The following is a 252,124-nucleotide window of genomic DNA, read 5'->3' on the forward strand; positions in this document are numbered from 1 at the left end:
CCCCCAAGTTTCTATTTGTTTTCTTAATTGTTTTGTTTTGGAATATGCAAACAACAAGCCTTGTCAAAGCCTTTACCATTTAAAAGATGGGTTTAGTAAATATTTGCAAATGTATTATCATTTGAAAATCTTTTAATGCTTTATTTTGATCCATTTTTACAAGTGTTAATAAGGGAAAGGAGAATAGGCAAATACAACCCACTAAAATTCATCAAGATGCTAGATTTCTTTTGTATATTAGTTTTATAATTTTTATTTCTTTGTAGAAAAAGAGTTTTTGGTTTTGAACACCCAACACAAGAGATTTGAAGAGAACTTAATGATTGTATGTGTTTATATGCTCTTGATAAATTCCACACATCAACAAAGTACTCAAAACATACCGCTAGTAAAACCCGAACCCAAACCGTTAGTAAACCCAATTCAAAACCGTTAGCGCAAACCGTTAGTCAGCCCGAAACCGTTATTTTCTTAATGGGCCGTGTTTGGGCTGAGTGCTTTTCAGCCCGAAACCGGCCCAACCCGAACCATTGACACCCCTATGCATAACACTGCGATTTATTTGCTGGAATAAAAGTGAGGTGAAAAAAGAAAATTTGGGAAAATTCTTGAAAAAATCAAAATTTTCTTACTTTTCCTTTAAATTCTAAAAGTGCAGATGATTGGTTGTTTGCGATGGAAAACTTTTCATTTAAATCATAAAAATAAGTTTTCTTAAATTAAGGAAACTTATCTGATGAAGTGGCAACCCAACTTTCCTTACCCAAACATTTTTAAAACTCCCTAAAATATGTGAAACTTTGTAAAAAATTATGAAAAAGTAAAATGTAAAACTCACAATTAATACTTTTCCACAAAATCCGTTCCTTTCAAGAAGGACCCACATTTTTTTTTCCCACCCCACTTTTGCAAACAAATGCAGCCTACCTGAGGATCGAAGCCACAACCTCTTCACTTCACATTTGACCAACCTTGCATTAATACGATTTTCATTATTAAAAAAACACTAGATATAGTAGTTTGGCAAAACCTATAATATGGGTTTAATTAGACAAAACTAACATATCATAATTAAGACGAGTTCAAGAGTTCGAATTTTGTTCTAATGCCAATGATGAGTATCATATTAGTATTATTACCTAATGATACATAGGTTAATCAATACTAGAGTTCTAGTTTAATTATGTCGATATGTTTTAAATAGAAATAAAGAGTATAAAGTATACCAAACCTCCCACTTCAAACTTTTTTTGCTTTGTTTTGGATATGACATCCCACTTTAAACTGTATACCAAATAAGCTAAATATAAAGCATACCATAGCGAGTCTTATTATTTCCTAAGATCATACCTCATCATTATTTTCTTAGGTAATAGAATAATTTTTTGGTAATGTAATAGAATGAATTTAGAAATTACATAGGCAACACATGGCTTAATTTACACAAAATATTTGGTAAGCTAGTGGATGTGAACTTATATATAATTCTATATGTCAATGATTCACTGTTTGGAAGAAGAAAAGAAAAAAGAGTTTACTTGTCAATGACATAGCCTTGTGGGCAGAGGGGATATATGATCATTACCTCCCTTGGAACATGGCGAAGGAAAATTTCAGGGTCACCTCTTAGTTATTTCTTAAAATTAATGTCAATTCTCTGAGTTATTCAATTGATTAATCAGATTCCTTGAAGGATGAAAAATATATCAAGGATAACCCATATAGTTAGGAAATCATAGTTAAATGCTCATGTAAGCAAGTAAAACTTTTTAAAAGACAAGAATAATCATAAATGAAAAACCTTACATGCTCGGCTCGTTTCTTCATCTTCTTTTCTCCATGGTTTGTTAGTAGAGTGTGTACTCTACTACACACTCTACTAACAAACCATGGAGAACTTCCAAGAGCCCTAAACATCTCTTCTAAGTATAATTGAGTGGGAAGACGGTCTTTGGTGCTATTATCTCTCACTTCTTGTGGGAAAGAAATCTTAAGAGATGGATTTTCAAATCAAGATCATCGGACATGATTTGGATTTATTCGTTTGCAAAACCAACTCTTTCTCTAATCATTACACCACCACCAATCATTTTCTCCTTTGCTCAGTCCATCACTTTCGGCAACGCCTTCACCAACACCGGCAGCAACTGGAGTTTAGTTAGTTCTTCTTTTTCTTTTTGCCTCTCTGAATCTTTTGCAGTGGCTGATGGCATGACTCAGGTGAATGTGTTCTGCTGATCTTTCCAAATATTGTTTTTACATTCTTCATCTCAAACCAATAGCATTACCACAAATGGGTTCATCAAGATTATTAGAAATGAAGGATAAAACCTCCATCTCTAGCTCTACCATTTTAGGAAACATGAACAACAACAAACCAAGAACATTTACTGGTGATTCTCTGGTCCTGCCTTGTCTCTTGGAAGAGATCTAGAATAACAACGTCAGATCTCTTACAGCGTTGCTGCTGCTACTGCCACAGTGGCTACTCACCAAGATCTTCTACAACTACTTCAATAATTCCGACTTCTATTCCTCTTCTTCTACAGCTTTAGTTCAAAGAGAAAATATCATTTTTTCTTATAATAATCTCTTCATGTCAAGCTCGAAGTGGAGCAGACCCAACATCCAGAGGATAGCAGAATCTGCTACACTTAGGTCAGGCCATGTTAGTAAGTTAGTAACTCAAAGAAAACCAAAAAAGGTTGGAGAAACTTTTTTGAGTGAGAGAGGGATGATTGGAATTAAACCTCAATCAATCAAGCTTAGAGATCTTTTTTCTTTATCTGATTAAAACTCGAGGGGTGGCTCAGGTTGGTAAAAGACCAACATTTCCACATATGAGGTCAAAGTTCAAATCCTCTCGAGATTAGGGGCGAAGCCTTGCCTATATTAATTATATAAAAGCTCCCTTGAAGATGTAGTCGGGGTACGTGCAAATTGGCCCGGATGAACTTCAGATAAAAAATAACAAAAAAAAAGTCATGGAAGTGACCACATTGTCTGGTTGAGCATATTCATCCTTGTAGACAAGCCCAGCTGTTGGATCTGGACTAATGATGTCTAGGTTGACTAGTTGAATAATCTTAATGTAGAGAGTAAGTTAGGCTCATAATTTCTGACCCCAAGTCAAGGTCCAACTAGACTAGGGTGATGTCAAATACAGTTGGAAAGAATGTAGAAAGTTGTCTAATGCAAGTGATTTGTTTCTTTGGATTAGGGGTGTCAATTTATAGCGCGAACCGTTAAAATCGAACCATACCGGCCTGTTATAGCCTTAATCGGCCCGACCGAACCTTAATGGGCCGTAATTGAACTGAGAGTTGTGGAGCCCACACCAACCCAAAACCGAACCGCAACCTGTTACAACCAGTTTTGTAATTTTACATTAAATAGTATTTGAATCATTATATTACCATTAGGTAGTTGGTATAAACAATTAAAAAAATTAAGCATGAATTCAAAGATCAAATAGTCATTTTACTACTTAATATATAGGTTCTTGATTTTTATAGAATGTGTGGTTTTTTTTAATGGAAATTGACCAATAGTAACTTTGCTTTCCATATAATTTTTGTTTTTGTTGTAGGATGCTCAATTGTTTTTTCTTGTTCTTTTTCTTCTACACCATAAACTGTTACTCAACCCGAATCTATACCGTTAGCCCAAACATTAATTAGCCTAAATCCAAATTGCACCAAACCGAAACTGTTATTTTGCTAATGTGCAGTGTTTGGGCTAGGTGTTTTTCAGTCCAAAACCGTTATGCCCAGCTCGAAACCGCACCCCTACTTTGGATGATCAACTAGCTTCAACTAAGTCAGTATGGAGTGCTAGCAATTGATGGAATCATATAACTTACAACCATTCTAGGAGAGATCCATATTTTTAATCTTTTCAATATTAAGTTTTAAAACTATATGAAATTTTTTTTTTATTTTCTATGAAGGTATGCCCAAACGTATTTTATGGTACAAAATTTATTTTAGCTATTGCTTACCAAATGATTTTTCCATTTTGGCTGTCTTGGGTTTATCTATTGGCTTGCATTTTGACCTGAAATGGTTTTCAGTGCTGATTTTTAAAAAATAGATAAAAATAAAAAAAATAAAAACTATACAAAGAGAGACTTAAGTTCGAATTTTCTTATACTTCACTCATTTTTCTATCACTATTTTAACTATTGAATCACCTTACTCTTTTCTTTTTTAAGAAAAAAGTGTAAAGAAAAATATTCTTACTCATCTTGTGCAATTCACCTCCATTTGTTTTCTCTTTCAAATTCCAAGTCTTTCTTTTTTAAGAATTCCCAAATGAAACTTGACTCATATCCCAAATGAAGTGTGGGTGCACTTTTAGCATACTAGGCAGCCTCTTGTTAGAGTTGTAAAGTCCTAGGAAGTTAGTGGTTCGATTCTCTATTCCCTCCACATTGTCCTCCCCTCCAAAGCAGCTTCTTGTTAGAAGCCTAAAGCCTGGTTCAATCCTTCATTTCCTCCACATTCTCTCCCCCTCTTTTGAGGCAGCTTCTTGTTAGAGTTGTAAAGTCCTAGGAAGTTAGTGGTTCAATCCTCTGTTCCCTCCACATTGTCCTCCCCCTTGAGGCAGCTTCTTGTTAGAAGCCTAAAGCCTGGTTCGATCCTTCATTTCTTCCACATTCTCTCCCCCCTCCCTTGAGGCAGCCTCTTATTAGAGACATAAAGTCCTAGGAGGTTTATGCTTTGATCTTCCGTTCCCCCCACATTCCTCTCCCCAATGGGCCCAATCTCATCCTCAAAGGCCCTATGAGCCCCTAGTCATGATAACTGACCTTAACTTCGTCAAAAGAATTAAGTGAAACCGATTCTCAATGCATTTCTTTAGACAAAGACTCCGTATTTTTTTTTCTTTTCGAATAATAAATATTTCTTAGAATATAGTGCGTGAATCAAACCCATTTTTAAAAGTGAACTAAACAAAATCAAATAACTAAAAACCATAATTACTAACAAATCTATTTAATTAAATCCGTTATTTTTGGTTCAAAATTAAATCCGTTAGATTTGATTGTTGTGTTTGTGTTTGACAATTTTGGATTTTTAAGTTACTAGATACGATCTTTACTGTTTTCTCTTAAATCGAACAAAGGATCCTTCTTGCTGGTCGAGTGAGAGAGAGGGCGCTGCAAATGTTTCTTTTATAAGTAAGACGCGAGTGAGAATCGCGACTTATTAGCATTTGGCTTTGAAACTTCTCCTTTCTCTTGTTTTTTTTTGTTTTTTTGGGTAGACTTCCTTTCTCTTTTTTTGAACTGTTAAAGCAGCACAGTCTGAGAGAGCATTTCGGAAATTTGAAAGTGTTTAGAGAGAGAGAGAGAGAGAGAGAGAGAGAGAGTGAGGTTTAGCGAGCGGGTTCGTCGAGCTTCGACGCGCGTCGACAATGGATGTTACAAAGGATCAAATCACTACCCTTCTTGATAACGGTCTCTACGACTCAGCTCAGATGCTTGTAATCTCCTTCCCTCTCTTGTTGAAGTCTGAAAATATAGTTCATTGGTTTATCTACAGATTCAGTGCTTCAATATTTGTTCTTTCCCCTTTCCTTTCCACCAGTTTGGTCCTTCTGACATACATGATTAAGGTTCGTAATACTTCTTATCATTGTTAATCTAAAGGAGTTTGTATCGGACAGGGTTGCTTCCTTGTATCTTCATCTTCTACTACAAATGCTGATACGAACCCCTATATCAAGGCCGAGAACTTGGTAATTAAGAAGCTTTTTAGCTATTATTATGTTCTTTTTTTTTTTTTATATATAATTTTTATTTTAAATTCAAGCTTTAATGCTAAAAAGAGCTTACTTTTGTGACAAATAATATAGAAAATGAATCGCCTTATGCTGTTACAGGTGCTTTTTGGTGATTCCTTGTATGGTGAAAAGGAATATCGGCGGGCACTGGTATGGGTTTACAATTCATTTTAGCTTATCAATGATTTTTAAACTTGGAGAAACGAGTATTTATAGAAATGGTTGCTGGTCTTCTTGGAAACGTGTTTCAAAATATTGAACTTCTTACTAACAGTTGATTTCCCCCCTTGAGGGGGGGGGGGGGTTAATGTGGGGGAAATGGTCTATTGCATAATTCAATCGTATGGTGAGGGCTTTGTTGCCTTTTCTCCCTCACCTGTTCTCTCCTTTGTTATAATTGAGATCTGGACTTGTAGGCTAAGAGGTGGAAGGGTTATTTGGGCCTTGGAACTAATGTCTGAGGAATGAAATGACACCGTATCTGAGATTCTGAATGTGTGTACCAATTGTCATATGGTGTGCCTGGAATGAGCAGTATATATATCTATTTATATATATATATAAATATATTTTCATTTAACTTTAGTTTTTGGCTTTTTCCTCTTTTGGGTTGTGTTAGACCGGGTGAAAGGTGGTTGTTTGTCCTTCTAGTTAATACATCAGAGCTCCTATTTGATTTTACTTCTTATAGTGAGTGATATTCCAACCATCTGATGAGTTCTCTACTTCTGAATTATGTATAATTTTTCGTATAATAATATGACAGACTTTAAAGGATAAGAGCAGCAACGGTTTTGCAATGCTGCAGCTTAACTGTTGCACACAAAGCTCAATTACTGATGACTGTTTCTCCTACTTACCTAAGGTATCTCAAGATAAACTAAAAGTAGGTTATTCTCTAAAGCAAACATTTGAAAGCTCTCTTAATATGGCCCTTGTGGAGTGAGTTTTGAACTGTCAATGTCAAATTGTGGTTGAGCTAGTTAACTTGGTTTAAACTTGAACTTTGAATATTTTTGCATTTTACAGTATCTTGTATATGGAGTATTTCAATGAAAAGCCTTCTGGCCATTCTTTTTCCCACCCCTACCGTTTTCTGTAGTAGTGTAAAAACTGTAGTTCTCTGAAAAAGGAAGATTTTTCTGATGCTAGTTTAATGTTAGCTGTCTACTATTGTAGTCCAGTTCTATATTCTCATTTGGAATTGAAGTCTCTAGCACCAATGTGGCTTTGGGTAACAAACTTGTCTTAGATCTGAAAATTTTCCAGAAGATATACCCATATGTCGTCTTTTTTCTGTTTACAGTATGCATACAAACAAGCTTTGCAGCATTGCAAGATTATTCCAAAACAAAATTCATCTTCTAGAAGTTCGTTGTCTACATCGAACCGCTCATCTTCTCCAAATTCAATGAACATTTCAGCAATTAATGAAAATGAGGTTGTTTCTGTTTGTTGGTTGCTCTTTCTTTCCCCAGCCTCATTCTTCAGAGTCATTCAGATTTTTTAAGATCTTATAATCTGGCTATCTCCTTACTAATATTTATCTTCTTGGCAGGTGAAATTCAAAATTACTCTATGCCATTGTGCTTTAAGTGAGAACCGTGCAGCACTTGCTGAGGTTCTGCTCATCTTTCTTCTTTTAGTACATGCATTTTTCTGTCATATTTATTTTTTTGCCACTTGATCCAGGAGGCTGCTTCCAGGCACTGGGTGGGAGTGTTTGGGGGTGGGGGAGGGGACTGTTGTGGACATAATTAATGTGATCCCTGTTTCAACTTCTCTTTGACATGGAAGCGACTGTTAAAAAGGTCAGGTTCTTTGTGGAACAGTTTGTACAGCAGGGACCATACAAAAACTTGGAAGAAAGAAACACCCAACTTTTCATTGAGACTGGTGACTAATTTGACATATGGGCTTCTAGGTTGATTCCCATCTATCCAAAAGTCAAAATGCCAAACCATCTTGTCTGTGGGAAATAGGTAGTAGGCATGTTGGAATGGGTTTCTGCAACAGGGATATAGGAATCCACCCTTTTACAATTTATTCTAAATTTTCTTAGTTATTGACTTTAGAATTCTTCCCCCATCGTTTTCCTTTGTCATATGCAATGCCCATCTCTTATATGTGTATGCCAATCAACAACTATAAGAAGTACAAGACAGTTATGTTTTTACAGTCCTCAATGGAAGAAAAAAAAATAATATTCCCCTACTTTGGACCTGGGAAAAGTATAAATTCAATGTATCAACAAAGGAAAAGGAACTTACATTTGTCTGGTTCTGTCACAGGATGCTTAAGATATGATATCCCTGTTCTGCTGTTTCTAGTTTTTCTGGTTTGAAATGCATATTGTTGTTGTTCTTACATAGATGGATGGAATACCAAGCAAAGCAAGAACTTTGAGGATGAACCTGACCATGGGCAAGCTTTACCGGAATTCTAGACATAATCGTGCTGCAGTTGCTTGTTACAAAGACTGTTTGAGGTCTGCCAATTGCACTATGTGATTTTATTTACATACATATATACATGCATACATGCATACTTACATATATGTGTGTAGTACATGTACATGTATATTCTCTCTGATTTTTCTATTTGTGTCCGTGGGAATGAAATTTTAAGTGTTTCCCAGATGTGTTATTCATGCTGAATGTCAAAATATTCAATAGGGAATGTGTAATGTCATCTTTTGTCTTCTGTGGTGTGGTCAATGCTTTGTTGCACTTTAGGAGTGGTGAAACTCCTTTATTTATTATGGTTATCTGAAGCTGTTAATAGATTATACAACTAAATTTCTGTGCCAGACTGTTTTTGTGGGCCTGTCCAGTATGTTATATCCTATGAATGCATTGTGCCTTTAAATCATGAACTGGGGGAAAGCATTAAGATAGTTAAATTGAGAAAAAGTCCAAGTTTAAAATCACCATGCATGATCCTATTACTTGGTGTAAATGGAGCTGTGAAGAAGTCTGATAAGCCCCTCATAACTCGGGTGTACAAGCGCAAGAATAGGGGAGGAACACAATATCACCTTCAGCAGCTGCAGGGGATCAACTAAAAATTAAAGAGAGGACAGATGGCAACCTTCTATTGGACAGGAACCACTACTCTGCTGTGAGCGGAGGTGCAGAAGAGACAGTCCATGTGGCAGAAGAAGATTGGGAAGAAGTGTAAGAGTTTGTTAGGAATGTTTGGTTATGTTGGGGGGGGGGAGAGAGAGAGAGGAGGAGGAGAGGGAAGGAGGAAGCAAGGTGCAAGCAGTGCTTATGGGGAGAGGGGAACCTCTCGGGTATGGTCTTGGTATTGTGTTGTTCTTGACTTTCAGAGTTTCAGTTTGTTTTTCCTAATTCAAGAATCGATTAACAGTTAGTAGCATCAGCTTTGTATTCATCAGTGTTAGCCATTAAGGTTTGCTGAATGAAATCAGCTGTTATCTCAGGGTTGTTCTTACTATTCTGAAATTATAGATGTTCAGTAGTAATTTCTTCATGCTTGTTACCGGTGGGAATTAATGGGGATTCTCTGAGGGTTCTATCAAAGTCTTTACATCTTGAATGTAAGAAGTTACTAGATCTGGTTATGGCTACACCATGCTGAGACCCATATTTGCTCTGTACAGGTTGATTTATGGAATTCAATTTTAGAGTATAACATTATCTAGATCCTCAATTGTTATTTTTGACTTTGTCAACAAGGTTACTAGGTCCATGGAGGATCACTGGGGGCTTTCCAGAACTCACTACACCAAATAAAGCCCTTTTATACTTGGTGTATCAATAGGCTCTAAAGAACTTAATTATCCTTGGTATAACGTTATCTAAATCTTATTCAGACTGTCTTTTTCCTCTCTAGCTAACTGTGTTGAGAGAGAGAGAGAGAGGGGAGAGACTGGTCATTCACCTTTTTGGTCTCTACTTGTATCCCTAGGAAATTTTCTATCCCTGCCCCCCTCCCCCCCCCCCCGGGAAAAAAAAAAAAAAACGAAAAAGAAAAAGAAAAGAATAGAAGAATATAAAAAGATCAGCCTATGTTGGTTTTAAAGGGAAAATTTGTTTTTTCTTCTGCAATTTAGACCACATAATATGCTTTGGATTTGGTGAAAGTTGGACAGCTTCACCAGGAAAAAGAACCCACTGCTCATGCACAGAAACAGAGGCTATGACCTAGGTAGAACAGCTACAGTGCAAGAAGACAAGAACCAAGTTAATTTAGTCTTGTTCTTTAAATACTCAAATACAGGGGACAGATGCAACAGATGGAAAAAAATAAAAGCAATAAGTGAAAAAAAAAAGGAGTTCCTTTCAAGCCAATCTCCAATTTTGCATAGGTGTTGCGACTGTGCACCTCATAAGTCATAGCTAGAGTCATTCCAGGAGAGTCATTGTGTGCCTTCCGTCTACCTTAAGTTAATCATGTGCTTAGATTAACACTTCTTCCCATCTGTGCATGCAGTCTTGCTCTTCTTATTTAAACCATATTAGTTTACATGATCATAGTACTGCCTGACATAATTGTTCTTTCCTGGTTTGGAAATCTAGCATGACTGTAGTCTTTGGACATTTTATATGTGTGTTAAGGTTTGCATGCCCAAGCTGTAAACCATTGAATAAACCTACCAATCACTCATAGCTTGATATGGGCTACAAATGAACCTACTTTAATGTTACCTATTTTTTGTTTTCTTTTGTTCATTATTCCTTTTTTTATTTTTTATTGATCTTCCTCTGGACAGGCATTGCCCTTACATACTGGAGGCTATTACAGCTTTAGCTGAATTGGGTGTTTCATCCAAGGATATTATTTCATTACTTCCTCAGGTTTGTGGTGAGATTATTTTCGTTTGTATCTTCAAACCTGTCTTGTCTCATTGTATTTTTTTTTACTAATATATATATTTCAATAAAGAGAGATTAGCTTTTGATTGATGTCCATTTCATGTATTCTAACTCTCTGTCCATCTTTCTAAACTAACCAACGTGAAGTAGGGGATGGACTTTCTTGAGGCTACTCATATGATTAGAAGGCTAATGACCTAGTCCACTTTGGACTTGGCAACAAAAATTTGTGTCTACAGATGAGCCTCAAAATGTCAAAACTGTTGGGGGGGGGGGTTTGGGTGCTTCTGTTGGATTATTTGACCAAAAATCCTGATCTCTCACTGCACTCATTGGCCTAAATGATTTTTCACATTTCCATTGGTAATAAACTAGTTGTATACTCATATCTTACACTTGACACTGGAAAATTTCTAGTTTGCCAACATATCCTATCCCCCATCTACACTTCCCAAAGCCTTGTACAGTTTATGTTTGAGCTATTTTAGTCCGGTAAATCAATTAGCATTACTCGACTGTTTCCGTGCTATTGCTTGTTTAGCCTGAATAGTGCCTCTATATACTGGCAATATCAACCTAACCTGAGTGGCTGAGCCTCATTTTTTGTGCTTTTCTTTTCTTTGACTCTCTCTCTCTCTCTCTCTCTCTCTCTCTCTTTTTATTTTTTTTTTTCATTTTTTTATTTTATTTTAAATTTTAAATTTGAAAATTTTTAAATAAACAATTCTTTCTCTAATGTAGGGAATGAATCTGTTTTATTGCAATGTTTATTTTAAGATGGAAAATGTCTTGAGTATTCATTGATGACATGCTTTTGGTTGATAATTTCCAGACGCCAAATAGAAGTGGAAGGCCTCCATTTGATCATTTTGACTCTAGCCGTTGGTTGCAGGTAAATGTGATACTTATTTTTAATATCATTTCTTTCAATTATGTTCCATTGATGGCCTTAGTCCTTACTGCAAATTTGTTCAAGGTTTTTATTTATTTTTTATTTTATCTCATCATTGGGTTTTAGGGCTCTTGACATCCTCTTAAGTTTGCACTCTGATTCATTAACATTTCAATCTCAGTGCTTTCTACAAAGATTTAATTTTACACTGTGAGAGGTCAATGTTCCATGTTAGGTTAATTTTTATTTCTTTTCACCATGTAAGTGATCAGTCAGGATGCCTCTAAACATTTCCTCTGGTGATTCGGGATTGCTCATTTCAATCATCTGGATGAGAGCAAGAAACTCATAATAGTGGTTGTTCTGAGTTTTGAAAGGATTAATCATATCTTGCTATCATGCTTTGCCTATTAGAGAGTATTTAATGCTTGGGACATCACCTTAAAATTTGGAGTCTTATATTAGCTGCATATTAACTATTTTCTGTTTCCTCCAATGTATGCAGCGGTATGCTGAAGCCCAGTGTTGCATCGCTTCAAATGATTACAAAGGTAGATCATTATCCTCTTTTTCAAAGAATAGTTTTATTTCAAGATTAAGATATTATTTTGGTTGTTTAGATATTAAATTGAGTAAATGTGCGTGGAATCTTGCTCTTCTTGTGCAGAACAGAAGCAAATGTGGAATCAGCCAAACATAGGATTTTTACTTGTTTTTAGCTTATTCTTGAACTGTTTTCACTTTTCACCTCTCAAAAGGTCTAAATGATTGGATTCATGTCCATAAGAACAATATTTTAAGCCTACTCTGTTTTAGGATCTACTCAGGGTTTTACCTTCGTTCTTGTGCTTGTAAACAAAGAGGTTAGAGTTAGAGGGCCCACATAAGCTTGTACTCAAGGAGATTCTGCTTCCACTGTTAACCCCCAACTTGAATTTCTAATTGGATTTCTAATCAAAATGTCCAAAGTTTCTTTGTTGGGACGTTCTCTGTTGGAGATTAAAAATTCTCCTTGATTGCAATGCCCTTGTTGCTGCCAAGGAAATAAATTTTGGTTGAAACTGACCATAATCTTTGAGTTCTCAGGGCTTCAACCCAGGCAGGCCCAAAGTTGAAATGTTGAAACAAGATCTAACATGTCCTGGTTTTGGGCCTGAAAAGAAAACCAGGTCCGAAACCAAGACCTAGATCCTTGGTTGCTGCCTGGATTTTTAAACTTCTCCTTTTGGTAAACTCTTCTTGGTTATCAACTTTGATCCTCCTGGTAAATCATTTGTTCTGTCTCGTTCTAATGGCTAAAGAGAGGTTCATGAGATCCTATGGAAACAAGGCAAAGAACATGACTATTTCAAGAGGCTAGAAGGTCTAATTCAGAGTGGTATAACCTAATGGACAAAGTTTATTTGTGTATGGAGACGGGGAAGAGGAAAATTTCGGAAGATCAACCATATTTTATCAGTGTTTGTATAAAATAACTTAATGAGGGAGACTATTGAAAGAAGGTTTGATACTTTGATTGCTTATAGTTATAGTTGTCAAGACATTGCCTGGGCACTGGTAGGCGTCTAGGCTGATTTGTTGGAGCTTAGGTAGCTACCGCCTTATTGTAGGTTGCGCATTGGTTTAATTGGTATTGGACCAGGCTATGGCAGTTAGTTATGCCAAGTAAATAAATGTATTTACTTAAGAGTTAAGATATTATCATAGATAAGAAAATATCCCCTATTTGTGACCGATAAAAATAGCTTTAAAAAAATTTCAAAAGGATAAAAATTCAACCCCTCCACTATGATGTCTTCATATTAGAAAAGAAGGGCAAAGGGGGATACATTTCGCCAGTGCCTTGCCGCCTCAGCGCTTTGACAATTCAAAAATGCCTTGAATTGTCTTAGCACAATGACCACTATGCTTATGGGTTTCCAAGTAATTGTGAATTGTTTACTGATGAGTGATTGCTGCAGTTTCTATGCCCTAGCTGTATGGCTGAGGCCGTTGTAGTATAAGTGTAGCCTTTCTCACTTACCTACGTGAAACTTAGCTGTCTTACTGGGACTAAAGAGAGCTATTGAAAGAAATAATGTGAAGAGTAGAGATTTTTTTTTTATCATTTTTTTCAGTGGGGAGTTTCTGGAGTAAATGTGCCATTTTATTGTATTAGGTTACTAGTGATCATTGATGGTCCAACAAGCTGGAATCCTATTGGCTAGTAACCTTTTGAAGGAAATACTGTCCAAGAGTTGACCCATCATTTTGGAATTTGGTTTGATCATCCAGACCAGGCTTCATTACAGAACTTAACTCAGTCAGTTTGTTGTCCCTGACGTAAGTTTGAGTCTTTGACACTCGACTCATGCTCATGCTAACTGTCACATATACGCATGCCATATTCTACTCTTATTGTCCTTCAATTCATTTGTTACTTTACATACTTTTTACTTTGATTCCCAGGTGGTTTGGAGCTTTTCACTGAACTGCTACAGCGCTTTCCTAATAATGTACACATTTTACTTGAGATTGCAAAGGTTAGTTTTGGTTCAAAGTTGACCAATTTCCCAATCAGGCTCGGCTTTATTGCATCCTATCATAATTTTAATTTTCTCCTTTGGACTCTTTTGCCAACTTCATAAACATTTCCATCCTTCTGATTTAAGTTGGTAATTGGTATGCTCCAGGATGAATTATCAAGCTGTTATCATTAAACATTAAGGGAATTAGGAGATGCATTATGACCTATGTGCAGTTGTGCACCCTTTTACCAACTTTGAAGGGCCTAGCTTCTTGATTTGCTTCCTTTTTGGAAAATTTTCATGTACATTTAGCATATACGTTCAAGTTTCTAATGGCGGATGAGATAACCATCCCTTATTTATTCTATGCTTTTGAGTTGGGAGATCAATCTTGTGACAAATTACCAACTAATAAGCCAGAGATGGATGGACGAAAAAATAGAAGATGAAGCTAAGAGGTGGGAGAGAGCTGTGATAAGATACTTTGCCTCTCCCTCTCATGTCCATATATGTGGCAGAAAGAAACAAAAGTTAGGGAATTGACTTCCTAAGCTGATTACAATATAAAAGGGAAGAGAATAGAAGGAAAATTATCAAAATCTTGTTGCATGTGGAAAGAAAAGTAAACAATGATCAGAAAAAAATGAAATAGAAATATAAAATTACTGTTCATGTGAACAGCATGTTCACATGAACATTGCTATGAACTCCATGATTAATAACTTCTGACATTCCCTGGCAAGCTGTGCGTATACATATCAAAGACCGCAGCTTGGATTAACAAGAACAAATCTTAAAAACTGCATCAGTCTTGAACTTTAGGAGTTATAGAAGCTAGTATGCACTGAGATAACCTAACTTGGGTGTGGGCGATAATCATCAGCAATTTTGATAAATATTCTTTATGTCAAACAAACTATCCAGTAACAAGCAAAGCGGTCAGCAGGACCACATCCACAAGTATAGCGGCAACAATGATACGAAAGGTACTATCCAGATAATGTTCCTAGCAGGGTGTAGCTTCTCCAGTGGTTCCAGTAGCTACACATAAGAGAGAAGAATTTGTAGGCATATTCTTTACTATTTATAAACTTTTAAAAATTTTGAGACCTTCATAAGCTTCGACGGACTGATAAGGAAGAAGCCTTTACATGCTTAGAAGGCTATAACTAGAAAGTATAGCAGTTGATATGCAGCTCAATGACTGTTGTAGGTGTTAGAATTTCTGCACCTATAATCAGCCTAGGGATTGAAAGGAAATTTAGAAAGGAGTAGAGGGAGGGAGCTTGCATGTATACTTTGGCTCTCCCCTGGTACTTTATTTATAATATAAAATCAAGTCGTTTCTTTAACTAAGTTACCGAAAAAAAAAAAAATTACATATTGCATAGAATCTCTCAAATCTACTAGGAAGGAAACTATCCTAGGAAGATTACTTGTCAACCAAGCAGTAGGAAAACTAGAACCAACCAAAATATAAATTGACCAAATGGAAAGTAACCAAAATAGAAACCTTAATTTTTTCAAAACTTTTGCACCAAGACTGCTTCACCAAAATAGAAATTTGTGTAACTTGTGCACCAAGGCTGCTGCAATTCTCAATGCTCCCCCTCAAGCTGGTGTATGCACAAAGAGAACTCCAGCTTGGACAATAAGAGTACACTTGAAAGGCAGCACTAGTCTTGAATTGTATAGCAATAGCAGACATTGATAAACATTGAGAGAATTGCACCCAGGAGACAATCAGCCAAGGAAAAAATTTCGACGCACACCTGAAAAGGCGATTCCAACAATTGACGGATACTTTACTAACTCTTGAAAAGTCATTTGAGCCTCAAATGCCTCAATTGTTTGGATTTTGATACTACCTATTTCAGCATAATAAACACTATGACTCGTTTACTAAACTAATGTCTCCAGTATCCACTTCCGTTATGTACTGTCGGGCTTTCTTCGTTGTGGTTGTCTTTCCTGGTCCCTTGTCCCCCTCTGGCTTGCTCCCTGGTTTGCCTTTTCGGCTGTCTCTCTCCGTGGCCTCCCCGGGTCCGTGGTTGTGCTGCTGTGTGGTGGGCCTTGTGGCGTGGTGTGTGGGTTTGCTCCTGGTCCCGGCTCTCGGCTGGGGGTCGTGGTCCGTGGCTCCGTTCGGGGGGAGCCTTGTGGGTCTTTTTGCACTATTTCTGTCCTGTCTCTTTTGGCTCTCTGTTTGGCACCTGCTTGGGTTGGTTTCTTTGGTTTGGTGCCTGGAGGGTCGTGTTTGGGTGGATATTGTTGGTGTGGGGGTGGCGGTCGGTTTCCAAGGGGTCGTGCGAGGGCGTTCGCCGATGGTCGGCGTCGTGGTTGGTGGCTCGGTTTGGACACTTTTGTTGTGCAGCTTTCGGCCCGTGGTCGGGCCGTTTCGCCGATATATCGGTTGATTGCGTTGGTCTTTGTTCCTACTACTACTTTCGTTTGTTCTGCGCTTCGTCGTTTGTTCCTGCATCAACATCAACTTTAAAAAAAATCTTTTAATTCTTCATGTCGAACAAACCATCCAATAATGAGAACAATCAGTGATCCATAAGTATAACAACATCAAAGGCATTATCCAAATAATGTCGTTATAGGGAGGAACCTCCACACTAAGAGATAAAAATTGTAGCTCGAGTGTCCACACATAACCTCTTACAAGAAAGCAAAATAGTAGGCAAAGGTATGGGTAGGTAAAAGGAAGTATTGGTTACTGCTAACCAAGTAGGTAGGTAAAAGGCAATATAGGTTACTGTGGACCAAGTAGGCAAGGTAGTATGGGTTACTATGGACCAATTAGGTAGATTAAGGTAGTATAGGTTACTATAAACCAAGTAGGTAGGTAAAGGCTATATAGGTTACTAAGGACCAAGTAGGTAAGGTAGTATGGGTTACTATGGACCAAGTAAGTAGATTAACATAGTATGAGTTACTACAAATCAAGTAACTAGATTAAGGTAGTATATGTTACTACGGACCAAGTAAGTAGATTAAGGTAGTATAGGTTAGTAGGTTACTACAGACCAAGTAGGTAAGTAACGGTAGTATAGGTTACCATGGACTAAGTAGGTAGAAGGTAGTATAAGTTACCACAAACCTAGTAGATAAAGGTAACCAAGTAATTAATTAGGTGGTGTTGTAAAATACTATCTTAGGAAGACAAAAATCTTCACCAATTATATTCTTCAACAAATCTTGAGTAGATATAGAAAGAGTCTCTATTCTCCCCCTCACGTGTAGCATGACACGTGGACAAATATGATTACAACCAACTGCTAGCTTCTCAAAATTGGTACTAAGGAACTGTGCTATGTGATGAAACTAAGTGCAAACGGGGTAGTAACAAAAGTGGTATTCATAACAGTAGTAAACCATGTAGCACTAAGGGAAGCACCAACCAATGTTAAGGTAGGGAATGCATCAAAAGAATAATAGATAACCAGGTAGTATGTCCTAGACATCCCCCCCCCCCCCCCCCCCCCCAAAAAAAAAAAAAAAAAAAATAATAATAATAATAATAATAAAAATAAAATAAGAAAAGGGAAATTAACTCGGAGAAAATTACTGAACCAGCAGCACTAATGTTGTAGCAGCAGTAAGACAAGGTCTTATTTACCTAATGATATACAACAAGAAGTAATCCATGCTCCACTATAGTTCACAAGGAGATCCAAGTAATAGCAATCACATAGAAACCCCTCCTTATTTACCTGAAGAATAGAGATTGATGTCGATTTTTATAAATAGGGCTCTAGAACTAATGATCCTTATAATATTCCATCTATGAGAAGAATATTTTGGTAATTGAGGTTGATTCTGGTAAATAGAGTAGCTGAGCAGCACTAATGTTGTAGCTGCAGTAAGACAAGGTCTTATTTACCTAATGATATACAACAAAAAGTAATCCATGCTCCAGTAGCACTCTATAGTTCACAAGAAGATCCGAGTAATAGCAATCACATAGCAACCCCCCCTTATTTACTGAAGAATAGAGATTGATGTCGATTCTTATAAATAGGGCTCCAGAACTAATGATCCTTATAATATTTCATCTATGAGAAGAATATTTTGGTAATTGAGGTTGATTCTGGTAAATAGAGTAGCTGTATTATTCAAAAAAAATTCCAAAAGATTTTAGTACTCAAAACTAGTGATAAAAGCAATAGGAAGACAATATGGAATCAACAGAATTTTTCAGGGCAGAAGCCCTGAAAAATTCAACAGAACAGGGGCAGTAGTAGTATGACTTGCAGCAGAATTTAATACAACATCAACAAATTCTTTTTTTGGAGTAGAAAAATTCAAAAAAACAGGGGAACCAATAGTACATCTTGTAGCAGAATCAAATACGGCATTTGCAATATTTTTCAAAACATAAAACCAATTGAAGAGTGGTACTAGTTGAAGAAATCACATGAAACAAATTTCGTCCAAGCAATAGATGCAGTCCAAAGAAGCAAAAAAGAGTCAATTGGAAGAAAAATAGATGTCAGGCTAACAAAGAGTTGTAGTAGGTTAACCGGTCCTCCTGTGTTCAATAAAACTTCACTAATTTCTGGATTGTACAGTAGTGGTAATCGTAGGTATATAGATCACTTCATGAATTGTGAAGAAGGATCTAACATATCATTAATACAGCAAGGGGTGGCTGCAAATCAGGTAGAAAAAAAAAAACAGAGAATATTGAGAAAGAATAAGCAATCCCTAGGTTGATTGAACCCGCTTTGATACCATGCTAGAATTTCAGCACCTGTAATCAGCCTAGGGATTGAAAGAAAATTTAGAAAAAAAGAAGAAGAATAGCAGAAGACTGAAGAAGATGAAGGAGAAGAAGAGTAGAGGGAGAGAGCTTGCATGTATACTTTGGCTCTCCCCTGGTACTTTATTTATAATATAAATGTGTAAAATCAAGTTTTAGTTTAGGAAAGTTTCCTAAACTGAGTTAAAAATAAAATAAAATTATACATTGCATAGAGTCTCCCAAATTTACTAAAAAGGAAACTATCATAGGGAGATTACTTGTCAACCAAGTAATAGGAAAACTAGAAGGAGCCAAAATATAAAGTAACTACAATAGAAAGTAACCAAAATAGAAACCTTGATTTTTCAAAACTTGTGCACCAAGGCTGCTGCAATTCTCAACGGTAGGTAATATCGGTTTTCTCTGAGAGGACTCTCGAAGCAGCATATAGAGGTTGGGTTGATCTTTAGTTTATAGTGCTTTGAATTTTGATACCATGTGACAGCAGCTAATAATCTAGGGACTAATTGAAGAATAAAAAGATGAGACTAAGAGGTTGGAGAGTGCTGTGTTAGAATACCTGGCCTCTCCTCACATTCCTTATATATGGGAGATAGAAACAAAGCTTAGGGAGTTAGCCTTTCTAAGTGATTACAGTGTATAAGGAAAGTTATCCTTATTCTAGTTACATATGGAAAGAAAACTAAATAACACCAATATTAAAAACCACTCAAATAAAAATATACAATTACCATTGACGAGTTACTTTGTATGTGAATAGAACAAATGAACACTATTCATGTGAACAGTACCATGGACCACTTAATCAATAAATTCTAACAAACCTTACAGTACAAATTGATGAGAAATGTTGATATTGGTAGTTGAATACTTGAATTTGAACCACCACCTAAATAACTCTAGGCAGTTTCCCCGAAAAAAAAAAAAAAAAGAAAAACTCGCCGCCATTCAAGACGACGAGGAAGGAACCCCGCCCCCCCCCTTTTCGCCTCTCCCCCCGCGCTTGGTCCCGCGCGCCGGGCTGCCCGGGCGGTCGGTTTTTTTTTCGTTTTTTCTTTTATTGTTTTGATTCGTTTTGTTCCGGTGTGTTTTTTTTGGTCGTTGGCGTGGATTCCTGCCTCCTGGGGGGGTTGGTTCTTGGTCTGTTTGTGGGTTGGTTTGCTTCTGTTTCTCCGTTGTCTCTTTCCCTTTTTTGGGCTTGGTCTGTCTGCCTTCCCTTGATTTCCATAACACCTACTACTTCATGAGTCAGAGAAGATTCAATAGTGCTGAGAATTTGTTGGTACAAGAGTGTGCTTTGGCTTAATCCGAAGGTTGCTCCATTGTGACCTGCTGGTCACCAGTCCAAATTGAAAAATTACCTCCCTGCAAAATGGGTAACACTGTGTACAAATCTGCCCCTCCAGACTCTTCAGTGGTGGGCAATTTGTGCAGTGGGTATGCCTCCTAAACTTGTCTTAGTTAGATTTGGACTTTGAGGGTGACTTGTTACTTCAAATGGTTGCTATCAAGATGCCAAGGCCATCCAAGATGGTTGAGGGGCCTAAGCACCTAGAAGACAAAGCACTTTGTCCTCTTGATAGCATTATTAAATTATTTTGGTATTTACAGTATATTAGCCTATCATCAAAAGTCAACATTAAGCAGCATCAAGCCATCAGAAGTCAATATTAAGACATCTAGTCATCAAAAGTCAATATTAAGCCACGTCAAGTCATCACTTATAAAAAAATCAAGATAGAAACTAGAAGCCAAAAAAATGAAGCAGATCTCATGGGTTTCAGTTCTAATTTGTGTTGAAGCAGATTTCTGGATGTGCATCATTTCAATAAGAACTTAAGTAAGTTACACTAATGTTCAATGCATTTAATGACATTCCACTGAAAGCAATGCACCGTAAATTGTCACTAGGTGTTTGTGATTGGAACCTTCCATGTTGATATCTGAGTTCAAATTCTTTTTCTCAATTGATTTCTGTTTGAGCAAAATTGTTGCTTTTTATTACGTAGTCCTGAATCCTAACTAGCTACGTGTTTCCATGTATTGCTCTATCTGATGACTTGGGGTGTAAATTGTATGTGAAGATCGAGGCCATTATTGGAAAAAATGAAGACGCAATTTTGAATTTTGAAAAGGTGAGAAAACATATTACTCATACCTAGATGGCAAAGATTGTACTCCTGAAATTAAGGACCCCTGCAGGCTCGATCTTTTGATCCATACATTGTGACCTACATGGATGAATATGCAATGCTTCTAAAGATGAAGTCTGATCACTCCAAGCTAAACAGGTTGGTGCATGATTTGCTGAGTATTGACCCTGCAAGGCCAGAGGTCTTTGTAACTCTGTCTGTATTGTGGGAAAGGAAAGATGACCAAGGAGCACTGGCTTATGCTGAGCAGGTGAGTATATTTCATTTTGAAGGAATTTAGTTTTTGTTTCTTAAAACAAATTATGTCAGCAATAGTTTTTTTTTCTTCCCTCAACCAGAGTCTTCGAATTGATGAGAGGCACATACCAGGTTATATAATGAAGGTACATACCAAATGCCATTATCCATTCATTGAGAAAATAGATAACTTATTTATTTATTTAGTATTTTTTTTGGCATATTTCTCATAGCTTCTTACAAATTATTTATAACTGAATCAAATTTTAATCCTGAGACATTCATCCATTTCCAGGGTAACCTGTTTCTATCAGTAAATCGACTAGATGCTGCTGTGACTGCCTTCAGGGGAGCTCAAGAGTTACGGCCTGATCTTCGTTCATATCAGGGTATGGTTATGAATAAAGCCATTCCTGAGCCATTACTCAGGAATTTGATTATGTCTTTCACCTGCATACATATTACTCCTACCACCACTCTGTATTTCAATGGATGCATGAGAAGAGGGGAAAGAAACAAAGAATCCTTTTTTGACTGGTAATTCATGTTGGTTTCAGGCCTTGTTCGTTCATATTTAGCACTCTCTAAGGTCAAGGAGGCCCTGTATGCTGCAAGGGAGGCAATGAAGGCAATGCCTCAGTCAGCCAAGGCACTTAAACTAGTTGGTGATGTGCATGCTAGTAATTCTAGTGGAAGAGAGAAGGTTAGTTACTGATGGAGTCTACATAAAAATTCTTTTTTTTATTTTTTAATTCGTAAAAAGAATTTTTTTTTGGATGAATGAATAATTATATTAAAGAATAGGAAAAAAAAAAGGTCTTTAAGAAAAAGACCGAAAAGAGGAGCTAAGACCCTAGAAGACAACAATGAATCTGTTTCTTGGGGTATCATCAATAGGGGGATGGGGGGTAAGCTAATAGTCTAGAAGAAACATCAAAATAGATGGCATTCCAAATCATGTATGAGTGGGATTTGGATGTCCATCTCCTAAGATTGTGCTCCCACCAAAGATGATGAATGGAGGCACATAAAACAAGCTTACCAATCCGATCATAAATGAAAGAGCCTGAAAAGTTTACACAATCCAAGACCAATCACGAGCAAACCCAAAGGAACGCCTGGAATGGGGCTAGATGGGAGCTAGGGCTTTTCTCCAGATAGATCTGGAGAAGGGGCAAGAGAAGAAAAGGTGCTCAAGGTTTTATGGGCCTTTCCAACAAAGGATGCAGTTGGAGTTTACTGGGATATGACTGCTAATAAGGAAGGATTGGGTGGGAAGGGAATGGCGAGGGATGAAACCTTTGAACCAGACCAAGGGGACCCAGGAGGGGTTTAGGGTTATGGGTTCGGAGGAGGTTCTAGGTTGAGAGGGTGGAGAAGGTTTTGGTGGGAGAAGGGAGCCAAATTGTGAGATCATGAGAGCAAATAGTGAGAGGGGGGAGAGAATCCCAAACCTAAGTGAGAAGGGGGAGGGGGGAAGGGTTCCAAGAACCAATGGTGATGAAGGCTGACAAGGGGGTGCTTTTAGGGATACGGGAGACATAAATATTTTGGGGGCCAAAATGGTTATAGAGAATGTCCATCGGGTGCCACAGATCAAGCCTGAATGAGGCAAAAGAGCCGGGGAGATGATGGTAAAAATAGCAGAGAGAGCACGGGGACGCAGTAAGAGGATTTTCCTTCAGACCCACGGAAGGTTAGAGAGTATAGGAACAATCCAAAAGGAATCAACTCAGAGCAGGTAGGAGTGGACCCAATTTTCCCAAATGGAGTCATGCTTTGAGGCAATTTTTCAAATGAGTTTAAGGAGGTAGGCTAGATTAACATTAGTGATTTGGCTGATTCTCAGGCCTCCTTCGGAAGTTGGGCGATAGATAGTCGACCAATTGATAGGGTGGAGAAAACAAGAGGCTTTCCTCCCTTTTCAAAGGAAAGCACAGAACAAGGATTCCGTAGCATGAAAGGTGGATTTGGGGATGGAGGAGATTTCGCACCAGGAGAGATATAAAGATTAAAGCACAGAGCAAATGAGAACCACTCTACCAACGAAGAACATAAGCTTCCCCTTCCAGAGTTGGAGTTTCTTGCGGATATGATCGAGCATAGGGAGGCAGTGGTGGTGGGTAAGTCTACCGGAAATGAGGGGAAAGCCATGGTAGACAACGGAGAAGGAGCCAGGCTTAAAGCCCGAGAGCTGGAGAAGAGAGGTTTGAAGCTAATCGGGGACACTGGAGAGAAAGAGGGTGGACTTATCCAGGTTGACTTGGAGACCAAAAAGGGATTCAAAGAGCGATAGGGCTGAGATGATGGAGGAGATGGATTGGTGATCCGCTTTGGAGAAGATCATGAAATCATCGACAAAAGTGAGATGGGTAAGGTTGATGGTTTTGCATTTGGGGATGGGAGAAATGAGGAGTTGGTCTGTTTTTTATTGGAGAATGCTGGAGAGGACCTCTAAAGCTAAGGAAAAGAGGTAGGGGAGAGGGGACAACCTTGACGAATGCCAACACGGGAAGAAAAGAAGCCCGCAGGATAGCCATTGGCGATGATGGAGAAGCGGGGCGAAGAGATACAAATCTCGATTCAATGAATTGAAGGGGAGGGAAGCCCATGGCGGAGAGGACATCACTAATGAAGTTCCAACGAATGGAGTCAAAAGCTTTATGAAGATCTACTTTTAGAAGAGCAGTTGGGGAGTGGACGGATCTATCAAATCCATGGACAATTTCCAACAAAGAAGGATGTTGTCCGCAATACTATGCCCCGAGATGAAGGCAGATTGGTTTGAGCTCACAAGATCGGGTAAAGCCTTTTTAAGTCTATTCGTTAGGACCTTAAAGATGAATTTATAGAGGAGGTTACAGAGGGAGATAGGGTGAAAATCGAAGAGAGAGGAGACCCCTTGCTTCTTGGAGATGAGGCAGAGGAAGGTTTGATTGATGGAGGAAAGATGGGAAGGGTTGAAAAAGAAGCTATGTACAGCCTAAACAAGATCATTCTCAATGAAATCCCAGGAGGCAAGGAAGAAACCCATACTGAAGCCATCTGGACCCGGGGCCTTATTGGGCTTGTGGGACCAAATGGCAAGGAGGATCTCCTCCGATGAAGGGATGGCACAAAGAGAAGAGATGGATGAAGGCTCAATGAATTTGTTGATGAGGTTGGGAGGGGGAGGGGAGCGGGAAGGAAGGGAAGCCGGAGCTAGGGGGTCAGAAAAGATAGAAACTACCTCCGCCTTGATGCTAGCAAGGTCGGAAATACAAAAGCCATTACTAGTGAGTAGTGAGGAGGGCAGGGATATAATTGAAGCTATTTTGAGCTTTGAAAGACCGATGAAAATACGCCGAGTTGGAGTCCCCGAGCTCGAGCCACTTGATTCTAGCTTTCTAGCAAAGAAACCTTTCTTCAATGGCAAAGAGGGAAGAAAGCTCACAAGAAAGGGTCTTTTCATTATCAGCAAGGGAGGGGTTGGGGGGGTCACCTTGAAGAAGAGATTGGACTCACTGGAGGTTTGATTGGCAGGAGGAAAACACTAGAGGAGATATTTCCGAAATTGGATGAGTTCAAGGAATAGAGGGCATCTTAGTGTTGCGTAGCCTGCAGGAAAAGGCAACGAGAGGGAGGGAGGAACAATGGACAGGCTTCGACCAAACTTCCTTAACAATAGGGATGAAGGAAGAATTCGAAGTCCACATATCAAAGAATTTGAAGGGCTTGGGGCCGAACGAGACAGGGGCAGAAAGGTGGACAAAACAAGGGGAGTGATTAGAAAGATTGGAGTTGGAGAAAATGGCATTGTAGGCAGGGAAGGAAGTGAGCCAAGGGGTATTCGAGAGGAAGCGGTCTAGCTTTGAGGCAATTTTGACAGTTCCAAATCGACGATTATGCCAAGTGAGGGGATGATCAGACCAACGGAGATCAGAGATTCCGACATCATCCAAACAGGCATTGAAATCACCAACTGAGGCAAGATCCAGAGAGGAGCCTCTGACATGCTCATGGGAATACTGCTGGTGAAAAGAAATTTGTCTCCATATGTAGAAGAAAATTGCTGAAAGGTTATTCAATTTGGGCAGTTCTCATGGATCTTGGTGGCAAATTTGTGAGATAGTGCCAATGTGGTAATTAAAGGTGAAATAACATATACAGTTGATAATTTGAGGTTCACTCAGTGCCTCAACTCCTACTTCTTGTCAGTTGGTTCTTCCCCCCTACTGCATGGATCAAGTCCATGCTAGGCAACTAGGATATAACTCCTCATTGCTACATGAGAACTGCATTGGCTCTGTCTTTTAAATTACTGAAAGTTTATTCATTGTGCTGCAAAAGATGTTAGGTACCAGTTGCCCTTATATGGATAAATGAAATTTGCACCCGTTCTATTTATTAATATCAATCAGTGAAGCATTTTAAGAGTTCAAACAATGACAAGGATGTCCATAATAATGGTTTCTCATTATATGTTACTTTAATGATCATCTAAAGGAAACATTGGTCTTTAATGAGTCAGTAGCATAGAGCATATAAGACTGAATTTTGTCTATTTATTTTTGAATTTTAATACTGTTTTTTTTGCATGAATAATTTTAATGCTGATAAATTCTCAAATATATGTAGATACATGGTAAAACAATTAAGAAATAGTAAAATTGTTAGTTTCATTAAGTAACTTTTTCCGAGATCATCTCCCCCCTGCCTATGAGAATTCTTGTAATTGTGTCCGTGTATCTCATTTTGTAGGGACTGGTTTCTTTTATCTAAACTAATAAGAGTTTTTCCTAATTTTATAACAGGCCAAAAAGTTCTATGAATCAGCCCTCCGTCTAGAGCCTGGTTATCTTGGAGCCGCATTGGCCTTGGCTGAGCTTCATGTTGCTGAGGGCCGAAATGGAGATGCTGTATCACTTCTTGAGAAATACCTGAAAGACTGGGCAGATGACTCTCTTCACATCAAGTTGGCACAAGTATTTGCAGCCACAAATTTGCTGCAAGAAGCCTTAACACATTATGAGGCAGCACTGAGGTTAGCTTATTCAATGTTCATTTTGATTCTTTCATCTGAATAGGAAATTTCTGCATGACTGAGCTGTTTATCCAAATGTTCAAGTAAAGGCAGTCCTCGTTTTTGCTATTGACCATGATGAACTTTTTTTCTTTGAATTCCAGGATAAACCCACAAAATGAAGCTGCAAAAAAGGGTTTGGAGCGTCTGGAAAAACAGATGAAGGTCTGTACCATATTTACTTCTGTTTGATTTCAACTTTCCAAGGACTAACATTCTTTCCTCCTATTAGGGTGTTGATCCAGATGCTCCTGAAGAAGATGAAGAAAATGAAGTTGATGATGCTGATGGTGATCAGGAAGAAGGTGAGCTTCTGTGAGATCAAGAGCTTATGTATCTTCCTGTACTTGAGCACATTGTCACCCTCAACCAGCCAAAGTTAGTTCAAAGTACAAAAGGCGCCGCCTCCGGAATTTTGAAGTTCTGTTACTTGGGAGTTTGGTTGGTAAGTGAGAAATATTGCATGTAACCATTAGGGATATGGCCTTGGGAGGGGGTCTAGTCCTAATGTCGATAATTTATCATTCTTCTTGGGAGCGGGTCTAGTCCTCAGAATGGTTCAAATGATAGTCAATAAAAATTTAGTTTTTGGTCACATATCCCATACATCTTCATTCTGTTCATCTTGTTTGTACAAAAAGAGAGTGACTCGAAGGCTAAATATATGATAAAATATTAGAGATAATTCTGATTATCATCACATTAAGATGATAGTTACTGGAGATCAAAGCCATTCAACACCGATGATCTTAGGAGTTTCTTCCCAGTAATAAAAGTAAAGCCTCATCAAGTTGATCACAAAAGGTACACAAGTGAGAGCATGAGCCTGAAGTGAAACGTTATATGTTGTGTTTTTCTATATTTGAATTTTGGGTAATTGAGGCAGCTTCTATGTGGGAAGCAGAGACAGGACTTCATACAAATAATCTTTCTTAAACCTTATAGTGATTGGAGTGATTCATACTCTTTTGTTTGTATGTATAGACTTTATTGGTTTGAGTCGGAGGTCAAGAAGCATGGGTAACAAGGGAAGCGACCTATTGACTGGGTATAGGTTTGAGCCTGGTGCTACCATCCAGATCAACTATTAGTTTGCATTCAAGCAGGTTAAAACAAACACCAAGAAAACAGGAATACTCCTAAGTTTCAAGGATAGCAGGTGCTCGAGCTCTCTTGGTCTGTGGTTTGTGTTTCCACTGATGAATTAACGAGTGCCAGAATCTCACCCATATCACTAAAAGCTTGTCTGAGTTCAATTTCCTATCTGCCATGTATTGATGCTTCTAGCAAAAGGCAAGATAAAGAAGATTCCATACTCTTAAACGGTTATTCTATCACATCCAATAGTTTATTGGCTTTTGCAATGCATAAACCCCACATGTCTCTACCAACATGCAAGCCCAGAACCTTCATTTGTCTCCTCTTACATCTTGCCCTAAATCATTCAACAATATTTTAGGCAGTTGTAGTTGGTATTGTCAATGATTTTGGGCCATCTATTGAACTCATTAGCCATGACAAAATGTATTAATCCTTGATATCTTAGATGGATCATTGGTAATAGTAATTTAAAGCAGCCATATATGAACTGTAACAAGGGAAGAAGAGAGTTTTCTTTTATTTCTTTTCCTTGAGAAACATGAGAAACTAAGATGGTAAGGATCACAGTGTGAAAAATATGAGATCATATATACTGTAGCTGGTAACAAAGCTTGGTCATCATCAAAGCCAAATGGCTCCTACACTCCTCAGCAATGGTACCAAAGAACCTTCAAGATGAAGCTGCATTATTTCTTTAGTGGATGAACGGTTGCTGGAAGATATCATTAGTCTTCCCCCTATGAACACAGCTGGTATTGCAGGGTTGCATCCAAGGCTTTGGAGAGCTCTCTCTATATCACTACCCCTAGGGTCTTCGTCGAGCTCATAAATTGCAGTATTCACTCCAAGCTCACGGAACAAAGTCTTGATAGTATGGGACATACAACATGAGTTATTACTGAAGATTACAACTGCCCTCTGAGAAGCCAGTGCTGTAAGCCTGTCCATTTCAGTATGTATGATCAAAGAGCAATATATAATAGCTGGGCTAAGAGCACTTAGAAGAACTTAGAACTCAATTGAAGTAGAAGAAACAAGTCAGGAAGAGGTGGTGAAAGATGGGTTGCTGCATTTTGAGTCACCAGAAACACTTATTTATAAATGGAGACATAAAGAGTGCTACTTGCAAGCATTGTTTAATTAAACAGAAAGTGAATTATTCTCATTGTTAGATACTCCTGTTTGGATTCCCTCACTGCTCTTGAGCTACTGACAATCTACTTGACATATCAAACACTCAGGAAAAAGGCAATGTTTGTTGAGAAATTCTCATTACCTACTTACTCATATAGGAAGTACATTAATATATAAATGTCTTGTAGATGAATAAAGCATGACTCCCAACCAGAATCAAGCAGGTGTTTTAGAATTTTTATTTTTGCATAAATCTGGAAATCATAAAGAGCTAAATCCTACTTAATTGAGCTAAAGTATCAACATAAGAAGGCTATGAGAACAATGGATATTGGCAAAGGGATATTTCCTGAGGTGGAAATAGGATTGTGTCTATCCAATACAGACTCACCTTTTCTCCAATGATTCCCATCAACTTCCAGGAAATGAAAAGCCAAAACAAAAAGAAGAGGAAAACCATAAGAAGACAAGAAAAAAGGTCAAGTTCTCTTTGTTCGAAAATGCATGGAAGCTCAACAATTGGAAGACAACTACCGAACATATCTTCCTTGTCTATAGAACACCAACCTTTTCTTTCATTTGTATTTATCCTCTCCTTGATGTAGATGTTACTTTCCTTGTATTAGGATTCTGATCAGCTTTCTTTATGAAAGTATTTTCTCTTTCTGCTTTAGATCCATATATAATACCTTCATTAGCAATGAAAAATAGAATCAACTTCAGTCGCAATCCTTGTTCTTACAGTGTCTGGTGATTACTGCAAGGAAAGTCATTAATTTATATGTTATCTTTTGTGAAGCCATACTGATCCACTCTGATAAACATGCATGGGATCATCATCTGCAAGATATGTACAACTACAGAAACTGGTAAAGCCTAGGGTTTTAACTTCTCATAAACTAGGACTGACACATGAGAGAGAGAGAGAGAGAGAGAGAGAGAGAGAGAGAGAGAGAGAGAGAGGGTACAAGGTGACATGAACTGCTGTTATTCTTTCCTATCTTCCCTTTGCAAGATCAAAATTCTTCCTATTATTGCTGATAGAGACTGATTCCGTTAAGAGGATAAGTTCTTAGATTTTGTGGAGGATTCTGTGTGTGAGCAATTAGCACCCAACTGCCGCTGCTTCTGTCTTCTTTTCTTCTTTTCAATCTTTTTGGTCTGTTTTGCTACACATGGATCTTTTCTATCACTTTAATTTGGTTCATAGTTCTTATATATAGTTTATTTATTAGATAAATATGAGTGAATCCATCCACGAACACTGATCCTTATCGTGAAGGGTTCATGTTCTAGTTATTAGCTGAGGCAACCCAGAACTGTTTCAAGCCAACTTCGATTTATACGCTCAGATTCACTAAAAGTTTCAAGTGGACTAGATGATTTTTACACTTTCTTTTAAGATTGAAACCTAAACCCTAAACGTTAAACCCTAAAACCCTAAAGCACCCTAAACCTTAAAAACTTATAACTACAGATAGCTTGAAGTGGACCAAACCATTTCCATCGCATTGTCTCGATCAGTCTAAAAAAAATCAATTTTCTAGTGCTGTCAGTATATTAATGTGTCTTCACCACTCCTGTTTCAGTTTATTATCTCAGAATAATTTATCCACAAATTAACCTTGTGCAGGGCCATTGGTTTTCATTTCCCATCATCAGAAGTCACTCCAAACTGTTTGGAACAAATTCTATATCATGAGGGCTTGGATGGTGAGTAGCACACTAGCACGCGTGAAGGATATATAACTTTCTTCATGGCTGACTTTTTTTTTTTTTTTTTTTTTTACTAAAGGAATTTTTTGATCTGAGGTTTTTTAGCCAACTTAGGTGTACTTTGACTGCATCTCCACAATAGCTATTATGACCCCAATTATTAATATTCAATTAAACTCTAGCTTGTCCTTGTACAATGAGGTGTTGGTCTTTTACCAATAGAGCCAACCCTTATTTGTATGAACTTTACCAATGTATTTAAAGGGCTTTGAGTGAAGTGAATCTTTTAAATGTACACAAGTACATGAATGCATTTGAGGCATACTGATGCATTCAAAATCTGTTGAGCCCTCCAATCTAAGCACGATCCTACAAAACAACGTCAAGAATGGTCCGACCGTGGGGTCGAGAGGCCACCTTCGAAGGCTAAGTCAACTAATGAACTAATCACATGACTTTGACTAATTGCAGAGTAAAAATAACGTAATAGTTAAGGAAATGATTCAGATACCTCATATGCGAGTGGGCTACTCATTTATATAGGTTTTACCTTCAATTCTTGGTCGTTGGATGCATTAGTGATCTTCATTGATGACCATCCGATCCTAGGGTTTTACCCTGGATATTCGGGAAAGTGAATAGTTACCAATCTTGGCATGTTCCCTGCGTCGCCTTAGTGGCAGTTACTTTCTTAAACTTGGTTACGTATCCCGCAAGATTCAGGATCACGTTCATGGCATACAACCGTCAAACGGCTCTTTTCTTTACGATCGTGAAGACTTGGTCAAGACCGGTCTTGATCGTGGTCCAACCGGGCCTTAAGACTCGAACCCAGTCAGATCGGGTTCGGTCTAATTTTCTCCGTATCACATACAAAAGAAATTCACCATGTAAGACCCACTTTTGATGAATTCCATCTAAGATGCCTCCCTATGTTTTATATAGATGAACATTCATCAAATCACTCACTTTTTACGATGATCAAGAATCTGCTCAATGGCGATTCTAACTCCCTCAACCCATACATAGTTGAGATTAGACTTCTTGATCTTCAAATACTAAACTCATATCAGGGTTGATGATCTAAATTGCCTTAAAAGAAAGTTTAATAATACTTTGCAGATGTGACTAAAAGAGACAAGCATTATACAAATTATTCCAGACACAACTGTATTGAGTGGTAACTTTTTTCTTCATTTGATTCCTACTGCTCTTCAATTGTTAGAACATTGGATGATAAATAATATATTTAATTGTATGGGTCCTTCGGCATGATTTCTCTACCAAAGAATTTCTCTAAGATATATTTTTTAAGAAAAAGAAAAGAAGGGAAACGGAAAGAAGGCAGAAATATGCTAACACAACCGTCCCCTTCAAAAGATTGGATAGAGATTTTATCTGTTCCATATGCTTCATTTCCTCAGAGAATTCTCTGCGTAACAAAATCTCCTCCCATCATTCCCTTCCAACTCCATCTTGTCCCATGGCCTCCATGGTTAGTATCGACAACCCCGAAAAAAGAGATCGAATTCTCTACCATTGTGCATCGTGAACTATAGTATAATGACATCCCTCCACTACAAGGATCTATTTCTGAGCACTGACAAAATGGATCAGATATAAACTTCCTCCTAAATTTGTAATGAAGAGGTGTAAGAATCCCGACACTCGACATCACCATTAGGATTGCCAAAAGTAGAGATTCTCTCCGCCCAAGCGGACCGTCCTTCCATCTTACCATATTCACCGAAGGTTTGAAACAGGGTTTATCCGAGTAACCATAGGCAGACCCTATATATGTGAGTGTAGAAGGAAGGAAAGACGACCTGCCCGGGTGAAGCAGATCTACACTCGATTGCCAAATGGCTCAACTAGATTGTCTTTTAATAAGTTCCTTTCCTCACAGCCGTCCATTAAGTTTTTCTGTGAATTATAACCAGGCATATGACCCATATGGTTCATGCTTTATCCTCTAGAATTTTATTGAAAGTTTACGCTAAGTAAAGAATGTTACATGCAAAACAAGAAACTATGATTAGTATCTTAATCCATACCATCAAATATCTTATAATCTGATCTATTGTATTAGACGTCCCATGGTTTTCTTGGGTAATTAAAAGCATTAAACTCATGGTTTGAGGTATCAGAAATGGATCATCTGATGTAATACAGTAACAAAATCAACATTAAACTTGTCCGATATATATGACTGATCCATTCCGATCCTTTATCGATATCAGATCCGATGTCTAAAATCTGATACCAGTTTTGATAATCTTATTTATCATGTGATACTGAGCAAGATGCCCTGGTCCTTTCACTCTTGGTCTGTAAAGTTTGAAAACAACAAAGGAGAATGATGACCAAGCAACATATATTCTTATCCCATTCCCATTCAAGAGAAGAGAAGAGACGAGAGAAGAAGAATCATGATTCAAAGTGGAAATTGAAATGGTGACCACCATTAAATATACCTTCAAAACCAGAACCATTTGTCTCGGACATATACCTCTTGGGGTCCCAATCCCAACTCCAACCTTTATATATTTCGTTTACATACAATCTATATGGATTCAGTTGTAACTATTAGCAGATCTTGAAGCTTATATGATAGCTAGCTTTTCTGGGTTTCATGCAGAAGAGAGGTCCTGTGGCTGTGAATAAATAATATTTGATCTATTCTTTCGTTCGCATTATAATTTCAATGCAAATGGGTTTCGCGTTTGAGTTCTGTATTCTCTGCAGATTCTCCTTTTAACATGATTTGATCGAAAGATAGGTTGGTGTTATCATTCTAGAATTCTCTCAATTTGTTTATTATTTTTTCCTTTTATTCTTATGTTTTCTTTCTTCCCCACTCATCAAAAGGAATTAAGAAGAAAATGGAAAGAGGATGTATAATAATTTAAAGACAAACCCATTTCATAAGAACATATAAGGATACATGCAAATATAGCTTAGTAAGCCATATAAGAACACAACATAACACCAACAAGAACTACTACTACTAATTAGTACAAGAAAATTTCACGCTCAAACATACTATGGAAGGTGAGATTGAAAACCCGTGTTTCTAATATGGTATCAGAGCAATGAACGTCTAAGAAATAGTTTGATACGGTTTGATCAATGGAACAAGAGCGCCGCTAAGGTGGAGTGACATGACTTCGTTCGTCGAACCCACCAACTTACCTGCAATGAAGACAACTGGTACAGGAGTGCTGCAACCCATCCTCATGAGTGCCCTCTCCATTTCCCTTCCTTCGGGGTCTTGATCGAGCTCGTGAACCGTAGGGGTCACACCAAGTTCATGGAATAGAATCTTGACTGCATAACACATACAACAACTGCTCTTACTGAACATCACAACTCCTTTCTCTGAAGCCAATCTTGTCACCTTATCCATCTTAGACTCAACAAAGAAGTTCCCTTAACTAATTAATTAAGGAAACTTCTTTGATTTCTCTGGTGAACTTTAATGGCTTTGAAGGTACAGAGAAATGCTTCCCTGGAAACCAATTGGATTGAATTCAAAAGCTGAATTGCAATCCAATATGCCAGAGAGATTCTTGGATCTGTGTTTGGAGTTTTGAGTTGAATAGAGGAAGCTGGAGATGAGCTCAATTTATAGGGTCAGGAAAGAGGGTGGACTACTACTTTTCAAGATTCAAACAAAGACCATTTAACAAAAGTGATTTGTCCAAAATACCCCTAGGGTTTTCCTTTTTAATTTCTTTTCCAAGGAAGAGGGCTTGTCCCTTTTTCTACTCTCAGTGGAAGTGTGGAACCCAAACAGCCCAACTTGCAAGATTACATCCTTTTCAGTTCCCTTCAGGAACCGTTAGATTGGAATTGATTATACTCATTTAGCCAGATGGTGAGGTGACAAGGATAGAAGATTCTATGATTGATTATAAAATAGATAAGTGGTCTTGTAATATTAGATCCAATGGGTCCTATGCCAAGTAGGAAAAAATTTAATTTTGATGAGGTTTGTTAATCAAGACCATCAAATGGATAATAACTTTTAAAAAAATTATTTATATATCCCTTATATTTCCAAATTATTATGTTCACATCCTTAGGATTTATTCTTATATGTTTACATTTCTTTTGTTTTAAATTATATATCAATGCATCTTTTCTTTTAGAATAATTGAATTAATTGATGAATTAGCATCTATTATATTATTAAAAAAAAATCCAATTGCCTTCCTTCAATCTCAAACTTGCTTTATATATATAATTTATTCAAATTTATATGAATTATATAAGACTTGTGGGTTTCCCATATAATTTTTTGAGAACTACTAGCTTTTTATATGGGGGTAATTATTATGCATGCTAGGTTGATTCTTAAATATCAAGAAAGATTCAAATTGTTGATTTCATACTATAAAGTCTTGGTAGGGCAACCAACGTAGAGATGTTCTAGTAGTGAAACCAACACTTCTTAACGAATAGTTTGTGGGTTCGACTCTTGCTGAGGCATATTAATATCCGCATCCCCGGCTTAATAAAGTCCTTTTGTAAAATAAATAAATATATATATCATGGTGGACAACATTACATATAAGAAAAGAAAAAAAATATTTTTTTTTTAAAAGAAAAGATACAATTTTGACTATGGCCATAAGAGGAAATGGTGGACAACATATGGTTGTAAATTGTTAACATACAAGAGGGCCTATAATCTCAAGATTCACTGGGTCCCGCCCTACGTTTAAGATTCAGTTTCTTTGATGTTGGTATGGCTTGATAATGACCATCTGATGCACAGACTTATCAACTAGCTTGCAGAAAGTATTGATTGGATGGGATATGCGAAGAGGGAATAAATGGGGTGTTGGCGTGTTGCTGCTTTTGACAGATTGATAGATACCACGTGAGACCAGAATAACGTATCTGGGTGACAAATAAAGTAGAGAAAAAAAGTTCAGGAATATAAGAAAAGTGGTGTGATTCTCAAACTAATGCTTCCTTTCTTTCTTTCACATCTTCTCCAAATCCCTTCTTTTTATCAACAAAGATTGTAATTCTATACTAAAGGAAAGGCTTTCCAAGGCTTCGGATTCTCCATGCTCCATGTCGTCCCCCACCTCTTTGGAAGTTTAGATCCTCTTTTTATATGGGTAGTTGATTGTCTTTTTCTCATATCACTTCCATCAAATATTTAGAAAGAAAGGCTACTTCTATTTATGGTTAGAGATGAAATTATCTCATAAATATGAACAAAAGGTGTGAGGGGAACACAATCTTCTGACTCAAAGGATAGATGATCATCGTTGACTATCAACAAGCACGAGAATTTGAGATTTTGAGACCATGTAAACATTTTGTAGGATATGTCATTCTCTAGCTGATTCGAAGCAGAATCGATTGATATCTATTTTGATTCAGACTAATTCATTTTAACGATTCTCTAGTAAGTTTGGATATGCTACCCACTTTGGGGTTTGGTGGGGGATAACACATTTGGTAATAGGTCATAGAACTATTTTCGGCATTCTAGCATTATTAGAATAGAAAAACGACTAAAATGCGTGTGGCAAATTAAGTAGTTCTACTGTTCTTTGGAAACGAACCAATCCAATTGTCGTGCTTGAGAATGCTTTTTGCAAAATAATTTTGACATATTTTTTTGTTCTCAAGGGGGAAAAAAAAATTCTCTATAAATACGAAAAGAAATTGTGCTTGACTTAGATTTTCTGGTGAAGTTATTAATGTCCTTACTATTACGCTCTATTTGTTAACTGACAACGTAACATTTTCCAAAAAACTCCAAAGTAACCCTAATGCTTGTTAGTATTTATTCGTCTCATCAGGATGCAGACTCTTTGAAATCCAAAAGGACAACAATATACGGTAACAAATTGGTATTCCATATGATTTTTCTAAATGAGGATAGTTATGCATTTTGGTTTATTAATATAAACGAAGGGCAAAATGGACACTAGGCATTGAAACCTTAACAATCTCTTCAAACTGTCAAAATTGAGTGGGGCAATAGTAATTTCATAAAAAATAAAGTTCTATTAGTAATTAAGTTAGAGTAAAAAAGGTCAAAAATAATTAATTATATATTTTTTATACTTTAAATATTAAGGTATTAGACTTCAAATTTTCCCTTTTGCGAGGTTTATTTCATATATGCGTTCATGGTTCTTTTTGTCATAGAAATCATTTAAAAAAAATAAACTACCTGATGCGTCCAAAATCCACTCAGCCCTTAGATCATGGATGAATGACCTGCAAAAACAATCGTCAGATGTGGCCCAACCGCGGGGTCGGGAGTCCACCTCCAAAGGCTAAGTCAGTTAATGAACTGATCATAAAAGGCTCTGCTTGAGTACAGAGCAAAAATATGAATACGAATATAAGGAATACGATTCAGATACCTCTCTTATACGTAGGTCATGTCTTATATAGTGTTTACCTTCGAATCTCCTTCGTTGGATTTACTTGAGCCTTCCTCGGGTAGCCGTCCGATCTCAACGATTAGATCCGTTGATAATAGATCCGTTCGTTGGTGGGATAATGGATAACCGCAGCGTGGCGTGCGTTATCGGCATGAGTCGTTTGCTCCCGTAGATGCCGTTAACCGTCTCCTTGACGATTCATCCACTCCGACAATTACGGATTCGAGCGTGTGCCGAGTCAGTTTCTTCCTCGGCGAACTTTAAACCGACCTGTTAGATACTAGTCGGTCCGTTTCTTCCCGGCCGGAGTCGAGGGTCTAACAAGGGCGGAACCGGTACAACAACGATTTTTCCTGTATCACTACCAGATGCCAATTTGTTGTCCGGTCGTTGTCAAACATTTTGAGTACAAGATTTACCAAACAACCAACTGTGGTCAGACTCTATCACATCCCTTGATGAGAACCCTAAAAAAAGGAAAGAATGTTGTTCTCAGGAAAGACCGTTATGGGAATGGGCAGGAATCACCACACATTTTAAATTGAATTTATAATTTTGAAATAGGGTTTGGAATTTGGATGGATTTGTGTAGAAAACCGAACCAGGCCTATCTGTTGAACAAGCCAAATTTGGGCCTGTTTCGTGGGCTTGAACACCCCATTCCAAAATCCTTAAGCACCATTTTCCATGGGCTTGGGCTGAGATTTTAGGCTGACTAGTGTTCGGAAATCCTGGCAGCAGGTTGGGCTGGATGGATCAAAACTGCCATGGGTTATGGCCCACTGCATTGCTTGTATTTTGTGGATAATCGTGGGAATTCTTTGCACAAAGGAGCTATGAAAGGAAAAGGAAAATGATATACCAATGCTTATAAAGGCTCATTCATCCACACACTTAGGGTTGCAATAAGGTCGGGTTGTACTAGGCTTTTAAGCACACTGACCTTAACCCTATAGGGTTGGGGTCGGCCCCAGTTGGGCTAGGTTAGAAATTAAACCCTGACCTAAACCTGAACCTTACCTTACCAAGCCAAGTTAGATACTTAACCCTGTCATTGACGCTGATCCTAACCCTGATTCTGACCCTAGTTGTAAAGCAATAAGACAATGCATAATTTCGTGTTACTGCCATATCTTTTTCAAAGATAACCTAAAAGGTGGCAGGGTTGGGCAAGACCAAGCGGGCAGCTCTAGTCAAATACTCAAACCTTAATCTGGTCTTCAACATTGATAAATGATTTTCTAGTTTACAGGGAGTGGAGTGGATATTTCAAGAGGATATGCATAACTTAGGATTTGTATCTTAGTATAGACTCGAATAGAGCCGATTGGAAGACAATAATCTCTAGCATAAATTCTGATTTTCTTGTACTTGATCAAAAGATCTACACTAATTTCAAGTGGATCCATTTGGTCCATGGAACAGTGATTTGTTTCTCTATCTGGTCCATCCAAAAGTGAGCACCAAGGTTCTCCCAAAGTCATGAAATTTGTATCGTCAAATGTGTGTTTGGATGGCATCCTTTTCATTTAATTTAATCACCTGATTCTTACTTCTATTTTTAGCAAAGATACTTGTACTGTTTTGTTTTTATTCTTGTTTTTTCTGGTAATGGAAATATTTTATAATGTACTGTTGGTAGTTGAATAGCTTTACATTATTTTATGATTTGTTCACGATCTAGGTTTCTGCTTTTATTTTACTTGTAGAAATTTTTGACCAAGTGTTTCAAGGCTTTCAGTTGGATTCTACTTTTCAGTTGCATGTCCCATCTAAAAATGAAATGTATCCAAGTAAGAACACCACCTTGCCAGATGTCCACTATTATGACATTCTCTTTCATCTTCCCTCCTTTCATATCCAATTTTAAGAATATCGGATTTTTTTTTTAATGAATAAGAAATATTAGACTTTGTTTCAGTCGTGCGCATTTAATGCGTAGGACTGTCATGCAAAACATTTTAGTCCATTGAATTGAAATTTTGATGATCATTGAAATTCAACGGTTAAAATTTCGGATCCGAAAAACTGAAATCTCGCTTGACTGTCAAACGCATTATTTGAAACAATTTTGATGAATATTGGTAAATGCTATTAGTTCTTTATGGGGTAATAACCCTAAAAACCCATGGTGCGATTTTTCGCCATGTTTCGCCAATTTGCTACCTAGCGAACCGGCCGAAAGGGCCAAATCTCTCTGATATTTCGATGAAACACGAGATAGGTCGCAGCCGTGGATGTCTTTCAATCTCCGATCGAAGCTTTCGCCTTGAACTTCAACTATGTAAGCTTCGATATCTTTGCCACTACCTTGTAGAGCTTATTTACCAGCTTTGTAATTCTCACCGCCGTGCTTCTGTAAATTCACAACCGTTGGCTCTAATTCCTTCCATTGAACCAAATCTTCTTCATCACTATCAGGTGATCATCTCGATTGCCATTCTAGTGCTCCTCTTCATCCTTGTCTGACCAAAAGCCGGAATCGGAGCTGGAATTGGAGTTGGAGAAGAAGTCATCTAATGACGAAGAAACTGCTTCAGGTTGTGATTTTGTGCGAAGAAGATCAAATTCCTCTTTTGTTGGCCCATTTCCATTGAAGACGGAGGACAAAGTAGAGAACAACGAAGAGAGGGTAAACCCGAGAGCGAAGTTTACTTTGTATTGCTCTGCAAATGAGTTAGTTAGAGTAAGACCAGGAGCATATCAACGACGTTTGCTCCTCCAAAGCCATGAATAAGCTTCTGAACTTATGACGAACGGTGGTTTTATCGCCGAAAATATGACGATATATCTCGAGAAATCGCCAGTTCGGTGATAAATAGTGAGATATCACCAATAATATCGGTGATATCTCGCTATTTTGCGTTTTGGTGGTTGTTTTGGTTCGCCAGCCACTGAAATGACCGTGAAAGGATATACCATATAAAAACCTATACACAAGCAAAATGACAACCTTAACCTCATTGTTATTGCCCTTTCTATATCTTGCAAGTGCATGGATTTCACTCTCTCTATCCATTATAGAGAAACACCAACCCTTGGTTTATAAGTTACCTACAAGCAAGCCCTAGTAGTGCATAAGATTTTGGGTTCAACCCTTAAGAAGATATCAAGATGGGGGAAGCTACGTGGGAGACATGCAAATCAATTTTATATATTACCCTGATGGACCCATGCATCAATTCTTTCTCATACTACGTAAGAAAGGATTTAAACACTTTTCAAAATTTTGCCTTTTGGGAAGAGAAATGGGTTCCATCTTTCTTTCTTCCTTCCATACAAAAAGTGCTTATGTGCCTTGATGGGATCGAGCATATTTTTTTTACACTAATAAAGCTTTACAAATCCATGCCTAGGGAATTTTGGGCATTTTGGGCATTTTGGGCAATCACCCTCTCTCTCTCTCTCGATTAAATATAAATACTTTTACGGGTTGGACCTTTTTGTTATTTCCATTCTTGAAAAGTATTTTTTTTTAAAGTCATAGCTTTTTCAGTGTCTCCAATTAATTCGAAGCTATCCAACAGAATCTGAAAAGAGTCAGCAAAAGGAACATTTCCTCATGAGAACATTATTCCACAGTATTAGTAATGGAATTTTCCTCATCTTAATTTTTAATTTAAATTTGAAAAAAAAAATAGATATTTCTGCAACTCATCACCCATGGTGGGAGAACTGTCTCTGTTTGATTTTTTTTTTATCCATGTAGACCTATAATTAAAGAAAAACAAAACAAAAAAAAAATTCATTTTTTCTACTTAAGTTGAACCCAAACTCTTGTATGTTCACTTAAGTGGTAAATATTTTTAACTGACCTAATCTGGTGAACTTGGAATATTACAAAAAATCCAACATTAGTTTTCTATTAACTTTGACTAGGGATGTAAAATAATCGGATTTGGATGGATAGTGGTAATACCATATTCGCATCTTATTATATTGGGATAAATTCGGATAATATCCTATTACTTTTCGAACCGACGGATTTGGATTACAGTTATTTTCTTAGGTAGATTCTTTTAAATGGGTATGAATACAGATTAAATACAAGTTTTCAACTACTTGTTGACATTTTTACCATTTTATTTGTGAATGTTAGGTTCGAATTTAAGAATTTAACAACTTTGGTAGTTATTTTAGTAGAAAATTTTAAAAAATAATCACATATCTCAAGTAAAAAAATTATAAATATAAGAAAAATAAATGTAAAATAGTAACTTAAGCGGATAATTTAATTGGACGAATAATAATCAGTAAAAAATGGGTATACCATATCTCGCATCCTATTAGTAATCGGATGGATTTGGATACCACTAAACAGACTGCAAATTTAGAAGTGGATTTTGGTTATCTATTTACGCCCCTAACTTTAATTTTGAAATTACCATTTTATTCATGGGGTGAAGGGAAATATAACTTATTATATTTTATTTTATTTTACAAAATATTATTTAATTTTTTTTAAAATTTCATTAGAACTCTTTGTTCATTTGATTCGTCGGCTCTCTGCCAGCAACCCCACCGTTGGTAACCACCACCTCCCCCTCACTCTGCCGGCAACCATCACCCATCTTCCCCATTCTAGAAATCACCACCGCCCACCACACCCCCTACATCATATGGTTTTTTTTTTTTTTTTTTGCCAACCCCGATTTCCAAGGCTTTGCCCTGACTACATCATATGGTTTTATCTAGTTGTTTCCCATTCTAATCCCGTCAATTATTTTTTATTTTTGAATCTTAATCAATTACTTGATCGATGAATCCATCTAATATTGCTGCGATTGAACAGCCATTGAAACTAACAACTATTTGGGCCTAACTTAAGAGGCCAAAAAAAAAAAAAAAAAAAAGAAGGAAAGCTAATGAGACCCATAAATATAAGAAGCAAAAGCTGAAACTGTATATATTTTGCCATAAGATACATAAACAGTATATTGGTTTCAGAAGGGTACAGTCATCTTTCACCTGAGGGATTAAAAAGGTGGAGACCATCTGGGGGAAAAGCTCGCTAGTTGACTCAGTATAAGAAGGTCTGAGTTGAAATATGCTAAAAACTTTAAAGCCAAATAGCACCTGCATCTTTGAGCATTCTTGTTAATGAACCATTGAGATGTAAGGTCATGACTTCATTAGCTGAACCAACAAGTTTACCACCAACAAACACAGCAGGAACAGTTGGGTTACACCCAAGCCTCATGAGTGCCCATTCCATTTCTCTCCCTCTTGATTCTTCATCAAGCTCATGAATTGCAGGGCTCACACCAAGTTCATAAAATAATCTCTTGATGGCATGACACATGCAGCAGGAGCTCTTGCTGAAGATTACCACTGCTTTCTGTGAAGCCAATCTGGACACTCTATCCATGCTAAGAACAAGAAGATAACACTGGAACTGAATGCGGTTGCAGAGGCTAATGGGAGTGAAGAAGAGACAGAGAGACAGCAAATCTGAATATTGAGTGATGATGGGTTTGTAGAAACTAATGATCAACACCAGAAGGCTAACTCTGAGTTTGGGCTTGGAAGTGAAGACTTGGCCGAGGAAGCTTATTTATAAGGACTAGGAGAGAGGCGGTGGATTAGATTGTTTAATCAGAAAACTGAAAAAGATATAAGGTGGGCATGGTTGGATTCCATATAATCTCTTATCATTTGGTGAATGTAACATCCTGACCCCTCTAGCTATCCAAGGATTTTATGCTTTACTACAAATGGATTGGCAAGTTGCAAGTTGCAACAAAATCTATTATGGGTTTTTAAGAACAAGACCCCTTAATCATGAATTAGTAGACAATAAGAAGGTTTAGTTTAAGCTTAGATCCCAGTAATCCACTTTACTCATGGTTTAACAGGATTGCTTATCATGGTGGCATCTAGCTGAGGTGGGAAAGTGGATTAGGGTTATCCACTGGTGAGTTGATGATATCAACCTTTTCTCTTCCACCTGAATAAAATATTCTTGCAAAATCAATGAAAAGCTAAAGGAAAGCAAAGCAAGTCAACAATCAAGAACATATAAGGTCAATAAGTGAACCGACCGGGTTTATGGTTTAGTTTTTGGACCAAAATAGTCTTTCCCTAGTTGATCAGGTTGATGACTTGAATCAGAGAAATCCTAATTAGTTTTGGGTCGATCAGTTTTCAACTGAACCAGCACAAATTCTCCCAACTTAAGGTCTTATCAACCCAGTTCAAACCTTGGTCAGTATGAGTTCTAGATATTTTTTCCAATGAACCGGTAAGATATTTTGGGTAGTTATGAAAATCCACAATATTCCATTATTCCTATGAAGGTCGGTTATGCTTTGAAGATTACAAAATCCTTCCTAAGCAAGTTTATGAATCAATACATCTCGAAAGCTGCTTGGTTATTCCAACTTTGTTATTCTCTAGTGATCAGAACCTTCAGAATTCGTGAGAATCCATAAGCCACAGGTGGGCTACTAGCTTCACCATGTACTTAGCCATAATAGTTCAAGAGGTGAAGGTGGCCAAAGGTTGGCTGATTCGAATAACCAAACACTACTCTTAGCTGATTTATCATTATGACCTCATCATGTCCTATATATCCATGTTAAATCAAAGCTAACCATGCATGCATGCTTGCATTTATGTAAAATATGAGAGAGAGAGAGAGAGAGAGAGAGAGAGAGAGAGATGGATAAGGTTAGGATTTGTAAGTGAGAGGATGCGATTGTGAACTTTAGATAAGAAAATGAAGTGGGAAGAGAAGAGACACACAGACGAATCGTGGCATCACAGAGGTGAGAAGGGAGAGAAGGAGAGGGAAAGGAGATGGGGAGAAGAAGGTGTGGAGGAGAGAGAGAGAGAGAGAGAGAGAGAGAGAGAGAGAGAGAGAGAGGGTAAAGGGTAGTAGAAATTGATGTTTTGATTCCTGATGATCATCGTCATCAACAATGCTGTATGTCTCTTCTACCATGGAAAGCTAAAATTCTTTGTGTGTTGTGAATGAGGATATGGGAATGGCTAGTTGGCTAACCCCTCAATAATGTACCTATACCCTTTAAAGCTAGAAATTCCATGGCCCATTTGTCTATGTGGTAGCACATATGGGACTGTACTTGATATTCTCTAAATCCTTCATGGAAAATTGGTCAATTTAGAACTCGAACATTCAAAAAGAAAAAAAATATACTTTTTCCTTTTTTTCTTTTTTTCCAAAACATTTTATGACATTTACCTCCCTTTCCTTGTGAAATAAATTAATTTCAACTATATAAGGTGATGTCCTTCCTTGTGCTCCCTTTGATCCTATAAGAACACAGACATATAATGATTCTTTGCCAAATTTTCTTGATACCCAAGTGCACAAGTATTTAGATAAATATATATTTGGTTGATTATATACATTTTTTTTTCTCTTCATCAATTTAAATTTTTAATCTTTTTTAACAAAAACACTCACATACACAAAAATAGATTCATATAGAACTTACAATTTTCTAGTTGTACTTTCATATTTTTGTTATTTTATTTATGTCATTTGCATAGAATTTCTCACGCTGGGGACGTATATTAATAAAGAATCTTTGACTGAATTCTAGTGCTTATTTCAAAGATTGGCTTATTCCTATATATCTGCTCGGGGGAGCTCCCACTTGCTTTGTAATTTTACAAAACTTATCTCTAGTGTTTTTGTTCTTTGAGTGAAAAACAATTTAACTTACAAAATCTAGTTTCAATCTAAAAATTTAAGGACTCAAGAGGACTAACATGTTAAAAAGAGAACCTTTATCTTTCTTTTCTTTTTTTGAGTAGAGGAGAACCTTTTATCTTGACAATGAAGAAAACTTGAAATTCTTGAGGTTTGCATATGCAACTAATGTGTGTGAAAAAGAATAGAAATCTTAGAACTTAAGATACTTCAACTAATTACATTGAAACCCCCCTCCCAAGCATTCCAAAACCCCTCTCCCCCTCTCTCCAAATTTTGTCATTTAATGATTTTGTTTCGAGTAATCCAGGCCTTCAACTTCCATCAAAAGCGGTTAGACACCCCTTTGAGTAGCCCAACGGATATGAGAAATCAAATTCAAGACCTCATGCTTTCTTAAGCAACCCTCTCTTTCGGATGTACGAGATCAATATGTTTCCGATAATATCTCCTACATCGGTCCACATACAAAAGCATTCATCAAAAATCTTCATAATTGATGTCCTCAACAGATTTATAATGATCAGGAGAAAATCAAATTATGATCATTCAAAGCTTCATCACATGTTCAAATCCACTTGGAGCCAGGGGCGTAGCCCTGCATATTATGTAATCCCCCATCCCCAATACATAAATAATAAACAGATTTACCTTATTTAAGCCAGTGGCAGTAACAAGGTCTTCCAAGAGTTCTTCTGAAGTAGAGGATTACTAGCAAGAGAGAAGCTCTCAAGAAACTCTTAAGCATCAAATCCAAAATAATTGCACACAGCATTTACCAAAGAGTTTTAAGATTTTTCAGTAGGGAAAGGAAGGAAGTCAACCTGTGTATATAACTGGACCCTAGAGTAGATCCAAATGATTCAGCCTTTCCAGAGAGGTAAAAATCTTTGCCTCCTAAGCTAGCAGATCAGAACTTAGAAGGTAAACTGGTATTTCCATTACCATGAAATTCATAAATGAAGTAGACAAGAGAGGGGTTAACATTTGCCTTTGTATAGTGAAAACTTACAAATCTGGTGTATTCATAGGAACAAGATCATTGTCCTGAGTTCTAACCTTCCTTTAGCTGCATTTTCTCTGCTACATGTCCTAAAAAATGCGGGCTATTCTCTTCGAAATTACAGCAAATTCAATGTTCATACCCGTAAAAATTACACATTCATACATTGGCAGAAGCAGCTGTAACTTGGAAGAACCAAAAGGCTCATCATTCTTCTTCAGGCTCTTCCTCTTCTTGAAGAAGATTCTCCCTGTTGTCGTGGGCCCAGAAACCACGGACATCTATAAGCATGCTGGCAACAGTCCCACCCTGTTTGCAAGCAAGGAGATCAGCCAATGTAATCCTTAGTGGGTCTGATGGTTTCACCATATCCCAGATCTCATCCCTTACATCCTCAATGCAAAGCTCATAGTTTCCTCCTTCAATCCACTTTTGGTGTACATCTCTGTTACAAAGCAAGAGAAAATATCCTATTTCAGGAAACTGAAGGGAGTTCTTTCGTTATTTATATATAATTATATAAAAAAAATAAAACTAAAATAAAAAAACAGAGCAGAAAAAAGGAACTGTATATTCTCAACAAATCAATGGTGGTTTCAAAAGTTAACAGTGAACAATTGGTGTCCTAATTTGTACACATGTCCAGTAATTTTGAGACCTGTAGACCTGGCTCCGGAACTACAGGCAGGAAACTACTTGGGGTTAATTTAGGAAGACTGTATCAGGAAGCATCTCAGCTTTTGGATGCTCCTTTCTTTTCTCCATTTCCATCCCATAGGTTGGAGTGAAATGAAAAACCAAACCTACTAAAGCATGTCAAAATGAAGCCAATAATGCAAATTGTGAAGGCATCAACAACCCCAAGGAGGTTTCATAGTATTTCAGCTTAAACTATACTGTCATTCATTAAAGAACCACATTACCTAAAAAGTGTGTGGATATCAGCTGTAGTAAGAAACCCCCTTCCATGAAGATCAAGACACCGAAATAAGTATGTCAATCCTTCTGGTGTATCTTTGTTTTCCAGAGCCAGAACAAAGTCCAGAAAGCTCTCAAAATCCATTTCTCTGGAATTACCCCCTCCACTTTTCCCACGACGGACATGTTCATCAAATGCTGTGAAGGGAATAGGGAATAAAATCAATACCTTGACAGTACAACCACCAAGGATAGATGGCATTCTAAAACACATATTTTCCCCTCAATGAATGATATTCAAGAGTCGGACATAAGAAACATGATGACATAATTGAATATCGCTGGAGGTAAATACTGTTAGAAATTATAAAACAGAAAGCTGCAATCTAGTTAGCAAAAAAGCAGCTCCACAAAAACGACAAAAAATTGGATCCTGAAAACTGAATCAAACTTTCTCCTTTGTACCCCTCTCAATAAAAATTTCTGTCAGAGTCCCATCAGCATATTCTCGAAGCTCCAGCTTGCTCAAAGTCCCATTCATATCTTTATCAAGAGCCAGAAACATATCTGCAGGAAGATTAACAGAGAAAATTTGAGACTGCTTCCCGTTGCAACCCAAAATCTTTATATGAATATTAAACCTGACTCATGTTGCATTTGACTATATGCCAATCCATTTGCAGAGAAGTACCCAATAGGAACTATTGGATAGGCCCGGGTCCCAAAAACAGTGCAGATACAACCCTCATCCCCCCCCCCCCCCCCCCCCCCCCCCAAAAAAAAGGCACCACTAAGACATTTGGCCGCAGGGAATAAAGACGTTTGGCGGCCCCTCCCTGGATGAGGAAGAGTTGACCTCCATAGGCTGCAAGAACAGGCTCAAAGCCAAGAAACGACCAAGGTGAAGTCAACTTCGACAATGGACCAGAATTCAGTAACATTCATTGCATAAAAGTTTGTATAGAAGACAAGGATAAGTTTAACTTGGTGCATGTTAGATTATAGATCCAAAATAAGAAATAAAAAAATAAAAAATTTAGCATCCAAATGTGTCCATTCACCCACTCCATAGTCCTAATTTTTTCAGTGTTCCATTCTCCCACCTAACAAACTCTGTTTGGGCTGGAACTTCATCTACAGAATTTAAACACAGTACAAGATGCGAGCCACTAAAAAGGGTGGATCATTTAGAGAAGCTCCTCTTCATAGCCATGGAGTACCGTCTAGGAAAAGTCTGTTTGCACTCAATCCTACCAATTTAAGTTATATATTGCATATGACCCTCTTATAAATTACACAAAGTAAACAAAGTAATGCAACAGTAATATTAAACAAACAGAATTAGTTATTCCATTGACTAATAGAAAATCCGAAAAATGTACCACATATCCTTTGTGCAGATGTCAAAGAAAACCAATTCTCTGCTTGTTCAGTATCAGTAACTTCTTCCTCACTTTCCTGAAATACAGAGGTTAAATATATTGGATCAGCTTCCAACAAGAACAGAAAGCGGGCAATAAAAACTGCAAATTGAATATTTGATAGTTTGCACGTAGCAGCTCATCTCATATCAAATAGATAAGCAGTTCATTTACTGGTCCAATCCAAACCTTATTTTAATTCCTTCTGTTTTACTTTCATATTCGCAATAATGCCGATTTATCAAACGAAAAATTTGAGAGACGTACCTAGCTAAGTGAATCACAATCAAGCTGCCTGGCAGTTGCCTTCTAACGGAAGGTCGAATTATATTTGACATGAACATTAAAAACTAACATCGGATATTAAGATAAATGCTAAACCTATTAGTGCCCATAAGAAGCTTACAGGGCATGCCCTTGATGGATGACATTTAGAGGTGTGGGGGTCCATGATTTCTAAATGAATTTCACCATCATAGATCTAGAACTCGAATTTGAAGGCCAACTCAGTCTTGCAGGGCACCAAGTTGGCCTGATATTTCAATGAGTCATTGTATTTTCTTTTTCTTTTTCCCTCTTAAAGGGGTAGATGATGGCTGTTGGGACTGAAACTTGATGTCTGGCCTACTTTAGGCCCTTTGAACATATTGGTACACTTAGATTTATGAAAATCAAGTCTTAACGAGAGTTCTATTTCAGACCACAAGTTGTAACTACTACATGTAGTAAAAGATTAAAATGCCCTATTAAATACCTAATATACTCATACAAAGTAATCAACTCACCCATTCATGTTCAAACAAGTCTATGGTAAGAATACAAATGCTCAAACTTCAAATTAGAACAAAGTAGTTTAGTTGTAAATTGTAATAGTTGAACCCAAACATACAGGGTGATTTGGACAAGTCACCTTGAGTACAAAGACTGTACCAATAGACAATTGAATACATGAGGTAAGATTACTAGTGCTTAAGAATTTTTATTTGTAAGATTATTAATATCCAGTTTGATTAGATTAGTGACAGGACCTTGTATACATTAAAAGAGGCCTAAGCCCTAAGGATCAACTCTCAGGGGAGACAATTAAATAGAAAATCATTTATGTTGTTGTGGGCAGCCTTGAGGCCCCACTTGTTTACCAATTTCAAAATCAAAAGTAACATTCACATACAATGGTTGAGAAAAAGTAGAAATAAGCAAATCGTGGAATTAGAAGAGAGAATAGAGTCCCACAAGGAAAGTGAAAAATAAAAATAAAGGAAAGAAAACCATGGGAAAATAAGAGAGAGAGAATACATAAAAAAAAAATGACTAAGAAGGAAAAGAAAGAAAAATCCTGCACATTTTTTGTTTCTAAATTGGGACTAGAAATTTTCTGACTGAGAAGAGTGGAAGGAAGAAGACACTGTCTATTTGTAGAGAGAGAGAGAGAGAGAGAGAGAGAGAGAGAAACGAATTGAGATTTGAACATGGAGGAAGGTCTTCGCAAGAGGATTTCCAGAGCTTTTGAAACAGAAAATCACAAAATATGTTTATTCCTGAATTTATTTATTTTTATTTGTGAAAGGAATCACATGGTTTTTCAAAGTAGATGATTCTTTCTCTTGTTGACCATGGTTAGAGATGGTTTTATGGACTGAAAAATTGCTAGACATTGATATATGTGTCTTGACGAACCCTTGAAAGTTTCATTCAATTTAAATTAATTTGATATAATGATATATCCAAAAATTCATGTCCTTGGGTAGGATGCCAGAGCAGATTTCTGTACCTGAACTTGGTTCTGAGAATAAGTACAGTCAGAAGATGTATTTTGGGCTGACTTCTCACACTAAAGTGGCTTTGATTAGCTATCTAGTTGTTCAAAAAATTAGGATGCCATTTGCTTTCGCAAGGGGGGAGTAATTGAAGTTTTAAAATTTTCAAACAGAATCAGAACATGTTTCTGAGGGTAAAGGATACTTAACCCAGAAAGGGTTTTCCGTGATGATTTTCTTATGAGGAAGATCTACTGGTTAGGTTAAATTAGGATCTAGTTTCATACTTTTGTAATTCGAGCAATATTTGTCTTTTGTATTTTTCTGTCACTAGGCCAAAGAGGATAAAGCAAATCTATGTGGAATCATGTAAGAAAGGTAATGGTCACCTTGAGTGATACCAAGACCAAATTTTAGAACACCATCAGGTCCTACATAACCTATGTACTATTTTCATCAATAAGTGCACTTTCCTTTTTTTATGTTTTATGAAACTACTTGACTTGAAACATGACTCTTTACATAACTATAGCATCTTTTGAAGTACAACAAATGGTTGTGACTTGTGATGTTATCGAAATGCATGAAGAATTGTTATTTTATGAACATGATTTGCCTATAAGACCATTAGACAGCAACCTTTCTAACAAGAGGTTTTGTGTTGGGATGGATTGTTGAGCACAAGAGTGAGGAAACAGCATGACATTTAAGGACACAGTCTTATACATTGAGCCCAGAGCTCAATGGCAAAGCCCACAGTTCATTGTACTTGGGTATGTGAACCATGGGGGTGAGGCAAGACTGTGATGTTTAAGGAGTGTGGTTTCCCCTCTATAGGGAGCCAATTAGCAATTCAGTGAGCCAAAAGACTGAGCTCCTTTCCATTGATATTGTTGTATTAGCAGTGCCACATAGGAAACAGGGGTAACGTTGTGTACATCTTACCCTCCCCGGACCCTACTAAACGTGGGAGCCTTGTGCATCTGATACACGGTAAAAGATGTCGATCTAAAGGCACATCTTTCCAACACAAAAAGAGAGTTGCCTTGAGATATCGGCGAGATCTTGCCAAGTTGGTGGAATTTTTTTCCCCAACATGATGCTCCAACTTGAGGGGTATTAGCGGACATTTGGGGCTGAAACTTGCAGTCCTGCCAATTCAATGCTTTTGAACACATGGGTAACCTCAAATTTATGAAGAAAAAAAAGTGTCAGTGTGAGTTCCATCTCGGACCTCAAATGAGGAAACCAATACGCTGAAGGAAAACTCACACAGTAGCGGTCAACGTTCAAATTCAATCAAGTCACATGTTCGTGGTTCAAATGATAATCCAATCATCAAAATTAGTTTACAATCTGAGGGTCGAGACTTGAGACCTCTGTGCTAAGCACATCATCGAGTCTCACCAAATGGAAAAAGAGAGAGATCTCATGAGATCTGAAGAGTTCCCCAAGACTAGCAGTACTGCTTTATGGACCTTCTGAGGTAATTACTTGGGACTACATTTATGTACATTTGGAATCATGATGTCTTAAGACAAAAAAGAACTCATGGTATGTTGTACTAGAAACTTAATGCTTTCTGATTACATAATTGTGGTTTTGAGATCCCAATATTCTTTTTTATGACACAACACCTATTTATCAATAATCTATGTTCTATTTCCTCTTTCCCATTCAGCTTTCTCAAGCTCATCCCTTCAAACAAATGGAGAACCAGGAACCACGCTCATGTGAGAAATGCACTGGAGCTGTTGGAAGTGATGATGCTCAGATCGGAGATTATTCGAAGAATTAGAAATTTATTCACTTCCTTTTACTAAAAAAAATTTAAAGACTTTGGATTTGGATATGAACTTAGATTATTCATTTATTTTGAGTTGATGATATTGATGTAATAGGAATTTATTTAACTTCAGACGTGGTGTCACCAGTGCTCTAGATATTTTTATTTATTTGACCTGAGTCTTCCACTGGGTTATATGATGGTATTAATAAGGATTAATGGGAGAATATAATTTCAGGTTCAATTTTGGGTCATAATCAATTTATCTTGTGGATGATTTACGACAACTACCCCTATGCTAGTTGGGTTACTACTATAGTGGAGTGCCCAACCAAGAATCTGCCAAAAAAATCCAAGAAAGTTGAAGAATGGAACCAATACCTTCAAAGTGTAGAGAGAGAGATTTTCTGAACCCACAATAGAATCAGTTTCCCTATTCTGGTGATATGCTATGTTTTATTAATAGGAGAGTAAACAGATTCTTAGTAGGAGTTTCCCACTGTCAGTACAAAACACGGAAGGAAGAAGAAACAAGACTAGATACAATCTAGACTAAAACCCAACCTTTTTTCTGGTAGAGACTAAAACCCAACTAATAACTAAACTCACCCATAGTATGATATAGACAAAACCCCTTACCTTCCAGCCACTTTGTACACAAGTTTACATGATGAAACCTTGAAATTAGCCAAAACATGACTGAACTAAGAAAATTCTGAGATTTTGTTTAAATCTGGACATCAATGTAATCTGCGTTGGACTTTTTTATGCCTTTTTCAGAACTGATATATTTCTTTGGAATTTTGGAATTTCAAACTATAACCCCCATGTAGATGATCAGAGTAACCAAACCCCAGCAAATCAGAATTATCAGATGGTATATTAGCAATTCCTACTTAACACAAGTAGAGTTACAATAACTATAGCAGACTCAATTTGATTGCATAAAGCTTAGCTCAGGTGGTCTTCTAGTCTGAATTCAACAAAAAATAAATAAGAGAAAACACAGACCTAAGTGGTATTTGCTGATTTTGCTGTACTTGTTAACTTCTAATAGAAGATTGGGCATCAACTCAAGGAAAACCCACAAAAATAATTCTTTCAAAGGTGTGCAACATGAAAATATAAAAAATACTGGTTGATAAGTAGCTAACTACAAGCTACCTGATGCAATTCCATTAGTTCCTGGAGACAGTTGCTAAGTAGCACCTTCTTTATGCATGCTTTACCTGTCAGAAAGGGGGGAAATTCCACTCTTAAATATTTCAGCAACCAGAAAGCAGACAATTAGTGAATCCGCTACAAAAGAAAGGATCTCCTTGTGGACCGTAGATTATATGATCCATGAAATGGAAATGAAACATTGTACCATTTGATAGAAGTATGTCACCAATACTGTTTCTTTTGCTAATAAATTACCTATTAAAACTCCTTTTAAGCATGCTTTTGGCCTCAAAATTTAGCAATTAGACTTGCATTTCAGAAACAAAGTATTCTTCTAATAAAAAGAGAATCAATATATAATAATCAAAATACAGAGCAGATTTATTTGGTTATAGCTAAATATTAAAAGAATCTTGGGAACCCATCACAGTTATGATCATATTTTAGACAATGACGAACCTCGTCTGTGAGGATCACAGAAGAAAAAGAATTTGTGGGCAGCTATGCGGCAGTACATTTGAACAAAGCCTTGAGGCATATCACGTAACTGTGCCAGATTAGGAATAAGACCTCTTATGTAAGCTTCCATTTCCTGAATAGAAGCAGAATAAGTGAGTATTATTACAAAGTAAAAAGTTCAAGAATAAGTTAGCACATGTTCAAGCGCCTTTACTACTTCAAGGAAGTAGAAATTTGAAGACCAAAATCATAGGTGTAATTTAACTGCAAGGAGTCCATACATGAGGTAAGAGGAAACCATCAGAATCTTCATCAAGCTCACTCATATCAATTCTTGCTTGAGTAAGTGAAACCTAGCAATAGCAAAAAACAATAAGTAGCAGTAACTGACATCTACAGGAGCATACAAGGGGAAAAATCTTCCTAACAAAATATGCAGCACAATATGTCAATGCACAATAAACCCATTCCTCTTCATGCTTATGCCACAAAGGTTAGAGTTGCACAGCAGAATTTGCCAGATGGAAGGAGACACGGGAGAGTAAGTTAATTAGGTTTTATAAATATCATATCTTTGAACTTTTGCAGATGCAGAAGAATAATAACATTAGCCCTTAAAGCATAAACCTATATTTCAGGATGTCAGTATATGAGGAAGTCAATGAACAAGCCTATATTCATCCTCCATACTATGGTACAAAGGCTCATGGTCAAACACAATTCTCATTCAGAAACCAAAAAGGTTGAGAAAAAAGGGGGAAATGTCTCTGGATTTTCCCAATAAATTATGTGGTTTTGAGGAGAGTGATAATATGCTCACTCAAAAGCCTCTGATGCCAAAAACGGAAAATTAATTTGACGATGAAAAAAAATCAACAAAGCGATTGATTAAACAGCACGAAGGTGATAGATGCTGAAGACAGTTGAGAGCCAACTCTAACCAGTAGTTCAATTCTAACAGTTAAAATTTGCACCATGAAAATGGAGTTCTTTAAAGCACAACACAAGACTCACCGTGCGCATCACATAAAGATAGAATGGGAGGATGGCAATTCGTCCAGACTCATCTTTCTCAAACTTCATGAAATTTGAAGGGCTGAAAAAACGTCTACATTTTGGGCCTATCTGATCAGCACATACAGATGCAATATGGCAGAAATCTTCATAGTTCATCTGCAATAAGGGAGTCCAGGAATTGCACTAGTCAGAAAATTTGCAGTCATCAAATTGAACTGGGATTAAGACCAGAAGCCTTGAGAAAGCATTTGATGACTCAGAGAGCCCTGTACCCATGGGACGCACCACTACCAAAACCTACAACATAAATTTAATCTAATTATCAAGACCAGTCAAAAGAAAAGGCAATGTGAATCATCTGACTGGTCAGCACACAGAAATAATGGGGGGCATTTTTTGAAAGAAAAGCTTAATGGCAGCAGAAAACCAAAACAGAAACGGAACAAACTCAAAGGGATATTGACCTTCTCAGCACCAGTGGCATCATCAATGACGCAATTTTCTCTTAAGCAAACCCACATGGCATCTAGATCATCAGCATTGAGCAAAAGATCCGACTGCTTCTGCAAAAGTTTGGCGGGAAACTTGAATTTGATTATCTTCCTAAAATAACTAAACATGCTCAGGAAATACACTAAAGGATGAAAAGCAAAGAGCTCACAACTGGGAAGACCAGGAAATGAATTAGCACACATACAATAAGAAGGAAATTTTGACTTTTAAGTCCTAATATGATGTAACAGAGAATGGGACACCTCAAAACAGCCTAGAACAACTAAATATGAAAATCCCAAGCAAAAGGCATAACAGCATTAAGCAGTACAGGGGCTGCAAATATCAATGACATAATGGTACCTTCAAAAAACGGTACTTTGCCAGCCGTTGAACTCTGTGACTAATAGATCCTTCTTCAGGTTTCTGCAACACCGAATCCCCCAAAAAGAAAATGGTGAGTAAATAAATATATGATTTTGACATAAATGTGAATAGAATTTCAAATATGTAGTCAAGCAAATAGCTGAAAACAAGAATTCCATAGATTCTATGTAAAAGTATGATAGTCACAACTCCAGCAGAAACAATAGACAAAAATTTTTTCACAACAAAGTTACCACATAAGAGGGGATCAACTCTATTAAACCTAAAATGCACTTGATCATTTACAACATTGTAACTCTAAAGTCTTTCTTTCTCTTCAATTGCAATAAGAATGACACACTGGCCTCCTTCTTGGAGGTACAAAAGTGCAGGCATTCACTCTCACCACATCGCTCCATGCCCCACTTGGATTGGGCAAGCCAGCACAAAACTGAAGGCCACCCAACGAGTCTTATTCAGTAGCAATTCCTGCCAATGAATAAGCACATCAGAAGGAACAGAAAATCCAGAACTGGTTGCCGCATTTCATCCGCTAATTGTTACTATGGCAGTTATCAGATCATGCACATGTGTGACTAATTCAATAAAGATAAAAGAGCCAACCACCCAAGTAAACAATTTGTGGCGCATGCCTTTCTGTAGAAGCTTGGAATTGTGCCAGTTTCAGCATTCTTCTGTTGCTTCTCTTTAAAAATGTCAAGCAATATTCTCTTTGTTTCAAGCTCTGCCAATCGAAGTAGTAATTTGTCAGCTAAAGTACTTCCCGTGATTTAGAAAAAAATGAGCAATTAAAAAAGAAGTGGCCCCTCTATAAAAGATATCAGTGTTTTACATGAACTCATCAAAATATCAGCAACATGTTTCACTGTGCATACAAAAGGTAAATTGGGAGACGGTTGTCTGAGCAAGCAGCATAGGTACACACACCTCTACATTTGGCTCAGAAAACCTCTTCCCAAATAAAAGATCTTCTGTTATCCAGTCTTAGATTGCAAGTATGCAAAACTAAACATCGGTTTGGAATATCTCTAATCATTATATTATGTAATAAAGATTCTAAGTAACCTATGTTTTTATTAACTTGGTATAGCAAATGACTGTCAAAAAATACCACACATTACACTGCCATGAACATCAGTTGTCAACATCTTCAATGTTTCCTCATACAAAAGGTAAATTGGGAGACGGTTGTCTGAGCAAGCAGCATAGGTACACACACCTCTACATTTGGCTCAGAAAACCTCTTCCCAAATAAAAGATCTTCTGTTATCCAGTCTTAGATTGCAAGTATGCAAAACTAAACATCGGTTTGGAATATCTCTAATCATTATATTATGTAATAAAGATTCTAAGTAACCTATGTTTACGCCAGGTGAGTTATTAACTTGGTATAGCAAATGACTGTCAAAAAATACCACACATTACACTGCCATGAACATCAGTTGTCAACATCTTCAATGTTTCCTCCTTTTTCTTTAGGATGTGCCAAGTTTAAGACTCAGGCAAAAGTAAAAATGGGAAGTATACGGAATAGGTCAAATTCCTCAAGATTCTTTTAATCAAAAAGACCCCAACTAGGCCATCATCAATACTCCATATCGTTAATAAAATATATAGATGCAGGTAGGACATCAAACCCTTCTGCCATAATATCTTAAACATTATCTATGTATCATTGCAAACTTATAGCAGAAGGCATAGCCCCCAAATACCACAAAACGAAGATAATAAGCTACCCAACAATTGGATAGCCTCAGGATTGAGGAAGAACGACTAAATTATCCAAAAGGACTGTTAATTGTCAGCGTAAAAGGAGGAGACTGATCAACCAAACCTACAAAGTACCATTCTGAAATAATCATCCCTTCAGTAGTATCATAGTCGGTAGAGTTTACAAAAGCAGCAACTCAGTTTCCGACAGAAGTTTAAACGTTATCCAGAAAAGAAGGGGGGGAAAATCCCGATTAAGCTTTTGGAACTCAAAAGCAACAACAAAGGCCAGACCAAATTCATAAGCAAGCTGCCCCAACTTATACAAGCAAAAATTCCAGTTAAGCATTTCACTAATTAAGTTGAAATTATCCATGTGCTACCCCCAAGAGAAAAATAAAATTAGAAATGTTGGATAACAGACCCATCAGAGCTTCAGAGCCCAGACCAGCACCGGATCCGATGAACCGACGAAGGTTTCGAACCCACAACATGGAGGACGCCGGCGGGATCTTCCTTGGCGCCGGTTCATGTCCTTCGCCATCGCTGGAGCCGCTGTACATGTTTTTTTTTTCAAGTCTCCTCCGATAGTCTTCAAATTCTGAGTCTTTAACACCGATCGAACTGAGGAAACAACCCTAGAACAAAGTACATTACCGATACAAAACCCTAATTCTCTAGATCCAGTTTACAGAAGCTTCTTCTTCACCTAAGAAGCTTTAGAAATGGCAGAAGCTCTACTGCCGGAATATACACACGGGACAGTAGAAGAACGAATAAATTAGAAAACGCCATGCTTGTGATGAACGAAACCAATGCAAAGCGCCGAAGTTATGTTCGTCGGATTGACATTTTAATATGAATCAGAGATACGATTCCAATCCAATGTTCTACCGCCTTTTCTCTGTTTTAAAATAAAATTTGTTTTGGGGTAAGTAAGACTTCTGTTTTTTATTTTGTTTTTTATCTTTTTTTGGGTAAACACTTCTGTTTTTAAATTGGATTGTTATGAACGTTAGAAGTAGATAATTTCAAAAAAACAATTAAAAAAAAATTTGAAAGATGAATTACATGGCGTAAATTAGGCATTTTATTTCTTTTAAAAAAATTAAGATTGAAAATGGTATATTTATCATTTCATCATATTCTTGTTGTTAGTTTGGAAAGAAAATCATTTTCATAAGAAGTGTTGGTTTCAACCACTAGAACAACTATACGTTAACAAAATCCTTCATTATTACTAATGGGATAATTGATCATCTTATTTATTGCCAAATTTTTGTTTTCTTTTTTATTTAAAAAATATTATACAATCAGAGCAAAAACTCAATCAACAGAGGTTGCTAAGGTCAACCAATGGGGGTTGGTCCAAGTGGTAAGTAGCTTGGTTCGCTTAAACAATGTTCCGGTATTGAATCCTTGTAGATGCAAAAAATTCCCCCCCCCCCCCCCGGTAAAAAAGGGGCCAAAAAAAAAAAAAGGGGCTAAGGTCAAATAATCGATGGAACCTTTTCAGAATGATCTTCAGGTGCTTTGAATTGTGAGGGGTGAAAGATTCTAAAATGAATTGTCATAAATTCATTTAGATTTTATAAGAAAAACAAATGAGAGAAAGAGTCCATCAAAAGGTATAGTGATAATTTTTCGATTCTTTTCTTCATGTTCAAACCCAAGACTTCAACTTAATTTCTCTTCTAATCATAATTTTCACAAAATTTAAAAACTATAATTTATAAATAATATTTTTAAACTTAAGATGTAAAAATAATATTAAAAATAGATAAATAAAAACTAATTGAAACTAAGTGATAATAATAGGAGGATATAATTGGATCTCAGGTGCATTAATATTTTACTAATTAAAACTCTATTATCGATTGTATTCCACCCTATATTTATCCTAATACAACCTCCCATGTTCAGACCAAAGAACAACATTTTTTTCTCTTCCAAATCATAATTTTTCACATAAATTTACAAAATATAACTCTTAAAAAATTTTTAAACTTGATAACATTCTAAAAAATAATATTGAAAATAGATAAATAAAAACTAATTGAAACTAAGTGATAATAATAGGGAATCTAACTAATAAATTGGATAACTCAAGAGTGACATTAATATTTTACTAATTACAAACTCTATTATCGATTGTAATTCGACAGAAGCACCCTAAAATTAGTTCAAATTTATGCCTTATAACAAGTTTATCAAACACTCAACCAGTTTTTCAACCAAAAAAAAAACAACATATTCTATTTAGTCTTTTAAAAATATTTCCAGAATGGATTTAGCAAGCGCCCATTTTCACGTAAAGAACGGTCTTTTAGCATAGTACATAAAAAACGATTTTGCATCATATCAACTCCCAGAACCAAACGAATTCTTAATTTTTGCTTCTCCTTTCTCGTCCAAGCTGAATTCCAATGCGAATGCTATCACAACAATATTCCATTTCCATTTTCAAAACTGAAGGTTCTCTTTACCCAAAAAAAAAAAAAGAGTTCTCCAATGCTTGATATGGAAACGAAAGCACCTCCAGATGCAAATTGGGAGAAAATAAAAAAAGAACCTAATACAGAAACAAAATTGATAGGAGGATACTCCTTCCCAGAGGCCTCCATTGCTTAAGGTGACAACAGCGTATGCAGAACAAGATCCACACAGCACCTGTCAAAGGTGTTTAGATGATGAACTGGACCACAAACTTGCTCTTTCTGTGCCAGTGTTTGTCCTGAAGCTCTACAACAGAACTTCATGGTAGCGCCATTGCTGCACTCCAGTCGGAAAGAATAATAAATCATAAAGAGGTGAAAGGCCAAGCTCCCAAACACAATCTTCTCTTTCTATGTTGGTGTCATCCCGAAGCTCAGCGACAAACCTTTATAGTGGCGTTTTTGCTGCATTCCAACCAAAGGGAGGGGAAAGAAGAACCATAATGAGAGGTCGATATCAGGCCCCCGAAATTGATTCTCGAAAGGAAAATTCTAGTCATTACAGGGGTTCCCATACCTCATTTGATACAGACGGAGATATTTTCTCCAATGCTTGTTTGATGTGTGTTTCTTTAATGTTCCAAGGTTTTCCATCTGATGGGCCTACACTTGAGACTTGTTTCTCTTCAAGTGCAAGCATTGCAGCTTCATCCAACTGACAGGAGATTTTTAAATCAATAAATAAATATGAAAAGCAAAGCACAGCCAAAGAACTTTTGTTCAACCAGCAAAATAAATTTAAGAAAATCCATTACATACCACAGCAGCAAGATCAGCACCACTTAGATTTTTGCAAGATTCATCCCGCCCAATGGCCATCAAATCAACATCAGCATCAATAGGCTTCTTACGGCCAAGTGTTTCTAGAATCAATCCACGTTCATCAGGACCAGGCATAGGTACATAAAGAGGTCTTCCAAACCTGCCTGGCCGTAAGAGAGCACGATCCATCACCTCAGGCCTGCTCATACCACCATAGCAAGAAATGAAATACCAAATCAATGGAGAAGAAAAGAGATCTTTTTATTGCTAAAGCAGCAAGACCCCAAAAAATTGAACAAACAAACAAAAAGTAACCTATTTGTAGCACCAATGACAAAAACTCCACGCCGCTGATCAGCACCGTCCAGCTCTATGAGTAACTGATTACAAAGAAACCATTTTTCAGTCCCATGTTGGGAACAAAGATTCTTGGATTTTCAAGCAGTAGCTGCAAGTTATGTTCTCATGAGAGGCAGGAAGAGAGAGCTGTGTTTGTGTCACAGGTTACCTGGTTCAAAAGCCGCTCAACAACCCAGCCCCCTTCTTTTCCACGTGCAGTTGTCAAAGCATCCACCTAAAAAGCAACACATCCCATGTGTTAGAGAAACTTAAATGTATCATTGCACAACAAAAGCAGAGCCTAAATGCCTAATGGCATTAATAAGGTCCCATAGGACATGGAAGGAATTCTCAATTCACACTCAGCACAGAAATTGCAACTGCTGAACTGACAAGCTACATATATATATCAGAGGCAAAAGGCTTCAACTTCCACCAAGTAATTTCCTCCCTCCCCCCCCCCCCCCCCAGACCTTACACTCTCACTAGAAAGGCCAAAACAGTGTTGAACCCGGATAAATTTTCCAATGCCAAAACATAGTGTTGAATTGGGATAGTTTTGCAATGTTTTTTAAGATAATAAAAAGATTAAACTTCCTTCTTTGCTTTGCTGTTCATCTGCGTGCAAAGAAAACAAGCTGTAAAGATTTAATCATGGTACAAATTTCGGTCTAAACTGCCGAAATTTCTGTTTTGGAAAGGAAAAAAAAAGGAAGAGACAACCTGGGTGGAATAAAAAAAGTACCAAGTTTTGACCGAAATGGTCGAAATTTCCACCAAGAACAGCTTCCAGCAGGTTTTACCGTTTGCATTTCAACCCCCAAACCATTTTTTTTCGCTGAATTTTATGATTTCAACCTCTGTTTTACCCCAAAAAATCAATATCTCATTTGTCAAAACTTGGGGTAAAATGCTGGAAATTGTTGAAACTTTTTTTTTTTTGGGGGGGGGGGGGGAGTTAATTTCACTCGAAACCATATCTCAGTTTCTTGGCGGGTCGAAACCGAGATTGTGAACCTTGTATTTAGTACAGAACTATCAGATCAAACCCTGAAATACAAGTTCTGTGTCGCACTAAATCATAAAGAAGCTACTGGAGGAGCACTGTCCAATCCATACAAAAGGGTAATTCAGTCCTTTGCCACCCAAGACGGAATGTGCAGTAGAATCAGCTCTTTAATGGGAGAATGCCATAGCTAGACCTATTCATCAAGGATACTCTACACCTAAAGCTCAAATAGGCTTATCAGTTTATGATCTATGTTGATTACGTATAATTGAGAAATGGAATCAAACAGGGAGGGAGGGAGGGGAGGGGGGGGACCAGAAAGGGAGAATTGAGAAATGGCGTGTTCAAACCAGTAGTTAACCATGAAAAGTCAAAAAGCAGTCCCTAAATTTAGTAAGAGTTGTAGCACACAGAAAAACAGAAATTAAGATGGAAGGTTGGTCAATAACCTAATACACCTAGTTTTTTCACCTCTTTCATCTATATAGATGGAGGTCAAGAACTGGCCAAAGTCAGATAAATGTATGTGAAACCCAGTTGTGTACAGTAAAAGACCTTCATACTGGGGACTAGGAACCCAGTAATTCATGCATAACATATAACTTGGACTCCAACCAAGACGAAACAGAGGCTGAGATCATAACATAATATAGATTAAGAAGTAAGACTAATGATAAAGCCACTGAGAAAAGGCACAGGTGATAGAAATGCTCTATGATGATCAAGGTTTTAGAAGTCAATAATTGATCCTATTGAAATATCAAAAATAAAAAAATGTTTCTACAGTCTTCCATTGTTTGCTGTGACTCTCTATCACTGTTTTCAGATCTCTCCTGCCTGGCCCCTCTCTCCCCCCTATTGTCTGCAATTACCAAAATATTTCTCCAACTCCACCAGTGCTCTGCCAGGTCTAACCCCACTATAGAGATATTGGTTGCCTACAGAAGGTAAGGAAGTTAATCAACCTGATCAGCTCTCTTTTTTCCATTTATGGGAACCCTAGAAAGATATAGATGAATTGACTGAACTAGGTAGGTCGGCATCGGAGCCCACCAGTTGACGTGCCTTGTGATACACAAAGTGTACAAAATCTTGACTGAAATCTCACATTCTTACTGTGATTTCAGTTTATAATTTGGACTCAGTTCATTTAGGTTGAAGCAGATCCAATGACATATATTATACTGTGTTGGACTCAACATATCTTACTGGAAACAACAGAGCTCATTTGTCTGGTTTGAAAACCCCTCCAAACTTGAGCTTTTCAGAATTTTGTTGGGACATTTCACAAAAACTGCAGCATGTTGAAGATCGATGGTTGGAGACTGTTGATTGAAGCTTCAAGAACAATGGAGGAGTTGGCCATTATGATGATCAGGCACAGAACTCGTCTCAGTACCATGGAAGAAAATTCGATCGAAATGGTCGAAATTTCGATCGAAATGCCTGTAAAAATCCAAATCGAAACGAAATGTATCCATATCGTTTTGTATCCACCGAAATTTCGGTCGATACAAGTTGATATTTCGGCCCGATACCATATCGGGCCGAAACAACACTTCCACAGGTTATAAAATACCCAAAATCGAGTCATTTTCGACATTTCGACGCTGTTTCGACATTTCGAGCGATATCGCCTTTTGCATTTCGACCTCATTTTGAAATTTTTGCTGATTTCTCTTGCTTTCATCCCATTCTACACCTAATTTCTAGTATTCCATTTCCTTCAAACACTTGATTTGCTCCTCCATTTGTGCATTTTCTCAAATCTTGCAAGGTGAGTAACCAACTTCCTCATTTTTTTATTTTTGTTTCATTTGTGCCTTAAATCATGTTAGATTGCTTCCAAATTTATATATGTTTACTTTAGAGTGTTGATCTATGAATTTGTAGTGTCAAAATTATTTTTTGATTCTTCCTACTATTTTTTTATTTTTCTGCTATTAAAAATTATTTACTAAATTATGTATATTGTTAATAATGTTTATGTATAGTACATGTATAAGCTTCAAATGAATGTATGTGAGAGTTGAGACACCATATTGCTGTGATGGTGTTAAATTAATTTTTTTTTCTGTTAATTATGTAATTTTACTGTATTTAATATATATTTTAATAATTAAAAATATATATATTTAAATATTTAAAAAATAATTAATTTCTGTTTTAAATTTAAAAATAGAAGAGTATTAGTGGAAGCATGTATGCAATTTTTTGAGCATGTTGTGGATATTTTAAGATAGTTAGTGTGTATTTTATATATTTTAAAATTATTTATATATTAAAAAATACTTATATAGTTATACATTTTTTTTTTTATATTTAAAAATAGGAGGTTATTATTAGAATCATGTATGTCATTTTTGGAGCATATTGTGGAGCTTTTCAAGATACTTAGTGTGTGTTTCTTGTATCAAGCACTCTATTTTAAAGATGTCAGACATAGCTTGGGATCATGGGAGGCCACTGACAACTGATAAGAGGAAGAGCGAGTGTAATTACTGCAAGAAACAAATAGGAGGAGGTGGGGCCACTAGATTGAAGGTGCATCTAGCTGGTGGCAATAGGGATGTAACAGGGTGCCCAAAGGTGCCTGTAGAGGTCAAGAGGGCAATGGCCTCATATATTAGTGGTGGAAAGCAAAAGAGGAAAGAGAAGAGAACACATAGGGATGAGTTCTAGGATGCCTGCTTAGATGACCTTCCAGATCCTGAGGGTTATGGTAGGGATGAGCCAGGAGACAGTGACCCTGATCCAGAGGCCAATGAGCTGAGGAGGGCGATGATGATGAGTAGGGAGCAACAGAGGATTGATGACATCAGGAGGCAACAAAGGGGTCAGAGTTGTGGGTCCTCTAGAGAGCCAGTAGGTATGGGAGGCGTAGGTGGCTCCCAAGTCCCTATGAGGAGGTCTCAAAGTGTGAGGCAGGAGGCTCCTATCCCACGGGCCCCTACAAGGGGTCGAGCTTCCTCAGCACATCCTACAAATCCGGAGCTTGAGATTCTTCGCAATGATCCGGCCCTATTTGCGAGGCCTGAGCATAAACAGAGAAAGTTGAAGCACTTATGGGGGAGTGTGAAGGAGAAAGTGGGGATGGCTTTCTCCAAATGGGCGCATTACCATAGTGTTCCAGCACATACAGCCCAGGGGCCCTACTACGAGAGATATGATTGAGCAGATAGGCAGGGCTGGGAGTGGTGTACAGGGCCCCACTCCATATGAGATATATAATGTGTATTTGCCTAAGCATAAAGAGGACATAAATGAGTACATTAAGGGATTAAAGCCCATGTGGAATCATTATGGAGTGACTTTGATGGCTAATGGTTGGACTAGTCCCACTAGACAGTCCATCATCAATTTCATGTTGAATTGTGATAGGAGGACAGTGTTCCTCAAGTCAGTAGATGCATCCGATGAGAAGAAGGATGCAAAATACATTTACAAATTACTGAAGCAAGTGGTGAAGGAGGTTGGAGTGGAAAATGTAGTTCAAATTGTGGCTGATAATGGCTCCAACTACAAGAAAGCTGGGTTGAAGATGCAGGAGAACTCCTGGTATCTAAAGTCTAAACATATAGTATTAATTTTCATTTGTAAATACATATATTTACATTACACATATACATGTACACTTCATAACTTTGTATTAATGGCTTGATGTCTTGATGGATGGACAGATATAGGCTCTTTTGGACTCCTTGTGCTGCTCACTGCATTGACTTAATGCTCTAGGAGATTGGAAAGGTCAAGCCTGTGAAGAATACCGTGGACCAAGCTCGACATATTAGCACCTTCATATATAACCACACCTATGCATTAAGGATGATGAGGGACAAGTGTCAGGGTGAGTTAGTGAGGCCGGGCATAACCAGATTTGCTACTAATTGGATAGCACCTGTAGAGCTTTGAGAGTAGGAAGACTGGCCTTAGGAATATGTTTGCATCAGAGGAGTGGTTTAACTAGGAGGGTTCTTCATCAGTGGGAGGAAGGAGAGCTCAATTGACTATCCTTGATGAGACTTTCTGGCACAATGTGAGGATAGTGGTGAAGATGCTTGAGCCTGTGGTGAATGTGTTGAGGATGGTAGATCAGCAAAGAAAACCTACTCTAGCACGCATATTTGCTGCGAGTAGATAGGATGAAGCGACAAGTTGCTCGGGTCCACCCACGCGGCAACAAGAAAGTCCTTCAAATCATCAACAGTAGATGGGAGTCTATGTTGCAGCATCCACTGCATAAGGCTAGTGAGTTGTTAAGTCTAGTATTTAATTTAATTTTCATTATGTTATCACACTATTAAGCATTAACTATTCCCTTTTATGACATACTTTTTCTTACACAGCATACTATTTAAATCCCAAGTACCATTACAAGGACAATCTTGGGATGAGGCAAGATTTGATGGATGCTGTCCAAATTGTAGAGGAGAAGTTCGAACCGGATACAGCTAAACAAGCAGTCATCCTTATGGAGGTGAGATAGTGATTAGAATCATTTGATATTCACAATTCGTAGTTTTATACTAAGTCATTAACCTAGTAACTAGTTATTGTTTTTTCTCTTTATATATTAGATAAAGGCTTTTAGGGATGCCACTGGGAGCTTCGGTCGTGATGTGGCCGTATCGGACCGAGAAACCACCCTTGCGGGTAAGTTCATTCATTTATTTCATTATACATTTAATTATTATATTCTATCTTTAATTTAGTTATTTAAGTATTAAAATGATTTGGAGTCTATGTTTGTTGCAGCTAAGTGGTGGTTGCAATTTGGACGTGATTCACACAACTTGAGTAGGATTGCAAGCAAAGTGCTCTCTCAAACATGTTCTACCACTGGTTGTGAGCGAAATTGGAGCACCTTCAGCCTCATTCACTCGAAGAGGCGCAACCGATTGGGTGTGAAGCGTCTAGAGGACCTTGTCTACCTACACTATAATATGAGACTGAGAGAGGATCATATTAGACAGGGGATGGATAGAGAGAGCACCAATATCGAGTTGGCCAACATATTTGAGATGGATGATGATGATAACCCAGTAGTTGACTGCATCAGGGATAGCGGAGACGGATTGCTGGATGAGGATGGAGGTCTTCCCAATAGTCAGATTGCAGAGGAGATGGGGGCTGATATGGGGAACTTCATGGCCCAGGAGGGGAGGCCACATGCAGAGCCCGCTCGTCCCTTTGTGCCACACCCTAGTGCAGCCACCCAGAGTGAGGATTTGATTTTTTGGTCCGACACTGAGGATGAGGTGACTCAGGCCTCCAGTGATGATGACGGTGATGGAGGGGATGAGGAAGGTGTGAGACCTCGTGATCAGGATTCAGCTGATCCTAGGGATAGACCACCACCACCAGTAGTACGTGAGAGTCAAGGGGGGGAGGACGACCACCGAGATTCACAGGAGAGAGTCAGTTCACCCACGCGACACAAGATTCGGACCATATCTGGAGCTGCATCTCGAGGCAAAAATGTTTCCTCTACATATTCGAGGAAGGGGAAGGGGAGAGACACGACGGCTGGAGCACAGAGGGACACGCCATCATATGGGTCCTACCGTCCATCCGATCTTGAGAGCTTGGTGGGATCTATGAGATCGATGAGCATTGATGATGCTAGAGACTCCTCCACCTCCGGAGGATCCGGATGGCATAGGCCCCAGAGTCCTCATATGATACCCCCGTGGAGAGTATTGGTTCTACCGAGTCGACTTATGGTTATGGTCCTTATGGACCATATGGTGTCCCTACCGGCTATCGATTCAGGGTCAAGCCGGTCAACCACGATGAGAGCCTTATGGTTATGGAGCGGCCTATGGAGCTTATGGTGTCCCTCCCACTCGATCGATTATCGGAGTCGCCCCCGGGACCTTATCGGTATCCTTATCCTTCTCCCGAGAGCCGGGGGCAAGGTGCTCTTTTATTTGTTGAGGCGAGATCTTCCACACTATTCCACAGCCCACACAAGGCCCACCACCACCAGTTCCTTTGGAAATTCACAACTTCCCACCGTTAGGGAATCTTATGCATGTGGATGAGGCCACATACAGGGGTGCAGTTCTTGACTATGTCCAAAACTATATGGGGCGGGGGCAAACATCATGGGAGTTATATTGTCATTTGTATGGGGTGCAGACGGAAAGGGAGACCTTGAGGCTTGAATAGAATAGACTTGTAAGTAATAACATTCCATCTTCTTCTCTGATTCATCATTCATGTACTATATACTTGGAATGTTGGATGTTACATTTTCAGTAGTTTTTTAGTAAACTAGTAGTTTTATAGTGTTTATTATGCTTGAAATAGCTAGTATGCAAAAATCCAAATCAATCTGAGTGCATTTGAAGCTCGAAATGGAGTTCATTTCGATCGAAATTTTTACCTTGCTCAGTACTAGCTACTAGGAACCTAAGAGCCTAGGATGCGATGGTGGTAAATCCCACTTGAATTTGCTTAACCTAGGTCTCTTTTTAAATTTCTAACAACTATTAATAAGTCATTTATGATTACTGAATATGATGCCTAATGCATCAAATGGTATATGGCTTTATAGTTTTAAATGCCGAATGTTCCATTTAGTTGTTTCAATTTTTGCTTTAATTATGTGTTATACTAGTATTAAAAAATCAGCTCTGTACTCAAAAGTACCATTTTGGGTTAAATTGTAGAAACAAACATTTCCTTTGTGTTAAGCAGGCCTGGGGTGGATGTAAGTTTCAAACTTATCTTGACCATGTGGTCGCTGAAGCTTGATGGGAAAGAGCACAACAATTCACCAAGATCTCTGTAGAATTGGTTTCACTCTGTTTCATGTCTGGTTGAAACCACAAGTTGAACCGAATCATAAAACCTGGAACACCCTCTCCCTGAGGAGCTGGATAATGACATACACACAATTCACGATCCATACAATCTAAGACAAGAACCCAAACAGATCTAATCCCAGGCAGGATCAAATAGAAAACCTCCAGCGAACAAGAAAGGGACCAATTGGATCCCCAATAGGACATGAGAAGAAATGATCTCAAATTTTGGACCCACAAGAGAAACAACAAATATAATCCCACAAAATTAATAACCTGTTGAAGCTACAATTGAAGTTGAATGAGTTCTTGAAGAATTAAATGTAACACCCCTTTCAAACAATCAATCAGAGGAAGAGAAACTGAGATTAAGCAGCAACCAGGGTTTTCTCCTGCCAAAAATCAATGATTGAGATCAAGGTCCCAAAACATCTGTGACCAAAACCAACACTTTTCCAATATAACAAGCCCTTCGGGTGACTGATCTACATCACTGTACATGCAGATGATCCGGGAAATGAGAAGGACAAGCAATTGTCTAAATGACAAGAGACCAGAAGGACAATAATTATCTGATTCTGGGAGTCAATTTTAATGCACTAACACTGCAACAGCAGCAGGTTAGAAAGAGAAGTCAAACTGCCACTGAGTGATGACTCAACTCTTGCAGAGAACCCTCGAAGAGACCATTGATTCTGCCATTGAAGCCACTGGTTCTCACCTTTCTGAAGTTTTCATTGTAACGGTGGACAGAAGATTCAAGAGACGAGGCTTAAGTAACCCCCATGGCTTCTGTGTTTCGAGTGAGATCTTCAGTGCTCTTCAACACCAGTACCATTTCTCCCTCCCACCCCCTTCAACCCTAACCCATTTAGTATGATCTTCTCACTTTCCTGGTTCAATGATGCAACATGTCAATACATTCATTGGACAAACCAAATGCAATCACCATCATGCAGGATTAGAATTTGCCAGAATGACTGATTCCTGATCCACTTCAATCCACTGCACTGACTGATGTAAACCCAGATTTTAAGGTTAATCTTCAGGATCTTCTAATTAAGAACCAGCACAATTAGGGTTTATAGGGTGTTTCAGCTAATGCAGAATACAGGGATTATCAGGCTGCTGGAATTGTAATTTCAGGTCCGAATTTATAAAAGAGTCAGAGTTCAGACTTGAAGATCAGATCCTAGACCAAGTAGGACTTAGATTTAGGGCCTCGGTTAGGCTAGGGTTGGCTCTTCTGCTGCCCAGATTGGTCTTCAGTGGAAGTTCTATCAGTTAGAATGAATTCCCAACTGAACAAACTCAACAAGAACTAAATTCTGGAAATTTGAATTTTCTGCAGTTCTAAAGGAAGAAGATGACAGGTAGAATTTTCAACCTCACCAACATAATTCAGATCTGCAGAAACTAAAGGTAGGGCTAAGATCTAAAGCTTCCAGCGATTCCAGTGAAGGGGAAAGGGATGTAGAAGGGGATGGGAATCAGAGAATCCTAATGGAATTAGGGCTTGCTGCCACTAGAAGAAGAGGGAGATGGGGGAATGCTAAGAGGGCTAGGGGAGGTCTGGGAATGGTGTGGGGAATGACTTGCGATGGGATTAGGGGCAATTCTAGGTCTTAACAAGAAGGGAAGGGGGCTGGGATGAGGGAATCCTAGCTGGGGTGGGAGCTGAAAACGTGGGAAGAAATAGGAGATGGGGAATGGTTTCTAGGGTTTGGGAAAGGGATTGTTTCTAAGGTCTGAGGTTGAGGGTAAAGGGCTGGCATTGTCTACTTACTGGCTGAAGGCTGGAACTAGTACTCGAAGGCTGACATGATTGCTGGAAATACTGAACAGAGCTTGAGGAAGATGAAGACACTGCTGGATCTCCTGAAATTCTGAGAATTACTCTCCAGCCTAGGCCGCAAGGGTTTCCTTCCTCACGGCCCAAGCCTCTTGTTTAACTCAAATCAACCAATCTACTTTATTCAGAATTAAAGAGGCTATTTATAGCCTAAGTACAGACTCTTTGACTTGACTAGGATTCCTTAAGGCTGCGTTTGTTTGCAAAGGTGGGGTGGGAAAAAAGGGGTGGGAAAAAAAAACATGTGGGTCCAATGTGTAGTGGGGTGAGGGAGAACGAAAGGAAAGGAAAGGAAAGGGTTTTGTGGAAAAATGATAGTGGTGGGTCCCACTTTTTACTTTTCCAAACTTTCCCACAAAGTCCCACCAAATTTGTGGGATTTTAAAATGGTTTGGGGTGGGAAAGTTGGGTTGCCACATCACCAGACAAGTTTCCTTGATTCAAGGAAACTTGTCTCTCACTTTCCCACCCCAAGCAACCAAACAATCTACAATTTTGGGATTTAAGGGAAAAGTAAGAAATCTACACTTTTTTCAAGAATTTTCCCACCCCACCTTTATTCCAGCAAACAAACGCAGCCTAAGTGATAGGGATCCCACTGTTGACCAACTATTGAACTTGGACTCTAACTAATAGGAAATTGGATTCAGGGTGAGCCTCCTTTATGGTTTAGGATACTACCACCTTACATGGATTCTTACTTAAATTAAACTCTTGCTGATTTAAAAAAAACATGGACTCAACCCAAATAAAACTACTTAAAGATAAGGTTCCTAAAATTAAGGAACCCTATCCTCACCTACTAACAACTCCAACTGTCAATCAAAGACCAACATTAACTTAACAATTAGGACTCCAAAATAGGAAATAAAAACAGAATTTTTTTCATAAAATAAAATTGGACTTAGTCAACCAAATATGACTCGATCCATAAGAAAATGACCATTCTACCCCTGGATGGAATTCGGCCCCCTTTGGTGTGGCCCAAGTTCCAAATAAGCTTGGGCCCTTTTCTTGGCTCTTTTGGGCTGCCTTGGGGCTGGATACATCACTGACTGCTCCATTATTCAAAGAGGAAATTGGGCATTGATCTAGCCAATTCTGAACTGATTCAACAGGAATCAGAAACTCAATCTTGATTCCTTAAACCATGATAATGATGTTAAATGTAAAAATGTGAAAAAATGACTTGATAGGATTCAATGATTCAACTCCGATTTCTCAAACCATGACAAAAATAAGGAATTGGAGAATGTGAGCAAACAAATCAGTGGTTGTAACTGAAAAGCTCCTACTTTAAATTATGCAAACCACATGAAATATCCAAACATCAACAAAATGCCTTCAGAAGATGTCCATGAGTACATGGTCTCACCCCAGTGGTGAAACGACCTCGAACTCTGTTTCTAGTCCATGGACTTGGTTCAACTGTTCTGTATTCTAGCATGCAACACAAAGTTTGATTGTCGTCCATAAATGAGTTTCTTAATCTTAGGATCCTTTGCCAATGACCCAGAGTAGTTGCACCACCAGATGAGTAAACGCCACAGCTCAACAAGCGGAGTAGATCCTTCTTGACATCACATTGACTGATGTAGATGAAGATTCATCACTGGGCTAGTAATATACATGCAGGGCTAAAATCAGCCCACAAGGTAGATGGTCTTATGGGCTAAGCCTAAGCCCAAGTCCAATCCATGTGTGAAAGGGAATTTGGAATGTCTTAAAATCAGTAAAAGAGGCTGTAGTGTGAAAACAAGAAGCTTCATTGTCAAAGGAGCTCTCCTTTGTCAGGAGTTGGGTAGTAATAGAGTCAATGCTAGATCCGAATTAATACTGTTGTTGGTGAGAGGTTAGCTAGTAGTTGGTTAATGTATTTAAATTTCTCTATCTTTAGATTGGCTAGATAAAGGGATTTGCATAAGAGGGTTGGGGTTGATCACCTCACTCATGAATTGAAATTGAATCTGCAAATCATTCTTCTCTATGGAGGAACCCTGTGTGTAAAAAAAAAACTATCCACCTGACAGTGTGAAGCCCAAGTGTTGCTTTTGTTGTGTTCATTGTTCTATCACTTCCCCCGTATTGTTTCCTCGCTTTCTTCATGTACTAAAAAGTCTACTTAGTTATTAATCTTCTGCTTTATGTTACTAACCAAATCTGCCCATCTACATGTTACCAGATTTTCAGGTTATCTTTCTCAATTCATTTTGGTAATATAAACGTCAGCCTAGCTCAATTCTGATCTACAGTTCTGCCCCTACTTTGAAATACAATTATATCCTTTTGTCAGAATGTTATTCTAGAGTTACCATTATGATATCACTCAATGTTTCAGTTTTGTTTCACACCTGATTGTGTATTATATTAACCTTCAACTCTGGAATTCATCGTATGTAAAAAGATGTTGACTGGCTACTGTTTTGGTTACTCAAAATACAGTACTACACTAAACGTGCTTGAGAATACAAAGATTTATATATTAATTAGATGATGGCTGATCAAGGTCAAAATTAGATCTCAAGTACATGACAAAAATTTTGTTTGCTACAACTGTCCCTCAACAACTAAAGGTTCAATCATTGACAACTGACACGATCAGTCTTTTCTCTACCATTGGGTCCGTAATTGAGAACAGAGTAACATTTAAGGCCAAAAAGAGGCTACAGATAAGAAAGTAGAAACCAATACCTCATCAAAGAATAGTATGCAAGGAGAGCATGTTCTTGCACGACTGAATATTGTTCTAACTGCCAACTCACTTTCTCCAACATACTTGTTCAGAAGTTCTGGGCCCTACATAATGAACAAAAAAGCATGCTCTCTCAGTGTAAGCATGGGCCCATCAAATGCGAAGATTGTGGAAGATAAGCACTCTTAGTGCCAAATGTCAGCTCATCAAATGCTTAGATTGTTGGTGGATAACAACAAAATAAGTCATAGCAATAATTATGATTAAAAACGGAACCTTTATGTGTATGAAATTGGCTCCTGCCTCATTTGCTATGGCTTTGGCAATCAATGTTTTTCCACAGCCAGGTGGTCCATAAAGCAGAAATCCAGTCTCTAAATCCACTCCAAATTCCTAATAAGAATCAAACATCAAAAGCCATGCATAGTCACCAAGATATCAAATTCCAAATTATTAAGAGTAGCGGAAGCAAAGGTCTCAAAAGACTACCCGAGAATGGCATCGCATTCATGAAATTAAAGGATGCAAGAGAATACAAACAAAAGAAATTAAGTTGCAGCAAGCTATTTCAAAGATGCCATTAAATATATCAAATTCTTTTCACCCAGTGCTAGTCCCGCTTATGTGAAGTCCTATGAAGGGTGAGTACAGTATCAACCCCAAACTATGGCCTTTTTTTTGCAGAGTGGTCACCCTCAAGACTCAAACCTGGAATTTGCCCAGGCAGCCCAACTTTATACATGCTTTAATAAATGGATTCTAACTTCTTTTATATTCTAAAACAATCAGTGTTAAGATGTTAGACAGGTTTCAAAGGTCCAGTTATTCAAAGCCTTCAATCAGATTAAGGATCATGATAAATGGACAGCCCAGTAATTCAATAATTCAGTTGAACTTAAACTTTTCCTTACTACTTAAAGATTTAATTTTCAAGAAAATTCATTAGATTAGTGAACTACGACCACATCTTCTGTTAAGTGTTACCAACCTCGAGACAAATATATATGAGATGAAGGCCAGAGAAATGAACATAATTTAGAGATAGAAAAGCAGAACAATGATCTAATGATACATTGAAAACAGTGAAGTGATCAGCATAGCAAAGCAGAACATTATATCCAAGATACAATGAAAGCAGTGAACTGATCAGCAGCACGTCCCATCTATTATTTCTTCTATGTCCTGACCCTACTGGAAGTCAAAAGTATAAAAACGACGGAACCAAAAAAAAGTATAATTTCTACCTTGTACTCCTCAGGATATTTTATACGTCTAACAATGTAACGGTTAAATTCTTTCCACAGTGCATCAAGCCCTCCAATATCCTCCCGCTTGACATTAGGAATTGCAGAGAACCCTTCCCTTCTTGAAGAAGGTTGAACCATGTTAACTGCTTCCTGCAGAAGTTACAAAAACAGAACATCTAATACCAATATATCATCACATGAATACATCAACATAGAAAGGACAAGAATGATTATATGATTTTTATATAAACAAGTAGTAGTCATATATTCCATAGAATCCCCAGAGACAGGCGACAAAGAGAGTGAATCACGTAGTCCCAACCCCCTCTCCCCCCCCCCCCCCCCCCCAAAAAAATAATAATAATAAAGGCAAAAGTATTTAATCAAGGGTCAAAATATTGAAATTTAGACACTCTTTCAGTTTTTAAGAGAGGGCAAAAAAAACAGGGCCAACTCTACCAGAAATCAAGGTTTCAGTTAGCATTCTAGTGAATGGCTGAGATTCATAATAGTTAGGCAATTTTGCGAAAAGCTAAAGCACAAAATATTCTATTCTAAAAATGAGGGGAACCCCAAGGATCAGGATGTCATTCAATTCTAAAAATGATCCTGGCATCTTCTGGACACAGGTCGCCAGATAGAAAGCTAAAGCACAAAAGATTCTAACGCCGCAAAGCATGTGATGTCATGTTTAAGTGGCTCTTGGTCAAAGTATCCCAGGCTCCCAGCTAACGCCACGGACAGACAGTGCTATCAGAAATACAAGATACCATAGGAAAAGCTGACCTGAAAAATCAAGGGATATTTGTATATGAGCTAATCAATCCTGAATACCTATTTGCCCCAGCATATTTGAAGTTCTGCTACTGAACTCTTAACTTGACTATAGGCCCATAACAATCCCAAAGCAGGGCTTTGTGGCCCTAGATTGCATTAACCCCTAAATAACAAGCATCTCTAAACCAAGCACCAACAAACCCCCCCCCCCAAAAAAAGTTCGAAGCATGCACACCTAGGTGACTCCCTCCATATAGTAGTAGAACACAACAAGCCTTTTCCCAACTAAAGAGGTTCGTCTACATGGATCCTTGCCTTCCAAACAGCTCTATTTGAGGCCATACTAGATACTAAGCCTAAGCTATGCATATCCTTTCTCAACATTTCTCTTAAGATTGTCTTAGGCCAACCCCTTGTTCTTTTAATTCCTTCAACTTGGATTGAATCATTTCTCCATATAGGAGCACTTAAAGGCCCTCCACTGCACATGACTGTGCCACCTCAATCGACTTTCTTGTACCTTGTAGAGGGCTTACCAAAATTTGTTCAGATTAGGGCCTCAACATCCAAATGAGTGAATTGAAATTCACTTTTCCATAAATTTAGTAAATTCGTGATTTCAGCAACAGCTTCATTATTTGAAATTAAGCATCTTATTAGAATAACATATTGTCACAAACTTTCAATGTGAAACTTCAAAACTATTTTAGTCCGTCCTTCATTAAAAAACTAGAGCAACAGTTCTTGCAGTTGTTGTAAGGGAGTAAACAATAGATATGGAAAATTACAAGCAACAGCTACAAACAGAAAACATGCTATGCACATAATGCACAAGCAGGCCCCTTGTCATTTTTTAAAATACTAATTTACTGATTACCTCAAAATCAGTCATTGTGATGCTGAGCCCTTCCATTTCTTCAGTTGACCATGAGCGTCTCCACCATTCTTCAAGATGGTCCCCACTTTTGGTGGGTTCTCTAGCTAGGTTAGACCTTCTACCATCTATAATTCTCTTCATAGCAAGGTTACCAGCCTTGTTGGCAAGTGCCGTCAAATCAGCTCCAACAAAGCCTGGCGTAGATCTGGCTATTTTTGCAAGGTCAAATGTACCTTCAAGTCTAAGGTTCCGTGTGAGCACAGAAAGAATCTCAATCCGTGCATTTTCGTCTGGAACACCCAAAACAATCTCGCGGTCAAACCTTCCAGGCCTCCTGAGGGCAGGATCAACAGCATCAGGTCTATTTGTAGCTCCAATTACAAGAACATAACCAGGTCTAGATTCTGATGCTTCTGAATCTAAACCTACATCAAGTGGCTTCATTATTTGATGAGATGCATCCATGCACGTCATCAACTGTGTTACAATTCGCCGTTCCATCTCCCTCTGCATATTTTCTCTTTTAGAAGCAATGGCATCAATCTCATCAATAAAGACAATTGATGGAGCAGTCCTATATGCTTTAGAGAAAAGGTCACGTATATTCTCTTCGGATGCACCTGAAGTAATCATATAGAACTAAAATATTTAAACACCAAAGGGTAATAAAATTTTCAAACAAGTTACCAATGATATTGATTATCCAACAAAAAGTTAGGTAATAATTTACCCTTTAAAAGTAACAAATGCTTTGAAGAAGCAAATAAATTATTCGATGAGATCACCAAAAGTATTTGACAATAAAAATAAAAATAAAAATGTGTTAATGGACACCACGATTTTTGGCTGATAAAATAAGTACCTACTAAAACACTACATTTAGGTTAAGCTAATCACCTTTAGCTTGGATCCTATATCATTAAGTGTTTCATTTTTCTTCACAAGGTATATGTTAGGGTGTACCATGTAAAGCAACACACGTCACTGGCACCCAGATGCAACGAGTTGGGTTCTCACATGGTGAACCAATCTGGGTAAAGGAGCTAGTTCAAAAGCAAAAGCACACAATTAGGTTAGCATTGGAGTATTGGTTCTTCAATGGGTAAGCGTATAGAATTAATAGAAGCCATCATGGAATGACATAACCAGTATTCAAAAAGACTAGATGGAAGAGTAACAAGGCTAAGGATTTTGTCAACCTTAAAAATTAGTATACAAGATTAACGTAATAGAAAAAGGGGTGTGAATCATACTTGATATTTGATAAAAACTTAAAGAATGATATGATGGATGTTCAAATATCTGGAGATGGGATTAGATCCATTGAGATTGTCCAAGTGAAAGAGGTCATCAATGTAACTAGTCACGTAGATAAACTACCTTGGACCAACCTGAATCCAGTTGGGAATCCGGATGGAGATGGACCAGGAGCAATTTGAGTCTTGGCTCTAGTAGGATTTTACAGAATTAAGTCATTTAGGGGGCAAAATGTCTTCCTGAAACTTTATTTCAGAATATAGCTGCATGGAATGTTTGGTACCTAACTCCTTTTAGTTTCCTTGTTGGATCTTATTTTACATATGAGATAATCCACCCCCCCCCCCCCATCGCTGGAAACAGATTGAAAATATGACTTGAGCTTCAGTTTGAAGTGCTCGTGTGCCCTCACCCACCTCGAGTTTTCCTTTTTCTGCACTTGTCCCTGTTCTGCAATTCTGATGTCATCCAGACTTTTCGTTCTCCTAACCAACCCTCCACAAATTAGAGTGAAAAGAGTAAGTTATAATTTTGGGAACACAACTGATGGATAGCATAAGCTTTTGGCCATGGGGAAAACATTATTATGGGTAATCTGAATGAATACTTTGGGAATGACTGAAGAGGCTACGGAGGAGTATACGGAAGTTATGTTTTGACTAGAGGAATGAAGAGGAAAGTCAATTTTAGATATTGCAATTGCTTACAATATTATTCATATTAAATATTAAATACTTATATTGAAATGAGAGAGGAGGCATATAGTTATTAATAAAAGTGTGTGCCATAGTAGCTTATTTGGGAAATTTTACATGATTAGCTACATTTAGGTTTTCTTTTACAAAATAACCACCCAATAATTATCTCCATGACCACCATATCGGCAATCTCTAAATAAGCTTCCTCTATCTTTCTTAAAGCCTGAGAAAGAGCTTTCAAGATGTCCAAGTGATTTATACCATCTTTGAAAACATGGTGGTTCAACTGTTTCCTTCAACCTGAGGTCTTTGATTTATTATTGAAAGAAAAAAAAAAATTTAAAAAAAACACTAAGGTTGAGTTCCAATCTCTCCCTGTCCCTTCACATTTCCACCTCCTCTGACTCTTATCCCATTTCTTCGCTGCTCCTCTAACTCTGTTTCTCAAATTCCTCTTACTTCTCTTTAAACTAAAATTCAAATTGGTGTTAACATCTCTGCCTCCTGAGGGACTGGTTTCAGGCTGGAGACTGAGAATAACTGTCGCCAGCACAGTTCAGATTTGCAGTCCTAATGTGATCAGACAGGTCCGTCTAAAATGAAACCTCCGGCTTCTCCTTCACCCAACAAGAATCCGCAACAGGAGCACTCGCGTTATCATGCTTGTCATCCCATAAAAAGCCTTAGAGTTCTTCGGCTGCAGGAAGAAGATAATGTTACTGCCTACCAAGAGTGACAGGTTGCCTGTTATATTAGGGACAAAAACGTCAAAAGGGAGGAAGAGTCACTGTTTTGGTTAGTTTTGAAAACCCAAACTTGATTTTATTCAATTTTGTTAAGTGAAACATTGGGTGGCTTTTGTAAAGGAAAACCTAAACGCGGCTAACCATGTAATTCTCCCAATAGTTCTCTTCTTAAACCCTAACTCGAAGGCTTGATAGATTTGTATGAGAGGACTGTAAGGTGACACCAATGAGAAGCCATCCACTTAACATAGATTAGCAGTCATGGGTATATACCCAACTCTGCAATATTGTAGCGTAGGAAGGTATATTTGCTTTAGGATAAGGTGGTGGAGCTTAAAGGGATTTACCTTGAATTTGTTTACCTAAAAAAAGCTAAAACAAGGAAAGGTGCGACTTAAGACAGACTCTAAGACAGTGTGGAATAAGATGATGACTTGTCTTAAAAAGGTTGCTCAAGATGTCCTAAAGAAAACGAAAGGAAAACATCATCCCTCCAGGAAAACTTGGTGGTAAGAAGTCCAAGCAGCCATTAAAACTATGCTAGCTTTGAGAGTTGCAAAGGACTAGGGAATGCAGAGGTTCCAAAACAATAGAAGTCTGTTGGAGATAAAGAAGATAATGGGAAAAGAAGGGTGAAGAAGTATGAAGATCCCCATAGCCATAACAACTGCCTAGTGCAGCTGATGAGCTGTAATGCTCCTAAAGCCCATGCTCACCAAGAGACCTCAAGATCAAACCTCATGGCTGTTATCCTCTCCCTTATCCTAACTATATTTAACCCCCCCCCCCAAAAAAAAAAAAAAAAAAAAAAAAAAAAAGAATGGATCTCGATAACCATCTAAATAGTAAACACAAAAGAATGGAGAAAAAAGTTAACTACAAGATAGCTAAAATGAGAGAAAGGAAGTGCAGCGATTTCAATTAGAAATATTAAAAGAGATCATGATAGAGCGTAAATATGGGATGAGGACATTATAAAGAGATGGGAATAGCCTACTAAATCTAGCCATCTTCAGTTATGATGTCCATGAAGAGTTCATTACTCATCAGGGCATGGTTTACCATAGAAGGGTTCCCAATATGTTCAGTTAAAGAAGCTTTGGAAAAGATGAAAGCAAGGAACCAGGCCTAGATGGGACCACAGGGTTTAACTTGGTAAACCAATCTGTTTGACAAGACTTTGAGCACAAGGAAAATGTCAAATAAAAGGAGGAGAAGCATTATGGTTCCCATCTACAAAAATTGAAATGAGGTTCACATTAGCACTCACCAGAGGCATAAATTAATGAATCCAGTGAAATTATGAGAAAGGATCAGAGGAATTTGGAGAACCAACTTGATTTTATGGTTAAGTAGATCAACACCAAATATAATTACTTACAGAGGATACTCATGGAAAGTTTTGCAAGAAGGATCTCCAAATGGCCTTTACTGAACCCCCAAAAAGCCTACGACAAAATATCTTGAGAATTTATTCTAGCATGTTTCAGAGAGGCGAAGCATTTCAAGGCAGTTTGCAGATATAATAGAAGACATGTATGTGGCATTGTGACTAGTGTGAGAACCATGGGAGACCAAGTGATGTAGAAACTGGGCAAAACCGAACCAGCTTTAACTGGACCACATCAAATCACCCAAGCTGGTTTTTTAGAATGGCCAAAAAGAAGCCAAGACACCTCATGTGAACAGTAAAATAAACGGGGTCTCAGCCCCTCTTTGAGTCTCAATTAGAATATTAGAAAATTTGGTGAGGCCCACTTGCAACTGCCGCTTTCAAAGTCTGAAGAACTAATAGATTTTATATAGTTCATGATATCATAAGTTTCTATTTTAGTATTCATGCACGGGGCCGAATTACAAAGCCTAGTAATTTCTTCAAGTTAGTTTCCAGTTCTATTGGTTTCTAATTTCAGAATTAGGAAGTCTCTAATTTGTTACTTCTGAGAATATAAGATAAATAACTCAGCAAAGTTCAGTTTTTATTTTAGTAACTAGGAGTTCTATTTTTTCTTTTTCTTTTTTCTCTCTCTCTTTTTTAAGAGCAAAAACTTGGCTCTACATATGTGAAATTGGCTGTTGACTGCCAGAACAATGAAAATTGATAAAAGAAGCTTGATTTGTTGCTAAAGATCTCTTGTCCAACTGTCCAAGTTAAGTGACAAGAAGGGATAGGGACTTGCTGTTATAGTTAAACACCTATGGTTTAAGGAACCTAGCTATCAGCTGCTAGATTCGGGGGCTAAAGGAGACTTGCCGTTGAGAATTAAATCCATCTATCCTTCTCTTTCTCGAAATTTGCTATTCTTGTTGCAAGTTGCTGCTGCTGTTAAGGCCATCAAGCTGAAGAGAACTCTCTCCCAAGCTACCAATATATACTTCTAGCAGCTGCAGCCGTTATCCATTCTTCTGTTGATTCTCAACCCATTTTTAATATAACTCATGCAACTCATTTTGGTTATGTGCCCTCCATGATGGTTAGAACTGCCAAAAAGCCAACTATGATACCAACATGATGTGGATCTGAGTTCCAATAAAAGGTCCACTTAAATAATTAGAATCCAAATACAAGAAGTGTAGTAATTTGGAAATATTACAGTCAAACTAACAAAAGAAAAGCGGTAAATTGAGGATAACGGTGAAGAAGTTGTACAAGATGGACCACCTACGAAGTAAGAAAAATAAAGGATATCTAAAGATTACAAGTAAAGAGAAGGATATATTTGGAAAACCGTCTCTAAAGGAACAAAAGGTATTGAAAAAACTAACAACGCAAACAAGAGGAGCTTTTTCCTTCCTTCGTAAATCAGAAACACACAAAGCCTCAAGAATGAAGGTGAACCGCACTCATGTGGATCAATTTATCACTAGTTCAGCAATTTCAGAACCAGATGCATCACTGAAAGTTCCAGCCTTCAAAGTAGCAGAAAGCCCAAAGGTATTTAGCAATAAGAGTTTTGGAACAGGGATTGTTGATGGGAATTATGTAAGGGAATATCAACTGAAGACTTTCAGCAACCAGACCCTATGGTAAAGGCTGCCTAGACTAAGGCAATCTGCACATAGAAATCCCTAACTCAAAATGTGTACAAGAAGTAAGGTAGTAACTAGATTACTGTTTCCTGAGTGTTCCGAATTCTTTGAGCATGCTAAAAATCCAAAGCAACACTTTTGACCTATAACCTAGTTATGTAGGGAGACCTTTTCTCTAAGGATTTGTTCAATAAAACTAGTTAGGCAGCTTGTTTGCTTCCTAAGTTATCAAACTATTAACTGTTAACCTGAAAATGACAACAATGTAGCATATGCCAGAAATGAAGCCGACAGCCTTGTTCTGAAACATCCATACTATTCAACCGCTTTCACGATTGCTAAGCAGCCATTACCTTGAAATGGCACTTTAAAAATTGATATTGCATTGAGAACAGGACCACAGAATAGAGAAGTTGGGGGGGAAGTCACACAACTCTATACGAACAAGACAAAGCATGAAATCATATGGGAGAGGAGCTCACAAGTTCTGGCTATGAAGTTCATATACTCTCAGACAAGCTCAGTATAGCCTATAACCAGATTGAAAAAAACTGGAAAAAACAGGTAAGTAGAAGCCATTTAAAAGGATTTACATGCCTGAGACACCAGAAACTACTTCAGTAGCTGAAATCTTATAGAACGGTACCCCAGTTTCATTAGCAATGGCGTGAGCAAGCTTTGTCTTTCCACAACCAGGAGGTCCATGTAACAAAATCCCAGCCATGGGTCTCACTCCCAGCCACTGAGGGAGCTGAGGATGGTAAAGTGGTACAATAACCTCAATCATCAGCTCATCCAAAACACCTTTAATCCCGCCAAGATCTTTAAATCTCGGTCCATCCTTCCCCTTTACCTCAAAAGCATCTGCACTATTCAATTCTCTCTTAGACTTCCCAGAGGTCAATTTCCCAACCCTATCTTCACCAATTGAGCCAATTTTCTTCTGCTTATTTACAACTTCGACCTCAACATTCTTCTCCTCAGCATTTACCTTCGTATTACCATCCTTCTTCGATGCACTGTAACTCGAACGAAGCATTGACTTCATCAAATCAAACTCGGGTTCAACCTTCTCTTCATAAATTGCATCTTCAGAAGTAGAAACACCACCTTCCGATTCATCTTCAGATGATGATACAGAAGATGAGGTCGAAGGACGATCTTGTTGTATTTGTTTTCGTCTAATGTAAGAAGCTTCTGTTCGGCGCAGCTTCTCTTCTTTGACGTCAATTTTCTTCTGTTTCTTACGAACAGGACGAGTTGACGAGGGTGTTCCAGAGTCCATGTCTTCGCCTACTTCATCTGAAGTATTAGAAGCAAAAACAGATACATCTCGTCTTCTCTGCTGGAATTCAAGGGCTTGCTGGACATGCTTGGTCAAAACTTGTTGCTTGGTTCTACTGTAATCAGGGAAGCTTGAACGTAGATACTCCACAATGTCTTCAAGGCTCGACTTGTGCTTACAGGATTCCAGACGACGAAGAAGAATATCACGTAAAGGAGATTGCCCTCCCCTTCTCTTTCCCATTGCTTTTACCTTACTCGGTCTCGAATTCAGGCAAGGAAGATCGAGGAGAGATTCAAATCCACAGCACGGTGGGGGCAATTTCAAACCTGGAAACAAAACTTTGATGGAGCAATGAATCAAAATGGCAGTGAAGATGCTCACATTCCGATCTCCGCTGAACTTCGCCACTGAGACAGTACTGGACGATTCGCAGAGTCGCTCCACTAGGGTTTTTGGGATTTTTGTTCGCGGCTGCGCGGATATGCACCAGTGGTCTACGTGTTCTCAAAACTAAAGAGCGGTTGAGTGGATTTTTATTTGCAGCTCCAGCAGCTGACAGTCAAGATTTGAATACATCATTTCAACGGTTCAGATTAAAACTTTTCTTTGCAAGGGTTTAGATTTTATAAATTTACAATATCAGCCCGGTTATGTAACTGAATCTAAACCCTGTGATAAACTAAACCTCCGGCTGTAGGTTCTATCGATGTTTTGTGGCAGATCTTCTTGAAAAATGTGGAAAAACCCTTGAAAATGGCTCTAAGAGTGGAGGGAGAATCCCTCTCCTTTGCGGCAGCAGAGCTCAGGGAAGAAAGAGGAGGAAGAAGAGGGTATCACGCTGGTTGGAGAGGCTATACTATCGAACGCAGCAGCGGAAGCTTGAAAATGGCTTTAAGAGTGGAGGCGGCAGTTGTGGAAAAAGAGAGAGCGAAGGCTCCTCCGCTCCACCTCCCTAGTTTTCAAAAATAATTGCAGATAGATTAAGATTGGTGGTATTTTGATGCCATTGATGGAGAGATAGAAGACATGAGAAACCATGGCAAAACCAAACGGATCTGTGATTGTGCTGTTAACCATCATGGAACCAATAACCGAGACTCTGTTGCTATGGAAATACAGAACCGAAGCTCTTCTTCATCTCCTAACTCCTCAGAACAATAAACACAAGTCGGTGATGACAAATCCGACGAGATTCAGTGGCTCTGTTCAAATCTTTGTTTTTTCAAGGTGAATATTGCCGGAGATTCCAACCGCAAAAATCAGTCTTTTAATTGGGGTTTTTATTCGGCTAGTACCAGGGACTGAATTTGTAAATTTATAAAACTCTAACACTTTAAAATGCAAAAGAAAAAATTATATTTACATATAGGATCCTTGAGTTTTTAATCTAGACCGATAAATATAAGTTTGATGATATGGTTGAATCTCGACCGTTGGCTGCAGCAGCAGCTGCAAATAAAAATTCAGGTTGAGACGTGTAGAATGAAATTTTATATTTTAAAAATTTTAAATATTTACGATTTGTTGCCCTCGGGTTTCCTTAATTTACAACTCAACCCATAATTGTTCCGATCAAACGAAATCTTAAACTTCGCTTCAAATGAAACTCTATCTTTAGTAATCTTAAACTTCGCTTCAAATGAAACTCTATCTTTAGTACTCTTTTGCTTTGCCATGCGATTGTCCTTCTTCTCTTTGCTTTGCACTTTGAAGTCATCCTTCTTTGAATATTCACAATCCTTGTCTTCCCAACATCCAAACTGGAAACCCTAATTGCGTCCAACTCCTGAATAAAACCAAAAGCAAACATTAGGAAATATATATTGGTTGAGATGAAATCGCCTTCAATACATCCTGAATAAAACCAAAAGCAACGATCTGATATAGGGTTTCGTTTCAAAGTGGAAGCAGATACGAATTTTCTGAAATTAATTGGGTTTTCTCAACCAATGATGGATCTGTAATAGGCGAACTTGAAAAGTATCAAAATTTGATGTACCTTTGAGAAATAGTTATCATTAGAGGAAGAGGAAGGTTTATCAGGCAAAGATGAAGAGGAAGGGAGAACCCATTAATTGCAGAAGATTCCAGGGAGACGAACACCCCAATCTATAACCCATTAATGTAAGTCAGAATACGATTTCACATTTCAACATTAACGAGTATTGCTCGAGGAATTAGACACCGAAAATTGAAGATGTTGTTGCGGGAGAGGAAGGTTGTGCATGTGGCTGGAAAGGAAGGTTGTGATATGAGTTTTTTAGCTCATTTTTTTTTTTTTTTTTTTGAAGAAAATTAATTTACTGATTTAACAGAAATCCTCTAGGAAGTTTACACATAAGGGAGTCAAAAAGAAGGATCCAAGATAAAAAGGGGGGTGGGGAATGTAGATACACACAGCTCTCCTGAGAGATCGTAGCATTTTTTTCTAGCGTGTCTGCCACAAAGTTAGCCTCTCTGGGAATATGCATGAAAGTGCAATCAGTAAAAGAAGAGGCTAACTGCATAATGTCAGTGATTAAGTGAAATATTTTCCAGCTGTTTCGGGACATCGGGCTTTGTAAGGATAACACGAGCACTTGGTTGTCACTTTCCACACATACATGAGACAAATTGAAATCACGTGCAAGAGCAAAACCTCTACGAATGGCAAGAGCTTCCGAAATAATAAAGTCCTGGCACCTTGAACCTTGGCAAAAAGTGAAAACCATTTGATGGTTATTATCCCGAGCTATGCCACCGATACCAAATCTATGTTTTTCAAAGAATAAGGATCCATCCACATTTAGTTTGATATGTCTTGGCTCCGGGGGCTCCCATCTGACTAACTGTGGTGGTTTTCGAGCTTGTGTTGATGGGGAATGGGGGGAGATAGCGACCATAGCATGTTGGACTCTTTGCAGGGCTCCCGGATAGTTGGTTCTTGAGAGGAATGGGTATGTGATTATAATAACCCCACAAACTCCAAAATGCTATCAGGGTGAAAGTGGCTTGTTGATTGGAGGATGAGGTGGAAGAAGTCTAGGAGACCAGTGTTTGCAAATGGGAACTGAAAGATTGGGATGTATCCCCTTGAGTCAGGTGCATAGTGTTCCATAACTATAGGGTAAAAGGACAAGAGGTAAAGAGGTGTTGTGCCCATGTGCTAAGATAACCACAAATGTGGCACTGGGGGGGTACACTACAACCATGCTCCCGCAATAGGTTTGTTGTGGGTAACTTACCATGGATGGCCTTTCATACAAAAAACAAAATCCGAGGTGGAAGTGGGAAATGCCAAAAACGTAGCCAATTGAAGTCAGGGATCGGGATTGGGGATGTGGATACCTAACGGTAAGTTGAACTCACAGTGAACATACTTAAGGAATGGAGTTTCCAAATGAAACGATTTGCGGTCGAATGGAGTGGGAGGGGGATGCCAAGGATCTTAATTGCCACCTCCAAAGGCCACCAAAAAAACTTTGTCCCCATCCGACAAAGTGGTCTCAAGGTGAATAAATTTAGACATGTTTATGGGAGAGTGTGCTGCTGGATAACACCCAATATCCGATGGGTGGTTGGGTATCCAGCTTGGGTTGGACAAAGAGACCCTAACGTAGGAGATCCCTTGCTTTAATCATTGATTTCCATCCACACGAGGCCGTGGGTGGTGTTGTAGTTTCTAAGAAAGGGCAATGCTTGAAGTATTTATGTTTCATCAGTCGTCCCCATAGGGAGTTCATGGGGTTGAGGAGTTCCCATGCCTTCCGAGTCAAAAGGACAAGGTTAAATTCCACGGTCTTTTTGAGATTAAGACCACCAGTTCGGGTAGAGCTACAGATGATGTCCCACGAGACAGTGTGGATGTATCTTTGGTTTCCATTAGCCCAGAAGAAGTCTCGAGACAGTTTGTCAAGTGTGTGTGTGACTGAGACCGGAAGTAAGAAGCAAGACATGAAATGAGTAGGCATTGTGGCAATTGTGGATTGAATGAGTATCTTCTTTCCAGCATACGATAGATGTTTGGCTTGCCGTGTTGAAGTCTTGTGTTAACTCTATTGAAAAGACAATCACAATGCTTTTTTTGAGTTTTCCAGGAATTAGGGGTATCCCTAGATAAATGTCAAGCTCCGATGTAGGTGTGATGTGAAAATGAGTTGAGAGATCTCTTTTGAGCGTCGATGAGGTGCTTGGGCTATAATGAGCTCTAGTTTTTTGAAAATTCAATTGCTGCCGGAGTGAGAGCAATAGTCCTGAATGATGCAATGGAAGGTTCTGGCTTTGGCAATTGTTTAGCATTTGATGCTAGCATTTTCCCCAACTTTTGATTTTGAAAATAGGATTGTAAAAATGAATATAATAGATTATGGGGGTTGGGATTGTAAACCTAATAAGTTGAGTTATTGCTTCTTGATGATGTTTTAAATTTACATTTGTACCCTTATGAGTAACCGTTGGATTTAGCTTTGCCACTTGTCCCAAGGAGGAATGCGTGAAGGATTTAACTCCTTTTCTTATAGGCACAACAAACATGTAGGAATGCAAATAGTTTTGTGTATTGATTTAGATTTATGCATTTGCCTTATTGCATGTTTGTTGTTGGTAAACATTGTATTCATTATGTATATGCCCACTTTGCCTGATTGTCTCATTGCAAATCAAAACATAGACGATCTTGAGCACCCTTCTTTTTCTCTTCGTTGTAAACTCTCATTCTTCACACTATTAGTCTGAAAAGTAAAAAAAATAAAAACAGAATTTAACCACGTGCACGTGGAGTTTTGCTAGTCGGTGTAAAATGGGTTCTTTTAGCGGAATGTGCAGCACTGAAGCAAAATTGCTTTTAGAGATCCAAAGAGAGAGAAACATACGTTGTGTCTTGTTTCTCGGGTTGCTCAGGCCAATACGGGATTGTATGGCAATACTCATAGCACACTATTCTGTGCCATTTGCCCATTTTTGTATAGAAGTTGCTAAAATATTGTATGACAAATTGGTGCAAAAAAATTATCTCTTTATTGAATTGGGCAAATTGACACATAATTATTGCCATAAAATTCCTAAAGAGCCAAGGGTGAGGACAAACATTGCAAAAACAACACCTTGAAAGCCTTCCAAGCATCTTCCAGTTCTTCTCTCTTGGTCTCCCTCTCTCTTATGGTCTCTCTTCCCTAAACTTTTAACCATTGAACAATTGACCAAAAAAGAAAAACCGTTGAACTTCAAATCTAAATTCTTTTTAGGGCCTGTTTGTTTACATGAGTTTGGAGATTTCAAATATCTAGAGATTTTAAATCTATGGAGTTATAATTTATAAAATTAGATGTTTGGTTGTGGAATGAAATCAGTGGACTCATCCTAAAAAACTATTAGATCGACGTGATTTTTGTGAATGTGTAAATGTATAGTTTTTTTTTTGAAATCTCTGGATTTCACCCCTTACCCATAAATCTACGGATTCACGTTTTTAGTGTAAAAATGTGAATTTCTAGATTTCATGAATCTAGAGATTTTTACAACCAAACGGGTATAATTCTTAGATTTATTAATCCAGAGATTTTCAAATCTCTGGATTCATGTAACCAAACAGGCCCTTAACTTCCAAGAGATTTGAAATCTCTAGATTCATGAATGCGAGATTTATACCGTTTGGTTATGAAAATCTCTATATTCATGAAATCTAGATATTCATCTTTTTACACTAAAAACGTGAATCTGTAGATTTATGGATATGGGGTGAAATCTAGAGATTTCATCGCTACTATAAAAACACTAAATATTTGCGCATTCACAAAAATCACTGATGAATCCACAGATTTCATTCCACATATTTGGTTAACAAAACAGTTAATTTTATAAATTATGACTCCATAGATTTGAAATCTCTATATATTTGAAGTCACCAAACTCAAGTAACCAAACAGGCCCAAAGTGCATTTTGTTTTCAAGGTTTTGAAGTGTACCCACCACAGGGTTGTTCTGTTGGTTATGTTGGCCATCAATCCATCTTAGGTTTACCAGAAGAAGAAGAAAAAAAGTTTGGCAATTTTTTGCATGATTTTTAATTTTTACAGTAAAATTTTACGTTTATGGAAAATTTTCTAAAATAATTTTAATATATAAATGTTTTCGTTTAAGAAGAGAAAAGATTAAGGGTTAAGTTAGTTTTAATGTTGATTGATTTGGTAATTGTTTAAGAATTAAGTTTTTTTTTCTTCTTTCTTTAGATGTGTTTTTTGAAAATAAAACATTGAGGGGATCTTGAGTTAGAGAAAAGACATAATTTTTTTTTTTTTATGAATAATATTTATAAAAAAGAAATAAGGAAGATGATCAAAGAGTCATAATTGAGGGTAAGGTGTATTAGTTGAAGAGGTGTACCTCCTCATAAAGATCATTTTCATTGGTGGCATGAATCAATGGATATTGTGCGATGTGGCTTGAAAGGGTTTGTACATCCTTAGAAGTTATTTTATTATAAACATCATAAAATGTCCAAACCATTAGTTTTAAATAGAAAAATACATATTTACCTTAACAAAATTCACATGCATACACGAGGAATAAAAATAACAAAATGCATTAAAATAAGTCGTGTTGGGTCATGATTTTGAAAGTGAAAAAAGGGCAGTATAGGAATTAAAATACAATAGATGTTAACTCCTCACTTAATTCCATTATTTAAATGGTAAGAGCACGATTGATGTATAATCTAAAGCATAGGCGTCCATGATATCTTTGAAATCATAGACAAATTATTAAATTTAAGGATATCATTTATTCCTAGAACTATAAATGTAGTTGCAAATGTCTTGGCAAGGAAGGCGCTTTTGGGTCTGGGCTTGAAGGTTTGGATGTGTTCCGCTAGGCGGCTGTTAGAGTTGTGCTCACCACCTCTCTTCCCACTCTCAATAAATTACGGATTACCCCCCCCCCCCCCCCCCAAAAAAAAAAACAAAAAAGGTGTGTAAGTGTAATAGAATAAACTATGGATGAATGAATCCAATAATTTACAAACCTGAGGGATGTATGTATATTAATAATTGCAAGAAACATCTATCGAATTTGATTGAGGCTCTGTTGGAACTCTCACAGTAAGATGCTGCCGTATTTGTGTCCATTCCTATGTTTTTGAGAGTTCATCCTTGATCAAATTTCATCACTTCCATTGACAAACCTTGTCCAACATTCACTGATATTGGATCTTGAAGGCAATTTAGATCAACAGTTCAAATTATATAAAGCTACCCTGAGGATTTGTCAAGGTACATAAGCTGGAGAATTTTTTCTCTTTTATGGGTACGATCTCAATCTCTTTTCTGCTAACGGGTGCCAACAGTAACTGTCGACCATAGAAACAATGGTTAGGCGAATTGAACTGCTATCAGATGTCGAAGTCATATGAAACCATAGTTGGTGTTAGTGCAGGAGGGCTTGCATTAGTGGTGATGGTCATTGTGTTCATATGGTTGTGTGTGTTACATTGTAATAACTCAAAACAAGATTTTCGAGACCAGTTCTTCAGACCCATCTAAACCCTGTAGAACCCTATTTGAATAAGCCAATTCTCCAGAGCTATACATGTTTTGGTGATAAATCTCTGTGTCCTGCTGAGATCGACAGAGTGGAACAGATGGGATCAATCAAGACCAGCAGGAAGGCTAGTTCATGCTAGATGAGTTGGGAGGATGCAACAAAGAGATTCAGTGAATGCAATGTGACTGGAAATGGTAGTTTGAGTTAGTGCAAAAAGGTTTGCTAAGCAGCAGAACTGTTGTAGCAGTCAAAAAGCGTCTAGGTCTTCCCAGAGAGGCATTGGGGTTAACTATTTTTGACTTAACTAATGTTTTTCTTCATTTGTCTGCATCAGTTGTCAGTGACAAGGCAAGGTTCTTCAGTCTCACAGATTTTAACTGATTTCTGGAGTCTAATGTTTGTGGATGAATTTTTCACTCTTTCATGATTCCTTACTACCCTTGAATGCCTCGAGGATCATTTGGTTTTATTCTTCTCAGTAAACTTTTCAATGATGCTTCAGTTTAATCGCCTGACTAAATAAAGCCTGTCAATATCTAAAGAAAGATAACTGTAAGAAACCTAAACTCAAAATGACTTATCATGGAATTTGACAACATTATGTGGTAAACAGGCACGCTACCTATCAGAGTTTCAGCATCAAAACCTTGTTAGCTTTCTTGGTTACTGCCAAGAAGACAGCTACCAAATGTTAGTTTTTGAATATATACACAGCAGTAATGTCAATGGTCATCTACATAGTAAGTCTCAATGAGCTTTCTGAGTGTTAGCACGCATGGGATACATGAGTGGTTATTCATTTTCGCAACAGGCACTGGAGAAACATCAAATACACAACTGAAGTTCAAGCATGGTGAAAGCTTGGAGTAGTGGGTAAATAAGCATGTATACAGACTTTATTTGCAAATTGCATCAAAAGTTTTAAGTACTTCACATCCAAAATGATAGCTGAACTGAGAGGTAGGAAAGATCAGAAAACAAAGTAAATAGCAAGTGCATCACAATCCATATTCCCAAGCAATTCGGTTGCTTTAACTTGGGGGAGTGGGTTTAGATACTACTAGCTTCATCTTGACTTGTTCTTTTCAAATTTTGTTTAAATTTCTCTAGTTAATAATTGAAGTGTTTGTTTTTTCAGGCTGAGGGCATAACCTGTTTCTGTAGTTAAGTACACTAAGATCATTTTCAACATCAGGTTGACAGTACACTTCCTGCTTTCATTTCACCCTAACACTACCTTGTATAAGAGAATCTTATTTTGGTTTTCATTACTAAATTTTCTGCACCATTTTGAAGGTTAAATCACATGCAAGTTCAATTCATCTTGTTGACTATCGAACTGCCGGAACTTAACTTTGGCAGGTTGAAGGATCAGATCAAGTTGATATCCAAGTGCATGAGCACAGAGAAACTGAACATGGAAATGGTTGTAACAGAGCTTGAGAGAACTATAGAAAAGGAGACAACATCGACCACTGTCATGGGCAAGGTACCACCACAGTTACTCTGGGGAGCCAATTATTTACTTGATGTGAAAATCTGAAAATGAGTGATTCTCAGTATACCTGGTCAATTTGCAACCACATTGTGAAGATCAAATTAGAGGAGCAAGCTATTGTTCCATTTTACTTATTGGATGTTTAGAAGTTCTCATTAGCTAATGTTTGGAGTCATGGATGTACATTAGAATTCCCTTTTAGCAAGAATGTATAATTACATTTCTGTTGTCCATAAAAATTATGCTACAAAGAACATAATCATCTATCCAATAATATTTATTTATCAGAACATAAGCATAGCCAAGTGAAGCAAAAATAAAAGACATGCAATTTGTTTCAATTTGTTTTGCCATATGGACTAAGTCTTTGGATCATTCTCAACATTCAAATAAATGGATAAAAACTTGAGCATGCTGCATATGAAACTTACTTTCCCCTTGTTTCATCTACCATGTCCATTACAAAACAGAAACCAAAAAAAGAACTTGTAGAAATATCAAGTCTAGAATAGAACCATTTATATGTCCACTGAAGTGAATCCCATCTGATATAACACATCGTCAATGTCTGGTTGTGTTGTGGTTGGAAACTCAACTCTAGAACTTGAATTTCAGCAGAAAAACTGTTGTGTTTGTGTGAAGTGAGGTGCATGGGAGCCGGTTCTAGGTGGTAATTTAAGTATGATAATTCCCAGCATGACCATAAAAGTAATCTAGGAAAGAAAATTTTGAACACAAATCCTCAACCAGATACAAACATGACAGGAATTTTAAAGGTTAATTGTGCTACCCAAAATGTCCAATCAATCAGAACACCATTTTCCTAACCAATTTGGTGTCTCTGAACTCTAAAGTGTATGGCCTGCATAAAACAATGATAACAATGGACCGAGAAAATTTTAATACTAGGACCATGTTACAGATTGACAACGGACACAACGAGAATAAATCAGTGAACAGAGGACAAGTTGTCAAATGGTTTGTTTTATTTTATGAATTATATCTAGTAAGTTTAATCATTTAGCCAGCTCTTTTCATCAGCCAGATTGGATCATTCAGAGTGGAAAGGATATTGCCCACGCTTTTCACAGGTCTGGAGCAAGGAACAGGAACATAGTTTCTCAGTTACCAGGACAACAAAATTTCTCAACATCACATTACAGAAAAATGCAGAACTCGTTACCAGGAAAAGGGAAATACAGTTTCTTATCATCATAAAACAATGAAAAATTACAGGACTAAAGAAAATGCACATGCACAACTCTCATGGAATCTATTGTTCTTCAGATAAACAATTAACAGAAATGATGTAAAAGAAACATTATTTCAGATTGAGCAAAATCAACAGTCATATGTAGCGTACAAGAGCTGTCATTCTATTCCATATTGAACCAAAGAAAGTCAACGATAAATCTATCATATACGAATGTAATCATCCAAGATGTTAGCTCTCTTCTCCATAGCTGCATTCCTCCGCCAATTCTCGACTGCTCTTTCAACTATGGCCCTTGCCTTGTGCATTTCTTCAGCTGAAAACTTGTGTTCCACAACACCTAGAGGCCCTGGCTGCAGTACCTTGATTACAGTCTCCATATCTTGTTCCAGCTGCCTGTGAAACAACCAACGGGGACCCAAACAACCGTATACCATAAGAGACTAAAAAACATACAACTTGGACTGATTTGCAAATGTAGCACTTAAAAGACAAGCAATTAGAAGGAGACCAGTTCTGAAATGTATGATTAATTAAAGTATCCACTGATGATGTTGTTGCAGATACATGACACTTACTCTCCAGTGACCTTTCTGATCTCTTAAAAACATCTATACGGATGGATGCCGAAGCCTTGAATTGAAATTGGCCAGGGTTTTCTATGGCATTCTTAATCCAATGTGTGAAACAGAGGGGGGGCTCCTAGGGTTTCTAGCGATCCATGTTCAGGGACCCTTGTGATTCCAATATAACTACAAGTAAAACTAGTAATTTATATGACATTCATACAACCCAATTCTAAGCTATGAAGCTATCCACCAGCAACCTAAAATGCAAAGAGAAAAACTAGTAAATTTCATCAAATTCACACAACCTAATTCAAAACTATCTATCAGCGACCTAAGATGCAAAGAGAAAAAACAGTAAATTTCATTAAATTCACACAACCCAATTCTTAATACTGGATTATCTTTCCAAATAAAGAATACCTTTAAACCAAACAAATTCCGAAACAGGGAATATTGAGATTCTTAGATCAAACGGCTACGGCATAGTTGCTAAAGCTTAATAAAACATTTTTTTGGGAGAGAATGGAGTAGTATACCTGAAGAGGCCGGAAAAGGGAACGGTTTTTCCAAGGAAACGCGTGAATGACATGATAAAGGGGCTCCAGAGTCCGGAGAAGAAAATGAAAACTGTATGGAAATTTGAAAAAAAATCCTTCAGCCGCTTGCCGCCAAGACAAACTGACTTGCAGAGAGAGACGCTTTTGTTTATGCTTCGCTTTCTTTCTCTGCGAGAGGTAGACGAGATATGCATGCGTGTGCAATTGCCTGATCGACGATAACAGAGCGATTCTAGAAAGACCGGTTGAACCGAATCATATCCGTCAATTGATTTCTTTTATCGGTTCAGTGGATTCGGTATGGTTTCGTAGAACCCGCTATGAACCAAAATGGTAAACCTTTTGAGTAAATTTCTCTTATTTCTTTCTTTCTTTCTTTTTTTTTTTTTTTTTTTTTTTTTTTTTTTTTTTTTTTTTTTTTTTTTTTTCTTCTTCTTTTTTCTTTTTTTTTTTTTTTTTTACGGTTTGTTTGTTTGGGGGGACCTTTTCCTATAAAATTTTCTTTTGCTTTTCATGGCCCTCCCTGCCCAATGAGTTATAAGATTCAATCACGAATAATATTTTAATCTAAGGGCACTCATTAGATTTATTTTAACTAGTATATGAACCTTATAATTCATTGAACACTTATTGGAGATCCATTCTATGGAAACATAAATCTCTATGGAAATTAGAAAAGGCAAGTCATTTTGGTATAGATTTTTATTCACAACTGTGGAGTTGTAATAGCCTTCAATGGTAAAATTTACATGGGTATGTCAAGCTTTCTTTCTTGAAGTTCTGTCAAGAAAATCCTGTGAGTAGTTGGTGCAAGCTTTCGTTCCTAAAGAGTCTGTTCTATAAGGGTTTAAGTGTTTACGAGTAAAACTTGTTCTTATTGGCTGGTGATGCATTTACGGAATTGCCCGATTGGCGAAGACTTGTAAAAGAGGATTAGATGCAGGTCCACCTTTAGGGTCAGGAAGCCACCTCCGACGATTTAATCGTGCTCTGCTGAGTTGCAAAGCGAAAACATAAATCATATAGAGTTTATATAGATTTTACCTTGAGATGTGGAGAGGGTGAGTTTTTAAGTTTGAACCTGGAACAAGGTAGTTTTGGTTAAGTTTTACTACATTATGAAAAACCTGATCTAGTGCCTGGTTTTGCTTGAACCACATAACCTTGTGTTGGCAGACAAAACCTGGTTCTCCAGAGCAATTAATGAAATCTGAGCAGAGCCTCTTTCAAGTTTCACATTGCGCATTGGGTTGGCAAAGCCAGTGGGGAATCTAGCGGAGAGTCAAGATCTTCTCTGTTTTCCTCTTTCATTCTCAGAAGCCCATTGTTTCAGATATATAATTTCAAGGAATAAGAAATACTTCAGAATCAGTAAATAAGAAACAATGTACATCTAATCTAATTACTTGATGAGATATTCTTGTTCAGAGTTTCAAATCAAAATCTCTCATCATCATCAGCATGACACAAGCAGAACAGTCTTTTCTGCATACAATCTAATTACTTGATGAGATATCCTTGTTCAGAGGTTCAAATCAAAATCTCTCATCATCAGCAGCATGACACTAGCAGAACCAGTCTTTTCTGCATACTCCCCCAAACTACCATAATGATATGCAAGTTAACTCATACAGGTTTCGTGAAAAAAGATAGTCATACAGGTAGTAAGTGCATGGCATGGATGAATTACTCAGAGAACTCACATGGAATGTCAGTTTCAATCTTCAATATCTAAACCAAAGTGCTCGGTTAGAATAGTTTTAGGAACTCTTCCAAATCCTTTAGATATTTCCCCCATCTCTCTGAGTCTTGCAGACTCTTTGTTTATCTGATTCACTCTGTTCAAGACATTTGTAAGTAGAGCTTCGGAGTTGGCGTCACTAGTTGATTGTTTTGCCAGCGCAGTCCTCTCCGATTCAAGCAGTTCATACAAACTAACAAGGAAATTCTTTTGAGCATACAGTCTCTCCTCAGCAATTCTGAGTTCAGTTTCCTGTGATTTCCTCAAAGATTGGAGGACCTGATCTACCTCATCTTCTAGTTTTACTGATGCAATCCGATAGTCTGAAGTAATGTATGTGGGTTGTTGAGACCTTTTCTGAATGCTATTGTGTCCAAGGGTGAACGCTGAGCCTGATGACTGCAGATCTACTTCATCTTGATCAGTTGCTGCCTCCTCAGTCCCTAAAAAGGTTGAAGCTTCCAAAATGAGAAATCTCATTTTGTTAAAAGGTCAATCAATGGCTTTACATACATCTACTGATTATCACAATGACAAAGAGGTTTAGACTATTTTAGGTGTGCAGAAGTAGACGGTTGAAAAATAAATTGAAGAGGAAATCTTCAAAACATATTGTGTTGTTTGGTTCAATATCCAATCTTATTTATCTTTGGTACTTCTTTTTCTTTCAGATGTTTTTCATAAAGAAAAAAAATGAACAAGAGAAGAAGAGAGAATGACGAGAGAAACAACAGTAAATTTAAGAGTGATGAAATCACACCGTAGGTCCTAAGGAACAGTAAGATATTTTTCTTTGAAGCGAGGAATTTATAAGCAAACTTACCTGTGGAAACAGCAGGTGCATCATCGTCTTTCAAAATTTCCTCAAGAGGACTTCCACGTTTAAGCTGAAGAAAATATACGATGGTCAAGTGACTGGTTGAGAAAGCCAAAACAAGTAGTGACTTTCGAAGAGTCATCGGAAGTCATATATTATACCTACATCATCTACAGTCTCTAAAGGGCTCAACTATACCTTTTTCATAGCCAATTCCATATAATTCAGCAATTTCTTTGCATTTGTTCTTTGTGAGCCTATTAAAATGCACAAACCCATGCTCAGAAGCTTTTCAATTTCCTCTCTAGCATCAAGAGATTCACAGGTCTGTAGAACCCTTCTAACATGTGGAATAAGATCTGTCCTCTTATCGCAACGCCGGCAGTAATACTCAGCATCTAATCCGATGTTTCCTCCAACAGTCCCTGCCATGTATGAACGAAGAGCACATTCCATGTGTGCAACATGACCGCAAATATAATTCTCATCCACATTTGATTCACATCTAATAAAACTATAACCTCCATGTGTCCAATCAATAGTCTTACTGCAAAGAATACAACAGCAGTCCCGACAAAATCCAGGTTCACTGCAACATATATTACAGTCCATGGCAGGTAGAGAGTAATTCCCTGATGGTAATCGGAGTTTGCACATCCTATTCTTAGCCTTACAATCAATACTCCTAGGCTGTGAATCAATTTTGGAGTTTTCAGCCATGTCTTCCTCAGGATATAGAATTCCCAATGCAACTGGCTCATCTGCAAACCCATTACATGAAATGATTATTAAAGGATAAAAATGAAGAATTTTTTTTTTTCAGTGGGTGCTGGAAAACCTGGAACTACAGTTGAAAAAGGATTGCATCGATTTTCAGAATTCAAACACTTCCCACAATGAGAACAATTCAATAAGGTTAACATAGAACAAATTCCATATCAATCTAGAGGGCCTCCTTTCTGGGCTTCAGCAGGAGAAGCTAGAAAAACTCTGAATCCAATGACAAAAGGCTGGGGTGGTGGTCATGTAAGGTCTAAATGGACACAGGTTTGTCATCTTTGCTCTCCAACACCCCCCCCCCCCACAAAAAAAAAATTCCTGCAATCAAGGAAAAGCAAGACCAAACCTATATAAAGAGTTTATGGGGGCAGATTAAATTTGTTTCTTTTACAGCCTGGATTCCCTGCAGTATGAGTGATTTACCATTGTGGTAGTTTTTAGATGCATAGTTTTTGTGCTCCTGGTATAGGTTGTTGGGTGTTGTAAGAGGTACAATTGGACTTCAGCAGTGATTAGTTAAATTACGTCTGATGTTATTACTGATACCAAACCCCCCCCCCCCCCCCCCAAAAAAAAAAAAAAAGTGATGCCTTTTATCAATGAAACGAAGTGCACCATAACAATAATGCAAAGAAGAAACAGAAAAAATTGCTTACACATTTCTCTAGCAAAAAAGAAGTGTACACAATGTCGCAAAAACAATTTTGCAAGAACCACCTTAAATTACAGATATTAAGAGTCCCTTTACTTGGAATTAATTTCCCCTTGTTAATAGCTAGGCATTAACCTTAAAAAGCATAAAAGCAGAAACTAAATAAAAAGGCAATGGGTATTTTTGAAATGACATTGAGTTGTGATTTGTGAACAAGATAAGAGCACAATTGTCTACACTCTTCAAACCTACAGCTAGCAGTAAACCACCCTTCTTTCAAACGTAATATCTTACTCAATAGAGCTCTAATAAATCTGAAACTTCAGGTAAAGAGTCGCAATATGAAGGCCTCTTGAAATCAAGGGATAAGGTAATTACAAACTCTGCAAATAGACTCTGGCAGAAGAACCCAAATTTAACCTTGTTGCAGATTGGTTTCCAAAATTGGGTGATTCTGGCTCTGTTCTCAAGGATTTGACTTGGCCCAAGGTGAACAACAAACATACAAGGTCAAAGAAGAGGAGTAGGAGAGATCGGAATCAGCCTTTGTGGCTGCCCTTGTTGCTAGGACCAAAAAGGTAAGAAGAAGAGGAATAAAGAAGTAAGAAGGAAGAAAAGAGACTTACCTGAGAAAGAAGGTTCAGAAAGTGCAAGGAGGGTTTGATTTTTATTGGATGGTTTTCTGTTTTTGAGAAAAAACAAATGGAAGACATGAAACGAAACGAAAACAGGATGGGAGGAAATATGATAATCAAATGGGGATAGTTTACTGCAAGTATAGATTAGAAAGGAGTGAATAGAAGAAGAAGGTAGAGAAGAAATCACTCATGCTTCTGTTCCTTGCTTACTTGCATCCTCTTCTTCCATATCCAATTACAGTCTGTTTGACCCAAAAATAAGAAATGAAGAAAATACATCCCTAAAAATTGTTACAAAATAATTCTGGCCTAATACAAAAATACAACCAAATAATAAAAAGAGCTATTCATAATGCTATTCATGATGTAAATCAAGGAGAGAAAAAGCTATTTTTACTACTGTGGATGATTAACAGCAATTTCTTGGGTTTTTATGGCTAGCAGCGCTGGGGAAACTCGGGTTTTGTGGCTTGCGGCAATGGGGAATTGGGGTTTAGGTTATTAGAATAGGCCTATGTTTGAAGGGGATTAAAGAAAAATTGCTGTCCAGAGGTACTGCTTGAATCTTGCTTTCTTGTATTCCTTTTCTTTCAATCTTGACTGATCTTGAATTCTCCAACTTAGCGTTAGGGTTGTGCAAGATTTAGAGAACAACTCTAGGGTTTTAAAAGGTGAGGGGAAGGCTAATAATGGCAACTGAAGGTTAGTGGAGTGGTCTAAATGTGAATTCTACTGTGGTTTGGGGTTCAGAATAGAGGGGCAGCAAGGTTTTAAGGGTTTTCGGATTTAGAAACTTTTAGAAATCTGCCACAGCTAAGGGAGAAGAGAGGGAGGGCAGGGCATGTCATAGGGTTTGGGGTTGGGGTTGGGGAATGGTACTTACTCACTATTTTTGAAGGAGAAAGGGAGATGATGAAGTGCTGCTGCAGCTGCTGATCAAGAATCAATCAAGAAGAGAACTCTCAAAGATGCTGCAGGGTTCCCCTCAATGGGACCCTACTTTATACCTCCTTGGCTAGAAATTCTCAGCAATTTTATAAGCCAATCTGTTACATCTCTGGGCCTTGAATTTATAGCAAAGAACAAAGATTCCAAGTAGAAATCAAAGCTAGGGAGTTCTACTTCCAGAAGATCCAAGACTTGAACTCTAACTCCTACCAGCAAAGTACAATCTGAAAACAAATACTACTAGGACTCTTTTAATTAGAAAGAATCCAACTAAAGAAATTAAATTTTAACAAAAAGACCAAAATACCCCTAAGGGTTGTGCAAGAGCTTAGCAGCGGCTATGGCTTCTTGCAGCTCTTCTTGGGGGGGGGGGGGTTGGAGTTTCCAACAGGTCATCTAGACATAAAGTAGTGGAACATGACTCATAATAAATCCTTGGGTGTTGTTCACACCATAGAAAGGAGAAAAATCCATGGCCAGTCCTTTAATTAAGCAATAGAAGACTTCAACAGAAATAGAATCTAATTCTACCTTGGAATCTAACAATTCAAAGCAAATCTACTACATGGCTAGCTCTCAAAGAAATAATAATAATTACATTATTAACACCAAATGGCTGAATAAATCACTACCAACTTATTAGACTAAGAATCCAGGTTGGGCTGGTTTGATTTTGTGCTGGTTGTGTTGATACAATTCGGGTTTCCATTCATTGAAGAATCGTTAGAAACATCAAGTCATCCTTCGTCAAAAGTTTCAGCTCAAAGAAATCTCAATGAGTGCATAAACAAGTGCACAAGTAATGGATGTTGAATATCACTTCACTCTTGACCTAGAACATTTAACACTTGAAAAGGTAATCATATGTTCATGCCTACATACAAAGGAGAATCACACATTATGGATACTACTTACTAAGGTCTCTAGACCCAGAGGGTGCAACATATTCATCTCCCAAGAATATCACACTTTTACTAATAAGCACTTTCTGCTCTACAGGGATCTAAAAAAAAAGCAAGGAAACACCCTCTGGGTTATCCTAAGAGTTAGCAATTATCTGTCTTAGCTACCAATCCATATATCTATTGCTTTCGGAAATGTACAATGTAGCCCTGCACAATGAGATGTCTCGTGCTGTGGAATATACACACATACTCTTGATAAATAAACAAGCAGCAAACACATTCCACGTAAAACAGACAAATATACATTTGTCAATGTGACTAGAGAGGGAATAATCCCGCCTAGAATAACCATAAAGATATTTAAATGCTTAAAGATAAACCTGTATGGTAGAACAAGCAGCAGTATTATGAAACCACCCCTAACAGTATCAGTAAGTTGCCTGTTAATCATCTAGAAAAAAAGTGGACCATGATTATAGGAAAAAAGAGAAAAGGTATTGAATTCCGCCTCTCTGTTTTTCTTTTCTTTAATAATGAAAAACAAAACCAGTATCATGCCTAGAATTATTTAATTTGTATTGTACATGAGAAAAACACTACAGCACAGTAAGGAAACTGAAAACTTAGTTACCATAGGTATTGGTAAGCTATCTAGTGCCTATGAAAATGAAAAAGTTACTATTTAGCACTTTGAATGCCTATTGGAGTTTCTGCATGCAATCAACAAATCATTGAAGCCACTAAAGCTTAATATCCACATATTTTCCAAGCACAACCCAGGGTTACTCACATCGGGTGGCCTCCAACTGCATGTGAGATGTAGAAGGAAAAAAAAACAACAAAAATAAAGATGGAACATAAAATGTCATGCAAAAAACATGCTAAGCTTTCTAGTTTAATGCAATAATAAAAAAAATGGCTTCCTTGTTCGCATATCTGATTTCACTTGATCAATAGAGTTGATAATGCCAGCAACAGTGAAAATTTTCAGAAGACAAACTTTTAATTTGGTTCTTATTAGAAAAAGCCGGATGACCTCATCCCAGTACATTACATTTTCTTCTAACTATAGAAGCAAGGATATAGATCCAGCTATTACTAATGGCTAATTTCTCCAAGAAAAAACTAGCATAAAATAAATAAAGCCAAAAAGAAAATCATTACTTCATTCATACCTTTTGTCGGCTCTGCAGGGATCTTCCAACTAAAAGAGGAAAAGAAAGCATTGATATCCTTGTCAGGGAATTCTTTCCGGATATATTGTTCCACAGAAAGCAAGCTTGCAAATCTCTGTCTCTTGCGCGTGAATTTCTGAAAACTGTTTGGAGTATACAAGTACCTATCACACCAGAACCCAGCACCTGTTTTCCTCTTTCCTACCTTCCAACTCCAGTTATCACCAGTGTTAGGCCAATTAATTGGAGCATATGGCAAACCTTCACCTGATGAACCAGCTGAAACTGGCCAGAGTTGTAGACCATTTCCCTTTACCTCACCCTCAGCATCCTGAACATTAGAATCCATCTATCCTTTAACACTGTTGTTGATTGAACCTGGTGAACTGTATGGATCCAGTTTTTCTAATTAGCAATTAAACAAAACCACAGATTACAAATCATACAATAAGTATCATCACAGAATGTCGAATGTAGAATAAAGAGACAGACATATTGTACCCTCACAAATACTGTAACAGCACTGCCTTCCCCACTATAACACAACAAAAATACAAGGATGAGCAACTGGAAATCGCAGACAAGTACTCTGTCTATCCACACAATGATAACCACCCTTAAATCTATTTTAATGATAAAAGAGAAACCACTGAAAATTTAATTTTTCTAGGAAACCATTTCTCTGCTGTCAAATTTGGACTGATCTGGTTTCTTACCCACTCTTTTTATGTAAACTTTATCATTTCCATCCTGCTACCCAACCACTCACCTTCAACTAATTTATTCTTTTTGGGGATGCCAGAACCATTTGGTCGTATTTAATTAGCTGAATAAAGGTATTCAAGGAAATTTTAGTTATCTGAATGCACCAAGTACAAATAACTATAATCCATCCCTGCCTTCAAATCAGTTTAAAATTTTCAAATAACTCCTTGAAGGAAAATAAGTCTATTGAAATTTTGGACTGAGAATTGTAATGGTATGAAAAAGGGTACATTGAAAAAAAGCATCTAACCGTTTGTTAAATTTTATGGCTGTACATAAACTAAGAAATATTGAGTAGAATAAATGATAACAAATTCTTACTTCAAGAACTGCACTCAAAACTAATAAAACTTAACCAGCTATACTGATCTTTCTTAATATTAAAATTCACATCAACATTATTTATTGGGGAGCAAGTACATCACCTTTTGAACAGCTAACTGCTTTACTAATCAAATCAAATAGTTGTATGAGAAGTACAGTCTCAAATGCATAAGAATGGACAAGTGCAATCACATATACCCTACATATTTTTTCCACTCATGAAAATGATAGAGTGAAATGGTAAATCAACTGCAGTGAGGCAGTGATTTTCCTATTTATTCTATCTTAAAATCTAAAAATCAAACCTTACTTGGTTTGACCAAAATGCCAACTCTGAACCTACAGTTTCTAACCGAGAACAACCTCACTGAAGGTAAAATTGACCAGCTCTGATTATCAGATCAAAGTGATAGTCCTGTTGATAAAAATAAACATAACATGCCTTGTATGGATGTTGCAATCACATCATTTATGGGAAGCAAAATCAGAACCCTTATTCTTTCAGTAAGGAAAGTAATATATCATCATTTATGGAAACCTAAGCCATAGTATCCTTATCTCAATAAATGCATCTTTTGTTTGCTACCAGTGGGATGAAGTTTTCAAAAACTTAAACTACCAAAGGACTAGCACATTTTTTACAACTGCTTATCCCAAAAGCCAGATTTGTTGAGTGTAGGGCTGCAATAATGTACATATGTTAACAATGCACAAACCGCCTCTTGCAAATGCACAACAACCCATGCATACAGCACGTGGTGGAACCAAGGGGCGTAGGGGCCTAACTGTACATAACACAAACCCCTCACACTTTCTAGGATCAAACAGCTGGACTCCCAGGACTAACTTATATGCAGTCATGAAATGTTTGCCTAACTTTCTAAAGGAAAGCAAAGAGGAAAAAGGAGGAAGCTACTCCCTCATTCTCCACATTTAGGAAGAATCCCAAAAAAAACCTATTTTTGGGCTTACAATTCTCTTTTTTTCTTTTCTCCCTGTTGCTCTTTTTTCCCTTTTTCTTTTGGGGGGTGGGAATTATGACGCTGCCAAGTAGAGTTGCAAACTCATGACCTCTTCTTCTTTGTTGGATGTTCTTTAACATATGAACTTATCTATTTCACCCAAATTTTTATCTACATAAGCCAATAGAAAATCACAAGTGACAGTCTTATTACAAAGAAGGGAACTTCTCTCATGTTTAAGTCAATTTTTACAATTGCTTCAGTACAACATGCATGAAAAGATGCCCCTTTCTTACAATACACCCCAACTGCTAATTATAGAAAATGAAACCACGTAAGCTCCAAGAAATATGACAGGATATACGAAGTTACTTCTTTACAAACTATTGACTTAAAAGGTGCTTATTCTTTGCATAGAATATAATCCTCTTCTCCTTACAGCAAAAAATTTACCTTACTTACGGGACGGATGAAGATAGTGAGAGAGGTGAAGGATCCCTCCACAATCCTCAGATCGCCATTACACCCTAGAAATGGTGAAAATTGTGGAATCAAAATGATCAGTGAATAGAAATAATATAGCATGCGGCATGCAAGCAAAACGAATAAAAATCAGCTCAATTCAGACCATGTTACGCAGACCGTAAGTTCTTAACACTAAAAATGGTGAATTTGCGGAAACAAAATGATCACTAAACACAAGTAATATATCATACGGCATGGAAACAAAACAAACCCACAGTAAAAATCTACTACCACATATCATGTTGTGCAGATCAGATCTTTAAAATGCAAAACGGCAAGCTTGCAGAAGAAAAGAAAAAGGAAAAAAAAAGACATCACTTTCTTTGCATGGGCTTACAGCTGAATCAGTTCTCCCAAAATGGCGAGGTACTTAACGGGTGAGCCGTCAATGTCGGGCATCAATGGATTGTCGCTGCTACTGATAAATAATGATACACGGCAAAAACAGCAATTTTGCAGGAATTTGAAGATCGGGAAGCATAGGAAGCAGAAGCAAAATAATTCTCATGAAATACAGACGATAGAACCCAAGCTTAAGAAAATAAATGAAAAAGAAAAGAAAAAGAAATATCAAATAAATACAACAAATTATATTAAATTAGACATTAAAAAAGATAAATGGGACAAACAATTTACAAAATGCAGCACAAAGATCGGATTTTTCCATTTCCGCCGTCACCGACTGGCGAAATTTGGACGGAAGAGACTGCGGGTAATTCCGTTCATGCTTGAATTCGCAGATTTTCCACTGGATTCTCTGACGAGAAATTGGTGTCTGTGAATCTTTCAGTCGAAGAGGCGAAACGAGAATTTGGTTATAACTTTAAGTAGTATATAATTGTGCGTAACTGCGTATAAAGTAATAAATATTCCTCGTTAGCCGTTAAATAACTTTAAAATTCAGGAAAAGCAACGTTCTTAAATTCGTAATATAGTACGTGTGTCAGTGTGTGTCAGTGTGTGTCATCTGATAGAGCAAGCCTGCTAACCCTAACGTCTTTACCGAAAATATATTTATTTCTTGTTTTAGTAGTTTTTGACTTGTTAAAAATATCAACCGTTGGATTGCTACATATTGTAGCACATAATTGGTCATGTGCCAAAGTGTCAATTGCCTAACAAAGCACCAGTATGGGGTGCAAGGCTCAAGACATCTAGCTAGGAATCATAAAATAAATTATGAGAACAGTTTTCCCACTATGAGCCATGGGGGTGGGTTTGTGGGAGTGTGGATCTTATGTCTCTTATTTTTTCCATGCATTTTATGTACCAAACCATAAAGATGAAACTCACCTTTTAAGTGTTCATAAAATGAAAACAAATATATAATTTTTTCTAATATATAGAAGAGAATTCAAAACTCTATCCTATTGTTTAGAAGATCTTTTAGACTTGATTTTCTGGGGTCTTATACACAATCAATCTTCATACATAGCATAGCCTCTATGGCAATGTATCCATTACAAAGTTGCAATCCATTAAAATAAAAGAAAATATTTTTTACAATGTTGCATCTCGTACTCTTGTACTTAGACAAATGTGTCTGCAACCATAGATTAGTTAGCGTGCATACCAGTTTGGTATGCCGGGAAACCTCCTCCGACAATCAAGTTAATCTAGGAACAACAATCAAAGTTCCAAGTACATGACCAATAGCTGCATACCATAATTGTTCAATGGTTCTGTTTGTGTATTTGGGTTTCCTTCCTATGGGGTCATGTTTTTTGTTTTGATAGTTAATTAGATTTGACTCTTGAGGGCCATTAGCCCCTGGATTCACTGCCCCTTGTCTAGAGAATTTTCTTTATGGGTGGGCTCATTTGGGCCAATGCATATAATTTTAAAATTAGATTACATTTTAGCTAATTTATGGCTTGTTTGGTTACATTAATATGGAGATTTCAAATCTATGGAGTCATAATGTATAAAATTAACTATTTGGTTAACCAAATATGTGGAATGAGATCTGTGGATTCATATGTGATTTTTATGAATGTGCAAATGTTTGACATTTTTATAGTAGGGAGGAAATCTCTGGATTCACCCCATACCCATAAATCTACAAATCCACATTTTTTGTGTAAAAATATGAATCTAAAGATTTTTACAACCAAATGGGTATAAATCTCGCATTCATGAATCCAAAGATTTCAAACCTGGATTCATGTAACCAAAAAAGCCTTATGGATAGACGATTAGCCTCACAGCATGTATGTGGATTTTAATTTTTCGGTTCTATTGTTTTAGCCTATTTGTAGTTGACACCAGTTTGATGGCATTATAGCAAGAAGGGTGTTATGGTAAAAAATTATGGTTTAGGCCAAGGACCTAGACCTGATTATTGGGCTAGGACCAAGGGCTAAAATCTGGGCCAAGAGGATCTGTTCGGCACTTCTCAGACTTGCCACTTCTCGGACTTGCCACTTCAATTGGCTTCATATGACTTCTCAGTAGATAATAGGACAAAAGTGATGCTCAGCATATCTCAGGATCATTAAATGACCTGACAAAGCTTTCAACTCAGTATTAAAGGTCCCAAGTGGCATTAAATGTTCTTGTTGACAAATTGATCTTTCACGTGGCCCAAGGTTGCCTTGGACATTGCATCTATCTTATTGTCCCCTCAACCATGGGCATGTGTCACATCAAAGCCAAAGTTGATGTTGACTTATTAATCCATCAACAAATCTCTAGCTAGTGTGAAGATCACTCAAGCATTAGCTTGTTAGGCAAGCCACTCAATTAGGTCATCTCCACCCTCCATCTCATCACATGAGCATCCAAAGACTGTGAAGCATGCTATCTTTTGAGGTATGAATCAAATATATAATCATTCACCAAGCTTGAACGGGGTAAGCTCTAGATACTCCAGCAACCTTTCCTTAGATTTCTAAACCCTTAAAGAGCATGATCTTCATCATCTCTTGGGGCTTTTCACTCCTCAATGGAGTCTTTGATTTATTTGCCTAGACTAACTCGATCGTTGGACGTGGCTTTCTGTCCTCAGAGGCGGCCCACTTTCACTTTGTTTTGGTCTCAGGAGCAAGGGCTGGATCAAGAACGAGTCATGGAGCTAAAACTATATTTTTTACACCAACAAAGGGCAAAAGCCATCCATCTAGGCCGGGATCAATGTTATTATGTTATGGATACCAAAATTGCTCAAGTCTTGCACATTTTTTTATATTCATTTTTTGGTGTTTGAGGTTCATCCGGGCTAGCTTGCACACACCTCGATTACATCCTTAGAGGGAGTTCTGTCGTTCGCAAGGGTCGAACTCATGAGTCTTGCGCATTTAATGTTCATGATGATCAAACAAGATTTTGGTCCATTGAATCAAAATCTTGACCATTGAGTTTCAATAATCGACATCGACATCTAGGTTGTAATTTCGATCCAACAGACACAAATGACTCGCTTGACGGTCCTGCGCTGAAGCAAAGTCTTCCATACCTATGAACCAAATCCCGGTTGAGGGGTTGTTTTGTCGGTTTAATTACATAATGGTCGAACCGGACCGGTTGTATCTTTTGAACTCGAGCTTCACATTGTACTCTTCTTGCCGCGCTCGTTATCTTCATCTTATCTGAAAGACTGAAACTGAAAGTGAGCGCGAATGGCCTCTCTGTCCACTTCTGTCGCTCTTCATGCTCTGTATTCAGCTCAAGCTAGAGCGAACACTCGGAACAGTGGTAAGGGTTCTCCGAGAAAGCTTTCTCGAAACCGGAATCCCAAGCTTAAACTTCGAACTGTTTCCGATGGTTTGCCACCTCTACCACCTTCACCCGTTGAGCTATCCGGAGGAGGAGAAGCTACAGCTTATACTCGCCTCCCGCCGAAGGAAGATTTCCTAGATGATTCGATCGAGCCTTCGAAGTTAATCGCTAGTGAAGTTAAGCTATCTGATTTTGGGGCAGTGAAGAATGCCGAGAACACGAGTTCGATTCACGAAATTGACTGGGCCATGGATGATTCAAGGAGCAAAGAAGAGATTCTTGATTCGGAATTGGGGTTTGATCACGGAAATTTTGACTTGCTGTACGAAAATTATGATTCGGATAACGATGAAGACAATGACAACGGCGACGAAGTATTAGGGTTTGAGTACGAGGAGCCAGAGACCTTCTTGGACGATGACGATCATTCAGAAGGGGAAGATAAAGAGAAAGGTGTACCGGCGGTAATGAGATGCTTCGATCGGGCGAAAATTTACGTAAAGGCTGGAGATGGTGGAAACGGCGTTGTTGCCTTTCGGCGTGAGAAGTATGTGCCATTTGGTGGACCGTCGGGCGGAGATGGAGGGAGAGGAGGGAATGTTTATGTGGAGGTTGATGGGTCGATGAATTCTTTGTTGCCCTTCCGTAAGAGCATCCATTTCCGGGCTGGGAGAGGGTATCATGGGCAGGGGAGAGATCAGGCTGGCTCTAAAGGAGAGGATATTGTGGTCAAGGTAGCACCGGGAACTGTGATCAGAGAGGCAGGTAAAGACGGTGAGCAGGGTAAATTTCTTTTTGAACTCTTGGATCCTGGGCAAAGGGCTCTGCTGTTACCTGGTGGGCGCGGTGGGAGAGGCAATGCCTCGTTCAAGTCAGGGACGAACAAAGTGCCCAAGATTGCAGAGAAGGGAGAAAAGGGCATGGATATGTGAGTTCTCTCTCTCTCTCTCTCTCTCGGTTGTGATTAATCTCTTCTGGGTCTTCAACAGGGATTGGGGTCCTTTTCTCCCGTAGTTGGTTTGACTTTGCTCCAATCCCCCTTATTTTAATGAGAAAAGATTGAGATATTAGCACTGTTTAATACAAATTATTCCCAACATCTCTAATATTAGTCCCATAAGTAGAAATCTTTTGGGAAAACGATGGCATTGGCTGATGGGTAGTTCAAGGGATCCTTATGAAATCTGATAAAATTTAAAAAGTAGTTTATTTTCTTCAATTAATTATTTTCTCCCGAGGCATGGCAGTTTAGGCATATTTTTGGCATCCCTTAAAAGCCCCCGCCTCCAGCAAATAAACAATTAAATAAAAGATAAGAAGTCTGAAAATCCTTGGTGTATTTATACCAATTGGGCAAGGAAGGCCCATTTAGTATTGATTTTGGCGGGAATCTTATCCGCTTAGAATAATAGTTTCCGTTTATGGAACTAGATTGAATATTTGGACTAACAGATCTATTTATCAGGTGGTTGGAATTGGAGCTAAAGCTGGTTGCTGATGTTGGAATAATAGGTGCTCCTAATGCAGGAAAGAGTACCCTCCTCAGTGTTATCAGTGCTGCTCAGCCAACAATAGCAAATTATCCTTTTACAACTCTGCTTCCTAATCTGGGAGTTGTTTCATTTGATTTTGATTCAACAATGGTGGTAGCAGATCTTCCTGGATTACTTGAAGGAGCACACCGTGGTTTTGGTTTGGGTCACGAATTTCTAAGGCACACTGAGAGATGTTCCGTCTTGGTATAGACTCTCCTACCAAACTGTGACTCATTTCATTCCAGATTATGGAAAGAAAGGTGCTTTTAAAAGAATATGTTTATGTTGCAGATTTACATCTTTTGTTTCCTTTCTTGAACTTTGGGCATATCTTTGAATGCTTATAAAAATGTTGCTTTCCCTAGACCGTGTTTGCATGTGCATGTGCAAATGGTCCATGTGAACCTATTATTTTTTGTTTGATGTAGTAATGATCATTAGCCAATAAATGATGACATTTGCTAGGTTGAAAGAAAACCATTTCTTGCAACCTACCAGGATCACAGTGAATGGAATCATAAAACTATTGGTATGGCAGAAATTAAACGTAATTGGAATTCTTAAACCACAAATTTGATTGCTGAAATTGTGAAACTACCATGTGCCAGATGGGCTTAATGGGGTATGTGGTTAAAACATGTGTAAGTTAGCTCTTGTTGGCACTTTAGCTGTCCTGTTGCCTTTTTTCTCTTCTTTCAATGCAGTCGGTGATGCTAGCCAGTTGGTTGATATTCTTGAAGGATGCTTTAGTGGTTTTACATATTAATCATGAGCTAATAAAGCTCTCCTATTCTTGAGGTTTAGGTGCATATAGTTGATGGGTGGGGCCAGCAGCCAGAGTATGAGTTTGATGCAGTGCGTCTTGAGCTGGAACTATTTAGTCCAGAGCTTGCTGAAAAGCCTTATCTAGTTGCCTTCAACAAAATGGATCTACCAGAGGCAGTTGAGAAGTGGACTTCATTCAAGGAAAGCCTGCAAGCTCGTGGTATTAAACCTTTTTGCATGAGTGCAGTGAATGGACAAGGTACCCTTGAAGTGGCCTATGCTGCATATGAGCTTCTGAAGAAAAGAAGGGAAGAAATTAAGGAAGCTGAAGGTCAGGCTTTTATCCTTACTTCTGTCTTTGAATTAATGTTAGGAACCAGATTTCGCAATCTCTGGGAACCTCAAATGTGATCTTAATCACCATCCAAGCACATGTACACACACAGCCACCATATAGCAGACAAGATTGAGGGAGAACTGTAAAGCCAATTTCATTAAATCTGCAACTCTAACACACTGCAAAACTGATACCTTCCCCACACTCAGTCCCTTAATCAATATGCGCCTACCTAGGGGTTTCCCCTCCCTTACGAGCCAAGCTTGCCCACACCATTTACTTTTTCCTCTCGCCCTCGCGGTCCCTCTCTTCAGTTTTCCCCTTGCTATAGCCCCAGCACAGTTCTAACAAAGTATTTCCTGTTATTGGAATTGATTCCCTCAACTCCCTGTATTCTACCCTTACAGTGTATCCCCTCAATATTGGTGTCCTAACAATTAATAATACAAGTTTTTCCTTTCATGGTAGGTAATATTTAAGTAGTTTGATTACTGGAACTATGAAGTAGTTCTGAATAAAATTTCTAGTCTGCAAGTAATTAAAGATAATCTAACTGCTTCATGTGCCTGAATGTATATTCCTTCTATTTGGAGGTGAAAGTAATTTGATGATCTGGCTGTCAGAGGGATATAATTTTATTCAATAATGATTTTTTTACAGAACTATCCAATGCCATTTCCTTGTTTAGACGGTTTGATGTTGTAACTTGGTAGCTCATTATTGGTTGTATTTATGTCTATCATCAAACCTCCTTTCATTCTGAATGCATTTTGTGATGCTTCATTCATGTTCCTCCTCATCACATAGATAAAGGTCAATGTTTCAAACATTACTGGACTTAAGATTATCTTCACTTTTCAGATTTCCTTTTGATTAAGCTTCGGTAACTTCATCCTTTTCAGGTCGGGCAAGTCCTGTAAACCTGAATCATGTCGCTGACATGCTACGTAAGCAACGAAGTGCTTCTATTAATGAATTTGAGATATCTCATGATAGCAGTTCCAATACATGGCATGTAGTTGGAGCTGGGATACAACGTTTTGTTCAAATGACAAACTGGCAGTATGTTATTCCCTCCTCAGTTCTTATTGATGTTGAACTTATACTATTGGTGATGTGGCATTTCCTGGCACCTGGTTTCTACTTGGATTTTATCTCCTGTCTGGCATTTAGTTTCCTCTTTTTCTGATTAGTATAACTGAAATAACACAGAAAAATATGGAATTAACAGATTTGAAAATTTTCTGAGAATTAGCAGATTTGAGAATTTTCTGCAATTATTGCTTGACAGTGCTTTTCCTTTGTTCCACTCAAATTTTGTAAGTTGAAATTCTGATGCAAGGGGTGATGACAGTTATGGTGAGGATGATGTATTGACACAGATATGGCTTCCTCATGTACTTTCTCTAAATGAGAAAGTATATGTGAACTAAGATAACTGGTTGGGGTTTCTTTCATTCTGCACTCTGATTTCTGAATAGTATGGATACCCTATGTAGAGACAATGGAATAGAGTATACTTAAGGTGGGAAAGTGATGCCTTGATGTGTCAGCATCTTATATTCCACAATTTTGTGCTTTACACATGCAAGAGCATGCTTTTGAAACTGCCGTGCATGGAATTTTCAGTCACCTCAAGACTTCTGAATATGTTCTTTAAATTTGAAGAGGTTCTGATAATAGCAGGATTCGTTTAGATCTGTTTTGAATAAGATATAAGTTTCATTCTGGTTTATTTAAAATGTTATTTTATGTACTAGTTGAAGTCATTTAGGTGTCTTATAAAATCAAAGTTGAGTCTATATAAGATGGTCTATTAGGTGACTTGGAAGCCAAAGTTTTGAGTCCATTTAAGATCTCTTGCTGATATCAATTGTGGTTTCTTATTTCAGATTTTAATTTTCTTATCAATTCGAAGTCTGGTTCTCTGATTAAAATTTCAAACCTTAATTTTTTAAAGAAAATTTGTTATTCAATCCCTTGGTTTAGTGTTGTCATTGGTAAAACCTTATAACTTGAATGCCTATACCTAGCTACTGATCTTCTTCTTTTTGGGGGTAGCCCCTACCCTTTATGGAAATAAAACAATATGGACCTGAGATTCAAAAAGGGGGCATGACCCATTTTACCTGTACTCTGGGAAACCACATGCTCACACAAAATTTAAAATAAAACCCTTGTACTAGAAAGATACATTACATTCTAAAGACTGATAATCCACAGCCCTGTCTTCCTATATGCTACCAATTCTTGAGATAACTAATGCTCAGGATGGAATAAAGAACTATGCTGACCCACACACAAGAGTTTATAGAAAATCAGCAGTTCAACTGCTTTCTCCTTGTTGCTCTTGATGCCAACCTTGTACTCTTGATCAATCAATGCATCAATGAATATCAAATAGATTTGTCACTTCTTGGCTCATAGCTTTACAATCTTTGCAATCATGATGAGTTTACATCGCCTTATTTACTTACAAAATTTTGCTAAGTCTGAGCTCTTGGGAGAGGTAGAATGTTAATACACTTTCTCACAAACATGACTAAGTATAGGCTCTTGGGAGAGGCTCCCAAAATATATGTCCTCCTTAGGAAGAACAAACACACACAAGACAAACACTTAGGCTTTATACAAGTTGGTAACTCTTACTTGTCCAATGCTGTATTTCATTTATTGGTAGAAACTTCCTTAGGTGCAAAGCATTCCACGCATGAACAAGTTCTCTATTAGTCTCCAAATCTCTGAGCTTGTAAGTTCCAGGTTGGAGTTCACGCACCACAAGATAGGGACCTTCCCATCTAGGAGATAGTTTATTTTCCTTCCCCTTGGGATAGAAACATCAGCTTGTTGGTCTCCTTGCCGAAAAGTCTTACTTCGTACTCGGGAGTTGTAGTACTTGGCCACCTTCTTCTGATAAGTCACATTTCGGTAGAAAGTTGCTTCTCGAACTTCATCAATGAACTCCAAATTTGCCTGAAGCCTTTCTTCATTCGCTACTTCGTTAAAGTGTGTTGATCTAATCAATCTCGCTAATACTTCCACAGAAATTAATGCCTCAGTGCCATAGGATAATTTGAAGGGAGTTTCCCTCGTTGGCGTTCTTGATGAAGTCCTGTAGGCCCAAAGGACATAAGGTAGCTCCTCCACCCATTGCTGGTAACTTTCCTTCAAATGCCTTTTAATTCCATCAAGTAAAGTTCTATTGATAACCTCCACTCGATCATTACATTAAGGATACGCCATTGTAGCTCTCCTGAAATCAATATGATAAGTTTGGCAAAATTCCTTAAATGCCGGATTATCAAATTGAGTTCCATTGTCTGTCAACAATATCTCGGGTAAGCCAAATCTGTAGATGATTTTATTGAGGGTGAACTTTTCCATTTGCTTTTCTGTGATGGTTGCAACAGGTTCAGCCTCCACCCACTTTGTGAAGTAGTCAATGGCCACTGTCAAGAACTTTCTTCCTCTTGATGCAGGTGGAAATGGTCTCAAGAGATTCATTCCCCACCTAGCAAAAGGTATAGGGCTCAAAATTGAGACCAATGGCACTATTGGGATCCTTTGTACTGAAGAGTGAAGTTGACAAGGTCCACAATGGCGATCATAGTCTTGAGCATCTTTCACCATAGCTGGCCAATAAATCCCTTGCCTTAGGATTTTAATGGCTAATGTTTTAGCTCCATATGCACTCTACAAATTCCTTCATGCACCTCAACCAACGTATATTGTGCTCCTGTTGGACCTACACATTTCAAGAGTGGTCCTTCCATAGATCTCTTATACAGCATGCCCTCTATTAGAGTGAACTTCGCTGCTCTTCTTTTAATGATGCGTGCATATGCTTGGTCTTCTGGAAGTTAGTCATTTCTCCAAAAGTAAGTCCTCCAAGAACATTAACTCTGGTTCGCAACTCTCCGGCCAACAACCCAAGAAGACATTTTATTCGTCTTTTAGGAGCATTTACTTCTTCTTGTGAGGATTTATGTTCAACAAGATCTGATTTGATTATTGGAGGTGCCTTCCCGTCCCCAGAGGGCCCCCCTCTCACTTTCCTTGTTTTTCTAGGAACCAAGGATCTGGTTTGATCTTGGAACAAGCCATTTGGGTTACAAGTCAGATTTTGGAGCAACACTCTCAAATTGAATTCAATGATGGCTCCCAGCAAGTCACACAGATAAATTTCATGAAACCAGTACCAGCACCCCACAAATGGTGTTTTCTTTGAGTTGTAAAGCGAATGATAGTTGTTGAACCTGAAATAACATAACACCGTGCATATTGTAAATCAACCTATAACCTCAAGTCATCTAGTAGGGCTGTAATTTTGGACGTTGAACTTATTGCAAAATGCCATAAGAATCAAGAAAGGCTGCAGTCATCCCACCATTCTGTTCCCTGATGCTCCCTCCCACCTCCACTAACACCCTGATTCTCCTTAACTGTGCCATTCACATTAAATTGACTGAATTAAATGAGCGTACTAGTAGATAGGGTGCTAGATTTCATGAAAATTTCGGTTTTCTCGAGCCTACTGAAATGAAACCTAGCCTGGAATGAAATTGAGTTAGTCAACTGAATTTTGATGAACTTTGGTATTTTGGTGAAATTTCAAGGGGTTTTAAATTGTAATTGAGATTGCAATTGAGATTTGACTAGTACTTAGTATTTGTTCTTGTGTTTTAGTGAAAGTTTCACTGATTTATTGTATATCATGTTTAGATTTGTGAAAATTCATGATCCAGTTTCGCCCACATACAGCCGAGCATGTCCGAATCAAGAAGACCAGTATGTGTTAGGTTTGAGTGAAAAACAATGTTGCCATTGTGTTTATTGGCCTTAAAATAGGCCGTTTGCCAAAAACTATGTGAAATAACCACCTAAAACCCACTGAAATCATCATCCGAGACAATGTTTTGCTGAAATTTTGATAACTCCAGTCGATACACCTTGTTGAAATGAAGTTTCAAACCTTGCAAGTAGCTTTGCATTGGTTGGTTTTCAATCTAAATTGGTGCAGCTCAAGGAAGAAGTTCTGTTCACAAGGACTTGGTGTGGGTCTTATGAAGGCAGCTCACTTGGGAGATTTGGGACTGCAAAATACCTCTTACGAGTTATTAGTTTATTTTCAGAGGGTGGACCTTGGTGCAACGGTCAGTTTGTTCCATTATTTCCGACTGGTCACGAGTTTTGAGTATTTGGAAACGGCCTCTCTGCAAAGTGGGGGTAAGGTTGTGTTGTCATGACCCTATCTGGACCCCTCATCGGTGGAAGCCTTGTATATTGGGTACACCCCTTGGTTACTAGTTTCTATTTTTGCATGCTACTATGTGAAACAATTTAAGTTTAGGATTTTAATTTTGTCACTTTCTAATTTGCATGTAATAAATGGATCCTGTCAAAGGATATGTCATGATTTTCATTCTAGAGTTACCTTGGAACCAAGTATCAAGTAGGGTTTTAATTTTGTAATCAGTGCATTGAGTATTATAAGTTTTTAACGAAAGGGCAAGGGGTGTTGGGCTTGGTTGCCTTTTTTATTTTTTATTTTTCCTGGACTAGGTGAATTTTTGGCTCAATGGTCTAGGTGTTGGTGAAGAGGTGGAGTCTTTAAGTGGAGTAGTCTTCAAAAACGTGGAGCCTTTATAAGGTTTGATCTTCCAAGAGAGTGGAATCTTCGACCAAATTGGGTCTTCCAAGAAGGTGGAGGTGGGTTGGATGTTGAAGACAGTTGGCAAAGTAGATTGTCATTGGATAGGCTATTGAAGAGATAAAATGCAATGGTGTATTCTACAGGTAACAATCACAGAGAGAGAGAGAGAGAGAGTAAAAGTAACAGGGGAAGAAAGTGTAACAACAAGAAGGTGAGTAAATGACCCAAGTAACAAATGGGAAGAGAAAAAGGGTGTCCAAGGGGCTTGGGTTTGGGTCTCAAACTGCGAGGATTGTGTTGCTTCAGTTTCTTCTCTTGTTCTTATTGGAAGGTTTTTTCAGTGCATAGATGTTGGTGGTTTTTCCGAACCACATACATCTGTTGTCTCTATTGTTTGTGTTGCTTTTGTATTTTTCATCTGTTTTGTTGTTCCTGCAAATTCTATCTTTTGTGGTGCAAGTGCAACCATTGGTAGTAGAAAGTAGCTTCCAAACCAACAAAGGGCTCCTAGCCCATAGATTTGAATGTTTGAAAGCTGGCTTTATGTGAGTGTGTGCACTGTGTTGAATCACTCATCAGCCCTTGTTAGACTCAGAGGGAGGCTGGTGAAGGCAAATTCACACCATAGGTGGTGAAGCATATGTCCCTTTCTTTCTTTCTTCCTTCTTTACTGCTGTCTTTCTTTCAATCATTCTGTCCAGCAGAATTCCTGTCATTACTCTTTGTGGTAGTGGGCTCCTATCAGGTGATAGCAATACTTCATCCAGTGATTGCTTACCTCCTACAACTGTTCTTCAAGTTATTAATTTCTGTTATTTTCACGTCTGCTGTATGTTATCCTGTCAGTAATATAGTTTGATTTCAAGTCATTGATTTCTGGTAATCTAATCATCTTGGGCTAAAATTAAGCTATGTTATTTCCCTCTCCATCTACATCCTTGAGCAAAGAATGGTGTTCATAGCATTATTAGGTCATAGTTAATTCCAGTTTTAGTAATATTTTCTATTTTGTGTTCTTTCAATTTTCTGCTCTTGTATGTTTCCAACTTATCCAACTGTTAATTCCCGTTGAAATTTTTAACATGCAATCACCTCCTTGGGACTCCTGTGATATTTCAATTTCAGCTTCATCAGGCTTATAGTTCACAACTTCTATTTACTTCAAATTTCTGCCATGTTTCTCAGATTCGGGTTCACTGCGATTCTGGTTTCTTATGTTTGCTAGTTTTTGTTAGTGTTGGTCTAACTTAGCTCAATATTAATCCTCAAATATATTTATTAATGATGACAGTTCACCATCTGGTCATGTAACCTCTGCCTCGGCACATATGCCAATGAGAATGTGGACAGGGGCATCAACGTTGATGAGATTCTTGAATTTATAGGGTGGGCAATTTCATGTGCTCTCATGTCCATGGTTTGAGAAATCAGCCTCAAAGACCTACTTGGTGGTCCAAAATACCTAGTTGGACCGACATCCCAGTGAGCATGGTTGGAGAACTCGCTCTCGCCACCAATCTTGCTAGGAAACAAAAAAACTGAGATCTCTACCGAGATGGTGAGGTCTCAATCAAGATATGGGAATTTTTGATGGGCCAACTCGAGGGCCCATCTCTAGGGGTTTTAAGGTCCAAGTTAGGCTTAAACTTGGTAGTTAGCCTAATTTAGGCCTTCTGAACACATTGTTAGCCTTAGATTTGTGAGAAAACAACCCTAAGTATGAGTTCTAAGTCGACCCTAAGTTTGACACTGAAATGCTACAGGATTAGGGACAACAATGTTATACAACATGAAATATAGAACATTTAAGACATATAAATGAAAAACAAGTGTATCAAATACATCAAATAACTTGAATATCCTCATAATTCCATCCATATGAGTATCACAATCTCGACTCTCGAGAATAGAATAATAAAATTATATAACCATTAGAAGTTCTATATAAGTCATAACTCATAAGTTTATAAGACAAGCATGGAATGAGATAAAAATTCAATGAAGCCCCAACTCCACCACCAACTCCAGCATCAGCCCCAGCACCAGCTCCAACAGCACCATGACCATGACAATGTTGTATACCAGCGGCTACGCGTCAACCCTCCAACTCCATGAGATGGTCTACAATATATCCTTTGGTGTTGTAGATGTGCTAAGAGTAGTTTCAAGTGAAAATCCGGTTGAAATCTGACAAAAATTGAGAGTTTGGCAAGATCTGGTGAGAGAGTGAGAGAGTGGCGAGAGAGCTCAGAATGACCTCTCTTGCTTGAGATTAGGTGTTAAAAAGGGGGTGGTTGGACCAAATCTCGGTGCAACTGAGATAGTGTGGAGAACTTGAGATCTCAAGCGAGTTGTGGGAACTTTGAGATCTCTTGCAAGATCTCATCTCGCCTTCTCAGAAAAACAAGATCTAGAGGATCTCATCGAGATCTCAGACCATGCTAGTGAGATTTAGCTGAGTTGGTACACTTTTTTTGGATTGGGAACTCAGCTGGCCATCTTGGTGTGTATTTGACCTACTTTGGATTTGAAACTTGGTATACAGCCTATTTTGGGCCATTCCAAACATAATGTATGAATCAGAGATAGTGTGAGAAACTAAATCCAAATGACTTCATAGGATGGGTTGATAATGCTATGACATAATAAAAGTCTAACATATCCTAGTCTACTCATAGTTTAGTAGAAAAGCAATCAAATCATACATTTGATGTAAAACAACTTCAATAGCCATTAGAAATGAAGAAAAAGGAGCTGTCAACCTTGAATTAGACCTCATCAATACATTTACGGTCTCTTTGGTTCTCACAAAGTTAAAGTGTTACTTGCATCGCTTAACTCACTTACGCATCAAATTTTACTTGCTCACACATTAAATAAAGCTAAACTGTTATATTGTTAATACATCATTCCAGTACTCAAACCTAACCTACATTTGTTGTAGATGTTGCACAAACCAAGGATGGTTAATAATCTCCAGCTGCTCTGGCTTATTTTCTGTAAAATCTGATCTCTTAAATGATTTTGCAGCATTCTAGGAGTCTAGAACACCGAGAAGATTGAGTTGGTCAAGTGCTTTGAGATCTTGATTCTTGACCAACTCGATCAAGATATTGTGTTTTTATGTGCAAGTCTGGGTATCTTGTTTCAACTGAGATTTGTCAGTGTTTTGACTTGCATTTGTCTCATCTCAGTCCACCAAAATGCCTAAACATTTCCTAGATCTCACTGTGCTGTACATGTGAATGATGTAGTGGCCATACAGCTAGGCATTGCTCTTTTTTCGAATTCTTTATTTTGTGACTTATTTCAGCCTCATGCTCATATTGGGCCCATCACTTGAAGTTTTCTTTCTTTCTTTTTTTAATTTTTGTTTAGATTTTGTTGTTCTATTTTATGGTGGGAGTGAGGAGCTTCTGCATCTGAAATAGATATGAAGCAATATTGTCTGTTTTATATATTTGGAAAAGTTTTCTGTGGGCACTCATGATTAAATATCTAATGGATAATAACTGTGATAACCATACTTCTGAAAGATTCCCATTTTGTGAAGTGGTAATAAATTGGAAAGGAATGATAATTTAATTCATAAAATATTTTAGGTGTTCAACTAATTATTTTGCCCTCAGGTAGATAGATGCATTAACAAATATTGCTGTCCTAATGTGTGAATGGAAAACAATGATCAGTCGATAGTATGTTCAATGTAGGCTATTTCTACAACTGTTGTTTAGCAACTGATGAAAGTCTTGGCTGGTCAAGTCAGTTAACTTGAGTCATTCCTTGTTGAAACTATGTTGGGATAAACTTTGTATTTCCCAAGATCTAGGATGGTCTATGGATAATGGATATCTCGTCCATTATGTTTATGCAATGCTATTCTTGTCTCTTTTTCAAATTATTTTAGATACATTTACTTCCTGGGATATTAAATTGAAGGGATAATTACTATTGCCCCTCTGTACTATAGCTTAATTACTACTTTATCCCCTATACCTTTTGAAATTACTAATTCAACCTCCAACTTTGCTTGTCATTACTGTTGCCCCCTTACTGTTAAACTCCGTTAGTTAAATGATGACATGGCATATTTTATTTATTTAAAAATCCCAAATTAACCCTACGGTTTTATATTATTTATTTACACTTTATATTAAATTATATTACTATCCTAAATAATTAGGAAAAACTTAAATCTAATTAAACAATCTTCTTTTCTAGTCAAAACAATGAGAGAAAAGAAAATGAAACTAATTTTCAATTTTATATATGTACTTTTCAATTTGGTAATAAAAAAAATAGTAATTCCAAATTTTTTTTTATGTTATTTCTAATTTTTGTTATTTACTTTCCAATTTAATGTTATCAATTTTTAAAAAGTTTCTACTTCCAATGGATTTTTATTTATTTATTGTCTAATTTGATGTTAACAATTTTAGAAAGTTCCTACTACCAATAGGGTGCCTTTTTTTCTTTTTTTTTGTTTTAATCCAAAATGATAAAAATACACGTGTAAAATTATTTCATATGATTTTTTTTATGAATGAGGATAATATTATCTTTGGCCTTCTTAATTATAAAGGGGCAAAATTGACATAAACATTTAACAGTAATGGTAGCTTAATACTATTAGAATTGAGGGGGGCAATGGTAATTTCATAAAGAACAGGGTTCTTTTAGTAATTAAGCTATAATACAAGGGGGCAACAGTAATTATCCCTAAATTGAAAATTCTAATATTTCAAACTTTATATGTAAATACTCTTGCTACTATTTACTCTCCCTATGACCTATGTTTTATTTTTTGAATATAAAAGTACATTGTTAGGAGTTACGTTCTATACACCAATAGAATGGGGAACTTGATTACTGCTAGCCTGGTCTTGTTGACTGGCCCTCTTAGGCTTTACTGGATAAATAAATCCATTGATTGTTACTTTCAGTCGCTTCTTTTAAAATTTTTTTTCATGGATGACATGCTCTGGGCGCTTATGGTTTAAATCTTGGAAACAGATATTCAGAATCTCTAAGAAGGTTCCAACACGTTTTGGAGGCTTGTGGTGTGAACAAATCTCTCATCAAACTTGGTGTTAAGGAAGGAGATAGGGTGATAGTTGGTGAGGTATGAGCATGTGCTTTAAGGCTTTGCGCTTTCCCGTGGTTGCATCTGTTTAGCAATAAATGCAAAATCTCAATTGCTCTGTTAATCGGGCTCCTTCCTTCTCTGTGTCTCCCCACTCCCCGGAAAAATAGGGGGAAAAATCTTGGTTGTCTAACACTAAGCTCTCCATGTCTTTATTCCTGTTCCTACTACTGCTTTGGTTAGGGATTTGATTGTGATGTGTTTGGGTTGTACTGTTGCTTGTTAGATTGAGTTGGTATGGCATGATTCCAATGGCAATTTTGGCTCATCAAATGCAAGCAAGAGTTCAGCGGGATCAGTGAAGTGGCCTGAATGGAAGTAGTCTACCTACTTAATCCAGACAGTAATTAATTACTGTTAAGAAGGTATGTGAATAAACCTCTTTTTGTAGTTTAAATTTTAAGCTCCAGAATAAAATAAGTGATCAAATGATGAAAGATAGTCCATCTGCACCATCTGCATCTCGATCTCTCTTTCTGACTTTTTTTTGGGGGGCAAATCTGTTATGGAACCATACAACTAAATATGCCACTAATTATATTTCTTTCATTTTTAACAGTGAATCAAATTGGATCTCCCTGGTCTATACTTTCAATTTGAAAGGTATCATTGATTCAGCTTCAATGTCTACAATAACAGAAGCTTTAATGTGAAATTGTGCATGATACAGCAGGCAAGATTGTCTAAAGTGCAGCTATGTGCCAGATTGGAATGGAGAGGAATCTTAGAAGCTGGGCAAAAAAAATCAAGAACCTTCAAATTCTTTTGGGATCGTCTCCTTTGATTCCGAGGCAAGAAGTAACTCTGCTGAAATAATCATGTCCAAGTTCTTTGGATCATTCAATTCAGTTGATTCCTTAGGTAGAGCCCCCCTTGGTGATAGGCTTTCAGATATTGTATTATTCTTCCTTCTCTTCTATTTCCCCCACTTTTTTTTTTTTTGGGGGTGGGTGGGGGGTCTTTTTTTTGGGAGGCGGTGGGGGGGAGCTCTTGTTGTATTCCATTAATTATAATTTATTTTTCTATAATAAAAGAGAAAATAATATAATAGCTAAAAATATGGAGTGGCAATCTAGCTGATGGTGCTTGCAGTTACAGCAGGAGATTGATGATCAGTCGAAGACCTCCCAGTTTTGCAATGAGACAAAGGTAAAAGTCTTCATCTGTTAGGATTTTCTGAGTTAATTTTCTGTATTGTAAATGTTAAACTGAACCCTTCCCTTCCTCACTCCCATCCATTCCCCCTTTCCTTTTCCTTCCCCCTCCCTTCTCAATCTAAAAATTTCTCTATTGATGCAGGCACAGTTGGATCAAGAATTTTGGGGCAGCACTTTCAAGCTCAAATGTAATGGACAATGTTAATACATTTTACAAGGGGTCATCAACAAGCATCATACCATAATTTAGTGCGCTGTATTTTGAACGTTTGTTGTATGCCTTTTGGAGTCAGGATCCGCTATCCTAGGCTGAAAGATAGCTTACTTCTAGGAGTAGGGCCCACTTATTATTCCCACCTTCTGAGGAACTTAGACTCAAGTACTTCTGGTATATTTCTACCCCAAAAAAAGGAAATTTTTTGTAGTATATTAGGGATTGGATTTGCTTCATAATGGGCATAATTTTGAATAGGGTGTTTTAACTAAAAAACTAGGGTTTGGAGATTCTGATGGATTACTAAGATCACTAGTGGTGAGGAGATTTGGATTGCAAAGATATCTGCAACTTGAGCTTTTTGGCAAAATTGTGTGATGACACCTTGGAGGATTCTAATTATTGTAGCATCATTCCTTTAAATGAGTACTGTGCCTTCTATTATTTTTTTTTTTGGTAACCCTGTGCCTTCTATTTTTTTCTTACGCTACCACTCATACTCTTCCAAAGCATGCAATTGGAGGCAGGCAGATATCTGCGTACCAGGAGTCAAATTAAAATTTAAACGTGGTATGCCAGAAGTATTTGAGCTGGGCTTCACCTTAGAACGAGGGCTTGGACAGGACCCCAACTGGGCGTCTGGGCCGCCTGGATCACAAGACATTCTCTTCATTGAGCGTATCGGTAGATGATCCCCGACCAAGGTTTAAAGTATCCCACGATACCATGCGATATTAGCTGATACGTATCCATATTTGACCCAACCGATACGATACATCTCGATACGTCTCTCCATTGAATTACACTAAAATACATTAGCTAGAGCGATACAATACTCGATACAGGAAGATACGTCTCTTAAAATCACATGACCGATATGATACTTGATACTGATACTTTAAACCTTGTCCCCGACCCCATCAATCGACTTTGGATTTGTAGGAGGGGAAAATCTGGGTTGATGATCACTAGAGAGTTGGTTTAGTTGGTGATCACAAGACATTCTCTTCATTGAGCGTACCGGTCGATGTTCGATTCTCTTGGGTGTTATATGTAATGGTCTTACTCTTGATGTATATAAATCATCAGTTTCGCAAAAAACAAAAAAAATTGGAGCTTTCTTATCATGTCTTGAGCGGGACATGCAAGATGCAGACTTTCAGCTTTAACAGGACAGCAAGTTCGAATCATGCCTTACTCATGTTAGTCTCGTCTCTCTGTGTTGGATGTTGTTGAGATTGGGACTTATATGGCCAAATCAATGGACAAGCTAACTATGAATTGTCTATCTAACTCAGGTAATGGACGAACACTCTTTGACTCTTCCGCACATTCCTGTCACTATCTCTTAGGTGAAGCCTTTACTCTGAGGGTAATGTTGTTATCTAATTTGACTTAAGCATGAGTGGCAGTCTACCAATCTTGTCCTGACTGTTTTCCTTTTGAACAAGGGTGAGCTTGGTCCAGTTTAGAGAAGAATTTATAGAAAGTTATTTCCATCTTCATCACGTCTGCTGGAGTAGCTCAGTTGGTTAGAGCGTGTGGCTGTTAACCACAAGGTCGAAGGTTCAACCCCTTCCTCTAGCGATTTAATCAACTTTTAAGTTTTTAAAACTAGCGATTTAATCAACTTTTAAGTTTTTAAAATGACCGACCTTGGTTCAAGCCCTTCCTCTGGCGATTTCGTCTTCGCAAGAATCTCGGTGTGAAGAGTCATTCTATTTAAGTGGGCATTTTTCTGGGTTTTTTCGGTTAATTGCGAGTCACAATCGTCAACCACTAACCCATATCATGGAATGATTTCCTCTAGCGATTTCAGCTTAAATTTTTTAGCGATTTAGTCACTTTGTTTTGGTTGGTTAGTTCCCCATTACCAGTTAGAAGAATTTGTGAGAGATGATTTCGGATCCTTCAAGGACGTATTAGAGTTAAGGAGACCGCCAGAATTTCAACTTAGCGATATTTGGTATTTGGGCAGAACGAGAATGATTTTGGATCTGACCCTTTCAACAAAGGAACTTCACTAAGCCGTTACAAGCTGTTGCTCAAGTTCAGTATAGTTCGAACGACAAATACAGAGCATAATCATGGGCTTCGTCGTCTGTACCGTCTATACCCTGAAGAAATTTCTATTTTTTTTCTTGCAGCCTTCGCAGTTAATAGATACTTTCAAAACCCATGCCTAAAATTGAAAGGAAAACCCACGTAATGTTTCAGAAACAACAAGAGACGGTAGTTAATTTTCAAATTAAACGAAAAACCCAAGTAAGGATCTATCTGCAAGGAGGGTATGATTACATCATAATATTCTTTTGTCATCTACATCGTATCTTGATATGCTCAATGACTCCAGAGAAACAGAGCCTTCCGTAAAGCCATTGAGAAAACTGTAACTAGGGCTTGGCATGTTCTTGATATTTGGTAAATTTACTGTTTCAAAATTTATGCAGAGAAATCATAGCAAACATGGGTGATTTTCAGCAGGGGAGGTGGGGAAGGCGGGGGCAGGGGGTAGCCTCGCAGAGAGGGCTGGTGGGATTTCTGCGCAAGGTACGGAAAGAAGATGGGTGCCTTCACCCACCTGACCAAGTAGGGATATTTTAATCACTTTGACCAATAAAACTAACATTCAAACCTATGACATCTAACAATGGATAACTTGGAATTACGCAAAAAACGAAATGTTGGTACCCTGGAATTTTGCTCACTACTGTGAACAGCCAAGAATTATAGGCCCTCTGGACGCTCTGAAAAAACTCTTTAGTTGATTTGATACCTACAGTATTCATTCATAGATTGCTTGTAGTTTTTCTTTTTCTTTTTCTTGGGGGTAAGAATTCATTCATAGATGAGATGTTCAAAAAACTTTTAAAACCCAAAAAAGTGGTATGTGACAAAGAAATATTCTCAAAACTATTAACAGAGAACAGAGTCAAATAACCATTTATGTGAATTCTTATACACACAGATATGATTATACACACAGATATGATTATGAAAGAGAGAGAGGCCTTTGCCTTTGAAATAGATATGGAGCTTCAGAATTAGCTTTAGCACTGAAGGGCTTGACTTCTTTTATCCGGAATAAGGCATTCAGCCTGCTTAGCTTCCTGGTTAAAGATTTGAGAATCTTATTAGCAGGATTTGATCGAACAAGCTCCTGTTTCATGGAGACATGATCTTTCTCCAAATCAGTCATCCTCATTCTCATTCTTGCAACTTCAAGCTTCAGTTCTCTATTCTCTCTTCTCACTGAAGCATAGTTGTCTCTAGGAGAGATAGCTCCACTGCCTGCACCACTACCTGATCTTTGAGGAAACTGGTTATTGATTGAACCAAAGAAGAAATGATTGTGACCCCCATTCATTGCATTCTTAAGCCTGATCTGCTCAAAATAAAGTACTTGGACTGCCATTTGTACAGGTAATCTTTCATTTTGAGCTGCATGACTGCAAGCTTCTTGAGATAATTTCTGGCAGTCAATGGTTTTACAGAGTTTATACCGATCGGAGTCCTTCATATTTGGGTGAACCTGTGAGTGAGAACAGTATTAGGTGTTTAGAACATTTTGAAAAATTTTATTTGAAAAGAATGGGAAAGAGACTTACTTTGAGGAAGATATCAACAGCTCTGTATAACCCATCAGTCGCACCGCGGGCATGGTCTGGAAGTAGTTCTGCTAAAGCAATAAACTTTGATGGCATCAAGTTTGAGTCCAATGCAATTTCTGCTAGGTAATTGTCCAGTAGCTTTGATACCTTAAGAATTGAGCTCTGTTTAGGAGATCCAGGGATTTCAAAGTCATAGCCCATTTCAGTTTCATCCCTTAAAGGTTTCTCCTCATTGTCATCGTCATCTAAATTTAGGAAGATGGAAAAAATTCGGAAGATCGAATCTGTATCATACAAAGGATTGTGATTGCTACCATGGGAATTTGCTGGAATGAGGATGTCTTCAAGAATAGCTTGGTCAAGTTGATGGCCAATTCTTCTCTCTAAATCGGCTTTGCAAGCGGCAGTGGCTGACCCCATTATTGCAGTTTTTAACAAACCTGAAAGAAATGCAAGTGGTACTGAACTCTTTCTTGACTGAGTTGGTAATAAACTCACCATTGCTTCAACAATCAGTCTCTGCTTTTTCTGCAATTCTGTGTCCAAGAAGCTTCCTTTCATCAATTGAGAATCTCTGATGACAAGACCTTGAAGAGAGTTATGTGCATAGTTAACTAAGATCTTGCTGATCAAGTCCTGTTTCAGGCCTTTCGATTTAACTGCTGACAGAACCCGCTGGAAGAAATCTAGGCTAAGCACTGTAAGTTCCTTTCCCCACCAATCTGATGGAGTTTCTGGTTCTTTATTTGCCAAAGGTTTGAGAAGGAAGTTTGGCTCAAGTTTAGATAAGCCAGAAGTGAGCTGCTCTTTACAAGCATTAGATGCAATTCCATTTGTGATCCTATTAACTAGGCTGATATCCTCTGCAAGAGGTAAGAGGGTTTCACAACAATGAAGAACAGATATGGAGTTTGAGATATTTGGAAGCACCATCTCCTTTATATATATTTCAGTTCTGATTTCTAAATTCTTTTCTGCCATTTCCTCTGTCATTTCTAAGTAATGAGCCACACACCTTAGCGTTGCAACATTTGTTAATGTGATCTCAACAGTAACTCCATAACAGAACTTTGCAGCCAACTCAAATGCTTCTGGTCCACCTGGAATTGATGGCAAACTTATCCATGAAACTTTTGAGTCCTTTGCCTCAGCCAACAGCTTTCGGATCTTGCCGCTACGGGTAACCAGAGGGAACTGCAAAAGAGAAATGACTTATTTATACAGCTTTAGTACCTAAACTATAAGCACAATCTCTTTGATCTCTAAAGACTCATTAATCTCTCTTCACCTTGTGAAGTGCAAAGCTTGTTGCTCCGACTTCAACCGTGAGATCACTGGAAACATCAGATATTGGCCTGTAAGAGGAAATACCATTAGGGCACTGAAAGACAACAAGAAATACTTCTGTCTGGATGAACTATTACCCACATTTTTCTTTTCAGTACCAATTGCTCAAACAACCCTTCATTAGTTTGATCAAACTCTGCATTGTCAGTTCGCCTGGGCAGTTACTGATGCAATTTGGTAATCAGCAGAACCCATTATCATGAAAAATTATATAATACATTCATCTGGAACCTATGAATCCACATGGGTGCACATTGACTGATGATATTTGCTTAGGAAGTAGCTTGTGATTGATACAATTCACATGGACTTGTTGGTATAGGACAGAAAAGCCATCTGGGTTCTTTGTTTGTATTAGAAGGTTTTATCTTCTACTTGTGTTTTTATATAGGCCTCACTTGGCATAATATTGAAGCTTGGTACGACTTAGTGCTACAGACACAAATTATTGATAACCCAAAGACAAATTTCTGTCCATTTTAAGACGATTGAGAGTTGAGACCAGACAAATGGATCTCAGTCTTATGTCAGTGTTGTTAAAACATGAACAGTCAGAACACTGATGACTTGTATAAGGTGTCCCTATCATGACAAAGAAAAAGTTGCTTTTCATGTTTCAAGTTCAGAAGAGTTAACCTAAACTAGCTGATTAGTCATAAACTCAAAAATGATTTCAGTACTTCTATTCATGGAGGGCTATAAGAATGTAGAACCATAAGTGATCAGTAAGAGGAAAATTTCAGACCTTGTAACAAATTCGAAGCTGAAATTTTTGTTTTGGGTTTAGCCGACCCCATTTAGTTGGGACAAGGTTTGTTGTTGTTGTTGTTGTTGTTGAAGGGATGTCGGTTTCAGTCTGTTTCAATTTTGGGTTCTTATTGGGTTACCCTACTATCTTTTCAGTTTTGGCAACTATTTATAGTGCCAGTTCAATAGATAGAGAATTTTCAGTTTTCCCATATACACTGTTAATACTATCAAGCTCTAGCATCTAGAGCATTAGATTCATCTTGATCAACCCAAAAATGTTTGTGTTATCTGTCTGAGTCATCTTGTCATTTCTCGCTGAATTTTGTTCCTGATTTAGAAAATTTGGTTGTCAGCTTATAAAATTATAGATTGCAACTTTACAATATTTTCTGAACAATACCAGAATCACCATGAAACCGTTCTTATTTAGAAACTTCAATCTCAGATGTTAAGTTAATTTTACTACAGTTCAGATCTAAGTGGGAAACTACATTAATATCATCCAAATTTGGTAGCAAATGCTATCCTGCCTACCCCTACCCAATAAAAGAAAAATATGCTATTACAGTACATATAATATTTCATCAAGAGAGCAGGACAGAGCTGTCAAATCTATCTTCTTTTACACCCCAAAAGCTCATTCTTTCTGAAAATGCTTAAAACTCAGATTCTGAGACCTCAACTTTACTGAGATTGTTGATTGACATACTGGCTTGGAGCCATGAAAAACTAACCCAGAGGAGCATATATCAGAAGAACCTAAAACAAGAAACTTGGATTGGAAGAAGAATACAGAACAGGAAGATGAGGAACCATACCATTCAGTAGTATGTCTTGTACTTGAGCTGGGTTTGAATAATCTCTTGCTAGATATACTGGGCTTCAATTCACCAACTGTAACCACACCCATCTTGTTGAAATGCACTCTAATTCGGCTCAAAAGCCTTGCAAGAATGGCTTCATGAACGACCACATTATGGAAGTATCTCTCTCTCTGTTTCTCTTTCTCTCAGGGACAGTTTCATGAACCCAACTAGGATTAGGGGAGAAGATGGGTATGTTTTGGTGTTTTAAATGATTTACTTTTGCTAATCTAACGGAGGAATATGGAGCTCCTCATGACCTTTTGGTGAAAGTAAACTAGATTTGCTTTTCACTTAGACTCTGTGTTTCTTTTTTCGGCTGTTTATGCTGGAATCCTGAAGGCCTGCATTGCTTTTGGGAGTAGTAATAATGAGCCAGTGAAAGCTGCCCAGGTAAAGATTAGCTTAAAACAACTCTACATTTTGTAAAGTTCATTAAAGTAGATACCAAAAGATTATATGGATTACAAGACATGATTAGAAGCAACCAAAAATTCAAAAAAGTGCAGTGCTATAAATTTTAGTTAGCCTTTCCCACTTGGAAGTCAAGAGGAATAGGAAAACCCTGTTCAGACTAAATGATCTATTGACAAAGGGTTGCAACGGTGGGGTGGTTATAAGTGATCTGATCTCCTTCTAAGTCAACTTAATTGGAGGAAATGGGGCCTGGCTTGGGTCGGATCAGACCAGCCTTTCTAAAACCAAGGATGCTCCCCCATTTACCAGTCTGCTTTGAGTTTGATTTACCTCTTCCTTGCCCTGTCATTGCCTTTCCTGGTCAGAACTTGTGGTCTCAAAAGCTGGCCTACATTGCTAGGCCTGAGTGACACCGGTCGGCTTAAGTCTAAAATTGGATTGATTGTGAATAAATTGTTAATGAAGTAGTGCAAAAACCACCAAGAAAAAAGACGAGACTTACGTGGTTCACCTTTTCTTCGGGTAATAGAATTACGTGGTTCATCCGAAGCTGAAGGATACGTTCACTGCCGGGCAGAGATGGTACTATGAAGAAGAATGCAATACGATCCATATCGCTTCTAACCATCTCCAACCAGTTGAAAGACTGTAGATATAGAGACAGGACCCCAAAAAAAAAATTGCTCCAAAACAACAACCAAGACCTTCAAACAGTTTAGGACTTGTATCCAGCCATTTCAAAATTTTTGAAATTCAGAATATTACCAATGTCTACTTAACAGTAACCAACATAAAAAAAAGCAGCAATTAGGATATGTTGAGGAGGGTCTCAGAACATTTTACATAGTGAAAATTTGTCATCACCACAATATAAATGTTAAGATGTTGAGCTAGACCAATTAACACGCCTATGTCAAAAGTTTTTGCCCTTTATACTGAAGGGGAGCATATGGGCAGAACAAAACTAACAGGAGTAGGGTGGGTTGGGTTGGGTTGGAGGTGGGGTGTTCAAAAGAAGCTTTGAATCATTAGGGCAGGTGAGGAAAGCTGGTGCTTATAATTATGGTCTACAGTAAACATGAAAAAAAGAAGAAAAGAAATCTGGAGACAATGATAACAGGATTTGATATGTTTTGCAGCCACAGATGTTGGATGATGATCCAACCTGTTGGGTGGGGAGCACAAATGTAGATATGTTCATGCGTTTGTCCTCTACAATTTACAGAATATGGGTATTTGTGCAGTGGCAAACCCTTTATTTTAAACTGAGAGGCTAAGTAACTTGGATCTGTTTAAAAGTTCTGGTGTCTGTTTGTCAGGAATCTGTATTTAAGGCAGCTATGTTAATGCCCAAATGAACATGATGGGCCAATTAATAGTTAATCAATAGGCACTGGGCTGACAAGAGTGTTGAGAATTATGATCCCTATTAGACTAACAATCCATTTTTAAATTCCTGAGCTCTCTATAAAAGGTTGCATTTGAAGTTAAAGACATCCAAATAAGACTACATAGGAAAATTACCTCCTAAAGTTCACTTGTATAGAAACTTTCACTGCCCCTTTGCTTGGAAAAACTCTCTTTAGTGAAAATAAACAGCCAGAGATATATGTCTTTTGTTCCAAAGTTAAATTTGTGCACTGTTATGTTTGATTTAAGTGTTCTTCATTATAACAATTGCAGAAAGCAAAAGAAATAAAAGAATGATGGAAACTTGTTAATCCATTCTTAATGAAGGAGAGTTGAAAGTGGGAAAGAACTAAAGAAGTACTTTTTCCTAGTGTGAGCGTTTCTGTCTGCCTATTTGGATGGATCCACGTGTGGTTCAATAGGGCTGTGTCATCTGTGAGTGTGACCAGAATGATGTTCTCCACTGGCTGGCTATATATTATATTATATTATATTATATGTGTGAGGATGCAAAGGAGGTAGGCCCATGCCTCATTTCCAGCCTATTTTATATCCAAGCCCATTGAAACAAACAAGTAAATGGGCCAAGTCTCTGAACTCTGTTTAGGCCCAAATAGGCCCATGTGCTTTCCAACTTGTGAAGAGGGTTACCCTTTTCCTTTTTGAGGAAGGTTTGAGTTTATTTGGTAAAGACCAGTCACCTCATAAGTAAGAGATTTAGAGTTCTCTACTTTTGGCTGGGTTTTCATGTTTAGGATGCTAGATTCTATGAATACCCCTTTTTAAAATTGTCTCGCTTAAACTCATTCTATCTCCAACTTTTACTTCAAAAAATAGTGTTATTGTGTTAAAAGTTTTTATCAAAGCAGAAATTTTCATAAATTTCAATTTAGGTTGCAAAAACCATCATAAAAAAGCAAAGCAATTTTATCAAACAATTGTTGGCCGATTTTCTCAAAGGAAGAAACATCAGAAAGTGTGACCTATGAGTTATCAAATTGGCCTATAATTTGTTGCCACTTGACAAATCATGCAATGATGCATGCATCAAGTTTCACTCAACTGTGGATGTGTTTTTGGCATATGGTGACAACCTCCTATGTAGAGTCGTAGACACAGTCCAATGAAGTCTTAGTTTAAAAATTCCATTCCTCCACACCTTCCCCAAAGGAGTTTGGATCACCTCCCCGTCACGGAGGAACATGGTTCTTCTCTGGTGCTTCCCCACGACCCATACATAAATATTGAAAAAAAAAAAAAATCATGAGGTAAAAATTCCCCCTACGATTGTGGATTATCTTTTCTCCCTCGACGGCATTACAACCACAAATTATGTGGGCCCATAATTAAAAATAATAAAATATTAAAAAAAATCCCATCGCCCTAACCTTGTGGGGCCCCCCTATAATTAGTGGTCAACGCTGTCGGGAGAGCACCAATGTCGGGGGAGACGATCTAGACTCCCCCCTACTATGTGGTTCAAAAGCATGAGGGTGCACATTGTTCTTTTGTTATGGGGAGGTGATCTGAACTCTTCCCCAAGCTCCCAACCTTCCAACCTTCTCTACCAGTATGTCTTCCAACCTTCTTTACCAGTACGTGGCATGGTAGCTGGAGTGCATGAGAAATTGGGGTTAGCACTTAGCAGGTAGGATATGTGCAACCATTTGAACGGGAAATTGCTTGGGTATTGCGTAATTAATGTGCAACATTTGTAGCAAACGTGGATTTCGATAATCCATTTATGAATAAGTGTATTTTTAGACTTTAGAGAAATAAACGGTTGAAATCAAAATCTTGATCTCGACCGTCCCAACACAATTAATACACAACACTGAAGTGGAACTCGTATGACCTGGGGTTTCTTTTTTTGGGTCTAAAATATGACCTTGTGTTGGTGAATGGACCTCGATAGATGGGTACGTTAAGTCTTACGATTTTCTCTGGGCCGTCCAGAATCAATCGATTCGTATCTTTGATCCCAGTACTACTATTTGATTCGGTTCTACTGTTTCTAAACGACGCTCTCAACAACCATCCGTACATCCAAACCTACTCGATCTATATTTCCGTGATTCGCGTCTCCCGTCTTACACGTAGCCACCACACGCAGGCTCTGATTCCTTCCTTACCCAATCATTTGTCTTCGCGCCATCACGTTATGAAGATCTTGGTTTCAGGACATGTTGGGTTCAGCAAGAGATCGACACGTTCCAAAATGCTAGTCCACTTGATCACTGTTCAAACAGTATCCAGATTTACTTATTGATCATCATCCTCGTCAATCTGACAGATCTGATCATAGTACTTGTTGCACTGTAGCTTTTCCCTTCTCAAGGGCTGGTGTTAGGTAGTCAAGCCTTCATGTCCCAACCCTTTGTGTACGATGCTCGTTGTCTAATTCTTATTGGCTGGATTTCTCAGAATTCCCATTCTCATTTCTGTTGGTCGTTTTCATCAAGACATCATTGATTGATCCGTGTCTCAGAGAAGGGGTGTTCATGAACCGATTTGGTTTGGTCCGGTTTACTATGATTGAACCGATTTAATTAACTCCATTTTGAGTAGAAATCAGACCAATTTCAACTAAAGCTGCAATTATGATCCATTCAGGCATTCAATACTGCGTCCGGATCAGCGACCCCGACGTTTGTGCTCCCTGACTCTTCCTGATCACAAAGATCAGTGGGGCCCACGGTGAAAAAATACTTTTTGAAAAAAATTTTTTTTTCCACTAGTGGGACCCACTGGTTTTTGTGATCAGGAAGCCATGGGGAACACTCTCCTATAGATAACCTCCCACATCATGATATAAGAGGTTTTGAGTTCAAATCCTCTACCCTGTGCTCCTTCTCGAACCTCTTCACTACATATTAAGAATGAGACTTATGTAAAACCCACAAGGAGTCCTACCTCTAATTCATTTTTTGTCAGCTAAAAGAGATGGGTTTCATTCTACAGCACAGCTCAAGAATCCCTACTCTGAAGATCCACCCAAGTAGATTTCTCTATGCATGATTCCAATGGCTCTTCAATGGTGCAAGAGCCAAAAATCTTGACAACATGTCATGCTTATTATATCTCGATTTTTAATTGGTTATCAAATCATGCATGGTGTGTTCCCCATTTGAAAGAATATTCTAGAACCATCCCTCCTCTCCTCTAGAATCTAAAACAAACAAAAAGAAGAAAAGGGTCTGAATTGAAGCTCGGATCCACTAGCTGACCAGACCAGGTGTTTCATTCTTGTGATCTCTAGTGCTACAGCCAGGCTTCCTGAGATTCTGATTTGGTTGTATTGTAGTTATTTTAGTCTGAGAGCTTATGGTCTTGAGTGGTCCATTTTTGGACTACAGTGGCTGCATATCTCAGTCTTATTTGTCCACTTGGAAGGCAGAACTTCAATGTGGAAAATATAAATTCACCCCAAAACAGTATCCCATCTCTCTCTCTCCATGGATTAGGTTCTTGTCTTATTGTTTTAAGGCGTGAAGAGTGAAGACTACTAACATTCCCTGCCTCCTCTGCAACCACACAGTTCAGGGTTTTGGAGAAAAAATTTAATTTTCTGGCCAAAATGGGAGAAAGATTTTACTTTTTGTTGGATTGGGATTTGATAGCACAAATAATTTATTCATTCACAAGAGAGAGAAACCAACGACAAAACTCATACAGGACCAGTCTTTTGGACTTTGAAGTGAAAAGGGTTTCTTAAATTGCAAGCTCATGAAGATATTGTAATCTATCTTAGTGGACAGCCCACCTGGATAGAGAGACAGACAGAGATGGAATCAAAGTAACGGTAAGAACAACCTGGTTTCTTTGCTTTCCTTCATGAAGTAATGGTTCCAAATGGAGGGCCTGCCTTTGCAGACCTTAGGCAAAGATTGGTCCCCCTCATCAAACATATATGTTTGTTTTTGAGTGCAAACCCTGAAACCATTGTTGTCTTTTTCTGTTTTCAAATAATCCTTAACAGGAGATAAGAAGGTTGGCATTCACTAACCCTGCTTTAAAAGATCTTTTATTACCAACACTTTCTTACACACATAAACACAAACACCTTTGCGTCAAAGTCCAAGTCAGTCCTAAGAAAGACATGATCGTTCCAGAAATTCCGGGCTAACCTTTAACTCTGGAGAAAAGCATGTGTATTTGGGAGAATGTGCAGAACTCTCCAACAAGACCCACACAAGCAATTCCCTAGTTGATACTGGGAGTCTTCTTCTGATGAAATTTGAACTTGGAAAAGGGGGTTGAAAAAGACCCACCTCACCATCATCAACTTTTCTCATCATTTTATACCATTATCCTTTTCCATTCATCTATGACCCATTCAAGGGAGTCCACATTCCACAAATGTAGAAATAGTTTCCTGTAAATAAATCCATAAACAAATTGTTGCATTCCCTAGTGAGTCCCATGTCCAGCCAACCTGTTCACATCTTTTGAGATAGGACTTGACTGTCTGGAAGTGCCTTCAAGTGGCAATTGATCTGCAAATGAACTAATCCCCTGCAAATCTCTTCATCTCTTAGCAAATTAGCATCAACTCAAGTCTGAATCTCCTAGCTTCCATTACTATTCACTAGCCAATGCCGCCAACAGAAAGAAAAACTTTTTGCAGCTCTGGTCTATGTGATTCATTCTTGTTTGCTTCTTATGTACCTTGTTTGGAAGGACTTGCCATTTCCATCTTGTTTTCTTCTGGTAACATTAGCAAGGATCTAACTTGTCAAATCTCATAATTACTTCAGACAAGTATTTCTAATTGGAGAGTTTGTCATTTATTATATTTAGTTGTGGCATATGGGGCTCAATGCAGTTATCATATCTATCTGTACTAGTCTCATGAAGGTTATTAGTGGAGGAGTCAAAGGAGTCTTAGATTCCATGCTCATCTTATACTTGCTAGAATGATATCCTTGGCTGGTTTTACAAATTTTTTAGTGCTTCACTTTCATTTTTTCCATTTTTCAAATTTATGAGTTACCACATTCTTATGGTGATTAAAACAAGGTTATATAAAGAAGAACCAAACAGAGGTTGCCAAATATAATTTTAGTAGCTTTATGTTGTTCCCAAAGCCATTAATGTTGTGAAATTCAGGAAAAGAGGATTCAAACAATCACAATTTTCTTGTTGGATCCACTAATCAATTATGTTAATTTTCCCCACTCTTATTATATATGTTTGCCCTTTGAACTTTTTGATTGCCCTTTTGACTCACAAACCTTTTCTGGTCCCTTTTGGAGACCAAAGACCTGATCATCCTTTCTCTTGTTTGGACTTTTTTGAATATACTTTAGATGGTATGAATATGATCAAGAAATTAAACTAGTTCTGAATTGATTAAGCCTTGTACAATTAGCCTAAATTCGAACTGTCGTCAACTGCTACAGTTCTAGTTCCCAGCTAGCATTTCTAAAACCATGAGCCCTATGATTTAGGGAGAAAATCACATGATATTTCATGGCTATGAAGCAGACAAACACTACTTGGTTCCATTTTTGACTTAAACTATGAAGGTATCCTCATCTTATAAGGGTTTGATATTGAATTGCTTCCATCGTACATTACAGATGCATTTAACCAATATATTTGGTTTAATCTAAGTTAGACAATCTTAACTGCTCCCTTGGAAAACATTGAAGCAGACAAGAACTTCCAAGGAATTAAAATGATTTATTAACTGGAAATGGATGCATCTATATAACCTGTTGCCTAAGATCAGCTTATGACCATTCAAATCAGAAATTTAGAGATTCCTTGGTGCTACAACTCACCAGTTCCCCATTCGAATCATTACTTCTTACTTGGGTCCCCTGTATTTAAGATTGACATGACAATGTCATTAGCACTATGTTCCACCAATTTCCATTAACTGTGTTCAGTATCAAAATCACAATACAGACTTGGAGTATCTTCAATCAACGTTAACTACTAGTTGATCTACTAACATTTGAATTGAAGGATACAGAGATTATAATATTCTATAAGAAACAATAATATAAAATGAGGAAAAAGCAAGAAGGTCATGCCATGGGTGACATCTGCAATACCCTTTTCCTTCTCCCCATGATCATGTATCACAGTATTTAAAAGTCCTACAACTCCAAACACATTCACTCCAAGCTCTCACCTTCCTCTCGCTTCTGTCAGCACCAATCTCCCTGACATTCCCTCATTCTCTCTAGCAGTCCCTCTTTAGGTCCTTCCACAATGTCTAACTCCAATACCTTCAAAATGGAAGAAACCAACTGTACTCCCTCTGGCTTCACTCTAACCCAATCCACCACACCTCCATCCCAATCTAGTGAGAGAAGAGGCAGAAGAAAGCAAGCAGAGCCAGGGAGATTCTTGGGAGTGAGGCGTCGCCCTTGGGGCAGATATGCTGCTGAAATCAGAGACCCAACAACCAAAGAGAGACACTGGCTTGGGACCTTTGACACTGCTCATGAGGCAGCTCTTGCATATGACAGAGCTGCCCTCTCCATGAAGGGAACCCAGGCAAGAACCAACTTCATCTACTCTGACAACACCACCTTTCACTCTCTCCTCACACCCTTCAATGCACAAGCCTTCATACAACCTACACACCTCCTTGCCAATGCCAATGACAACAAATCCAACACGTATCAGACTCATGTCCAATCGGATCAGGACATGTGTGGCATTCAAGGTTCTGGTACTGGGTCAGCTTCTAATAGTGATAATGACTTCCTTTTCTCTTCTGATTCTGGGTCAGGTTACTTAGAGAGTATCGTTCCGGATAGTTATCTGAAGCCTGCTTCGAAATCCAGAAATGTAAGTGTCCAAGATTGTAGTTTCAGCACTTGTTCCGAGACACAGAACCCAATCATGGTCCCTTCTCCTCCAGAAATTCAATCTTACTGTAACGACACAGCTTCAATGAGTAACTTGAATGGGACAGCAAAGGACATGAGTTTGAACTCCAGTAACTTTGCTTGTCTGGACGAGCTTAATCATGGGTTTTGGAGCTATGGGCAGTCATGGGAACCTACTGCTGCAATGGAGGAGAACCCTCTAATGGTGGAAGATGGGTGCACTGGAGCTTTCTACCCCTACATTGACAGCCCAGGCTATGGGTTCATGCCTCAGACTGCTCCTTCAGATACTTATTGTCCATCAATTCCCTCTTGCAGTGATGTAATAGACTTGGGTTACTCTCTCTTTTGAGAACTGTCTGCAGCTCTTCTTGAGAGTAACCATTTTAGCAGTCCCTTGTTTGCTTTTTGCCTATTCTCTGCTGCTGTTTTGAACCTGTAATTACACTGTAGAGAGTGTGAACTTCCCATCAGAGAGAGAGAGAGAGAGAGAGAGATCCTTCTGAAAGAACTCTACATTTAGTAAGTTCCAGAATCAGAAAAGAATGTTCTTAATTCTTATACTTGCTTATCAGAGGTTACAGATGAATTCTAAAAGATTCCTATTTATGGGTTCTTGTTGTGGCAGCAGATTACTTTTCAGAACCCTAGTAGTCTCACAGAGGTTGCTAGAAGAAGAAAAGAACAACTACTGCATGTTTGATATCATTTTCCCTCTAAGATTTTGAAATTTGTGTCTCCAATCTATATCACCACTGTTTTATATGTATAACCTATTGTAGCTATCGTCTTTCTTTTTTTTGGGTTCATATTGTAGCTATTGTCGACCCCCACTAGTATAACCTTGGTGGAGTATTATATGATTTATAAGTTTTTAATATAATTTTTCATATGCAAGTCCAAAAGTCCATTTTGAAATTTATGATTGTTTAGTTAAGGGAAAGATGATTGACAAGTGTTGGTTAATCTGTCAATAATGGATGGGTCACTGCATAGAATTTATGGTACAAACACCCAACACAGATGTTTCCATTTTCTTTTTTGTTTGTAAAAAGCTTCCTTATAATGCTTTTGTTTTTTTTTTTTTTGTTTTGTTTTGTTGTGTTGGGTGGGTAAACCAATGTGTTGTGTTTGTAGTTAATATGTATCAAATTGCTCAACCATAGTTTACCAAACCAAAGTTCTGCCTGGCTGGGCCAATTGATGCATATGACCAAATGATCTGATAGGCCTGACTAAGTCACCTTTACATGATCGCCTCCCTTGACCTCCGACAGCATTACAACCACAAATTTTGTGAGGCTTACAAGTAAAAAATGAAAAAATATTTTTAAAAAAATAAACCCCATCACCCTAACCTTGTGGGCCTCTTGTATTTCGTATTTAACGGTCATCGGAGGTGATAATCCAGACTCTACATTCAGGGGAGGTCCACTTATTAATGTTTAGAGGTGGATCTCCAATGTATAGTGAAAAGAGATGTCAGCATAGGATTATCAGAGGATCTGACTCTGACCCTATTGAATGGATTTGATTGGTATTTTAATGGCAGTTTATAATTGTGCATGCTGTGGCCACAGTATTTCCTACGTGCTTTGGCAAGCTTGGATTTTCTTCAGACTTACTGAAAGCTCTTAATTCTCATTTCTAGCCTATGATGATGGTGACCACACCATCAGTTCTGGAGGTTTTTATGCCTGAGATAAGCAAAAAGTAAGCCTTGTGGCATCAATTTAAAGATGAATATCTTGCAGATTGTTAGATTTCACCTGAAAGCAATTATCTTATAATAGATGTGAATAATTCAATGTGGAGACATGTAAAGAGCTGATCAAGATGTTGCATTCTCAGATTTCGGTGTCTCATCTTTTGCTGAACTTGCTGGAAGACATTCACCATATTTTTTCTTATTTTTTAGATTGTAAGTTTGCTTCTATTCTTAGGGGGTGTAACTCAGTTGCTTACTCCTTTGTTGGGAAGGCAGTTTCCTCTCTTGAGAGGATCAATTGGCCTGTTTCCCATTCTTGGCTACAGGCTGATGCCTTGCAGTGTTCTTGTGGTTGAAATTTAATTCACCAAAGAAAAAAAGGCTTAAGAGTATCTTCTCTTTAATGGTTAGATTTTTAGGGCAAATTCTCATGTGACAGGACAGCTTATTTAGATTCTAAGAGTGAAATTATCACATATAGTACTCAAATCTTGGGCGTCTTATCCATCTCTTCAGCTTTTTTCTTTGGATAGTCAGACACATCACATTTTCAAAACTTCCAAGAAAATCATTGTTTACCCCTAACAATTTAGGGTATATTTATGTTCCAATCCTTTTTCCTTCTTTGGTAACAACGATGTTCATTGAAAAGTAATAGCTTGTGTACAGTCTATGGTATCTGACAAAAACATTTGTTGAACTCAAAGAATAAAATGTGATCATTATATCATACACATGATAGACAGTCTTTCAGACTACAGAGTCAGCAATGGTGTCTCCCTACCAATATAAGAGAGAACGCCAAGCTACAGTAAAGAACAATGGGTATTAATTTTTTGAAAGATGGAAATCACTTCTAGTAGAGGAGCTTGGATTAAAGTCTTCAATCAGATTAATCAGCTTCTTGCAATCTATTGAACCATTGGAGAAATGCTCAACTCTCTAATTTCTTCCACTTACACTTCATCCTTCCATTCATGTAATGGAAAAGTCCTTTAGGTTGATAAGGTGACTTTGGATTCAAATTAACCACGTTCAACCCAGATCAAATCGAACCCTATTTACTTTCTGTTGAAACCAAATCGAACCCTTATCAGTTCATTTTCCGGAAATTAAACTAGAGTATCGAACATCAAAACTGGATTGAAACCCACAGATTTGAAAACCCAAGAAAGCAAAATGATTCACCTTTGCACAACTCAGGATTAGTTCCATCTGACTTGGGGCGATTCCCAGTCCGATCCACAGATTCTTCATAGCTTGGAGGCCCTGGAGTGACAGAAATGTCTATGTTCCAGAATGTTAATCCAACTACAATAACACTTAATCCCACACATGGTTGTGTCTTAGGAATCAATATTAGATCAAGCGAATCGAACCTGATTCATATCGGTATCCCTTGAATCCAAGAGTAGTCCCATATCAGTTGATCAGTACATAGCATTGTCCAGGAATTTAAAGGTTAAGACCCTGTTTTATAACTTAAAAAGAGAGTTATCAAGACCAATTAGGGGTGGAACAAGCTGGGCAGCTTAGCAACAATCCAACCTGAAACTCAGGATTTGAGAACCTCAACCCAAAGCCAACCTACTCTAATTTGCCCACCTCAGCCCCAGATCGGGCTGAGCTGGGTTGGCCCTGATTGATCCTATTTGGCTTTATTTTTTGCTTTCTTTGGTCATTTTTGTCCTCGTATGCATTGTAAACAAAAATCATGTTTTTTATTTTTCAATATTCAGATTATTCAATCATAACACAAGCAGAGAGGATTTAGGATGGAGACAAGAATCAGAACAGAGGTACCAACACAAGTCAAAAATCAAGAAATGGAAGGTCAAGGCTAACATGAGGGTCAACTAATTTGAACGGGGACCGACACCTCAATCCTAGCCTAGCCGGCCAAACCCTGCTCAAATCCACAAACAGCCATTTTCATCCCTAACCCATAGTCAGGGTTGAAGAACCCAGCCAGGCACTGATCAGACTCAACTCAGACCAGGGCCATCAAGGTCAAACTTATGCCGCTAAGACCAACAGGGGTGATGTGTCTGACAGACCATAGCCAATATCAATTATCAAAACCCCCCACCCCAAGGTCTGCTAATAGCTGCTATTCTGGGAATGAACCTAGAGGAGCTACACGCTTCCTCAATGCACTGAAATCTAGTCCATCTTATGCTTGCTTATAAAGACCAAGTTCAGGATTGAAATGGTAACTGCAGTAGTTCAAGTGTTCAACACATGAGAAACAAGGTCCCATAGGATAAATGACAAGTCTTTCTTCCTGTTTTCTTACATTGATATTTGCCCTGATCTGTAGATTCCAGTCATACAACATCGAATCATGTCCTCAACTTGTGTGGGTTCTAACCGTGATGCCTCTTCAAGGATAACTTAACTGAACATTTAACAATAAACCCCTGGATCGAAAACGTCAAGCAGCAAGACCACCTTTAAATCCCATGCTAAGTAGAATAACAAAATTGGAACCTTGTTCCCAAATTTGGGGTAAAGAAACATGACCACACTGCTAAATAGGAAGATAACAAAGTGGAATAAAGCACATAAATAACACAACATTAAATATGGAGAAACTTGGGTTTACCTGCAGGGCTTCCCATTGTGGTTATTAGGTATGGGAGATGAAGATTTTATAGGACTCTGCTATTATATGGCACTTTGCTATAACCTTCAAGGACGGCTATAGCTTATTTGAGGTGCAAGGGTTGGTGATGCTAGGATAATATGGACAAGGCTGTTCAGAGTAAATTAGCCATAGGTGGTTGGCTGAGCCTAAACAACTACAAAGGAGAGCCTAATCTGGATTTAAGTTCCCGGGTGCAAGAATTTATGAACCTACCCAAAGGAAGAATATTGAAGAATGGCTTTCAGTTCTCCTCAAGTTGAACTATGAGACTCACTAATTTGACCTGCGCTACTACCACTAGATGGAGCAGAACTCTGACCAGACTTTTGGACATGAGAATGAGGAACAGCCCCACTCTTTGAGAGAATTGAACCAATGGAACCATTGGCCATGCTATCAGAAGATGGGATTCTGGTTGAGAAAGAGTCCTTACTAGACCCTGACACAAATTCAGCCCGCAACTCTGAAGATGAGGATGAAGGTGATGGAGCCAGAGTTGCCAGTGACAACCCAACAGGGTAGGGAGTAACCGGCATGTCAGCTAGAGAAGATGCAGAAGGGCTGTAGCTCAGTGTCCCCATTGGATGATCATACTTGCATGTAGGTCCAAACTTGCATATCCCATTTTGCATGTAGAAAGTGCAAAGTGAAGCCCCCTGCAATTAGAACTAGTAAATTTAGATGCAATGTAGAAAACAATTGTTCCAACACATATATCATGGCATAAAAGGTTTCTAAGAAATTCCAAGAGAAACTAGTACAACTTTCCAAAAACAGCAATCAAGTCTACATGATAATTGGAAAGAACAAGAGGCATATGCAAATGAACAGGCTGTTAAACGAAGAAAACCTTGGAGGTAAAAGATGAGGGACATCAAGAAATACACAACAAATGGCAAAGGAAAAAACAACAATATTTAGTTAAGTTTTTTTTTAACTAGAAGTGTTACATTTAGTGGTTTATTTTCCAGCTAGCCCCAAGCTTATAACCCCTGGAGTGTGGCAACCATGTGGACCCAATGTAAATGATATCATTACCCGCACAGTCATTCATGTGGCATGGGAGATTCCCCTGGCGGGATGCGGAACCCTCTCTATTTGATTTAAATACTTCAAGCACAACAATTTATCTTTCATGCCATTATGCCAAGATGAATACTTAAAAACTTTAGGAGCAAGAGGAATGCATTCATTCTCTCCCTTCATTTGTTAGTAAAAGAGACGGATTTTTGCTAGAAAGAAAAAAGGCCAGTACAAAACTAAAGTATTGGCTGTGAATCACTGCTCACCTATGCTAAACAACCTCTGGAAGTACCTTCAGTCATGAAGGCAAATTCTTGTCCTATTTTGGTTGCCTAGATTTAGCAGTTATTTAAAGCCTGTACATCTACTAGATATTGTCTTTGGACTCTCAAAGCTTATCATCAAAAGGAAGAAATGACGACAAATGACTTTCTTCAGAAAGGTACAGACAACAATAAGTTCTGCGCTCCTAAAGACAATAGGGATCATGACTCAAACCAAAGCATGTTAATATGGTGCACATGGTTATCAAAGCGGCCGCCTAGGCGCGCCTAAGCGGCCGCCTAGGCGGCAAAGCGGTTTTTGAACCGCTTAAATTGTGACCGCTTAACTAACGGGCTGATTTCTTGCCGCTTTTTTGTTTATCCATTACCGGTTTGCCGTCTTTTGCGCCTTATTGCCGCCTAGATGCTAAAGCAGCCGCTTTTTTTTAACATTTTGTAATTTGTGCATATTATTTTTCTTTTTTCTTTTTAATCATAATTTATCCTACAATGCCGAATATAAATTTAAATATGTGAGCCATTTTGGAATTGAGGCCCAAATTGCCTGTCGGCAACAAAATGTGAAGCATGAGCCATATTCAATGATTAATGATATAGTACATACTACTTTTCTTTCATTTTTAGTTTTCACATTGATTATTGATATAGTACATGCTACATAATTATTGTTATGAATCTATGATGCTTGATGAGATAAAGTTATGTTTTTATTCTTTTTTTGGATAATATTTCATAACGGTGATTCTTGAATGTTTGTTTTATTTTTATTTTTATGAATGTTTGTTTAGTACTTTAGTTTATTATAAAAAGTATTTGTATTAAAAAGTAGTTATATTAAAAATATTGACTAAACCGCTTTGGTCGCTTTATTGCCGCCTAAGCGCGCTTAGTCGCCTAATCGCCAAGACGGAGCCCCAATCGCTTTGGTCGCTTTGCCGCTTTAATAACCATGATGGTGCACATTCTCAAATTGGTGCAGAAAAGAAGAAAAGCATTTCCATCGATGGGATGTGCTCATGCTTCCTCATCAGGAACTATATGGACACTTACTCTTTAGGTTTTTCTAGAGCTTGAATTGGGTCAAAGCTGGCAGACTTTCTCCGGCTCTGCTTGAAATCTGGTGAGATCTCAGGTGCTCAAAGTCCTTTGATACAAGGCTATCTAGTTTTATGATCATGTTTCCCACCACAGCTTCATTACTTGGAGGCTCTTCTTGCAATCCCTTCTAATGCAGTATTTCTTCAGGATAAGGAAATTTGTGCCCTGTTTGAATGCTTCGGAGGATGTACATAATTTGTCCTTTGCAGCCCTTTATCTTCTTCTATAAGGGGAAGGTATTCTATGGAAATGCTCTCCAGTTCAAGGACTCTCCTCTTTGAGGAGGAAGGGAGATGGATCAAGAGGAATTCTATGAAAAATCATGCTGTGATTCAGCAGGTACACACACTTATTGCGCAGCAACCTATTAGAATTGGATGGAAATAAACCTCAAGATGAAGCAGGGAATCAAGAACCTTTCTGCAGATTCAGATGCTATGATCTTTGAAGTCAGCAGGTAAGCTTGACCTTCGTGCAGGGAATTGCTTGGATACCCCTTGAAGAATGTCTTTTTGATATTGGGACCTTCTTATCCAGCTGCAGGTTAGGTGACTAGGAGTCACCCTGAAAAAGGTTGTTTGAAATGTCTCTTTTTATCCTTATTTGGCCTTCTTGATCTTAGGGCACCTCAATGTATTTCATTTGGATAATTGAATAAACAACATTACCATAAAAAATAAAAAGAGTAAGTATTGATTACCAGGGATCAGGAGCAAACAGCTATGAGGAAAGAAACACAACCACAAGGGATTACATTGTATTGGAAGCATAGCACCCTTAATTTTCAGAAAATCTTACATCCCATTGGGATGCTCCTCTTTCTTTCTTTATTTTTGTGTTTGTTTGGTTGTTGCTTTTGGCAGGGGGGGTTTAGTCATATGCTTAATTTGATTTACCATGTTTGCCCTGTCTTCCCCTTCTCGCATCTTTTCTCTATTGAATGTTTCATCATCAACCAAATATATTTTTTAATTTTTTTTGAAGATTCCAACAAGTTGCTTTCCAATCCAGGTTTGTCCAAAGAGTCATCTTATTCACAGGAATAAGATATTCAATGCAAACATCAAAGAAAGGCAAGAATTAAGAGGAATACCAACCGGCAGATGACCTCCAGATCCAAAATGAGAGTCAAAGCCAAGATGGTTATTTTAGACAATGGGAGGAACCTTCATTCTATTAAACCCTGGGAGGAGTCATAATTAAATTTAGACCAGCAAAACAGCAGAAACCTGATGAGCTTTGACCAACCATGCATGATGAACAGAAGAGAGGTGTCTAACAACTAGTCAACTATAATAGCCAATGACCTGCTTCAGGGACAATCAAGTTCACGACATCAAGAATGGTGCATCGATGAAAATCCTATCCTTTCTTTTTATATTCCCACGAAGAAAACAAACATCAAACAGAGTTTCCCTCTATCCCTAAAAAGAATTACAACCACCATATCAAGGCCACTTAAGAATGACTATCATCACAGGGATTTTCGAGGACCTCTATAAAGGATTCAATGCACCAAGCTGATAAGACTCAAGTGACCTAAGCATATCAAGAAAACAGAAGTAAAAAGATTTCAGGAATCAGAAGGTTTAGTTGAGAAGTTTTACTGACTAATGTTTCAGATTTTTAACAGAAAGAAATAATGTTAACTGTAGAAGGGATGGTCCACTCTCACAGTGACAGTTTATGTGAGCTCTCAGCTAATTAAGTTTGGAGAAATCGAACTTGATCCAGATCCATTAACAGGTTTTCCTTTCTCAGCCTAGCTAACGATGAAAATCTATGGATGTGTTTCCATCAACTGAAACATGGGAATGAAGTAAAAGGAGGAAGTCTTGACAAGTACCAGATGCATTAAGGGCCTGTTTGGTTACGTGAATCTAGAGATTTGAAATCTCTGGATTCACAACTGGGAGATTTTTACCCGTTTGGTTGTGTGGATCCCTAGATTCATGAAATCTAGAGATTCACCTTTTTACACTAAAAGCGTGAATCTGTAGATTTATGGGTATGAGGTGAAATCCAGAGATTTCACCCCTATTATCAAAACGTTTAACATTTGAACCATAATTCAATAAATATTTTTTAGGATAAATCTACAAATTTCATTCAAAAAATTCAAGCTAACCAAACAGTTAATTTTATGAACCATGACTCTAGAGATTTGAAGTCTATAGATTTGAAATCTCTAAATTTTTAAAATCTACAGACTCAAGTAACCAAACAGGCCCTAAGAGAACTTAGCTCATAAGGCTCCCTGGGCAATTCTCGCATATCCTTGTGTATATATACAATGGAATACCAAGAAAGAAACAAGACTAAGACCACCAAAAATCTTACCGAGTCCCTAACATAACGTGCATAAAGGTCAAAAAGATGATACTGAAAAAATAAAAACCATAAAAACCATAAAACAGAACCCCCAAGATACTCCTATTCCTGAAATTAAGAGAGAGAGAGAGAGAGAGAGAGAGAGAGAGAGAGAGAGAGAGAGAGAGAGAGAGAGAGAGAGAGAGAGAAGGGAAAATCACAATAAACTGAGTCCTAGATTCCTACCATGAAAAACCAGGTCACAGACAAGAATTTTTCTCTCTCAATTCACAATAATATGGCTCCCTCTGGACCCACTGAACTTCTGACTAGTTTCAATTAAAAAATAAGCTGATACCTACCATATTCCAACACAAAACAGTACACCTCCCACCCCTATTCCCAGGTGTTATAAAATGTTCTCTCCTCAGTCCTCACAGTCTCAAGGTGCGTCTAAGCTCCCCCACATCAACAAACCACACCGATCACAAGCACATGGTTTTGGAAAAAGTTGTGATTCGTTAAAGAAATGGACAACCACCATGAAAGTTCACACAAAGCAGCATTCGTAATTCATCCATTATGCGCAGTATAACAGATTTGTGTACAAAATTGGAGCAATGCATTTGTGGACAACCATTGTAATGAAACAAGTCCTTCAAAACATCACCTTCAACAATTCTGATTTGAGAAAAGCAGCACAGGGTAACAGCACACTAAAGCAAAGGCAAAACCATTTGGTGAAATAATAAGAGGAGATATACTGAAGTCTTGTCTCACTCTACCATTAAACCAAGAAAGCTCTATCCCCTTAAAAAGATGCAATCAAAGCATTTAGCTATTAAAATTGTGTTGAAGAACATTGCTAATATTCCCTTCCCCACCCAGCCCCACCTCCCATCCCTGCTTTCCCCTCTTATGGTTTCCAATTTTTATCTCAACAGATGAAAGTACAGAAATACATGCAGAAGATTTACAAGAATGTTAGTTTGAACTTTGAAGAACCAAATCACTACAAAGTGGAAGGCTTTGAACACTAAATACTGTGTGAATACTCAAGAATAAATGAACAAGCAATAACAAATTAAAAGAAATATAATGTAGCTCCCAAAAACACAAGGTCAGCAGTAACATCAAAACCAAAAAACCCATGGGATAACTCAGTCAGCAAGGACAACACCTCACAATTAAGAGATTGTCAGCTCAATTTTCCTTGAGATAAAAAAAGAAAAGAGTAAACTGAACTCCAGCTGGAAAGTTACTCATTTTAATTTTGAGTTTCACAAAATTGTGCTGGAAATGTTCATAACCAGAAAACTATAAGAGCAGGTGCAAACATAAATTGTACACAGAAATCTTATACTCACTGTTGGAACCAACTTTGAAATATTTGTTGGATGAACCACTTTTACAGGATACACTTGCTTAGTGTTTATTCTATATCTTCCAATTCCAATTTCCAAGATCTTAGTTCAATAGAGTCAGACAAATAATCAAGTATCAACTAATCTAACCTTCAAATAATAGTATGTAGCAATTGGTGCACTAATCTTGCTTTGAATGGAAAATAATTCCTCATCTAATAGGCATTTTATTTTTCACACCAAGAAAGGGGAATCTTGGACTAGGAATGGCATGAAAAAACAAGTTCCAGAATTTGCACAAGGACAGCATGAATGACAGACACCTTATGTAGGAAAACCAACACTCAATGTCTCAATCCCTTCTGCAAGACCAAATTTATAAAAAATTCTGAACTTGCCAAAAATGGAAGCTCATAAATTTTGTTACATAGCTGCATCATTACTTCAATATAAATGTCAAATAACATAGAAAATGAAGAGACATATATTTCAAATCTAGTTATTTGGACTATCTGTGATGGGAAGGGTTAGGAGCAAGAAAACAAACAATCCAAACTCTTGCTTCAGATAAAGGAAATAAGTGAAGTGTCATTCAGTGAGGCACATACCGGACGTAAAGGGAGGCCATTGGAGTTGAGAACAGAATTCGTTCTAGGTGTAATCCATTTTGGTGGATGATGATATCTACATGAGGAGCCAAATTTACATTCTCCTGTTTTCATGTAATAATGGCATTCAGCCTGCCCAGGTCTTTCAGGATACACAGCTTCATTCTGACCATTGCTAGAAGGGTCAGTAGAGGAACGTAATTTTTCATAAGATCCTGGAAATGCAGGAGCGGAGGGAGATAGCTGCGTTACAGCGTAAATTGGACCTGCTCCAACAGTTGTTTGAGCAGTAGGAGATGCTACTGCACTAACAGATCCCTGCTACATGTGGATCAACAAACAGTAAGAGAAGCTACTTTCAAATGAAAATCAGTTACCAGAAAAAGAAAAAGAAAAAAAAAAGGAGTTTTTGTACACATACAAGATAAGAATTAAAGCCTTGAACTGGTACCATCCCTGAAGGCAGAAGCACTGGGCCATAAGCCCCTTGCATGTATGAACCAGCTAACAGTGGAGGCCTTGCAACTTGCCAGCTGGTTGTCACTCCCCTAAACTGGTGAGGCGAATGAGCAGAAGGAGACTGCACAATGGGATAAAATTGAGGTGCAGTTGCCGGCATTGGTACACCTGCCGGTTGTGGATGATGGAATTTACAGGTCCTACCGAACTTGCACTGCCCCGTCTTCATGTAGTAGGAACACTCTTTCTCTCCCTATAACAATTAAACTCAGTTTAAGCTATATCAACCATGCAAATTTTCCCTGGATTTTCTGATTTGTTAAGGAAAAAAGAGAAGAAACTCAGAAAGGAACAGATTCAAACCAGTCGCAGTGGGAATCCACAATAATTTAGTAATACAGGGCCACCACCATATCTTGGATGGTGGTACTTACAGGAAGCACCAAATTTGCAAGTTCCAGTCTTCAAATAATACTGCACATTACCAGCAACAAAGATATAACATTAAAGTAAATAGATGTGAAACAATAGCTATTCGAATCATCTCCATCACTGCTGGATAATAATTAGACAACCAGACTAGCATCCTACCTGGCATAGAGGGTGGCCCACTCTCTCAGGATGATCCCCTCCTCCGGATCTTACAGATCTCAACACCTGAACAATGTTCATTATTTGAAATTAATTGAAGAATACCCAGATTCCTGTCACATTCCAAATATAACTAATCATGCTTAGTAACCCAAAACAAAAGACCATAACAACAATCCCAGGTAGGAGATTTACGTTTCCTTCACAGCTACACCACTAGTTTAAGACCATCAAAGGGCTCAAAATTTGCGCAAAGATACCAACATTCACATGAACAAGATCAAACCCAATTGTAGACCAAACAAGAGGAAGCAATCAGCTACTCACGGCAAGAGACTGTAACCCTAAAACTGTACAGAATGGGAACGGGAAACAAAGGGTGATCAGGAGGTGTTACCATACTACGATCGCGTGGGTGATTGAAACGACACTTAGCACCAAAACCGCAGGATCCAGTACGCATATAATAGACACACTCAGGCTCGCCAGGCCTCTCTGGGTACAACTCCTTGTTGTTGCCCAAACCCAATTGCCACATGGACTCTACATTCATTGAATCAAGGTTTCAGGAAAGAAGCAATAAACAGACTAAACAATGAAAAACTCTAACATTTGCATGAACCCTAATAACTGAACTCGAATAACACAAATTCAAGCATGAAACAAAATGAAAACAGCCAAGCAATGACCTTCGACTCCTGCTTCCGCTCCCGGAGAGCTCCAGTAAACAGCTCGATCCGGATTGTTGCCTTCCATTGATGGGTTGCGACTATAAAACTCCATTTTGATTTCTGAAGTACAGAATTTACAGTGAAAGTGAAAAGGGGTTGGGTTTGTGGTATGAGATTGATCGACAATATTCTCTGCTGTCCGATCGAGTTGGAGCCTTTAAGGAAAGAGATAATCCCAACAAACGCAGTGAGAAAGAACAAGTGTGGACGAATGTGACGAAACCAGAAAATGGGTAGTGGTTCTTGTTGTCTTCCTTCTCTCTCTCTCTCTGCTATGTGTCTGTTTTGGTTTCACACACACTTTTCTTTCTTCTCCCAGGTTTCAAGGCTTTTCGATCTCTCCCTCTGTGGTTCGCTCTTTTAATCTGTTTTTATACCCGCCAAACTCACTGAGAGAAAGCGAGAGAGGTTAGCTACATTAAATAGAGCAACTGGTAACTGGAACGGTTTGTTTGCGGAAAAAAGAAACCATTGAAAATTATTTTCAAATCAATCAGACCAAAAAAAAAAACAAACATTTTGAGAAAGAAGTCAGCCCGGTCGGTCAATTCCTTTGAACTGCGTCAAATTTCAGTCTGAACCGGTTGGATCCTTCGTGGTCTATTTAAACCAGACCAAAATAAACCGGATTCTAGTCAATTTGCTTGGGTTTCTAGTTTTCATGAAACCTCTATAAAAATGAACCAAACCAGACCAACAAATGAACCAATCGAGGTTGAAACTTCAACCACCACTGGAAGAAGACAAAAAGTCGTTTCAAGAGCCAAGCATAAGCTTACACAAATGACTAGGGGTAGACTCAATTAGCAAAGACTAATCCATTATTGTCAAGACTTCGAATCTTCTTAAAAGATCAACGTGAAACTTCATTCACATATAAAATAACTATCCCCCTTTTCCGTGATCATCCAATTTTTTTTGGTAGGTGAAACCATTTTGTTTCATGCATGAATAAAACTATAACTTAAAGTCTGGCTATATTGTTACCCAAAAAATAAAATAAAATAAAAATGTCCAACATTGTTTCTTTCTACGATTGAGGTTCGCCTAAGCCAACTTATACATACTTTGACTACATTCTCAATTAAATAGTTTCATATAATTATTTAAAATTCAATGGAGATATCAGTGTCAATCCCAAATTTGTATATCGAAACCAACCCTGTAAACTATACCATACGGAACCATTTCATAAAATCATATGGTACAAGTTTAAAGACAGTTTCCATTGTTGGTATGGTATAATATCGATTTTCAATGCCATACTGACAAGATGTACCATATGTTCTTTTATGTATTGTTTAGATGATGAAACAGTACTGCACCGTTTTCATACCATTTTCACAGTGAAACTTAACATTAATATCAAAAAAGAAAATGCATGGTAAGTATTGGTTTTAGGTGCCAACTTTATGTATCATACTGATAATGTACGCCGATGTTGTACCGTTTTATATTCTTATAATGAGGTTTTGCTTCTGACTTCAAAAAATTTCAAATTCTTTGACTTCGTACTATGAGGCGTCAGTCTTTCCCAACTAAACCAAACCCAAGTCGCTATTTTGAATTTAAAAATTTTAAATTTAATAATTTCATGCAACTGTATAGTCTTGAAAATGTAGGATTAAATATGTCACCTTTATCCAGTGGCCAGAAGGATAGGAAGGTCAGACATAGACATTTAAGAGCTACATTACATGAGAGAAAACTGTAAAATATCTAACCGACACTGGTGTGGTTTGAAATGACTGAACTACCCTTGTTTGTATTTTACATTTTTACTACGACAACCTTTTTTGGTGAAGATAACAGGACAAGTTAGTTGTCCTGTTAATGGGACAAATTTGTCCTTACATTATATTAATCCATTATCATAAAATACATTCACTATGGTTCACAGATTTTCACAGAGAAATGAAATCTTTAGTACATAATGTAATAATAACGTGATTCTTGTGGGAGCCACTCTTGATGAGAAGTAGGGCCCACATGTGTTCAAGTACCTCCCAGCCATGGCGGTGGATGGTACAAAGCTTACTATAATATCTATGAAAAATGTCAAACAGGCGGAAAATAATATAGTCTAAGTTTGGAAGTGGAATATGATTTGATCATATATGTGTCAAACTGTTAATGCAATGTGTTTTAATTATCATATTGTCTTTCCACGTGGTCCCACCATTAATTGAGAAAATTAGGGCATAGAGAAGAATATATTCATGCTTCATGGTACAAGTTTGGAAGGATTTGTGCAAGTTGGTTGTGGTTGGTGAGCTTAATATCTGTCGGCCAGATCTTGTTATGGATAAACCATCAATCACCGGTCTATGTCGGGCCAATCGATGGGTCATGTGAAAATCTAATCGTATCCATTGATTTTTAGACACTCAACCGACGGTCGAGATAAGGCATGGTCAGTGAGGAAAGTCTACAAATGGGGAGCGATCGAACATAGACGAAAGGTAAGACACTTCATTCTCTCGCAACCTGCAATTTCCCTCTCTTACACTTTTGAAAACTTAAGAGTTTTCTCGAGCTCTAGAACCATCACATCCAATCTTTAGTGAAGATTTTCAGAGACGGACCACTGATCTAGTTGATTGTCTATGTTTCTTACATTTTTTTCCAGTGATTTTGTAGGTGAACGAAGCTTGGATTAGATCTGTTAGGATTAGAGCGATCAATCACACACACAATCGAATAGAAAACAAAGATAGAAAAGGAAAAACGGATTTTACCCTGGTTCACCTTAATGTGAGGCTATGTCCAACATTAGGTTTTTCATTATATTCAATGTTCTATTATAAAAGAATATATATAAACGCTTAGAAACCCTAAGCCACAGCTATTCATGGACCCGAACCCAAACTGTAAAGAAACCCCGTGTCCCACAGAAACATAGACCCCCTACAGGCTATGGAGGCGCTGCCCCACACCTCCGCTGGCTCACCGGGGAGCAGGACCCCGTGTCCGTCGACAACACAATGTGAAGGATGGGCCATACTCAACAAGATCGAACCAGATCTGAATTGTTTGGTATAAACCGCGGTCTACAACCTTGGAAAATTCAACACCAACACATCCATATAGCCCACATTACTTAATTCTATTCCTGAGTTCTGCAACCACAATACCTTCAAGGATTAATCAGATCAAGCATCACAGATTCACAGGTTCAAATTTTTTATAATGGAGATCAATTAACTTAATTACCTGGTTAGGGCAGCTTGAAATTTTGAGGATCAGGGCAATAATTTTGATCAATAACAATTGGGTTTTCAACATTATTCATCAAAACCTGCTTGAAAACAAGTCCTCTCACAAATCCATTACGTGGTCTTCCCCATGATTTGATACTTTTAACCCATTCTGTGTACCTGTGAAAACTACATTCTTCACTGTTACATTTTTGACACCATCTTCTTCTAACACCTTTCCAAGACTTCCAATACTGATTCCATGTCTGGGTCCACATGCAACTTTAAGTATTTTCAGGTTTCGTGTTCCAGGACAGATCGAAACACAATCATCTCCAGTTTTAATAATTGTGTTCAGCTTGTAAACATTGACAGAATTCTGGATATGAACTCCATCTGTGTTGGGGCTATTCCCAGGAGCATAGATTCCAACCCTTTGCAGTGTTACAATGTTGCATGTATGAACTACTATACAGTAGAGCTTGGCATTTCTTGACACCAAGTTTCTGTTCATTACATCTTTTGAACCATAGCTAGATTGTAAGTGACTGCAACAACAAAGGTGAGTTCGTTAGCTACAAAGAAAAAAAAGTAAAAGATAAGAAGATGAAGAAGAAAAGAAGAAGGAGAAAGATCATTAGCTGTTGCACCATAGGGCAGTAATGGTGATTGTCTGCAAGATTCAAGCGCTGTTCACAGATCAAATCTTATCTTTGTAACTATCCGACTGAAAGTAGAAAAATTATCCAGGGACCGTGCGTGTGGGCCCTTCTTTAAGCAATAGCCATGCTCTCCGCACGCAGAGAGTGGATCATCTCGGGGTTACAACCACATTATGTGGGGTCTACAAATAAAAAATAATAAAATATTTTTTTTTTAAATAAATCATATCACCCTAATCATGTGGGTCTCCCTGTAATTCGTGGTCAACAGCCGTCGGGGGAAATAATCCGGACTCTGCAGAGAGACAAGTCCTATCCCAAAACTATGCTTCAATCGTGCATTATTATTAATCATAGAGGATTCTAATCCAGCGGTTCTAGAGTGAGGTTACGACAAAATCCACCCCCACGTCTCATTGTGGGTCCAGTTGTTGTGGTGGTGAAATGGGTAGTTATATTTGTTGGAGATTCCGTCACTTGCTGCCACACGCCTTTCCATTCGTCCCAGCTCCTCCATGTCTAGTTTGGATGATGAAGATCATGACTTTGGAGTTTCCTAAGTTTCAAAAGAAGAACTAACTCAAGTATCGACGGATTGAGAAAGTGAATTAAAAATTCATAGTCATTATTATTGGAAGGTCATCAAGTAAACCCTCTTGTTGCATGTGCTAAATGTTGATACAATACTACGGAGCAATTGCCCATAAAACTCACTTCTGGGACAGTTCTCAAGAGTAGGTCAATTGGTAGGGCAGCCTTAGGGGACCCTACTTGGTGCCTGTAGATGAAAATGCGTATTTTTTGGATTTTGTGTTACATACCCTTATTTAATGTTATTTTCACCCTAAAACGAATTATTTTACCATGCAAAGTAATCTTTTTCTAAACTATATCTTTTACGATGCCTTTTATACCAAACCAAACTTTAATTGACACAAACATGAGTAAAGTAGTAAAATAGTATTTTTCTAAACTATGGCTAGGGTGGCTCTGAGTGTAATAATGAAAGTCAAGGGGAGGAAAGTATAAATGTGTTATTAGGGAAAGTTGAGACGAGGGGATGTTGTCTCCCCTTAAATTTAATTATTTTAGATTCATTATAATGAAATCAGTTTTACCACAAAAAAATGGCTCCTCTTGTGGTAAGTTATAGTTACTCTGTTGATGCAGGTACCTGCAAAATTTCCTTCATAGATAAAAAATACAAAAAAACTCGAACTCGAGGACCAAGTTGATCCCTCAAGGATCTGCAGGGTTCACTTGAGATGTAGTCGAGTTATTAGATTTCCTCCCCCAAACTTTAATGGCTATCTATAAGCGAAATTGCTTTTAGTCATGTGCATTAAATGCGCATGACGGTCAAGTGAGATTTTAATATCGACCGTTGAATTTCAATGGTCGCAATCGAAGTCGGACCGAAATATTTGGCATATTTGACTTGACGATCCTATGCATTAACTTGGTTTATAAAAAAACAAGTCTAAACAAAAAGACAAATGTTCAAACTTCAAATTAGAATAAAAGACCCGGATTGGGCAAAGCTGTAGTTCGAATATTGAAAGCAAAAAAATCCAGCGAGATTTATACAAAAAAATTAGATTTAGGGTTTAATGGGTCCCTTCATAGGGGATGTGGTTAAATATAGGTTTTAATTAGGTCTGTAAACGGACCGGATTCGGCTCGGATACACCAGTATCCGAATCCGAATCCGATTAGCAAATCCGCTATCCGAATCCGAATCCGGCAAAAATTTAGAGAAGGCATCCGAATCCGAATCCGAAACTTTATCGGATATCCGATAATAATCCGATCCGATAAAATATCCGAATATTGATTGATAATTGTCCATTTTTTACATTTTTATTATAAATTTCTAATTTCTGATTACCGAATACCGCTATCCGAATCCGATTACCGGTATCCGAATCCGATTATCATCTATTTTAAAAGAAAAAATGTTAAATACTTTACTCTATCCGGATAAAAATTTATCCGGATATTATCCGATCCGATAAGCAAATATCCGAATCCGGTTGCTTAGCGGACGGATACGGATATTTTCCGGTAAGAAAATTTTCGGATACGGATACCATTAAACGAATACGAATGTGAATTCGGAGGCGGATTTCAGTTATCCATTTACAGGTCTAGTTTTAATGCTTGTAGATGAAACTTTCTCCTTATTATACTGTAGAGTTATGTAAAAAGAAAGGTTTGCTTCATGGTGGTTCATGGCTACATGGTGTCATGTTTTTTTATTTACACATACATGTTCATTCACTTGATAATTGATATAAGTAATTATATATCTCTTTTTCCTTGTTTCATAGAAAATGAGCAAAATATTTGCAAATTAAATCTCCAATGTATGGGTAACTTCTAAAATCAACTCTTAAATCCTACCATGTTAAATCTAATACTTCTCGCTTACAACCGTGCTTATATTTTTTTTTTAAATCTTTTTTTAAAATTATTTGCATCATTTTCATCTTTTCAAGTTATTAAAACCTTTCTTGTTTTAATTTATACTTTTTTTTTTTTTTTTTGTCATAATTAACCCAGTGAATTATCTTTCTTATCAATCTTAATATAAAAACTTAATTCAAATTAGATATTTCACAAAAATAACTCCTAAATCTTAACATTTCTTATCAATCTTAATATAAAAACTTAATTCAAATTAGATATTTCACAAAAATAACTCCTAAATCTTAACATTTTAGATCTAATACGTACCAGTCTCTCATGGTCGTCAAGCTACATTGGATCTAATCACAAGCAAAATGCTTATTTTTTAGGTAGGAAATCTCTACTTTGAATATCAATATCAATATTCTTGTTATCAGTCCCTCGAAGACTATAGATATCTCTACCATGTTATCAGTCCCTCGAAGACTATAGATTAAGTACCAAATTAATTATACCAATTTTATTTGAACAAATAATAAGAAAGATAATTATTCTAGACTATATTGCAAATTGAAAGTTAAATTGAGATTATTAATTGCTAAAGACCTAGGGGTCAGATTTCACCATAACTAAGCATTCCCACCCTTTTCTCCCTCTTTATAATTTGAGAAATATTTTCCTGATTGATAGTCGAGATTCTCTTTCCTATCTATTAGTCTCTCTCGAGTACTAATAGAAATTCCCTCAATTGCTAACCCACTATATTTCTATGTGTGGGTTACAACAACTGAGAAATCATTAAATTCTGTGGATTCCCATGTAACAACTACACAAACCATGTAAGTATATCTCTATCCTACATGTAATTCATGGCTTTTACTCCAATGAACTAAACACATAAATCCCCTCTCAGTTCATTATGATTAACAAATCAGTTGATTAGTGGCCAATTAATCAAAAGCATGAAGAATAGAAGTAAAAACTCAATCAAGGGAAACAATATTCAAAATTATATTGATGAAGTCAAGAGTGGGAATTCAAAGATAGGCTACATCTGATCCCTAGAAAAACTAAATTAGTTCATACTAGAAACTAAAAACATTACAGAGGAGTTCAAGAACATCGAAAGAAGATCAAGAAAAACTTATTCCCAAGCTTCAGATCTCCAAAGCCAACCAACGTCTCCTGGTTTGATCTCTCCGCTCCTCCAAAGCTCCCAAAAACGTCCTCCCCTCTTCCTTGGCTTTGCTATCCTTTTATAGATTAATTAAACTCAGAGTTTGAATCAAACTCAGAGTTCTTATCTGACTTAACCAAGGAGTGTTTTGATGTATAAATCGGACTAACTTAGAGATCTCCAATGCATAATCCCACCGTTGGATTTGAAGACCAAGACGTCGTGAAGCTCTCCTCCAAAAATCAGCTCGATCGAACACCATATGACCATCCGATGAAGATCTTGATCAAAACTGGACAGAGACACTCAAAATCGGGATTCTTCTATCCTTCTTATTTGAATTGGATTCTTCTTCCTCTTTTCCCTTCTTTGATCAAATCCTAAATAGGAAATAAAACGTAGAAGCATGCAAGGACTCATTCTCTTTATGTTTTTGACTTGAGGTAGGACTCTTACAATAATACCCAGATTTGATTGATAATTTCCTACATGTAAAAGTAATAAATCTTTATTAGAATTTGTTAGGAAATATATAAAATCACCAAAATTATAGAAATTAAAGGAAAGGGTGCAACATATTCATTTTCATATCATATTAGGGTAAATTGATATAAAACAATTGTAAATACATGGAAATATAGTTAATTAATCATATAAAATAATATGCATGAAATCAACTTATCAAATTACCCCCAACTTTAACATTTGCTAGTCCTCGAGCAAATATCAGGATCAGACAAACTCTCATTTTTTTTATTAAATATTCAATTTTAGTCAAGTTCAACCATAATTGAAAGAATGTATAAAATAAGCTAAATAAGAGATGAGTAGATTGATCACAAAATCAAAAGTTTGACCCGTGTGTGTGTGTATACCTTAACCAATCAAGTGCATGCATGTTTGAGATCCCAAATTCAACCGACAACTCCCTAATTTCAAGGTCAATTCTTATATGTCCAGCCTATCATCCCTCTCTCCACTAATGAAGAGCAATCACTTATCCAAGGTCAAGAGGACTTGTGAAGGTGGAAGAAATGTAGACTAGAGCTGAAATACATATATGGAGATGATAACATTGAAGTACCAATTTTCTTTTCTTTTCTTCCTTTTTCCAAAAATTAGCAATTTCATATTCAAGTTTTTTTTTTTTTTTTTTTCCTTTCTTTTTTTTTTTTTTTTTTCAAGGTGATAACACATCTCCCAAGAAGTAGTCCAAGACATATCCTACACCCGTAACATGGCTCTCAAATAACTATCTATCCAAGCGTTGCGGTGGCCTTTGTCCCTAAGCTCCAATTGTGCAATGTTAACCCAGTGAGAATCCAAAAGGCTCACTCAGTGGTATTATCTACTGAGACCCGCAACTACAAAGAAGATCTACTCACAATGCTTTTAACCCTCACCATGCTTTTAACAATCCATATCACCTTCGATCTATTCAAGGGATCACACGACTTGGGAGAGTCACCAATGAGATCTAACATATAAACCATATACATCTCCACGAAGTGAAACATTCTATAGTAGAAGTGGAACAGATTAGAAGAGAATATATATATTTTCAAAAATTTAAATGAAAGAAGAATATCCTCTATCATATCCCTAAACAAGTGGCACTCATGAATTTCGCCTCAAGAGGAAATCATGGTGGATTCTAATATGTTGACTGAACAAGAAAAGTTGTAGTCTTACTTGAAAATCTCTAAATACAATAACTCAATAGCAAGGTTTAGTGCTCAAAGGGTGGGTCGCATAATCAAGGTTAAAGTGATTCACATACTCATCTGATATTTAGCAAACTCATCATTTCAAAGAATTATAGATGAACACAACTAAAACATGAAATACTAAATAAGATCTAGAGATTTAATGTGATAACTTCCTTCTATTTTACTCTACTAACTAGACAAATAAGCTTCAACCACTGATAAAAAATTTTGAAATGATTTGAAAAATTCTGGTTTTGAAAAGATTTCAGCATAGTGAGTCTTATCCTATAGAAAGGAATCTTAACATCCACCCCCAACTTTATAAAGGGCATTGTCCTCAATGCAACAAAAAAAATCAAAATATTAAATGCCTGCAATGGGAAAGAAATGTAACAAGATGTGAAGTAAGGTGAAGGAGACTCCCTTGATTCATAGCTTTAAGAGTGATGTAGTCCAAATCCGCCCCTTCTTTTCATTCTCCTAAAAAAAAAAATTATGGAAAAAGAAACAAAAAACATCGAATCTAAAAAAATTAACAATTAAAAAATCAAAGAAGTAGTAAAGAAAAACTTTGGGTTGCCTCCCAAACAGCGCTTGCATCATAGTTCGCAGCCGAACTACCCCCAACTTTAGGTCAAAGAAAAGAGTGACTTCTGGGGGTCGAAGCCACTTCCAAAGTAGTGATTAAGTTACTAGCCATGGTCCTCGGTAGGAAATTTGTCAACATATATAAGTGATAAAGCTTCTAACTGCATCTCACATTCGAAAATTCCTTTATTTTCTGCATTTGTCACACCTACCAAACAAACTTCAACTGGATCAACTGGATAGCTTATTTGAAATACCTCCTTTGTACACCTCTCAATAGAATCAATTATGAAGCAGTTATCTGATTCATTTGGAAACTTGATGGCCTTGAATACATTGAATGTGATCTTTTCATCTTGTGCTCTCATAGTAAGTTCACCTGTTTGAAGATCAATCAGGGTCCTCCCAGTCGCCAAGAATGGCCTACCAAGAATAATGGGTATGTCTTGATCTTCTTCTATATCCAATACTAAGAAATTCGCTGGAAATATAAACTTGTCCACTTTAACCAAGACGTCTTCAATGATTCCCCTTGGATATTTAATTGACCTATCTGCCATTTGAAGTGACACTGTAGTCGGTTTAGCTTCTCCAAGGCCTAGTTTCCTGAAAATAGATAGAGGCATTAAATTAATACTAGCACCAATATCACATAAAGCCTTATCAAAATGAGAATTTCCTATAGTGCATGGTATTGTAAAACTCCCTGGATCTTTTAGCTTAGGTGGAAGCTTCATCTGTAGAATAGCACTGCATTCCTCTGTCAGTGCCACAGTCTCATAATCTTCAAGTTTCCTCTTGTTAGCAAGAATGTCTTTCATAAACTTGACATAACTCGGCATTTGTTCCAAAGCATCTGCAAAAGGGATATTAATATGCATTTTTTTAAATACATCAAGAAATTTAGAAAATTGCTTATCTAGTTTTTGCTTCCTGAACTGCTGAGGATATGGAATGGGTGGATTATAAGGTGGTGGATTGTCTGGAAACAATTTGGATTTTGGCTTCTCCTCCTCCTTAACGTATTCCTCTGCATCTTTTTGCTCATCATGAACCGCCTCAGAAGAGGGTTCAGTTACTACAACTTTCTTGAAAGGTTCCTCTAATACTTTTCCACTTCGAAGCTCAATAGCATTTGCATACTCTCTAGGATTTGTCTCAGTATTACTAGGCAGTGATCCTTTTTGCCTTTGATTCATCCCATGGGCGATTTGCCCCATTTGTACTTCCAAATTTTTAATGGATGCAAAAAGATTCTGATTGGTGGTCTCTTGCTTCTGCATAAATTGTGAAGAAACTGTAGCCATTTTCTCAATAGCATCTTCCAATGGAGTCTTCTTCTGCAATGATTGAGCTTGTTGGTTTTCAGGTTGTCTTTCAGTATCTTGATTGTTTTTCCATCCAAAATTTGGATGGTTTCTCCATCCTGGATTGTATGTGTTTGAATATGGATTGTTCTGTCGGTTAAAGTTCCCCACATATTTTGCTTGCTCTAACTGATTTTGCTCAAAAGGATTAGCCATCTGACATTCATTGCTATAATGTGTTCCCTCACAATAGTTGCATATCACAGTTGGAGGTTTGGTGCCTTGAGTTGCTAACAACCCTACTTGCTTTGTTAATGCTTCAAGTTGGACAGCCACGGCAGTCATGGGATCAATTTCATTCCTCTGCAAAACTCTTCTTGGGGCAACTCTATCCCTTGGCCTTTGATATGCATTTGAGGCCATAACATCCAAAATATCAAAAATTTCTGTTGGATCCTTGTTCATGATTGATCCTCCTGCTGCAGCATCTACTAATGTTCTTGTGGAATTAGATAGACCATCATAAAAAATCTGATTTTGCCTCCATTGCTCTATTCCGTGGTGTGGACATTTCCTTAGCAAGTCCTTGAATCTTTCCCATGCGTCAAATAGTGTTTCCGAATCATACTGCAAAAAAATAGAAATATCTGTTAATAAACTAGCAGTCTTAGATGGTGGAAAGAATTTTACCAAAAATTTTTGAGCCATTTGATCCCAAGTAGTGATGGATCCTAGTTGTAGAGAATGCAACCAACTCTTAGCGTTGTCCCTTAATGAGAAAGGGAACAATCTCAATCTTATGGCATCATCAGTAACGCCATTGCTCTTAAATGTGTCGCAAATGTCCAACAACCCATCAATGTGAAGATTTGGGTCTTCACTAGGCAATCCAGAAAATTGATTATTTTGCACCATTGTAATGATAGCAGGCTTGATTTCAAAATTGTTAGCTGCTACAGGTGGACGCCTTATAGCTGTCCTATTATCTCTCACAGTTGGCGCAACATACTCTCCTAGAGTCTTGCGCCTTGGTGCTTCAACTTCAAGATCCATTGTTCTAGAAGTGGAAGATGAATTTGTTATGTCTTTCTTTTCTTTTGAGTTCCTTCGACAAGTTGCTTCAATTTCAGGATCAAAAGGAAGTAAATTATCGTTTCCTCTCCTTCTCATGCAAAATCAGTAGGACCTGAAAGAACTCCAATTCACAACTAAAAAAATAAAATAAAAGAATATAAAAGAATAAAATGAAAAATAAAAGAATTCAAATTAAAACTAGCAATAATTGATATTGATATTAATCTAATAGTCCCCGGCAACGGCGCCAAAAACTATATTTCCATGTATTTACAATTGTTTTATATCAATTTACCCTAATATAATATGAAAATGAATATGTTGCACCCTTTCCTTTAATTTCTATAATTTTGGTGATTTTATATATTTCCTAACAAATTCTAATCAAAATTTATTACTTTTACGTGTAGGAAATTATCAATCAAATCTGGGTATTATTGCAAGAGTCCTAACTCAAGTCAAAAACATAAAGAGAATGAGTCCTTGCATGCTTCTACGTTTTATTTCCTATTTAGGATTTGATCAAAGAAGGGAAAAGAGGAAGAATAATCCAATTCAAATAAGAAGGATAGAAGAATCCCGATTTTGAGTGTCTCTGTCCAGTTTTGATCAAGATCTTCATCGGATGGTCATATGGTGTCCGATCGAGCTGATTTTTGGAGGAGAGCTTCACGACGTCTTGGTCTTCAAATCCAACGGTGGGATTATGCATTGGAGATCTCTAAGTTAGTCCGATTCATTCCTCAAAACACTCCTTGGTTAAGTCAGATAAGAACTCTGAGTTTGATTCAAACTCTGAGTTTAATTAATCTATAAAAGGAGATCAAACTCCAGGAAGAGAGGAGAGGACGTTTTTGGGAGCTTTAGAAGAGCGTGGAGGTTGAACCAGAAGACGTTGGATGGCTTTGGAGATCTGAAGCTTGGGAATAAGTTTTTCTTCATCTTCTTTCAATGTTCTTGAACTCTTCTGTAATGTTTTTAATTTCAAGTATGAACTAATTTAGTTTTTCTGGGGGTCAGATGTAGCCTATCTTTGAATTCTCACTCTTGACTTCATCAATATAATTTTGAATATTGTTTCCTTTGATTGAGTTTTTGCTTCTATCCTTCGTGCTTTTGATTAATTGGCCACTAATCAACTGATTTGTTAATCATAATGAACTGAGAGGGGATTTATGTGTTTAGTTCATTGGAGTAAAAGCCATGAATTACATGTAGGATAGAGATATACTTACATGGTTTGTGTAGTTGTTACATGGGAATCCACAGAATTTAATGATTTCTCAGTTGTTGTAACCCACACATAGAAATATAGTGGGTTAGCAATTGAGGGAATTTCTATTAGTACTCGAGAGAGACTAATAGATATGAAAGGGAATCTCGACTATTAATCAGGAAAATATTTCTCAAATTATAAAGAGGGAGAAAATGGTGGGAATGCTTAGTTATGGTGAAATCTGACCCCTAGGTCTTTAGCAATTAATAATCTCAATTTAACGTTCAATTTGCAATATAGTCTAGAATAATTATCTTCCTTATTATTTGTTCAAATAAAATTGGTATAATTAATTTGGTATTTAATCTATAGTCTTCGAGGGATCGATCTTTTATCATTATATTACTTGTTACGACAGCGTACACTTGCGTTGTACTTTTTCACAACAAGTTTTTGATGAAGATTTAGGAGTTATACCAATTTCTAGGTCTTGAATATCAAGTTTAATTATACCAATTTTATTTGAACAAATAAAAAGGAAGATAATTATTCTAGACTATATTGCAAATTGAACGTTAAATTGAGATTATTAATTGCTAAAGACCTAGGGGTCAGATTTCACCATAACTAAGCATTCCCACCCTTTTCTCCCTCTTTATAATTTGAGAAATATTTTCCTGATTGATAGTCGAGATTCCCTTTCCTATCTATTAGTCTCTCTCGAGTACTAATAGAAATTCTCTCAATTGCTAATCCACTATATTTCTATGTGTGGGTTACAACAACTGAGAAATCATTAAATTCTGTGGATTCCCATGTAACAACTACACAAACCATGTAAGTATATCTCTATCCTACATGTAATTCATGGCTTTTACTCCAATGAACTAAACACATAAATCCCCTCTCAGTTCATTATGATTAACAAATCAGTTGATTAGTGGCCAATTAATCAAAAGCATGAGAATAGAAGCAAAAACTCAATCAAAGGAAACAATATTCAAAATTATATTGATGAAGTCAAGAGTGAGAATTCAAAGATAGGCTACATCTGATCCCCAGAAAAACTAAATTAGTTCATACTTGAAATTAAAAACATTACAGAAGAGTTCAAGAACATTGAAAGAAGATGAAGAAAAACTTATTCCCAAGCTTCAGATCTCCAAAGCCATCCAACATCTTCTGGTTCAACCTCCACGCTCTTCCAAAGCTCCCAAAAACGTCCTCTCCTCTCTTCCTGGAGTTTGATCTCCTTTTATAGATTAATTAAACTCAGAGTTTGAATCAAACTCAGAGTTTGAATCAAACTCAGAGTTCTTATCTGACTTAACCAAGGAGTGTTTTGACGTATGAATCGGACTAACTTAGAGATCTCCAATGCATAATCCCACCGTTGGATTTGAAGACCAAGACGTCGTGAAGCTCTCCTCCAAAAAACAGCTCGATCGAACACCATATGACCATCCGATGAAGATCTTGATCAAAACTGGACAGAGACACTCAAAATCCGGATTCTTCTATCCTTCTTATTTGAATTGGATTCTTCTTCCTCTTTTCCCTTCTTTGATCAAATCCTAAATAGGAAATAAAACGTAGAAGCATGCAAGGACTCATTCTCTTTATGTTTTTGACTTGAGGTAGGACTCTTGCAATAATACCCAGATTTGATTGATAATTTCCTACACGTAAAAGTAATAAATTTTGATTAGAATTTGTTAGGAAATATATAAAATCACCAAAATTATAGAAATTAAAGGAAAGGGTGCAACATATTCATTTTCATATTATATTAGGGTAAATTGATATAAAACAATTGTAAATACATGGAAATATAGTAAATTAATCATATAAAATAATATGCATGAAATCAACTTATCAGTCGTCAAGCTACATTGGATCTAATCACAAGCAAAATGCTTATTTTTTAGGTAGGAAATCTCTACTTTGTCTTTTGGTAGGGCATCAACAATTTTCAAGACTCCTGCTAATGGCAACAACGCAAAGTCGTCAAGCTTCATGCTGGTTCTACATAGTTATTATTCCCAAGTTGGATTATTGTTATAAACTTTTAACTAATATGGATATATTGGTAATCATCTTATTATGGTTTGTTTGCTATAGTAGATCATGATTTACTGTTGAATTTTATGAAATTTAATATTTTTCCACTTCTTGTTATGTTTACTTAAGTTTACCTACATATTTAATTTTTTGTTTTAAGATGCCCTATTGATGTTGTTAAAACATTGTCATTTTATGTTGTCAAAATGCGGGTTGTAGGGTTGATAATCCTTTACAATATTTTATTAAACTTCTAAAATTTTACTATATTATGAGTGTGTAAATTGACGAACTCTTTGGATCTTATGAAAGCCTTTTTCCGAAGAATTGTAGATTTGTTCTTGTGAAGTAGTTATTAATGAATGTTGAATGCTTTAAGAATGATTAAAATAATGAACTTGTCACTTAAATTTTCATGATATTGCTTAATTATGTAAGATCTAAGAATGTTTTATTTCTTTAAGCTATTTATTTCATATTGTTGCATCTAGACCTTCGTCACGTTTGCCAAGTAGTTGGACGACCTCTTGAAGGCTTTTACAACTCAATATGAGTAGGTGTGTTGCCTGCACTCACAAAAGAAATTAGAGCGGCCCGACCTGATTTTGGTCGGGGGACCACCTCTGACACTCAAGTTAATCTAAGTAACAATAGAAGAGTCTGAGAGGATTCTCAAAGCGTAGAGAATGATAGTGAATAGAATCTCATACCTTCCCCATCTTAGGATGGAGGTTATATAGTGGTTACCTAGGGGCGATCCCTCCTTCGGTTTCGCCCATTGAGTTGAAGAGTGGGGCGAGTTGTCTTCAGAAGCACGTTCCTTTTCTTAGTGGGGCTAATGGAGCCGTTACTCCATCATCTACTTCTCCATGCTTCGGAGTGGGTGTGATGGGTGGTTATCTTTAACAGACCTTTTTAACTTGGTTTTCTTCAACGTTCCTCTTCGGACTTGGCATTGGCCGTTCTCTCATTGCCCGAGCCTATCCTGAATGACTCTCCAACCGCCCGAGGGGATATTTGTGGTTCTTCAACTCCTTGAGGGGGTGTAAAGGATTCTTCACAAAGGGTCTTCAACTTCCTGAGGGAATCTAAGGGATTATTCCCAAAGAGTTCTCCAACTCCCCGAGGGGATATAAGGGACTCTTCCCAAAGGATCTCCAACTCTTGGGGTATAAGGGATTCTTCTTGAAGTGCTCTCCAATTTCCCGAGAGGGTGTATGTGGTTATTCACAAGGGGCTCTCGGGTTGACTATCCTCCACAACATAGATCAAGAAATCTATGGTTATTATTATTATTTGTTTTTTTAATTTTTTTTAATTATTATTTGTTTTTTATTTTTTTGTAGTCTCTCTCTCAAATTTCATGTTCAAGTACACCTAAGAAAGAGGAGCATCATTTAAAGCATTGAGGAAGGATTTTCAAAGCAACATGAGGATCACCAAAGTGAGAGTAGGAACAAAGATGAATATTCATAAGGATGAATTCTTTGTCTCGTAGCATATTAATTTTTAGCCGCTTGTTATGTTAATTTTTTCTATACATGATGTTGGCTTGAGAGCGGATGATGCTCTTGCATTTTGAAAAACAGAGTTCTCCCAAAAAGTAAATAAAGACTATACAAGTTATCCAACTAATCCTTGGCAGTTGATTGAAAATTTCCACATGCCATGTATTATTCCTTTTATCATAGTGTTGTCCATTATGAATGAGAACAAATTTCCATAATGTGTTGATCATGGAACTACTCTTATCTCGGTGGTGGTATTATATTAAAAGAATGCACTATTTACACTCATTTCTATTCTTCAGTTTCACCTAACATACGTTAAGAAAATTATCGTGGTGAGGCCCCCCGGGCCGCGGGGGGGGGGGCCACTAGGTATAGTCCTCCCGGCCTACTCTAATCAACATGGTCTCATCTTCTTCTGTCTAATGTCACCCTTTTTTGATGGGTCACAACATGTTGGCATTAGCACAAGAAACCGATATGGTATGAATAGGAGAAATTTAGTTAATACTCAGCTTCCGCAAGCACTTGAGGGTATTTTTTTTTAAAAAAAAACCGATATGGTAGAAAGGATCAGAAAGAGTAGCTAACAAACATGCTGCTTAACAATGCTAATATTGCTAGATTGGAGATAAGACATTTAAAATATCGGAACAAATGGCTCAGGTGCTCTCAGCGTGCGTATGTGATGACAATAAGCTAGCTAATTAATCTTTTCTATCTTATAAAAATTGACAGTAATATTGCACTAGGGTCAACGTGAAGTTGGAGTGTCATGTAGTCAAATTGAAGGAAGAAAAATATGAAAATGAAAGTTATAGAGATGGAAGAAAACTGGAGAGGCTTTAACATGTGGCTTCCAATCTATTCTGGATTCCAGTTTGGTTTGTTTTTATTGTCATTATAACATGTTATATGGCAGTATCTCAATTTCTATTAATTTTGGATTGTTTTAGTTGTTTTTTTTTTTTTGTATGAGGTTACATCCTCAAGGGAGCTTTTTTATATTAATGCCGCAGAGTGGATGCGAACCCAAGACCTCCCCTAGGGAAGCTGGATCTTTAATCGCTTTAACATACCACCTTTAGCAGATGGTTAAACATTTACTTGGTATCAACGATGATTATCTCCTAAAAGGACGAAATTTGCATTTTTCGGTTTCTGTAAAGGAAAACTTCGCTACTTGCCGAAAAATCCGAAAAATCCCGATATGTTTTACCATCTCTACCAGTCTACCGAACTTTAGGTCTGGAAAGACAGTTTTGGACCTGCCGCTTCAAAGTCTGATTCGCGTGTTCCCATTTTATGAAACTCATAATCCTCGTATCCACTCTATCTGGCTTCCCTAACTATTCACACGTGTTCTTATCAAAAGAAGAAGCACCAAAAAAAAAAAAAAAAATTACACGTGTCACCTTCCCTTCGTCCGAGTTCTAAGACTTTCTTCCTTTGTCTGATCTCTCGCCGCTTTCCACAAATTTTTTTATAGTTCGAGTGTTTACTTCTATAAATAGCAAATCGTGTACGATGACAGTAAGGGAGCTCTGTTCCAGCACCGTTGTTTCTCTCATCCGTTTCAATCGCTTCGGCTCGCGAAGAAAATCGATAACAAATTGGAATCCATCCATTTCTTCCTTATCGCTTTCATCACTCTCACCATTTGTATCTCCTCGACGATACATTCACCTTCACAAGGTCTTAGCCATGGCCGAACGAACCCTAAACCCACCCCAATCTCACAAACACACCAATCGTCTTGCGAGGGAACATAGTCCATATCTACTTCAGCACGCTCACAATCCGGTTTGTTTGCTCTTGTCCATTTCCACTGTGTTCATTGATTAACTAATTAAAGGTTTGAATTTGATGATTCGATTTTCATATAGGTTGATTGGTATCCATGGGGAGAAGAGGCTTTCCAGGAAGCGAGAAGGAGAGACGTGCCCATCTTTTTATCGAGTACTGCAGCCTAGTCTCGTGCTCTTATCTCTCTTTGTATTCTCTGTTTTCATAATTTTGGTATCGTTATAGTTTTCTAATTCAACGCTGCTTTTGTGCATCCTTGTGAGAAGTTGGATACAGCACCTGTCACTGGTATGTGTTTCGGTTATAATTATTTGCTTTTCTTGAACTGCTTGCTTTAGATGAAAATAAGACTTATTTTCTGATGCGTGGGCATTTCGTTATTGTTGCAAAGGTGTCATGTCATGGAAGTGGAGTCGTTTGAGGATGAAGAGGTTGCCAAATTGCTGAATGCCATGTTTGTCAGTATCAAGGTTCGTTTGGGTTTTGAATGTAGACATTCTCTTTTACTTGCTATTTATTTTGTCCAAGTGCTCATTTAAACTGGTATTTGGATTTTAAAAGTTCCTGTGCTACAGGTGGATCGTGAGGAACGACCAGACGTGGATAAGGTATGAACCAAATGCACTTTGATTCTTCACACTGTGTATAACAGGGCACTGAGAAGAATACGATATGTGCTAAAAACTTGGTCAGTAACTGGGCTCAACAGAAAAACCTGTGACCTTTGTTATTGTCTTGTTTGAGTTATCTCAATAAAACACGTACGACAGGATTATGAGAGTTGGATGTTTTGACTGATTATTATTAAGATGATTATAATTGATGATCGTTGTTTGTTAAGACTGTGTTAATACTAAATTGAGTTGTATTGCTTGTGAAATTTCTTCTGATTTACATGTCTTGCTTGTTTGGAAACTATGGCTACTAAGTTTGAAGCCTTCTCTTCTTGTGCCTAAACCAATGTTATATACCCCAAGGAACAAACTCATTGTTGTTACTGGGGCGTAAACTCTTCTTTGTTGAATCCTCCTAGGCATTCCTAGCATAGCTTGGATCTCTCTCTCCCCCCCCCCCTTCACCCCTTGTATTTCTCCTCCTTTGGGTTGCTTCTATTTTCCTTTTTCTTTCCCCCCCCCCCACCTTTTTTTCACCCGAAAAGAAAGTTTGGAGCTCAGAAGGTGGCTGCAGTGTTCTTGACTTATGCCTTTCCTATCGTGAGTTCCGCTCTTTGGGTCTTGTACACATGGCTAGGGTGGCCACTTGATGGGGCTTTTTCTTGAAAACATAATGTTGCTTCAGAGGTCCCTCAAAATTGGTTTAGTTTGCATTTGCCACATTGTCCCATTAGGGTAACAGTTCTCTGTGCTGCAAACTTTAATTTGGTGGTGTGATGGCCAAAAACTTAGGGGTGTCAACGGTTCGGGTTGGGCCGGTTTCGGGCTGGGCCTAACGGTTTCGAGCTGGAAAGCACTCAGCCCAAACATGGCCCATTAAGAAAATAACGGTTTCGGGCGGTTTGGGTTCGGGCTGACTAACGGTTTGGGCTAACGGTTTCAAATTGGGTTTACTAACGGTTTGAGGTTTACTAGCGGTATGTTTTGAGTATTTTGTTGATGTGTGGAATTTATCAAGAGCATGTAAATACATATAAGCATTAAGTTCTCTTCAAATCTCTTGTGTTGAGTGTTCAAAATCAAAAACTCTTTTTCTACAAAAAAGTAAAAATTATAGAACTCTAATATACAAAAGAAATCTAGCATCTTGATGAATTTTAGTGGGTTGAATTTGTCTATTCTCCTTTCCCTTCTTAACACTTGTAAAAATGGATCAAAATAAAACATTAAAAGATTTTTAAATGATAATACATTTGCTAAATATTTACTAAATCCATCTTCCAAATGGTGAAGGCTTTGACAGGCTTGTTGTTTGCATATTCCAAAGCAAAACAATTAAGAAAACAATTAGAAACTTGGGGGTTTTCTTGGCTTTTACATTTAGATTTATTTATTTTATTTATAACGGGTTTAACGGTTTGGTTTGGGTTCGGCTGGTTTCGGGCCAAATGGTTCGGGCTAGCGGGCCGCACACGGGCTAGCCCGGCCCAGCCCGAACCGTTGCGGGCTGAGGTTGTTCAGCCCAAACACAGCCCATTAAGCATCGGTGCGGGCCGGTTTGGGCTATAACGGGCCGGTTCGGTCCTGTTTTAACGGTTCGGGTTAGGTTTTGACACCCCTACAAAAACTTGTCCAAAGAAACATACTATTTCATTTTTATTTAAAGAAAATCTAAGTCTTTTTTCCATTTTTTTCCTCTGTAGGTGTACATGACATATGTGACAGCACTGTATGGTGGTGGTGGTTGGCCACTAAGTGTGTTCCTTTCTCCAGATCTGAAGCCTTTAATGGGAGGAACATACTTCCCCCCAGATGATAAATATGGAAGACCAGGCTTCAAAACCATACTCAGGTGATCACATAATGTTCATCTTATCTAGTTTCGGCGGCATGGCCATCCTCATAATTGCAACTATAGAGTGAATTTTATTCATGTTACCTTATTTTACTTGCAATTGCATGATTATCATGTTGCAACATCGGGCATCCATCCCGTGACCATTATGTAGTCAATTGTTCATTCAGGAAGGTCAAAGATGCTTGGGAAACAAAAAGAGAGGTGCTTGTCAAGAGTGGAGCCTTCGCGATAGAACAACTGTCAGAAGCACTGGCTGCAAGTGCTAGTTCCAATAAGTTATCAGATGGGCTGCCCCAGAAGGCTTTACACCTGTGCGCTGAACAAGTGAGAACCATAACCCTGATTAATTATATGCTTGTGATTTCCTATAAATTTCACATGGTTTAGGGTGGCAGTCTGAATCTTAATGCATTAGATTTTGATTTTATTTGCCAAAAAAGTTAATTGTCTGTAAATCATTAGAAAGTGCAAAAGGCCTAAAAGAATCATATATTACCCATATAGCTAATAGAACTACAAACTGATGGGCTGATGGCTGTCCATGTTCATAGATGAATAGCGGTGTAAATGGCACCACTCGGGTTCTAACATTTCAATTAGTACCCAAGACTGAGGAACTTAAATAATGTTAAGAAGGGGAGGAAGAAGTGTGTGACAAACAGAGGATTTCCTCACCAAGTGGAGGTTAAGGTGCAATAAAACAAATTTTGGTGCTGTACCACTGTACATTCTTCAAAATATCCACAAGGAGTCTGTGCATGGAGCCTCGAAATTTATAGTGTAAGGCTACAAACTCAACATTCAATTGACTTTCATATTTTAAGCCAGCTGATATATTCTATCACATTAGCAATTAGTCGTTTCTTGGTCATTCATGAACTTGGGAACTTCAACAACCAATTAATCTAGATTCTCAGCCCTTTAAGACTGTGGTGACACACGCATTCATTGGTCAGTTGACCTTTCAACTCTAACAGGACATATATGATGCACGTAGATAATGAGGAACTAGTTGTGTCTGCAGCATCAAACTGATATTGATCTTGGGTACCGTTTCCTAAAATATAGCCAATTCTTATAGGACATGTACTGATAAGTGCCTATAGGTGCATTGAGATTTCCTGAAAGCTTGGGCCTCTCAGGATGTTTTGGAACTCTTTCTGACAGAGCTATTAAATTTAAACTTAGCTAGAATCGGTTTGCTGCTTCTGAACTGGGCTTATCTGTGGTTCTTCTAGCTTTCTGGAAATTATGATGCACAACTTGGTGGTTTTGGATCTGCGCCGAAGTTTCCTAGACCTGTAGAGATTCAGCTAATGATGTATCAGTCAAAGAAGCTGGAGGAAGCTGGGAAATCAAGTGAAGCAAATACTACTTTGAAAATGGTGTTGTTTAGCTTACAATGCATGGCAAGAGGAGGCATCCATGATCACATTGGAGGTGGTTTTCATCGATATAGCGTTGATGAATACTGGCATGGTAAGTTGGCAATTTTAAGTTGTGTCATACAGATAAATATACATCATACACATGTACATCTGGACCTAATTTGAGTTTAATGACATGTTTGGCTTGGAAATTTTTCTTCTTCAGCTTATGCCACCCTTTTGGATATAGAGATATTATTGCTGGTGCCGCTGAATTTAAAGTATATTCATCCAACCACAAAATGATTGCAGCTCTCCTCCCCCCCCCCCCGACCAAAAAAAAAAAAAAAAGTCCACAAAAAGAAGAAGAAAAAAGCGAAATAAAATAAAACACATCCCTGACAGAAGAGATTTTTTTTTATTTTTTTAAATAACCTCTTCTGTTTATAAAATTGAGTTTAGGACCTTGGAACTTTTCAGAATTCCTTGCAACTCATGGTTGCAGTGGATCTCTAGTTTGGATGGTAATCCTTTCCTCGCAACTCATGGTTACACTTGATCTCTAGCTTGGATGGTAATCCTTTCCTTGCAACTCATGGTTGCAGGGGATCTCTAGTTTGGACGGCAATCCTCGGAATACAGTTGAATGGATGAATAATTAGAATCTTTTTTTGTGGTGGGGAACTCTATTGAAGTGTTAATTGAGGTGTTAACCCTGGGAGCAAGATGTTATTGTGGTCATTACTTTTAATGTTTGGGTGGTGTTCTGGTCATTACTGTGGTTTAAGTTGTTGTTGCCATGCTGCTGGCTTTTGTGATCATATATAACAAATGATGTTGATATTTGATTACTGTAATGTGGCATACCCAGGGCACAAGGTTCCCACTAATGCATGGCAGATGTAGACAGCCTTAACCGCGCTTCACGCCAAGGCTGTTTGCATGATTTGAACCACTATCACCAGGTTGCAATAGAGAAACCTTACTGTTTTGCTGAGGCCCGCCCTTTTAGTAGTTGATGACACTCAAAGATTACAAATATGGGCAACTAATATGCTGGTGCCATCAACTTTGCTTTTATTAACTTTTTCTAGTGATATCTGGAGTGTTGTTGCTTTATTTTGAAGTAAAATATGAGTCTTGTGATATAAAATGTGCATGGTGAAAAAAAATTAAGATTTTATTAATTTTTGTTCTAGTGATATCTGAAATTTTATTGATTTATTTAAAGTAAAATGTATGAGAGTATTGTAACATAAAATGTGTGTGGTGGAAAGAATTTAAGACATGGAATCGAGGGAAACTCATGTTTTGACCATGTGAAAATGGGAAGTTTAGGTTGAATCCTGGTAAATTTCATGGAAACTCGGGACTTTTTCCAGCAAGTTTTTTGACAGGTTTTAGGGGTTTTTAGGGGGTATTTTGGGGTGAAACTTTGCATATAAGCTAATTAGAGCATAAAGAACACATTGGCACATGCATTTTGCTAAAAAAATCAATATAGATATGTCATTCAAAGTCATAATGTATATAGAGAGGTTTCTGACACATACACTATAAACATAACATTCAATATATAATTTCTATATTCAAAACTTTAAATACAAAGTAACTAATTTTTAGCCTAAACACACAATACTTATAACCTAAGGAATTCCCAAATTGGGAATTTTTTGCAAATAAAAAATATTTTATAATTAAAATACTTATTATTAATAATTATTAAATACATCAAATCATAATTAAACAACCTAAAATTAATTTGGACACCATCACAACGTTGATTGAGTTCTGATGTCTCAAATAGATCAAAATAAAGCTAATACATCATGTATATGTAAGTTATTTTTTAAAAAATATAATTTTGTAGGTAATTCTTAAAATGAGAAAAATAAAGAATACTAGCACACTTCAAAAATTAAATCTAGCAATATACATTATTAGATCTAGCTACTAGACACAACATATATTAAACTCAAAAGAATCCAACATCATTTAAGAATCCAACATCATTTGAGCATGAAATAAAGAAGAAAAAAAATTAGGGAGATTTCGATTACGTTGCAAAAAACCTTGAAATGACCACCAAGAACTATCAAAATCAAAGGAGAAAGGAAGGGTTAAAACTTGAGGTTCCACCTAGGTTTCGTTTGAAACTTTGTAAAATGCAAAGTTTCGATTAGAGTTCATGACTTTTAAGTGAAAAAAACCACTTGGTCGAATCGGTTGACCTAGATTTCAACCAGGTTTTGCATGTTTCGCAAGTTTGGAGTAGTTTTGATGAAATTTGCAGGTTTTGTTGGAAACATGTGATTTTGTTTCAGTATGCACTAGTTTTGTTTTGACCTTTTCAAAATGGGAAATTTCACTCAAAATTTCATGTGTTTGGGAATTTTGTTCCACGATTTAAGAGCACAGTTGATGTCAAGTTAATTAGCCAACAACTAGTTGTGTCGTCTCCAAACCAAAGTTAACTTTATTTAGTTAGCGCCCCCTGTACAGAGCAGCAATTTAATTCAAATCAAAGGAACTAGAAAAGCTAGGGGCAGACCTAAGGTAAACTTAGGAGTAGCAGTAAGAAAGGATATGCCTCATATCTAGTATGGCTTCAAATAGAGCTGATTGGAAGGCAACGACCCATATACCTGAACCCATTTAGTTGGGATAAGGCTGGTTGTTGTGATGTTGTTGTTGTTGTTGTAGGTATTAGGCCAGAAAATCATGACACCATAATTAAATTTTTTCCGTGGACTTGAACGAAACTTTGAATCAATGATAAGATAATGCAGTGGACTTACTATCATTTTAATGAGACATATGGCCTACTTTAGTTGGCTGACTGTTCAATGTAGCTGAGAAGTATGTATTTTAGTTGGTTTCTGTATAAAGTTGACTAGCTAACTGCTTAATTACACTCAATACAAGTCCGTTATGGTAAATGCTGGATAACTATTTTCAGTTGTTTTTTATACTAGTGTGAGACTGCAAATTCTTGTCTTATTGACAATAGAGAACTTGTACTGTCATTTGAACTTAAATATGATTCCTCTAGTCAAGGATGGCATGAGGAGTCTAGACATTGAAATCTTTATGAAGCTGTGACTTCGAGATTTGGGAGTTTTTGGGCAGTGTGGGTGTTTTTTAGGTTTGATTGGCTATGTTATGCAATTTTCTGGTTGCTGTTGCTTCTTTTAGGATTATGCAGGTTTCTTCTTTTTCCTTTCCCTTCTTGGCCTTGCCTCCTTTTGGCGCTCCTTCAGCTTCTTCTACATGAATTTTTCATCTTGTATAGAAATCTCTTAAAAAAAAAAAGAATTCAGTAGTTATGTATGGGAGCACTGATGCTGTCATTGGTGGAGAGTTCCAAAATGTCTTGTATGGGAGCACTGACGCTGTCATTGGTGGAGAGTTTCAAAATGTCTTGACTTTATCGAGGCTGAAACTTGTAGGGACAGATGAGCAAACAAATGCAGAAATGAGAACCATAAGGCATGAGAGCGTAGGCTGGGTTTTAATTGAATGAAACTCCTTTTCTTCAAGTGGCTTAGATTATGGAACTGAAAAGCAGTGAGAAGGTGACAACTTTAAGGTCATTGTAATCAGTTTGTTGTGTGCTTATTGATCACAATAAGTGGTGTTCAAGAATCTTTTCTTCAAAACAAGAAATGTATTCGTATTACATTTGAGTTGCTTGCTTATCAGGACATTGGTCAGAGGACGGTCCTACAATCAGAATTCGTTGTTGGCTGAAACTTGTAGATAAGCAAACAAATGCTCAGAAATGAGAACCATAAGTCATGAGATCGCTGAGTTTTAATTGAATGAAGCTCTTTTCCTCGAGTGGCTCAGATCATGGAACTGAAAAGCAGTGAGCAAGTGACAGCTTTAAGGTCATTATTATCAGTTTGTTACATGTGGTTATTGATCACGTGAGTGGCGCTCAAGAACCTTTTATTCAGATGAAGAAAATGCATCGGTATTACATCGAAGTTGCTTGCTTATCAGGACATTGGTCAGAGGATGGTTGTACAATCAGAATACATATATTACTCTTTCCAGTAGTATTTTTTGCATAATTTTCAGTAGCCTTGTTGTTGGTATCCACTCCATTGAGTAGGTAGTGCTTTATACTTCATTTTATTTTATTTTTTTGGATAAGAACTTGATGTTTGCAAGGCTGCTCCTTATTTTGACAGAATTTATTGGCTTCTTTTGATGCATATTGTTGTTTTGCAGTTCCACACTTCGAGAAAATGTTGTATGATCAGGGGCAGCTGGCAAATGTTTATTTGGACGCTTTTTCCATCACAGGAGATACCTTATATTCATGCGTGGCTCGGGATATCCTTGACTATTTAAGGAGAGATATGATTGGAGAAAGTGGTGAAATTTATTCAGCAGAGGATGCAGATAGTGCTGAATTTGAGGGTGCTTCGAGGAAAAAGGAAGGAGCATTCTATGTTTGGACAACTCAAGAGGTCAGATTTGATAGTGATTTGTGAACATTAGTAAATTTAGATATTATTCTCTAAACCTTCTGATTTGATGAATATTATTTATGGAAATGACTAGATCATGCATAACTTTCAATACTTTTTATCATCATACTTCATATAAGAGATCTATATGTTGCTTGAAGTCTTATGTTTTCCAATTTCTCTTGTCAACCGAAGAATTGCTGCCTGTGTCTCTGGTATTTTTTTGCCTTCCTAGGGTGTGTATCGGACATAGGCAGGCCTAACCATGGAACTAAATCTCACTTTCAACCCCCCCCTCCATTGAAGCCTGACTTATGTTGACAGATTTTGTAAGTAGTTGTGCCCAAGGAGATGCTATTGCCAAGAACTTTAATTTTGTGCCCAAAACATGTATATGTATGTAGTGCATTCTGAGGAGTGTTTATGATTCATTCTATCATACTGCTCGTAGAGTGGACCTTGCAAAAGACTCCACATGGAAGTGAGGGGTGAGTACTGGTTTTTCTTGTCTAATGCATGTTTTGACTGTTTTTATAGCTTATTTACATTCCCTGTAGCTCAATTATATGTAGACTCAATTCTTGTAATACTCTAGTCTGCAGCAACATTCAGTGTGACCTAACAAACTTGGGTTCCAAATCACGAGACACTTTTTGTGGGTCTTTTTCCCTGGAAGTAATTCTTGGAGTATGTCTATTATAAATAGGTAGCCCTTAAGATTTAGGTTTTGAATTTGGTCCAACAAAATTCCTCCTGTGAACCTGAGTTTCAGCTTGGATTAAAACTGAGAGTTTGAACCTTGGAGCTAACAGAACCTGAAGTTTCTGTTGGAAGCAGTTTCAGGGAAGAGAATAAAAATTTATGGGCCTTGGATCGTATGAACCACATATCGTTAGTTGTTATAAATTACCTAGGCTCATTAAGAATCTAGCCTCTGTGTTTTAAAGGAGTTTATTGTAATTTACGGTACATTTTATTGATATGCTACAGTTGTATATTATATACATCCGGGGCTTTGGCTGGTAAGAAAGTGTGGGCCATTCTAGATTGATCAGGCCTTAGGCTTACTTATGTGCTATTTCCATGGTAATCAAGCCATGGTCTTTGTAATTGTGACACCAGGATTTAATAAACTTGGACAGACTGATGCTAGCAAGTCTCTCCAGTTGCTGCATTCATAGTTGTCAAGGTTTCATGTTGCAGACAGGTTGTGGGAATTCCAATGCAAGTCTAAGGATTGAATGAATTTGGGTTGTGACGAACTCAAAATTTATGTGCAGAAATGAGATTTAACAGCTGCCATAAATGATGAATTTTCCAAGCACTATTGTGGGAAATTCATTTCAGGAATCATGGAAATTCAATAAAAGATACATGATAGGCAGCATGTTATTTTTCTGTTATCCAAGTTGGAATGATGTGATCAAGTGTATAGTTATTACCAATTTCCAAGAATGTATTGTCACACCCCAATTCCATCAAACCAATCCAAAATCCAAAATCAGGTTGCAGTATACACCCATTTGTCACAAGAATCAATCATAACAACAACGTAACTGGATTAAACATAGTTAACTGGGGACAAAAGGGAGAAAAACGTGTTATTTCCTTTCCATCAAAAGTCACTTGTACATAGGTACATACCCTCCAAGGCTAGGGTGCATCACACCAAAAAGAAATACCTGATGCTGACCCCAACAAGGGACATACAAACTACAACAAGAAATAACACTATTTCCACCATAAGGTTCCTATCACGCACGTACAAGTCGTAACTTATACCCCACGTTGACATCCACTGTGCTGAAATCTATTAAGTCACTAGCAATCCCACCCAATTTATATGGGTCTGGAGTAGGCACAAACGTCACACGCACAACCATCTCCATGACCAGAAGTAGTGGGGCTCCACCAATCCCCGTTATTGGGAATGCACGCTGAAAATGCCTTAGGCATGAAGTCGGACGTAGAAAGATCGGCATCCTCAGATAATGCTGAATCTATAGAACATGTGTATATACAAAAGTGAGCTCATAGAGCCCAGTGAGGGGAAATATCTATGAAGCAAACATAACAATATATCATGAGGTTATGATGCACAAACATATGCTCTAGCATACAATGCCTAGGTCTGTGAAGGTTAAGCGCTACTCCGGTTGCTATGCAATATTCTTCCAATACCCCCACAGGGTTTAATCATATTCACATAACCACAAGAATACCGTCGGACCATTGGGTTACTTGCATTTCACCCTAGACAACCGCATGAGGCCTATGGCTACTCATATTTCACCCACATCCCATTGTTTAGACCAACACCTAATCCCCTGTTGGCAAGGGAAGTAGCACTCTGATATGCACTCTAGCCATGCAGTCTACTATGATGATTATGCGGGGTCCAAAGTATGTTTTGTGTCCCATACCACAGTCATACAGCTGGCTTCGTATGCAATACAGAATTAGAACTAAATGCTTCCACTATAATCAAGTCATTTCATACCCATCATAGTAATGAGTGTGGGAATACCGAGTGTACAGTCCACGAGTATAATACCCATCATACACTTTTACCAGGGCGTGCGATCACACATTCAAGGTATTTCTCATACCATCACCAGAGGGTACGTATGCATCCATAATCATATACACATGCATTGCAACTATATAAATATCATGCTATGCCTTGCATGTCCTAATTACATCAATTCTACACATAATAGATGCATGCTTGTATGACCAATAAAATAAGATAAGGATCCATGATGCATGAGAGTTCTAAGTTCCCACTCACTGATTACTTGTCGGTTCTGCGTAAGCCTCTTTAGAATTCACCTTAAGCTAGCTTGCATACACGCTTTCTCTTTCCTTTGTGAGCGAAAATCTTGCCAACCCCTCTTTCCCTCCTAGTCTCGTGTTATTTATAGGTGAGGGTTCAAGGTTTTTGATTTAAAGAATTCTACCGAATCAAAGTTTATTAATTTAAAATTTAGAAGTGATGTGTCACATGCCCATTATCTTACTTGTGATTCATCTCTCATACTTACCACCTCCTGCTCCACGTGGGGGTGGGTGGTTAAAATGGTGACTTCTTAAAGTATTATCATTTTTTTTTGCTTTCATACATTGTCCCCCACTCGCATTTTCTAAATTCAGCACCTATCTCCATACGTGGAGCTGGGTACTCACCTTTAAAATATTGCCTCCTACCTAAGGTGACACCTCAACTATTTAATTGCCACCTTCATTTAAGAATGACACTTCATCCTTAAAAGATACACTTCCACCTCACTTTCTTTTATAAATTTTAGTTCCCAGCATATTATTTTTATACTATATTTTTACCTTTAATTCTCATCTCCACGACAAAAGACTTCCTATTATTATTATACCATTATTTATATTATTCCTTTATAACCCAATCTCATTTGACCACGCCGATTCTCGCGTGGGATCAACCTCGAGTTCGCCTATTGGTACTTCTGGGTTCAAAATTTGTACTGATCATTTTTCCGTATTTGGATCAGTCTAATTCGGGGTTCAATATTTTAAAGGTGAGTACCCAGCTCCACGTATGGAGCTAGGTGCTGAATTTAGAAAATGCGAGTGGGGGACAATGTATGAAAGTAAAAAAAAAATGATAATACTTTAAGAAGTCACCATTTTAACCACCCACCCCCACGTGGAGCAGGAGGTGGTAAGTATGAGAGATGAATCACAAGTAAGATAATGGGCATGTGACACATCACTTCTAAATTTTAAATTAATAAACCTTGATTCGGTAGAATTCTTTAAATCAAAAACCTTGAACCCTCACATATAAATAACACGAGACTAGGAGGGAAAGAGGGGTTGGCAAGATTTTCGCTCACAGAGGAAAGAGAAGGCGTGCATGCAAGCTAGCTTAAGGTGAATTCTAAAGAGGCTTACGCAGAACCGACAAGTAATCGGTGAGTGGGAACTTAGAACTCTCATGCATCATGGATCCTTATCTTATTTTATTGGTCATACAAGCATGCATATATTATGTGTAGAATTGATGTAATTAGGACATGCATGGCATAGCATGATATTTATATAGTTGCAATGCATGTGTATATGATTATGGATGCATACGTACCCTCTGGTGATGTTGTGAGAAATACCTTGAATGTGTGATCGCACGCCCGGTAGAAGTGTATGATGGATATTATACTCATGGATTGTACACTCGGTATTCCCACACTCATTACTATGATGGGTATGAAATGACTTGATTATAGTGGAAGCATTTTGTTCTAATTTTGTATTGCATATGAGGCCAGCTGTATGACTGTGGTATGGGACACAAAACATACTTTGACCCCGCATAATCATCATAGTAGACTGCATGGCTAGAGTGCATATCAGAGTGCTACTTCCCTTGCCAACAAGGGATTAGGTGTTGGTCAACCAATGGGATGTGGGTGAAATGTGAGTAGCCATGGGCCTCATGCGGTTGTCTAGGGTGAAATGCAAGTAACCCAATGGTCCGGCGGTATTCTTGTGGTTATGTGAATATGATTAAACCCTGTGGGGGTATTGGAAGAATATTGCACTGCGACCGGAGTAGCGCTTAACCTTCACAGACCTAGGCATTGTATGCTAGAGCATATGTTTGTGCATTATAACCTCATGATATATTGTTATGTTTGCTTTATAGATATTTCCCCTCACTGGGCTCTATGAGCTCACTTTTGTATATACACATGTTTTATAGATTCAGCATTATCTGAGGATGCCGATCTTTCTAAGTCCGACTTCATGCCTGAGGCATTTTCAGCATGCGTTCCCAATAACGGGGATTGGTGGAGCCCCACTACTTCTGGTCATGTAGATGGTTGTGCGTGTGATGTTTGTGCCTACTCCAGACCCACATAAATTGGGTGGGATTGCTAGTGACTTAATAGATTTCGGCACAGTGGACGTCAACGTGGGGTATAAGTTACGACTTGTACGTGCGTGATAGGAACCTTATGGTGGAAATAGTGTTATTTCCTGTTGTAGTTTGTATGTCACTTGTTGGGGTCGGCATCAGGTATTTCTTTTTGGTGTGATGCACCCTAGCCTTCGAGGGTATGTACCTATGTACAAGTGACTTTTGATGGAAAGGAAATAACACGTTTTTCTCCCTTTTGTCCCCAGTTAACTATGTTTAATCCAATTGCGTTGTTGTTATGATTGATTCTTGTGACAAATGGTTGTATACTGCAACCAGATTCTGGATTGGTTCGAGAGCAGGCCTGTAAGTGTTCGCACTGTTGCATCTTCGGTTTGATGAAATCGGGGTGTGACATGTACTCTTATTGCCTCTTGCTGTTGTTGACTGATGACTTTCCACATTGAAATGTGATGATATAGTGTTGTTCACTATCGGACTTCAAGAATGTATATTGGTCCTTGCTGTTAATTGATGGACTCTCCAGTCCTCACATTTTGTCTGAATAACTGTGCCCCAAAGAAAGACCAGCAAATTGACCAAATAAAATGAATCTGTGCTGTAGTTGTCTAAAGCAAAGCTCAAATACTTAAATGATTGAAAATGATATAGATTTGATGAGGCCTGATGGTTGGCACCCCTACCTACAGCAACCAATAAACTCTGATAGATCCATAGCATTTTGGATGAACTAGGACTGATTGTGGTTTCATAAAACTGTGCTACATCACGTCACCTAGGACGGCCTGACAATGAGGCTTGCCTCCGTCACCTAGTTTCAACGGCCCCTCCAAGCCTTGGGATCAAATTAATTGAATACATTTTGTTAAACCAGAAATTTTAAAGAACAGCAGTAGAATGCATGGAAACAAGTGTTTTAAGTGAATATTATGTTTGTTTGTGAGTGTCCTCATCATATTCTTCCTAGCTTCGTTTAATCATCTTATGTATTGGAATCTTGCAGTGAGGGCTTCTCTTCCCAATTTGTGGTCCACATTTTATTGCATTTTTGTGGACATCTAACTCTGATCATTTTATGGTTTGACTTTTGACCGAGGTGGGCCAACATTTTGGTTAAATCTCAGTTTCCCAATAAACCAACACACCATGGATGTATAAGTTCCTGGTTTGACATTTTTTTTTTTTTTTTTCAATCTTGATAGTTTTGATCAATAAATGTGAAGTTATGAGCGATTTTAGCCAATTTCGACCAAGCCAGTTTCAGTAGTTTCAACAATTTTCGACCAGTTTGACGGTTTCAACTATTTTTGACCAGTCCATCACAGGTCTAGTTTTACCCCAAATTTTGATCCATCTCACCCAAATTTTTGGTTGTGACTGTAGAAACCCACTCCCCAACCAAGATCTTGATACTTGGACAGTTCTATATGTCCCCTATTATATGCCTGAATATCAGCAGTGTCTAATTCTACATTCTCCATTTCTTTTCGTTTGCTTCTTTTCTGTTGCTTTTCTTATTTTCTGTCTTTTGATCCCATCTCTTTTCTTTGTTCTCTCATATAGATTTTTTGTATTTCTTTTATTTACTTGATCTAAATTAGATTTTTTGTATTTCTTTTCTTTACTTGATCTAAAAAGGAAGGAAGGAGTGCTTCCCTGAAAGCCATTCCTCTTTCTTCCCCCATATGCTCTTATGCTTTGCTCTTTTAAGCTATTTCTGTGTGGACACTCCCATCCCATTCTCGTTTTACATTTTTCTGTTGTAAACTTGTTTGCTCTTCTTCAATGTGTTATCATCCTTTGCTTTTAAGAGCTTTATGTGCTGAACTCTCCTTTGAATCTAAAGTTTCTGTTTCCTACTTTTCTTATCCCATTTCTAATATTATTCTCCATTCTGCTTGCTTTCATTTCTTATGCGTGGAACCCCGTTCTCTCTACTCTACTTCTTCTTTTTAAAGGGTCTCTGTAGCATTGAGTCGGGACAAGGCTGAGCTATTGTTGCTGCTACTGCTGTTACACCTGTGGAGAATCTGGGCAATTGGCTTTGGTTCTACATATGCATATACTTTCTTTCTTTTTTTGTACCAAAAACTGTCAATATATATGAATTTGCTTTTTTCCCGTGTTTTACTGTCTCTATGTTTAGGGAATATGGTTTTGATTAGTTGAGGCTATATGAAATTAGCCTAGCTTTGGCATTCTGAACTTACTACTTTCTTATTTATCTGACTTTTGGCTATTTAATTGGGTTTTCCGAAGGTTGAAAATATAGTTGGAGAACATGCAGATATTTTCAAAGATCATTATTACCTAAAAGCATCAGGCAACTGTGACCTTTCACGAATGAGCGACCCCCACAATGAATTCAAAGGGAAAAATGTACTCATAGAGAGAAATGATACTTCTACAATGGCATCAAAGCTGGGAATTTCCAAGGATGAATATTTGGATATTTTAGGAGTTTGTAGAAAGAAGCTTTTTGATGCAAGGACAGAACGGCCACGGCCACATTTAGATGACAAGGTATTATTTTTTTATTTCTTCGTTGCCACAGGAATCATGTCTTCCTTGGAAAGATTTGATGTATTTCTGTGCTTATCTTCTCACACTTTTAACAGATCAGGTTCTTGCCTAGGTAATTGTTTCATGGAATGGACTCGCTATTTCAGCCTTTGCAAAAGCTTCTCAGATTCTCAAGGGAGAACCAGAAGGGACCAAATATAGCTTTCCTGTCACTGGGTGCACTGTAAGACTCTGAACATGAGTTGTCTGAAAGCAATTATTAATTTTTATTATTTTTTTTTTTAAATCTTTTGATGATGCTTCATAGTCATCGACTGTTTCTCTTCTTTTTTTTAATCAGTAATTGCGGTGGTCTAATTGCTTGTACTTATCGAAGAAAATTATAGGAATTTCCCCTCGCCGTATGCTGATGTCCTCTTTGCGAATATCAATCTTTTTTCCTTTTTCCTGGGGGGGGGTGGAGTTGGGTGGGGTTGATGGATATGACACACAAAAAACATGCACGGACACACTTCCATGAAACACAGACCAACCCCTACCACTCCATGAAAAATTATAATGAATTTACACCAACACAGTGGTCTCTTTATATTTTCAGCCTAGAGAATATCTAGAAGTTGGAGAGAAGGCAGCATCTTTTATCAGGAGTAAGCTTTACGATGAAAGCACACGTAGACTGAAGCATAGCTTTCGGAATGGTCCATCTAAAGCACCTGGTTTTTTAGATGATTATGCCTTTCTAATCTGTGGTTTGCTGGATCTTTACGAGTGTGGTGGGGAGACCAGCTGGCTGTCGTGGGCAATCGAACTGCAAAATACCCAGGTAAGTATTGCTAACTAATTACTGCAAAGTTGCCCACCTGTGTACCTTGAATTTTCCTTCTTGCCTTGAAGGGCACCATCTGATGTAACATTCCACGGAAACTCTCTTTCTAGGATGAGTTGTTTATGGATAGAGAAGGCGGAGGGTATTTTAATACTCCTGGTGAAGATTCTTCTGTTCTCCTTCGTGTGAAGGAAGATCATGATGGGGCAGAGCCTTCTGGAAATTCTGTATCAGTGATCAATCTTGTTAGGTTAGCATCCATGGTTACGGGAAGCAGATCCGACTATTACAAAGACAATGCAGAACATCTTCTGGTATGTTTCTTTTTGTCTTTAAACCTACATTTAATTAGTTTAATCATCCTTGATGCAACTTGTTTTAATGTATGGTTTTCAGGCAGTTTTTGAATCACGTTTGAAAGATATGTCGATGGCCATACCCTTGATGTGCTGTGCAGCAGACATGCTGTCTCTGCCTTCCCGGAAGCAGGTTGTCTTGGTTGGGCATAAATCAAGTGTGGAGTTCGATGGAATGATGGGTGCTGCTCATGCATCCTATGATCCTAACAGAACTGTAAGTTGGGCATAAGCACTTCTTTGACTCTCTTGTCATGATGTTCTTTGATGTAGGGGTTTTGTTGGTAGAGAACCATTCAATGGTAAATGCATTGAGTGCAACTGTTATCGTGATCACCCGTGATGGTTCTGTGTGTGCTTTTTGTTCAATGTAATGTTAGCATGCACATGCATTGAACAAATGACAATAACTTGGGCAAACATCTCAGCTTTTTAATTTGGATTTGATTGGCCAGCTCTGGATTGGAATTGGCCGAGGATCCAAATTCCAGTGGTATGGTGACCTCATTATTTTATGGAATCTAGGAAGCACCAATTCAGGGCCTATTTCAGGGCGATTCAAATCAGCCAGGACCAGTACCGTCCTGATTCTGTTTGTCTTCTCCATATCAGTTGAATGGACTTTTACTGAGGGGGACTCAATTTGCTGTTCAGACTCCTCGGGAATGGCCGTCGAATGAGGCCAATTGACTGATTGATCTTTGACACTTTAAATGGACTTTTACTGAGGGAAGGTTGGATTCCTGGGACTCAATTTGCTGTTCAGTCTCCTCTGGATTGGATGTCAAATGAGGCCAAATTACAGACTGATCTTTGCACATAAAGTGTCCCGCAAGTGCAATGTGCTTGTTTGTGAGTAGGGCCTTTGGTATCACTTCATAGTTGTCCTAGACTGTAGAATATCTGTAAAAGCCCTGCGCTGATTTGATTTTTCTAATTCTGTTTATTATGACAGGTTATTCATGTAGATCCCAGCAACAAAGAGGACATGGGGTTCTGGGAAAGCAACAATGAAAATATAGCCATGATAGCAAAGAGTAACACTGCAGAGGATAAGGTGGTGGCTTTTGTCTGCCAGAACTTCACGTGCAGTCCTCCTGTTATTGGCCCGGAGTCTCTCAAGGCCCTGCTCAAACAGAAATACTCCCCCCCTGTTTAGCTTAACATGGCTGAGTAAATATGAACTACCAACTCCGTTATACATACCCACCTACCTTCATGTATTTCAACAGGAAGATGAGATGACCAGTGCTCGACGTGTATGTGAAGATCTGCTTCCCTCTCTTGGTTTTGCACCTTCAGTGCTTAGTAATTTATGTTTGTATGTCTTTTTTATAATTAGTAGAGAGACCTTGTAGGGTAATAAATGTTGAGAGTGAGAGAGCAACTTTACCCGGTCCCTTAAGTTAGTTATGTATATTAACTTCCTGTTTCTAATTATGAAAGATGAAGCTGTTACTTTTCGTTGCTTTTTTCTAACTCTGAAAGATGAGTCATTCAGGAAATGAAAGAAGCTGGTACTCAAGCCCGGTTGTGACACTGCAACCCGACAGAAACATGATTGACCATTCGTTAGAAAATTTTCAACTTTCCAGTGCTTCCCAACTTCCAATGTGGGGGTGGCTCCTTCATGGATCAAATATCCATGAAACTGGGTATACAAGGAAATGTTAAAATTTTATTAGTATGCAAGGACAAATATAAATGTAGTTAAAGCTCAGTTAAATTTATAAATTACAAGGCCTGAGTTTCACATGATATGGATGATTACAGTTGAATCCATGGAAAGAGAAGAGAACATCATGAACCCCTTGATAAGTCTTACTTAAGGTGAAGATACGACAGACGAGTTTCACAGAAGGGTTAAAGATGTTTTAATGACAGCTTTCATGTTTTAGGTTAATGGACAAGCGTTTATGACCTATAAAACATCAAACAGCAAGACTAGAGACTGTGTAAGGTTGAGGAAGAAGCGATCTCCAATAGCCCCAAACAATTATAGCATACACAATCCCCGCTTAAGTAACAATACAAATAGACTGCCATTGGCATAAACAATGAAAATAAACTCTTTTGGCTGCCAATGCAATTTCCTTCCCGAGTAAATTCCACTTGGTAGGGAAAACATCATTTCTTTTGAGTTCAGGGGTGGAGGTCTTTGAGGTCTTCACAGATATAGGAGAGCTTATATCAGCAGAAAATTCAGCAGATAATAATTAGAGTTAAGGCAATGGATAATGACAAATAAGGAGCTAAAAAAATTTCAAGTTCTCAATTTACAGACTTCTTTTGTAGCCTAAACAGACCATGCTTTGAAACATGAGGCCGATCCAATAAAAGACCGAGAACATAATGAGGTCATTCACCAAAATGAACAATGAGACAGGGTCCAGTGGTGGCCAGAGGAGATGGAAGAAGCATCAGCATTTCCTAAGCGACCATGCTATAATGGTTTGACAAGAAATTCTCGATTTGGCTTCCAGCTAACCAAGCAAGAACCTGAACACGTCGCTTAACGAGATAATTCCTTCCACACGCTTGCTGCCAGCCTCAACGATGACTAGTCGCCGCACCCCTTGAAACAACAAGTATATTTTGTTGGTTGTTGGTGACGCATCGATAAAGGCAAGTAAATATCCAATATTATGAGAAACGTGTGGGAGATTTTACCTGGACTCGCTAACCGCTCCATCACTTTATGTAGAGGGTCAGACCGCAGACACATCTGGCATCTTTGTCCATTGAAGAAGCTGTAAGGCGAGCTAGCATCTTGCCCAAGTTGCAGTGCCTGTAAATTAACAAGCAAAAGGTTTTGAGTCAGAGACACGAATATTAATACATTTGGTATCTTCCATTATCATCTGAACCATATTTCAGCTCAGCCATCCACGAGTGGAATGGTGTCATAACAGAGGAAAAATGCAGAGTCAGATAATATTAGAGCTAGAATGCTGATGCAAGCTTCCAGCAGGTGTTCTGTCATATGCTAGAGTTATGTGACGAGCCTGAAATTGCCGAACGCCAATACCAACTCAGCAGTCATCTCAAATGACTTTCAGCAAGGTCAAGGCCTTATGAAATTGCTGAGAACCTGGGAGTAACCAACCCATCAAGGGGATAACAGTGAATGAACATATCTTTATCTACCAGGGGCCATATATATAACAATTCTTGTGTGGTTTCATTGCCCACATTTAGCATGGGTCGGACACATCCAGTGGCCTGGTTTCATTGGAAGAAATCCAGGTGATTTTTTTTTCTTTTTTGGGGATGAATAAATATAGGTGAATTAGTTAACTGTTCAACCTCCAAGATTGCCATTGGAAGAGTTAATATCTAATGGCCAAAACTGAGAAACATACTAGGTAATATTTGTCTACGCTTATATCTATACCTAGTGAAATCGGCGATACTGAAAACCACAACTAGAGAAATATTTTTTTGTTTAACAATTGAAAACATTATAAGTCTTCAAAATCTATGGCTATCCAATGCCAATCCATTTCTTGGTAATAGACTTAAAAAATACAGTTACCTGATGTATACTCATTTCATCAAGATGAATCTGTGCATAAGCTTTATCTTTTGCCAAAGCAGTGATGTCACTGCAATAAACAAAGTACAGCCACTCAATACAGAAGGTGCTGAAAACTAATCATTAAGCAAACCAAACAAATAACCCCCACTCTATTTAGTACATGTAGGAAATAAACAATTACCTTCTGGAGTATATATCCAGTAATGAGTCATTCTCATCAACTATTGGAATCGAACTAACTTGAGCTGCATAAACAAAAATCTTAATAGCATGAGGGACAAAGTTCAGATGAAAATATTTTACTTGCGTACTGAATAGAACAGTTTACTCACAGGCTGTGTGCCAAGAGTCATTAACTCATCTCCCAAATCTCTTAAGCTTTCACCAATATAAAAAATGTTCTCTTTAAAAAAGTTTGATAAAATATGAAGATAGAGAACATTTTACCACACTCAAGAGGACAATCCTAGATTCTGTGGAATTGCTTGATCTCTAACAAAGTTTTCTACGATAATGGGTTGCGCTTGTTCATGACTCCCTGATGACCAACTGCCTTTGTAGTTTAGGGTATTAAGCACCCCCTACCTCACGAAATAATGAAACACATTGCACATTCATTTGTCTATTAAAGGGCAAATTTCTATATGAACATGAAGAAGAGAAGTTAGAGCTGCTCCTGGAATGTTGTGTGATAAATTGATAATACATTCCACCAAAACCCAAATAGAAAATTCTTATAGGACAGTTATAAGACCAGCAATATGGCCTGGGACTGAAAGTGTAATAAATAAACAACAAGAAGGGTGAATCTGGTGCCAAAGACTTCCACCCAAGCAGAGTCCCTGAGGCGATTTTCCTAGGCAGTCTTACACCAGCAATTTTTCCTGTGAGGCTGTTTCAATGCCTTGACCGCAGACTACAACTATGGTCCACCGACCATTGTGCTGGGGCCTGTCCCTTGGTGATAAAGAAACAAAATTAAGGTACCTGAGATGAGAGTCTTGAGATGGAGAAATGGTAAAACTAAAACTAGAATGCAAAAACAAGGAATGAACACTTTAGAGGTAATTCCAGAGTAGCTCAGAGCCTCAGATGCAAGACAAGAGAAAGTTGTTGAAGATGGCATCAACATGTACAATGAAGACCTCTAAATGCATGGGTAAAGAGTGATAACCAACAGATTAGAAAGCACCAAATGAAGGAGTATACCTAAAATGACTTTGAGGATGGTTAAAAAAAAGCCACGATTAGGGCCAGCAGTATGTTCTGAACGGAGTTCACGTAGAAATATGGCCCATGTAGCTGACCCACTTGGTTGGCACAAGGCTTCGCTGAGTTGAGTTCTGAAATCTCCAACATTTACGAACGTCTCACAATTGTGGAAATTTTTTTAATGGTTTTGCCAACTTTTGAGGTAACCATTTCTCAGTCTGATAGTATTAACAGGTTTTGAACCGACAGTTTCCGAAGAATTGACGGACGTATTTTTTAATTGTTTTGCCAACTTTTGAGGTGACCATTTCTCAGTCTGATAGTATTAACAGGTTTGAATCGATAGTTTCCAAAGATTTGACGGATGTAACTGCCGTTTGATTTTAGAACATTAAGCCTTAACATTGACCTAAAACTCCCAGCAACTTGTCGACTACATAGGAGAGCCAAAATAATTCTGAAACAAAATCTGTTTCAACTATTTTCCACAGGACTTAATTGTGCAATCCTAGGAATGTCAGTAACATAACTCTGAAAGAACAAAACTTCCGACTTCATTAACCAAAAGTTTGCAACATCCACAGTCACAAGCCATCTCTGGACTGGTAGAATGTACTCGTCAGTTAAGAAACGGGATTGTTACCATTTTAAATAAAGGGTAGTGATTACCAAAGAGAATATTAGCTCCCTCCACTCATGGTGTATCTAATAATAAATCACCAAAAGGACAAAATAACTCCCAAAGAAAATGATTTCAGCAATTGAAATGAGACACCCCAAAGCCAACTGACAGTTAAGCATGGATGAAAACAAAGGAGACATTAGCAGAGTTTCAACTAGGGACAACATTTAAAAGGAAATAAGAAAGCTACCTTGAACTAATAGTGAAAGGGCAGAATTAAGAGAAGCATTTGGTCTCAGCATTGCTAATGGCCGTCCATTTGATTCCCCAATTCTTGGAACCCATGTACCCAAAGGAATTGAACAAATTGGTTGTTGCAGGATAGGCAAAGAGCTAGAAGAATGTCTAAAATGCCTGCAAATGCCTGGAAATTTAATGGTTCATTAGTTAGTAGCAGATCAGTTGCAGGAGCTAGAAGAATGTCTAAAATCCTGCAAATGCCTCGAAGAATAATGGTTCATCAATTAGTAGTCAATCAGCTGCCTTGATTGGCAAACCAAGAAAAAACTTACATTTTAATATTCCCGAGAGAGAAGCAAGATGCAGCAGCTCTGGAAATGAGCCATGCTGTATTATGGGAACACAGGAGACCTTGTTTTGCAAAATTTTTAATGCAACATCTTTCAGAGAATCAAAGGGCCCAGCCTGCACATATCATACTTGGGTCATGGAACAAGTAAAAGATAAATTTGAAATTTACACATGTACTGCAAATTAAGAGTGAATATCTTGCATTTTTTCAGAAAAAGTATACATAAGATAATCAGAGAAACCTAGTTCCAATGCAAAGATAAAAAAAATAAAAAATAAAAAGTTAGAAGAAGTGATGATTAGATAACTTGGCCCACAATGAATTCAACAATTTTTAACGAGGTTACGACTACTCAAACTGAAGCAGAAAGATAAAACCTGGAATCAGGCAAATGTGGGAACTACAAGAGCCTTATAATCATATAACTTTTCATCCCAAAATTGCATAAAATTAATAAAACCAGCTGGGAATACAAATAAACCAGCAAAAATTAACCAAGAAAAATTGACAATTTTGGAGGACCAGTTAGAAGAGGAAAGATTCCAGAGAAGAAGCTTTGCAGGAAACGGAAGCACACACTCACATAGGCAACCAATTTTTGTATTCAAATTTAGAGGAAAACCAACACACACACAACCCCCCACCCCAAAAAAAAAAATTAGACTAAAGTAATAAACTTAAAATTAAAACTCCAACTCCTGTGTATTCAACCCAAAACGAATAAAATACTTAATAAACAACTTCAAGTTGGAACTGTTCTCCTTTGGGCCTCCTAAGTGGATCCTCTTTATCTAGCAAGGCTGGAGTAACTGTATCAATTTGTCAATTTTCCTCCTTTGAGAAAAAGTCAACTCACATCTAATTCGGAGATGGACCAAGTAGGCTGTCGAGTCAACACACTTGGAGGAAGAACAATCCCACTACTTTCTTGAGCTTAATGCTAAGGATTTTAATGGGATGAAGTTCGTGGTTTTGATGTCATGCTTGAAACAGTAGGTATTACCCACAAAGCATGTGATAAACCTTCATCTGGACGATGTCTCACTGTACTATATCCATGAATCCACCAATTGAGTAGGCAAGAAGCACCAAGGGTGTCAAGGTAACAAGGCGAGGCGAGACAATAGAAAGCAACGTAACCAAGGTGACACAAAGCAACATGACAAGGTGACAAGGTCGCCTTGACCCAAAAATGGGCCACGACGCCTAGGCATTGCTTGAACGGCCTTGACAACTTTGGTAAGTACTTACATTTAACCTTGAAAGGTTTTGTGGCCCTGTCCGCAATCCCAGAACGAAAAACATCTTAACTCATGGCATCCGGACAACTACCTCCATCAATCACCAGGCTACATAATTCATAATTGCACGTCACATGTCCAAATAATATGGTGCAATAACAATCTTCATTCATAAAGACCTTGAGACTTGTAAGTGGTCAAAACCATGGTGGGAGATCTCGCTCTCGAGCGAGATCTCGCTACCATGAAAAACCGAGATCTCGACCATCTCGGCGAGATCTCGGTCGAGATATGCCATTTTTTGGGCGTCAACTCGGTAGCCCATCTCGGTGGGTTTTAAGGTTCCAGTTAGGCTAAAACTTGGTTTTTAGCCTATTTGATGCCTTTTGAACACACTAGTGGGCTTGGATTTGTGAGAAAACAGCCCTAAGTATGATTTCTAAGTCTACCCATATTGTGAAACCGAAATGCTGTAGGATTAGAGAATGCAAGGTTATATAACATGTAATATAAAACCTTAAGGCATATAAATGAAAATCATGTGTATCAAATACATCAAATAACTTAAATGTCATCAAGATAACATTCATATGAGTATTACAATCTTAACTTTCAAGAATAGAATGATAAAAGTATACAACCGTTAGAAGTTTTATATAAGTCATTAACGCATAAGTTCATAAGACAAGTAGAGGATGATTGAGCTTTCTTTGATGTTGTAGATGTGCTAAGAGTAGTTGCAAGTGAAACTTTGGCTGAAATCTACAAAAAATTTGGTAAAAATTGAGAGTTCCAGCGAGATATGGCGAGATTTGGGGCGAGATATGGCGAGATATGGCGAGATATAGCGAGATATGGCGAGATATGGCGAGATCTCGAGTGAGATATCCCATCTCGCAGATCTCGCCTTTGATCTCGTCTCGGTTTATGAAAAAACCGAGATATCTCTCGAGATCTCGCCGAGATCTCGCGAGATCTCCCACCATGGTCAAAACAAGACAATGAACATAACAAAATTGTCACCTAACATCATTGTCATTGTTGTTGAATTTACCAGGCTCATGCTGCCACTAAAATGTGGCAACCAAGGGGCTCCTTAGGAACATAAGGTATTAAAGAATCCTTATCAATATAGCCACCAAATAGTCAACTTATACTGTCCATGTCCTTCGCATGTAGAATACAGATGACATCTTTGGCATCACAGAAGGTCTATCACAATAAAGCTGAAATATGGTCATCTAGCTCATGAAGATGTCATGTCAGGATCACAGCAAGGTGGTGCATATCGTCTGTTATGCCAGGAAAATGTCTTGGTTGAACCACTAGCCTATGGTTCGCAGAATGACTTTCTTGTGGGGAGTACAGCTGACTGAACTGGGACCTTTGGGGAAAGTGTTTGTAGAAGTCCTCCAAGTTCATGGCTGCTTCAGACTTTCTTCTCCTAATATACCACCCATACAACATCCTACAGTGTAGCAGTCAATTAGGTATGAGTCTGACTAACATGAGGATGCAAGCTATCCAAGACTATGCCACTAATACCTCTAGATCCCTTCAAAATCAGACCAAGCATCGGAAACAGTATAAACTGGCCGATGCAATTAAGACTGTCCAATTGAGTTAATTGAACCTTAAAAGACTTTATTTTGGCCCATATAGACCATAGGCTTCTTATGTTATTTTTCATTTTTTGGTCTATTGATGTGATGAGCTTAATTTATACAACAACAACAAGCCTTGTCACAATTAAATGGGGTTGGACATGGGTTCTTGCCTTCCAATCAGCTCTATTTAAGGACATACTAGATATAAGGCCTAAGCTATGCATATCATTTTTCACCACTTCTCTTGAGGTCATCTTAGGTCTGCCCCTAGCTCTTCTGATTCCTTCAATCTGGATTCAATCACTTCTCCATATAGGGGCATTTACAGGCCTCTACTGAAAGTGACCGTGCCACCTCAAACGACTTTCATGAAGCTTATTACTTATTGAAGGTACTCCTAGACCAGCTCTAATATGAACATTTCTCATCTTATCCTCCCAAGTTTTGCCACTCATCCATCTTAGCATCCTCATTTCAACTGCACTGAGTTTATCTATATGATGCTTCTTATCAGCCAAACACTCTACACCATACATCATAGTTGGTCGTACAATGGTCCCATAGAAGTTTCCTTTAAGCTATAAAGAAATACATTAATCACACAAGACCCCGAACGCACCTCTCACTTCATCCACCTTATTTTAATTCTTTGGGAAACATCATCCTCTATATCACCATTTTATATGCCCATAAAATCAAAAGTAGTGATGGTACATGGGATCAGTAGTCAAATTAAGTGTTTGGGCTGGATTGGAATACTTAATAGCTGCTAGGAAATTCCAGTCTTACATTAGTGATAATAAACTCCTTAATTGTCATGATTTCCTGTTTCAACCATGCAAGCCTGACATGAATAACTGCAAGTATTCGGTAGGTAAGAATCTTCAGTTCATGACTGCCCAAGTAGTGACTAGCCCAATGCCTTAGGTCTGACCTTGTTGTTCTTGCTTGACCCACCAGCCCCAAGCTGTAACTTTCAACTTGGCCTCTGAAGAAAGAGCTTTCCTGGCCCCATACAATCCATATCATCAGGAAAATGTCTCTCAAGTTGTGAATCCAGATAAGGTACTGCTCAGATTTTTTACCCCCCAAAAAATAGAGGACATTTAGTGCACAAGGTCGATTTGACAGGGTTAAGACTTACGCAGTTACTACTGTCAATTGAGTTAATTGACCCTTAGAATACTTTGTTTCGGCCCATATCAGTAACTCCATAAGCATCTGGTGGTGGCATACCATGGCATGGGTCCTGAGGATGAAGTTGAATGAACCCCCATACTGCAAGGGACTCACTGCTATCATAACCAACCAATCATTCAACCAAAGCTTGAAAGAATGTCATCTTGGTTGGAGAGAATTGACAGTTGTGGTGAGGGTATCGACATGTTTAGTGTATAAATATCTGGATCACTTTATAAGACTTTTGGCTACCAAGATGCTCAGGCAGCTGTGGATACCTGGGCAGCAGCCAACTTTCATCTCACTGATTTTTTTTTTCCTGAGCAAATCACCTTCCATGGAAGCAGTTTTCCAAGGACGCTAGTGTGTAAGGTTTTGGACCTAAACCTCAAGAAGGGCCAATTATAGTAGTTTATCTGCAGTTTGGGCCATTATGATAACACCTGCCTTGCTTAATCAACTCATTTGTGCACTGCAACATTCTTAAGGCAACCTTGGCAACAAATTGTTAATACTCTCCACGATGGTGCACTAAACACCATCAGAGTCAACCAGAGAGGGTATAGACTCCTACTGTCACCTCAAGTATTGAAAGATATATTGCAGCAACAACAGTATTATCCACTTTTAGTTATAAATCATTCCCCTTTAGCCATAGTAACAGTTTTATCACCTACCTGAAGATTGTGCCATCTCAGCTTCAAGACATTTACAAAAGGCATCGGGGGTCCAATATCCGACTCAATGGAGTCAAGTTCTTTTAAGATCAAGAGAGTTGATGTAGTTTGGCTGTCTAAAACCAGCCTCAAGTGTAGGGATTTTTCCTACACCAGCATTATTAGTGAAGGTTAGGCATAGGGGTTTGCCTTACACCAGCACCAAAATTGTGGGCACAGTAACAGTTATTTAATTCTATCTTGTATTTTCTTTATACTCCGGAGAGTAGTATAAGTTTTGGCCCCTAGCATCTATTTAGAATCCATGCTTTCTTGGAAGTCCTAATTAGACTTTGAATTCTTAGTGTTTTCTGTCCAACCATTAGGCTATATAGTTTAAATTTAACTTAGTATTTTATTTGTACTCCTAATGGGGATTTGACAGGGAATAACCCATTGGCAACCCTAGCATATGTTCGAGTCCTAGCTTCTAATTTAAAATCCAAACTTTGTTGCAACTTGGAAGTCCTGAATAGATTTCTTATATAATTCCCCTCACCTCTCCAGCAAAATTCTTCAAGCAGCCAGAGGTTGTTGCCATATTCAATCCTCCTGAAGATTCCCTCAAATTGTTTGCAATTCTCACAAGTTCAAGGACAGCCGAGCTGCAGTTCTAGGAAATCTTGCCGAAACAATAAGTTGGATCATCCCCAACCCCAATTCTTCTGCTTCTAATCCTCTCACAGACAAACCCTAATCAATAAGTTTCCAACTTCTGTTTTCAATCCCCCCACCCCCTTCCTGCTTCTGTTTTGAATCATTCCCAGCCAACCAATAAGTTTCCCCCCTTCTGTTTTCAATTTTCCCAACACCCTACTCCTCTGCAGTATCCAGCCAGACATGAAACCCAAAATTGGAACAAATACTTCCCTATCCCTTTGGAAAGTCAGGTTCAAAGCTCAATCTGTTTCATCAATAGAATCCTTAAAAGCTCCATCTCAGTCACTTCACCAAAACCCTAAATTTCCTCCCAAACCAAGCCACCATAAATTTTGTCCAAATTTTGAATTGAATATTCAGCTACCCAAATTGGAAATTCGATCCAAGTTGCAGCACCAATTTACCAAACTCCCATTATCCTCTCTTTCCCGAAACAAAAAACCAAAGCCTAATTTTGTATTACTTCAAATTCTAACACCAATCCACCATTCCCTACTCACTTAGCTTAACTCCATCATCAAACCCAAGATCCTACAAAATCATAACCCTAGTTTTGACCTAAAACTCTTTCCCAGCAAAACTGAACTTTCCAGTTCATCCCAGATACTGGATGTTGGCTTCTGCTTGGTCTGCTACCAATCTAGAACTTCATTAGATTCTCTCACAGCTCTATGGATGCAAGGATCCTGGCAAACGACATGTCTTTTTGTTGTGATGGCTGTTTGTTTTGTTTCTTGGCGTACTTCTTTTCTTTCTTGCCTCATGTGGTTAGGTTTTTATTATCAACAGCATCAGCCCATCCATCCATCACATGCAAAAGATACAGCTAGCAGTGCACACATTAATACAGGGTCAGACAATGTCACCAATCTGACACCCATCCATGAGAGCACGGAAGCCCAAGCAAAGCAGAATAAACCCACAAACAATAGCAAAATACATTTCAAGAAGTAAGATGATTTCCATCTTCTGTAAGGATACACAGCATCTATTAAGCAATCTAAACCTATTGCTCCTTGGCTGCCTACACCAAAACAGTCAAAAGTTGAAATTGACACAAAGATCTTCATTCTTTTTGAAGAAAAGAAAGCCTAAAGCTCTTGTTCTTCAGCTGCCAATGAACAAAACAATCAAAGCTAAAATTGACATAAAAATCTCTACAGCCCCTTTATCCCAAATCTTGTGTCTTCATTCAACCAAACACTCTGTGAGGCACGATACAAAAGAAACTAATGTAAAATAAAACTCCATCGCAACCTCCAATTCCACGGCTACAGTTTTGCAAAACACAAGCAAAGAAGCATTCTGAAGACTTAGAAATAACTCCATTTTATAATCATGCAGGTATCCCTTACAACAAAGTGAAGTAGCCACTTCACAGCTTCAACAATCAGTCAGCCTTTAGTGTTGGTAGAATAGAAATATCATGACTTACTCTTCTTTTGTCACAAGATTGTCAAGGGATGTCGCACGAAGTTCTAGTCCCCTGCAGATCCCCCTGAAGATTGACATTCACTAAGCCTTGACTCTTTGAAGTAGAAATTCATTCCAATTTCATGTTTGAGATGGCTTTCCTCAGCCTTTCATCCACTGGAATCACCAATGCATGCCTAGCCCTCAACTCACAGTTTTGGTTAATTGCAACTCCACAGGTCACCTTGCTCCCAAGGTGGGAATTCGGCTGGGAGGTCCTCTATCTCCTCATTCATTGAAGTTCTCTCAAGAAGCCTTCAGCAGTGTACAGACCAGCAGCCTTATTTAAATATCCCACACAAATTACCGTACAATTCCAGCACACCTAATGAGAAGAAATTTCGAAACTACCAGTAGATTTCTTATTCCTTAGACCTTCTTTCAAGCCAGAATTATAGCTCATGGCAGATGAGTTAGTAGTAGTTGTCTTGTTTCTTTAGTACCTTCGGTGCTTCCTATACCTGTCATGCTCCTTGGACTATTTACAAGTGGTATTCAAGTTCTTAGCTCTGCAACTTTAGACGGCTTATATAGGCAAATCCATGGAAAGTCATCATTGACTCATTCTCCAAATAGTTTCTTTTTTAGCTCATACCAACACAAGTGATTAAAATTTCTTGTCTCAATTATGCAACAGGAAGCCACTCCATCCTTGTAGACAAGACGTCCAACAAATTCAAAGAATCCCCTTACTGATATCATTTTCATACATTACCAACAAAAATCCTTCTCCCTTATAATTCCCATTAGAAAAAATTAATTTTTCACTTCAGCCAACGAAATTCAATTAACTTAAACATCCAGCTGATCTTTTTCTTTTTCCTCCAGGTCAACCATAAACTACTTTTGTGACTACTCTCCTCCACCCGAAACCCATCTACTAACATGGATGGAAAGCTTCTAAAGATGCAAATCTATTTTAAGTATGCAAACTGCACACAGTAAGTGTTAAAACTTAAAGACCACCATACCAAGCAATCAGATTGATTCCGACAACAAAAGCCAAACATCCCAGATTTTAGACAGTATTCCAGGTCAGACTAATGCACTGGGAGATTACATCTTTATGTGCAATTCTATGATTAGATGCTTTTGCAATAAAAACCAAATTGAGTGAGACAGCAAGAGGGGAGGAAAAATGAAGAAAAACATTATGAACATGGATGTCTTTCAGATAAAAACCCACTGAAAGAGAGATGACAGAAAGAAGGTTGAGAGAGTATTGACTATCTTAGTACTTAATCACTAAAATAAGCTGCAAATTACAGAAGTACTATCTGTTAATGAGATATAGTTCCAGATTTGCTTCTTTATAGATTCTAAAAATTACCTACTTAAAGAGAGATGCATTTTATAACCCTATAAAAATCCAGCAAGCCCACTCTCACCAGTAACTAATTGGCCCAAATATTCTGTTTGCAGTAAATTAACATGACGACTAAACTAAGAAGGTGAAAACTCCAGAAACATGCAAGAGAAGGTTAGAAAATTAAAAAGGAAAAACTCACTTGAGCTAGACGTCTTGGACCTCGGCCATGCCCATCAACGTGCTGATTAAGTAGTAGTTTTACCTCCTTCCAAGCAGAGATAGTGTGTGTTTCAAGCTCTTCCTCAGTAAGATTTGAACCACGCCTCCCAAGCTGCAATTTTAGCAGGTAAAGTGTTTTTGTAGAGTCAAATATCACACTTGCAAGAAAGAAGCACACAAGAAGGAACCTTAAGTAGCTCATCAAAAGGACCAAGATTTTTTGAATTTTGATATGACAGACCAAAACTAAGGATGCCATTCACGTATCCCATAAAGACAAGTGTATTATGTCCAGGGGGCCAGAAAGGGTTACCCAGTGCACGATGCTCCCTTTACTTATAGATATTTCCTTCTGTGCCCACACAAAAATTACTTATAGTTCAAGGTAAACTAAAATGAATTATGAAGCCACTCTCCAGAATCCAGACTTTTTGTATTTAGTTAAAATTGCCTATGTCAAAATAGAGCTACACCCTCCAATGTTGGAGCCAGGAGTGACAAGAAGGAAATACATGCCTGAAAAGCAGTTACCTTGTGGTCAAATCTACGATTCTACAACCACAAAAAGAACATCGGAGAGCCTTCTAATCTATTTCATGTTTATTTGAACAACTCAAGCACAGGGTATTAGCGATTAAAGAAATATAAACAGGTGAGCTTACACTAGTAACCTGAAAATGAGAAGAGAAAATCCCATCCTGTTAACTTGAGATAGATTTTCAGGACAAAGAAATTGTTGGATCAGGGGGAATGCATCACTCATAATAAATCAACTAACTCAAGAGTTGCCAAAGAATTCCCAGTATTGGTTGCTGGATCAAGGGGACATGCATCAATAAAGTGGGCACAAAAGTTCAGTAAGAGTGCATGGCTCTTTAGAGGGAGAAAGTGGGCAACTTGGATGATGGCACTACATATAGAAATTGTAATCAAGGCAGTTCGAGATGATGCAGCACAACCAGTTACAATTCACACTGCAGAAATGCGAATAGTAAGCTAGGAAATTATTCTTCCTACTTAGTGGGCCCCAAGTCCAGCTTGCAAGGATCTAAAATAGGAGATACTGTTTTGCTGGGAGTTTTAAAGATGATGTAGGATTTTATTATTTATTTATTGGGATAATTACATATTCAGATTTTTCATTTGAGTACGATATTTAGGATCAGTTTTAATCAGTTTTAAATTGCTAAGAGTCCTAGTAGTATCAATTTTAATTATTTTTAAATTGCGAGGAATCAACTATAGTTTTTTTCTTATTGAAGTATGTATCTTTTATTATTTAAACTCCTGTTATCAGTTTATTGAAGTGGACTAGAAAAGGTAAGATTAAGCTTGAGCTTTGTACTTTGAAGCCATCCCCCCCCCCCTCTTCTTCTTATGAGGGTTCTTCTACCTCTTCCCCTGCTACAACTCTGAGTCTTCTCAGGTTTCATTCTTATTTACTTCTTCTCTATCCTGTCCCCCTTACAAGGTTTGCTAGACACCGTTTTAATCATCGCTGACATGGAAGCTATGAGACCTAAGGCATTGGAGGGGGTCTTCTGCAAGTCCTTGGGTCCTCTAAACTGTAGCATGAGAACTTGCTGAGATCTCAGTAATATTTGACTTTTTTGGCTGAACAAGATGAGATTGATATCAGCAAGATCTCAAAGACAACATATCTCAGAAATTTAATGTTGTTCCATGCAGCCACCCAAAGCTAGATTTGATTCCCCACCCCCACAAAAAAAAAAAAAAAAAAGCAGTTGGCCTCCAACATTCTCAATATGCCTAGACACAACAAAAACTATGCTGCCTGAATGCCAAGCAAAATCTGGAAAACTATGTTGCTAATATCGGTGAAGACCCACTTCATAAGTAAGTTCACCAGTTCCTGAATTAGAGATACCTATAACAAAGAAGACTGCCTGGAAGTATAAAAGGATTTTCCCATAACTCAGACCAATATGGTATTATCCTAAATAGTTACCAGGTGTTCCCAGCGCACAAAGCTCCCACCACTGCAATTGCAATGAACGCAGTACAGTAGTATTGTGTCTGAAGGATCAAAACAGTAACCAAACAAGATCTTTCCACAGAGAATGAACTTCATATTCGAAAGGTTATCTATAGCACGAAGACAAACAAAGGCCTAAAGTGATACCCTAGGGGCAACTTTAGAACAACATTATGACCATAGGGACAGAATTGCAAACACATAGTGGAGGCAGATCTGCAGACCAGAATTGAAATAGGATGAACTAAAATTTATCAGGTAGGGATGAGTAAAGGCACCCTGAAATTTTGATGTAAAATGGATGGACAGATCTGGTTAGTTACTAAAACAGAAAATAGATCACCAACTCGACTTGTTAATAGATGAAGAAATTGAAAGAACAATATGAGGGAATTGAGAGAAGAATAAGAACATTAGAGCAACACTTGGCTTTCAAACTACAAGAAGGATCGATTGGATCAAACACAAGGTGTCGTCTCCATAGAGTTAAATGGCTTGCAAACCAACTACTGATTTTAATTGATGAGTGAGTTGATCAGCCCGCTTATCCAAGTCCCTTTATATAGGCTATCTAAAGACATAGGCATCAACCAACTACTATCTAACAACAATCTAACATTGACTCAACCACTACCTAACTCTTGACAAAGGAAAAATCCTTTTGACAATGAGTTTCTTGTTCTGACCCTTCTATGACGCTGATAAACTTCTCAAGTTCCCATTCATATTAGACTAGACTTGGGCTTAGGTCTATCCCATGATGATCATAATATGGGGCTGACTTTAACCCATTAGGATAGTCCTAACCCATGGGTGCCAAGGATTTGGCCATATCCTTAGGCCATTTATCAGCTTGATCCATTGGGCTTCTTCCTTCTAGTGTATGTCTTTAGCGCTGCATCATGCAGCTTTGCCACCCAAGCTCATGAGGAGTAGTTCACGATGAAGCAACCTTACCAATGACCAAAGTCCACCCCCGTAGAATCCCAGATAGTTGTTAAAGAGTAAAACAATGTATTTCCAAAGCAATACCCATTGAAGACCGTGATAAGCAAGAAATAAGCATCTACCTTAAAAATGACAACAGTACTTATTGTCTGTAGAAAGCAGTCGCAATAGGAAACTTTTTGTGTAAATACCTCTATCAAGATTAAGATGAAGTCCAACGGAGTAAGGACGCTGACAACTTGCCCCTTGCAGAAATCCCATAGAGGAGCCATGGGAATACCCTGCACATAGCTTGACTCAGAACAGAGTGTACATGACAAACTTAATATCTTATGCGCAAGAAAATGAAGTTGCAAAGAACCTTATGGAAGAGCAAAGATAGAACGATGGCTAGTAATAAAGTTTCCAGGAAATGAATAGGAAAGGGAATTAAAATATTCGATTTCACTTATATCATCACTGAAAGAAACACCAGTGCAGACTACGCCACAATGGAAGCCTATATCCCCACGTGACTTACAACCTCAATTGCCTCTGCAAAAATTTGCAACTTCTCCGTGCACAAGAATTGGATTTTGGAACAATTATGGCTTTTCTCCCAAAATCCAACTACTTAATGAAGTATCCATAAGATTTCCTAAGATAAAAGTATCACATCACCTCAAAAGCTGTGTATTTGTAAAAAAGAAAGTGAAAATGTAAACCATGTGAGGGGAAAATGCATTCTGAAAGCATAGTGAAGTGCACCTGGATTCTAACCTTACAACAATCAAAAAGGTACCTGCTCATACAGAATGTGGAATGCTTGCTTCACTGGTACATCGACATCCAATGTAATGATCTGCAATAAAGACATGTAAAAGTCAGAACACTTAAAATCCGTAAGATTTAAATTGCCAAGTCTAGGTTTCTAATCCATTTATATTCAAATTTCCGAACCTAGTGTTCTAAGGAAGGGTGAAGCATCCAAACCTTGCCTGACTCAGGTAGCAGCTCAAAAGCTTCATGCGTGGACAAGAATGCTGAGATTCGATGGCGGGAGACCACCAGATCAGTTTCTGAGAACCTTGGTACTGCCTCCTGTATGGTACCATCTGAGAGTGTGACCTGCTTTGTGTTACAAATGTAAAACAGAGAAAATTAAAATAAATCATCCAATATTTAGACTTTAGTTCACTCTTAACCAGTTCTCCATTTATATCCCATTGTTAAAAGGAAATTTCCCATACACAGATGAACTCCTAGTTCAAAACCCAGGTTATGCCAGTAATCTACTTTATTCTCCAACCCACAGTAAGTTAAGGTACAGGTCTGTACAGGCACATACGGGTATTAAACTGTACAATTGTACACAGATGGCAAATGTATGGTATGCATTTAGTATTGCTGCTAAAATACGGGCATGTATTCATTATTTACCAAACATCTACATCCCTTAATAAATAAAATAATATCATCCAAGCATCAATTTCTTTAAAGAAAATGACGCACAAGTCACAACCAAAGTTGTCAAAGCAACACACAGGCGTATAGACACCTTTATCACCTTCTTGGTGTTGCTTTGAATATTTACACTCTCTAATGCCTTGGATTGCCTAGGCGAAATGGCAACCATTGTTACCAAGGCAACAATGTTAACATGCATTGAAGAGGGTCAAAAATTCAAGGCTGCACCAGCAAGGCACCTGCCTGTGCATCCTTGGCACCAATAACCATGCCCCGATGACTATGATGATAACCATGCCCCCACCTGAATAAACACAATAAATTGTATATAACATTTAATCTCATTATTTCCCATAAGATTATAATAAACTTAAAAAGGATGAAAACAGAAAAGTACACATTACAAACATCATAAGATTGCCATTGTTTAGATATGGAAATTTACAACAAAGAATGGTGAAATTGTGATGAAATTGACATATATTCTGACAGAATTAAAAGAAGTTTGAACACCAGACTACCAGCTATGATCTTACTGACTAGTCAAAAGGAAAAGAGTTCTTTAGAAACCTGCACTAAGCTAAATATTAGAAAACTAACGATTGGATAAAAAAAATTCTACTTGAGCATCCAAATCTAGGTCAATCCCAGCAAAAACTTCTCTGAACAAGGTTCTAGCACCATGCCAAATGTGTCCGAAAAAGAAGAGCAAAGCAAAAGAAACATGCCCAAAAGTAAGAAAAGGGGCCAACCAACCCCTTGTGTATTGGTACTTATCGGATATAGAATAGATCTGCTTCTCTTTGTTCCTACACGTTCCATTATAACTAACGGAATGGGATAAATATTCCCCCTTGCTCACATTCCTAGCCTAACCCTAGACACTCTAAGATCCTTTTTCAAACCTATTTATACCAAGCATTCTTCTTATGGCTAGATCCAATCTCCGGTCCCCTGCGGAAAGGAAAAAGAACTTAGAAAGCCAACCTGTCTAGTGGAACCTACTGATCCCCTATTCAAGCCTTTGCATATGTAATTTAGTGAATTCAAGACTTAGTCAATAATTTATTTTTGTTTTATTTTTTGGTTGTTGGGGGGGGGGGTGTGCGTTCGTGTGGTTTGTTTAGTAAAACTTCTCAACTAGCACTGCAAATAGAGAGAGGTGCGGAGAAAGGAAGCAAGGCACAGTGCTCTCTCCGCACATAACTCTAGGTGATTTTCCTTCGCTTTTTTTTTTTTTTTTCAAACCATCTCTGCCTCAATTTCTTCTCCTGGTTTTCTGTCAATCTAAGACAACAAGAATTTGGGAATCAGACCTGCATCATGTCGAATGAAAGATGGAGGTACCTACAGAGAGGAAGGGATTGCTGCAACCTACTTGAGAGTCAAATTGAGAATTTTGGAAATCCATTGAAAACGATGAAGAAGGGAAGGGTGCTGAATACCCTTAGATGGAGTTCGGACACTGGAGACTAGATGTAGTCAACACTGCAAGCCTGCAACCCCTACCAAAAGGGATAAAATCTACAGTTTTCTTTGGTTGCAAGTATGAAGGAAGACACGTAGGACCCAAGCTTGGAAGGGTTTCTGGTGTGGAACAAGATGAATCAAGATTTCAGAGTTCTGGATGTGATTTATTTATTTCTAAAGCAACAATTTATAAGGCATATCATATGATAAATTGATAATACAAATTCAATACGTGGCCTGATAAAAATTGCGGTTTTTACCATATGATTGACACATAAGGAAATGAATTCAATAAGCAATTAATGCTCAACAACCACTAAAGTCATAGTTATTAAAGCAGTAAAGCAACTATGTGCACAAATGACCTTGGCAAACAAAGAGTTCTGGTGTACATTTTTACAACCATTTAATGTGGCACAAATAGCATTGTAAAACTAATACAAGAAGAGATAGAGAAGGAATGGGGGGAAATAAGAACTAAAACAGACGCATCTAACCACAAGAGAATAGAGGAAACAAGAAGGATTTTTATTTTTATTTTATTTTTTTTTTTTGGGGGGGGGGGGGGGGGGGGGTGGGCAGGACCTTTGGTGGACAAATCAAAAGATGAAAGAAGTTGCTGGCTTGCCGCCTCTCGGCCTGCTGCAACATGAGCTTTGAGGAAGAACGAAAGAAGTCATCTTCAACTGGTCGTGCCCGTGGACTTGGAGTCAACATGGAGAAAAGGGTAACCACAGAGTAGAGAAGAAGAGTCATTGAAGACTCATTTCTTTTTTTCTATTCAGATCTCTAATCAAACCCAATCAATTTTATCCTTTTTACAGTTTAGGGTTTTTTTTTTTTTTTTAAATCCTAAAATGATTCCATGATTCTCGTTTCATGGTAACAAAGTGAACCACCAATAGTATGTGGTGGTGTTGAATACATTTAATCATCTAAATGACCCCAAAAGATGAAATCTAAAGACAAAATCTCAAGAAAGTGACCCCACTCAGCCCATAAGGCATCCCATGGAATACAAGGCATCACCTAGAGATGCCAATCATACATTTTTATGCATACACAAAAATCAAGCCATCACCTTGGGCCTCCTGAAACACGACGCTTAGATAAGAATGGCTAAATTAGCTTTGAAAATGACCAATAAAGGCTCTTAAGAAGAAAGGAACAACCACAAGGCAAGGAAGGAAAAAATTCGTGTAACAGCTACGCATAGGGTTTTAAAAGGGGAAGCATAGGTGATTATTTCTTCCCTTCTTAGATAATTAATTAATTTTTTCCAAAATGAGGAGAATCCATCAGATAGTTATTCAGCAGAAGATCATGGTAATTCTTCCAAGAAGTAATTTGATAAGGTTGAACAGCATACTTTAGCCAACATAATACTTGCTAAATTTGCTCAACATAGTAATAGCTGTTTCGAATAAATTCCAAGAGTAAGGTTCCAACTAAATATTGGAATTGGGAATAACAAATGATGATATGAGTTAAAGAAAACCAAACATAGAAAATGATTGAGATACGGAAATTAAAAAAAAAAATATTCATTAACAAGTCTGTCTACACTGATGGTTGACCATTCTCACAGAACTTCTAAATGAATGTCATATGCATTCAATAACCAATAAATACTTTTTTCCATTGGACATTACCAAAAATTCATTTCTTACTGAACTGCCCATCCCTAATGGAAACAACCAAAGTAAAAGTTAGCAAAGACTTACCACACGGTAAAAGGTTTCATTATCCACATCCATGTTGGACCTAGTGCCAGGTGTCTCTAGAGACAAGATTGTTGGATTCGGTTGAGGGTCACTAGTTAACAGAACAGTGTTGACTGTACCATAGTTCCCCATCTCAAAAGGTTGGTTCTCATCATACCGCCATTCGCCATCGACAAAAAATTTGTACTGCATGTGACAGTAAGCAACACAAAAAAAATCAATTTTTTTATATAGAGACATATTAGTAGAAATTTATATACAAGTATGTTTTACATTTTATCCACGATAAAGAAAAAAAGGGTCTTAGATATAGAAATAGTTAACAGTTCTTGATGTTTGATTGAATTCAAAAATTCATAATCATTCTAGGCATAGTTGCCAGAGGGTCTAGGCAACCCAAGGCATTGGGAGGGAGCCTAGACACTAGGCAACACCAGCTGGTCAACCAAAGAAACTGCCACAGAGACATGAGTCACCAAAATGCGTGGATACCAAACGTAAACTTGAGCAATGCCCTTATAACCATGGATCCAGGGGATATTAACACATGAGTTCATTTTATCTATCTATCATCTTATGTGGAGTAATCTTAATAATTAGTTAGGAGATAAAATTAACCTTACAGAAAAGAAAAATATTTGGAAGGAACAAACAAACAAATGATCAATCCATTGATGGAGAAGACAAAATCTGGTTCCCTTGTACAACTCTCTCCATGATTGCGCGCAATAAATAATAGACTACTTTAACGGGAAGTAAGAGTTCACTATGGGTTTGGGGGTGGATTAGGAGTTTGTTTGGTTCAAGATTTACCTTGTATACCTTTTGTACAGCTTCTATTAGTTTTTAAAATTTTATTGAACTTATATAACATACTTGGCCACACATCAAAAGGTACACTAAAACAAGCTTCTGAGTGTCAAATCATTGATGTATTTTCTCTATTATTTTACACGTATATTTCCTCATTTTTATATTTCTTGTGTTGACACATATTTTTTTCTACTGTATATACCAGCTTAAGCTCGTTTTGCTTGTTCAAAATCTGGATCAAATTCTTACTTTGCAAATAAATTAAGATGAATGACTCTGGTACCGAAGTTTCACCACATGCCAAAATGCAGAGATACTCAAAATAATGAAGAGAAAAAACCAGTATAATGCTTCAGCAAACTGAAGAGAGACTTCAACAACAAACAACAACCATAACCTTATCCCAACTAAATAGGATAAATGGCACGTAAGGTACCTAACGTCTAGACAAAATACAATTTCGATACCCAATGCTTTATATATTGTATTTGGAATATCTAAAACAGATTATGATGAAACTGATAGCTTAATTTTTTTTCTTTTTCCAATTTTAACCACGGAAACCAAAATTTCTTTTTACTTTTAGTTTAATAGTATAAGTTTAATGGGGACCCTATATCACTGTCCATTTCTTCCTCCTTCCTATAACCCGTTAGTTCCCAATGCAATACCACCCACCCATCCTTTCTCTTCTTTCTCTTTTCTTGTCGGTAAACAGTAATGATTCAAAGTAGGTAATAGATGATGAAGTCCAGTGTAAACACCAACAATCGCCAACAAGATAAAGTCCGCGTAAAACTAATAAGCTACAGCAGGTGAGATGTTGCCCATAACTTCATCAATCAAATAACTTTCCCAGAAAAGCATATTTGAGCCAATGGATAGATACAAAAGAATTCCCCAAAAGTTAAAAAATAATCGACCAAAAGATTCAGCATAAATCAAAAACTCGATAGCATATTCTGGTTCAAGATCTGAAATAAAGTCATGGGCATAAAGAGTACTTCAAACTAGAAGGAAACCTTCCGAAAAATAAGATTAGGAGCCCAAGAAAATGTCCCCAAAGTTGTATTTTGGTGACAATTTCTCAGCAAAATCAGACTTGCGGACCCATGGCTGGTCTTATAAACCCAACAAATGAGGGGGGTTCCCCTCATATCTATGCTCGCATTGGACCTAGAGTTAGTAATGTGGGTCTCTTGGATTTCATACAAAGCACAAAATTGGACTAATTATGATACAATTTCAATTTAGGTTCCCAAACGTAGCATGTGAAACATTAAGCATCTAAATTAAAATTCGTCAAAGCAGTGGTATATCTAATATCATTTACCCATATAAATAAATACTAAAAGCAACCTCCAAGGGCATCCACTACAAGGGGACAAAATGGATCATCGCCCTCCAAACAACTCTTTCTGCAATTCTACTACGACTGCATCCTACCATGAGCATATCCTTCCTATTACTTCTCCAGTAGTAATAGGTCTGTCCCTACCTGTTTCAGCTTCATCAAGCTGGATCTGGTCACACTTCCTGACAGCTAAATCCAACTGTCGTTGTCAACATGACCATACCACCACAAGCGGTTTCCAAAAGCTTCTCCTTGAATGGGGGCAACTCCCAATACGGTTCTAGATAATCATTCCTTAATCTATCTTTCTTGGTCTTACCACACATACTCCTCAACATCCTCATCGCTGCTAAACTCGTCTTACCTATATTACTCAACTGCCAACATTGCACCTCATATATTATAGCCTCTCTTAACTATCCTGTAGAGTTTTCCCTTAAGTTTAACAGACATTCATTTGTCACATAACACTCCTGAAGCACCTCTCCATTTCAATCATCCATCCACCTTTATCCTGTCTAACTGAAGAAGCACTTCCTTTCTATTAAGTGCCAACCAGTAAACGGTTACCATTGTGTAGGCGTCGCTCCCCCCTCAAAATTCCATCTCCTCTTCGCCCCAAAGAGAAAGGGAAAAAAAATGAGTATGAAAGGTTGCTTGACCGGAATGGAGAAATCTCCATCCAACAATAGAAAGTTCTGATTTCTGTAGAAGAAGAATATAATTAAGTAATAAGAACCACAAAGAATCATCCAAGGATTGAAATGATTGTCAAGTATTTACTTGACCGTCGAGTTGAAAAGGCAGATAGTATAAAATGAAGAACAGAGTACACCCTACTGTAACTTTCAGAGCTCTGAGCTTTGAGATGATGCGCATTGGCAGTTATGGATGGCAGGTGCCATGCATTAAATAAAAATAAAATAAAATAAAGTATCCAACAAGCACAAAGTGTATATTACCTGGTGATACCCTGGTGTCAAGCTGCAGATAGCCTGAAATACAGTAGCACAACCCTCCATAGGAGACATGGGCACATGTTCTGACCACCTAAAGAAAGAAACTCCATTTAGCAAAACAAGTCACTCAAACAGCTTAAGAACCAAAAGGTATACTGTAAGAAAAATAAGTGAAACCACCCCAATTATTATTATACTACAAAAATATATTTCCAGATTAATTTAATTAAAACCCTATCAACCATAGAACTTATATTTATTCTCCAAAACGAACCATCTTCTGTAAACTCTCAGAATTCAAGAATTTCCAATAAAATAACCACCCTGTGCAGAAAAATCCTACAAAAGACTTGTCATTTTTTACTCCATGAACCATTTAGAAGGAGAAAATTTTGCCTTTTCTAGTAGCACACGGAGGCGTATTTGAGCATTGTTAATGCGAGGACAAGGACTCAGCTATACGATGGAGACAATATCACGGATAACAGTTGTATCCTTGACCAAGATACCACCTCCACTTTTTATTTCTCAAAATCAACGTCCAGAAAAATAAATTACCGTTCAGATTTTTGTATTGCATTTCATTAAAATGATTTCTAGTTTTCCACATCAACCTTTTGCCTCTAGGACAAATTCCGTAAATATCTTCTTCTGATTAACAGGAGCTTGGGATAAATCTCAGTGGAAAATAAGAATAACATTATTTTTTTGGTATGAGGGCAATAAGAGTATAATACCACATTTAAGGGTAAAGATTAAACAACTAACAACGAGAATAACAAAAATGAACGACAACAAGGTTCCCAGCATGCTATCTTGAATTTAGAAATTCTTTTAAGTTTTCCATTCAGATGTAAAAACCAGAAGACGGTGTTCAACCCTCCTATTAGATGCCAAAGCAAATAAATTAAAAGCAGTCAGTACGATATTGAGAGACTCACCTTGTGAAAGAACCGCTAAGGAAGACTCTTCTTCCTCCATAAGGCCACACAAAACGGGTAGGAATTGCCACTGTGCCTGCGATTCCACTAGTTTCTGGTACGGAATCTGTACCCGAAGCGTACATTGGCTTCAATCCTTTGGTAGAAGTAGAAGATCAATAAAGACAGAAAGAGAGGGAGCGAGTGTCTATAATATAAGATAGATGCTTCTGTTCCTTCAATGTAGAAAAGCGCGACTACAACTGAATTGACGAAACCTTCCACTTTTCACCCACTGAACTGCAGAAATCAAAACCACCTCCCATGCCCGTCACACAAAAAACCACAACCAATCCCATTTGAAAAAGAAAAGAAAAAAATTTAAAGTTGATCTTTTTATAAACTCTCGTTTCCCAACAGGGATCCTCTACAGCACCGCAGAGGATCCCTCAGTAGTTACACATTCCCTTCAAACAAATCAAAACCAGCTCCAACACCAACAATCCCTGAAACACCGCAAAAAGAACGCAACTTTCCCACAATTCGAACTGGAACGAGCACGAACAAGAGTAGAATCTAACAACCCAGTTAACCCTAATTTACCTCTCCAACTCTCCTCCTGAAAATTGATACAAGAATTTAGCCAAACGCAAACATCAATCCACCAATACCGATTTATATCTGCGATCTAAACTGTATCCACAGAAATATCAAAGAAGCCTCGCACGCCCCAAATTCAAAAGAGGTTGACTAAAGTATCATACGAAAACTGAAATATCAACAAATTAGATTTCCATTTCTGAAATCAAGAGACGCTCTTTTCTCTCTCAGAACCACTTAATACGGATTTAAAAAATATATATATAAAATAAATAAACAAACAAAGAAATGAAGACGGAACCGGAGGAACCCTAACTCCTCTGTAGCTTATGCTGTTTCCCAAGAAAAAAAAAGAAAATAAAATAAATTTAGAGTTTTCTTTAATTAATAATAATTGGAGAATGGCAAAGAGAAGCCTATAGAAGGCCGAAACGTGGAAGAAATCTAACTGTTGAGGTTGAGAGATAGAAGTGGGACCATATCTCAACAGGGTCGGATCACAATAACGAGTCGTACTGTATCGTTTACGAATTTAATACACTTAGAGGGACTTGGATGAAAAGGATGTGTGCATTTCAAGACAAAACGTGTGGTGGGACCCACAGTATCACGATTCGTAAGTTATTACATCAGGATTCCCGCGCAGCTTCTCCGTTAGGCGAAGAGAAGGAGATTTTTCTCTCGTGTGTGTGCACACGACTGCAACAACGCACAAAGCGCGTGCGTCTGTGTGCGCCGTTCATGCAAAAAGACAAAACCGGTCTGGTTTCAACTTCGATGTAACCACGTTTGGTTACGTCGAATATACTTTTTTCCATTTTCGTTATGGAGACGCGTGTAAGAGAATTTCCCTCTTTGTATGTACGATTGATTTGATCCGGTGAGCCCATTTCCGCATTAGTGCTTTTCAGCACGTGGGTTGGGCCAGCGGCCCAGCCCAGGTTCATTTCATCATATTGCTAATTTGCTCTATACATATACATCCCTTGGTTTTGTATATTATTACATCTATATATTTTTTAAAATTTTTCTATTATGTTTACATCCTTATATTTTACATTTATATCTTTTGAGTTGTTTCTATTATGTTTACATCCCTTATATTTTTAAATAATATATCAAACATTCATTTACCATTAGAATAATGTGGTTAAGTGACTTAAGTCATGACTCAACATTTATTTTATTGTACCCAAAAGTAAATAAAAAGACTTGACATTCCTATTGTATTTTCAAAAATTCTAAATTGTATCCTTTACTTTGCAAGTGGTATGGACTTTTTTTTTTTTTAATTTGAATCAAAGAAGTTAGAGAATATTGTAGGTGATGTTGCTAATTCTACTCATTTTTTGGGTTTTTTTATAATAAGATTCAATTATGTTTAACAATTTATTTTTTTCTATTTAAAACTAATAGTGTTAGATAAGAAGAATATTTATAATAGAAAGAAAAAAAATTCAAAAGGGTGTAATCATAGTAGTTTACAAGCCCAGCCAAGTTGTTGTAAGTTGTAACCATAATAACTTACAAGGCCAAGGGGTTTATATATAATTGACTCTATACATATATGTATATTAATATATACAAGTATGGATGAGATTATATATTTTGCGTACCAAACAGAAAATTATATCTTTCTCCTCCTTAAAAGTAAAGCGGTATAGGCATCTTTATTATGAATAAATATCTAGACTTACGTTACCCACACGCAAAAATAGATTTGTGGAAGTATTATTATAAATCACACTTTCGATAGAGTTCTTTAACCAATATTCATAGACAAAAGAATGGTGCTTTGTCTAATCGCATTCAAACTAGCGTAGGGGCCAACAAGAGACGGGCATAAATATCATATAATGTTTATATTCCACAATGATATGTTAATATCGTTAGTAATCATTTGCAAGTATAAGATAATGATTCTAACTATTCTTTTGTTTGTATATAGGATCTATGAATACAACGGAAAAGTATTCTTTTTTTTTTTTTTTGGTTAAAAGCTAAATTATTGAGCCAAATGGCAAGAGAACCAATAAGCATCTAGATTACAAAGATCAAGAAGCCACTGAGTATATAAGGGCCAAACTGTGTTCCTTGCCAAAGGCAGGGCCCGCTAAGCTAGAGCATCAGTTACAAAATTAGCTATTCTATAAATAAAGTGAATCTCCAAATTTGAGATAGATGAGGGGGAATACGAGACTTGGAGATTAAGTCCACCAACTCAGCACAGTCCGATTCCACAATGACTCGGACATTCTGAATCCCATTTAACTCAAGAAGACCCAACAAAAAGGCTTGGGCTTCACCCTCTAGCGCTGAACCACAAGGGGCGACATTTGAAATGGCCCAAATAGGGCAACCGATACGGTCCCTCAGGATTGTGCCCAAGCCCCAGCCGACCCAACTGCCCATCCTCCTTCCATGCTGCGTCAACATTCAATTTGAAGGCATCTACCACCAAAGGAACCCATTGATCTACACGGATCCCTGAGACCACCACCCAACCATGTTTGTCTGTGCCTCCCATAACTCATAATGCATTATTTCGGACCTTCTGATATATTATTGACGAGTCCATCTTTTTCCCATTGAAAATAAAATCATTTCAACAAGTCCACAAGTTCTAGCAAATGTATGCAGCAAAACTAAGGGCTTCTTCTTTAGCTCCCTTATTTGAAAAATGAATCTTCTTCCAATATTGAATGAGTTCAAACAATGTAAGTTGAACATAAGAAGGAGCAACAAATGAGAGTTTGCTTTCAAACCACATAGTACATGCTAAAGGGCAATCAAGAAGCACATAATCAATTGATTCAACCAGGGCACCAGGGCAGCACACGTTTTGCAGCTTGAATCAATCTTGTATTGTCTTTTCTTCATATTTTCACTTGTCACCACCCCTTGAGCAAGTGATTTCCAAATAAAATACATCACTTTGGGCACCACCTTACAACCCCTTGACCAGTACTCATTTTCTTAATAGCATATAAGAGGGATATATAAATGACACAACATTTAGTCTTCTTGATACCACATAAAAGAACCCAAGTCAGAGGAGATGTTACACAACTATATCTAGTTTGTCTATAAATTGTAAGTAGCTAGACAAATTATGAGGTAATAACATATTAATATTCCAACTTGCTTAATTAAATCAACCTTTCTACTATATATTACAATCCAAGTATTTTTTTTTTTCTCTTACAAATGATAGGTCAAAGTATACTCATGTAGAAAATAGATTACCATGCATCATGCTCGAAATGTAAATTAATGTTATTATTGGTATTTTATAAAAGGGGAAGAAGGTTGTTTGAGCCATCGGAATATACACTAAAATAAAAATGTTTTGATGATCTTCTTCATGCCAAATTTATGTGAATGATAGAAAGACACCTGGACTTTGAAATCAAAATAAGATGTTAGAATCATAAGATCACCTTAGTTAGAATGAGGACAAGCAAATAAACTATAGACATATAACAGACTAAAAATGATGCAATAGAAACTCTAGACTACCACTATCAATCTCTTGGTCATTAACTCATTTATCTTATTTTACATTAAATTGCTCTGTCTCACCTGTGAAATTTTTGTTTTGTGAAAGAAAAAATATTTTTTTACATGTACACCCCAACTTTGCACTGAAACTGGTGAAGCCCCCCTACCCTACCCTCTTTGCAAACCTTATAAAAAGGTTTTCCAAGGTTGAGATGTTCACTGGGCTTTTAATAGTTGAGGGGAGATTATCATTTTATCCTCAATTACAAAATAAAAATTTAAAAGTGAGATAAGATTTCTTTTTATACCGTAAACTTAACCGAACCTCAATGATAAACCATACATGTGACTGAGGGGTAACCGGTTCACCCGTCTTCTTCACTCATTTATCCTATCATTTAATTAAAAAAAAAAAAAAACTCAAAAAACAAGCCCCACAAGTGGGAAATGAAGGGCCCCATTGGAAACCACCTACCACCACCTATTCTTATGATTCAAACTCAAATTTAGGGTTTGATAATGTTGGAGTTCTTGAACTTGAATTTTAGATTTTTTTCTTTTTATGTCAGTTTTTTTGTGAATCTTTTATGCAATTCAAGAATGTTAAGAGTGAAAGTTTTCAGATTTAAAGGCACTGTAATATTGCTTAGAGTTAGGATTCAATTTGAAGATAAGATTCAAATCCTCTTAAACTCATTAATGCTTTCATTCTCATTCCTTCCAAAACATGATGAGTCAACTCCTATTTTAACAATAACACATTATGTAGTATGTAAACACTTTTTCCTTTATTTAAAAACCTTGCATTGTAAGGTAGGAAGCCAATCTAGCTTGACAAATAACACATGAAAATTATGATGTTTCATTTTCTTTCATTTTGGATGTGTTATCCTAGAATAGGACATCTGTTGTTGGTAAACCACAACTATGATTAGTATTTTGAAAGGTCACAGAAAACTACTTCCCTTCTTTTAAAGTTGTTATGTCTTTACTTAATATTTTGAAATTAGAAAAGCTAAATAAAAATAAAAGAGGAAATTCTTTTGGCACCCCAAGACAAAAACTGCTAAACATTGACATCTTATATTTAAAAACACATGTCTCTTGTTCCGTTAGAATGTTTGATGGTACAACTATAAATATCATTATACCCTCATGTATAGAGAAAAACTATGAGACTAATCACAATTTTGTATCTACAATAATTGTTGTTTTAGATAACCAAAATATTATGTTTCGGATTTATCTTTACAAAAAATAGTATTCTACCCTGTAGATAACTTTTTTTTTCTTTAGAATTTCACTCTTATCTTCTCCCCCCCCCCCCTTCGATCATATCTCTTATGCCATACAATCAACACCAACCATATTCTTCTTTATGCTACAATTTCAAATCAAATTAGTCGAATTCAAAGTAATACTCCCAATAGAATTGCAAATCCTCATGTCCAAAATAGTATTTTTATTGATCTCTTGAATTCATCTTTTGAAATGGGTTCCTTGTAATCTACATGGAATAGCAAAAGGGTTGAAGTAGACAAAATGAAAAACGAAAAGAAAATAAATAATTAAGAAAGAAAGAGGATGAATTAATCAGAGTGTCAACATGACGTTGTTGTTATGTGGACGAAAATACATATATTCCAAATGTTTTAGCTTTCTCATTATCTTAATGTTGGAGTCTTACTTTATTTTATAGTTTTCTATTTGTTCCAAGCTTACAATCTCAGTCAGAAGAAGAGATGGATGTTTTTATTTTTGTAAACTAAAATTCATTGCAAAGACCAAGCAAAAAACTTTAGATCTAAATTACAATGAGCCTGAATCCAGAAAGTGAATAATGACCAACTAGTCTTGCAAGGTAGGGACCGGGCCTCCTGGGCTAGAGAGCAGACCAACAAATTCCCATATCTAAAATAAAAGAGAAACTTACAATTGAAAAATTGGGAACCTAAACCCCTAATGTCTTTTACAATAAATTCCACCTGAATAGAGGCAGAAGAAACACGGCCCACAAGAAGCTCCACAAGGCCCAAATTGTCAGAAGAAACCACTACCCCTTCAATCCAGAAGAGATGGATGTTATAGAACCTTCGTTGGGCTAACGAAACGTATTCCACATGTATTGAAATTATGTGCAATAATTATGTGCTATTTTGTTTTCAATTAATAACAAATTTGGCTTGATTGAACCATGAGGGTGGTTCAGTTGGTCAAAAAAACCAACAACTCCAAGTAAAAGACCAGAGTTTGAGACCCTTTGGGGCTAAGCATGGCCCCACCTACTATGTAATACCCTCAATCCCAATATATGAAAAATCACCTGTTAACCCCCCCACTACAAAAAAGAGAGGGGGGGGGGGTTTGGTTTGATTGTATATGATTTTTAACATGCGATTAACATGCCATGACATGGCCCATTTATGGTATGGGAATCAACATGCCATGACATGGCCCCAAATCGGATCCGAACTGAACCGAATACTCAACAGGCCATACCAAGTTTAACTTTTTTGGACCAATAGCCCGGTTAGGCTTGTCTGAGATTGACTTTGTTCGACCAACTACACCCCTACTCATTGCTAACATGGAATTTTTGAGTTTTTCAACTATAATGAACACACCAAATTAGCGTACTCAAATAAACAAATAAGGTAATCAAACAATTTTTTAGGATGATTCAATACACCGAATCAGATAAACTAAAATTTGTTCTAAAAGTAAAACAATTCACAAGATTAGAGTAATCAAACCATTAATTTAAATGAACTATGATCAATAGATACTGATTTCCTTGGATTGATATCAATCAAACCAATAATGGAATTAAGTAACCAAATGCACTATTAAATTATTTTGATGATATGGATTTGGATTTGGTCCAATTAAGTTGGTAAGATCTTACTCGTTTTACCAACAAAGGGTTGCTCGGTTGTTAATGATCGACAGTTCTTATTGAAGAGATAATGTTTTCAGTGCTATTTTTTTGTATATGTAATAGTCTCAACCCCCTAATATAAATTATCAATTCAAAAAAATAATAAAATAAAAAGATATCACTTGTTTAGATCGAATTCTTTTTCTTTTCTTTTTTCTTTTTTTTCTTTCTTTGTTGTCGAACATCAAATTATATTAAATTATCCAATTAAATATTTATAAAGTAGAGTTCAAGATAAACTTAGATGGAATATGCCACCAAGTCTCAAAGAGATTTACAATACTATTTATATATCTTATGAAATGAAAGAAAACAGATTAAAGATGTTCATATTCCCATTGGACAAACTGTGGCTGACCCAATCAAAGAGTTAGGACTTCCTATTTAGGGATGAAATTGCATAATTTATGCCTGAATGAATGATTAGGGAGGTAACTTGGAGAGTCCTTGCTAGGAGAAGAGCATCCCGAATAGCTTCAAGTTCAACAAATGTTGTTCTCATGCTCGATCCATTTGTTGCCTTAGGCACCTCAAAACCTCCACCGAGGTCCCATAGAATGCTTGTACAGCTTGTCTTCCATATATCCATGTCCCAAACTGCATCAATAAAAGCAACATAGAAGTTAGAAGGTTGTGGAGGGACCTCTATTCGTGGGGTTGGGGTTGAATGTGAAATGGGTAACTGTTGTTGTTGGACATGAATGTCCTTTAGATTATACCTAACTGATGCATAAAAGAGGAAATTAAGAGATTTCCCTTTGAATGGCAAATCATTTATTGAGTTCCATAATCCAAAGTAGGGAGCTCCATATGGATCCCACCCAGTCTAAATTACCTTTGTTGCTATGAACATTGGAAGAGTGCATGACAAATGGTCTTAGGACCAGTTCTACATAAGAGGCAGAAGGGTGAGAGTGTTGACCGCCTTGTGAAGAGATTATAGCCCATTGGGAGGACATCATGACTTGCTTTCCAGATAGGTGCTAGTTGGGGGATAGATTTGAGGAAGTTCCTGGTGAGAAGATGTATAAGTTGGTTGAACTAAAGTAGATGGCAAGCACTCTTGACACTAAATGGACCTAACTTTGACGTTATCCATATCCATGAGTCTAAAGTGGGATGTGAGAGTATGACGAAGAACAACATTGCATTTACTTCAAGAGGCAAGAACATAGAGTTGATGAGGGGAATATTCCATTGAAGGGTGGGCCAGACGACAAGATCAACAACCCTAGTGATGTGGGTTGGGAAGGGAATGTATATACATTAAGGTGTGATTTCCTAGGTAGATTAGGGTATTTTGATCATCTCTCACTCTTTTAACAATGCCATGATTCAATAGGGCTCTCTCACTCATAGAACTCCTCGAGTCCGGATCAACGACCCCGACGCTTCCTGACCACAAAGATCAGTGGGCCACACGGTGAAAAACACTTTTTGGAATTTTTTTCTCCACCAAGGGAACCCACTTGGTTTTTGTGGTCAGGAAGCCACGGGGGAGATGATCCGAATTCGAACTCCTCTAGGACCAAGAAACTTTTCTTGGGATTTGAGCTCAAAGGAGAGGAATATCAGCAAAATATATTGCTTTGTCAAAGACCTCTAGCATGTTAAACTTCGTTTTCAAATGCTGCATTTCATTATTACCCAAAAAAAAGTAAACAAAAAAGAAAAAAAATGCTACGTTTTTTTAATTTTTTTGGTCTTCTACTTCTACACTTCATAGAGAGAAGGGGGAAAACGGAAATTTGTGGAAATAAGTAGGAAAAAGAATGCATTATATAATAAATTATAAATTTAAAAAATAAAGGAAGTAAAGGAAGGAAGAAACACAGCTCCTTCTTCGTTTGTATTGTTAACTAACATCCCCAAACCAGAAAGGTTTTGTACAACGAAACGTTGAGGTCGTCACCACAGCGTCGTCTTGAGACGATCTCGAGTCAGAGAAGAGACTCGGGCTCTTCCAACGGTTGACTGCGATCGTGTTCTCTCGTGCTCTGTTTGGAAGTTTTTTAGGTATTAAAAGGGAAAAAAAAAGAAAAAAAAAAGGAAAAAAAAAACAAAACAACTACTTTGTTTAAATGAAAGAGGGTATTTGGTTGTGTTCGATCATTGTCTTACGGAAGATTTTATTTTTGGGATTTTGATGTCTGAGTTGAGTTTGGCTGATTTATGGGTTTCGAGTGATGTGGGATTTCTGAGGAAGGTGGGTTTCTTTTTTTGGGGAAGGGAATTTGAGGGTTTTTGATGCTTTCTGTAGGGAGTAGGGATGGGAGGAAAGGGTTAGGTTTTGGGTTTGGGTTTGGTGTTGGAGCAGATATGGAGGAGACTGAGCTCGAAGAAGGCGAAGCTTGCCTTTACCAGGACGATGACTCCAGAATCGACCCTGATGTGGCTCTCTCTTACATCGTAAGGGTTTCTGTCTCCTTTCTCTCTATTTTTATTTTCACTTCCCGACAAAGTTGGAAATTCTCTTGGGTTCTCTATTCCATGGAATTCTGTGATCATGCTTATTATACCTTTGCTTAAATTTTCATGATTGTTTTGTTTTGCTATGCCCGTTCTAGATTGGGCATTGAGTGTTTGGGGTACTGGATCGGTCTGCTTGCGTGTCTCAATTATCTGAGGGGATAAAACCTAATGCTTTTGACTACTGGATGCTAAAGATTTACTTTTTGAGGTTAGAATTAGGGTTATTAGAAGCTAAATTGTGTCCGAAAATTAATTGTGGGAGCTCTTAGTTAGACTCTGATATGACCTTGGAGATTCTAAGGACATTTGCTTGTGTGAGTTTAGTTGGCTTCAATGTGATTCAACATAGATGCATCTCGGACCCATTCCGCTATTAGTGGGGGAAAAATTATAATTTGGGTTACTCAACATAGATCAGCTGGTTATGCTCAAAAGGTTTGCTTCATAGACCTTTTTGTTCTTGTTGTTTTGTTGTTCTCTAAAGTTTCATCGGTGATAATTGGATCTGCAGGGCAGATTTTTTAAGTCATTGAATAGAATACAGTATCATCCTTTTCAATAGAGTCATCAGTGAATAGAAAATCTTTATAGTGTTGGGACATTTTGTATGGATTTCTCCAGATTGTGCTCTTTTCTGAAAGCTTTTATGATATCATGGACATTGACTTGATCTTCCTTGCTTTGAACTTTGGGTATATATGAAAGTAATGCACAGAGCAGTTTCTTTTCTTGACAGTACACAACAGTATCACGTCGTAAGAATGCTTTATTGATTACTTCTGCATGCTGAACATGCCATTTGTTTATTTTCTCCAAAACCTTTCATCTTTCTGAGTACATCATTTATATTTTCTGGTTCTAGTGTTATCACTCTCCTTTTACTCTTTCAAGCTGTAATTTTGTCAATAAACGCTTATATATATATATGTATTTTTTTGGGTTGCTTTAGGACGAAAAGCTTCAAGATGTCTTAGGCCATTTTCAGAAAGATTTTGAAGGTGGGGTTTCTGCAGAAAATTTGGGTAAGTGATCCATTACTGACTATAATCTCAGAGTTTGCTGAATTGCATGTAATAAATGCGTTCTTTGTCTATCTAGTAATGATAGTGGACTGATGCAATTTGACAGGGGCAAAATTTGGTGGGTATGGTTCGTTTTTACCCACTTATCAGCGGTCTCCTACTGTTTGGTCTCACCCAACAACTCCACCAAAGTTGCAGAACCACAATTTACCAGTGGAGGTATATATTGTTAAATTGGTTAAAATTCTTTTCTTATTTATTCGTTATTTCTCAAAAGGAAAATTCCATTGCCTACCCTTACATCGGGTAGAGATTTTTTTCTTTATCTGACAAAAACACATTTTAATTTTCAGGGTGCGCATCAGAACTCTTCAGTTCCATCAAGTGCAACCTTCTCTCTCAGGCTTGGACCTGCTTTTAGTAGTTCTGCACCGGCACCTGTTTCAAGGGTCTCATCTGTGGACAATTCAGTTAAAAAAGATGCGTGTTTGAATCCTCCTCGTCAATCTGTGGAGTTCAGTCCAAAAACTGAACATTCAAATAAATTAGTTAATTCTAATGATCAGAAAACACTGAAGGTTCGGATCAAAATAGGTCCTGATAGCTCTTCAGCTCAGAGGAATGCTGAGATCTACAGTGGTCTTGGCCTTGATATGTCTCCTTCTTCATCATTTGAGGACAGTCCTGCTGAAAGTAGAGGGCTGTCTTCCAAATCTTGGAACTTTATGGATGAATCTCCGACTAGCATACTTCAGGTAAGCAAATTTTCAGAAATTCCCCCTTTTTTTCAAAATTCCTGTTTTGGTGGATCAAGTGATCCTTATGGCCTGGTTTTGTTGATCTTGTGAGCAGATTACAACATCTTTTCCAATCCCTGGGGGCCTGTTGCTGTCACCTCTACCTGATAATTTGCTCCGCTTATCCAAAGAAAAAAAGCTTCAGGGAGACAGTAGGTATGGATCTGCTCATCAGGGTAGCGAGGTAGGGCATGCCATGCCAGCGGATGAGTTGTCTTCTGCAAGGGGGGCTAGGAAAGCGTCCAAAGAGAAGAAATCAAAGCATGTGGAGAAAAGTGGGAGATATTTAGAAATGAAGAATGGGGATAGAAAAGATTCAGGAAATGATGTGACTGGTTTTTCAAAGAAGGAAATAGACGTGAGGACCCCTGCAGAGGGGGAGGCTGTTGTTAATGCTGTTAAACTTCCTCTTTTGTCCAGTTCAAAATTTGGCACAGGAGATACAACTAAAGGTTCTGTTAGGCCTCCTGATATTTCCGGAGAAGTCAACAAGTCTCCAGGGAAGGACAAAATATTTTCTTCTAGTTTAGTGAAGGACGAAGCCTGGGAGTCGGTACCCAGTCAAGATGTGGACATACTTGATAAACCGAGTATGAAGATGATTTCAGCAGACAAAATATTGGACTCAAAGAAAGAAAGAAATAAAAGTAACGAGAGCTATAACCCGTGTGGATCTGATTTGGATACTGTCAAGGTGGGGAAAGATCTTGACAGTGGATACACAGGTGCTCCAAAAAAGAAGCTTGGGGCGAAATTTACGTCCTCTGAAATAGATGGAGTGAAGAGGCACCGCAGGAAGGAGCATTTGTCATCTGGTAGCAATAGGAAGTCAAAGGGAAGCCAAAGTAAAGGAAATCCTGCTGCAGGGTTTCCAAAGGAAGGTTCTAATGTTGTGTCATCCTCCGCATCAAAAGATAAAAAGAAAAACAGTCAACCTGATGATTACCCATCTAAAAGCAAATTGGATGATGTAAAATCACGCAGAGACTTGGCAAAGGCCATTGACAACCATAGGGATTTAACTGGTGATTCAATTGTCATGCAAGCTGAGGATAGAGTAGACTCACTGGAATTTCCTGTCAAAGACCGGCGGAATTTCTCAAAGCCTGAGTTTTTTGATAAAGAAATCCACACATTGGCAGAAAATCCAAGAAACATATCAAGTGGTAAAAAGATTGATAATCAATTGAGATCAGAGGCATCAAGGGCAACCATGCCAGCTGCCCCTTTTATTGAAAATGGGACTGTTCCTGATGTGGCTCATCCCCCTTCTGTTGTTATAAAGGAAAATTGGGTTGCCTGTGATAAGTGCCAAACATGGAGGCTTCTACCTTTTGGCATGGAGCCCACGGTCCTTCCGGAGAAGTGGTTGTGCAGCATGCTTGATTGGCTGTAAGCTCCTTCCCAGCAATATTTTGAATTCTTTAGTTTATTGTAGTTCATTGAAATTATGACTAGAATCCACAATAAAGGAAATATACTGGCTGAGATTAATCTATTTGAGACTAATGGGAAAAACAAGGGAAAACATATCTAAAACTCTTTTTTCCATCAAATTGATGAACGGGCGAAACCATATATGTTGTCACCTGCTAAACTTTATTCAAAGAAATACATTATAAAAATTTCATGATATCATGAAAACGTTGGAAGTACGTTAGTCTTCAAGGCGACTTCCTATATATGTGGCAACATCTCGTCAGTTGTTGTAATGGTTTTTGTTGCTGACCATATCATGAGGCTGTTAGAGCTTGTTTGATCCATTTGATATTTTAACACTAACATGTTGAATGTTTTTCGCCACATTTTTATTTTATTTACAAATGATTGTGTGTTGGAGAGTGAAGATCCACGTAGCAGACCTGAGTTGGCTTTGATTCTCCTGATCTGTTGGTCTCTGTCTCTTTTATCTTTCTTTCATCTTTCATCTTTCATCATCTTTTTGTTTTTCCAGGTTTCCCTTCTTTCTTTGTTTGGATCCATGTAATTAAGTTGGGATAGAAGCTTACCTTTTTTGTTTTTGTTTTTGTATGAATGTAATAGAGTTAGAGATCAAGTACGCTTTATATTTAGTTGTTCCTATAGCTCTTTCTTCCCTTCTTTCTCCGGTCTGTTTTTTTTTCTTCTCTCTCTTTTTCTTTGGGGGTTGGGGGAGGGGGGGGGGGTTCAGGGTGTGGAGATTCTTCAAGTTACCAAAGTATCTTGGAGTATCTGGCAAAAATTACATTAACTGCCACCGCATTAGAATTCCGGTGAATGTCTCATTAAATGTTTCTTTTTGTCTTGCTTGGCTTCACGAGGATAATGAGATGATGTAATTGGCCATCCTTGTGTTGGAGAAAGAGAAAAGTTCACTTACTAAATACACTTTTATCTTCCGTCTTTGTGTTATGTCGTGGTCAGGAAGGATCTTTGAATTACTTTTTGGGAAATACAGATGATGGGGTAGAAGGAATATATTTCCTTTCGTGGATTTGTTTGTTCATCACATATGTACTGTTATAGAGGACCTCACTGTGTCATTACTTACTGGTTTTCCTCTAGGTTTCTTTATTTGATTATTGACTATTGAAATTGGATGTCAGGCCTGGAAAGAACAGCTGTGATTTTAGTGAAGAGGAGACAACAAAAGCTCTACATGCAGCATACCAAATCCCCATCACTGAGGGTCAAAATAATATGCATAATCTACCTGTTGCAGCTACATCAGGAGTAACCATGGACGAGGCTCGGCGTCCTGATAACAGCCATCTTGATGTTAGTTTGCGTGCTGTGCCTTGCAGTGTAAAGAAAAAACAAGGTTCAAAGGAAGCATCAAGTGCAGCTAACCACATGAGCTCCATTCACTCTTCAAGTTCTACAAAGAAGAATCAGCAGTCCTCTGTGAAGAGTAGAAGCTTAAATGATGTAAACCAGGTTCAGTTGGATTCCAATCATGTGAACAAGCCTGTCTTCCAACAATTAAGTAAGTCAGGAGACTTGGCTGTGGATAAACTCATGCACAAACAGAAAGAGAATCATAAACTGCTTGAACACTCCTTGGATGGAGGTATCGTTCTACCAGCCAATATCTTTATTATTTTCAGAGTCCTTCAGTTGAAAAATAAAAATATGTAATTAGTTTTTTCATATATGTTATCAGGTGTTGCTAAATCTTCAAAAACAAAATGCAAGAGGGAAGCTGGTCAAAGTGAACTTAGAGCTTCTAAGAAAAAGAAGGCGGACGGGATGTACCATACTGATGATGATCGGAGTTCTGACCTCGGGTTTTCCCATCCCTGCTCAAGTAGCGGTGGTTTGCCAACTATGGCACCTGGAAAGGATTCAAATAGTTTGAAGAATTCAAAACACGATGGAAGAGATAATTTTCCAGATTCTGTGGATAAACTTGAAGATCAAGTACGGGCTGATTTTGAGAAATTGGATAAAATGAATGTTGCTGTTAAGAAGAGGAAGGTGAAGGAATGGCAGGATTCTCAGATGTATCTAGACCCAAGAAATGGGCATCACCTTCATGACAGTAGGGGTTCTATGAAGGAGGAGACCAGTGAAAGTGAACGCCGGAAGGAAAAGAAGGCCAGCGCGTTCAAGTCTGACACGAAGGAATACAATTTGAGTAATGGTGATGGTAGATCAGACAAGAAGGGTAGGGTGACAAAAATCCTCTTGTCTGGAAGTAGAGATCGACCAGTTCATCAGATGGAAGCAGAAGCTTCATGCTATTTAGAGAAGGACCAGCAATATATGGGAGAGAAAAATGTGTCTCAACGGAACTTGGATGTTTTAGATACATCAAAGAAGGATCTGGGATATGGACAGCCTTCCATAGCTGCCACTTCGAGCTCTTCAAAGGTTTCTGGATCTCGTAAAACTAAAAACAATTTCCAGGAGTTGAAAGGTTCACCTGTAGAATCTGTTTCGTCTTCTCCTTTGAGGTTGTCCAATCCAGAGAAGCTTACATCCTCAAGAAGAGATATATTGAGAAAAGATGATGTGATGAACTATGGTGTCTCTGGCATTGGTAGCCCAAGAAGATTCTCAGATGGAGAAGCTGATGTTGGCACTGTTCGGTCTGGTGTGGTAAGGAAGGATGACGCATTTCATGTGTTACATCATGGATCCCTCGAGTCTCCTGTGCTAGATTATCAGGGCAAGGATGCTGGTCACACATCTGTTGGCAAAGGGAACAGAGAGGTTGAACCTTCTGAATGCAAAGACAGCCATTTGCTGAATGTTGATGCCAATACCATGGGTAGGAATGACCGATATCATAATGAACTGGGGGCTAACGACCATGGCCTCAGTGAGGAGAGGGTTACTAACGGCCATTGCCGTGTTAATGATTTTCTTCCTCGGAAGTCTGGGAAAGGATCCTCTTCATCACGGTCTAAAGAGAAACACAGAAGTTCCAAATCTGGTTTTGATAAAGGTAAGATAAAGCTTTCTGATTCATTCAGTGAGCAAGAAGACATGCAGACAACAAAAAGCTTGAAGTATGAGGATGAGACTGAATCTCATGATTGTTTTCCTTACCATCAAGACAGGAGGGATGGAAAATACAGCTCTCAGGATAAATGTTCTGTGAAGTATGATAAGGATGAGAAGACCTACTTGGGTAAGAAAGATTCTACAGGGAAATGGTCAAGGGAAAGCAACAAAAGAGAGAACACCTCAAAGTTTGGGGAAGATAAAGACTCAGATGTGAAAGCTACTGGCAGAGATGGGAAATCCACCACACAACAAAATATTCTGCTGGACCGTGATGGTGAGAAGTCATCTAGTCGGTTTCTTGCAGATAGAATTGATAAGATGGATGTAGCTACTGGGAGAGGGAAGTCACAATTCTTTCCACATTCTGGAGATAAACAGGAAGCACAATCTCGGTTTCACCGACCAGTGCCTGAAAGTGCATCTGATGTTTTACCTGTTGATGCTTTCCTTGGTGGTGGTGATGCACCGAAGGTTTCAAGTCATACTAGGAAGCTTGATAATCAAAATGGAGCTTGTCATGGTAATTTGAGACATCCCACACCTAATGGTCTTGGCCTCAGGGATCTTAATGCCCTCAATGCCCCAAGTCTGCCAAGAAAGGATGCTTCTGGACAGGCTGCTGCTAATACTGCATTGAAGGAAGCCGTAGATCTGAAACATACTGCTGATCGTCTTAAGGTGTTTTATACTTGCCCTATCTCAACATTTAACTGTTTATTTTTCTGAAACTTCACAAAGTCATTCCTGACTCTTATTTTGATTCATTTGGTTTCTATAGGATCCTGGCTTAGGTCTTGAGAGAACTAGGTTATACTTTGAGGCTGCTTTAAAGTTTCTTCATGCTGCCTCACTTTTTGAACCGATCCCTAATGAGGTTACCAGATCCATGAGTGTTTATGGTGAAACTGCCAGACTGTGCGGGTAAGCCAAATCCTGATACTGAATGGAGACCCTTTCTTTCATGTGTTGCAAATCATATGTTCTTTTTCTTTGTTTTTGAATTGGATTGGGTGCAAAGCCCTTGCCTTCTGGGCAGCAAAGCTTTGTAGACTAGGTGGCTTGCCCCTATCTCTAAGGGGGCTTATGAACAAGTGGAGTCACATGGAAAGAAGGCAATTTATAAAGTATGCTGTTTTGATTAGCTTATAGTTCTAGGCTACATACACTTATTATTGCTGAAAAAGAACATCTGGGGAGAAAATTGAGAGGTTGCTATAGTTTTCAAGTTAGGGTAATACAGAAATACACAATACCATTTTGATGAGCGTCTGTTTTTGTTTCTTGTTCTGCCTCCAAATTGAGTAGCGTTTGGGGGAATTCAGTTTTAGAAATGAGAGACAAAATTAACTGGAGAGCTCTACATGGTTGGAATTCATCTTGGTGAAGCTTGCGACAAGGCTTTCAAAATTGTTATATTCTGAGTTGTTGCAGGATCCTGGGTGGATTGTTGGAATGAATTACTTGCTTTTGTGGGCTCATAATATTCCTCTATGAGATGCCACCTCAAAGGCCGTTACACATTATTGGCCTGCTTATGTGGGGTGCCGGTTACCTCGGAGGGGGAGCCTGAATTCGGTCCTGGCTTTTGCATTTCGTGGTCACCATCAAGACTCAAAACCAGCCATTTTCCCTAGTGGTCTGAAACTTTTACCTCTGCTTCATGCAATGACCCCTATTACTAGTGTACGACTACAACATATGATGTAGCAGCCTGAATTTGGTCCTGGCTATTGCATTTCATGTTCACCATCAAGACTCAGAACCAGCCATTTGCCCTAGCGGTCTGAAACATTTACCTCTGCTCCATGCAATGACCCCTATTACTAGTGTACGACTACAACATATGATGTAGCTTCAAAAGGATTGAGGGCCAATTGCCAAGATCTGAGAATCAACTTGAATTTGAAAAGAATAGGGTAATCTTTGAAAATTTGATTTTTAGGAAACAGGGTTTTACTTCGGGTTCTTTGTTCTTGGGTTAGAATGTGCTCTATAGCTCTAGGGAGAGGTGAATGGCTTGAAAGAGATGTAGAGTGGTTAGAACTTAGAAGCTTGTTCAACTCTGATATAGGGTAATTGGTAGGGTTTTAGGGAGATGGCAGGGCAATCTAGAAGTAGAGTTTCTATTGTCTGATTGACCTGAAACTTGGATCTAACTTAGGCAGTAGTATACTAGAATGTAGGATTGGTGCTTCAAGTTACAGACAGAGATGATGGTTAAATCGATGTAGACCTGAAATCAGGGGCTCTTGGTCAGTTTGTAAAATTCAAGAAAAGGCCTGGTTTTGGGTTTCAAGAGGTCTGATTTAGGTCAATTTTGAGGTGTTGACTAGGTTAATAGCGATGATTATGTGGTTCAGGGCTGGAGGTGATCCAATGGTCGGATTGGGCTGGGCAGAAAATTCACAAAAAACACCTTGCTTGTGTCATCTTGAAGGTTCTGTGCGTAGTTGCACGTCTTGCTTTAGTGGCAGCTCAATGTGTTGTTCTCAGGGCTTCAAGAAAAATAGAAATTATACGGGGGAAATGGGCATCGGGATGATGAACTGTTGCAGGCTTCCAAAAGCCTCCAGCTTGTAGGGCAGATCGTCAGTCAAAAGGCTGATCTCTTGTCCAAATTTAGGGGTTGGGTGTTACTCACAACTCCAATCAGCAGCCTGTGTTCCAAATACAATGCAGGGATCATCTATTCTTCCACAATTGGGGTATAGGCCTTTAATTAGCCTTAATTACATAGTGCTATCCTTAATAGGAATGAAAAGATCCAACTTAAAATGTAAAACTAATCGATCTGGAAAGTGTAATACCCGAACTTTAATTGAATCTAACTTAATTTGAACCAGTATTGAACCTTTTCAAACTCTTAAACATAAATCAACTAACTAATCTAATCTTGTATGCTGCCTATATGCTCTCGTCCTAGGCCCATGAAAAAGGCCGATTACACTGTTAGACCCATGGGATCAACGACTCATAACCAGTATGACCCAACGTTAGGCTTATTCCAAGGAAATTAACCGCAACAGGTTCTGGATCTGCACCAACATCGCTTCTATTTTTTCCAGCTAACATTTAGTGCTGCTTCTAAATGTTTCTTGATTTCATTATGTTTGTGCTGAGGTGTTGACATTATACCATGGAAAAACATTCTTAAACAAATTGCTTGAATATTAATTTCCACTCAGTTGATGCTTGACAAAAGCCCTCTAAGAGCAGAGATTCTATGCTTCTCCAAATTGCCCCTGGGTTGCTATCTATTTAGGGCTTTTCTGCGAAGATAGATAGTGTCTGTTTTTGGCAAAAAAGGTGAAAGAAAGTTAAAAAAAGGAGGGTTTATCTTGAATATGGTTGTAGTTTTGCTGGACTGATGCCAGATGTAGGAAATAGTAGCAGTTTCTGAAAGAGAAGGGTGTTTAAAGCTTAGTGGTGGTTTGAAAGTACTCATGGTTCTATTATATAATTGATGATGATATAAAGTATGGAGAAAAACATTTGCGTGGTTGCTTTAGTGGTTTGGTGGTGCTGTTTAGGGTTGAATGCTGGAGGGAATTTAATTGAAGAAAAAGAGAGGTAGTGTAAGCAGATAAGGGGGATAGTAAAGAGTCTCATGGAATCATGGATAGGGGAATGGGTGCAACATACAAGTGACCAATTAGAAGGTAATGATAGACGAAGAAGAGAAGAAACTTGAGGGGTGTAACACAAGGGAACCGACCAGGTTTACAACAGCAGTGACCGATTCACTTTAATTCACTAAAAGCAAGCTTAGTCTCCAGGGTCCCTTAGCCTAATCTCCGTTACCCACATATAAGCTACCGTAGGTAACTTCCAGTTTTCAATTGCAACCTAATTTCACAAACTTGTAAAGTAGTATCTAGAAAGCTCCATGCTACGTTGAAGCCAAGCTTGTATGGTTACTTATTTTCCTCCCAGAAAAACCCCCCTCAAAAAAAAAAAAAAAATCCAATAAAGAAAAAGAAGAAAACAAAGCAGTTGTTTGGTTGTTCAATTGTAATTCAATGATTAGTCTGGAGCAAGTTGCTAGAATGACTTGATCCTTGTTAAGTGTTTGGGTAATATATGTATTAAGTTGTATGGAATGACATCATGCTTTTACTGATATTGTAGGTTTTGTGCGTGTGAATATGAGAGAGATAAAGAAATGGCTGCTGCTGCTATGGCTTACAAATGCATGGAGGTGGCATACATGAAAGTAGTCTATTCCAAGCATTTTACTGCGTCTAAAGATCAGATTGAGCTGCAAAATACATTGAGAGTGGTTCCTCCAGGTAATTTGATTAGGCCCTTTTGGTGGAATTTCAAGACATTTTGGACTCTGTTTTGATCTCCTGTGTATTTTTTCTGTTGTTTCTACTTGTTGATATGCACATGAAAATCTATGACTAATTTTATCTCCTGGATGCAAAACAATTTTTTGCCAGTTTGAAGATTCTGACCCTGTATTATAAAGTGATGAGCACGTATTTCAACAGTTGCACTTCCCTACACTGAACAATAAGAATCTGAGAAGAAATAATCGCCCCTGTGGTTACCTGCTCCCTTCGACTGTAGATATCAGAAATTCTAATTTATTCACCTTTCTGGCTTAAAAGGTCAACATCCGAACAGTTTAATTGGTCTTAAGAAACCAACTGGTTTAAAGTATGAGGTATGCAAGGAGACTGATAACGTACTTTAGGATTTACTCAAGACAGCTAGTTTTCTAACTGCTATAGGTTTAGTGAAGAATCCTTGGAGATTATGGGGAGAGTTTCAATACTGATAAATATATCATGAGTCGTGAATTATGCATGTATAATTTTAGTGTCCCATGAGTCTTAAGATATGTTAATGTGTGGTGTTTTCTGCCTTAGCTACAATATCTATTTTTCTTCTCATACGACAGTAAACAATAATTTGCTCTTGGAAAGAAATGCTATATTATTGCCCTTCTTGCTGAAAGTGAATTGTATATGGTGCCTTATTTTCAATGGATTTGTTAGGGACAATTAATTGACTATAAGTTCAGAAAATGAAACTAGGAGATCTACATTTATGAATAGCTTTCTTACATGGTTAACAGGCCTTAGGAGTAGCTGGCGAAAGAGAGTTTTATAATATATATTGGTAATAAATCATGATAGTATGTTGAGATGTAATGCTCATTGAACCTCAAAAGAAATGTTAAATTGGTGTTGGTTTGTCAGTAAAAGGAAGTGGTGGTTCCCCTTTCTCCATTTGGTATTGTTCTTTGTCATATGAATGTTCCGTCAAGTGCATAAGAATAGGCAATTTTTGTGTACCTATGCTGATAAAATATGCCTGATTCTGATGCGAAGTTAGTTTAAAAGCTTCAGTTTGATTCCTGACACTATTGCTGCATCCTCATTCTATCATCATCAGGAGAGTCTCCATCCTCGTCTGCTTCAGATGTTGATAACTTGAACAATCAGGCAGCTGTGGATAAGATTGTTGTAACCAAAGATAATAATGGTTCTCAAGTTGCTGGAAGCCATGTCATTGTTGCTAAAAACCGTCCAACCTTTGAGAGGCTTCTCAGCTTTGTAAGTCTACTAATTTTTTGTATATTAATTCACCCAAAATTTTTTTCTTGTATATTATCTACTGTAGAATCATCCTATTAAGGAGTTCACGATGAAAATAGATGATGCATAGTAACCTGAAAGTCTTATTTATGGTTGACATGTTGAACATACATGTGCTAGGACAGTTGAGTTGTAATTAGTGGAAAACAATATCTGGTCTTTGCTTATTATAAGTACATATGAAGTGAAATGGTATAATCAGGTTGAAAGCAAGTACAGTTAGCCGCTGTCATTACAGGTCAACACTGCTATTTTCCTTGGGAGAGGGGTTGGGTGAACTTAGAACTCTGTATTGAGTCACTGAATGTTGGTGGAATTTGGTTTGTTAATGATATAATTTTCTGATGGATGATTATCAGTGTTGGTCTACTAGATGGGATTAATTGACTGTTGTGGCACCTTGCAGTGTTGCTGCACCCTAAATATTGATGGTTTACCTTTGTGTTGTGTATTCCCAGTAATTACTTTTGATTCTTTATACATGCACTTCAGCCATATTCTGAATCCCATCTGAATTTCCATGTATCATGACCTTTAAATGGATATGCCCTTTTGCTAGCATGAACCTGCTTCACATGGTCTAGAAGGCTGGTGTTGAGTGTTGGGAATTTGGTGGTGGAGTGTAATCTAATATCACTTCCTACTTTGCCTTCTTCCTTGAAGATCTCAGATGCCCATTTTTAAAATATGGAGCCAGATTTTGAACCATCTAGGTTGGTTCAGGCATTGGCGTTGGGTGTTTGAGCATTTGGCTGCAAGAAAAAATCATGAGAATTTAAATTTTTTTTAATCAAGCTTTGACTTAGTATCCTTTCCATCATCGCTAGTATTTCTCTGCCACGTGGACTGATGGTTTGACAAGCGGATTGTCGGATAGATTAATGGCTCGCGTGTCACAGTTGGACCTTTTTTGGCAGATCCAGCACCAAATTAGCTTATTCCGTTTGAAATCAACCCTAGATATGAGTCTTGGGCCTTTGTTCAATGGGGTCATGGGCTTACTCTAATTGCCAAAGGTTTGTTAGCCAAGTACGGAAATGGGTTTTTTTAATTTGGTTTAATTGGTCTAATTATATAAATTCTGCCCATTTTAAGTTATAAGAGTAGGAATGTCTTTGATTATGTCTCATTTTAAAAATTAGTAATCAAGCCATTAAAGGGCCCCCATGATTTGGGATCTTAGTCAGTGTAAAGGTTTGAGTTATAAAGACCTAGTTGACTTAGTATTTCTATTTCCTAGTCTAGGTCAGTTAGTTTCTATTTGAGTTAGAGTTCAGTTAAGAGTTGAAATCAGGTAAGAACTCTAGCTTATTATATATATAGAAAAGCCCCCTTGACTTGGTGGGAATGGCAAGCAATTCAGATTATCAATAAAGTACTCTCTCAGTTTGAGTACCCTTTTTGAGTGTTGCTGCTGCAACAATGTTTTGTTCAATTTGGTGGGTCCAAGATTGAAGAAACACTAAGTTTCTTGGTGAAGTCAATCAGATCATTGCTCTAGACAGCCTTCAAGAAATCGTTCCATTCATTTCAAAAGCTCTACAAGGCTCCCCATCTAGGTATCTGGCAACCTACATTCTCTTCCCTTTCTTATCACTGTTTGTTGGCTTTTTATTTTTTATTTTTAATTTTTCTTGAATTTAGGGACTTCCTCGGGCCCAAAATCTAAGGTCAGTTCTGCACCAGTGTCATGAGATCTGTACCACACTTAAGGTACATTATCTCCCAACCCTAGTGGCCTTAGATCCCAATTTGACCCCATTCTGACCATCCAATTCCAAGATTTTTCTGATCTTTGTACCCCCTAAAACCTCCCAAAACAGGAACCCTCATATCTTCCAATTTAGCCATCTTGACCTGCCAAACTTGGAGTATCATATCCCTATATCCTCGCTCCAAGTTTTAACCCATTCAAATACCATCTCTAAAATATTCACCCCATATCTCTGACTTGTTTCCCTTAAACTAAGCTTAACCATCTCGTGTGTAATTACTAAGCCATTGAACATTAAGCACATCCATGGTTACTAGCAATATCATCCCATGACAGCCCATATCACGAAGACCCCCCATAGCCTCATAATTATTGAGATTTCAAGACACCTTTCATGGTCCCATTTTAGTTGGTTCTCTTCAAAGATCTTGGAAGAGCTGATCCTTATTCAGTTGAGGCTACATCATCTTTCTAAACTATATGAGCCGCCAAGTATGGGTTTTGTCCCTTTATTTTTTAATTGTTTCGGCTGAGCTTTCGTTAATTTCATACTCTGGATTTTGTGAACCTTTATAATCATACAAAGAAGATGTTTGACTGGTCTAAAGCATAGTTATCAAGGTACCCATTATTTATTATATTACATTATGTTACCTTTGTTCAACAAGTCATCGAAAATCAACAATAAGTCTCATTGGTTCATCAGCCCCAAGGTTGTCAAGGTGACCAAAGCAATTGAGCCTCTGCCTAGACGATTAGGAGACAAAGCAGCGCCTAGGCAGCAATAAGGCGATCAAAGCGGTTAGTTCAAAAGTTTTCAATACAGCTACTTTTAAACTATTTTTTAATACAACTACTTTCTATGATAAGCTAAACAAACATTCAATAGTCACATTCATCCAAAAGTCACATTCATCCAAAAAAGAAAGCATTCAAGAATCATAATTATGACAAATTATCCAAAAAAGAACACAAACATAAGTTCATCTCATTAAGCATCATAACAATGACTATGTACTAACAGGGTCAACATGATAAATGAATGGATCTCATTATTCTGATTTCCAAGTCATTATCCATTTAATGATTCATTGATTCTCGATGTTGAGTATGGTTCATGCTTCACATTCTGTTGCCGACAGGTTCAGGGTTCTATGTCAGTTTGGGCCTCGGAGTTCCTTTGCAATTTGGGCCTCGATTCCGAAATGACTAAGCTATTAAATTTATATACGACTTTGTAGAATAAATTTTGATTAAAAAAAAGTTGAGAAAAAATATTATGTACAAAATGTCAAAAAAATGCTGATTTAGTGTCTAGGCAGCAATAAGGCACACAAGGTGACAAAGCGGCAAACAAACAACGCGTCAATTAATCGGTTCAAAACAAAGTGGTTGAAAAACTGTCTTGCTGCCTAGGCGGACGCTTTGACAACACTGATCAGCCTTGCCGAGTGTCATCATTGTCATCAATGACCAACATAGAACTAGAAGAGGATCAAGCTCAGGAAGAAGATATTGGAAGTTTGAGATAATTAAAACATGCTCTGTTGATTTGAATTGTTCTTGGAATTGGTCATTGTTTACACTGTTCTTAGAAAATATGATCTTACTTATAAGTAATTATATGTTTCTTGATTTAGAGAAATATTCTTGTTCTTTGAAAAGTTTGACTAGCCAAATGATATTTTTTAACAATTACCGAAAAAACTTGAGTCTTTTTAAACATTAGAGATTTTTGTATCAGGCGGAGTACAGAACTAGCTTTCCAACAAATCCAAGATTGATTAAATTTGTTTCATATTTAAGGAGTTGTATTCCAGCCAAACATAATTTGGTGTGTGCCAATGTTATCAAAATGGATGATTTTTTACCCAATAAGAATAAGAATGAAGTTTTTTTTAATATATTTTAATTTTTAGCTATGTGTTATCCTATCAAGGTTTATAGAATTTTTTTGATATGAGGAATGCCCTTTGCACTTGGAAGTTGATTATTTCACCTATTAGCTTCCAATGAAAATTCAGTTTTTGTTTTCAGACATGGAGTTTGAGCTTCTTTCCTTAGGAATTTTATTTTTTATATTTAAATATTTTTATTAGGTTTCTAAGGCGTGTATCTGCATATTTATGAACAATATCTTATCTTAAGTAAATAAAATAACAGAGAAACAAAGGCCAAGATGTTTCGATATCATTAAGTGACAACTACCTAGAACTCAACAAATCTGCCTGGATGCCTACATGGTGCCTAGGTGACTCCATGACAACTTTGGTCTAGTGCCATATTTAACCATGGGAGATGATATAGACTATATACCAACCAAAAATTTTCCCCATGAACTCCACTGGCTGCTGTTATTCAGTGGGTGATGTATGCGGTTCCTGTCCATATTGCAGAGGCTAATTCTTTTTCAGTATTTGGTCTACTCCTTTTGAATTAGAATTTGAATTTGAATCTTTCAGTAACATTTAACATTTTCTTCTATGATACTGAACAAGGATGGTGATAGAGTTATGGGAGGATAATAACTAGAAGCCAATTACGAGGATCTGCTATTCCGCTGTGAATTGGTTAATGGTTAGGTCAAAGTGGGTTTTAAGGTCAAAACTAGGATTAGGGTTGTAGCACCTAGGATGTGATGGCTATGTTCTCTTGATGTAGCGGAGTCTGTCAGTGAAGGTTTGGTGTTTGCTGATGGCAGATTATTTTTGTGAATGTGAAACAACAAATTAGGGTTTGGGCTTTGGGTCTCAGGAAATAAAATCTTGGTGAAATCTAGGGTTTGATTGGTCTGAAATCAACCAAATCTTAATGGTTTTCTTAGGAGGATGTAGGGAGTAATCAATCAAATTTGTAGAGAACTTTGATGGTTGGTTTTTGGCTGTGGAAATCTTAGGATTTTCTAGGATGAACCAGAGTTGTTTTTCTAGGGTTTGAGTGGGAGATGGTCTCTTGCAGCCCAATTTGATGACCATATTATGTTCTCTGCAATTATTCATCTGCATATGTATTGGTAAACATTGTCCCCCCACATTTACTTTTTGCTTTAATGGTAGATCCTGAGTAGCTTAAAATCTGATTGCTTGCAGACACGGGATGTAAATAGTGCGATGGAAGCCTCAAGGAGATCACAGTATGCTTTTGCAGCTGCCAATGCTAGCCTGGGAGAATCTGGGCATTCAGAGGGTATCTCTTCTGTGAAGAGGGTTCTTGATTTCAGCTTCTATGATGTGGATGGATTACTACGTCTTGTACGGCTTGCAATGGAAGATATCAGCCGTTGAAATTCAATAGTATACCGTTGAAATTCAATGGTTATACTCATTTTGGATCCTGTGATTATGTTTTCTCCGGTTCATTTCCATGATAACCAGGCCTTATAGGCAGAAGAGAAAAAGTAACCGAGCTGGATTTCTCGGCTGCACTGTGTTCTGAGGAAGAGTATGCTATTGCCTGCTCAGCATCTCTCTGTACAATGTGTACAAATGAGATAACATTATATTCTCTGTGAGCCTCGGCTGGTTTTTGACGTGGTGAAGGGTTTGCCTGTCAACCAACTTTTGAGGTCTGATGAAGAAGTGCCTTTTGTCACAAGTTGAAGCATTTGCTACAAGCTGTATAAGTTTGGGAAGTTCAGTGTGGCTATAGGGGTTGAGTCTTGGCCAAAAGATGAAAGATTGGATACCTTAAAGGTTGGTTTGCGGAGATAAAGGCTTACATAGCTCTGATTGATGCCATCTTTCGAAGGTTGCTAGAAGGACTTCAAAATTTTCTTTTAAGTTTTCTTTTACAAAAGTTATTCAAAGAAGTAAATACATGATGTTGGTGGAGGTTGCCAAGTTGAAATTTCAAGCTCAGTTTTATTCATTTTGTTGAATCCCGGTTCAAACTTGTTATGAATCTGAGGGCAATGGAGATGGCAAACTCAGGTATATGATTTTTAGCATGACATCATCAATTTTATAGAAACGTTTTTTTCTTCTCTCTCCATTGGTTTTTAATATTGCATATACATTCTTATTGGATGTAGGTTCTGCTTCAAGATTATCTATTGTTGCAGTTGGAATTATTTTTTTTACCTGTCGTTGATGAAGGAAACTAGTAGGAATAGAATAGACGTGGATAGAAGGAACAAGAAAATGGTGTACTCAAAATATTAGTAGGAGATTTTCCCTCAGGGGTACCTAATAATACTCCTTGATTAAAAGGTACATGGTTCTAATGTTGTTAAGCTGGTCCCCTCCCTCTCTCCCGCCCTTTTTCTTTCTTTGTTCCTCATTTTTTCTATACTGGTTTTTTCAGTCACCTTGATGTTAATTTCTTGGTTCTGAATGCAGGAGGCCTGTCTATTGATATGTGAATAAAACTTAATTAGATACAGTAGTGGGGCAATTAATCTTTGTCAAGGCTCATCTACACCACCAGGGTGTAGGGATATGACAGGTAAATCTCCATTTCACTGTCCTTCGTTCTGGGCTGGATTGTTTTTGATTTGAGACGTTTATGTAGCTCCATGAATTAGCATTATATACTCTAGGAGTTGAAGTTGTTGTTTAGGAAATGATGTCATTGTTATCCAGGTTTTTGTACTTGGGTGACAGCAGTACAAAATGCTAATAATTGTTAGTGTAGTATATTCCTTTCATGGTTGTCCGATGACCAGCATGCATGAGAACAAGTTGAGCTTTCTTGGATTCAAAAATTTCTGTAGGTGCTGTCTGGTGGTTCACTGAACCTAGTAGTTACATTCCTTTTGAGGCTGCGATGCAGATCTCCCTGAACCAGATCAATTTTTGACCATCAAATCCAACAGCCCATCTTTGGAGTTTTTGTTACCAAAGCCCAAGTGTACCTGGCCGTACTATCTTATTTCCAAATTAGGTCATACTCTGTACTGTTTGTTTGTCAATGCATATTTTTTTGTAGTTGATAATAGCTCTAATGCTATGATGTATGTGGCTAGCCTAGCTCTAATTAAACCGGAACATCATAAAACAACATCATAAAACCTATCGTGTGTATATTATGATAGTTTTTATTTTCATAATTTTTTTCTTTCTTTCTATGAGGCTATTTGAGCTTGATTTTCATTTTATATATATATATATATATATATATATATATATATATTTTTTTTTTTCTTTTCATAAATCCTAATGCTTAGAGCAATAGGTGTTGGTGGCTGCAAATTTGAGAAGGTTTTGGCTTTGGAAGAGTGCATGGGGCACATCCATGCAGTACCATTTTTCAGCTTTCTTGCTTCTGAGAGTGAACTTTTTTCCTTATTTCCTTTTCGCCACTTTATAATACCATCGATAATGGCATTATAAAGTATCTCTTTCAGAACCCATGGCAGGATTATCTGGAGGATGTTAGTACTGTATACATTATTGTAGCTTGACCATCCTCTTTAGTTTATTATTTACTTTTAGTGTTCCTGTTGGATGCTGAAAATGGGGAGGCTTTGTATTGGAGAATTCTATAACGCACTTAGTGATACTGATACGGATTTTGGGAAGATTTCTGTGTATTTGGTTTCATTAAATAAAGAGTTAGATATGTTTGTTTAAGCCAGCTTTCTTGAAAATTTCACTCTTCCAGAGTTCCAGTTAATTCCCTTTGGCACCAAATGAAACCTTTAATTTTTTAATGTTCAGTTTAATTTGCAATAAATTCCTTCATCTATCTGGGAAGAACTTATAGAGGTAGCTAGGTATGGGTCAAATAATTCAACTTCTGTATGCAGTATTAGGTGTGTTGATCACATTCCTTTCGGGTTTCTGGGATTTTATATGCTTGTTATTTAAATGTGGATTCATCACATTACCATATTTGGGGTGTGCATTTCTGAAGTTACTGACCGTGTACCTTGGGCTTCAGGTTGGTGAAAATGGGTTGCGGTGGTGATGGTGGCAGCAGCAAAGGATAATGAACGACAGGGCTCCACAAAAGTAAATCTTTTTTAAAAATCCTTTTGTGGGAATTGTTGACTGTAGAAGATTGAACTCCCTTCACTGTTGTGTCACTCTTTGATCACCCTTTTAATCTCTCCCCTAAAATAAAAGAAAAAGAATAAGAAAAATCCACCTGGACAATGTATCATAGAAACGTCATTAATTGTTTAAATAAATATATTTTATTACACATTCTGATTTGGATTTTACCACTGTGTTTGCTGATCTGGATTCTACCTGTTTTACCAGTTAATTCCTCGCATCTTTATATTTTTTTTTCCGGTACAAAGGCACTTTTTATATTAATACAAGGGATGGTGATATTACATATGTTTTAGCGAGTCAAATTCATGACCTCTTCACTGAGGTGTTGGTTTTACCACTAAAACAACCCTGCGTTGGCAAGTCCTATTTTTACATTTTGTTTGCTGTTTGTGTTGTGTGGCTTTTAGATGGTGACATGTGGACCTGTGTAGATTCAATGGTTGTCAATGGTTGTGATCTCCCGTGTCTTTGTAATCATAGTTGTTGGATTCGTGTGTCCATCTAAAAGTCGCGTGGGTCATGTGGCAGAATACAGAGACTTTATCTTTCATTTGGGCCAATTCCAACCCTATACCCTTCTCTCTCTCTTGCCCTCCCTCTCTCCCTCCTCCTCCTTTCCCCCTCCCTCTGTTTTCTTCACCTGTACATGTTCAGTCGTCAGCTTGTAATAAACAAAATAAAGCAGCTTTGTTTTGCCAAGTAACACGGGATTTCATGCCTGACTTGGAAATGAGTCTGCAATATCAAGGTTGAAGCAGAGAGGGCCTTACCACACTTAGTTTCCTTATTCGACTGATTCCATATTCCCCTCAAATTAGAGACACCACAGAGAGCAATTAGCTTACCCTTCAGTTTGCTTAACTAGTTGTGGGTCTTGCAAATCTCAAGTTTTGAATAAGGTAGTCGATGCTCACCGAGGACCACTCCATATTGCCATCATTCTGTGTCCAAAAGTGAAGAGATCCAGCTTGACCTATTTGATCAAATCAATGGATGAAAACTGCCCCCTAACCTTTGGGGGATACAGCTGTCGCTCCTACAGTACTACATAGGACCCAACAATGCCACCAACTTGGTGGTGCTTGTATCACTGTGCATGGTGCTTGTATCACTGTACAGAGAACATGAAGTGATGCTTTTATTTCAGTTCAGTTCGACATTGTATAAAAAAGGCGAACCCAGTACCAAAGTCTCTCCCAAGCAGCTCAAGACATGTATTTTGGACTACAAAACCAAACCCAGTTGGAAAGAGAGTATGACATTAAATAGGGCTAGATCCAGTGTTCATAGTGGTTACATTGTTCTCATTACATGGCTGTTCTAGCTTAAGAGTTAGGTGATAGTGTGACCATAATCCAATTTACTGGGATCCTTGCATGCCTTACCAAAGGAGGACCAGGAATCAAAAACAGATCCCAGAACAAGAAAAGGTCACTTCCACTACTTGTCTCTCTTTAAAGACTTTTCTGAATGAAAAAGAAGCTGTCTTATTATCATGGCAAAACCAAAACCACAAACCTTCCACTGGTAAAATCAGCCAAAGCTGCCCGGAACTGCGTTCCTGTTCATATCAGCTAAGTTGTTTTTTGTTGGTGGGAACTGGAAAGGGTCAAGCACTAGCAAAGAATCTTGTTTGCCTTGCCCCTTGATGATTCTATTGCCTTAAATGTTCTATTCTCTCCAAGAAGCAACCATAAAAGTTGCTTGTGTCATACTAGGCAAAAGCTATTCAGTACATCATTTGAGAATGGAAGAGAAGACGTATGATAAGCTCTCATACATAATCATTCAAGATCTATAGAGTTTTAACTATAAAAACTGAATGATGAATTGAATTGGTACGGAAGATTACTCTGTGAGTGAAGATCACATTTTCAACACTGTGGTTGCCTTAGGTGATTATGGCTATATGTGTGTCACTTTTCATTGATTGACCTGCCAAAGCCAAAGCTTATGGAAACATTGATTACACTAACAAAATGAAATAGTTTGGTGGATTTGGCAGATACGGGATAATAAAGCTCCCCATTGCTTAGTCTGTGCATTCTGGATATGCAACAATAATTCAACTCCAGGAAACAATATATCTATTTCGATTAAAAAAAAAAAAAAAATTCATCAAAAACCTGGTGCCCTTCGTCGGTATTGTTTGACTTTATATACATGCATGCATTTCCCAGAGAATGTGTTTGATATGTGACAGCCACTCTTGAGATTGAGATTGAGACAGCACGCAGGTACTATTTCAGGGATTTACAAAGCTTTAAAATTCAGAGTTCAAATGCTCTGGATAAAATAATCCTAGCTCTATATAAGTAGACACAAGTGGCCTTCAACACAACCTAAACCAGTAACTTTTGGGGACAATTTGCCATCAACCATAGTGGTTCTCTCCGACAAGCAACCAGTCCAGAGGGGGAACACATTTGGGTACTCAGTACTGAGTGCATATTTGCTATTGGAGTTTACTTTTCAGAACTCAATGATTCTAAAATCTGGTGGTGCTCTGAAGTGTCTGCCGGCCATGGAAGAGACTTTTAAGTCTGTCTAATGTGGGGGAGGGACCCCCTAGTCCCACTGTTTCCTTAGACCATATGCATCATATAATTATGTACTTGTCAGGGCAGCAACTGGGCAAGATAAAGTTTTGAAACTGAGGTGAGAAACTGGATCAGAAGCCCCCCTCTCCTTCCACCCCAAAGTGTCTGAATTCTCCCATTTCATCACTAATTAAACACATACCTAACAGGATAGAGGTTTGTGCTCTCTTCATACTTCTTTTTTCGCATAATAGGGGTAGACCCACCTTGAGTTCTGACAAAATGAATCAGATGTGAGACCACTAGTGAGCTTCACATTGTCCCACTCCTATTTTGTGATGAGGAAGCATGAGAAAAAGCATACTGATTATGTTTTATATTATACATGATCATGAATCATGAATTATTAATAGAAAGTAGTACTGGAGCAATATATATCATCTCTCTTTCATGTGTTTTTTATTTTCTGTAGATCAATTATCTGATCTCTTTCTGCTGCTTCATCAATCACTACTTTGTCTTCTGACAAAGTAAATAATGCCCATGGGAAAGGAACTTACGTTCTAGGGATGAAGATGGGTCTTGACTTTAATTTGTTTTTAACTAAGGACAAAGAGTGGCCAGGAGAAGAGAGAATCCAAAGCAAAGGCAATGGCCAATAGAGGGAGTAGCTGAAATCTGGTACAAATGCACTTATAGTTTCCTTGGTGGGGTCGGTAGTATCCACTAGGTGGAGTTCATACACAGTTGGACAGGTGAGGTGACTGGTAACTTATAGATTGTCTATACCTAAGATGGAAAAAAGGCAACTTCATTATTAATGGAGTACAAGACTCTAGAGAATGATCTCAAATCGACAATAAAATCATAGTAACATTACACAGGTAAAGTTTATAGAGATACTATATAACCTAACAAAGGCAGATCTTTCCCAGGGCCAAAGGGCATGGCCCCCCCTCTGATTATTCGAAATTCTTTATTTTTCCTTTAGATCTTTCGAAAATTTTCATAATAGAAATCTTTGAAATATCAACACTTGGCTCTCGGCCTCTCCATTGAATGTGAATCCTCTCTTAATCTACTTGGTTCTTTTTGTAATCATCATTAGACCCGACAATGTTAAATCTTGACTCCCTCTCTGTAGTCTGAAAAATTTTCTTATGGGTTACCACTTTCTAATCCAAGTTGTGGAGTTGCCTATTAATTGATGCCCCAGTAACAAAGATAAGGTTCTTTAGTGTCTCTAGTCATCATCATGTTGGAGGAGTTCCTGGCCCCTACTCGAAAATGGGTAGCTAGCTAGCAGATCTGGACTTCAACATCAGAACCTCCCATCAGAAGTTCTGAACTTCAGTCCAGAAACTACTTTAGCTTTGTGAAGGCCCCTCCATGTATCTTTACTTCTCAGCATCCTTTTCACGTGGTGGATCGGAGATTTGGTTCTTGGAGAGATTCATGCATGGAATAAAGAAATTGCAGGATGTAGGGTTGTGGGTCTGCAAGTACTCCTCTTCTACTTGACACATGGAGACTTTAGAAAGTAAGAAAACTGGTAGAAGCTTCCCTTTGTAGTTAAGCTTAGTTCTAATAAAATTGTTGCCAGTTCCAATAGCTGAAGAAGGGTTTTCAGCTGACATGAACTATGAAATCAGGAAGAAAAGTAGTGACCCATTTCACAGGAACTACTATGGTTTGGTCAATAGTATCATCATCATCATCATCATTCATTCTCCACTTTGCGTGATCAAACAAGGAGGAACTGTAAACCAGTTTCCTTCACCTTCTTTCCTTATTTGTGTGGAAATCAAAGGAAATGTTGCCCACTTAATCTTGTAGCTTCCAGGGTTTTAGGTTTGGCCATCTTGGATATGTAGAAGAGATGAACGACGCAGTCATGCAAAATCAAATGGAAATACTAAATTATTGCAATTTTATACAATTTGACAAAATTATTTTATTGTCAATGAAATTATAAATTTGCGCAGTTGCTAATCCTGACCTTTTTAGATGGAATGATCAATCTGGAAAACATTATTAAGCTTGATGTTTGTTCTGAAATTCTTATCAATGAAAATAGTATGAGAGAACTTGCATCATAAATATAGAATAAATTTAGACATTCTCTAGCTATGATGCAAATCAAATTTTTTCTTTTGGATGAATAACTCCACTGCGGATCCCAGAATCTAAGGTTCCATAGACAGGTACCATATTCAAATGGTGGGACTCTTGTAGATTATATTCCAAAACGAAAAACATTGCTGTAAACCCAATCATTGCACCAGCTTGGATGTGTTTTGTAATGGTCTTATTGGTTTGGATTTCTTCCACCAAACTTTATGTCTCACAACCCACAATCCATTTGACACAACACTTTTGGCTTACCTATTGTCAAGTGGGTTGTGAGACAAATTATGGTGCAATGTGCACTTGAGTGGAGAGTATCTGATGTTCTTTTGTTCATGGAGATCAGAAGAATGGGTAGTATATCTCCATCTAACCAGTTTGTTTTTTTTGTTATTAAAGAACGAACCTAATGAGAATAGTGATTTGAAAAACAAGTTTTACAGAATTTGTTGTTTTCTGTGTTGGCTTGTGGTTTTTTTTGTTATTAAAGAACGAACCCAATGAGAATACAAAGCATGTATTTGGTAACCTTTCATTCTAAGAGACTCATTCTTATAGAATCATTTTTACATGTTTCTTCCTTCTTCTTTTTTCTATTTTTTAACCTGAAGTTTATTAGGACAAGTTTACATTCACCTCAAGTACATCCCAGGATCTATATAATTTAAATATACCATCAGGAACAGTCGAATCTATAACCTCTTCGTTGGGAGGCGTTTTTACATGTTTTTATGGGTATGGGGTGAAATATCTGGATTTCACCTTTACTACAAAAGCACTAACTATTTGCGCATTCAAAAAAATCACTGTCAACCAAACAGTTTTTCATAATGAAATTTCTACAAATTTAGGTTAATCAAACAATTAATTTTTTGAATTATGACTATAGATTTAAAATCTTTAAACTCATGTAATCAAACAGACCTTAAGATAATTACAAGAAATTAATGATTTGATTAGACTAAGTTATCAAAGTTTATGGTAAGTTATTATTATTATTATTATTATTATTATTATTATTATTATTATTAATTTTTTTTTTTTTTATAAGTAGAATTTATGAAAAAGTTAACCCAAAGGGATGGTTGGTAAAAAACCTTCCAAATAGGAAATCAAAGTTCAAGTCTCCTCGAAGCCAGGGGTGAGCCCTGTCTATTATATAATATAACCATTCCCAATGTATAAAATCACCTATTACCCAAAAAACAGTTTTGAAAAAGTTGATATAATTTAAGAAGAGTGTTTTATTTTATTATTTTTTTTGAGTTAAGAATTTAAAAAAGATTTAAGTTATGAGAGCTTTAAGTAGCGCAAGTTACAAGGAGGGACATAACTTTCTTTGTTGTTTCCCCAAGCTTATTCCTCTCCAAGCAAAAAAACCATAAGGTATTAGGAAGTATCTTCTCTTGCCTAATTTATTTATTGGAATTAAAAGTTAGAGAAGATACATAAATTTTGAATTAAATTCTTGATTTATTTCAGAGTTATTTATTTTCTATTTTTTAACTTACCAAATACTAATTTTTTGTATTTTCCATTCTCTCCTCATTATTTAATGAAAAATTATGTTATGTAAGTAGAGTAAGGCTATTCTTGGTATTTAAAAATTTATGTATCTTCTATTTTTTAACTTACCAAATACTAATTTTTTGTATTTTCCATTCTCTCCTCATTATTTAATGAAAAATTATGTTATGTAAGTAGAGTAAGGCTATTCTTGGTATTTAAAAATTTATGTATCTTCTATTTTTTAACTTACCAAATACTAATTTTTTGTATTTTCCATTCTCTCCTCATTATTTAATGAGAAATTATGTTATGTAAGTAGATTAAGGCTTTTTTTGGTATCTATTATCATTATCAATTATTGGAATTTTTCATTATTTTAAATTGTTTGGCATCTATTATCAGTTTTATTTTTATTTAAAATAAAAAAATTCTCTAAAATCCACAATAGACTTTTTGTCTATTATGGAATATGATGAGAATTTCATTCTCTTCATCTATGCAAAGGTTTACTTAAAATTTTATAGTTAAGATGAGGGTAGAATAGTCAATACACATTCTTTTAAAAATTCATACTTTTTATTTCTTTTCTCTTTTCTCACTTGCTCATTATCATTTTCTAACAATTTTTTATTTTGATATACCAATCTTATTTTTCTTCCATAATTTATTTTTGACAAAATTCACCAAACCATTTTTCATTCTTGACTAATAATGAATTCTTGTACTTATTTCTTTTAAATAGACATAATAAAAAATGAGAATTAATACAAAAAAGAACCTAAGTTATGAGCTTTTATGATAAATAATGAGTATTTACAACGTAGAGTTGCTCTAAACGGTAAGATCGACACCTCTTAGTGAAGAGGATGGATAGGTGCAGAGGATCTGGAGAGCTTCCTTCATTTGTAATGTCCATTTAAAGCTATGGAAGAATTAGGGTTCTCAACCCTTAGGGTAGAGTATAACATTAATACCTTGACACCTCTTAAATCCCTCTACTACAAAATTATGGGGGCCCTCTTGAATGTGTTGTGAAAGAAATGTCAAAGATAAGAGGCTGAGAGCTGATTCCTTGACAGCTTCGTTGCTGCTCAATCCTTATCCTATCTTCTTTGTTTCCCTTTCTTTCTCTCCTTTTTTTCTGTCTCTTTCTTATTTTTCTCCATGGATTTTCCATAGCACGTGATAGAGGAATAACTATCATTATAAATAGGCCTCTCACTCACTCCCAGAAGATACATTTCTGAAATCCCAAGTGCCCAGCAAAAGGTTGCAAAAGAGTTCTTCACTTTACCCCCATGGCTCCTGTACCCATTTCTTCAATCAAGGTTGGTCACATTGAAGACGTTCAAGAACTGAGAAAGACTCAACCAACCACCGTACCAGACCGATACGTCCGTGACATGTCTGAGAGGCCGACAGTGGCCGTGGCCTCTCAAGCTTCCTCCCTGCTTGTCCCTGTTATTGATCTATCAAAGTTCTTTGGTGGCAAGAAAGAAGCTGAGACAGAATTATCCAAACTAGCTGCTGCCTGTGAGGAGTGGGGCTTCTTTCAGGTATAACACAAATGTATTCTCTTTCTTTGTTTTGGAATAATAGCTTGTTCTGAGCATTCACATATTTTGTATAGGTCATCAACCATGGGATACTCCTTGGTTTGCTTGATAGAATGGAGAAGGTAGCTATGGAATTCTTCATGTTACCTCTTGAGGAAAAGGAGAAGTACCCAATGCCTCCAGGGACGATTCAGGGATATGGTCATGCTTTTGTGTTCTCTGAGGATCAAAAGCTTGACTGGTGCAACATGTTAGCTCTAGGAGTTGAGCCCTACAGCATGAGAAACCCAAAACTCTGGCCAACAAAACCAGTTGATTTCAGGTGATAATTAGTCTCCATGCTTTGTTGGGTGAGTTTCATTTGCATTGATCTGAGTTAATTGATCCATATGCACTTTTGGGTTTTTGTTTTGCAGTGAGACGCTTGAAACATACTCAAGAAACATCAGGAAACTCTGTCAAACTCTGTTGGGATTTATAGCCATGACCCTGGGATTGAAGAAAGAAATTTTCAATGAGATGTTTGGGGTGGCTGTGCAAGCAGTGAGGATGAACTACTATCCACCATGCTCAAGGCCAGACCTGGTGCTGGGTCTGAGCCCTCACTCAGATGGAAGTGCCCTCACAGTGTTGCAGCAAGGCAAAGGCAGTTCAGTGGGTCTTCAGATCCTCAAAGGCGACACTTGGGTGCCTGTTCAACCTGTCCCAGATGCTCTTGTCATCAATATAGGTGACACCATAGAAGTAAGCAGACACCTCTCTTTTTTACTTTTGAGTTAGACTTGGGCACTCTCTCTTTAATGGCTAGCTTTTAAGGATTAGTTCTACACAGACTGTTACAAATGGCATATGACGATATGCAGGTTCTCACCAATGGAAAATACAAGAGTGTTGAACACAGAGCAGTGACACACAAGGAGAAAGACCGCCTTTCAATCGTGACGTTCTACGCTCCAAGCTATGAGATCGAACTAGGTCCTCTGCCGGAATTGGTGAATAAAAACAGGCCCAGCATGTATAGAAGATACAATCATGGAGAGTATAGTTATCACTATGTCCATAGCAAGCTACAAGGCAAGAAAACTCTTGATTTTGCCAAGATTCATAACAACATACCATCTTAACAGTGTATTGTGAAATGATTTATACCTAGCATAAGCATAATGGGTCACACTCAAGTACTTCAGTTCTTGAACCAGTATCTGTAAAAATTCAAAATTTAATAAATTAAGCCAAGTTGCAGTAATAGAGTGGGTCTTTGATGGGTGTTACTGTTCTATGGACCTTTTATAATTCCCATAGCAAAGTGAAGGAGAATCATGGAAAAAGGACAATCACTTTTTACTGTTAGAGCTTAGAGATTCTTGAAAAAACAGAAAGAAACAAGAAACCATGGGAGGAGATTCAAGTCAAGCACCACTATGATCATTTTCTGAAAATCAGTTAGAAGAGTTACAGTACTATTCGATCATCTGTCTTCCACTGTTCATGGGAAGGGATTTTCTAGTGAAGGGGGATCCAAATTTGTACTTTTTAACTTATTATATTAGATGTTTCTGTTTTTATTGGTCTAAGAGCAGCACTAATAAACCACTTGATTGCTTACTTCATATTGAAATATTGCTGAAAGGTTGAAAGGCAGGAAATTAAGTAGATCACAACCAGAACTTCAACTTCCATGATGTAAGATAATAGGAAAGAAACAAAGGTATGAAGCATATTAGCCAGTATTTTCAAGTTCCCACCACAACTCACATCAAAAAATTCCATCTGTAAACATCATTTGAATCAAAAGAATGGATCTAATGATTTTCCTTTCTTCAATTTTATATAATATGCCCCAACCTAAGAAAACCTGCCTACCTTATAAAGATTGCTTCTGTACATACAAAAGAACACAAAAAGAAAAGAAGAATTTCTCTTTCATCATGGGTGAAGGTTCATCCATCCATCCATGGTCATTATTCTTCTTTGTAAAACTCTGGTCTTTGATCTAATCCAAAAAAAAGTTTGATGGGCTGTTTCGCTATTGATATGTATGCAAACAGTCAAGGAGTGGTATATTATATGCTCTATGTTGTATTGGGATGCCTTTCTCATATTTCCTAAGATTAGGGTTTTTCTCTACGTAGTTGTCTTCTCTCTTTGATGAAGTGTATACGCCTGTAAATTCTTCTTCAGAACATTAGACTTGGGCTGACCTTCTTGCAGACGAACCACATGAACAGTTATTCTGCATGTTTGTGAACTCTTCTCTCTTTTCTCTGCAAAATCACCATTATTTCTCTATGTTGGACTTTTGATTTTGCTTTTAATTATTTTATTGACAAGTAACAAACCTTTCAAAATAAGTGTCAAATCTAAGCATACATTGTAGGTCCTTGTAATCAATAACCATAAACTATCGAATAATTACTTCTCTCATGATCATTTCCTGCATATTTTATTTATATTAAACAATTTATTAGTCTATGCATAGTGATATTCAATTATGATCACCCCACTTTTAATTCTCATGGTGGAAGAGTTTTGACTCCTTGAGGTGTTGGTATTGCCTTGATCAAGAGGACAATGTGTTCCATTATTGTTTTTCTTCCAAGGTTGTCCAGTTTAGAGAGTTAAATCATTTTTCAGCTTGAAATTTCAAAACCCCACCATTTTGATTACTAAGAAGAAAATCTTTAAAGCACACGAGATCAGCAGAACAGCAAACAAAACAGATGATATCACCCATCACCCATGTCTAATAAAGGGAAGAAACCCTCTAGGCCCTCATTCGTGATTCATGAAGAGCAAGATTTTTGTGGCAAAGAAACACAAGGGAGAGAGAGGAGAGAGGCTTTGACCCCTTGATGTTCAAAACCCACTAAAGAAAAAACAGATTCTCACGTAATCTTGAACCAAAGAAAGGATCTGCTTGTGCTACTGGAGCCTCACAAACTGAAACCAACCCAACAACTCGATTGTGGAGGAGAGACCACTTTTCTCCAAATCTCTCCTGGCAGGTTTGGTTCTGGGCTGATTCCATTATAAAGTAGGGGACACTCAGATACGCCAAAATATTTGCCTAAAATGATGAAGCCAAAGGAGGAGACAGTACCTAATATTTTTTTTCTGGGTGGGTAATGAAGAGTACTTATCA

The 252,124-nt window shown here is 37.7% G+C and overlaps 17 protein-coding genes and 3 non-coding genes across 27 annotated transcripts; 8 read left to right on the forward strand and 12 right to left on the reverse strand.

The window, feature by feature from the left end:
• Window positions 1–5,251: 5,251 nt before the first annotated feature.
• Window positions 5,252–27,588, forward strand: APC7 (tetratricopeptide repeat (TPR)-containing protein). The gene is made up of 18 exons (XM_089161544.1): window positions 5,252–5,487; window positions 5,671–5,742; window positions 5,887–5,937; window positions 7,094–7,228; window positions 7,346–7,408; window positions 8,160–8,275; window positions 10,526–10,610; window positions 11,461–11,520; window positions 12,026–12,071; window positions 13,969–14,042; window positions 20,880–20,930; window positions 20,998–21,198; window positions 21,287–21,331; window positions 21,481–21,574; window positions 21,743–21,888; window positions 25,979–26,208; window positions 26,352–26,412; window positions 26,480–27,588. Exons 1-18 carry the CDS (start codon window positions 5,419–5,421, stop codon window positions 26,564–26,566), a joined length of 1,686 nt encoding a protein of 561 aa, XP_089017670.1. The 5' UTR covers window positions 5,252–5,418; the 3' UTR covers window positions 26,567–27,588.
• A 176-nt stretch (window positions 27,589–27,764) lies between these two features.
• LOC149010446 (monothiol glutaredoxin-S4-like) lies at window positions 27,765–28,425 on the reverse strand. Its single transcript, XM_089161545.1, has one exon. The coding sequence runs from the start codon at window positions 28,294–28,296 to the stop codon at window positions 27,970–27,972; it is 327 nt and encodes a 108-aa protein (XP_089017671.1). The 5' UTR covers window positions 28,297–28,425; the 3' UTR covers window positions 27,765–27,969.
• A 4,692-nt stretch (window positions 28,426–33,117) lies between these two features.
• Window positions 33,118–33,779, reverse strand: LOC149010447 (monothiol glutaredoxin-S9-like). Its single transcript, XM_089162137.1, has one exon. It carries the CDS (start codon window positions 33,602–33,604, stop codon window positions 33,299–33,301), a length of 306 nt encoding a protein of 101 aa, XP_089018263.1. The 5' UTR covers window positions 33,605–33,779; the 3' UTR covers window positions 33,118–33,298.
• Window positions 33,780–41,509: 7,730 nt separating this feature from the next.
• Window positions 41,510–42,114, reverse strand: LOC149010448 (monothiol glutaredoxin-S10-like). Its single transcript, XM_089161629.1, has one exon. It carries the CDS (start codon window positions 41,983–41,985, stop codon window positions 41,677–41,679), a length of 309 nt encoding a protein of 102 aa, XP_089017755.1. The 5' UTR covers window positions 41,986–42,114; the 3' UTR covers window positions 41,510–41,676.
• A 3,050-nt stretch (window positions 42,115–45,164) lies between these two features.
• On the reverse strand, window positions 45,165–57,231 carry FASS (tonneau 2 (TON2)). Its single transcript, XM_089161409.1, has 12 exons — window positions 56,834–57,231; window positions 55,332–55,423; window positions 54,676–54,738; window positions 54,285–54,383; window positions 53,818–53,976; window positions 53,085–53,156; window positions 52,804–52,936; window positions 52,345–52,409; window positions 47,599–47,674; window positions 46,682–46,783; window positions 46,222–46,414; window positions 45,165–45,743 (listed from the first exon to the last, which is right to left on the reverse strand). The coding sequence occupies exons 1-12, from the start codon at window positions 56,970–56,972 to the stop codon at window positions 45,506–45,508; spliced, it is 1,431 nt and encodes a 476-aa protein (XP_089017535.1). The 5' UTR covers window positions 56,973–57,231; the 3' UTR covers window positions 45,165–45,505.
• On the reverse strand, window positions 45,935–46,051 carry LOC149010450 (small nucleolar RNA snoR104). Its single transcript, XR_016174928.1, has one exon. It is a non-coding gene; the product is annotated as a small nucleolar RNA snoR104 (small nucleolar RNA).
• A 1,557-nt stretch (window positions 57,232–58,788) lies between the features above and the next one.
• CDC48C (cell division cycle 48C) lies at window positions 58,789–82,699 on the reverse strand. Its single transcript, XM_089160469.1, has 10 exons — window positions 81,602–82,699; window positions 75,269–75,893; window positions 73,612–73,764; window positions 72,644–72,760; window positions 72,367–72,471; window positions 60,175–60,240; window positions 59,982–60,046; window positions 59,664–59,865; window positions 59,422–59,559; window positions 58,789–59,309 (listed from the first exon to the last, which is right to left on the reverse strand). Exons 1-10 carry the CDS (start codon window positions 82,525–82,527, stop codon window positions 59,256–59,258), a joined length of 2,451 nt encoding a protein of 816 aa, XP_089016595.1. The 5' UTR covers window positions 82,528–82,699; the 3' UTR covers window positions 58,789–59,255.
• Window positions 82,700–92,154: 9,455 nt separating this feature from the next.
• On the reverse strand, window positions 92,155–93,966 carry LOC149010452 (zinc metalloproteinase aureolysin). The gene is made up of 2 exons (XM_089163274.1): window positions 93,619–93,966; window positions 92,155–92,909 (listed from the first exon to the last, which is right to left on the reverse strand). The coding sequence occupies exons 1-2, from the start codon at window positions 93,831–93,833 to the stop codon at window positions 92,717–92,719; spliced, it is 408 nt and encodes a 135-aa protein (XP_089019400.1). The 5' UTR covers window positions 93,834–93,966; the 3' UTR covers window positions 92,155–92,716.
• Window positions 93,967–94,709: 743 nt separating this feature from the next.
• LOC149010453 (uncharacterized) lies at window positions 94,710–104,715 on the reverse strand. 3 transcript variants are annotated; one of them, XM_089162055.1, is made up of 6 exons: window positions 104,508–104,715; window positions 103,800–103,873; window positions 101,296–101,681; window positions 96,396–96,958; window positions 96,204–96,267; window positions 94,710–95,823 (listed from the first exon to the last, which is right to left on the reverse strand). In XM_089162055.1, the coding sequence occupies exons 3-6, from the start codon at window positions 101,642–101,644 to the stop codon at window positions 95,357–95,359; spliced, it is 1,443 nt and encodes a 480-aa protein (XP_089018181.1). In that variant the 5' UTR covers window positions 101,645–101,681; window positions 103,800–103,873; window positions 104,508–104,715; the 3' UTR covers window positions 94,710–95,356. The 3 variants fall into 3 exon arrangements, with proteins under 3 accessions (XP_089018181.1, XP_089018182.1, XP_089018180.1); XM_089162056.1 differs by having other exon boundaries at window positions 104,501–104,715; XM_089162054.1 differs by having other exon boundaries at window positions 104,209–104,715.
• A 2,733-nt stretch (window positions 104,716–107,448) lies between these two features.
• Window positions 107,449–121,944, forward strand: EMB269 (GTP1/OBG family protein). The gene is made up of 7 exons (XM_089161183.1): window positions 107,449–108,516; window positions 109,054–109,327; window positions 109,928–110,219; window positions 111,128–111,287; window positions 120,892–121,000; window positions 121,248–121,386; window positions 121,581–121,944. Exons 1-6 carry the CDS (start codon window positions 107,489–107,491, stop codon window positions 121,341–121,343), a joined length of 1,959 nt encoding a protein of 652 aa, XP_089017309.1. The 5' UTR covers window positions 107,449–107,488; the 3' UTR covers window positions 121,344–121,386; window positions 121,581–121,944.
• Window positions 121,945–123,905: 1,961 nt separating this feature from the next.
• TRNAN-GUU (transfer RNA asparagine (anticodon GUU)) lies at window positions 123,906–123,979 on the forward strand. Its single transcript has one exon. It is a non-coding gene; the product is annotated as a tRNA-Asn (tRNA).
• Window positions 123,980–125,234: 1,255 nt separating this feature from the next.
• LOC149010456 (BTB/POZ domain-containing protein At1g03010-like) lies at window positions 125,235–129,173 on the reverse strand. Of its 2 annotated transcripts, XM_089164228.1 has the most exons (5): window positions 128,919–129,173; window positions 127,432–127,503; window positions 127,292–127,358; window positions 126,001–127,197; window positions 125,236–125,924 (listed from the first exon to the last, which is right to left on the reverse strand). In XM_089164228.1, the coding sequence occupies exons 1-5, from the start codon at window positions 129,008–129,010 to the stop codon at window positions 125,385–125,387; spliced, it is 1,968 nt and encodes a 655-aa protein (XP_089020354.1). In that variant the 5' UTR covers window positions 129,011–129,173; the 3' UTR covers window positions 125,236–125,384. The 2 variants fall into 2 exon arrangements, with proteins under 2 accessions (XP_089020355.1, XP_089020354.1); XM_089164229.1 differs by lacking the exon at window positions 127,432–127,503 and having other exon boundaries at window positions 125,235–125,924.
• A 7,597-nt stretch (window positions 129,174–136,770) lies between these two features.
• Window positions 136,771–138,282, forward strand: LOC149010457 (uncharacterized). The gene has a single exon (XM_089163804.1). It carries the CDS (start codon window positions 137,013–137,015, stop codon window positions 137,988–137,990), a length of 978 nt encoding a protein of 325 aa, XP_089019930.1. The 5' UTR covers window positions 136,771–137,012; the 3' UTR covers window positions 137,991–138,282.
• Window positions 138,283–139,745: 1,463 nt separating this feature from the next.
• On the reverse strand, window positions 139,746–150,835 carry LOC149010458 (zinc finger CCCH domain-containing protein 34-like). 3 transcript variants are annotated; one of them, XR_016174462.1, is made up of 8 exons: window positions 150,420–150,835; window positions 150,128–150,273; window positions 149,731–149,796; window positions 149,503–149,613; window positions 149,102–149,392; window positions 148,681–149,001; window positions 140,535–142,649; window positions 139,746–140,414 (listed from the first exon to the last, which is right to left on the reverse strand). XR_016174462.1 is itself a non-coding variant. In XM_089161644.1 (7 exons), exons 1-7 carry the CDS (start codon window positions 150,511–150,513, stop codon window positions 142,245–142,247), a joined length of 1,431 nt encoding a protein of 476 aa, XP_089017770.1. In that variant the 5' UTR covers window positions 150,514–150,835; the 3' UTR covers window positions 139,746–142,244. The 3 variants fall into 3 exon arrangements, 2 of the variants coding, with proteins under 2 accessions (XP_089017770.1, XP_089017769.1); XM_089161644.1 differs by having other exon boundaries at window positions 139,746–142,649; window positions 148,681–148,998; XM_089161643.1 differs by having other exon boundaries at window positions 139,746–142,649.
• A 2,944-nt stretch (window positions 150,836–153,779) lies between these two features.
• On the reverse strand, window positions 153,780–162,563 carry LOC149010459 (uncharacterized). The gene is made up of 4 exons (XM_089162435.1): window positions 161,097–162,563; window positions 160,461–161,000; window positions 154,309–154,331; window positions 153,780–154,206 (listed from the first exon to the last, which is right to left on the reverse strand). Exons 1-4 carry the CDS (start codon window positions 162,561–162,563, stop codon window positions 153,780–153,782), a joined length of 2,457 nt encoding a protein of 818 aa, XP_089018561.1.
• LOC149010460 (small nucleolar RNA R71) lies at window positions 162,064–162,165 on the forward strand. The gene has a single exon (XR_016174850.1). It is a non-coding gene; the product is annotated as a small nucleolar RNA R71 (small nucleolar RNA).
• Window positions 162,564–168,749: 6,186 nt separating the features above from the next.
• Window positions 168,750–187,575, forward strand: LOC149010461 (catalytics). The gene is made up of 15 exons (XM_089161293.1): window positions 168,750–169,172; window positions 169,256–169,328; window positions 169,442–169,463; window positions 169,567–169,645; window positions 169,751–169,783; window positions 171,493–171,641; window positions 171,815–171,971; window positions 172,886–173,126; window positions 177,251–177,492; window positions 184,667–184,930; window positions 185,043–185,153; window positions 185,529–185,753; window positions 185,867–186,070; window positions 186,153–186,329; window positions 187,068–187,575. Exons 1-15 carry the CDS (start codon window positions 168,897–168,899, stop codon window positions 187,269–187,271), a joined length of 2,457 nt encoding a protein of 818 aa, XP_089017419.1. The 5' UTR covers window positions 168,750–168,896; the 3' UTR covers window positions 187,272–187,575.
• Window positions 187,576–187,646: 71 nt separating this feature from the next.
• LOC149010462 (sucrose nonfermenting 4-like protein) lies at window positions 187,647–213,042 on the reverse strand. 2 transcript variants are annotated; one of them, XM_089161295.1, is made up of 13 exons: window positions 212,132–213,042; window positions 211,194–211,281; window positions 208,065–208,250; window positions 204,397–204,531; window positions 204,206–204,265; window positions 203,616–203,705; window positions 200,461–200,592; window positions 192,057–192,189; window positions 191,735–191,908; window positions 189,832–189,895; window positions 189,648–189,717; window positions 188,783–188,900; window positions 187,647–188,687 (listed from the first exon to the last, which is right to left on the reverse strand). In XM_089161295.1, exons 1-13 carry the CDS (start codon window positions 212,254–212,256, stop codon window positions 188,596–188,598), a joined length of 1,467 nt encoding a protein of 488 aa, XP_089017421.1. In that variant the 5' UTR covers window positions 212,257–213,042; the 3' UTR covers window positions 187,647–188,595. The 2 variants fall into 2 exon arrangements, with proteins under 2 accessions (XP_089017421.1, XP_089017420.1); XM_089161294.1 differs by having other exon boundaries at window positions 204,397–204,534.
• A 7,931-nt stretch (window positions 213,043–220,973) lies between these two features.
• Window positions 220,974–242,276, forward strand: LOC149010463 (cysteine-tryptophan domain-containing zinc finger protein 7-like). 2 transcript variants are annotated; one of them, XM_089160369.1, is made up of 14 exons: window positions 220,974–221,558; window positions 222,571–222,643; window positions 222,750–222,862; window positions 222,997–223,398; window positions 223,496–224,832; window positions 226,026–226,489; window positions 226,583–228,609; window positions 228,710–228,852; window positions 232,060–232,220; window positions 233,335–233,495; window positions 238,341–239,180; window positions 239,282–239,459; window positions 239,589–239,694; window positions 241,132–242,276. In XM_089160369.1, exons 1-11 carry the CDS (start codon window positions 221,397–221,399, stop codon window positions 238,533–238,535), a joined length of 5,238 nt encoding a protein of 1,745 aa, XP_089016495.1. In that variant the 5' UTR covers window positions 220,974–221,396; the 3' UTR covers window positions 238,536–239,180; window positions 239,282–239,459; window positions 239,589–239,694; window positions 241,132–242,276. The 2 variants fall into 2 exon arrangements, with proteins under 2 accessions (XP_089016495.1, XP_089016496.1); XM_089160370.1 differs by lacking the exons at window positions 228,710–228,852; window positions 233,335–233,495; window positions 238,341–239,180; ... (1 more) ...; window positions 239,589–239,694; window positions 241,132–242,276 and having other exon boundaries at window positions 232,060–232,158.
• Window positions 242,277–248,681: 6,405 nt separating this feature from the next.
• Window positions 248,682–250,585, forward strand: LBO1 (2-oxoglutarate (2OG) and Fe(II)-dependent oxygenase superfamily protein). Its single transcript, XM_089163060.1, has 4 exons — window positions 248,682–248,982; window positions 249,057–249,304; window positions 249,399–249,726; window positions 249,846–250,585. The coding sequence occupies exons 1-4, from the start codon at window positions 248,725–248,727 to the stop codon at window positions 250,104–250,106; spliced, it is 1,095 nt and encodes a 364-aa protein (XP_089019186.1). The 5' UTR covers window positions 248,682–248,724; the 3' UTR covers window positions 250,107–250,585.
• The last annotated feature ends 1,539 nt before the right edge of the window (window positions 250,586–252,124 follow it).

This window comes from Hakea prostrata, chromosome 7 (assembly GCF_041222555.1).
Source record: "Hakea prostrata isolate BN-2017 chromosome 7, UWA_Hpros_2, whole genome shotgun sequence".
NCBI lineage: Eukaryota > Viridiplantae > Streptophyta > Magnoliopsida > Proteales > Proteaceae > Hakea > Hakea prostrata.

Bases quoted from the DNA above. Each gene is read 5' to 3' on its own strand.
- LOC149010463 (XM_089160369.1), top strand. From the start codon at position 221,397: ATGCTTTCTGTAGGGAGTAGGGATGGGAGGAAAGGGTTAGGTTTTGGG. The intron at 222,644-222,749 runs GTAAGTGATCCA...GCAATTTGACAG, and splicing joins GGTTTCTGCAGAAAATTTGG to GGGCAAAATTTGGTGGGTAT. The intron at 232,221-233,334 runs GTAATTTGATTA...TATCATCATCAG, and splicing joins ATTGAGAGTGGTTCCTCCAG to GAGAGTCTCCATCCTCGTCT.
- EMB269 (XM_089161183.1), top strand. From the start codon at position 107,489: ATGGCCTCTCTGTCCACTTCTGTCGCTCTTCATGCTCTGTATTCAGCT. The intron at 108,517-109,053 runs GTGAGTTCTCTC...TCTATTTATCAG, and splicing joins GGAGAAAAGGGCATGGATAT to GTGGTTGGAATTGGAGCTAA. The intron at 121,001-121,247 runs GTATGAGCATGT...GTTGCTTGTTAG, and splicing joins ATAGGGTGATAGTTGGTGAG to ATTGAGTTGGTATGGCATGA.
- FASS (XM_089161409.1), bottom strand. From the start codon at position 56,972: ATGTACAGCGGCTCCAGCGATGGCGAAGGACATGAACCGGCGCCAAGG. The intron at 54,384-54,675 runs GTACCATTATGT...AAACTTTTGCAG, and splicing joins CAAAGTACCGTTTTTTGAAG to AAGCAGTCGGATCTTTTGCT. The intron at 45,744-46,221 runs GTAATGTGGTTC...GCTTTGTAACAG, and splicing joins GATATCCACACACTTTTTAG to AGATGTACACCAAAAGTGGA.
- LOC149010461 (XM_089161293.1), top strand. From the start codon at position 168,897: ATGACAGTAAGGGAGCTCTGTTCCAGCACCGTTGTTTCTCTCATCCGT. The intron at 173,127-177,250 runs GTAAGTTGGCAA...GTTGTTTTGCAG, and splicing joins CGTTGATGAATACTGGCATG to TTCCACACTTCGAGAAAATG. The intron at 185,754-185,866 runs GTAAGTATTGCT...CTCTCTTTCTAG, and splicing joins TCGAACTGCAAAATACCCAG to GATGAGTTGTTTATGGATAG.
- LOC149010448 (XM_089161629.1), bottom strand. From the start codon at position 41,985: ATGGATAGAGTGTCCAGATTGGCTTCACAGAAAGCAGTGGTAATCTTC.
- APC7 (XM_089161544.1), top strand. From the start codon at position 5,419: ATGGATGTTACAAAGGATCAAATCACTACCCTTCTTGATAACGGTCTC. The intron at 5,938-7,093 runs GTATGGGTTTAC...TTCTGTTTACAG, and splicing joins AGGAATATCGGCGGGCACTG to TATGCATACAAACAAGCTTT. The intron at 26,413-26,479 runs GTCTGTACCATA...TCCTCCTATTAG, and splicing joins GTCTGGAAAAACAGATGAAG to GGTGTTGATCCAGATGCTCC.
- LBO1 (XM_089163060.1), top strand. From the start codon at position 248,725: ATGGCTCCTGTACCCATTTCTTCAATCAAGGTTGGTCACATTGAAGAC. The intron at 248,983-249,056 runs GTATAACACAAA...TATTTTGTATAG, and splicing joins AGGAGTGGGGCTTCTTTCAG to GTCATCAACCATGGGATACT. The intron at 249,727-249,845 runs GTAAGCAGACAC...GACGATATGCAG, and splicing joins ATATAGGTGACACCATAGAA to GTTCTCACCAATGGAAAATA.
- LOC149010457 (XM_089163804.1), top strand. From the start codon at position 137,013: ATGTCTAACTCCAATACCTTCAAAATGGAAGAAACCAACTGTACTCCC.
- CDC48C (XM_089160469.1), bottom strand. From the start codon at position 82,527: ATGGGAAAGAGAAGGGGAGGGCAATCTCCTTTACGTGATATTCTTCTT. The intron at 75,894-81,601 runs CTCAGGCATGTA...CTATATGATTAC, and splicing joins ACTGAAGTAGTTTCTGGTGT to TTCAGGTGCATCCGAAGAGA. The intron at 60,047-60,174 runs GTAACCTGTGAC...CTTTGTAATCAG, and splicing joins TTGAGCGGCTTTTGAACCAG to TTACTCATAGAGCTGGACGG.
- LOC149010456 (XM_089164228.1), bottom strand. From the start codon at position 129,010: ATGGGTGTGGTTACAGTTGGTGAATTGAAGCCCAGTATATCTAGCAAG. The intron at 127,504-128,918 runs GTATGGTTCCTC...GTAACTGCCCAG, and splicing joins ACAAGACATACTACTGAATG to GCGAACTGACAATGCAGAGT. The intron at 127,198-127,291 runs GTGAAGAGAGAT...TCTCTTTTGCAG, and splicing joins CAAGCTTTGCACTTCACAAG to TTCCCTCTGGTTACCCGTAG.
- LOC149010452 (XM_089163274.1), bottom strand. From the start codon at position 93,833: ATGCATATCTCGTCTACCTCTCGCAGAGAAAGAAAGCGAAGCATAAAC. The intron at 92,910-93,618 runs GTATACTACTCC...GTTGTTTCACAG, and splicing joins CCCTTTTCCGGCCTCTTCAG to GCAGCTGGAACAAGATATGG.
- LOC149010453 (XM_089162055.1), bottom strand. From the start codon at position 101,644: ATGGATTCTAATGTTCAGGATGCTGAGGGTGAGGTAAAGGGAAATGGT. The intron at 96,959-101,295 runs GTATGAATGAAG...ATGGGTTTGCAG, and splicing joins CCCTGCAGAGCCGACAAAAG to ATGAGCCAGTTGCATTGGGA. The intron at 95,824-96,203 runs GTAAGTTTGCTT...CAACCTTTTTAG, and splicing joins TGCACCTGCTGTTTCCACAG to GGACTGAGGAGGCAGCAACT.
- LOC149010459 (XM_089162435.1), bottom strand. From the start codon at position 162,563: ATGGATCTTGAAGTTGAAGCACCAAGGCGCAAGACTCTAGGAGAGTAT. The intron at 161,001-161,096 runs GTATTTAAAAAA...CTTGCTAACAAG, and splicing joins AATTTTCTAAATTTCTTGAT to AGGAAACTTGAAGATTATGA. The intron at 154,207-154,308 runs GTGCAACAGCTA...TTGTTGTTGCAG, and splicing joins ATCACCATTACTGCCCTATG to TCACTTACAATCTAGCTATG.
- LOC149010458 (XM_089161643.1), bottom strand. From the start codon at position 150,513: ATGGAGTTTTATAGTCGCAACCCATCAATGGAAGGCAACAATCCGGAT. The intron at 150,274-150,419 runs GTCATTGCTTGG...CAATGAATGTAG, and splicing joins AGCGGAAGCAGGAGTCGAAG to AGTCCATGTGGCAATTGGGT. The intron at 149,002-149,101 runs GTATGTGTACAA...ATCCACATGTAG, and splicing joins AAGGCTTTAATTCTTATCTT to CAGGGATCTGTTAGTGCAGT.
- LOC149010462 (XM_089161294.1), bottom strand. From the start codon at position 212,256: ATGTACGCTTCGGGTACAGATTCCGTACCAGAAACTAGTGGAATCGCA. The intron at 192,190-200,460 runs GTGAGTTTTTCC...TGATATGTGCAG, and splicing joins GTCCAAGACGTCTAGCTCAA to GCTGGGCCCTTTGATTCTCT. The intron at 189,896-191,734 runs GTAGCTTTCTTA...TTGTTTATGCAG, and splicing joins CCTTTCACTATTAGTTCAAG to CTCAAGTTAGTTCGATTCCA.
- LOC149010446 (XM_089161545.1), bottom strand. From the start codon at position 28,296: ATGGACAGGCTTACAGCACTGGCTTCTCAGAGGGCAGTTGTAATCTTC.
- LOC149010447 (XM_089162137.1), bottom strand. From the start codon at position 33,604: ATGGATAAGGTGACAAGATTGGCTTCAGAGAAAGGAGTTGTGATGTTC.